Raw genomic sequence first — 288358 nt, 5'->3', positions numbered from 1 at the left:
GATTGAATTTTTCTGCCCCCCACCTTTTAAAGTCTTTGTGGTTAGTCACAATTTTTGAGACATAAAATTGGCATGTTAATTTAAGAAATCATTTTGCTTTCCTAAACAACAACAACAACAACAACAACTACTACTACTACTACTACTACTACTACTACTACTACTACTATTATTATTATTATTATTATTATTATTATTATTATTATTCAGTTCTTGAAAAGATCCAAGGAAAAGTAGATAAGGAAAAAACCTGGTTATGGCTGACCAACGGAACACTGAAGAAAGAAACAGAAGGCCTGATTCTTGCAGCCCAAGAACAAGCCATCAGAATGAATGTAATCAAAGCAGAATAGATAAATCTGCTGATGACCCCAAATGCAGACTCTGCAAAGAAGCAGATGAAAACATCGATCACGTACTGAGCTGTTGCAAGACAATCGCTCGGACTGACTACAAACAACGTCACAACACAGTTGCTCAGATGGTCCACTGGAACTTTTGTCACAGCTACCATCTGCCTATAGCAAAGAACTGGTGGGATCATAAGCCTGAAAAAGTGGTTGAAAATGAGCATGCAAAATTACTGTGGGACTTCCGAATACAGAATGACAAAGTTTTGGAACACAACACCCCGGATATCACTATTGTGGAGAAGAAAAATGTGTGGATCGTCAATTTTGCCATACCTGGTGACAGCAGAATCAACGAGAAACAACTTGAAAAAGTCACCAGATACCAGGACTTGAGAATCAAACTGCAGAGACTCTGGCATAAACCAGTGCAGGTGGTTCCAGTGGTACTCGGCACACTGGGTGCTATGTCTAAAGACCTAGGCAATCCGCCTATACATCACGCAGTCCTAAACACTTGGGAAGTGTTCGAATAGTGATTTGTGATACAAAACCCAGCATAGTTATCTCATTTGCTGTGTATACTGTCATTTTTGTGTATAATAATAATAATAATAATAATAATAATAATAATAATAATAATAATAATAATAATAATTTCACTGCACTTTGGGATTACAGTTTAATGAGGTGTGAGAAGTAAATAAGTGGTACAGAGGTCCATACAGAGGTCCACAACTCCAAAGTTTGTCTCATTTTTGTTTTTTAAAAAATCACCATACCATTGAAGGCTGTCCATGCTATGTGACATTTTTTTCCCACCCTGTTCCTTTGAGGAAAAAGACTATCTCCATGGTCTTTAGCCCTGAAGCACATCAGTGCTTCCCAAACCTTGGCAAATTATCCCAATTTGAGTAAACGTGGTTTTTCTTTGGGTAACGACAGAGTAACCCATTAGCCAATCACAACAGGACATTTAAATTGATTGGAAGTGTTTTACCTATATTGGATAAAAATGAGTTTCTTATAAGAGGTTTTGGATAATGAAAGAAAAAGTTTGGAAACACTGATAAAGCGAGCAATATTTGCAAAGGCCCTCATAGCTGCTAGATGGCAGCATGGAGTCAGCTTTCTGCAAGTCTTTGCTAACATCTAGTGGCTTTCCAGGTTTTGAAGATATACCAGATATAGTAGCCCTAACCTATGGCATGAATCTTTTATCCTCAAAGAATACAAGTAATTAAATTAAAAAAGAACCCATTAAAGCTTTCTATTTCCAGGGGGGCAAGGTTAATGATCATATTCTTAAACAGCTACTTTTAATAATTTAGGATACACAAACTTTTTAAATGTTAAGGTTTATTTATATTGAGACAGTAATTTTTTTCTGATTACATTAACTGCTACATTAATATTAGATTACAGATAAACTGCTTATAAATAGTGGATAACACCGAAGCTATGGATCTTCATAGAGGTGATTTTTGTTTATATTTCATCATTGTATAGTAAGATAGATAAATGCATAGTTAAACAAAAACTGCAATGTTGCAATAGTAGCAAAAGACATCCATCTTTATGTGATTTAAATGGAAGCTTATTCCAAACATTAGAGAAACAGCAGCAAGCAGTCTCAGGATATTTCTGAGGTGATTGTTGCAAACCTCACTTTACTCCAGACTCCTATCTTTAGGAACTCAAACAAATTCCCAGTGGTTCTAGAAGAGCCCAGGTGCTGTAAAAGTTAGAAACCTGAAGTCATCTCTGCTTAGACAGAAACAGGTCTATCAAGAGTTGTTTGGAGATTAAAATCTGTACAACCAGAACATTTTCTTCTCTACAGTCTATCTTTTTGTAGACTCTCCACCGATGTTAACCAACCAGCTGCAGAACAAGAAGAAAAATGAGAGGACAGGTGTTAATGAATAAAGATTCCCACCTGGTTACAGCAGGAGGTTGGCCATATTTTCTTAACTTTGATAATACTGTGTTGCATATGGACTCAACAAGAAGAAGATGACACTTTGTTACCTGAGCTGAAGAATAAGATTCTCCCTGACTTGAAGGCATCAAGGTATAAATAACTAATAGCAAATATATTGAGAAATAGGTTTTCTGCAATAGAAATGGCAGATTTCCCATTAGTGACTTAGGTGAAACTATTTTTTTTTCTCCTTCAGAGTAACTGTGTAGCCATTAATTGCTACCCCTAAGTCATTTTGCAGCTTTTCCATTCATCTTAGAAAATTGGCAAGGTAGGTAATGAGGGATGAGGTAGAGGAGAAGGTGTCGCTGATCATTTACAAGAGCATTAAAGATATATAGTTTGATCCCGAAGAAAAGATTTCTTTCCAAGCGTCACTGTATCATAACTGGGAAATAGCTTTGTGTTGGATGGTAAAGATTGCCTTTTTGTTTTGTTAATGATTATGCTTCTAGAAGACAAAAGAAAAAGGAAATTTAATTATGAAGATGGACCTGTTTAATCTGGAAAAAGTAAAAGAATGATCTAAATACAAATATTCACCCAAACATCATTACCCTGCCCAGTCTTAGTTTTGTACACTTTATCTTCTTTTCCCAGAATGGATTACAGAACTATTTAAAATGCATTCTTTCTAGGAACGGGAAGTGCAGTAATTACTTGCTAATAGCCAGATATAATTGTGGATTTTTCCTTACTATTTGAGTGAGGCTTGGGAAAGAAAGAGAAAAGAAAGCTGAAGTTATTAACTTTAAAATAATAACTTTAGATCAAGACAAAGGCTGGACCTGAAGAAGCTTTAGAATACAATCTGGGCATCTGTTGCAGGACACAAGCTGCTGCTTCCTCTTTTAGGACTGTATTTCCTTTCCTTATTTTTATACAGTATATTTTGTATTAGTAATAAAAAGTAAAAATACAAAGATTCCTGCAAGTAACGCTTATTCTCATTCTAGCCAAAGGTAGTTCTGCCTAGGGAGTTTTCTCTATTTAGGGAAATGGATAGAGTGTTCTTCTAATATAAGTGGAAAAAATACAAATTCTGCACAGTTGGCAAACAACAATTTAGATGATTTGTTCAACAACATGAGTCAAAACAGAACCATATTCATTACGAGCAGAACAGCAAGTTCCAGGCGGTGGCAGAGAAGTAAAAGCAGACAAGGAAGAATGAGACACATATCTGCATCAACTGGCAGCTGGTAGAACTTAGGGTTTGGGACAATGATAAGTAGAAGTCTGTGCTGGATATTAGAAGCTCTTAAAATTCATTCCAGCCCACATAGCCTTAAGCACTTAGATGTTTTCCAGACATATGTCCAGCACCATGGACAGCTGATAATCATGGAAGTTGTACTTTGAAGAACACCCAGTCACAAATTCTATGATTGACAGGTCCTTTAGTATCTCTTATAAAATTAGTGTCCCTTTCAGGGATTGTAGTAAAGTTTAGGGTTCTACGCCATTATATACCATCCTACTTCAATGTAATTTCTTGCAACACTGGAACAAAAAAACACTACAACAATAGAGTCAAGAGGAGGAGTGTTGGATCAATTAAGCCTTTCCCCCTTACTTATTTCTTCTCTCCTCCAATTGTATATGGCTGCCTTCTTTTAAGATGTTCATCAGAAACCCACCCCCAGTCTCTTCTTAACATTGGTTTGGCTCTCATTGCAAAATAACTGAAACTCATTTGAAAATAGATTAGCCATATTTGGAAATATGCAGTGCATATTCAGTGCAAAGGAAAAACTTCTTTGCATCCGGATATGAATATCGTCAAGCATAGCAATTAAGTAATACTGTAAGAAAACCCCAAATGTATCCAATTATTCCTTTAAAAACTTGCCCTACAATCTGTCTCCTGCTTGACCTCCAGCTGAGTTTCAACTTTTGATTTAGATAGTTACAGTAGCAGTGAAAGAAGCAGTCAAAGAACCGCACGAGGAACATGAAGGCTGAACTGAACCTCTCTGTTGTGAGGGGGCCTGCAGTCTGCTTCATGACAAGGCAGGCTGCCCTGTTCTCCCTCTAGATCTTTATGCGTTTGTGTTTAGTCCTGGCAAAACATCCCTTGGCTTTGTCTCCAAACTTGTCTCATCTGACTTCTCAAGTTCTCAGATGTCACTTCCTCTTCGGGGCACAGGATTTACTAATGGGGCAACTCTGCACCCACACTTCCCCCACCCTTTTTTTGTAGTCTCCCTCCCCCAGTTATTTTGAAATTATTGCTAGGAAACATACAGGCAATTGCCTCCTATTTTCTGATTCAGAACTTAATGAATGTGTGGTGCGAGGGTTGGGTACAGGTTGCTACGGCAACTCTAATAGTCCTTGACAGTTTAACCCACTCTGAAATCACATTGTTCTGTTCATTGCTGGCAAAGGATTCTCATGCTTGCAAGGAAAGGAAAATATATTCCCAAGCATAGCTCTTTGGAGGCTGCCTCCTTTTCTGAGGTACCATTTGAGGCTCTGGAGAACCCCTATAGCAGCCAGCCTGTTTTATCCTGAGGATATTTAAAATGGGGATGTTCCTTGATATCCTTTAGGAACACCCATTCCTTGTGCCCATTGAGGTCAGTGGTTGTCTCATAATGAATAGCAAACGGCGCTCATCCTCCTTCCCCAAATCAAGGGACAGAACAATCAAGGTCTGCCAAATTATTTTGGCACTTTGGAAAACCCATCCATTTTTCACTCAACTTCATGGTCAAAATATAACCACTAAACATTGGCTAGCCTTTCATTTCATCCACAATCCATGACTTGACGTTCAGGAATGGTGGGATCAGCTCTAAGTTAATCAAACTGGAAATGATAGAATGGAATTTACAAAATGTGATTCTTATACAACTTGATATCTAGAGCAACTGGTAGGTTTAGAGGCACACGTGAGATAGTGAACGCACGGAAGAGATGTGGCAGTCACGGCAAGTAAAGAATCTAAAACCCGGCCTTTGTGTAGTTTTCACCTGTGGATTTGAACAATGAAATGACTTTCTTTTGCTGCAGAATACCTTCCATCAGGGTATGTGGTGGGGATGGGCAAGCAGAATCTACAAAGCATAAAAGACGATCATAATTAGATCTAATTTGAATATTCTCATAAGAAACACAGCACCAATTGTACCCTTATGCTGAATAAAGAGGTCATGTGAATTGACCCACAAATGATTAGTTAAGATTATGATTCATCCACAGGAATAAATAAAGGCATTTATAGGATTTTATGATACAAATGCCAAATTCTGAGGTGAAGGTACTTAGCTACATGACAGATGTACTTTTTCTTGCTCCACTTCAATCATATTAATGTCATTAGTTACTTCTGTGAGCTGGCATGGAGTCCACATAAGTATGAACTTCTGGAGATCTGACCTTATTTAATACTCTACCTCTGTGACTTCCATTTGCCTGAAATTCAAAGTTCTGATATTATATATGAAAAAAAAACCCATTGCCGTTACACTTAATTGTGCATGCTGAGTTAAACCTCTAAAAATGTGAACCAGATTGGAAGCATAAGCAAATCCACAACAGTGTTCCTTAGGGAAAGGGCAACAGGTAGCAGCTGTTCTGTGCACTCCTTTGCTTAATTTTAGACAACAGCATAACATAGAAATAGAGAATCTGGAATGTGCACATGTTTTGAAGTACAACACACAGAACATCTGACTATTGGCCGTTACCTAACCCTGAAATTAAAAAGAAATCTTATGGGGGACAACTACTTTAGCAGTAATAGCTCGGGAAATGTTTTTAACTCAAGTATTTATATAAGATTTTAAATACCATAGACTGCCATGCAAGAATCAGAATAGGATAACATTCTAGATGGACAGAGCACTAAGTCAATTGTTTGCTTGAGGAGCAACAAGACAAAAATGATTATAGCAACATGCAGTAGATCACAATACAATCACAAAAAGTTGGGGAATGTACCATTGTTGCATTGTTTCTTGGAGGACATTAACACAGATTCTGGAGGAAGACATAAGTTAAAATTCTTTATTATATAAAAGTGACAGACATATACCTCTCATGTTTTTCCATTTTGTTTCTCTTCTCTGCTCTCTTCTAAGTTCACCCTGTTCCTCACTGCTAAAAATCTAGGGATTTGTAGGACTACACTTCAGATATTTTCTTCAAAAATATGCCAGGCCTCCTCAGATTAGGGTTTCATGAAAATGACATTTTAAAAAAAATCAGAAAGTATCAGTGTAACATTCTCATTCCCCCATTGGCCAACAGCTACCTTTTGGAAACTCTACAAGCAGATAAGTATTTTGTCTGGAGTTGGGTAGCACCAAAATGGAATCAATTAAATGAATAAGATTTGGTGTGCTGTGTGAATCCAATTTGGGTTATTTCTATAAATAGTGACGTATTGTAAAAATAGAGGCTCTATACATTTTAATCCTCTTTAAAGGCAATCTTATATCCTGTCAAATTGTCTGGGTATTATGGCAGCTGAAGTAAAGCGCATGTGATATTATTCATTGGGACAAGGCTGGTTTAGATAGAACCCCAAATCAGGACCATGAACAGTACAACTGATTTGACAGTGCCCCCTTTCTTACTAGTGAATGGCTGAAAGTGGCCTTGAACCTTGTTCTTCCAGATGCTAGTCCAATATTTTAGAATTTGGACACTTCTGCAATAATTTAAGCTTTCTAAGGCTTTCAGGCATCCTTATGAAAATTTGAAAATCAAACCCTTTTTTGAAGATTATCAGTAACCCTCTCAGTGCATTTTAAGTTCATTTCCTGAGGTTTATTACACAGAGAGATTTTAATAAGGAAAGAACATAAGATATATTGACCTATTCTGCATTCCTATCTTGATAGAATCCTAATTCTGTTTCACTGCACTTTATTACTAGCATTAAAGAAATAAAAATAATACTAATAACTCTTAATAATTCTAAAATATTAAGCAATACTTTTATTTGGCTACACTTCTCAATATTCATGTTCAATTGTACAGTATTGGAATTGCAATGTCACCAAACACTTCTATGAAATCTAAAAGATGCATTTATACTGTGGCATATTATAGAACCTAGAACCACTAGAATCAATATTTTTTTCAATGCTTTCTAGATTGGGGACCTTCCAAATGTTGTTGAAGACCAGCTCCCATCAGTCAGTAACAGAGTGACCAATGAAGTTACAGAATCATAAGAAGCTGTAGCATTTAATCTTCTGTTCATTAAATAAATCCATATTAAAATACCCCAAGAGATAATTGTCCAGTCTCTGCTTCAACACAGACCGTTTGGCTTCTTTTTCCTTTTATCCTTAAAATAATTTATTAATTTTGCAAGAACAATAAAAGAAAAGACAAAGGAAGAAATTTTTAAAAGGGGGGAAAAGCAAACAAAAACATCAAGTTTTAATTCCATAACTTAATTTGTCATTCTTCTGTGGAAGGGATTAATTGTAATTTCCCGTTCAGAAACATAAAGAAACCTAGCAGCTGTTACCAAGTACTAAGCAATTTGGGTTTACTTACTAGGAAGTAAAGGTTAGTAAGGTTTAATACTATTTAATTAAAAATTAGTGGTCTGAAAAGAGAAATTCACCTTTATTGGTTTCACTCCATTATAAACTGCTTTCCAGAATTGTGGAGCTTTACAATATTGCCCAAAATTGATGCAACCCAATAGCTACATTTCCAACAACTGTTAGAAAATGAATTGTCTATTTTCACAATCAATATTGAAGTAATGTACTAACCCTGACACATCTCGTCACACTTTTCTCCAAGAGTAATATTCACTGTAAATTTGACATTTTATTTCCATTGATATTCTCATTGTTGCAGTCCATTGTTCCATTTAAATTCTGTATTTATTTAACTATAGTCCTTGACTTTTTCACTTTGAGAGCAATTTATAAATAAGACCCAGTAACATAGCAATAGCACTTAGACTTATATACTGTATATACCTCCTCTGGTCATTTTTTTGCACTTTCTCCTTCTTGAAAATAAATATTTAATATTGAAGCAAGAGGCAATAGATCCATATTAATTCTTTTTCTGTACAGATATCCCATTCTTTAGGAATATTACTATTATTGAATGATCTCTTTTAAAAATGGTTCCATTATTGATGTCCTCTTACTGTTAGGAACTAATGTTCCATATGGGTTTAATTTAAAATCATCAGGAAGATCTAAACCAGGGTGTCAACCTTGGCAACTTTAAGCCTGGGACTTAACTCCCAGAATGCCCCAGCCAGCAAAGCTGGCTGGGGCATTCTGGGAGTTGAAGTCCTCCAGGCTTAAAGTTGCCAAGGTTGGACACCCCTGATCTAAACCTTTTGGTCTATCTATATAATAATTGCCTTCAATGTTGTCTCACTCAACAATTCAAAATCACCGACATTATGGAGATCATAGTATAGCAAAGCCATGAGATAGCATCTTCCATGATTGGATCCAAAGGCTTTCAGAGAATTGGATTGCAACGTACAATGTGGATTAAAAAATTGTTTGGTTTTAGTCTTATGTATTTCTCTTTGCACAACTGTCCTTTTTAATTAAGTTTTTTTTATTTTTAAATGTATATAAGTATTAAATACATGAACAGTGTGGTTTCTGGGTGTTAATTCTGCTACCAAATAATAATAATAATAATAAAATTGACAATGTTGATCACTTGAATTAATTATACTCACATCTTTCTAGTAACATTATACAGTCATCTTGATTATCTCCCCCTTCCTGCAAGTTTAAGGAAGAGATTTATGAAATGTTTTTAATGCAGAGATGTCAGCAGATGGCATTTTTAAGGCCTACATTAAAAAATGAAGTTTAAAAAGCTGCTGTGGAGTGTCAGCAGGGGTAGGCTGTGACCAGTTGTTCTTAAAGTGCTAACAGATACAAAACAAGTCCAGCATCTCACAAGCTCCTCTGTCTGGTCTGTCACAGCAAGAGAATAATATTGCTCCAAAACTGTGCAAGAAGTGTGCATTTGGCTGTTATTTCTTTTCTCCCTGAGCTTGTGTGAAAACCATGTGATATTATAAAGTGTAAGAAGACTAAGCCCTTAATAGCTGGTAGTTCTTTAATCTCTATTTCACTCTTCCTCTTCTGTACAAATATCATGCTTTCTGATATGGTCTTAAATGTCGTGTGTCCCCATAACGTTATATAAAGTTGTGTTATTCACAAATGCTATGTGATGTTAGGGCTTTAGTATTTCAGACTTAAGAATTTCCTCCCTCCCTCCCATATCATTTACACAAACAGAGGTCAGGTTCTTCCATTGTCACATACTGGAATGGAATGAGAAGATACTCCCGGATTTTCTAAATGATGACAGATCCCCAAAGTAGTTATGAAGTCAATTTAAAGACAGTCTCTTCCTGTTACTTTGACATCCCTTTATGGAATGTCTGCCTTAACTGCTCCTTGCCATGATACACTCCTGTCATCTTCACAAAGCATGATAAATTTGAAGTTTTATAGATGTTTAAAGCAAAATTTGCAGCATTATCATCGTATTACAGATGAGCAGTAATCTTGCAAGACAGCGAGATGGAATATTTTAGTGAGATAAAGCAGAGCAAAAGATTGCTACTGGCTCGAGTAACATTTTCTAAAAACAAGAATGAAGAGATAGGTAGAACACCTGGCTGGGCTGAAAAATATAGATGTCCACTAGATACAGAAAAGAGGGAGTTTTCTGTATCTCTCTGCTGCCTTTTAATGGTCATCTGAATTATTGCAGTGTAGTTATGCTGGTCATAGATACAGAGTATTTTACAGAATCACACAGCTGGGTAACAAACTAGGCCGTGGCGGGATTGAATTTTTTTTTACTACTGTTTCTGTGGGTGTGGCTTGGTGGGCATGGCAGAGAAATGATACTGCAAAATCTCCATTCCCAAGGATACTGCAAAATCTCCATTCCCTCCCCACTCCTGGGGGAAGGTCACTGCAAAATCCCCTTTCCCTCCCCATCCCACTAACCTGCTTTCTAGCTCTGTTCTCCTGTGCAGGGCTACAAAAGAAGACCCAGCTGGGTCTTGGGAGGCAGAGAATAGATGGGCCAGGCAGAGGTGATATTTGCTGGTTCTCTGAATGACTCAAAATTTCCATTACTGGTTCTCCAGAACTGGTCAGAACCTGCTGAATACCCACCTCTGAAACTAGACTGGGATAAACAGTGTCCTTTATGACCTGGAAGTCTGGCTCTCTGCTTGTCTGTCTTGCTGCCGTATGGAAAAGAGTTCCTTTGTAGGATCAGCCATTGGCTCCTGACAGAGGCTGTCTGCAGCAAATCATTTTTGCACATGGAGCTTAAAAGGAAGGCTGGATAGTAAGGTCTCTGCCAAGAAAGTACAGATACTGTAGTCCCCACTTAACAACCATTCATTCAGTGATATTACAACAAGGCTGAACAAATGGTACTTATGCCCGATCCCCAAGCAAAAGCCTTTGCAGCACCCCTGCAATCACACGAACAAAATTTGGGTGCTCGGCTGTCTACCTACACTTATTACCACAGGGTTACATCAAATCCCCCCTCATCTCTGCCCTTTTGGCTGCTTTGCACAGTGACAGCAGCACTGGGATGACATAAACGACCAAGTCCTTCAGAAGTCCCAGCTGGTTAACACCACCACCACCCCGCCCAAACCAAGGATCTACTTCGGTCTCACTCCTTTGCCATTCTCCAAATTATGTGTGCCATTCGCATGATCCTTTGGAAAACCTTTGGAAAGTTTCTGAGTTCTTAAAGCAAAAAGCAAAACCCAAACCCATTTATATTTTGGCTGCTTTACATTTCTCTGTTGTTTCAAATGCAGACTCAACCCTCTTTTTGATCTACGTTCATTAGTAAAGCTGCCATTTAACAAGACAGATTCATCTCAAAACAAAATCTCCTTTTCCATCCCCATGCAATTAAAAGAGCCAAAAAAATGTTATACATCTCTTTGAAACCCAATTTTGTTCACTTGGCTTTTGATTTGTTTATAAAGAGATTATGTCTTTTCTCCTCTGACTTCCTTTTCACCATCTAAACAGGCTTGAAGAGCTGAGAAGAAATGGAGAAACCTGCGCGTAAACTAGACAACCGAAAATATAAATGTTTGATTGTAGGTCTCCTCTTCAAGTCCTGGTAACATCCTATTAATCCTCTGGCTCCATTAAATAAAGGGTTTATTAGTGTTATTATTAAAGCATTCCTCTTTAAATGATCCTATCGCTTACTGCCATGACTGTGAAGTGTTGAAAGGCCATATGTGCTGCTGATTTGGAAACTACGGTGTACGATCCTTCTGCTGAGTTGGTTGTCAGAATTCTATTCCAGTAAAGCTCCTGTCTTTGGAGGAATGTTGGCTGTTTTTCATGATGCTCTTTATATCAAGAACAACTTTGAAGCGAACAGTAAGCTCTGGATATTTACCCTAACATTTTATTTTTGTGTTTATATTATTAGATGTTTTTATCCTGCCTTTGTTCTTTGATAAATAACTCAAGGCGTGAACGTACCTAATACCCTCTCCTCCTATTTTCCCAAAATGACAATCCTGTGAGATGAGTGGGGCTGGAACTGGCCCAAAGTCACCCGGCTAGTTTTCATGCCTAGAGTCTCTTAGTTTCTAGCCTGCTGCCTTAACCACTAGATCAAACTGGCCCTCATTCTTTGCTTCTGCTTCCAGGCTGTAGAAAAATTAGATCCTAATTCTTAGTAGTTGTGACGTCAGCTCTGGACTCTTGTCCAAATCAAGAAACCAAATAATGAAAAACAGTTATCAGAATGGAATATACATTCCACCTTCCCTTGACACTAAGCAGTGCCAGTGTAACTGGAGCAACACAAAAATCATTGGCCATGCTACCATCCACCATGCTCATGAGTTCATCGAAGCCTGGCATTCCACAAGCAATTCCATCAACAGACACAGTGACCTACAACCAGACTCAAAACCCCTCAAAATCCAAATCAACCACACAACCAACCAGAGACAGCACCAACCCTCAACCAACCCATGCAATTCCTCCATCAGCCGTTCACCTCCGAGTTACCCTGACCTGATTAATCACAAGACCCATCATAAGACTCACTGATGACTCACATCTGACCCATCACAAGACCCTCACTTGACACACTCACACTTGACTCATCATAAGACCTATTGACCACGTGAATCCATTATAAGCAGAAACACTGACATCTCCATAAGCTCCACTGAAGATGTTACCTAGCCTGGTAACGAAATGTTTGGAAACTAACCAAGAAGCTTGGAGAACAAACCTTCACCCTTGAAGATTAATGTCAAAGGAAATCTCCTTCTAGAATCTTCAGCATTCTTCTCACCACCAATAGATTTGTCTGGTTGCATATTCTTTCCTATTTTTCTCTCAATTTCTACAATTTTGCATTTCCCTGATCACAGTTAAGCTGTGACTGCTTTCGTTAGCTAACACAAAGCACACTCCAACACTTTCCCTTGTTCCCTCAGGAGGACATAATGCATTACTTTAGCACCATTAACTTATTACCTTAGAGGACAAGCTTGCTGCTAAGAAAAATGGCCCGTTCCCTTTGAACAGTTCAAGAATAGAAATGTCCCAACTTTTCCAGGACAGCTTCCATGCTGTTTTCTCTTTTTCTATACAAAGATACCAGCCTAGTTCTATGAGGAATTCAATGGACCTACATCCCTGTTAATTTCACTGGGCTGCAATGATTAGAGTTCTTGCTGAATAACCAATGTCATAGTGTAGGACTTCACCAACAATTAATTGTTCCTCAGCAGTATCTGTTGACTGGATTTATTCAGAGGAGTTGGTTATATGCAACTCTCGAAGCCAGCATTCATTGAGAAAGAGAGAATGCAACTTGCCCATTAAGTCTTGGTGACTAGATCAGGATGGGAAGATGCCAGTTTTCCAGGATCCATCTGGAAAATGGATCCTGGAAAGCTGGGGAGGGGGTGTTTACCCATGGCAAACCAAGGAATGTGGATTGTACACAGTGATTTATGGCTTGATTATGTGGTTTGTTCAGTATATCACAGCTTGTAAATACCTTAAATGTTTTTGTGGTTTATTCCTTTTTACCCTCTTCTGCAAGGAACTGTTGTGGTAAATGAGAAAATGAAAATGCTAGTGAGGAGGTAACTTTGCTCATACAATTGGGTTTTGAATCTTAATGATCCGGGTTGATATTTTGTATTCCCTAGAGGATTTTTTTCCATAGTTAGTGCCTCTAAAATTAGTGCCTGTAAGAACTTTGAAGTCAAACTAGTCTTAATGTAATAAACCACCACATATCTCACTGTATTTTCCCATGTTTTAAGAGAGGCATTTGCTGGATGTACTAAAGAGCAATAATACATGAGTACGTTGTTAGGAATATAAATCACCTAACAGGTATTTGGTTTAGAAATATATAAACCAGGATAAACATTTTAAAACTGTATCTTTAAGAAAATGCAAAACTGTAATTAGGTGTGGTTTCTCAAATGGCCATAAGATGGAGCCAGAAACCTGGGTTGTTTAGCCTTAGTCTCAGAAGAGTCTCAGTGAAGTGAGTGAATCTCTGTTTCCTTCTGTTGGGAAGTATTGCCATTCCTCCATTTCTTCTAATTGACTGATATTACTAGATTTGATGTAAGTCTGATACTGAACTGTTTTTGACACTGGACTTTGTTTCTGGATTATCCCTGGATTGAAAACTGACTGATTTAACCTGTGAATGACTTCGGACTGCCTATTTTGGACTTTGCTTAACGTTTCTGGAAGTAAAAACCTACATTTACCGTGCAGTGTATCTGTGTGCTGTATGTGTATTATACAAACACTACTCTCAAATATGTCTCCCTGTATGCGCTCATTCTCCTAACGGGGAATTACCTCAACATACATCCTTTTAGGCTCTTTTGGCAGCAGTACAGAAAGACTCACTGCTTTTTTTTCTCTATTGAAATACCATCCTGGGATTTCATGATGGACTTGAGATCAGCCCAGTTAATCTGAGTGCTGGGGAAAGTCACTCTTTCTCACCTTCTTTTTCCAGGAGCTCCTCATTGTTATCAATGGCTGTAAAAGAGGACAGAGATAATCATGGAAAAAGAATGCAAGAACTGTTAAGCAAACATCAACTTAGCTATGGAAAGTAGAAGGAGTAAAAAAGATACCATCGCTCTGATTTTCTTTGGTATAAGGATAAGTAGACAGAAACTGTCAGGCTTTCAAAATTCTCTTATTATACCCTACAACAATACAGTTGTAGTACTCTTTACAGTTTCCTGGCCTGATATATCCTGAAAATCTGACAGCCCCCCCACAAAAGGCCGGTTTTATTTAGAACAGGCTTTATTGAAAGGATATCCTTTCATCAGCCCAACATGTTTGCTTTGAAAATGACCAAATTCCTATGGATTGCCTGGTGCGGTGAGATTCCTTGTGCTTGTATGTCTACCCTTCCCTTCTGAATATGATTGTGGCCCATAACTGATTTGCCTTTGCTCCTAGAAAATGTTTTGTTATCTCTTTCTGACAATTACTTTTGTAGAAACAGACATATTATCTGTATGTAATGTATCCCAAGAGATGGATAGCTGGTTGGCTTGGAAACTCAAAGGAAATAAAGCAAAGCCCTTTATTGATGGGATCCAGGTTACAAAAGAGCAAACAGAAAGTTAAAATGAGACAACAGCCGGAAGCCGGGCCATGGCTAATATTAGATCCAATAGTTCTGCATCCACAGCATACATTTCTTTACAGGATGGTTTAGGAGATGCTACACCACAGAATCCTGGCAAACAAGATGATTTAAAAATTGTGAGTGTGTAGGTGTGGGTGGGTGGAATTATCGGCCACAGAGTTGAACATATTTCCTCATGTCCAAATGGCACTCTTTTTTGTGCTAGCTCACTGCCTCACGCATGGAATATTGTTACAGGTAATATCTTCAATTTGTAATTGCCCTTTTATATTCCTAAAAATGTTTTTCAGAGAAAGTCATTCAAAGAAGTAATTGTCAGTATCTTGCAAAGCTGTGCAAAGCTCGCCCTTTCATGCAAATTCTGTTACAATCTTCTCACGTAGCTCGAGATAAAGAACAAGCTCAGATATTGGCTGCTTTCGCACACCTTGTTTTATGCATGTATCCCTTCACTGTTTATATGGATATGGCACCTACTCACAAATTATTCTTGGAGATTCATAAAAAAATATAAATGATAGAACCAGTCAGCAGTATAATAAACACTGGAACTCTAAACTGCAATTGGTTGAATAATGTAAAATGTCTGACATCACACATCAACTAAGTCAAAACAACAAATCATATTCTGAATATTAGTGTGATATATGAAGCAGCTGTACTTTATTCTAATTATCATATTAATCAATGTCATAAAATGAGAAAGCAGAATCTGACAGTGTATAGATGGAGACCAACCTTCTGCTTTGCTATTTCTGTTCTTGTCTGAACAATGGTAACCAATCCCAGTGCTATCCCCCCTTTTATCCGGAAATGTAGAATACCTTTGCTTTTGTACAGTGAAGAGTAAGTTATTCAAAATTCTTAGACATTTATCCTAGGAACTTCTGATGTGTCTGCATTCAAATTCCTTTGCTCTATTATAATCCATCCTAATGACATCCTGATAGCACCAGAAGAGAGTATCAGAAATAATATATGAGCAAGAGAAATGGGAAAAAAAACACCAACCTGTGTGATGCCATTTCAACTTAGCTTTGTATACATGACAAGATCTAAAGCAGTTCCTGCTCTATTGATTTTTAGTGATAAAGCTTATACTTTATTATAGTGATTTGACAAAGGCCAACACATGCATGGTTGAACTTTGATTCAAACACAGCTATTGATCCATTTTAGCCTATTGGATAAGATAATCTTTCTCCAACTTGGGAAAAGCAGTATTCATTGCCTACTATGCTTTACTATATTACAGGAAATAGAGAAACACAGTTAAAATATAAATCCTACGCTGAAGTAGGCTGGTTTACTTATTTTGCTTCCCAAGATGCTGGTGGCATGTTTACTTGTTAAGTGTTTCTTGATTTTGATATATTGAAATCAAATGCTGAACCAATGTGATCTAACATCCCATCTTTCTGATTCTGCCAAAGTTCAGAGCTACATTTAAATTAAATATACACGATAGCTTTGGAAGGTAATTGTGGCCTCCCAGATTTTTTTCTTCCAATATCCATAGCTCTTGCCATCATGGGCCAGGAGAAACTGATGATAACAACTGCAGTCCCAAAACATCCAGAAGTTTCATGTTCCAGGGCTATCATGTATATTTAATTTAAAAGCAGTTCTGAATGTTGGCAGAATCAGAAAGATGGGATGTTAAATAACTAATTTAATAAGCCAGCAAACAAAATAATCTTCCTTAGTCCTTATTATCCTCCCTGACCTAAAGTATATGTACACAAACAAGACAAAAAAAAGTAGTGTCATACAATAGCATGGTGGGCTTCTCAGTTCTAAGTGATGGCACCAAGGAAATTTTGAAGGACCCTTATTTTCATGGGTAAATAAGAGACACTTCTCCAGATCAAAATATGCTCCCAAAAAATTCTTTCAATTTATTTTAAAATATCCAAACCCTGCCATCTCTTTTGTTTGTACTTACAATATGTCGGCTGCAGAGTCCTTGATCTCTCTTTTTTAATGGGAGATATTTATGACAGCTAATTAATTAAACAAGAAGAATTATTGCCGCCCCTCATTCCACTTCAGGGATGTCAGTATAGTGGCCCTATTCTTGCAAGAGAGAAAGCTGAAACTGCTCTGCAACTCAAATTTCCAAATAACACAGCAACACGCTGTTTCCACCCAGCAATTCGGATTTTGTTGCACAAGAGAAAAGGGGTGGGTGGGGGTCAGATTGGAGAGCCGTTCCGATTCCGATTCTAGAAGCAGGGCTTCCAAGTTGGGTTTGAAATCCAGTTTCTCTCTGTGCTGCGCTCCTCAGAAAACAAGTCCTTCATTGCTGCCTGCTTGTAAATATGAAGCTCAAGCAAAACAAACTAACAAAATAAAAACCTTGGCTGTTATTCCTGTAAGGCAAGTGTGAGATTAAAAGCTTTTATAAAAATAGCCCAGTGTGCTTCTAACAATTGTTGGCTGGCAGCACATGGCTGTTTCTCTCATAGGCTGCAGTTTTGCAAGTAACAGCCACAAATATCCACAGGAAATAGCATCCTTCTATAACGCCCCCCTCCCCCACAAGTCTTCAATAGGTCTTGAGTTGTTTTAAGAATATACAAAAATATGCTTCTTCTGGCAGTAATTAAGAAACATATACACAGTTAAAAAAGGAACCTATTTGCAAGTTTGTACCCTCAGCATTTACATTGAAAGAGCCTGGGCAATATATTGCACAGATAAGAATGTGAGAATGTGCAAACAGCTCAGGCAAATGGACAACCTGTCACTGCTCTGCACAGAGTATTTGTGCATCCTGCACATGTATTTGTGACAGAGTCTAGTGCAGTATTTCTCAACCATGGCAACTTTAAGACGTGTGGACTTCAATTCCCAAATTCCCCCAGCCAGCATGGCTAGCTGGGGAATTCTGGGAGTTGAAGTCCACACGCCTTAAAGATGGTAAGATTGAGAAAGGCTGGGTTTAATGTTTTAATGCATTTCCCCTTTCTAACATTCTGCAAGCCTGGAATGCAGAAACTGTGACCATGTTGTTTAGTGTATGCTACTCCTGCCTACATTTTACATTGTCACTATTTGTTGGGCTGTCTTTGAGGCCTCTCTATGCAGTCTGCACCAAAGTACCTGTGTATAATGGATGGAAACTGAACAAGAAGAAATTTAACTTGGACATAAGGATAAACTTTCTGATAGTGAGAACAATCAACCAATGGAACAGTTTGCATTCGGAAGTTGTGCGAGCGTCATCACTGGAGGCTTTCAAGAAGATATTGGACTGCCATTTGTCAGAAATGGTGTAGGGTCTCCCGCTTGGGCGGAGGGTTGGAATAGATGACCTATAAGGTTCCTTCCAACTGATTATCTGTTATCTGTTTTATCTGTGTAGTATGGTAGACCCCTATGTCTATGGATCTGATGCTTAGTGCCTGTTTTTATGCTGCTATGATCAATGCCTCAGTGCTGCCTTTAAGGTCAGCTCTTTCCATTCACTGGTTGGATTTCCCAATGTTTGCCACCTCAGATGTCTGTCAGTGGTACATCCCATGCAGGGCCTTATCTTGTCATGGCACTTTCTCTGCTTGAGCTTCCTCCCGGGTCTGCTGCTGCCTCAGGCATTCTCTCAGAAACTCATATTTGGGTGCCATCTTACTGATGAACTCCTGGATGCTCTGGGTTTTGTCCAGCAAATTTGACACTTACCAGACCTTTTATTAGCAGCCTGGGTGGGATCCTACTGCTAGCAGCTGGTTCATCTGTGTTGCCAGGTGTTCATGCTCTGCTGTTAGTTTCTTTGGCCAGAAGATGTGGTTATGTCCAGACCAGATGCCGTCCCGCTTGTCATGTACTTGTCCCGCTGTTGGATATCTGCTGTTTTGTCACTGAAGTGAGGATTATGTGTGTGTATGTCACTCTGTGTATGTCCTTTCAGTCTTTTGTACAAGAGATGAACTGCTTATTAAGATCAGAATCCCTATACGCTTCCTGCGGATCTACAACAGAAAGGCATATTATACTATATTTCTCTCAAACAAAAGCTCTGGAATTCCCACATTGCAAATACTGGTGCCCTATAGCTGATAAGAAGTCAGTAGGGATCTTCTTCTTCATCTCTAGCTTTTCTCAGAAGAATCCTAATAATCCTTTCACAAATTTTGCAAATCCATTTGATTGTGGATTTTCAGGACTTGTCTTGATGTCACAAATCCATATGCTGTAGCATTTTGTTTTAAACTTAAACCCTGTAATTTATGGTCCATTATTTATTATTACAAGTGGTAGCATGCTATATTTAGCAAACATATCTTGATGTGTTTAATAGTTTCTGGTTTAACTACCGGCACTGGTTAATTAAAAAAAACAACCCATGTTTCCAACTTAGGTTTTCCCATATAGTATGAACACATTAATGTCTACTTTTACAGAGGAATCCTATCAGCAGATATTTTATAACCCTATTTTCTTGCTGATGTTTTGCCTGCTGATTGACCAGAAATACTGTTCTTTAGGTTTATAATCTTTTGCCATATGCGTGCTTATTTCTTGTATTGCCTTTTCAGTTTTTCACATCTCACTCATGACATTGTTTTCTACATTTGTTATTTTGCCACACATAAGCTGCCCATAGGCTGGACATAGCCATGTTTCATACCACATTGGCTGCATTGTTTGCATACACGTCTGTTTTCAAGCTCCCCACAACCCTGTTGCTGGTTTCAATATTAGGCCAAAGGTTTGTTTCTCACTAGAGTTTGCTGGTCTTCATCCTCTCCATGTCTTGATCCTGGGTGATTGCCAAATTAGAATATCATCACTACTATGTTCAATAATTTCCAATTGCAAATAACTAATTTATTCTGCTTCTGCTAATATAATTCTTTAGGGACAAATTCAAATCTCTAAGTAAGCCTCCTTTAGCTTTCTTGGTTTTTTATTCCTAAAATATATAGATCTTTGGTCACAAATTTAGTTGACACACCAAAGTCTCAAGATTTACTGAGATTTTCAAATCTTTACAATTTTTTTTAATGGTCTCGGTCTCCTTTTGTGGATCTTATCTGAAGACAAACCTTTCATCATTAACATTTTTAGAGTGTACAATAGATCTAAAAAATTTCCAACAGGCTTTAAAGTTCCTTCTTTCTTTCTACATCCATGAATGTAAATCCATTTTATACATCAAGGGCATTTGTTCTCGACATTGTCAGGAAGAGTGCTGTTTTCATGTTTTGTTCTCTTCCTTCTGGCAGTCAGTTTCTTTTAAGTACTATAGAATTTTTTTTTTGTTAAGAGCATCATCATTGGCCTGCTTTATTTCCAATAAGCTTCTATTCTGTGGGTGGCCTTAAAGCATCCATTTTTAAAAAAAGGATATTAATTCTAAATTCCACTCAGGTAACACTAAAGAGGTTGCTATTCTGTATTGGCTATCCACTAATTTTGCAAATGGCATTTTAAGCTTTGCGCTGATGCTTCCAATCTTTGTTGCTTTTCTGTGTACTCTCTCCAGTTCCTCACCATTCATGTTATACAGCAGCAAACCAAAAATTGGACATAATATTCCAAGTTTGGGCAAGTTACATTATACATTTGGTTGACCTGAAGCGGTGGCCTAGAGGTGGACCTCTTGCCTCACAATCAGGAGGCTTTGAATTTGATCTTAGGTAGAGGCTAATATTTGGAATAGACCAGAGGTGGCACTCAGCAGGTTCGGACTAGTTCTGGAGAATCGGTAGCGGAAATTTTGAGTAGTTTGGAGAACTGGTGGTAACCTTCCCCCAGGAGTAGGAAGGGAATGGATATATTGCAGTATCCTTCCCTTGTCACACCCACCAAGCCCCACACCCAAGCCATACCATGCCCACCAAGCCACACCCACAGAACAGGTAGTAAACATTTTTTGAATCCCACCACTGGACTCTTCCTGCTCGAGCAGGGGGTTGGACTAGATGACCTCCAAGGTCCCTTTCAACTCTGTTATTCTATGTTCTATGTCTACATTTATGCTGTGTGCAGATCTCTGCAGATTTTTGTGTTTGACCCTTATGAGCACTGTTCACATGTTAAAAAAAATATTTGGTGTTTTGGACTTCTTCTAAGCATACCTCTCCTGCTATTCATGAAAGCCCATGTTTCTTCAGTCTTTTGAATGGGCCAGAAGAAAAATGTTGCTGCTTTAATGAACTGAATCATTGCAACAATGCATTTTTAATGATTTTAAGAAACTGAGTCTTTTTTCACATTTGCTTGAAAGCCTGCCTGCTTTAACAAATAACAGAAGGTTATTGTTGCTTATGGGAAGTCCAAATTATTCTTTCTGAATTATTTTGAATAATGCACAGGATAATACAATTAATTTTATAACCAGTATTGTGCTAATCAAAAGTTGTTTAGGAACAACGTAGTATATGTAATAAAGAGTTACATATACTTCCAAACGCTATCTCAGATGTTGATAGAAATGTTGTGTTTAAAAAGTCTCTTAAAAAGATTTCCATTAGTCATGCCTAAAGTTTTTTAGTAATGTCCATGTGACCACCAATACATTGCTAGACAGTTCCACTTTTTATTTAGCATTTCACCAGGATTTAATGTAATATTTTATGTTGACTTAGCATAAAGGTTTTCTTTCCCTACCTGCCAATCTCGCCCAACCCTTTCTTTGCAATTAATCAACCAAAGACTGTGACATTTTATAATACATATTCTACCAGGGATATCTGTGTGAGTAAAGCATCCATGTAAATATAGAGGACAATGTTTTCCACTTAATAATAAGATTCCATATTCAAACTTCACTGAAACACCAGGTAGAACCTATTGGAGAGTTTGAAGCAGAATTCCAATATCTAAGAAGGTTCATAATGGAATTTTCCTGCTGGGTAATCTTGTCCTGCGCAGATCATTTTTCTTGCATTTTCCCCAAATCATGTTTTATTCGGTTTAATGAAAAATAATTTGTTTCTGAAATGTCTTTCAAGGAGCAGAGAATCCTGGTAAAACTCTCCTGAGTTGAATATTAAATTTTAGCAGGGAACCAAGGTGTGTTTGTGGATGCCTTGTGTTTCATTAAATTTTCCAATTATTGGTCTCCTCCCTCACTGTCCCAGGCTTCAACAGAATTACCAAGAAAGCTCCTCCCATTATTTTCAGTTGGGAAGGTGTGGTACAATCCCATCACCCAGAAGTGAACCATACCAGTAATTGGAACCTCAGCTATCACTAAAGATAAAATGAAAGTGATGACAAATACCACTGAGAGAAATGTTAAAAAAAATACTTTAAACACCTTGAGAATAAGATACAAACCTAAAAGCTTCTTTCACAGGGAATGAAAATCTTTCAGGATTTATGAAGAAGATTTTGGCACAGCATTAGTTTAATCTGATTTAATCTACAGGGAAAAATATTCATGAAATCTTATCAAGAACCCTTTGATATGATTGAGAGATTAGTCACTTCCTCTTTTGCTGTAACTTGTAAAGATTCTGTCCTTGTCACCACTTTACAAGTAGATGTGACGACGATAATAACAAGTGATTTTTATTATGTACTTGACAATTTTCTTAAATCATGACTATGTTTGTTAGCAAAGATGAGAAATAACATGGGTGGATTATATTCAAATACCTAGATAAAGCAATTTATGTATCTAGGAAGTTCTGTCATTAGTTTAGGCTATTTCAAATACATGAAATACATTATTTCAAGGGAATTTACTCTTAACTGAAAGGTTGCCCCCAGAAGATGGTGCTAGGGGATTTTAGCTTGGCCCTGTGCATTTTTGCTCTGGCATTTTACATAAAATTAAAAATTAACCTTAATAGAATCTTAAATTGAGTTGTCTTTGTTGGATCAAAAATGTGAAATATACTCTTTCTGATTTAAAGATGAAATTAATTCATCAGGAACTTTTATTTTGGATCTATTGGATCCCTCAAATGTTTTAACAGAGATTAATTTTAAACTTCTAATGTTACTGATGTAAGAAATTTGAAAATTGACTTATGACCGTTCGTTTAACAACTGTTCAAAGTTATGGCAGTGCTGGAAAAGTGACTTATGACTGGTTCTCATACTTATGACCATCAGAGTGTATCCAAGGATCTATATGATCAGAAATTGAGTGCTTGGAATGTATTTACAATGGTTGCAGTGTCATGGGGTCATGGGGGTCACACGATGACCATGTGACCTTCCCAGGGGCTTCCAAAAAGCAAAGTGAACGGGGAAAGCCAGGTTCATTTAACAAGTACGTGATTTGCTCCATGTTCACAGCAAAAGAAGAAGAAGAAGAAGAAGAAGAAGAAGAAGAAGAAGAAGAAGAAGAAGAAGAAGAAGAAGAAGAAGAAGAAGAAGAAGAAGAAGAAGAAGAAGAAGAAGAAGAAGAAGAAGAAGAAGGTAAAATCAGGCATGACAATGATCACATTGTTTAGCAATGGAGGTTTGGGTCCCAATTACAGTCGTAAGTCAAGGACAGCTTGTATTTTAGCATAAGTTTTGAAGGAAACATTATATTTAAGGATTCTTATGATGTTGGATTATGGGGCTTGTCATCTTACAAACAGCTTTGTCTTTGTCAAGTTTGAGGTACAGCAAAAAGGATAGTCCTATGCAACTGGAAAGCAAGTCACTGTTCTTATTGTAAGGAATAGATCCAGGATAACTTTGTTTTCTCTTTTAAGAAAGCTTTTGTGCTTAGTAAATGAGAAGATGACACACCTAATGCTGCTTGGTCCAGGTTACTGATAAATCCACAATTGAATTTATTCCATATAGGCATTTATACTAGTTATGCATGGATGTTCTATTTTTTATTGATTAGCAATTTTTTTGGAGGGGGTATGTTTAGTTTATTTAACCCTATATAATTTACCCACCCCTGAACTTGGGTTTGCTTCTGGAGTCATCGTTGTCATTAGTGTCATGTGAAATCTGTGACATGAGCCATCTTTCATCAGACCGAGTTATGTGCCAACTTTTGAACAGATACAACCTCATAAGAGCAATCCATGCCTTGTAACTTCTTGTTGGATTATTGTAATGCTTTACATAAGCCTTTTGTAACATAGTAATCACTGGGTTCACATAGCACACCTTACCAAAAGCAAATTGTTTGTACTGTTTATTATTGTTAAGCCTGGATTCCACAACGGGTGTTAAGGAAAACAAACTAAACAGAATGTGCAGCGAAGTCAGATAGGAAGACAGGTAAATGTGTGAGATAAGTTTTCTAGTTAACACGCAGTAAAAATACAGATACACTTGTGGTATCAAAAATATTGTTTATTCCATTTAAGAATTATAGCATAGTCAAATGTAACGGTCCATTAGTCATATATCAATTTCAGTCAAGTCTTGTCGGGGATACTCTATTTGCAAAGTCCGTGTTGAATAGCCAATGTCAGTACACTTACAATAAATCAGTCCAATCTTTATCTTCTCTCCGTTGAGAAAATCAACACTCCTTTTTCTCTCCCTGTTCCAGCAAGAACGCAGTCATCAATCCATCCAGTAATTAGGGATCAGTAAGCCAGAGAGAGCGAGCTGCAATTGCCTCGCTTCTTATATAGTGCTTTTACAACCACACCCTTTATTACATTCCTGCAGTTAAAGTTACACACACTTTAACTAACAAACCATGATACCTTATTTATTAGTTTTACCCAAACCAGTTAGGGTAAACAATGTTATCCCTAACAATTATGATGCATAAATCCTGTATGAGATTAAGAGGTTTCTGCCATTCCTTTGCACAGATATTTACGGGAAGCAGATGTAGGGATAGAAGAGATATGAAAGTGTACCTTGGTGTGTTATGGGCAAGGAGATATAAAAGATTATACTTGATGCAGTTAGTTTTTTAAAAGATGATATGTCTAACACTGTGAAGGTGAACCTGTGGCATGCGTGCTGGAAGTGGCATGCAGAGCCATCTCCTGTTGCTCTTCCGTGTTCCAGTGCACGCATGTGCACTCGCCAGCTTATCTTTGAGCTCACAGGAGCACCGGAAACCGTAAGAGCAGGTGGCTGGCACACATGCGTGCACTGGAAACCGGAAACTCAGCTTCCTGGCACACACCGGAAGCTGCTCTTCCAGTTTCTGGCATTCCCCCGTGTGTGCACCAGAAAGTTTCTCTTCTGGTTTGTGATGCTGCCCTGCCCACGCAGGCTCCCGTTTTGGCACTCGATGCCAAAAAGAGTCGTCAACATTGGTCTTAGCAAAAAAAGTTTAGACTGAATTCCATATGATTGATCAACAGTGGGATTTAGAATAATAAAAAAGAATGGATAATGTTTGATTAGGTTTAAGACAATTAGAACTAAATAAGTTGGAGATATATTTCCTATGTTATCTGCTGACAGTTTCAGCAGAATGATGATGTTTTGTAGTTCTAGCTGCTGTTTGTCAGAGCATGTAACTTTCCAATACAATGGTGTCATTCTACTAGTCTGGTTTAATTAACGTTGCAGAGAAGAAGTGGTAACTTGTACACTGTTCAGAGGTTTTTTTAGTATTTATTTGATTTATCAATCGCTTACAAGATACAGGTATAAGAATAAATATAGTTTTGAATACCTGAGATAGATACTTATAAGAAAAATAAAAAACAATAGGACAGGGATGGTAGGCACGATTGGTGCGGTTATGCACAGACCTCTTAGGAAGAGGGTGAGGTCAATAGGAGTTGTTGGAAGTAGGTGGTGTACAAATTGAATAAACCACTGCTTTTGATGTTAGCAACGTGCATATTGACGCATTTACTGCTGGGGAAGAATTGAATCTATTCAGAGTGGAAACAGAGGCACCTTTGTGGGGGATCGAAAATGTCAAGATAGCAATCAATGGCTATGGGACCAAAGTTCCATCTCCTTTCACATGTATCTCACATGTGATACAAGTAAACGAAAAGGGCTACCATTGCACAGTCATGGCTTCAATCTCAACCTGTTTATTTCCCCTTTTCCTCTAAGGAAACCTCTGAATGGAAGCTTGTTCATGCATTTCTTTCAAGAACTACTGATCACAGTGCCAAGTCCAGAAGGCACTGAGCATTTCTGGGTGCCAAACTTCAGGATTTTGAGAATTCACACCTTTATAATGATAATTATAAATAGCAATATTTAAATTCACAAACCAGCTTTTTTCAATGTGGTTTTGCACTTGCTTCCATGATTCTTAATCAGTGTTCCAAAAACAGCAGATGCTTTGGAAATTCTGCCTTTAAGCCTTCTTACTAGCATTCTAGAGGTGAGTTTTGCCAAATCAAAAGATGAACTTTTCAACATGCATAAATGGATGATTGTTAATGAAATAAAGTAACAAGATTTTGGATTTGGCTGAATAAGTACTTCTGTTTTCTGTGAAATTGCATGTGGCACAATATGTTCTATTGTTTTCAGGCATCATTTCTTTAAATAAAACCAAGAGGGTGAACTGTGAGAATACAGAAGTTTCAATGGTATTAAATGTAGCTCTAATTAATTGGTACCCCAAATTTAAGTTCGGCTACTTATCATAATAATATTTACATAATAATATCTATCCCCAACAGGATCACATTACCTTATTCTATTGTTCTGACCCAGGTTGCCTACGAAGAGACAGCTGTCGATAAGAGTCCTTTATTGTTCTGTTAAATTCCCCCCCAAAATGGCCCTACGGTGGCCGATAAGTCTCCAGCCCACACTCCAGCCACTCACAGTCCCACAAACAAAAGCCAGTAAGCAACAAAACCAATTCACAAATCCAGAGAGGAAGTCCAAAGACAAGATGCAAGCTCATAGGGCAAGGCAAGTCAACAGGGCAAAGGCACAAGTCAAGGCACAGGCAGAAGCACAAGTCAAGGCTGAGTTTTTCCAAAGCCAGAAGAACACACAAAAAAGCAAACAATGGTTCCTGTCAAAGACAATTTCTCCCAGCTTCTCCTTAAGTTAGGAGCCAGGTGTTCCTTGTGAGGAGGGGCAGGATGACCTTCTCCCGAGCAGCCTCACAGACCTCCTTTGAGCTTGCCTCTGCTCTGCTCTCCGTGCCCTCAGATCAAGTGGGGGAGGCAGCTGTTCCTCATCAGAGGGGATCTGCTGTCTCTCAACATCACTGACTATCCCCCGTGTCTGTGAGGGCAGGCAGCTCTCTGTCTGGTCGACCACTCCTCCAATGCATGAGAGGCCTGGGGGAGCATCAAACTCAGCCCCTGGCCTTTCCAAACATTTCAAGGGAGACGTGCTATCCCCGTCAGATCATCCTGGTTCCAACCCCTCCTCCTCCTCCAAACTGGGATCTGATGGGGCCATGAGATCCATAATATTTAAGACATTGGTTGTTTCTCATCATAAGTTATTAAAAATATCTTGAAATAAGCTCATCACTTTCTCATTGACTCAGCCTAATATTATTAATTTGTGTTAAATAGCTAGATGAGCATTTAAACTTTATATCTTGGTGATATGATACGTTCCAGTCCCATAAATAAAAATTGGCCTGGCGTTCAACACGATACAACTCACAAAACCCCTTGGATTCAAATTTCACGCAGGACTCTTAAAACCAATCAAATTTGTATTTTAAAAGTAAACTTGTATTTTAAAAACAATACACAACCTAGTTATGTATCTGTAACTGTATGGCTTGGGATTGCAAATTGTAATCCAATACTCCCTCATCTATGAATAAAGCCCAATGGAATTTATTGGAGTAAGCACATGCAGTATTATAAAACTTCAAATATAATAGCACTCAGATTCCGTAGTTATGGAAACTTTGTATTCAAGAAAATGTGAGCTATGAATATGCATTAAAATAACTTAGATTTCAGATATTTCGATCTAAAGAAAAATATGTCAAATATCTGAAATCTAAGTTATTTTAATGAGCACTGAAACATATGCGAATAAGGAACTTTGTTTTTTCTTCTTTAAAATATCTATGCAATTATCCAGACAAAATGTTTGAATTGGCCAAGGCTTCTCTTGCTGAATTTTTCCAGCAACATGCATAAAATAGTATGAAAATCATTAACAATTTGAAGCAAATGCTGGATGAAAGCCATAAGCCAATTAAAACCAATTGTGCCAAATTAATGGTGGAAGGCGATAAACCAAAGCTATGAATCATTTGATGAAAACAACTGTTTTTCAGAATTCAATTCAGAAATTTCCCCAAAAGATAAAATTCTGTGTGTGTGTAAGAGAGAGAGAGAGAGAGAGAGAGAGAGAGAGAGAATTTGAAGCCTGACTGAAACATGACAGTCACAAAAATGTGTATGCAACTGTGTATGTATGAAGAATTCTTGGTATTCCTGATGGGTGGGATTGCACCATCCATAACTATCTTTTCTCAGCTCCTGAAGATTGACTTTATAGTTTGTTGTTCTTTTCCGGGAAAGTTACCAAATAATGAACTGGGATTTTGTGGGAGTCTTTTCATCTAAATAAATCATGGGCTTGATCAGCAATTAAAATAGTCTACTGCATTGAGCCAAAAAACTCATTGGTGATTTGCTTTGTGTTGACCCTCTCCTTGCTGCTCTGATCCCTCTCCTTTTTTATGGCATTCCAATAAACACTATTTTTGCAAATAAGTTTCCTCCTCACTCTCTGCATTGTATGAGTTGTCTTGAGCATCTAACTCTTTTTTTTTTTCTGCCTTTTGTTCCATGTTGCTTCTTAAACAGGACTTGGTTGCTTAATTTATCTGCTGAAGGCCTCTGCCTCTCTTGCCCTCCTACTGCCTTCATGTATTATAGATTGCTGGCCTGCCAGAAGGCCCAGCTCTTGGCCTCAATAATTGATGCACTGCAGCTCGTAGGTGCCTACCATAGTTATAGCATCAGCAGACTAACCACTTCAGATGGACCTCTTTATCCAAGGCTACTTGCAAAGGGAAGGCAAGATAATGGTAAATAAATGAGCAAGCTGAAAAGGCTTTAGCGTGCAGACTTGAATGGACTGATTTATATTAGTTTTCCCAATAAAGGCCATTCCAGCCTGGGGTAGAGAAACAAATCATACCCACCTGCCCAAATCAAGGTTATTCATAGAAATCACAGCTTGTCACTAATTTGAATACCTGAATAGGACATCCTACATATGTCTCTCCCTCTCCTTTCCTGACATAAAATACAACAGTAACTCTGGCACTCTGCTAACAATTCACTGTATTCAAAATCAGCTGCCTGAGCTGATTGCTGCATTAGGTGTAATGGGAGAGTTGACCTGAGGACACTTAGTTTTACAATAGTCTTAAGAACAGGGATGTCAAACTCGTGTAGTCATGGGTGACTTTTTCCCCCTTCACTAAACTGGGCACGGGCGTGGCCAGTGCATGATGCATTCGGCCCATGGGCTGCGAGTTTGACAGTCCTGTCTTAGAAGACTGGCCCCAATTTTTTTTGTTTTGAATGTTTTTCTCAAATATGAAAGAGTCAGAAAGAGTCACAGAAGTTTCTATATGAGGCTTATATGCAGGGGTGGGATTCTACCAGTTCGCACCTATTCGCTAGAACCAGTTGTTAACATTCTAAGCAGTTCGGAGAACTGGTTGTTAGAAGAAATTACTGGCCTAATCCTGTAAGGAAGGCAGGAAGGAAACATTCTGGTGTTGCTTACAGAAACTGCCTCTCCGTTAACCCTTATTCCATTCTTGGCAGGACTAGACTTCCTGTCTCAGAAACTTCTCTGGAGTTTTTTCCCCCTCCTTTGCTGATACTTTGCTTGTGTGGAGTGACCATTCAACATTACAATGGCACTGAAAAAAGTGACTTATGACCATTTTTCACACTTATGACTGTTGCAACATCCTCACAATCACGAGAGGCCAGGCGGGGAGATGCGTGCCTCGATGTGAGTGTTATTGAGTTGGCCACGCCCACCAACTAAAGCCATGCCCACAGAACCAGTTGTTAAAAAATTTGAATCCCACCCTTGCTTATATGAACCTGGAACACTCCGATTCACAGAAGATAATAATCTAGTACAAATGCAAGATGGAATTGTTTGAAAGTCTGCCATGTGCATGGAAATCAGAGCTGGAAAATTCCTGTAAGAATACAATTCTCCTTGAACAGGGTAATGGTCCATCTAGTTCAGGGATGTCAAACTCGTGGCCCATGGGCCAGATGCATCATGCACTGGCCATGCCCATGGCTGGCTTAGGGGAAAAAAGTCTCGATACGTCATGTGATGCCGCCGTAATGCCACAAATTTGACATCCCTGATCTAGTTCAACATTTTGTGGCAGGTGGGAAACAACCAGTTGCTTTCAGGGAGTTCTGATAATTGTCCTCTGCTGTTGCTCCATAGTAAATGGAACTCAAGGCATGCTGCTTCTGACTGTGAAGGACACAACAGCCATCCATCAAGTCTTGTAGTCAAGTCTTCTATGAATTTGTCCAAATGCCTAACTTAATGCCAAGAAGATCTAGTCTTATTCATCCAGAATGTAAGGTATGTAATAATCAATTTCAGTTCCAGAAAGGATGAATTCAATTGAAGGTTAGAAAAAGTTCCCTACAGTAAGAGCAGTTTTACTGTTCTTTTACTGTTTATCCTAGAAAGGTGGTGGATTTCTTTTCACTGGATATGCAAAAGTAGACTAGACAGACATCTGCAGGGCATCCTTTAATTTGGACCCCCACACTCTGCAGGGTTTTGAATGTGATGTCTAAATTAAGACCAACTGACATGGGCTGCAAAACCCCAATGGCCAGAATGAGGCACAGAAAACTCAAGCTCTTTGTTCCGATCCGGTAATCATCAAGAGTTTTCCAGACCGAAGGATTTAATAATTCAGCATAATTATTTGATGTTTGCAACTAATAGCAGTGAATTTCCCAGACCTAACTTAGTTTCTGTTTCTTAGAGTTTCTTAGTTTCTTAGAGTTTCTGTTCTTCAGATGTCATCAAATGATCAAATCAGAAGGATGATGTATTACATTGATCTTCAAATGTGAGGTATAAATCTAAGAAAAAAACATCAATTACTTTGGATATTTTCTAAATTGATTTTGTCTCATTTCAACAAAATGTTCTAAAGGAGGAACATATTTCTTTCCCAACGTATCACAATGAGATGAGAAGGAAACCCAAGTAGGTTTGTAGCACTTCTCTAGGACTACCATACATTGACTGAAAAAAAAAATGGACAATGATCAGCAGGTAGTACTGTAGTAAATAGCCACAAGATGCCCCGTGTAAGCTTACTTGGATTTAGGCAGTTCAGACATATTTGCCCTAATTTTTCACAGGCATTGAAATTGATGGCTTGAAATGAAATACTAATCAGATCACAATTCTTGATCTAAAGCTTTGCTGGCTGACGAATTCTGGGAGTTGAAGTCCACAAGTCTTAAAGTTGCCAAGGTTGGACACCCCTGATCTAAAGCTTCAGTTATGGCTACTACCTCCCCCCCCAGAGTTATCAGAGGAACAGAAGAAACATCAAAGATGGATGGTCATGGTTCAGAACATAAGCTTTCATTGCTGGTTCTCTTTAGAGATATTCCCAACATGGATTTCTCTCTGTTCTTCATAGACTTTATAACGACCTAAATACTTGTGCTATTTAGAACCCATTCTTCTTACTTTCTGAGCACAACATATCACTGGGTGTTCAATGGAGTTTGTCCCCAGGTAAAGATGGATAGGTTATATTCCCTGTTTGCTTTTTTTATGCAAGGAAAACAGATCAACAATGTAGGCTTGAATAGTAAAAAGTAAAAAAGAAAGAGCTTTCTAAGAATAAATACTAGAGAGAAAAGAGACATTTGAAGTATAACTTTGGTAGTAAGGACTTCAACTCTTTTTCTTCACGGTGCCTTCATTTCCTGGGTTAAACAGATTAATAGAGTTGGAAGGGACCTTGTAGGTCATCTAGTACAACTCCCTGCTCAAACAGGAGACTCTACACCATTTCTGACAGATAGCAGTCAAGTCTCTTCTTGAAAGCTTCCAGTGATGAAGCTCCCACAACTTCTGAAGGCAAACTGTTCCACTGATGGATTGTTCTCACTGTCAGAAAATTTCTCCTTATTTTTAGATTGAATCTCTTCTTGGTCAATTTCCATCCATTATTCCTTGTCTGTCCTTCAGGTGCTTTGGAAAATAGCTTGACCCCTTTCTCTCTGTGGCAGCTCCTTAAGTACTGGAACACTGCTAGTATGTCTCCCTTGGTCCTTGTGCTTCTTTTTCCTTTTTCCCTTCCTTTCTTATCAATTCTAAGCTTTTTGCCCCCCCATCTCTCAAACTCCACTCTCTTAATCTTCCCTCTCTGTTGTATTTCTCTTTTCTGTTGCTTTCTGACATTGTATCGATTTTTCATCTTATTTTTCCCTTTATTGGTTGCTTTTTTAAGATCTGAGTTCTTCATTTTCTTCCCCCCCTTTCTCTTTTCTTCCTCAACTAAGATCATCTGTCCATTAAAGATGGCTTCTTCTTCTTCATCCCAGCCCTCTTGTTGTTGTATTTCTTGGTAGGTAGAAATCGCCATTTCTAAAAAGTGAAAAATAGATCCAGAAGAGCCCTTGCCTTCTTGTTCCTCTTCTTTTAGCTTCTGAAAGTCCATTTTCAATTCTTCAACAGATAATGCCATTTTTATTTCTTTTTAAGAACAACCCAAATGTTTTTAATCTTTCAAAAAGTAGTTCCCCAAAGTCACAAAGTCACAAAGCAATCCAAGTCAGAACAAACTGTTTCATTTAGCACTTTCTTCTTTTTATATTTTCTCTTCCTGTGGTAGAATTCAATTACACAGTTCCAAAGTAATTTTTTAGAAGTCTTATTGCCATTTATTTCTGGTCTTATAAACTCCAAGCAGTCTCCTTCAATACAATCTTAAAATAAGTTCTTTACCTCTTCCCTCCCACTTATAGCAAAAAAAAAATTTTTAGTTTTTAATTCCAATGTTCAGAAATCTTTTATCCCCTTGGCTTTAAATTTCAAGTTTAGTTACCTTCTATGCCGAAGCAGGTTTTTCAGATTTCCATCTGCTATTTCCGTGGGGGGGAGAGTGAGAAAAAATAACTTTCCCTTTAATTTTCTTCTGCCGCTTTTACAGTCTTCTTGGAAAACAATGTATCATTCAAATGATTAACTTTCCAGGGTATTTAAAGGTTCCTTGTTGTCCCGGTTCAGCCAAAAACTTTCACTTTCTCCTAGGGGGCGTGCATAAGCGCGCCAACGTGCCTACCGTCCCTGTCCTATTGTTTCTTTTATTTTTCTTTTATTTTTCTTATATGTGCCCATTTCATGTATTCATAACTATGTATACACTTATACTTATTATCTTGTAAACAATTGACAAATAAATAAATAAATAAATAAACAAAACAATCTTACCCGGCTGCAGGCTTCTTTGTGGCGGCCATTGCTGACCGCCGCTCCACCACCTTGGGAAAAAGGAGTTTAGCCGCCTGAGGAGGGGGTTTGCGATACCCCCAAGCCCCTATCCGGATCTCCTCTGTCTTCAGTTGCCTCTACGGGGCAACCATATCCTCCAGATCCAGCTGGATCGGAGGCACTTCGGTGGCGAGCCGCAGCAGGAATCGCGTATGATCGTGGATCCCTGCCGCCGCCGAAGCCCGCAAACCGGAAGTTTGAGAGAGAAAACTCTTATTGAAGTTGCTTGGGAATTTTATTCTGAGACTACTGATCCCTGGTCTAGACTCACAATGGGAAACCAAGTCACAATTGACTATTCCCTGTCCCAAATCCTGATTTAATTGGCTACGAAACCTCTATTCTCTACTCGACCTAATTTCCATATCCTCCAGGATGAAATGAAATGTTTAATGGGACATGCCTTCTACTTTGTTGCCATTCAGTCAAGTCTAAGCCAGGTGCATTCTCATCTTTACAGTATTGTGATAGCACCTCTGAGAAGCAGATTTCAGACCCATAACCTTTCACTGTAAACAATACTAATAACTTTCCTCATCTCCTTTACTACTAACCCAAAGTTAGTTTAACCTGACACCCATGGTTAAAACATAACTGTTCTTCTGACTTTTCTAAGTGCTGACCAAGATCCCTGCACAAATGTTTGAAAGCCAGTAGCATCTGATCAAAGTTTTGCACCATTTGTATAATTCTAATTTCCAAACATTACCACAGTTATGTGGGATGAGACAATTGAAAAGCCTCCCCAGTGCTGCTATAGCACCCCATGCAAGAAGAACCCTTGATCTTTCCTAAAGCAGGCTAGCTGCCCTGTGTTTCCTTTGTCTTTGTAGTTTTTGTAAATGAATTCAAAGCCACTTCTCTTTCCTACTGCCTCCTTGTGTGCGTTCCAATGCCACCATTGGCACATGCTCAAATGATAAAGGTGGAAATCAGTATCTAACAAGCAGCATCCTGCTGGGCATCTGTGATTTTAAAACAAGACATCAAACTTTGTTCTTCTCAGCTCTCCCTTTTCCAGATTCCCGCTCCATGCGTCAGCTCTCCGTTGCATCAGAGCTAATTTAAAAGAAAGGCAGTGTGGAATGGAGAAAGCTTTTCTGGAAATCAACATTCTGTTTGAATTGGTTCAAAATGGATACAGACCAGCTGTGCTGCTTCACTGAACTGGCCATCTGCAAGATGTAATTAATAATACGAACAGCCAGAATCTGTACTTGTATGAATCTGAGGCCAGAATCCTTCCTTGTATGAACGACAACCTCTTGAAGCAGGAACATCCCAGCTGTGTGGTTCAGCACATGTTTTATATATAACCAGCAATCCCTTGTTCAGTTTCTAGAAATATTTCCTATTAAGAGGCTAAGGAGTGTGACAATTTCATGCTGTGGAAAACTGCCGACAGTCACGGATTAAATGGCTAGCATTCCATCTTATAACTAGGTTTACATGGGAATGTTTAGACAATGATTACCCTTTTCTAATGAAAGTATCACCAATTGACAAGACTTCCATCAGGCTTAAAGGGTTACCTTCTCTCTGGTTTGGTGGGGTTGCATTAGGTTAGGTTAGGTGTAGTGGTTAGAATGCAGTATTGCAGACTAATTCTGCCAACTGGCAGTAGTTCTATTCTGACTGGGTCAAGTTTGACTCAGCCGTCCATCTTTCTGAGGCCAGTAAAACAAGGATACAGATTATTGGGGGCAATATGCTGACTCTGTAAACCGCTTAGAGAGGGCTGTAAAGCAGTATGAAGAAGTATATAAATCTAAATGCTATTGCTATTTCTACATTGGTAAGGTAAAGGTGAAGTATACTCAACTAGGCTGGTTTTCACCATCTTAAGTTTTTAACAATCTTCATCTGATTGAAACTGACTGAAAGATGAACAAACTGTACTGTAATATTCTGGCCTAGGTCCACCATTATATTTTGGTAGGGCCCAATGTTTCCAGAAATAGATCCTTTTTGCTTGTCTTCCAGTCCCAGCCTTTGCCTCTTCATCTCGGTATTCCACTTAGATATTCCATAGGCCTTTTATGTTACCTGTTTTATCCAGCTTTAGAGGATTGACTGATTTTTTTCTGCTAGCTGCTAATCTAGCGCATGGGAGAAACAGTTTCACTCAATCTGGCTCAATCCTGGTTTTAACCAGAAACCAGAAAGGTCAGAGCAGCCTCTGAGTCAGAGCTGGGGCAGTTTGTATCAATTCTTGGGTTCACCCCGACCTGCCTGATATAGAAATGAGTTGCAAATGAATTGGGAATGGCTATAGTTGTCATATATTTTATTCAGTGTATTTTCTGTGCTTTTCTTGTTCTGCTTTATTCCAACAAAGAAGAACTAAAAAGTACTCCATGCCAAGTTGAAATATATGATCCCGGCATATACAGTTACACAGTAGCATTATTGTTCATTTAAAAAAGTTTTTACAAAGCCCTAATGAGAATGGTCTGACATGAATAAATTTCCTTGGTAATAATGAGCTAAAAGCCAAACTGGGGTGGTTAAAAGTACCCAGTTAGAAAACCAGAAAAAAACAGATTACCCATAACAATAAGGAAGCTTCAACCCAAAAAGAGATCACTTTGGCGGAAAAACAAATCTGGTTACGTTGCCAACTTCAAAAGCTGATACAAAAATTTATGCCACCAGATAAAGACTGAATGCACCAATTATCACATTGAACAAGAGGAAAACCTTTTACACACCAATTCCACCCACGCTTTCTACAATTCTGTAAACAACAAACTAAAAGACTCAAGGTCCATCCCACACCTGAAAGGACCTAATGGTAAAGACTGCAACGATGACACTATTAAAGCTGTCATTCTTTGTTACCCTAATTGCCTCTCCATCTGTTTACTACTTAGATAATGCAATTATTGGAGAATGTAAAACTTTGAGGAAGAATTGTAAATTTTTATTAATTTTCCCCCAATTTGATGTTGTCCAATCCTGCTTAGACTTTGGGTCACATTGGCTGGAAATGACCATAGGTGGGTCAACACTTCTGGGAAGCACCAGATTGGAATGAACATTCACATCAAATGATCTTTCACCTTTCATAGCTTTTGTAGGACTATATCTCTTTTCCTAAAAGTTGGGAAGAGGCCACGTATATTAACATTGAGTAGCACTCTCTTAACAAAAGGGGAGCTAACACTCAAGAAGATAGGCTCAAGGATCCAGATGGATCTTGACAGACTAGAACACTGGGCCATATCTAATAAAATGAAATTCAATATAGAAAAAGGTAAAGTCCTACACTTAGGCAAGAAAAACCAAAAGTACATATGTAGACTGGGTGAAACCAGGCTCAATAGCAATAACTGTGAGAGGGATCTTGGAGTCTTAGTGAACAACCAGCTAAATATGAGCCAGCAGTGTACAGCAGCCGCCAAAAGCTAATGCAATCCTAAGTTGTATTAACAGAGGGATACAGTCAAGATCAAGGGAAGTACAAATACCACTCTATAAAGCCTTAGTAAGACCACACCTAGAGTACTGCATCCAGTTTTGGTCACCACATTATAAAAAAGATGTTGAGACTCTAGAAAAAGTACAGAGAAGAGCAACCAGGATGATTAGGGGACTGGAGGCTAAAACATACAACGAACGCTTGCAGGAACTGGGCTTGGCTAGTCTAGTGAAGAGAAGGACCAGGGGAGACATGATAGCAGTGTGAGATTGTGGCTAAGAAAAACCACCAGGATTCAAAGTTGATCCAAGGAAAAAGGTTTTATTGTAACATTTCTGCAGAAACGGGTTCCTGCCCTGGCAGGTGGGAGGAACGAAAGGCAAAGCTTAAAGGCTCTACTCTTATACCCAAAACTACCCCCTACTACTCCCCCCCCCCCCAGTATACAAATGGCTTGATTTACAATCTATCTTTCAGGATACAAGTTACATTTTATTATCTTTCATGGTACCTATCTCGTAACAGACACTTCTTTATCCGGTATCTAGCATTTCAAAAGCATTCCAAAATGTGTGATAGTTCCCAGCACTTCAAAAACATTCCAAGATCAGTTCTAATCAGTGCTTGATACCGCATTTCCTTACTTCAAAAGGAAAACCTCCCTTTTTCATCTTGAGTTTTGAGTCATAAAATGAATACACTTCCCACAATCCCCCCTGTTTTTGTTCCATCTTTGACTCAAACTCACATTAATTTGTTCAAGATACATGGACCAAAGGTGAAGATTAATAATAACAAAATTAAGGATCCTATTAGAGTGGAGATTAGGGTGGTCATCCCTTTCTCTTTTTCTTTGGTTCAGTCCTTCCCTCAGTTTTTTCATGGAGTCCTGTACTATCCCAGAATGATCTGTATCAGATCACCTTTGAACAGAGGGTCCCACCAGATGTGTCTCGTAGACACACAACTCCAGGCTGCACAATAAAACTGATCAGCCCCTCCACAAGTCTTTTTGTAGCTTCTTTCAGTTTTATGTCCAGGGCAGATGTAAAGATGATGTTTCTTTATGAACGTGTCATTGGTGGTGGACAAGAGGACCCTTCCCAAATCAAATTGCAGTTCTGGAAACCAAGTATTGGGAGGCCTCTTTCTGCTAGTCCAATTGACTATATCTGAATGGGAATCAAGTACAACCCAAGTAACATTCTAGGGTTGATGTGAATCCTCGCTTCCCCAGGAAGTTCCCAGTCCCAGTCCTAGAATAAAGACAATTAGCTCAGTCCAGGGTTCAGACTTCTTCATCTTTTCAAAGTGAGCTTCAGCAGCTGACCATCCACTGGAACTGCCCTCCAAGGTTTTTCAGGTTCCGGTGCCTTCTTGACTCTGCTGTAATGCGTCCAGTGCGAACTGCAGATTCAGTTGTCAACAGCACCTGGTACGGGCCTTCCCAGCTAGGCTGCAGCTTCTCGCCTTTCCAAGTCTTTGTCAGAACCCAATCTCCAGTCTCAAAGGGATGTTGGCTCCCAGCAAGAGGTGGTCGTTGCACCAACAGTCTCTGTTTATACAGAAAAAGCAAAAAAACCTGGACAGTACCTGCAAATATTTTCTCAAAAACAAATCTTTAAATTCAGGAATTGGATTCCCTATTTTCGCCAAGTAGGGTCGCCCCAGTACCATCTCGAATAGAGAGACTCCAGTGTCTTTCCTTGGACATGTTCTGATTCTGAGCAGTGCCAAAGATAAGTTCACAAGCAAGTATTTCCAACCCCCCCCTTCTCTGGTAATTCAATGAAATCAATTTGTGCTCTTTGGAAAGGCCAGCCCACTAGAAGTCGCCCTCCCTCATGTACCTTTTCCAGAATTCCCCTCATTGCATTCACAGAGACCACCCTCACCCCCTCTGAGGTTCTCCACCCATCCTCAGTTAATGTACACCCTTCTCTTTCCAAATCATCTTTCTCTTTTCCTTCAGGTTTCCAATCCTCATCTTCTTCCATTTCTAGCAAGGGAATTGATACCATCACCAGCTCTATCTCCCCTGCAGCTTCTTTTGCCCACTTGTCTGCCTACCTGTTCCCAACTACCTCTGGGGTGCTTCCTTTCTGATGAGCATTCACATGTACTATTGCCACTCGGCCTGGCAGTTGCAGAGCCTCCAAGGCCTGTTCCACAAGTTGCAATTGCTCAACTTGTTTCCCATCAGCCTTGATAAATCCCCTTTCCTGCCAGATCTTACCAAAAGTGTGGACTACACCCCAGGCGTATTTGGAATCAGTCCAGATTGTCACATCAATTCCTTCAGCTAACTCCAGAGCCCTCTTCAAAGCAAACAACTCGCATTTCCTCTTTCCTTCCTCAACCCTGCTTGATCCATCCACAAACCATCTTTCCCCTTCCTTCAGAGGAGTCTCTTCCAGATCCTCCCTCACCTTTGTCATCAAATCTACTTGCAATAAACAATCATGGTCCTCAGCTTCCCACTCCTGCCTTCTTCCTTCTAAAAATTCTGCTGGATTCAAATTCCCAATCACCACATCTGGGCTGGTTCTCAAAATGGTTTCATATTTGAGAATCCGCCCTTCTGTCATCCAAGTTGTTGCCAACTGACTTAGCACAGAAGTAACCTGGTGGGGTGAATGCACAACAAGCCCCCCGCAAAGGTTAACTTCCTGCTCTCTACCACCAACATAGCTGTAGCAGCCACAGCTTACACACACACTGGCCATCCTCTCACCATCGGCTCCAGAGTTTTGCTCAGAAAAGCGATGGGCTGGTATTGCCCCCCCCCTCTTCTGTGCCAATACTCCTAGTGCCGTTCCCTGTGCTGCTGACACATACAGATGAAATGGGAGCTTCAAATTGGGCAAAGTCAAAACCGGTGCGGATGACAATGCCTTCTTCAAAACCTCCCATCTCTCATCATCTCCTTTTAACCATTCTATACTCTCTCCTTCTCCTACCAGCTTCCTGTGCAAAAATTGAGCTAACACAGTGTATTGATCCACCCAAGCTCTGCAATACCCCAACAATCCAAGCGCTTTCCTGACTTCTGTCTTATTTCTGGGGGGAGCCAGGCTCATGATCCCTTTCACCCTTTCAGGATCCAAGGACCTCACCCCCTGCTGAATATAATGCCCTAAATATTTCACCTTCTTTTCCACAAACTGGATCTTTTCCCATGAAACTGTCAATCCTTGCTCCTTCAGCCAATTCAGCAAAGCCACGGATGCTGCTCTAACCTCCCCCTCTTTCTCTCCAGTCAGCAACAAATCATCCACATATTGAATCAACATAATCCCCTTCCTTTTCTCAAAAGACACTAACTTTTCAAAGCCTGTCCAAACAACAAAGAAAACTGCTGTTTTCTTCCACTCTCAGGATCATCCCATTCAAATGCAAACAGGTCTCTACTTCCCTCCTCAAGGGGGCATGCCCAGAAGGCATCCTTCAGATCTATCACAGTAAACCATTTGTCTTTGGGAGGGATTCATCCCAAGATCACTGGGCTTTTCCCCTCCTGCCCAGACCTCATCTGAAATTGCTCTCTCATCTTCCACAGTCATCTTACACATCCTTACTCCCTTCCGGGTATCCCACAGCTGGATACCAAACACAGGCAACAAATCTCTTCCCAATAAATTTACTCCAGAATCAGGAATATACAACACTTCCGCTTCTGTCACCACTTCATTCATCTCCAGTCTGATTTGTTCAAACACACTCACATCCTGTGATTTTCCACTCACCCCAACCACCTTTATCGCTTTCTTGGATTTATGCGCACCTTCTATTGGATCACACACAGAAGTCTGGCTTGCGCCAGTATCTATCAGGAACAGCCGCTCCTGACGGTTAAGACCCACTAAAATGTTTACCAATGGCTCCCCGCAGGTCCTCTTAAAGGAGCCGGAACATCCCTAATCATCATACAATGCATAACTCCTTTCCTCCCGGTTGGTAGGACACTCGCGCGCAAAGTGACCTTCCTTCCCACACCTGAAGCAACTCCTATCCATTCCAGGTTGTCTCATTCCCATGCCCCCTCCTCTGGAACCTCTTCCTCTACCCCGAAAACTTCCCTGATTGTATCCCCCAAAATTCCCTCTCCTTTCTCCAGTTGGACCTTTCCCAAAATTCCCACCTTTCTTCACCTCATTCTTTGCTGCAGCTTGTGCAACTGCAACCATCATTTGTGACTTCTGTCTGGTTTTTACAACGTCTCTGTTCACAAAGACTGCTTTCAGGAGATCAACAATTCCCACTGCTCCCCAATTATCCATTTTCTGAATTTTCTTTTGGATATCTGGCCAAGCCCCGGTCACGAACTGCATTTTCAGCATGGATTCAAAAGCAGGCGTGCTGGGATCTACCCCTGAGTACTTGGCCAGACTTTCTCGGAGCCTGGTACAATAATCTCCAGGGGATTCATCTTTGCCTTGACTTACTTCAAAGGCTTTAGTTAAATTTTTCCCTTGTGGGACTGCCAATTTTATCCCCTCCATGATCAGTTCTCTCATATCCCTCATACTTGCTCTGCCAGCTGCAGTGTTTGGATCCCAATTTGGATCGGCTATTGGGAATTTTCGATCTCCTGCCTCCACCCCTTGTTGCCCATTGTGTCTGGTGTTCCAGTCCCTCCATGCCGAGGTCTGAATGAGATTCCTCTCCTCAGGAGTGAACAAATGCCCCAGAATGTACATCATCTCCTGATAAGTGTAATCATTCGGACCCATCCATAGATCTAATTGTTCAGCCACCTCATAAGCATTTTCATGAAGTTTTGGAAGAGTCTTTTTTAATTCTCGCAACTCGGCTGGTTTTATGGGGACAGCCACAAAGACTGTCACCGGGTTGCCTGCAGCATTGACCCCATTAGGGACTTCCCTAAGAGGAAATGCATCCACTTCAGGTTTTCCTCTGAATGGAAAATCCTGAACACTTCTCTTTAATTCTTCTACTTCTTTTCTCAGCCGCAGATAAAGGGGCAGCTGAGAAGGGGGTTGTGCCACCGGCAATGGCGGTGGTGCCATAGGAACATTGGCGGGCGCGTTATTCAAATTAGGATTTGTGGGCGGCGGATTCTGCAGCCAATCATCCGTCTCACTCTCATTGTCTTTTTGTTGTGACATGTATTGACCCTCAATTGGAGGGACAGGACCTTCAAATTTCACATGAAACCATACATCTATGTATGCAATTTGAGTAGTCATTTTGTGTTGGAGAATATAGTCCCGCAATTTGGTCATCCAATAGCTACTGGTTTCCCCTCAGGACTCCAGTGATATGGGAATTTAGGATCAATCAAAGAGTATTTTGGCCATCGATCTCGACAAAGATAAATCATGTTTTTCTTTTCGAGATGTCTGGTGAATTCCTTTAAATTCGGGGAAAACCACTGCTGGAGTAGCTGTCCCAAAGGCGAATCTACCGGAATTGATTTTCTGCCATTGTCAGATTTTCCCTGTCCCAGACAGGCTTCTTCCTGGTCTCCCAGACCCTTGCTCTGTCCCTTCCCCATCTTCTACTCTTTCAGACTCCCAGAGCCTTGACTCACCAGTCCCGTCCTCCAGCAGACGCTGGATTCCCCCAGGGAGTTTAAGGACCTCTCTTTCTTTTGGCTACAAATGAAAGGAAACAAAGTTTACCTGATCTGATCACTCCTGGACTTTCCGCAGTCAGTCAAAGGATGTGTGGGCGTCCCCAACTCAGATCAATCTCACACACTCTCAGCCGGCATTTCTTCTCAGTTCTTTTTCCAAGGATCGTCTGGATTTCCCAGTCACCTCGGGAGTCTGACCGAATTCGGGGAGAGGTGCCTCTCAATGGGAGGTTGTGGCCACTCTCTTACCTGGTCCCCGCTTTCCAGTCAACCGCCGTCGAGGATCCCGGACGAGCCCCCAAATTGTGAGATTGTGGCTAAGAAAAACCACCAGGATTCAAAGTTGATCCAAGGAAAAAGGTTTTATTGTAACATTTCTGCAGAAACGGGTTCCTGCCCTGGCAGGTGGGAGGAACGAAAGGCAAAGCTTAAAGGCTCTACTCTTATACCCAAAACTACCCCCTACTACTCCCCCCCCCAGTATACAAATGGCTTGATTTACAATCTATCTTTCAGGATACAAGTTACATTTTATTATCTTTCATGGTACCTATCTCGTAACAGACACTTCTTTATCCGGTATCTAGCATTTCAAAAGCATTCCAAAATGTGTGATAGTTCCCAGCACTTCAAAAACATTCCAAGATCAGTTCTAATCAGTGCTTGATACCGCATTTCCTTACTTCAAAAGGAAAACCTCCCTTTTTCATCTTGAGTTTTGAGTCATAAAATGAATACACTTCCCACAGCAGTCTTCCAATATTTGAGGGGCTGCCACAGAGAGGAAGGGGTCAAGCTATTTTCTAAAGCTCCTGTAGTCCAGACAAGGAATAATGGATGGAAACTGAACAAGGAGAGATTTAACCTGGAAACAAGGAGAAACTTTCTGACAGTGAGAACAATCAACCAATGGAACAGCTTGCCCTCGGAAGTTGTGGGAGCGCCATCAGTTGAGACTTTCAAGAAGAGATTGGACTGCCATCTGTCAGAAATGGTGTAGGATCTCCCGCTTGGGCAAGGAGTTGGACTAGATGACCTACAAGGTCCCTTCAAACTCTGATTATCTGTATCTGTATCTGCATAAGACACTACCTATCTCCAGTCTACACCCCAACTCTTGCAGCAATGCCAAAAAGATCCCCACAACCAATTACACTCCAAGGCAAAGATAAACCCCCAAATGCCTTCAAGAGCTCTTACAGGGAATGCTAACAGACCAGATGACTGCAAAGAAATACAATCTTTCCATTACCCCTATCATCTATCTATCTATCTATCTATCTATCCATCTATCTATCTATCTATCTATCTATCCATCCATCCATCCATCATTATCTATCTATCTATATCTATCTATCTATCTATCTATCTATCTATCTATCTATCTATCTATCCATCCATCATTCATCTATCTATCTATCTATCTATCTATCTATCTATCTATCTATCCATCCATTCATCAATTTATCTACTATCTATCTATCTATCTATCTATCTATCTATCTATCTATCTATCTATCTATCTATCTATCTATCTATCTATCTATCAGAACCTTCCATCCTGCCACCACCCAGTCTCAACTGTCAGTACCTATCCTTCCATTCCCTTCCCCTCCTCCACCATCACAACTGATGAAGTTTCTTGGATGAGAAATGAAATGTTTTGTTCTTCTACCTCAAGGAAAAAAACAGTCCAATTATCTTTTGAAAAAGCACTTTTGAGTCAGAAAGCAACAGAATCTCTCTAGGATTGATTGTTTCATGTTTCTGCTTGGAGATGCTGGTGGAGCCTTGAAACTGTTTGCCGATCATCATGCCCCAATAAAACATATAAAGGAACTTCTTATATAAAGAGAAGCTAGTGAGTGAACAAGTATAGTTTATAGTTAAGGAGCCTTTAACCATTGAGGTTTTCTGATCTTCCATTCACTTCCTATCTATTGTCTATAGTGGGTGGACTGAATAGGAATTCAAAATTCAAAAGCAAGTTGAGTGCCATTGACTGGGCTGGATGCAAAACTGGAATAACCTTTAGCTTTTCATTAAATATTTGGGGCAGAAATTTGCTTCCCCCATATGGAAAGTATTTCACCTGTCACTGTTTTGGTTCCATTCCTGCAGGGCATATAGGTGAAACACTTGGTTGAATTTATTTGGATAAGTCTAGTGGACTCTATAAATAAATAAAAGCATTTAATGCTGTCTAAATGTGATTACGGAAGGAAAAAGGAACCATGGTAGCCAAGATGTACATACACTTGGACTTATTGTTCATTTTTGTAAAAAAATTTATTCATTTCCTACATTTTCCCATCCTTGACAGTATAATGTATCCTTAGCTGTGTAATTTAACATTGTACCTGATGAAGAAATTTAGAGAAATCAAAATAATGCACATTATCTTATGCTATTCTGGTTGGTTGGTGGTTAGTTCCAACAAATGTGTCCTACTATACATGTAAAGGCAAGTGACTAAATGAGATTGACATGCTTCTCTTTTGTCTGATAACTTATTTGAAGTGGACTCAGATCATGAAAAAGAAGAGTCTAGCAGGATAAGAGCAGAAGAAATGAGAACAAACGATGACAGGTTGAATTCACCAGCTGATTAGCTGTCTGCCATTGAAGCTATTTGGTGCTTATCTCTTAATACTACCGTAATGCATGAGGGAAAGCACTTGCTGAGGAAAACAAACATATGGACATAAGAAGAGGATTAAAAGTTATCTTCAGCTTTCAGTTTCTACTGCAAATGCTCTCAAATTATTTTGTTGACGCGAAGGAATGCTACCTTGAAAAGAAGTAACTTGCAAGGAAGGATCAGAAGGTTTGAGATGGCTTATGTGCTTTTCCTTGCATCATTGTATCTTGCTTTTACATTATAGCAGACATCAGTCTGTTTGTCTATTAATTCCATAATCTGCTCTTTGGTTGGTATTTAATTCTCTAGATCCCAGGCCGGGATCCTTCCCATCACCTTTCACTAGTTATTCCAGAGACCAAATCTGAGATATCTTAACATTCAAAGAAAGCACTTTTCCTAATTAAATGAAGATCCCTCACATAAGCAAAGAGGCTATCCTAATTTTGCTTACAACTCTAAGCAGCTTTTCTGAAGTGTTGCACTACTAGATTTTGCTAATACAGAAGGATAACCAATTGCAAAGCAAGGTAGATGTTTTGTAAAATATGTGAGCTATATTCCCACCTCCAACCTTTTAAAAGGAATATAACACATTCCTTGCACATTAGCTATATACAGCAGTACACTTTAAGGTTTCATATTCTTTTCTATCTTTAATGAAAACCCCAACCTCCCACAACCTCCATTTGAGTCATCATGTCATCAGCAAATAAGCTGAAGTGCACTTTCAAGATATTTCAAATATTTGAAGAGAAGTCCTGGAAAATTATTGCTTTGTAAAACTGATGCAATTCCTTTTGGAAAAAGAAAAAGGGAACTTTGGTTTCATTTTCAGGTGTGATAGTTACAGATAATCCACTCTAGACATTAGTTCATCCTTCTGCCTCCTGGATGATTTTTCAAGGGTTTGTAGGCAGCCACAAGCTAGCTTTCTGGCAACTTGATTCAGACCTCTCCACCCACAAAAGTTGACTTTGATTGCTGTTCTTCTGGGAGCACTGCCAACTAAATTTGTTTGGTGCGATTATTTGGTAAGGGGAAAATCATCCATAACAATTGCCCTTTCAAATCAGGTTGAAATGAGTTTGGAAGAATGTACAGGTAGAATTTGGGATTCAATCTGAATTTTTCCTTGGAGATGCTGCTTGTATTCCAGCTTCCAGATTTATGGTTACTTGTAGAGACTTACTCAAGCACTGGTGCTGTTTAATCTCTGGATATCGGTTTATAAAAAATTTTTCGGACTAGTAGCACTTTTCAAGTAGAATACTCCGAAAAGGCAACATCAAATAGCAAACACGACTCACAGGCTCCCCGCAGCTCCCAAATTACAAGTAGGCCAGAGTACTCTCTTATTAACAAATCTCTCCTCAATTCCTGGCATTTGGGGACTCTGTCAAAGAAAGACAGATTGGTATAGATTGGATTTGAGTCATAAGGATCAAATGGGATGGGCATAGTTGATAGGAACTGTTTAAGAGCTGGAGATGGGGTTTTACTCATTTGTGCTGGACACAATCACACTAGGTGTATTTGGATCTCGATATAGCCTCATTATTGCATAGGTCCCTATTCAGAGACCCAGAGAAATTGCTTTTCTTTCCTTCTCCCAACAATGTAAAACTGAAGTCAATGTGCAGTCCAGATGAGGACATGGGATAGAGAGTTCAGCGAGAGCAAAATTTACATTTATAAAACAAACAGGTCTTGGGAAAAATGCAAGTGGGGATAAAAGAGGAACTGAGTGAGACTAGAGCTGCCAGCAATTCCGCAGTTCAATTTTCACCGGCTCAAAGTTGACTGAGTCTTTCATCTTTCTGAGATCAGTAAAATGAAGACCCAGATTGTTGGGGGCAATAGGCTGACTCTGTAAACCACTTTGAGAGGGGCTCTAAGGCACTGTGAAGCGGTATATAAGTCTAAGTGCTATTGCTATTGCTATCCTGGAGCAAAACTTATAAAAAGCATTTGGGATCTCTAGATCCACTGTTGAAACAAAAATCCTATTAGATTCAATAAAATATTTTTGTATATTTAGAAGTTTAGCCTAATAAACCAAATTAGCCACTGGACATAGTGAGTCTTACTCTAAGACAGTGGCCCTCGACCAGTTCTATGGAGGGTTGGTTTTTCACAGACTGGGGTGGGGTGGGGAGCATGGTTTCACACACTGCCTGGATCCTGCATGTGTATGGATAGGGCCATGCTTGCTTGCACAGTCCAGTTCCTGGTGGGCCGTGGGCCGGTGCTAGTCCCTGGCCCAGGGGTTGGGGCCCCTCTCTAAGGAGTGTATATTGAACAGTAAGAAGTTCCATTAGCAGAATTTAACAATCCTGGTTCCAACTGTTGTAGATTAGTTAGTTACAGGTTAACTGAAGAGGTATCACTGGGGGTGTTTGTAACATTGTGGTTATTTACAAAAACGTAAGTGAAGAACTGAAGAAGTTGCACAATAAAGCGGCTGAGACAATGCCTCAGATCAGATTGCCAGATAGATAGTCCAGCAGGCACAGATGTTTCGGGCCTTTGCTTTCCCCTTTCAGCTTTTCTCTCTTCCTCCTTCCTTCTCTTTCTCTTTTTTAATGACCTCCCACTTTAGGAGGCAGGTAGACCCTTTAGATGCCAGTATGTTGCATTATTGACATCCTATAGGAAAATTCAGGAAGTCAACTTCTTTGTGCTAGACAACCATAAACCTACAATCTGCATTCAAGGATCTCTCTTTCTCTTTCTGTTACGCTTATTCTGGCATAGTGCAAGCTTGCTGATTAGTTGGTTTTAGTATCAGTTTGAAGTGCTGTTACACAGCTTTTAAATGTGTAAATGATACGAGATGAAGTTATTTGAAGAGCCACCTAATGTATATGAGATTGGCTCTGAAAGCCTTACATCCATCACTTTAAGATCCGTCAGATTATCAAGGACTAGAGACATGGACTTTTCAGTGAAATCTCCATAAGTATGTTCCTGTGGAAATGTGCATGGACTATTTGTTCATCTGTGAACAGAGTTTGACTTCATTGGCATTTGCTAGACGACTTCATGTGATGTGGTGAACATTATTCTTGGCACAAAGTAATACTGGACACTTATTTTCACATTGAACAATATATCTTAAAGTGCCAATTCTTCAATACCTCTTCCCCCAGGAAGCTCAGCAATAGATGTCTTATTCTACCCCTCAGAAGTTAAATTATTTTTCACTATTCATTTAGTTGAAAACTAATAATTATTTCAACATCTAAGTTCAGAGCTACAGCAGAACTGACTCTAGCTTGAAAATGATTAACTGATTGGCCAGCTGGAGCTAGACTATTAACATCAGAAACTGTGATAATTGCACTGTGGTGAAAAATAAAACATCCATCTCCAGTAAAGGATCAGTTTTTATTGATCTTAGTTTGCCACAAATACACAAAAGTTAATCTTTAATTTGTTTCCTTGGTAATAACTGATCAGGAGATATAAAATGTTCTTTCAGATTTTCTTATGCAGAACAATTGCTGTTCATATTTTACTTGAACAGGAAAAATGCATTATATTAGATTGACTCTAACTTTATTTGGAATGCTGAATCTATTGTTATTGCCTTCTCTTAACACTTTTTCTCATTCCTACCCTTCTCATTATTTATATTCTCATTATACCTTATTATCCTTTTCATCTTTTCTACTATCTTCTATTGGTATCTTATGATTATACCATATTACCTTATTGTTTATATGTAACTGAGACCTTATGCACTGGAGACAAATTCAATGTCTGTCCATTCACACTTTGCCAGTAAACTTGTTCTGTTCTGTTTCCCCCACTCCTGCCTATGGCAACTTGAGAGCAGACCAGGAATGCTTTACAAGTTGACATTCTGTTCTGTTCTGTTCTGTTCCGCTTCATTCCACCCCATCCCACCCCATCCCATCATGTCTACCTTTTTCTACATGGTATTAAAAGGGTATATTTCTAACTATAGATTACACATTTATTTAATGATCACTTGTGATTTAAGGTTATTCTTACAGAATGTTATTAAATGTATATTTGAAGTGGATGTTCAGAAATTATTATTTATTGCGGAAATCAAAATAATAAAGAATGGCATGTTAAGTATTACATTCATTCTGCAGGTATATGTATATATACAAGATGGAAATGGTAAATAGCATTGTGAGAGAAAAGGCACAACTTCCAGCAAGGTCAAATTCTCAGCATTATTTATATTATGAGTTGTAGGCTGTTAGATTTAGGAAAATGCAATACCTGAAAAATTAACTTTTTTTGTTGTTGTTTCTGCAATGGCTAATACACCAGACACCCCAACAGTACATGCATACTGGGAACATTAAAATTAAAAAGCCATAAATATTTACTGGTAATAACTTAGATTTGGACAGGAATGGCCACCTGCATCAACATATCAATCACATTACTGTATTCAATTTTTGCTAAGGATCTGTTCCATAAAATGTACTTGAATTGGATACCCAGGATGGGCTGAAACTCCCCCACTCCCAATCTAATAGTAGGAGGATGTTCAGGAAAGTATTCTTGAAAGTTTCTTGGTGATGAAAAGGTCAAGACCAGTTTTCTATCATTCCCAAATGCAGGATACAGGATAATGGGTTGAAGTTCCAGGAAAGCAGATTCCAATTGATAGTTAAGGGGGAAACATTATAATGTAAGAATAGTTCAAGAGTTAAATCAGTGTTCCAGAGAGACAATGTTGTTGTGTGCATTTAAGAAGAAATCAGCCTGTAACATATTGTAAATGCTTCAATTTCTGACCAAAAGCAGTGATTTTCTGACCAAAAGCAGCAATTATCTAAATGGCTCTCTATGTAAGCATAATAGTCAAAATTATATTCTGCAAATGCTCTACCACATACTGTGCAAATGCTCTACTGTAAACTCTGTGTCCCAAAGGTTGCCTTAGCTTAGTAGATCCACAACCACAGGAGAAAGCTTCTTGGTATTTCCTTTACTATTTGGAATTATAGGGAGTTGAAATCTAAAATGTCAATGGGGCACCAATTTGCTTATCCTTGCTTTATTTTGGAGTTCACTTCATTTCTGTGATGTGTCAGGAGGGTTATTATTGTGCAAAAATGTTGAAATGTCTTGTGGAAACATATTCAGTTTTAAGCATCAAGAGGCCAGGTTAATCAGTCTAGAGTAAAATGTAAAATGTTGGACTTTTTCGTTTTTGCTCATAATAAATGCAAGTATCCTGGGAGAGGGAAGACCAACCAAACTGAAGAAATTACTATTCTCATTTGTGGGTGGAACTACATTCTCTGAGCTCTGTGGAAACAAAGTGAGGAGACAAGAGGACAAATGACTATCTCTCTATCTCTCCATCCATGCATCCATGCACCCATGCATCCATGCACCCATGCACCCATGCACCCATGCACCCATGCACCCATGCATCCATGCACCCATGCACCCATGCATCCACCCACCCACCCACCCATCCATCCACCAACCCACCCACCCATCCATCCACCCATCCACCCATCCATCCACCCATCCATCCATCCATCCATCCATCCATCCATCCATCCATCCATCCATCCATCTATCCTTTTAGTGACAAATCTGGGGCTGGAACTTGCGCAACACTCAATTCTTCCTAGCTCAGAAGGTATTCAGATTACTTCCTAAAGAAGGCAGGAGTCAGAAGCAGCTATCTTACTTACTTTCATCTTATTTTGAAAATAATTTTAAAGAAGTTTTGAGTCAGATACTAGCACAGATTGTTGCTGATCAGAACTGTATACACTTTTATAATAGATATTACAGAGATCAAGCAGAAATACATTAAACATTCTGATTAAATTAGGAAAAACATAAAACATAGACATAAAATACTAGCGTTGATTTGCTTAAAAGTTAATAAGATTAAATCAATAAATTATAAAACTACTTTGCAAAGCTATAAAAGAAAAATAATCTACTTTCACTTGTAATATACAATAAACCCGATATAACATTAAAATTAGATAAATTGCTAAATCATATCATCTCTTTCACATCAGATTGAATAATACTTGTCATATTTCACTTTCATCTTCCTAGTAATATAAGCTTTAAAACAAGATTTAGAATGGTGCCCACTTCAAAGGTGAACAGTTTGGAACTGCTGAAAGGACTGTGTTGTGGAGACATTTAGCAATGCACTTTGGGATGAACACTCTTTGAATGATGCAGGAGTATGAGTGGATTTCCAGAAAAATTGCAGACTACAGGAATCATTTGTGCTTTAGTTTGAGATGCAGACAACACAGACTTATCCCCAACAGCCTGTGCCTATGCTCAACAGTGAAGGGACACAGGGCAGAAAACACCCTGCAGAAAGCACAGCTCACAGTCCTTTCAGCAGTTCCAAGAAAGCTCCACACCCATTTACACTTTTAAAGACACAGACAAACCTCCAAGTGGCCTCAATGACTCTCTAAAAGAATGCAAATGACCAGCTGTCTGCAAGGAATATAAATCGTTCCATTCCCCACCATCCAGTCAGAGCTGAAGAAGCTTCTTGGATGAGAAGTGAAACATCTTCAAAGACAAACAAGGAAGTCCAGTTGCCTCTTGAAAAAAAGCACCTTTGGGGCAACCATGACCTGGATGACTGAGAATCTCCATAGACAACTTTTAGCATAAATTCCAGAGCTTGTCTGTGCACTCCAATAAAAGGGCATAGACAAGCTAGGGCTGGAAGGGACTTCTAATATCTTCTTGTTGTTTGTATCCTTATGATTTATATTGACTGTTTCCTAATGTGATTTGATTGCTTATTGTATCCTATGACCATCGTTAAGTGTTGTACCTTATGATTCTTGACTCTTGACGAATGTATCTTTTCTTTTATGTACATTGAGAGCATATGCACTAAGACAAATTCCTTGTGTGTCCAATCACACTTGACCAATAAAGAATTCTATTCTATTCTATTCTATTCTATTCTATTCTATTCTATTCTATTCTATTCTATTCTATTTTCTATTCTATTTTCTATTCTATTCTATGCCAACCCCCTGCCCAAGGCAGGAGTCCTTATTGGGTCTAACGTATCAGCTGTAATTCTGCAGCAATCAGATTCCGCAACACTTTTCTAGGCCTTGCTTTCAACTTACCTCTGCCAAGTCAGATCAGAGAGACACTCTACACCAGGGGAGTAGCCAACCTTGACAAGTTGAGGAGAGGCCCACTGAGTCTGGAGAACCATGTTTATTTCTTGTTTGTTCTGCATTGCTGCATTCCCAAAGGATTTATGCAACTTTCAACAAACTTGTGGAACTTGTTGATCTCATGAATTGGGAGATTACTAGCATTCTTATGGCAGGAAGGATGCTCTAAAAGTGTTAACAGAGTTAGCTGTATGGCATCCCAACCAGTGGTGTGTTTCAAATTTTTTTTACTACTGGTTCTGTGGGCATGACTTGGTGGGCATGGCAGGGGAAGGATACTGTAAAATCTCCAGTCAGGGGTGGTATTTGCCGGTTCTCCAAATTACTCAAAATTTCTGTTACCGGTTTTCCAGAACTGGTCAGAACCGGATGAATATCACCTCTGATCCCAACCCTTAGCTTATCTGGTCTTTTTGTAAATATAGCTGACATCAGTTATCTTAATAGATAAATTAAGAGTTCAATATAAGATGGGGAAATAAATGTTACAAATGAATAAATGGACAAAGAGGGCATTACACACTTAACTTTGGTGCTAATTTCATAAGCAAGAGGCTTTTTAATGATATTTAATCACTTTAATCACTGCACCACTGTCCTAATCCAACTAATAAAGAAATTATATAGCCACATAATTTGCCACTGGGAGTTTGGAGTCCTCATTACTAAAGGCCAACTTTCAACAGGCTGCTTGTGGTTGGTTGTGCAGGAGATGAAAGAACTGAGAAAAGAACTGTGAAATCTTTGCAAACGTATATCAGAAGAAAGTAGCTCAGTCAGAAGACATGCAATGCCAGATTTCAACTGATTAAAGCATGCACTCACGCACGCACCCACAACCAAGTTATGTTTTGCATAGTGTCTCACAGATGGTAACATTTCCAATAAATGTTACAAAAAGTGCTGTTCAGCTTAATTGGCAACACTAAATTCGTGTCCGTGTGACACCCGTTCGAATTGACAGAGTGATTACTTCTTCCTTTCACCTCTTTGGCAGTGACTGCAGCCCTCCCCCCAAGAAGAAGTCATGGATGCTACCTAACAGATGCAACTATCATTCCCAATCCAGGCTGCCTTTTGTCATGGAGGGTGAGCTGGCTAGCAGGGTTGAATGGGTCCCTCTGCCTGTCCAGGGATCTCTCCCCCCACCTGCTCAGCACTCCTTTTCCTTTGACATTTCAAACGCCTCCCACCAGGGGTGGGATTCAAATTTTTTAACAACCGGTTCTGTGGGCATGGCTTAGTTGGTGGGTGTCGCTTGGTGGTCATGTTATTGGCTGGGTGTGGCCAACTCAATATCACTCACATTGAGGCACACATCTCCTCCCCTGGCCTCTCATGACTGTGGGGATGCTGCAACAGTTGTAAGTGTGAAAAATGGTCATAAGTCACTTTTTTTCAGTGCTATTGTAATTTTGAATGGTCACTCCACACAAGCAAAGTACCAGCAAAGGAGGGGGAAAAAACTCCAGAGAAGTTGCTGAGACAGGAAATCTAGTCCTGCCAAGAATGTAATAAGAGTTAATGGAGAGGCAGTTTCTGTAAGCAACACCAGAATGTTTCCTTCCTGCCTTCCTTACAGGATTAGGCCAGTAATTTCTTCTAACAAGCGGTTCTCTGAACTGTTTAGAATGTTAACAACCGGTTCTAGCGAATAGGTGCGACCTGGTAGAATCCCACCCCTGGCCCTACCCAACCAAATGAAATTCAGTGGTGAGAAAAGTAAGGTTTTATACTTAAGGAAAGAAAAACCAAAGGTGCAGATATAACTAGATGGTACCTGGCTCAATAGCAGTAACTGTGAGGGGGATCTACTGTAGGAATCTTAGGGGACAACTATTTAAATATGAGCCAGAAATGTGTGGCAGCCACCAAAAAAAGCCAATGCATTAATCGAGGGACAGAATCAAAATGACGGGAAATATTACTTCTTTCCCTCCCCCCCCCGCCCCCCCCCCCCCCCCCTCGCCCCAACACCCCTCTTCCCCCCCCCCCACCCCCACCCCTCACCCCTAAAAAAAATTCCCCCCACCCAAAAAAACAAAAAAATCCTCCCTCTTCCTTCCCCTCCCCCCCATCCTTTTTTTGGTTCGCAAAAAAACACTTTCCATTTCCTCTCATTATTTTTACTCTTTGTTCGGAGCGAAAAAAAAATGAAAATTTTTTTTTCTTTGTTGCGAGGGGGGGGGGCCCAAAACACCCCCCCCCCCCCCCCCCCTATTACTTTATAATGTCTTGGTAAAACCAGACTTGGAATATTCCATCCAGTTTTGGTTACTATGATATAAAAAAGTTGTTGAGATTCTAGAAAGAGTACAGAGACCGGCAACAAAGATGGTTAGGGGACTGTAGGCTAAAATACGGGAAGAACGGTTGCAGGAATAGGGTAGGTATAGTTTAATGAAACGAAGGATTAGGGGTGGCATGATAGCAGTCTTCCTGCTATCTAAGGGGCTACCAAAATGCTTTTATTTTGCTAAAAAAAAATCCTTGTAAGACTGTGCCACTGTTTTTCCACTGATTTCTGAAAATCTTATTGTGTAGTAGCAAAGGAACAACAAGATAATAGTGAAGAAACAAGCCTTTGTCGTATTTATGGGGCTGTCTCTCTTTGTTTGTATCTACCCGTCCCATTACTTCTGACAGAAGAGGCATGCTCTAGGTCCCCTCCATGCCATCTGGCAGGGTCCAGGAAGACAGTCTTTTCTATTGTGGTACCTGACCTCTGGAGCATCATATCCCCTGCTGGCCATTTGCAAGGCCTTGAAAACCTAGTTTTGTCACTGAGCACGGAGACCTAGAAATGTGGGGAAGGCCATTGTATTTATGATTTTGCTATATTGTTTTTATTCTCTTTTAAAGTGTTACGTTAACCACACTGAGTCATGTATATTTTGAGTTGGGCAGCCATATTACATACATAAATACATACTATTTTCATTCTCCAGTTTCTCAAAAACAGATAGATTTTTATTATATTAGCTGCTGCTATGGTGCTAAGAACAACAAGCAGGAATTATTGTCCTACCCTAGGTTGATGCAGATCTTGAAGAAATAAAATTATTTCATCTCCTCCTCATGTTGGGTGCATTTAGCCAAATGTGTGTGTGGGGGAGGGAATCTTTTGGTTCCTATGAGCAGAGCTATGATCCCAACAAACGTTTTTCCTCTTGAAAAACTTGCTCAGTTATCGCTGGTTGGGAATTCTGGAAATTGAAATACAGACATCTTAATGTTGCCAACACTGAGAAATACTGCTCCTTTCACTCAGGGCATGGAATAAGAAGTCTCCAAAATGTATTAGGAGCCTACAGTCTAGAGGTGGGTCTTCAGCAGGTTCTGGCCAGTTCGGGAGAACTGGGAGTGGAAATTTTGAGTAGTTCGGAGAACCGGCAAATACCACCTCTGACTGGAGATATTACAGCATCCTTCCCGTGCTACGCCCACAGAACTGGTAGTAAAAAAATTTGAATCCCACCATTGCTCCAGTCTTTTGGTCCAACACACAAGAACATGTTAACTAATGTTTCCAGGTGAAACTCCCCAAATACACATACAAGCAAATGTTATAGCGTAGTCAATTTCAAACAGTGCAGTTGCCTTGGTTTATACATATTTGGTCATTTATACATCTCTAAGCAAGGGGAATTTCCTCAGATATTTACCTTTGCATATGTACAACCTACTATAGGGTTTGCCCCATTAACTATAGCAGCTGTTCTTAAAAATATCCACGAAAAATTAATGGATATATCAAACAAGCAAACAAACACACACTTTCTCTTCTGGTAACAGCCTTGGGTGCAGCTGTGCTTACTAGTAGCCTGCATCCAAGTGATTTTCACCAGCTTCTTAATTTCTAATAGCACTAGACCATCAAAGGATTATCATAGCCGGGTTGCAAAAATCTGGGCAACTAGTGACAACAGAGGAGTAGTACTGGCACATCACTTTGCTATCAATTAGTTGTGATTTGGGATTTTGCAGCCCAAATAGTATAACTTGTTTATTCTTTGTTTTTATTTTGTCACTCCATTTCTGAAAGCCTGCCAGAGAAGGACAATGTCACATGATAGCAGGGGTGTCAAACCTGGCAGCCCTTGGGCTGGATGTGTTACGTGCAGGCCATGCCCACCCCCGGCTCCACAAAGGCAAAAAATGTCATAATACGTCACATGATATGATCGAGTTTAACACCTGTGCATAATAGAATAACAGAATAACAGAGTTGGAAGGGACTTGGAGGTCTTCTAGTCCAACCCCCTGCTTAGGCAGGAAACCCTACATCACTTCAGACAAATGGTTGTCCAATCTTTTTTTTTAAATCTCCAGTGTTGGAGCATTCACAACTTCTGGAGGCAAGTAGTTCCACTGATTAATTGATCTAATTGTCAGGACATTTCTCCTAAGTTGGTTCTTAGTTTCCACCCATTGATTCTTGCCCTGCCTTCAGGTGCTTTGGAGAATAGGTTGACATCTTCCCCAATGCCTTCTTTGTCTCACTTTGTGTCTCTCATTTCCATGCAAGCTTCCCTTTAAGAATACAACCAAGGTTATACTGTACAAATTGTCTTTTGAGTTAATGCAAAGTTGTGCTCACTAAGAATTGTTCTCTGCTAACAGAGTCTAGACCAGGGGTAGTCAACCTTTTTATACCTACTGCCCACTTTTGTATCTCTGTTAGTAGTAAAATTCTCTAACCGCCTACCAGTTCCACAGTAATGGTGATAAAGTAGGGGACAAAACCCCATCCGCCCACCATGAAAGTTGGAACGCCCACTAGTGGGCGGTAGGGACCAGGTTGACTACCACTGGTCTAGACATTTTGATTTACTAGAACCCTTTTCTCTTTTCTAGAGACATTCCACTAATTATTATTTAATCAACGAACAGACACTGGGGGTAGATAGGCCAAGACTTGAATGTAAAGGAAATCTGTTGCTTTTTATTCTGCTGATTATGTCCTTTGTGAATGATAATAATGGCCTTCAGATTTTGATCTGGCTAGTAAAACTGGTTTGGTTAACCTTTTAACCAAAAAGCCTTGGTGGAGCAATGGTCAGAATGCAGTACCGCAGGCTATTTCTGCTGACTGCCGGCTGCCTGCAATTTGGCAGTTGGAATCTCACCGGCTCAGTGACTCAGGCTTCTATCCTTTAGTAAAATGAGGTCCCAGATTGTTGGGGAAATATGCTGACTAGTGTAAACCACTTAGAGAGGGCTGTAAAAGCACTGTAAAAGTCTAAGTACAAGTCTAAGTACTATTCAGTGCTGGGATTCAAAGTTTTTTTATTACTGGTTCTGTGGGTGTGGCTTTGTGGGCATGGCATGGCTTGGTGGGCGTGGCTTGATGGGAGTGGCAGGGGAAGTATACTGCAAAATCCCCATTCCCTCCCGACCCCACTAACCTGCTTTCCAGCTCTGTTCTCCTGCACAGGGCAACCAAATCAGCTGGGACTTGGGAGGCAGAGAATAGATGGAGGCGGGGCCAGTTGGTATTTGCCGGTTCTCCAAACTACTCAAAATTTCCACTACCGGTTCTCCAGAACTGGTCAGAACCTGCTGAATACCAACTCTGGTACTATTGATATTTTTAAAAATAGTTTTAATAGTTCTTTCTTATCCCTCTTATCCTCCATTAAGGCCTTGGGCTTTTAGTTAAATTACTAAGAAATAATGTAATAATTTGGGATAAGATCATTGGTTAGAGTATTTACCCCCCCCAACTGATGTTTCCCAGATGTGTTGGATTATAATTATTAGCGTTGAGAGGAGGCTGGAGAGCATCTGGTTAGAAAGTCTGGTTTAAAGTTGGAAACTGGCAGACAGACCTTGCAATCCATTGTCTAGTATATATTACAGTAATGGACCGTCAGGAACAAGAGGAAGAAATGGTAAGACAGCAAATAAAAACTACAATAAAATTCAATGATTATGATACTGCTGTGGTCAAAACATAGCAATATTTTATAAACTGTAATACCAAACTTAGCTAGGTTAAGAGAAATAAAATCACAATGTTTGGATAATAACTATAAAGAAGATGGATCTCGGTGGCTTGGAAATATGACCTAATGGCGTGTTATCAGCTGCAGCTTTATAATGAGAGCAATATAACAAAACATGGGGTAATGTTTCAGGAACTCCTTCGAAGCAGTCTTTGTCCAGAAGAGTTGTCTTGAAATTTACTCTCAAGAACCACTGAGATAGGGCATGAAACCTGTTCTGAAGTTGGAAACTGTTATTTGGCTTAGATATCTAACCAGCTTACAAAAAAAAGATGAGTGACTCCTAGTAAGACATTGTTGGATTTGACAGCCAGATCTGACTAGACTTCTAAATCCTTGATATGCTGTTTGAGGGCTGCACCTTCATATCAGACCATCATCAAGGCCACATTAGGCCAGAGTCTACAGTACTTCAGTTTCTCATGTAATGTTCATCCTTAAGATGAAAGTCATAATTTAAAATCAGAGGTGTCAAGCCCACAGGGAGAAAAATATGAGTTTCAGGTTTGGTACTCCAGCTTCATGGTGTAAAACCGTGTTAGAAACAGCTTGTGTGATCTGAAAGATGTTCTTTAGATTTTATCCTCTCTAAAGCATTTGCACCAAGACAAATTCTTTGTGTGTCCAATCACACTTGGCCAATAAAAAATTCTATTTTATTCTATTCTAAAAGGGTAAAGGAATTGTTGAGTCCTAATTGGGCTCTAAACAAAAAAATGTGCCTGCATACTAAAGGAAAATAATTGTAGTGCAGCACTGAAGAATACCTCTAATGTGATAAAAGGACTGCCAAGGATATTGCTAATTTCTGTGCATCATGAACAACTTATTTAATTTGTGCTCTGCATTAGCCAGTAGCATCAAACACTAGCTCTAAATACTTAAAGTTTTAACTTGTTTGTTTGGGTGCTTCTTTCATCGCCAGGTATGGCTTTGGGGACACTTAGTAAAAAAAATAAAAGCTTTGTTTTTGCCTAATGAATGTTGAATGCTTCTGTACTATCTGCAGCTAAAGCATGTAAAGCTCACTTTAGTCCAGTTGGTGTGTGAAATTGCAGTATGTCTAACCTTCAATTTTAAGGGATCATAAACTGAATTTTTCATTTTGGCCATAAGAGGATTGATGTAGAAATTGAAGAGCGGTGATACCAAGATGCAACCTTGCCATGCTCCTCTGCTTTTCCATCATCGTTCCCAATCTATTTTCTCCATATTGTCCTCATAATCCTCAAGTGCTTTCATTATATTGTTGTCTTTGCCCAGCCCAGCCTAGCTGAATACAGAGAATGCCAATGCTTATTTTTCATTAAGATATCTGATGGCTGAGTGAATGACCACCAGGGCTTGTACTCCTTTGTAATTTAACAAATGCTTTTTGTTACAATTTCTTTTCATTTTCATCCAATGTTACCTTGGATATAATTTTTTTCAACCCGTGTATTCAAGCAAGGTACCCTGAATGAAATTCATGCCCAGGGCTATCAGATTTGGACTGCACAAGTCCAAAGGATCACTAGATGGCAACAATGGTCCACTGGAAGTTTTCAGCTCAGAAATGGTAGTCCTATTCAAGCATGAATAGATTTATTCTTTTCTTTCTCTACAAGACCAAGCTAACTTGCACTGAGATTTCCCTTCTTTTTATCTTTTACCACAGCAAATCTGTGAGGAAAGTTGGGCTGAGAGAAAATGACTGGACAAACTAACAGAAGAATAAGTGCACGCGTTGAAGAACATAAGAACTCAATCAAAAAAGAAGAACCAACCTCTTCCCTGGTCCAACACCTCAAAGCCACAGGACATGAGATTGACCTTAAAAATACCAGAACTATCGCCAAAACTGAACACCACAGCAGCAGAATAATCAGAGAAGCCATAGAGATAGAAAACGCCCACACAGCATGAATAAAAGAGATGACACCTCCCGCTTACCAGCCATTTGGAAACCCGCCTCATGAACAGACGAGTACCCAACATGATAAATGACACCAGACCCACACCCATGAGGGCCACACAAGATGCCACCACCACACTTCCACGTAAAATCAGACTCACACCCACACAGAAGATGAGACACGACCACAGACCAGAAGCCGCACTGCAGCTGCATCACTACCCACTTCAAACTCCTCTGAACCATACATGAAGCGAACTGACCCCCACCATGAAGATGTGGCACGACCACGAACTCGAAGCCAAACGAACACAGACCCAGACCCCAAACTCAAAGCCATATTAAAAACCCAAAATGCTACATCACAGCCACCTGCTCAGGACATCACATCAGAAAACTCAAGAAATTACACCTCAAGAACTCAAGAAGTCACAACACAGCAAATGACCCAGGATATCACAGCACAAGACCAAGGATACCACAGCAATAAATCTCACAAGGTCATCACACAACCCATTACCCAAGCTGTTACTACACAGGAGGCTAATGGAAAAGAGATCAAAACACAAACGACCCAGGAGATTACAACGCAAGACCCAGGATACCACAACAAAAGAACTCACAAGCCCATCACACAACCCATTACCCAAGCCGTTAAAACACAAGAGGCTAACGACCCAGGAGATGACAGCACAAGATCCAGGATATCTCCACAACAAAAGGCCATTACACAGCCCATTATACCAACATCAACTCCATCAACCAATCAAGAGGCTGCAGCACAGCCAACCAGCCCAGCACACCATCCCCACCACTTGTATATAGAGAGATGGCAGCTCCGGTCACACACTGCTTGCACTGGCACTAAGCCGAAAGCACCAGCCTGAAGATGGCGAGTGGGACCTCGCCAAACGTTGCTCTAGATACTTTTGAATCTTACGGGATAGAACCCGAATAACCAAAGATCCACATATATATATATATATATATATATATATATATATATATATATATATATATATATATATATATATATATATATATATATATATATATATATATATATATATATATGGCCTTCTGATTTGTTCGGTATTTTCCCACGTCATTGTAGTTGTTCTTTTAAAGTTGTAGCAACGTTTCGCAGAATCTCATCTGCCATCATCAGGCTTCTGTATTGTGTCCGTTTGTGAGTCAGACTTTTACAGTGGTTTCAGATTTAAATTTGGGGCAGCCTATTGCTGTGCCAGAATGGTTTTTTCTTCATCCTGATTGGTTGGGAGTCTTGGTCTGTGTTTATTGGTCTCGGAGTTTGCTGTGTTCTGCTTGATTGGTGTCTCTAATATCTTCTGTCTGTTTTTTGGCTCTTTTTGTATCTTGATTGGCTGGCAGCATTGTGTTACTTTATTGGAGGCCTTTAATGCAGCTTGGCTTCAGGTAAATGGATGGCTATCATTAGTTAGGAAGCTGGGTTTCATCTGGGTGCCTGGTTGGGGTGTGTTTGAGCTGGAGGTATCAGGGGGATCTGTTTGTGCCCAGGTGTTTGCCTGGCTTGTGGTGTGGAGATTTTTTTGTTTGTGAGTGCAGGCTTCCAAATGATTGACAGCCTGGTGGAATCATCTCTTCTATTCATGCTTTCTGGTCTTTTTCAATCTCTATGGCTTCTCTGATGATTCTGTGGCTAGGGTTTTCTATAGTGGCTAGGGTTTTGGTGCCATTGAAGTTGATGCTATGACCTGTGGCTTCCATGTGTTGGACTAGTGAGGAAGTGTGTTCTAGCTTTTTGACTGCATTTTTGTGTTCATCCAGGCGGGTACTTATTCTTCTATTGGTCTGTCCAATGTATGTGGCTGGGCATGATGCACAGAGGACTTCGATATGCCTTGGTTTTCCAGGTCAATTTTATCTTTGGGGTTGCTAAGGATGGCTGCTATTTTTCTGTCTGTTTTGAAGGCATTCTTGATGTGGTGTCTGTGTAGTACCTTACTAATTTTGTCTGTAGTACCTCTTATGTAGGGCAGGACAGCTGTTCCATAGGTCTGTTCATCTTCTGGGTCTCTATTATGTTTCAGTGTGTTTTTGTGGATCAAGCTGGTGATTTTGTTTTTGTGGAAGCCGTTGGCTGTTAGTACTTTAGTCAGGGTGCATAGTTCAGTCTTAATGTGTGTCTTGTCTGCCAGGCGTTTGGTTCTGGCGATTAGTGTTTTGGCCACGGACTGCTTTCAAAACAGACAGAAAAATAGCAGCCATCCTTAGCAACCAATCAGGATGAAGAAAAAACCATTCTGGCACAGCAATAGGCTGCCCCAAATTTAAATCTGAAACCACTGTAAAAGTCTGACTCACAGATGGACACAATACAGAAGCCTGATGATGGCAGATGAGATTCTGCTGAAACGTTGTTACAACTTTAAAAGAACAACTACAATGACGTGGGAAAATACCCGAACAAAGCCGAAGGACATACATGTAAGTACCTGCGAAAACTTAAGAATATATATATATATATATATATATATATATATATATATATATATATATATATATATATAGTATTCAGCTTTGTTGGGGTATTTTCCCATGTCATTATAGTTGTGCTTTTAAAGTTGTAGCAACATTTCGGCAGAATCTTCAAAACAGAATCTTCAAAACAGACAGAAAAATAGCAGCCATCCTTAGAAACCCCAAAGATAAAATTGACCTGGAAAACCAAGGCATATACGAAGTCCCCTGTGCATCATGCCCGGCCACATACATTGGACAGACCAATAGAAGAATAAGTACCCGCCTGGATGAACACAAAAATGCAGTAAAAAAGCTGGAACACACTTCCTCACTAGTCCAACACATGAAAGCCACAGGTCATAGCATCAACTTCAATGGCACCAAAACCCTAGCCAATATAGAAAACCCCAGCTACAGAATTATCAGAGAAGCCATAGAGATTGAAAGAAGACCTGAAAGCATGAATAGAAGAGATGATTCCACCACTGTCAATTATTTGGAAGCCTGCACTCACAAACAAAAAAATCTCCACACGACTAGCCAGGCAAACACCTGGGCACAAACAGATCCCCCCTGATACTTCCAGCTCAAACACACCCCAACCAGGCACCCAGATGAAACCTAGCTTCCTAACAAATGATAGCCGTCCATTTACTCGGAGCCAAGCTGCACTAAAAGTCTCCAATACAGGAACACAATGTTGCCAGCCAATCAAGACACAAAAAAAGCCACAAAACAGACAGAAGATATTAGAAACACCAATCAAGCAGAACACAGCAAACTCCAAGACCAATAAACACAGACCAAGACACAGACCAACCAATCAGCATGAAGAAAAAACCATTCTGGCACAGCAGTAGGCTAGCCCCAAATTTAAAACTGAAACAACTGTGAAAGCCTGATTCACAGACGAACACAATACAGAAGCCTGATGATGGCAGATGAGATTCTGCCGAAACGTTGCTACAACTTTAAAAGCACAACTATAATGATGTGGGAAAATACCCGAACAAAGCTGAATACCATACATGTAAATACCCGCGAAAACTTAAGAAAACAAATATGTGTGTGTGTGTGTGTGTGTGTGTGTGTATAATCTGGAAGTTTATGATAACCTTCCCAAGCAGGTCTCTCTGATTATAGGGCCCAGCATTCTTTTCCTTGGTTTGGGTAAGTGATAAAAGATGTAGTTCCAAACAATTGGAGAAGAATGGTCTATAGCAGTGATTCCCAACCTGGGGTGTGTGGGTTTGCAATGTTATCACAGGGGGTCCACAAAGGCTTGAAGAAATATTAGGATTTAAATCTTGAGTTAAGTCTACACTGGTCTACAGTGTAAATCTGGAAATATTAGTTATAATTGTTTTGTGCTGGGAAAAGTTTGTAGTCTGGTTCCCATCCTCCATTCTTATCCAAGTGGTATTATGTTAATAATTTACAGACACAAGAAATGAAAAGCTGGTTGGGAAAAATGACTTTATATGTAATTGATTGCTTTTGATGTAAATTTTTGATGTATTTTTAAAAAGCTTTTAGAATTTTAAGTAAGAGTATTTAGTTTTATGAACTGGAAAACAGCCTTGTTATTTTCCTTGGCAATGTGCTGCCAAAAATATTTTTAGTCATCCTGGATGAACAATCATGGAAACAATGAACACAAGTTTTTCATTTATTACATTTCTGTTTGGCCTAATTAAAAAGCATTAAATCCTAAAACACCACTCTATTCCATTTGAGGCTGTCTTTCTTTTTTTAAAAAAATTAAGGTTAATTGGTGTATGTTCAAGCATGCTACATGAATGTTGATTTTTCTTAAAGTTTTTTTTTTAATAATTGAAATTCATGACACAATTTCCTGATTCAACTGAGTTGGGTATTTTACAATACCCGTTATATCTGCTGCTATATTTTCTAAAAGCTATGGGACTATCAGGTCCCTTGGAGGGAAAACTATTTTGAGAAAGTGAATTGGGCAAGCACAAGGCATTAAAAAGCCTTTGTCTACCTGGAGCACTTCAGATAGGTTTCATATTCCACAAATTTCCATTCCATAGTTCTATAGCCTTTTTGGTCATTAATTGCTATGGCTGAGGATGATGGGAATTAAAGTCCAACATATTACCAGACTGTGGAACAATTACTGAAAGCACTACCTACTTTAGTCATACCATAATAATACAATAATAATCCATTGTGTAGGACCATTTATTTCTCTTTTTCCCCAACATGCATATTTTCTTCCAGCTTTAACAGCCCCCCGAATCCCTGAGATGGGGTACCATGTGAAGTTGCACTGGTTATATTATCTTCCTTACTCCACCTTACACTGTGTGCGCCATTCTTTATTGTGTTGTGTCTATGGAGATTCTCAGTCAGAGATTATCGGAGAAGTTCTGAAGCTTCTTGGATGAGAAGTAAAATATCTTCAAACAAAGTCCAGTTGCCTTTTGAAAAAGCACCTTTGTGACTTATTGTGTTGTTAATTTCTTCCAGTGACTGATAGTATGTTTATTTTTTATGGCTTTCAAGATTTCATCAGCATTGCTGCATGCTGTGTAATAGAAAACAACAATGGTTTGCAATAGCCAAGATCTGGGACGAGCCAAACCGTTCTGTACCTCATTGTGCATCCTCAATTCTTTTTAAGCTCAGCTCTTCCGATCCTTCCTTAGTTACTCCTGATTCACTGTATAGCAGCTTTGTCTTTTCCAAATGCTCAGTGAAATGTCCCTGTCCCCCTTCAGGTTCTCCTGAAAAATCCTACTTAATACCTAAAATATTTACCGTATTTGCCGGCGTATAAGATGACTGGGCGTATAAGGCGAGGCCCCAACATTTCCACTCAAAATATAGTTTTGTTATATACTCGCCGTATAAGGCGACCCCCCACTTGGAGGCATGCTTTTCAAGGCAAAAAAGTCGTCTCATACGCCGGCAAATACGGTAAGTTGTAACACTTGGGGTATTCTGGATATAATTCTTGATTGACACCCCCAACCCCTTTCCCCCAAACTTACAAAGCCACCAAAATGCTTTAGAGGCAGCTTCGCCTTTCTCAGGCTGGCACTCAATTCCTCTCCCTTTCTTTGTGACAGCCCCGCGTGCGTGCCATCGGGACTCCAAGGGTGGGGGATGGACAGCTGCCAACTCACTCACTCACTCTCTCTCTCTCTCTCTCTCTGTGTGTGTGTGTGTGTGTGGTGTGGAGGGTAATTCCGGCTATCTCTGGCCTCCGCTCGGTTTTAAAGTCGCTTGGCCGGTTCCCAAGTCGCAGCGCGCTGGCCGGGAGCGCGGCGCCGGGGAAGCTCGGTGCAGGGAGGCAGATCTTTCTCTCTTAACGGGGAGGGAGGAGGGGACAAGAGGAGGGACAGGACAGGACAGGGGCGGGAGGAGGGCGCTCGCCTTCTTCCACCGCCCACCGGACCCTTTTCTTCCCAAGGGGACCCTGGAAAGCAACTCGGGAGCTGGGTGGCCCTGCCCAGCGGGGTCCCATCAGGAACTTCCTGAGGACATCCCCCGCCCCAAGCACAGCCCTCCCGGTCTTTCAAAGAGGGAGGGAGAAGCGGGAGGAGCAAATTGCCGCCCCCGCCCCGCTGCCCAGAAGGAGGGCGCCACAGTCCACCCCCACCACCTTCTCCCCCCACTCCCTGGGCCATTACGCGGCTCGGGGCTGGCTGGCGGGCGGCCCGCCAGAGACCCTCCCGCTCCACCCCCACCCCACCTCCAGATTGGCCTCCGCAGCGCCCGAGCCAGGCGGAGGGTGGGTGGGTGGGTGGGAGGAGGAGGAAGAGAGACTCGGCTGGGCTTGAAGGGGCTTCGCAAGTTGCGGAGCTCCGCCCCCGTCGCTCTTGCACCGAGTGACAATGTATTTACCGGCGTATAAGGCGACCCCCCACTTGGAGGCATGTTTTTAGGGCAAAAAGTCGTCTTATACGCCGGCAAATACGGTATGTAAGTTTCGTCTTCATTTTCAGTGATATAAATTTGTTTTACTCAAGCCTTCAACTTGTTGGACTGTCAATCCCCATCTTCACCAAGGACCCCCAGATTTAAACCCTGTTGCAAGCTGAAAATAAAACAGTCTGATGGGATACCTTGTGGAAACCTATTAGGATTAAAGCAAAACTCTCAAGTTGTAACAAATATTCCACACATATATGCACACTCATGTATATTCACACACACAAACCTGTATTTTACAATAGTTATGTCTGGTGGTGAATCCAAATCTTTGGTTTGGATTAATGACCCACCTGCCTAAGGAGATGTTGGTTGACTTATGTGAGTTCTATCTACTTCTCAATGGAGTCAGTGTTGAATTTTTTTTTCCAGTATGTACAAGGACCTATGTATTCATATTGCTTATTTTATTTATTTAAAGCATTAAAACAAGAATTTTTTTAAAACCAGTATTAAAAACTACATTTCCCTAACAGTCTGAATACAATTTTATATGTTCCTTTGAAGGATCTCTGCATCATAGGCCTTGTCTCAATTAGTGGTAAGAAAGTTCTGGGATAATAATATTTTCCACATTTAGACAAATGCATTCACAAAAGTACAGAGTTATATAAAGATCAGCAAACCATATATAAGAGGAATGTTCATTTTTATAGATGAGGAACATCAATTCAAAATATAAAGGGCATGATATGATATGGGGAAAAAATCTCTTTGAACCCCCAGTTTGAGTTTCCTGCCATAAGGAAACCTTCCCTGAACTGATGCCATTCAGTTGTATTGGACCATTATGACCCCTTCCTTTCTTGCTTGCTTCTCTATCTGCTGCTACTTGAGGCACGTTTTTATTTCAATTTAATATTTCTTTTGGCAATAATAATTGCTTCCAGTTGGGAATGGTAACTGGAAAAGTGTATCCACCAAAATCCTAAGTAGCTAATGAGATCCAATTAATACGAGAAGCTCAAAAAGCCAATGAAGTCAGAGCAATTATTTCTTGGATTCAACCTGCCCATATTCTCAACAGGTTGATATTGTTAAACAACTTTTCAGAGCAACTTTGAGATGGAAAGGGAGAGGAGAGAGCCAGTTGTCTTGCCAATTTCAAAACGTTCGCATCTGTAAGAGAAACATCGTCCTCTTGGAATGGTTATACCAAGACTGTATCACGAATAGTCATGATTGGCAAGCTAGCCCATTTGCCTCCGAAGAAGGATTTGGTCACTTGGAAGAATATTATTAGTGTTGTGTGTGTTGGGAGTGATCCTGTAAAATTCCATGAAGGATGAATGCCTAACCTAAGGAATATGACTTTTGGGTTGGCAAAACAAAAAAGAGACAAGGAGTTCTCTTGGCCTTTTCTGCTTTATTTTATTTATTTTGATTTATTTTGATTTGTCAATCGCTTACAAGATAATAGGTATAAGTATATACATAGTTATGAATACATGAAATGGGTACATATAAGAAAAATAAAAGAAACAATAGGACAGGGACGGTCCCCCTACAGATCTCTTAGGAAAGGGGTGAGGTCAATAGTAGACAGTCTAAGGTTAAAGTTTTTGGGGTTTGGGGAAGAAACCACAGAGTCAGGTAGAGTATTCCAGACATTGACCACTCTGTTGCTGAAGTTGTATTTCCTGCAATCAAGCTTGGTGCAATTAACCTTGAGATTGTATCTATTGTTTGATCTTGTGTTGTTATGGTTGAAGCTGAAGTATTCATTGACAGGTAGGACATTGCAATGTATGATTTTATATACTATACTTAGATAGGACCTAAGGTGGCGTAGTTCTAGGTTTTCTGGGTCTAGAATTTCAAGTCTGGTGGCATAAGGTATTCTGCAACGAGTAGAGAAGTGGAGAACTCTTCTTGTGAAATATTTCTGGACTTTCTCAACTGTGCTAATATCAGATACGTAATGTGGGTTCCAGACTGATGAGCTGTATTCGAATATTGGTCTAGCAAATGTTTTGTATGCTGTAGTTAGCAGTGTGATATTACCAGAGAAAAAGCTACGTAGGATTAGGTTCTTTGAACCACCTCTCTATCTGCAACTGCCATTGATTTCCCTTTTGAAATGTTAAAAGCACCAATATGCAGCCAGTATTTCTAGATTAGCCTGCTTTATTATGATAACCTGATTATTATTTTGCAAACCAAAGGAATAATTATCCTATGTAATGATTCACTATTGCACTGCCTTTATACCAGTGGTGGGACTCACATTTTTTTACTACTGGTTCTGTGGGCATGGCTTGGTGGGTGTGGCAGGCAAAGGATACTGTAAAAGCTCCAGTCAAGTAGTTTGGTTCTCCAAACTACTCAAAATTTCTGCTACCAGTTCTCCAGAACTGGTCAGAACCTGCTGAATACCGGAATGTACACATACATGCATCTGCTCATAATGGAACAGGTAACCTCACTGCAGAAATCCAGCAATTAGTTGCAATACAAGCACTAGAAAGAGTTAAGAGGGACAAAGTGAAAAGGTGGAATAACAGCTTTGAACAAGAGGAATAGAATCGCATCTAATATGGTGCTTGTGTCTATGCAATGGCAGTTTTAGATAGGTTTAGGCTATGTTTGCATTTTCTGCTAGTCATTTTAACATAAATATATCCCAATGAACTGCAAATATTCAAGAAACCTAGGACTACCAAGGCTTCAAGCAGCGGTAAATTTCCATAAAATGGTGCTCTGTGCCGTAATGGTTAGATTTGCATTTGAGAGGAATATATTTTTCAAATTCCCTAGAGAAGCGGAATACAGGTAGGCCTCCCCTTAGACATTGCAGAGCAGCTTCTTATGAGTGCACTGTGACACAAATGGGGTCTGCCAGGTTACAGTTCAGATGGAAAGTATCATCCGAACTGTGGTGCTAGATTGTGCTTGTCTGGTTGATGGCTTGGTCGTGAGTTGACTTGAACCAAAAGCTGATATATAAAAGCAAAGGAAAAGCAATTTATCCAAAAGTGAGGGAGGGTTTAATTCTGTAAGCCTGTTTCCTTCCTTGATGCATACAGCTGCTCGCAATGAAGCCTGGTTTATTCTGGGAATAGATGTTGATTGGTGAGGTGGGCAATTTTTAAAAATAGGATTAGTAAACATTTCATATTTTATGCTCTCCGGAGCCTCTAATTGCCACACAAATATGTCCTGGTAACCATTTTTTTCCTACCTTGTTTTCATGACTTTGTCCTTACTTTATCTCGCTCCTAGACTGCTACTGAGGCAGCTAAAATATATAGTTGTAATGTATCTTTGGTTTCTCTGACTATAAAACAGTGGTTTTCTTTCTTCTGATACAATACTTGATACGATTTTCCAGGCTTCACTGATGATGTCACAGTGAGGGGAATCTATCCAGCTCCTATTGATCACCTTAGGTTGCTGTGAACATGCTTCCTCTCCTCCAGTCCCTGAGAAGGGTCCACTATGTTGTAATGAAGGAACTAGAGGAAGAGCCATAACTAAGACAACGTTCAGTCAAAACAAATTTGAGTCTGAAGAAGAAATGTTATTTGAAAAAGCATCTCAGGCTTGACTCTTCCTAGTAGATAAAAGGAGGGGGAAGAAAGGCTTTCAAGATTTTATAAATGCTATTATCTTGCAATAAAAATAGACTAAGGATTTATAACTTTGGGTCCTAGTCAACCTTCCTTGACCAGGATTCTGCAGATGCATTTTCCCATGAAATGTCTGACTAGTAAACACTAGACATCAGATATTGGGCAAGTGCCTCTCATCAGTTCTTAGGTCAGCTTCATATAAACGTGGGTTTAGCATTCTTTTCAAAGAGTGCAGGATCTTTTCAAAAACATGGAGTAGGCATTCTTTTGAAAAACTGCTAAACCTGTCTTTAAAAAATAAGATTAGAGAGAGTGATGGTTGGTTATTTTTCTAATAACAGGGACTAATATTTAGGGTGGGAAAATGAAGCTATAGGAATCAGCTAATTGCTTTCCTTAATTTGTCCTATATTAAAACAATAATGATCATACCAATCACTGGTTTTATTACTGTGGTATGATAGAGCCTGGCGATTGAGGCAGCAAATGTTACACTGGCATATTTTTGTGCTTTAGCACATAGTCTTTACAAGCTATTCCCCAAGGCAGATAAGGACTGAAATTGAGTTGGCCAATGTTTGGAAGACACGTATTATTTGGGGGAGCCATGATGTAAAATAGGAGATCAAGTTACATATAGTAGCAGGCCCAAGATTTTCTATTTTGTTTTGTTTTTTGTGAGTACCATATATATTAAGGACGTAAAAAGGAGACAGAGCTTTGACTGCAGCATTGCAGTCACTGTCTTTACTTTCTTTTAACCCTATCCTATGAACACCCTTGGCCTCAGTTAATGCAGAAAGAAGTACAAGCTTAGTTATTACTAACTGGAAACCATGTATTATAATAGTTAGGGAGTTGGTCTAAGAAACCTTGAAGCAAGTCCATTCTCAGCCTAGAAGTTCCCAAAGTGTCTTTGTTCTACAGGAGTTACTTTCTCTCAGCTCACAACTGGTTCACAAGGTTCTTACTGTGAGAATAAAATGACAGGCAATCCCTAGATATGCTGGCTTGAGTCCCAGAGAAGAGACAGATTACACAGGTAACAAATTAGCAAATAAAAGAGCTGTCCAGTTTTGGCACTTTTAATGGTGGACAACAACATCCACTGTCAAATAATCTCGACTCATTTCAGATCTCCCTAGATGAAACCCTTATGCCGAATGGCAACAGCTGCTGAAGGATCAGTGGGATGGCCAATTTGAAACATTGACTTCAAAGATTTATTTCAGTAATTAAAACTGTTTCAAAGTTGAGGGGTATGCAGTGGGAAGCGAATGGGGAGCTCGTGGGGTGGCTGTGCTCTGTAATTACAGCACAGAGATGATTTCTCCAAGGACTAAAAATGAAAACCCATCCCTCATCTGGAGCTGGCATCTCCCATCGGCCACGTCTTCGGCACACAATTCCTGCCTCACACTTTGTTCAAATGTTGGGACACGTTGCTATTTGGAGCAATGGGTTCTCCAGCTGCTTTATTGTGTCGTTCAATGGCTGTCACCTTTTGATCCAATCCGAAAGCAGCTGCTTCTGTAACAGAGCTGTGTCAGAACACATCACGTCTCCTAACTTGGACATCCTCCCAGGGAGGTGCTATTTTTAAATGTGCTGTTGATAATATTCCGAGTGAGGTTTGTCTTCCTGGGCAGCTGTGATGCAGTAGGATTGTGGGGGGGTGGGACCAAGCTGTTGGCTAGCGGAGTTCTTCTCCCTTAGGATGGACTAAGGATAATATCTAAAAGAAGTCCTGAAGGCAATCAAGGATTCTGCTTTAAGAGATTTACCTCATCCCCAAACCCTTAAACAGATCAGGAAGGCTTGAAGCAATCATGGGTGTTACATGACAAAACAGAACAAAAGAACAGCAGGGAACTAGATTGTACGATCATAGGTAAGTGATAGAAGAAGAATAGAAGTTATGTAACATGTCAGCATAGATTGATAGCTGAGGTAGGCAGGTTTCTAATATAAGGAAGTTCAGATTTACACACGATTTTTTTGTCAGAATTACTGAATATTCTGAAATCCCAGTGGATATCCATATGTGTCATATTTGAGAGTGTGGAAAATTTGGGATTTAGGAAAATATAGAGATTCCCCACCCCACCCCGAAATGGTAGGAAAAAAAGAGGAAGGGCTAATCCAGCCACAGTGAACCCCTTGATATTGCTGGGCTATAACTGTGATCACCATTCACCATTGGTGTTATTGGATGGGAAGAATTTGAACTGTGGTTCAACCACTTAAAAAGCCTCAGTGATGGGTAAAACTAAAGAACCTTATAAGGCCAGAGAATGGAAAATATATGACATTTTGATGAAGTATATTTATAAATCAAGCTACTGTATAAGGAGGAACAGACCTTTTAGCATTAGTCTGTGAAACAGTACTACTGTCACTGAAAAACATGAAATATATCCTCCAGCCCATTTATCAAAACAGTCTAGACAATTGCACGAATTAAATATTTTTGTTGGTTCTACATCACTTCAATATCACATATTACACATAATGCCAGTCATGATTTATCTTGAAGACATCACTATGATGAATATCAAAGGATTATTACTCTATTAGCAACCTTCCCCCCACAGCCTGAAATCTGAGCAATAGATGTCAAAAATTAATAGATGTCATAAGAGCTGTGGTGGTGCAGTGGTTAGAAGGCAGTACTGCAGGCTACTTCTGCTGACTGCCAGCTGCCAGAAGTTCGACAGTTTGATTCTCACCGGCTCAAGGTTGACTCAGCCTTTCATCCTTCCGAGGTCAGTAAAATGAGGACCCAGGTTGTTGGGGCAATATGCTGACTCTGTAAACTGCTTAGATAAAACTGTAAAAGCACTGTAAAGTGGTATATAAGTCTTAAGTGCTATTACTATTGCTTGCGAAAATGAGCAAAAACTGGATATCAGAGGTGCTCTAATAGACCCTGGACTGAGCAGAGGATTCAATGGTCTCTAAAGTACCTTTCAACTCTACATTCTATGCTTCCACAGAAGAAGGCAAAGAAAGCCTTCGTTTGAAATGAAGGTTTATTTGTAGGATCCTCTTCCAGCCTTCATGCTGCCTCCTTTTTTTGACCTGAATGGTAGAGGCGGTTTTCAGCAGGTTCTGACCAGTTCTGGAGAACCAGTAGTGGAAATTTTGAATAGTCCTGAGAACCAGCAAATACCACCTCTGACTGAAGATTTTACAGTATCTTTCCCCTGCCACACCCACCAAGCCACACCAACAGAACAGGTAGTAAAAAAAATTGAATCCTACCACTGCCTGAATGCCTTTATTTTCAGTGAGTAAAATGGTCTTTCAAAGGGAATCTTAGATTTGAAGGGAAACCTTCCTCATTTACCCTACTAATGCCTACATTGTGTGCTGCAAGGAAGTAGTTATGGGCTTGTTAAAAAAAGGCTCCTGTGAATCAACAAAACCCCACCTATTGTCTCTGCTATGTGCAGGTGGATCCACAGTGTGCTACGGTTCAGTGTACGAAGGTTTCCACACTGCAAGGTCCGTTCATACTCCAAACACAGAACCTCCTCTTTTAACTGATTTCACAAGGGTGAGAAATGGGAAATCTGGTTCCTTCCTTTTATTATATTCACATCACTTCTGCAAGGAAGAAAACACTGGAAAACATCATGTAGATCCTACATATCAACTCCTTGAATGCCAGATATTTGACTTTCCTCTCCCATGCACATATTTATGGGAAACCAAAATGGTCTGAATCAATCACCATAATAATATTTGTTAATACTGAAAGTGGAAAATAAGATATATTGGTTACTTTGATTTATAAGTTACCTTTCCAACAGGGAACTTGGCTTCACTTCAATACTTTGTGAGGAAATATTTTGAAGGAAAATTATAAGTTTTAAATGTCCATGAAAGTGTGACTTGTGAACATTCACATTTTGGGTTGTATGAAAGAAGGCTATGCTTAAGTGACAAGAATGTCAATACATTTTATTCTGGAATTCAGTTCCATCAGTATAAATTCAGTTCCATCAGTATAAAACTAAAGGTGTTGCACATTAATAGCTGCTTGGCACCATTATTGCACTCACAACTTAAGTGCTTCTCAGAACACTAAAAAAATGGATCAGTTACTTTGCTTTACAAAGTAAAAATCCATTAACTGCATGTTAGTTTCTTCTTGCTTTGTCAGGCTGTAAGTCATTGTTGATTGCTGGCAATTGCCTGTGCTACGACCTGCAATTTTTTGGCAACGTTTTCAGAAATTGTATAACCTTGTCTTTTTCTCTAGGGATGAGAGAGAATCACTAGCCCCAAATCACCTAGTTGGCTTTAAGTCTAAAGCAGGACTAGAACTCATTGTCTCCCTGGTGCCTCACCCGTTACATTAAACTGGCACTTGTTCCCAGCTTAATACACTTCAAATAGGCAAGACTGACCATTAGGATAGTTGCTAGACAGACTCGTTTATGGGAGTTCAAAGCCAATGAGTCTGGAGGGCATCAGATTGGGGGAAAAGTAATCTAATCTAATTGCATGGTTTATTTCTGTCAAGAGAAATAGCAATAGCAAAAAGACTTCTATAGCGCTTCACAGTGCTTTACAACTTCCTCTAAGCGGTTTATAGAGTCAGCCTATTGCCCCCAACAACCTGGGTCCTCATTTTACTGGCCTCGGAAGGATGGAAGGCTGAGTCAACCTTGAGCAGGTGAGAATCAAACTGTTGAACTGCTGGCAGTCAGCAGAAGTATCCTGCAATACTGCATTCTAACCACTGCGCCACCACAGAAATAGGCAGTCCAGTCCAGCATACAGAGGTGAAGGACCTCATCCTGTTTTAAGAAAAGCTCTTGATCAGTGCAGGATTCCTTTTCATTCTTTTTCAAAAGCTAGCACTCCATGTTTTACACATGGTTGCATTATACACACCCTACTGATGAGCTGTGATGACACAGTGATTAGAATGCAGTATTGCAGGCTATTTCTACTAACTGCCAACTATCTGGTTGCTGCTCTCTTCATGGCCAAAGTCCCTCAAACCATATACCTGGGCTTAGCAGCTAAATGCTGAGCTTAATCATCATTTCTCTCTGTAGCTTATGGAGAAGTGGGGTTCTTTTTACCTCCACCCCTCCATATTCAAACAGAGAGATTCTTTTCATTACACAGTTAGCTCTTGTTTCCACATCTGAAAGTCTTCTCGATCTATAGTCAAAGCCCTTTGAGTGCTTTACCTTGGACTATATTTGCATATTGCTTTTACCACATGAATGCCAGGTAAATAAATTTGTGTTCTCTCCCTGATATGGTGTAACCATAGCAAAATAAACTATAACTTTCAATTTTAACAGTATCACCTCAACACTTAATTTTTTCTTTCTTGCTTGAATAGATATGTGCTTAACCTGAATCAAAAGATCCCATAAGAAATGGAGAGCCATGTTAATCTATGGCAATGTTTCTTAACCTTAGTAACTTGAAGATGTAATGACTTGTAATAGAGTAGTGGACAATCACTTAAATATGAGTCAGCAGTGTGCAGCAGCAGCTAAAAAACCTAACGGTAATACAACCCTTCGTTATATAAACAGAGGCGTAGAATCAAAATCACATGTAGTATTAGTACCGCTTTGTAAATCCTTAGTAAGACCACACCTGGAATATACTGCATCCAGTTTTGGTCACCACGTTACAAAAAAGATGTTGAGACTTTGGAAAAAGTGCAAAGAAGAGCAACTAAAATGATTAAAGGAGACTAAAACATATGAAGAACAGTTGCAGGATTTCACTAGTTGAAAGAAAAGAAGGACTGGGGGACATGACAGCAGTATTCCAGTATTTGAGAGGCTGCCACAAAGAAGAGGGGGGTCAATTTATTTTCCAAAGCACCAGAAGGCAAGGCAAGAAACAATGGACGGAAACTAATCAAGGAGAGAAGCAACCTGGAATGAAAGAGAAACATTCTAACAGTGAGGACAATTAACCAGTGGAACAGCTTGCCATCCAAAGTTGTGGCTGCTTCATCATTGGAGGTTTTCAAGAAGAGATTGGACAGTCACTTGTCTGAAATGGTATAGGGTCTCCTGTTTGAGCAAGGGGTTGGACACTGGTTACATCATAATCAAGGTCTCTTTCAACTCTATTCTGATAGATAAATATAGATAGAATAGAATAGATAGATGATAGATAGATACAGTTTTAGCTCCTCTAGTCATGTTTCCTGTCTCATTTGACCAGAAGGATTTCAACTCACAGAATTCCTCAGCAGCTAAGGCTGAGAAACCCTGATCTATGGCGACAAAAAACCTATAAGAGAAGTAGAAATAAGTGTTATCTTCTTAGGTGCTCTTCTCCAATGATACTGTAGGTAGTATCTTTTACAGAGTAGTTGGGACATGTGGGTTTCTTGTTCATGAGTAACTATAGATTGGTCAGAAATCTGATGTTCTCTTTCTACTTTACTCTGATGCCCAGCTCATTCTGTCCAAGTCTTTGACTTACAAAATGTACACTGTCCCTCAAGCTAGTTTCCATACATTGGTGAGGCACTGTGTAACCCGAGAATGCCTTGCTTTCATTTTTCATGCCTTCCTGGTAATCAACAGCATCAGTATATGTGGTTTATTTAGTTAGAAGATTTACAGAGCTGTCCAACTCATAATCATGGCTCTGCATGGTGAACGCCATACAGTTGTTGGATTTGAAACCAAAGTGAAATGCTTTATCAGTAACTATTGATTTAAACTTCTACCTTGCTCTTCTCTCCACCTTACCATTATCATCTCCTCTCTTCTTTCTTTATTGTAGTGACAGCACGAGAAATCCCATTTTTAAGGCCCTCAAATTTAACATTTAGTTTTTTACTAAATTACTTTGGCTCAATGATCTTTAATAATGTGTAATCTTCTGTCTGATATTCCTGTCATCAGTACAACTATTTTCCTTGCCAGGACTGCCCTTGGTAATTCTGTTACCAAGTTAGCTCTAGGCGACAATATTCTCAAGAGGGTCTAAGCAGATTGAGGCTTTTTGAATTCATAATCAGAAGACAAGGAACTGCATAGGAAAAATGTAAGACATCTTCATATAATGGGGGAGAACTGGTTTGGCAGTAATACATATGAAAAGGATCTGGGTTCAACATGAGCCAACAGCATGATGTCTCTGATCAAAGGCAAATCCTATCTTGGGACAATCTAATATGGTCCAGACCGGTAGGTAGTAACTGAATTACTTCATTTTGTCTTGATTAGACTCCACTTACTGAGTACTGGGTCCGATTCTGCACCCTGATGTTCAAAAAACTGAAGCCAGAGAAGAGATATCAGGATTGTGAGAAGTGTGAAGACCCAGTCCTTGGAGGGACAATTAAAGCAGAGGTGGTATTCAGCAGGTTCTGACCAGTTCTGGAGAACCAGTAGCAGAAATTTTGAATAGTTTGGAGAACCGGCAAATACCACCTCTGACTGGAGATTTTACAGTATCCTTCCCCTGCCACGCCCACCAAGCCACACTCACAGAACCGGTAATAAAAAAAAATTGAATTCCACCACTGAATTAAAGCATCTGGGTACATTTAGCTTACAAAAAAAAAAAAGTAAGGTGTGATATGACATCAGTCTTCATATATTTACAAGGGATCACAGAAAAGAGTGCATCCATGAACACCAACTAGCATTCAGAAGAGGCAGTGAAAACTCCTTGAACTCACAACGCATGGACAGACTCAACCATAATTTCAGTTGGGTAATTGTAAGCACCCTAGAGCAAGATAAATCCAAAAATGATCTGGAAGCTTGGCATACAGACAAATCAGCCATCAATGGATACTTTAGATAAATCACATGTACATACCATTTGAAAGTGACAATAAAAAGCTAAAAAGGAAACAAAAAGATCGGAATACTTCCATCCCAGTGGCCAACAGCCAGTTAAATAGGAATGAAAAATCAAGTGGTAAACAACAGCCTAATCAAGGAATTATTAAGGACAAAACTACACCCCCAGCAACACTGGCACGATGAGCTACTATATATAAAAAGGGAGCAAACCCCAAACTTATTAACACTGATGATGTTATCTAGTTGGATAATGAAATGTCAGGAAAGCTCAGAGAGCACCAAAGACTCCGTAGTTCATCCCTGAGCTAAATGTAAACTTATTTGACAGAGTTAAATATCAGGCTTTCCTGCCACTTACAGTATTGCTAACGAGCTCCCCCACTGGACCATTTTGCAAAAGCAAAGTGCTTCCATCCCCTCATAATACTACACCTCAGGGTCAGCCAGGATAAGAATGAGAAGAGGAAAAAGAAAACGTGCTTCATATGACACTGGTTACATCATAATTTAATGGTAGCCATGGACTGAGAGAGTTTTCAAAGGAGATTCGAACAATTCCTGGAGGAATTGGGAATGGAGTTGCCCTTCATGGTTCTAAGTCAGGAGGATTAGGTGGACGTCCATCTTCAGAAGCAGGTCAGGGCTACCGCTGCCAATCTTGCAGAGATATCAGGATGAGGAGGAGAATTCAAATAGATTTTTGCCTTTAGTTCCTCAAGAGGGAAAAGGATAAACATCAGTGTGGGTTTTAATATTTCTCAGACCTGTTTTCCAATCTTCTGTTAGATTTATGGACTATCTTTTATTCAGGAAGTCAAGGCATCGTATATAGTGCTCCTTCCCCTCATTTTTCTCTACAATAACCCTGTGAGGTAAATTGGTCTGAGGGAGAATATGTTAGCTTCGTTGAGAACAAATAACTTGTGCAAAATGATTGTCTGAGTCACATTCCCTGGGTTTCTTCACCCCGGTGCCTCCCAGGATATGTTTGGCTACAATTCTCATAATTATAGGACTTATGGGAGTTGTAATTCAACATATGGAGAAGGCTCCCGGTTGGAAAAGACTGCAGTAAAGCAAAACGTATTACAAAATTCTGAGTTATAAAGTAAGCTTATTCTTAGTTACACTTAAGTTGCAGTCACAGAACAAAAGAATATGTGTCAGAAACAGACTACAGCCTTTCCACTGGACCCAGTGTTCATGCCTGGCAAAGAGGATGGGAGGAGGCTTGATTGCAAAGCAAAGTTAAACACTAGGTCTGAATATGAATATACATCCAGAGTGATTCAGTGTGACATTTAAAAATCTCTTAATGTACCAAATTGAGCAGGCAATCAAGAGGTATGCTGCTAAGGATATGAACACACTTTTTTGTTAATAAAATGTGAATCAGTCAAGGATATTTTTATATATCCATCAGGGTGTCTCTGTTTTTTCTCCCCTTTCACTCTCAAAGGTTTGTGTACCTACCTTCTAAGTTGTAAAGTGACTCAAGCCCCAGGTTCAAATCGGAGTCTTTGGTCTAGTTTTAGAAAAGAATAGAATTCTTTATTGGCCAAGTGTGATTGGACACACAAGGAATTTGTCTTGGTGCAAATGCTCTCAGTATACATAAAAGAAAAGATACATTTGGCTCTCAATTAAGACAGTCCTTCACTTACAACAGTTTATTTAGTGACCACTCAAAGTTACAACGGTGGCGAAAAATGTGACTTATGACCAGTTTTCACACGACCTGGCAGCATCCCAAGGATCAGATAATTAATATTCATACAATTGGCATATGACTCATATATATGATGGTTGCAGTGTCCCAGGGTCATGTGATTCCCTTTTGTCACCTTCTGACAAGTCAAACTCAATGAGGAAGCCAGAGTCACTTAACAACAGGGTTACTAACTAATCAACTGCAGTGATTCACTTAACAACTGTGGCAAGAAAGGTCATAAAATTGGGCAAAACACACTTAAAAAATGTCTGACTTAAAAAACAGAAATTTTGGGCTCAGTTGTGGTTGTAAGTCAAGGACTACCTGTATTAAGTTCCTCAGCCTCATCACAGGCCTATTCCTATACAGGTAGTCCTGTGCTTATGCTCTTACTTCAGCTAAACAAAGACAATCTGTATAAGCAAAGAGAGTTTTTCATTAGCATCAAGAGAAAGTTACCAAGTGGAAAAATAAGGCAGTGAAGCCATATACTCCTGTGCTACATTTTCCATGTGAAAAGGACATGGATGCAAACTTTGGTGATTTCCCCGTGGCTGAAAATAGGAGATCTTGGTTTGTGGCAAAGAAAGAATTGTACTTGGGTCCATCCAGATGTATATATTTGCTGCCAGAGTAAGCATAAAAAACCACTGTCCAAACAGGGACTTGAACCCTGGACCACCAGATTAAAAGTCTGATGCTCTACCAACTGAGCTATCCAGACTCTTGTACTTAGTTTTCTGACCTAGGAAATTTTGCAATATTGATCTGGAGATCTAAACACATCAGCAGTATCTCTCTCCTCTGGAGCCTCTTATTGCTTATAGAGTTGGTGCCCACACTTTGAACAACTGTCTCTTCCCTCCACTACAAACACCTGGAAAATGTTTACAGGTTGTTGTTGTTGTTTTTAAAAAAAAACATGGTATGAATCAAGACACTGTAATCTCCAGAGAAATGCATGGAAACTATTCTAGCATCCAGATGTGTTGGTCAATGAAATGGAAACCCAACATACTAAATAGCCTTAAATTGAAGAAGGATGTTCCAATCATTTCCAGCAATTATCAGCTCTGCCAAAGACGGGGGATCAGGGGAGAGCTGTTGGCTGCTAACTGACATATGCTAAAACTACTTATGCCACTAAATGCTGATGTCCCCAGCCAACAAATGAATTCTCCTCCCACCAGAAACTGCTTGGGGTAATACAAATACTCAGCCAGCCAGTTAATTTTGGTCCTCTAGCCTTGTATAAATTTCTTGCCTGTCATCCAGCATACGATTCCTAGGAACTGAAGAAGACGATTGGCCAGCTTCCTTGGAACAGGAACTGGATACAGTTTGGAACATTGTGATAAAGATTCTCAAATGTTCTGAAGGTTATGAGGCTTGTTAGGTTAAAAGGGAAATTTGTGCCATTTCCAGGTGCTTTTTTTAAAATACAGGTAGTCCTCGTATAATGTCCACACCTTCAGGGACCCGTTCAATGTTTCAATAATGCTGATCAAGGGGACTTACCAGTATTCTTTGTACTTGCATGTGGCAGCAACCCACATGGTCCCATGATTGCAATTGGGATGCTTTGGCGGCCAGCTTCCATTTACAAAGTCACAGTGTCCCATGTTTACATCATTGAAGTTTGCAACTTTCCTTGGAAAAGAATGGAACTCTGACTTTGGGTTTTACCAATTCGACTGATAGATCTTTATAGAAGTGGCGTGTTCATATTATTATGAACTTAAGTACTTCATACTTAAGAGGTGTGTAAAGGGGGCGTGCATAAGTGCACAAACGTGCCCATCGTCCCTGTCATTGTTTTATATTATTCCGTTTTTGTTTCTGTTTGACAAATTATAATCAATAAATACAATAAATTATGAAAAAGCAAAAAGTTGTGATTTGATGTTAATGCCTGATTTTACTGTAACAGAGAGAGTCGGGAGTCAATGCTTCTTTTCCTTTTCCTTATCTTTCCTCACTTCTCTTTCCACTGCCCTCCTCTTCCCCCCACTGATTTTCTGTTTACTTTGTATTTTGTATTTTATAATACTTTATAACCAGGGGTGGGCTTCAAATTTTTTAGCAAGGGGCTCTCTGCCCTAATGACTGGCTGGGTGGGTGTGGCCAACTTGACGTTGCTTCTTTGCCCTAATTACCTAAAAAAAGATATATATCAAAAAGTTGTTTATTATTCCATGCATTTAATACTTAAATAAAAGACTGGATAAAACCAGGCTTAATAGCAGTGACTGTGAGAGGGATCTTGGAGTCATAGTGGAGTTTCTGGTGAGTTACATGATTCTTATTATTTGGGGATTAATCCCCTTGGAGGCTAGTGGCTATGTTAATTGATTTTCTCTATGGCTCTCCCTCACAAGCACCAAGTGGATTGTTTATCTAGCTTGCAACACTTTTACGAGGTGTGAAATGTTCTTGGCTGAATGCCCAGAAGTTCAATTAAGCCTATTAAGAGCTTTCCCTTGCTGCTTGTCTTTCTGAGGTTATTGGGGGCTCTCTGAGCCCCGCAGAGTCTTAGCTAGCGACTCTCCCAAGCCTCTGCGAGCCCCCAGAAGCCCACCTCTTTTATAACCCAATAAAAATGTTGAACACAGAGAAGTTTGCAACTTTCCTGCCTGGCTTCCAACCAGCAAAGTCAATGGGGAAGGAGCAGCAGGAGGTTGCCTAGGGTGATCACATGATAATCGGACAATGCAGCACAATGGTGGCTGGGACTACTCCACATTGCTGTTATAAGTCAGTGCAACCACATGAGGTCGTGCCTTAGAACCATGTCGCTGAGCGGAACAGTTCCCTGTGTACCTATTACCATTGGTAATTGAGGACTGTTTGTAATCTTGTTAAAGGTGTGTGTGCGTGTGTGTGTGTGTTGGGGGGCAGAGAGCAGTGGTGGGATTCAAATAATTTAACAACCGGTTCTCTGCCCTAATGATTTCTTCCAACAACCAATTCACCAAACTGCTCCGAAAGTTAACAACCGGTTCTCCCGAACTGGTGCGAACTGGTTGAATCCCACCACTGGCGGGGAGACAGTGAGGGACAGAGAGAGAAGTGGCTGAGTATGCACTCCAAGAGTCTGCTTGTTGCAAGTGCCTCTAGAGAACAGAAGCAACAAAGCCTACCGCCAACTACAATAGGTGCTGCTGCTGCTGCTGCTGCTGCTGCTACTACTAAAGAAATGGGAACAAACAACAGCCCAGTGCTGGAGCTGTTCATCTGGAAGCAAATGCACAAAGAAAAGGCAGCTGGGCAGCCAACCGTATGAAAGAGGGAAGAGAAGCTGCAATTATCTGCTGCTCCTTCCTGTCGCTAAGTAGAGGTTGTTACAAGAAATTCAGTCATCCGAGATGGCTGCACAAAAGCATTGGCTTCTTTGTGGAAGGAGGGAGCCCAAAGGTCAGGTCCACTCTGCCCAAGATTGGTGTTCTTGCTCTCCTCCCAGCAGAAACTAGGCGTGTTATGCCCTGTCCTAGATTTTGATGGGCAGCTCATCTTTTTGGCTTGTTTGCAACAAACAGAACATTGATTACAGAAGGCCTTTGTCCATATTATCTTGTTAAGGCTTTAAAAAAAAATCATCCCAGTGGGTCACAGTGCATTGAATGGCAAATTGCAGAGCAGTGGTTCCGTTTACACTTGTGGTGGAATTAAACACGATGCAGCAAAGCACATCAGGGTGAGGGAAAGTGCTGAGAGATGGGAGGGAGTGGAGTGAGGCAGTTCCAATAAGAAAAGGGGGGCAGAGTTCAGGCCTGGTTACCGAAATCCCTTTTTCCTTGAACATTTTCCCTATGAGGGGCACCCTGCTCAAATGCTTTTGTCCTCTCAAAACATCTTTAGTGTTCCCGAGGACTTGGAGCAAAATGGCCGGAGGAGGAATTACTGTATAGAGGGGTGGGGGGAAAATACAACTGGAAGAAAAGTCATCCACCATTTGAAAACAGAGAACCCAGCCCTGCTGTTAGGCGGAACAAAGCGAAGGGAGCATTGGTTACTTGGTATCAACGTGTTAAAATTGTACAAACCACATGGCTTGCCAAATTTGGTTCACTGTCAGGTGGGTAAAACCAGATCCACACTTGAAGGACTCAAATTAAACTGAATAACAGAATAACAGAGTTGGAAGGGATCTTGTAGGTCATCTAGTCCAACCCCTGCTCAAGCAGGCGCCCTATACTCTTTCTGACAGATCTCCAGTCCAATTTCTTCTTGAAAGCCTCCAGTGATGAAGCTCTCACAACTTCTGAAGGCAAGCTGTTCCATTGGTTGATTGTTCTCGCTGTCAGAACATTTCTCCTTATGTGTAGATTGAATCTCTCCTTCTTCAGCTTTCATGGTCCATTATTTCTTGTCTGGCCTTTAGGTGCCTTGGAAAATAGCTTGACTGTCCCCTCCTCTCTGTGGCAGCCCTTCAGATCAGACTATTATCATGTCTGATTTATTGCTAAACAGTCTAGGCACAGGAATCTTCTCAGCTAATGGTTAGCATCTGCTTGGAGTTAGACAAGGGTTAGCTGAAATCAAGGAGCGGGGTAGACTTACCCTCCTTATGGCTGGCTATGTAGGGATTCTAGGCTGATCCCTCTTTTAACTCCGCCCCCAGGTTGTACCACTCATTCTACATCCTCTCTGGGTATGGTGACCATATTCACTTGGAAAAAAGCAATAAAAGATAAACTTGAAAAAGGGCAAATCTAAAACAGGTTCAAAAATATATTTTTTAAAATGTTTTTTGCTTATAACTTTGTTGTGTAACTGAACATTCAAGAGGAAAACCAAATAAATAAATAAATAAACTGAATAAATATAAAGGACAGTTTTCTGAAAATAAAAAGCTGCTCTTTATAATAATATCTGCTTGTCACGGAATCCATGGGCATCCTCTGAAAGGATCCCGGTTCGCCATGCATTTAGAACAATCATAGCTGTCTCTTTCTCTTTGCTTCCATCTAGTGGTCATAAAGATTCTTGCAGCCCAGATGTTGTAATCCTGAAAGGGCTACAATTCTGATATAATCTTTACTGCTTGATTATTTATTTATTTTTAAAAAACTGTTTCTGTTGATGAAGGGAGCTTTAAGGTCTACGTCACATAGTTCACCGAGGGAGCTTAATAGCTTCAGAACCTCAGGCTGTAAATTCAGATCTCCATATAAGATATAATTTATATGTGATGATTTCCTGCAATTATATCCTTTCTGTAATGGCCATTAAATATAGATAGTCCTTATTTAGCGACCAGAATTCAAACTGACAAATGTTAAGGAAAGCTGTTGCTAAGTGAAACTGAACCATGCTTATGATCTGCAAATGTTGTAAGTATGAAGATTGTTCAAAAAAAATGTCAGGCCTCTGAGGTGAATAGACAGGAAATACGATTAGATGAATTAATTCTACCTTATTGAAAAGTTACATTAAGATTTGAGAAAACATCCACCTTGAGAAAATTGCTGTGAAACTGTGGCTTTAATATTAACTATATTAATTTATTTAGTTAAATTCAACCAAATGCATTTTTTCTTCTTTCCACATTTTGAATTGTGCCCAACAATTCCCTTTCAAAGGCCAAGGAGAACCCTCGGCTTGGTCCTAAATAGTTATGTATCTTAGACATGTTGCATGAAAGTTGCATCTAGTTTCTGTAATCCTATAAACTGTCAGCTGGGATTAAGCTCCTCTGAACTTGGTGAAATTTGCTATTGAGTGGATATGGAATGTATTGCACTGAAAATCATTGCACTCTTCCTCAGCTCTTTCTTTTCTATCTATTTGTGTCCAGATAAAAGATACTGAAATTGATTCTTGATACTTCATGGCAGACATTTCTGCATGTTTCTTGACAGATGTGTTTTAAATATGGGGTGTTGATCCTGAAGCCCCCGATTGCATGTACAGTAGGTCAACGCCAACTCTCAGAATGAGAAATCCAGGCATCCTTGACTGAAATTTTGAAATGCTTCCAACTCAATGCCCAAACAAGACTGTTCTACAGTTGCAAGAGATAAAATGCTGCATTCTCAAGTATAATTTGGGTCTTCGGTGTCTATCCAAATTCTGTTTTATCATATTGAGAAGTTAATTAAAGTATGTGCTTTGACGTGTTCCTCTTTTATTTCCAGCACTTTGCTCTCTTGCTGTTTTGAATGATCAATCCGCATAACGTCTTTTCATTCTGAGCCGGGGTTAACCTAGCGATGACTTATAGGTAACCTGGCAACTTATCCTAGAAGCTACCATAGCACATCTCTTAAGAAAGAGAAGCAAGTTCTTGAATAATGAAATGACCATGGAACTCTGAAGAGATGTGCTTTTTGAAAGGCAGGAACAACAAACACACTTTAAACTCAGCATTTGAATAGAAATAATTCATTGCATTCGGTGCTTTCATATATCCATTCTGCTGTTCGGTAGAGTACTGGTAGCTATCTACCCACTGTTACCTTGGTGACAAGAGCCTGTAACCTTGATTTTTTTTTCCCCCAGCTTCTAAGCTATGGAAGCTTCAGAAAGCATTGTTGCTTTAGGATTTGAGTAAAAATATGGTCTTCTCATATACCTGAGATGACATCAAAGGCTCTTTGGAAGCCCAAATCCTGCTGGGTATACATGATTTTTTTTAAAAAAATTGCTGGTACCTGGATTTTAACCCAAAGAATTATCCCCTTACGTGGCTCTATACCGTGGGAACCTCCTCTTCCAAGCAACAGAAAAGGCAATCTGTTCAAAAGAACTGTTTTGCAGCATCTTCTGCATTTTTCTGGAGGCATGCTTTCCAAATGCTTGCAATCCTGATCCTAAGGATTACTAAGCCCACAGTCATAAAATACAGCAGGTTTACAGTGAATTTGTGAGTTGCCAGCTATGGGTTCATATCTTTCACTGATATATTTCAAATGAAATATTGTGGAGTGGATGTCATGGTGCTCACTCATGGCTTCCTCCTGTTGCAGTTTAATTTTATTTAGTTTATTCAATTTAGGGACTGTATGACTCCAGAATGACTCTGGGCAGCACACAATAAAACCAAATAAAATAGAAAATTCAGTATAGAATAATGACGTTATGTAGGAGAAGAAGAACTGGTAGCAAGTCTAGTACCCTGTACCTGTACCCTGAACATTTGACAGGGATTCTAACTGCCTCACTCCAAGGCCTGGGAGAACCTCCTGGACTTTAAGCTTGAAAATGGGTCAAATCAATCTGGAGCTGTGGAGGGAAAAAAATAACAACCCAGTGCTTCTCTGTGGGAAGGACAGGTGGGCAGTCATTCTGAGCACAGGTAGCAATTGCTGCTGTCCCTTCTCCTCCCTGTCCTGTAGCACAGAGTGACATTCATTTAGTTATCTGCAAGGCTTATAAGCTGCTGCAGACAAAGCCATCTCTGAGCAATCTATCCTATATTTCTCTGGGCACATTTCTGCAAACATACACAGATATACCATGTAAGGAGAGCACACACACACACACACACACCCATGGATGTACATACGTTACTTTGGTACACAGAAGAAAGGGAGTTGTTTCCTAAGGTCAGAGTCTATAGAGAAACTGGGGGGGGGGGGAATCTTTCGTGTTTTGCACACTTTCTCTGACTGGTATTAATAACCTGCAGCATTGCCATTCACAACAGCAGTAATTCTTACTGGATTCAATGGCAGTTACTCTCAAGAAAGCATATATAGAATTCCCATCAGAAGATATTAAGGCTTCATTGTAAATCTTTTCTGCATGTTTTTAATCTTATTGCTTAGCCGTTACACTGATGGCTTAGTTAATAGTATAATTCTACTTGGGCAGCTGGCTTTTTCTTTTTATGTATAAAACTTTATGCATCCCATCAATTGTGTAATCAGTTGAGTATTTCAGTTCAGAGGAAATGTGGTATAGACATGTGACATCCAATAATCTGCAAGGCACATGTTTTCTTATCCCTCCGATTAATGGAGAGACTGAATCGATGCAAAGGCTCATCCATACAGCTGCATCACTCTACTTCCTCTGTGCAGCCCCTTCCATCCAAGAAATGGGATGAAATCATGTCAGCATGAATTGTACTATCCCATAACCAACCCTTGATGTGCATCCAGAGCTGAGCCATGCTGTGCTATACAGCTATTCGTACAACGCCTCTGGCAGTGGTGGGATTCAATTTTTTTTTACTCCCGGTTCTGTGGGTGTGGCTTGGTGGGTGTGGCAGGGGAAGGATACTCTAAAATCTCCAGTCAGACATGGTATTTGCCAGTTCTCCGAACTACTCAAAATTTCCATTACCGGTTCTCTAGAACTGGTCAGAACCTGCTGAATGCCACCTCTGACCTCTGGGCAACATTGGAAGGCATTGGAAGATTTTGTTGATTCAATGTCACAATTGTGAGGAAACCAGTTTATGTACAGAACATGTGCTGGGATGGTAGATGTCTTTCCAGGCTCATGTTCAATTTCCTCCCTGCTATTTTTTAAAAAATATATAAAATATATTTGCTGATTTATCAGTCTTATGACTACTAGATATAATCACAGTTCATCTTGCTTAAATACAATAGACAATAATGATGGCAGGGTTTGTGCAGCCCAAAGATTTCTTGGAGCCATTTATTTATTTGGAAATTTATATTGCCGCCTATTCTCATATGGCGACTCAAGGCGGCTTATAAGAATATATATATAAAAATAAAAAATAAAACTAATAAAAGAGAATAATAAATTAGTAAAATAACACAAAATAACCCACCACCCACCCAGGCAACAACATATCACATGAGCCATTTAATGGGCTCCATCCCGCTCTGCATTCCCCAGGCCTCCCAGACAAGGGAGTTCAATATAAGGGTCATTTTATTCAACCTTGGACAAGGACATTCAGCTATGGGATCACTTAGGTACATCATATATTTTATCCAAAATTATAATTTACATGTCAACTGGGTTGATTTGTTGATCACTATGGAGCAGCAAAGAGCTAATTTTTTTCTTGGCTGCCATCATGTGGCCATTTAGATTTGTACAGGCACAATAGCAGTAGCACTTAGACTTATATACCCCTTCATAGTACTTTCCAGCCCTCTCTAAGCAATTTACAGAATCAGCATATTGCCCCAAACAATCTTGGGTCCTCATTTTACTAATCTCAGAAAGATGGAAGGCTGAGTCAACTTTGAGCTGGTGACAACTTGAATTTTTTGGCAACATTTTCAGAAATTGTACAGCCTTGTCTTTTTCTCTAGGGCTGAGAGAGAATCACTAGCCCCAAATCACCTAGTTGGCGTTAAGTCTAAAGCAGGACTAGAACTCATTGTCTCCCTGGTGCCTCACCCGTTATTTGTTCCCAGATTAATACACTTCAAATAGGCAAGACTGATCATTAGGATAGTTGCTAGATAGACTCGTTCTGGGAGTTCAAAGCCAATGAGTCTGAAGGGCACCAGCTTGGGGGAAAGGTAATCTAATTTCATGGCTTATTTCTGTCAAGAGAAATAGCAAGAGCAAAAGGACTTATATACCACTTCACAGTGCTTTATAACTTCCTCTAAGCGGTTTATAGAGTCAGGCTATTGCCCCCAACAACCTGGGTCCTCATTTTACTGACCTCGGAAAGATGGAAGGCTGAGTCAACCTTGAGCTGGTGAGAATCAAACTGTCGAACTGCTAGCAGCTGGTAGTCAGTAGAAGTGTCAACTCTCAAAATGACTTCAGCTGAAGCCATATTCCTTTTACTTCGTTTCTTAGTTGCCATACATGTGGGGGGAGTGTGAACTACAGGGTGTGGGATAATAATCCCAGGTGCCAGACATAACAGCGATAAGGCCCATGGGAATCAAGATCATCTCAATGAGAACTCATAACGGCTGGAGGGAGTAGCTGAGCAGCCTGCCATCTACCTGGTTAACCTGGTTGGTTAATGTGACCAGTGACACTAGTGGGGTGGGTGCTATCTATTTCTTTTATTATACCGAAAACATGGGAAATATTTAGAGTTGGATTCACATCTGAATGTGCAGATATTATGTACCCAATAAAATGGATTTTATTTAATCCAAAATCCAAAAATCAGCCTAAGAATCCTGAATTGATTGGGACCACATTACTTGGCACCATGACAGAAGTAGCCTGCAGTACTGCATTCTAACCACTGTGCCACCACACCTCTTAATGCTGGCATTGGTAAGAGTAGTTGTAGAGCTGAAGTTTGGGAAATCAAATTACTGTATCCATTCTCTTGCCAACTTGCCCAGGATATATAGCTAGGTACTACATTTCTAGAGTTATACAGTTAAGTTGATATTCTTTGATTTTGCATGGCTTTCTTTTTTTAAGTTATTTTCTTGAATCTACCTTTTATCCTGGCTTCCCAGAATGTGTGATCTTTTTATCCATTGTGCGACCTGATGGAATGAAACAGTACCATTAGAATTCTTTGTTTTAAGCCAGATCACTTAAAAGGATGATATTGCTGGTGATGCAGCCATCTTTATATCCAAGGTTCCCATTCTGAAGATTAACTAAAATGTTAGCTTTGCTTATAAATAATATTGACTGATAGTGGTATATTCTTGATGAATATTATTGTAAAGTTTGGTTGGCTTTTTTTCTGGCTTCTAGGCTCAACATGACACATTCTGAGCTGTTGCAATGGATCTTTCAAAAGAACCTACCACTGTTTTCCTTTTACCAAGCTTCCCAAAGCAAGAATACTATATTTCTATATCCCACTGCTACCCTTACAGGCTCCATTGTAAGTGTGGGCCAACGAGGGAGAGATCCCTGAGGAAGGATCATAAAATCAGTCCCAAAGCCTCCTATGGAGCTGTGACTAGAAACAGTGTTAGCCTGAATATTGCATCTATCCAAATTGAGTTAAAGAGTGAGGGAACAAAAGAACACAAAAAGCTTAAAAATTCCTGCCAGCCACCCAAATTTTAGAGAAATTGTGTAGCATATAAAATGACTACATTTGAAAGAAGCTTTTGATTTTCCTAAGCCTCTCCCAAATTAGATAATAAAAACTCTCCATAGCTTTGTGTAATAGCTTTTAGTTACACTAAGTTATTTGAAGGCTTCATGTACATATTGAGGGCTACATACTGAAATGAATTGTGTGTTTGGGACCTGAGCCTTAAGCTTTCACTCCACATGCCTGCAGTTCAAACATAAATAAACAAACAAATCCTTAGAAAAGAATATTTGTAAATCAGGGTTGAACTGTGGAGTCCTTGTTATCCTCTGAGCTTGTTTGTTGGCTTATAGATCTTCTTTTTCCCAATGAGATAACATCTTCAGTCTAGAAGGGAGTCTCATGAACAGAAGCTCATCAAATTTACAAACCACACACAGCTGGGGGGATGGGCAGATTGCTAACACCACAGAAGGTTCAAACGGTTCTTGATGGACTTGAACTTTGGGTTCCACCCAACAAATTAACTAAAATCTTATGGTATCTCTGGACACCTGCATAACTGGATAGAAGCATTCCTGTCAAACAGACAACAAATGGTCAAAATTGGGAGCGTCCTATCAAATTCTGTACCTGTCAATAGTGGTGTCCCCCAAGGCAGTGTTCTAGGACCAACTCTTTTCATACTCTACATAAATGACCTCTGTGATCATATCAAGAGCAACTGCATTCTCTTCACTGACAATGTAAAGCTATTCAACACCACAGACAATACTGCTACCCTTCAAAAAGACCTTGAATATGTATTAGAATGGTCAAACAAATGGTAACTTCAAATCTCAACAAATAAATGCTCTGTCCTACATACTGGCAAAAAAAATCAGAAAATAAAATACAGGCTGAATAGTCAAGGCCTTGTTGACGATCCAAACTCTGTCAAGGATCTTGGAGTACTCATTTCTAATGATCTAAGTGCTAGAGCCCACTGTAACTACATAGCCAAAAAGTCGTTAAGAGTTGTTAACCTTATCTTACGTTGCTTTTTCTCTGGTAATATTACACTAATAACTAGAGCATACAAAACATTTGCTAGACCAATACTCGAATACAGCTCATCAGTCTGGAACCCACATTACGTATCTGATATTAGCACAGTTGAGAAAGTCCAGAAATATTTCACAAGAAGAGTTCTCCACTTCTCTACTCGTTGCAGAATACCTTATGCCACCAGACTTGAAATTCTAGACCTAGAAAACCTAGAACTATGCCGCCTTCGGTTTGAACTAAGTATGGTATATAAAATCATACATTGCAATGTCCTACCTGTCAATGAATACTTCAGCTTCAACCATAATAACACAAGAGCACACAATAGATACAAACTCAAGGTTAACTGCACCAAACTTGATTGCAGGAAATACGACTTCAGCAACAGAGTGGTCAATGTCTGGAATACTCTACCTGACTCTGTGGTTTCTTCCCCAAACCCCCAAAACTTTAACCTTAGACTTTCTACTATTGACCTCACCCCTTTCCTAAGAGGTCTGTAGGGGGCGTGCATAAGTGCACCAATGTGCCTACCGTCCCTGTCCTATTGTTTCTTTTATTTTATTTTTTTATTTTTCTTACATGTACCCATTTCATGTATTCATAACTATGTACATACTTATACCTATTATCTTGTAAGCGATTGACCAATCAAAATTATAAAAATAAATAAATAAAATAAATAAATAAATTCAGTTCAATGGTAAGAAATATAGACTGGGAGGTGGAGGGGACAGAAAAGTCTGAACATCCTGGTAAACCATAGATTAAACATGAGTCAGCACGATGCTGCAGCTGCCAAAAGAGCACGTATAGTCTTGGGCTGTCTTGACAGAAGTATCATGTCAAGATCTTGGGAAAGGATGTTCTGCTCTGGTGATCAGACAATACCTGCAATACTGTGTCTCATTTTGGTCATTATGATGGAAGAAGAACCCTGAGCAACTGGAAAGAGTGCAGGGAAAAATAACAAGGATGGCGAGAGGCTGGGTGACTAAATCTTATGAAGAGTATAGGAAATCTACAGGGAAAGGTTGAACAGCCATTTGCACCCTATCCCCACCTCTGAATACATATGAGGTTGTAATATCTGAATCAAAACTAGATACAGACATACCTTGGAGATATGGCAGGTTTGGTTTCAGACCACCACAATAAAGTGAATATCACAAGAAAATGAGTTATAAGAATTGTTTGGTTTCCCAGTGCATATACACTGCTCAAAAAAATAAAGGGAACACTTAAACAACACAATGTAACTCCAAGTCAATCACACTTCTGTGAAATCAAACTGTCCACTTAGGTAGCAACACTGATAGACAATCAATTTCACATGCTGTTGTGCAAATGGAATAGACAACAGGTGGAAAGCATAGGCAGTTAGCAAGACATCCCCAATAAAGGAGTGGTTCTGCAGGTGGTGACCACAGACCACTTCTCAGTTCCTAGGCTTTCTGGCTGATGGTTTGGTCACTTTTGAATGCTGGCAGTGCTTTCACTCTAGTGGTAGCATGAGACGGAGTCTACAACCCACACAAGTGGCTCAGGTAGTGCAGCTCATCCAGGATGGCACATCAATGCGAGCTGTGGCAAGAAGGTTTGCTGTGTCTGTCAGTGTAGTGTCCAGAGCATGGAAGCCTACCAGGAGACAGGCCAGTACATCAGGAGACGTGGAGGAGGCCATAGGAAGGGCAACAACCCAGCATCAGGACCGCTACCTCCGCCTTTGTGCAAGGAGGGACAGGAGGAGCACTGCCAGAGCCCTACAAAATGACCTCCAGCGGGCCACAAATGTGCATGTGGCTGCTCAAACGGTCAGAAACAGACTCCATGAGGGTGGTATGAGGGCCCGACGTCCACAGGTGGGGGTTGTGCTTACAGCCCAACACTGTGCAGGATGTTTGGCATTTGCCAGAGAACACCAAGATTGGCAAATTCGCCACTGGCACCCCTGTGCTCTTCACAGATGAAAGCAGGTTCATACTGAGCACATGTGACAGACGTGACAGGGTCTGGAGACACTGTGGAGAATGTTCTGCTGCCTGCAACATTCTCCAGCATGACCGGTTTGGCAGTGGGTCAGTAACGGTGTGGGGTGGCATTTCTTTAGGGGGCCACACAGCCCTCCATGTGCTCGCCAGAGGTAGCCTGACTGCCATTAGGTACCGAGATGAGATCCTCAGACCCCTTATGAGACCATATGCTGGTGCGGTTGGCCCTGGGTTCCTCCTAATGCAAGACAATGCTAGACCTCATGTGGCTGGAGTGTGTCAGCAGTTCCTGCAAGATGAAGGCATTGATGCTATCGACTGGCCCGCCCATTCCCCAGACCTGAATCCAATTGAGCACATCTGGGACATCATGTCTCACTCCATCCACCAATGCCACGTTGCACCACAGACTGTCCAGGAGTTGGGGGATGCTTAGTCCAGGTGTGGGAGGAGATCCCTCAGGAGACCATCCGCCACCTCATCAGGAGCATGCCCAGGCATTGTAGGGAGGTCATACAGGCACATGGAGGCCACACACACTACTGAGCCTCATTTTGACTTGTTTTAAGGACATTACATCACAGTTGGATCAGCCTGTAGTGTTTTTTTCCACTTTAATTTTGAGTGTAACTCCAAATCCAGACCTCCATGGGTTGCTAAATTTGATTTCCATTGATAATTTTTGTGTGATTTTGAACACATTCAACTATGTAATGAACAAAGTATTTAATAAGAATATTTCATTCATTCAGATCTAGGATGTCTTATTTTTGTGTTCCCTTTATTTTTTTGAGCAGTGTAGTTTATACCAGGGGCCTTCAACCTTTTGGACCTCAGGGACCACCAAACTCATAATTTTAAATCCCATGGACAAGAGACCCTGGGGAAATCCCACAAAAAGTCTATAGGAAAATTCCCCACTCCGTTTTCCTATTGATCAATCATTCTTTATTTGAGATCGCAGGATACTGTCTCCAGCTCCATTCTCAGGGGGAGGGAGGGAGGGAGGGAGGGAGAGAGAGAGAGAGAGACTTTTGGCTTCATGCAAGGAAAGCAGCAGAAGCAGCGGAAGTCTTTCTTTCTCTCCCCCAAACTCTGCCAGAAATGAGTCTTTGTGACACTTGTTGCACCAGCTCAGCCTCTTGGAGCAGAAGGCCTTGCAGGGTCCCAAAGACTCATTTCTGGTGGAGTTTGGAGGAAAGAAAGAAAGACTTCTGCTGTTTTCCTTGCGTGCAGCCAAAAGCAGAAGAAAAAAGAAGTGGAAAGAAGAAGCCCAGTGGCCAGGCGAGGCACATGGGGCGAGTGGGGCAAGTTCCACCCCTCTGCCCTTTCCTCCCTCCCCTCACTACCTTGTGTTGTTCGCAATGCAAGCAACCCAAGCCCTGTGTTCCCATGAGCCATGTGGGCAGCACAGCCTTGTGTTCCCGCGCAGCTTGGATTAATTGCTTTGGGGGGTGCTTTGGGGTGACATTTCTCTGAGGACCACCAAAATTTTCTCACGGACCACCAGTGGTCCCCGGCCCACTGGTTGGTGACCACTGGTTACACTATAGTTCAGTTTATTAAGTGTGCAATGGGCAATGTCTAAAAACAAAGCACACACAGTATTGTGCAACAATGTACAGAAATGAAAAATACTTCATTGTTGAAAAATGCTAATTATCCGCTGAGCCTTCAGCGAGTCGTAATCTTTTTGCTGGTGGAGGGTCTTGTAAAAAAAAGAAACAGTATCTGCAACATGCAGTAAAGGGAAGCACAGTAAAACAAGGTTTGCTTGTATTCTGGAAAATGAAGATAAATACACTGTAGAAAATATATTGCTAGCTACAAAACCAAGAACCAAGAGAGCCGAGTACGGGAGAGGGAAAAATTGATGGCATGAATAAAATGGGACCTTTTATTCTAGTGGTGTCAGGTATGGGGAGATATAATGGTGGGAGGCAAGGCAGGCTGTTCACGAAGAACATGACCCTGATGTCTTGTACTGGACACATGTTCCAGCCCTTTGAGCTCAACCTCTTTATCTGGTCAGTGGATCAGCAGTGGCTCAGGTCTCAGGCAATTGCTTTTAAACGGCATGACAGTCTTGGGGGTGGCTCCTTTTTTAATGGAACATCATTTCCCCCAAGGCATGACTGGCCCATACCTAGTTGATTTTCTGAAAAGTCCCCGAAGGCCTGATTTTTGACAGCGGGCCCGGCACCATGAATGGAGATGGAACTGATCAAGCGGTTGATTTGATTGCTGCTGACATGAGAGGGAGAGGTGGGGTTTTATGGGGTTTTATGTTATGTATTTCTAACATAAGATACCAGAATATAAACTGACAGCAAACAGCACTCCTTACTAGCACTGATGATGTTACCTAGCTAGGGTAATGAAACTTCTGCCAGAAAACAAACAAGTTCAGGGAGCACCAAGGACCCCTCTTGTATTTCTAATGTTGTAAGTTGGCCAGGGTCATCTATATGTTGAGTTGGGCAGCCATATAAATTTGGCTAATAAATAAATAAATAAATAAAATCACAAGAACTGATGAAATACCAATAGAATTATTTAACATCTTCCAAGATATGCATGTGGTTTGTAAGCAGGTATGAAAAACACTATAGTCACCAAGGGAATGGAAAACATGAATTTCTTTTTTAATATCAGGAAAGGATAATGTTAAAGTACTGTCTACCACCTGGAGTTTTTCTCACCTGCTACTGAGATTATACTCAAGAGTTTGCAATCCAAAATTCAACAGTACATTGAATGAGAACTGCGAGATGTACCAACTGGATTTGGAAGGGTGAGGGGAGGTAACTGAGATCACATAGCTACATTCAATAGAGAATGGGGAAGGAAAAGGAGTTTCAGATAAATGCCTATTCTTGCTTTATTGATTATAAAATAAAACTGTTTAGGTTACAACCAATTGTGGATAGACCTTAAAAAGAGGAATACCAGGCTTCCTCTTCTGTCTATTGTAGATGTTATATGGTGATCAAGAAGCAACAATTTGAACATAATATGGGGCCACTAAATAGAATAGAATAGAATAGAATAGAATAGAAGTAGAGTAGAGTAGAATAGAATAGGATAGGATTTAGATAGGATGGATAGATAGAATAGAATAGAATAGGATAGAATAGAATAGAGAACAGAATAGAATAGAATTCTTTATTGGCCAAGTGTGATTGGACACACAAAGAATTTGTCTTGTCAAATACTCTCAGTATACATAAAAGAAAAGATACATTCGTCAAGAGTCAAGAAGCATAAAGTATGACACTTAATAATAGACATAGGGTACTATAAGCAATCAAATCATACTAGGAAACAGTCAATATAAATCATAAGGATACAAGCAACAAAGTTACAGTCATTCCATCACAAATGGGAGGGGATGGGTGATAAGGAGTGATGAGAAGATTAACAGTAATAATAGTGCAGACTTTGTAAATAGTTGAACAGTGTTGAGGGAATTATCTGTTTAGCAGAGTGATGGTTTTGGGGGGAGAAATTGTCCTTGTGTCTAGTTGTTCTGTTGTGCAATACTCTATAGTGTTGTTTTGAGGGAAGGAGTTGAAACAGTTTATGTCCGGGATGTGAGGGGTCTGTAAATATTTTCACAGCCCTTTTTTTGACTCATGCAGTATACAGGTCCTCAATGGAAGGCAGGTTGGTAGCAATTGTTTTTTCTGCTGTCCTAATTATGAGTGTGTTGAGTGTGTGTGTTGAGTGTGTTCAGTTCCAGATTGTTCCGGTTACACCACGAAGCAAGTTGTACTGTCAATAGACAATTTGGAAAAAGAATGTGCCTAAGGGGTGTAACAATATTGTGTTACCAGTGGAATTTGCACTGGTGTGAGCAACACCTGCAAAATGGCATATGCACCATTTTGATACAAGCCCTGCCCTTTTCTGTGTGTGTGTGTAAAAGGCATGTGCATGTGTGTGTACAGAAAGGGAAGGGCTTGCACACTCATTGGAATCTTGGGGATATCTTTCTCCCCCTCTGCCTGCCCCAAATGACTAAGACTGCCATTTATTGAATTATAGGTAGTCCTCGACTTACAACAGTTCATTTAGTGACCATTCAAAGTTACAAGGGCACTGAAAATTGTGACTTCAGACTAGTTACGACCTTTACAGCATCCCCATGACCATGTGATCAAAATTCTGATACTTGGCAACTGGTTAACATTTATGACCATTGCTGTGTCCCAAAGTCATGTGATCTCCTTTTGCAACCTTCTGACAAGGATAGTCAATGGGGAAGTCAGACTCACTTAACTACCAGGTTACTAATGTATCAACTGTAGTGATTCATTTAACAACTGTGGCAAGAAAGATCGTAAAATGGGGCAAAACTCATTTAACAAATGTTCCACTTAACAACTGAAATTTTGGGCTCAGTTGTAGTCGTAAGTCGAGGACTACCTGTACATGCAGAATATAGCAGGATCAATACTAACATAGAAGAAATAAAAATAATAATTGCTAAGTTAAATATCTGCAAACTCGGGTATTTTGGTGATATCGCTGTGATGGCAGGAAGCAAGGATGACAAAAACCATTTCCATATGTATGGGCTGGAGGAAAAAAAAACACCACAATATGTATTTATACTAGAGAAAGGGAGACAGGGGAACTATGGAATCACTGAACTAATTATTCAAGCATTATTTATTTATTTATTTATTTATTTGATTTGTCAATCGCTTACAAGATAACAGGTATAAATATAAACATGAGTAAGAATACAGGAAATAGGTACGAATAAATGGGGACAATAGGACAGGGAAGGGAGGCACAATGGTGCACCTATGCATTCCCCTTACAGACCTCTTAGGAATGGGGTGAGGTCAATAGTGAATAGTTTGAGGTTAAAGGAGTGGGAGTTAGAGGATGTAACAACAGAGTCAGGTAGTGCATTCCAGGCATTAACCACTCTGTTGCTGAAGTCATACTTTCTGCAATCGAGTTTGAAGCGGTTTACATTGAGCTTGTATCTGTTGTGTGCTTTTGTATTGTTGTGGTTGAAGCTGAAGTAGTCATTCACTGGTAGGACATTGTAGCAGATAATTTTGTGTACTACGCTTAAGTCCAACCGTAGGCGGCGTAGTTCAAGATTGTCCAAGCCCAAAATTTCAAGTCTGATGATATAGGGCAGGGGTCTTCAACCTTTTGGACCTCAGGGACCACCAAACTCATTATTTTAAATCCCATGGACCAGAGACCCTGGGGAAATCCCCCAAAAAGTATACAGGAAAATTCCCCACTCCATTTTCCTATCGATCAATCATTCTTTATTTGAGATCACAGGATACTGTCTCCAGCTCCATTCTCAGGGGGGGAGGGAGGGAGGGAGGGGGAGAGAAGGAGAGAGAGAGAAGGAGAGACTTTTGGCTTCATGCAAGGAAAGCAGCAGAAGCAGCAGAAGTCTTTCTTTCTCTCCCCCAAACTCTGCCAGAAACGAGTCTTTGTGAGACTTGTTGCACCAGCGCAGCCTCTTGGAGCAGAAGGCCTTGCAGGGTCCCAAAGACTCATTTCTGGTGGAGTTTGGAGGAAAGAAAGAAAGACTTCTGCTGTTTTCCTTGCGTGCAGCCAAAAGCAGAAGAAAAAAGAAGTGGAAAGAAGAAGCCCAGTGGCCAGGCGAGGCACATGGGGTGAGTGGGGCAAGTTCCACCCCTCTGCCCTTTCCCCCCTCCCCTCACTACCTTGTGTTGTTCGCAATGCAAGTGATCCAAGCCCTGTGTTTCCACCAGCCATGTGGGCAGCACAGCCTTGTGTTCCCGCGCAGCTTGGATTAATTGCTTTGGGGGGTGCTTTGGGGTGACATTTCTCTGAGGACCACCAAAATTTCCTCACGGACCACCAGTGGTCCCCGGCCCACTGGTTGATGACCACTGATATAGGGTATTCTGTTGCGAGCAGAGGAGTGTAGTACTCTTCTCGTGAAATACTTCTGAATTCGCTCAATTGTATTAATGTCTGATATATAGTGCGGATTCCAAACAGATGAGCTGTAAGTATTGGTCTAGCAAAGGTTTTGTATATGAAGTCTTGTTTAAGATGTTGCAAAGGAAAATAGAGCCATAGAGGGAGAAGTGCCAAGTGAATAGAGGGGTTTCAGGAAAGGCAGAGGGACATGAGATTATGCAGCTGGCATAAATTAGATAATGGCAAGAGTACAAAAAGAAGCTTTACTTTTATTTCACTGATTACAAAAAAGACCTTTGACTACAAGATTATGCCAGAATGTGGAACATTTAGACTAACATGAGTATCAGAACATCTGATCAAAGAAGCACGATATTTTTGCAAAGAACAAGAAGCTATTGTAAAAACTGAATTTGTAGAAATTGAATGATTCTGAATATAAAAGGAAATGACACATAAGCTATGTATTCTTCCCATCAGGTCTCTTTAGCATCTATAGGAAATAGTGCATCAATGGCACCTCTGAGAAAGATAAATGAAAATCGGAGATTGAAGAACTAACAGTTAGAAATAGGTACATGGTACCACTTTCTTAGCTGAAAGGAAACCCATTGTGAAAAGAAAGAGAACATATAAAGCGTTCATGTTAAATATTAAGGAGACAATGGGACTGTAATCTCAACCAACATACTTGTAAATTCACAATTAATTGTGAAGAGGTAAGGGTGATAGATACCTTTCATGGGCTCAGAGGCATCTGCTGGAGAAGAAAGAGGCGATTAAGTTCTAGGAAAGCTTTATGAGATTATGAAGAATAAGAACATTCCAGTGATAATAAACATGGGAGTGATATCTTATTTACTTTTCTTTATAAAATGTATATGCCACTTCAGGCAAATATTCTAAGCATCTTGCAATTTAGTGCAATAAAACAAACAACCTTAGCAAAATAACAACCAGTAATTATTAAGCCAGCAGGCCAAGAGTCAGTATCCAAGGCAACCACAACAAATACTCTCATAAAATACACTCACGCTAACACCCAGTGGTTCACTGGAAGTGTAGCATTTTAAAGGCCCTTCTGAATTTCAACAAGGAAGAGCAATGCAAGGAAGGCAGAGTATTTTAGAGGGTTGCCATCATAATAGTCATTTCTGTCTCTCTTTTTTCATACCCTGAATGGGGATTCATAGCATACCCTCTCTGGTTGTCCATACCCAGGTGGGAAGATGCTACATGGAGCAGATAGTTTTGAATACCCAAGACCAAAGCCTTATAGGACTTCAGGGAGAATAACCAGCAAAACCAGAAACAAAGTGGTAGCCAGTGCAATTCTATATTGATTTCTCACCTGTTAGGAAATGACCAGCTGCATTTTGCACCAGGCATTTTAGTTCTTCGAGAGCAGCCCTACACAGTAGGATTTAGAATAGTCCTAGCCTGAGACAGCTAATGGGTTACTAGCAAGTCCCATTCCAAGGCTGCAGCTGATGGACCAGCTGAACTTGGGCAAAAGCATTTTTGGCTGCAGTTTCCATCTGTTCCTTTAAAAAAAGCTGCCAGTCCAGGAGAAGACTGAAGACTCATTCTTCTGGAGGAGTACAACACAACTGCATTCCTTCTTCGAATGAGAATTCTTCGGGAATCTTAGTGTCCCAATTCAATCTCTCAGTCAAAACATCTCTATCTTTAGCTTGGCTTGGGGTAGAGCTATATAACTGAGAGCCATCAGCATATTTTTATACTCCATGCTAAGGGATTACCTTTCCCAGCTATTTCATGTAGTTGTTACGCCATGTGAATGAAAAAAAAAAAGGCTGACCCCTAAGACAGGAGTGGCCAAGGGCTTGACTTTTCACCCTATCTTCATCAATTATAGCCTGCCAGTTAAAAAGAAAACTAAAGAACAATGCCTCTGACTCCAACTCTTGCAGGCAATTCAGGAAGCTATTGTTGTTAAAAGTATTGGAGATTTATCCAAATCCTGCCACATACGTACAGGTAGTCCTCAACTTACAACTATTTGTTTAGTGTCTGTTTGAAGTTACAATGACTTATGATCATTTTTCACATACATGACCATTGCAGAATCCCCATGGTCACATGATCAAAATTCGGATGTTTGGTAACTGATTCATATTGACGAGAGTTGCACTGCCTGGGCCATGTGATCACCATTTGTGATCTTCTGATGAGGAAAGTCAATGGGGATGCCAGATCCACTTAACCGTGCTACTAACTTAACAACTGCATATTGATAGTAAACTGATAGTGAATGACTAGCTATACAAATTATATCAATAGGAGACAGGGCTTTTGACAGATTGCTACCACAGGATGAGCTTAATCTCCCAAGAATTGGTTAAAATACATTTAACTGAAGTATGAACTTGATTGGGAAGGTTTAAGCTAAATACTTGAGAGGCAAAGCCTGAAGTAGATTCCTCAAATAAAAACTTGTGTATTATAAAAGGAAGTGGGAGAATGGAATCATTGAATAATTTAACAGAGTCTATTAAACTATTCAGTGAACACTGACATTAACAGTGGTTCTTAATGTTTGCAGCCCTCATTGTCTGTAGACTAATGCTCAGAATAAGGTCAAGAAACCAAAATGAGTTTATGATTTAATATGTATAACAGAAAGCTGGATGACCTTCCTGATTGGAATATTCAGAAGGAACAAAATGATAGGAAAAGAAGAGAACATGGTATGTACAAATACTTACACTTGCTTTGATATCCAAAGTGAATAAGTATCCCTATGCTGTATATAGCATCTAATTAAAATAACGGAAGAATAAAAACAATATTATTAGCGACCTCTATTATCATTCACCAACCAGCCAAGGAGATGTGGATGAAGCTGTTCAAAAGCAAATTGTACATCTTTTAAATAGTACTGATGAGAGGTTTTAATTACCTCCAATGTCTACTAAGAGATAAATTGTGTCAAACAGGATTCTTCCAAGAAATTTCTGACTTCTTTTGCTGACAACTTTCCCCTTCAAAGGGTAGAATAAGATACAATAGGTTCAGCTATCCATGGCTCAAGATTAATCAATAAAGAAAACCTAGATAAGGAACTGAAAGTAGCAGGAACAGAGGAAGAAAGTGATCATGTAATGATGGGAGGTCTTGATAGATAGATAGATAGATAGATAGATAGATAGATAGATAGATAGATAGATAGATAGATGATAGAATACTTTATTCGCCAAGTGTGATTGTACACACGAGGAATTTGTCTTGGTGTAAATACTCTCAGTATACATAAAAGAAAAGATACATTTGTCAAGAGTCGAGAATCATAAGGTACAACACTTAATGATAGTCATAGGGTACAATAAGCAATCAAATCATACTAGGAAACAGTCAATATAAATAGTAAGGACACAAGCGACAGTTACAGTCATATAGTCACAAGTGGGAGGGGATGGGTGATAAAGAGTGATGAGAAGATTAACAGTAATAGTAATGCAGACTTTGTAAATAGTTGAACAGTGTTGAGAGAATTATTTGTTTAGCAGAGTGATGGCTTTCGGGAAAAAACTGTCCTTGTGTCTAGTTGTTCTGGTGTGCAGAGCTCTATAGCATTGTTTTGAGGGAAGGAGTTGAAACAGTTTATGTCCGGAATGTGAGGGGTCTGTAAATATTTTCACGGCCCTCTTTTTGACACATGCAGTATACAGGTCCTCTGTGGAAGGCAGGTTGGTAGGGTAGTAATTGTTTTTTCTGCAGTCCTAATTATCCCTTGAAGTTTGTGTCTGTCCTGTTGGGTTGCAGAACCAAACCAGACAGTTATAGAAGTGCAAATGATAGACTCAATAATTCCTCTGTAGAACTGTATCAGCAGCTCCTTGGGCAGTTTGAGCTTTCTAAGTTGGTGCAGAAAGAACATTCTTTGTTGTGCTTTTTAAAGGAAGCTAACAGTGAGCATAATCAAACATATAATGGACTTCAAAAAAGTTGAATTTATTTAACTCGGGATAGTTTAATAAATTAATAATAATGAATAAGATTCCACCAGGGGTGGGTTTCTACCGGTTCTGTCCACTTCTGTAGAACCGGTAGCTCTGAAGAGCAGCAGTCATAGAACTCAAGATTACCTAATTTAGGCAGTTTTTTCCCCATCAAGAGTTTATGAAAAGCAGAGGACAAGGTTAAGGGTTGAGATGATGATAAGATAATGTAGTTCTTATTTTAAACGCTTAACTATCTAAATATAGTTATCTGAAGTGCATCCTAGCATACTGGAAGAACTGATGGTTGGGCCAAACCTTAAACATTTGAAAAATCTGGACAAAGGGTGGAGTTCCAGAGAATCGGGGAGAGCAAATTTATTTACTTTCCAGGAGAAAAGAGAAAATCTAGAGAACTACCAAGCCTGGTAACAATATCTGAGATTTTTTTAGAGTACACTATAAAAATGTCAAGCCATAGCACCTTAAAAATAACCCTTCAATTCCTGGAATTACAACATGTATTTTCAAACCTTGCCATCATAACCTTATCACAATTTTTGACTGGATAATTTTCTGAGTGAATGTTGAAGGTACTAGAAGACATTCTTGCTTTTAGTAAAGCATTTCCAAAGTGTTCCACAACATTCTGATTAACAATCCAGTTTCATGAAGCCAGGTGGCAAGATAATTAAGTGGGTTCACAACTGTATTCATAGAATGTTCATCAAACTGGAGTGAAATATCAAGTTGGAATGCCACAAAATGCAATCCTGAGTCCTGTATAATTTAACATTTAAAAAAATAATTTGGATAAAGAGGTAGAAAAAGTAACAAAGGAAAAACTGTTCTGTAATGCTTCAAAGTCCAGAGTATGGTATATGAATGCCCAATTAAAGGGGTTAACAGGAGGAAATACTGTAATCTGATAAATGGCAAATAGTATTTTTTTTTAAAAAAGTTCAAAATATTAATGAGAAAAACCAGCTTCACTTATAACAGTTCGTATCTATTCAGTGGAGAAAGCAGTGAACATTTGACATTTGTTTGAAAAGACTTTATCTACTGCTTGGGACAAAGTTATTGTCCGAAATTCAAACACATTTTGGATCCAACATATTTTGTCCATTAAAGCCCCTAAACTCAGTTCCATTAAACTGAGGCGCTTAACCGTAATTAATTCAAGTTACAGGAAGGCAGATTTTGCTTGAATGTTAGAAAAAGCTTCCTAACAGTAAAAACAGTTATCAGTGAAACCAATTACTTAGAAATTGTTAGCTGGTCTCTTTTTCACTAGGTGCATTCAAGTGGAAATTAGACAGCTATTTATAGGGATACTTTAAATTATTCCACTGACCAGCAGATTGAACTCAAGGGCCTAAATGGCCCCTTTTAATTCTATCGTTTTATGTTATAGTGGGACAGTTGTAAGTGGAACAATTGATAGCCTTTGGGATTTACAGGCTGTCCTTGACTTGACGAGGCTGTCACTGGCACTTGACAGGGAACATACTGTACAATCCCCTCCCAAAGTCCCAACCATTGCAGTGTCCCTGCGATCACATGCAAAATTTCATGTACTTGGCAGTGTGCCCTTATGACTGGTTGCAGAAGCATTGCAAATCTCCCACTAGGACTCATCTAGCTAGGACTCATCTAGCTAGATTCACTGGCCTGTGGAAACCTGCCAAGGGCTGAGAGGTCTCAACTGGTAGGCCCAGGGTGAGGACTTCTCCCATCCCAGCACTCCCCTGGAAGGCTTGGGCCTTTATCCCACCCAACCTGTCATGCCCTGTCGGAATCTGATTCGGAGGGGGAGGCCGAACAGCTGACAGGGAGTGTGAGTGTGGCTCTGTTGGCTATGGAAGAAACTGGGGAAGGGCACAGTCTGGCTGGGCAGAGCAGGGGAGAGGTAGAGCAAGGCAGAGGGAATTCGGAGGAAGATCCAGGCGCACTCCTTCTTCATCCAAGGGCACGCAGGGAGGAACAGAGAAGGGAGCAATGTGAGTTGTGTGGCTTATAGGGGAGGAAAGGGCCCTGATTCCCTTCATTAGCTGCAGCTGGGAACACAGTGTTTAAAAAGGGAGATTGCACACAGCAACCTGTTGGAAGCAAATCATGAGTTATCTGTTATTGAGGCTTATCTGGGTTCCTGGCGTCTTCCCAACTGTGTGTGTTTTGTTGGCCTTTCAAGTCTGCAATTCCTTATCCTGCCCTGTCAAGTTAATTGCTGCAGCGTGGTTTGTGTGGATTTTTATTTACAGTTTGTATGTACTTTATTTTCGGACTGAATTTCCTCCACTTAAAGACTGTTCTTTTTTCACCAGCCGAAGGTAACCTGGACATTGGGGGCAAAGTTGGAGGTATTAAAAGGACTCTTCTTACTTATGTGACTGTGTTGGCTTTATGCCACGCCCCGGGTCATTATAGAACATGTGAATCCGCTTACTTTCCCTTTCTGTGCAGTTGCTGACAAGCACGGCCAGTTGATGTGAAGTGTAGCTACTCCAGAAAGCTAGCCAATGCAATGTTTCCACTATGGAAAGAGCCTCAGAACATCAAGGGGGGTGATGTTCATCTTGCAATGTTTTAAGGCTCTTTCTATCTTCAGAAATATTTCAAGCCAAGCCTTCCAGCAGGGGTGAGTAGAGAGGAAGACCTGCATGCCAATGGGTGCTGGTTCTCCTCAGCCCTCCCTCACTCCACGAAGCATTCCTGAATGGTCACTTAATGACCCAAATGGGGTAGCTAGGATTGCAGGCATTGGATGAGACAGTCATGTGGGTATCTCACTTAATGACTGCCATGACTTCTGACCCAAAATGTGGGCTGAACTGTGGGCGTAAAATGCGGAATAACTATAGTATGCTTATAGAGCACTGTAAGAGATTAGGATTTAGAATCTGTATAAACTCTGCACAGTTCTTGGTTTTAAGTCTTTCCTGAAATGTATACAATAGGTTTTTATTAAATAGATTTAAATTTACAGAAGCAATTTCAGTATATGTAACTTGATGGTTAAAACTAACATTAACATTTAAATGAATATTATATCTATATTAATTTATATTTTTAAAATAATTCTAGCACTACTTTCTATTAGACAACCTGTAATCCATTGGGTCGTTATTTCAGAGATATTTCCTTACCTACACAGAGAAACAGAATGACCACGGATGGGCAAAAAAGCACTGAAAGAGGGAACAACTTCCAACTTTCTGCCAGCTTCCCCACTGAATTATTATTTTTTTGAAAAGTGGCAGGCAACATCAGAAATCTTCCTTCCTTCCTTCCTCCATGTGCGAGCACATCAGTGCGAGCACATGGAGGGCTGTGCGGCCCCCTAAAGAAATGCCATCCCACACCATTACTGACCCACTGCCAAACCGGTCATGCTGGAGGATGTTGCAGGCAGCAGAACGTTCTCCACGGTATCTCCAGATCCTGTCACGTCTGTCACATGTGCTCAATGTGAACCTGCTTTCATCTGTGAAGAGCACAGGGAGTCAGTGGTGAATTTGCCAATCTTGGTGTTCTCTGGCAAATGCCAAACGTCCTGCATGGTGTTGGGCTGTAAGCACAACCCCCACCTGTGGACGTCGGGCCCTCATACCACCTTCATGGAGTCTGTTTCTGAACGTTTGAGCAGCCACATGCACATTTGTGGCCCGCTGGAGGTCATTTTGCAGGGCTCTGGCAGTGCTCCTCCTGTCCCTCCTTGCACAAAGGCGGAGGTAACGGTCCTGATGCTGGGTTGTTGCCCTCCTACAGCCTCCTCCACATCTCCTGATGTACTGGCCTGTCTCCTGGTAGCACCTCCATGCTCTGGACACTACGCTGGCAAGACACAGCAAACCTTCTTGCCACAGCTCGCACTGATGTGCCATCCTGGATGAGCTGCACTACCTGAGCCACTTGTGTGGGTTGTAGACTCCGTCTCATGCTACCACTAGAGTGACAGCATTCAAAAGTGACCAAACCATCAGCCAGAAAGCCTAGGAACTGAGAAGTGGTCTGTGGTCACCACCTGCAGAACCACTCCTTTATTGGGGATGTCTTGCTAACTGCCTATGCTTTCCACCTGTTGTCTGTTCCATTTGCACAACAGCATGTGAAATTGATTGTCTTATGGTATTCAGCTTTGTTCGGGTATTTTCCCACGTCATTATAGTTGTGCTTTTAAAGTTGTAGCAACGTTTCGGCAGAATCTCATCTGCCATCATCAGGCTTCTGTATTGTGTTCGTCTGAAGCCTGATGATGGCAGATGTGTGTGTGTGTGTGTATGTATATGTATATGTATTTATTTTTTTAAAACAAGTTTTATTAATTTTCAAAACACACAAGTCATCATTATCCATTACATATTTAAACCTTTTTCCATTATAAACTTAACAAGTCAGATACACTATAATTCTGTTTTAAACCATTTCCATATAAACATACAAAAACCTCTTATCCGATTTCTCTTTATTTCTCTTTACTCTTATTCAATTTTATTATTATTATTTCATCTATTTCTTTCTGACTTAGTTACCATTATTCTCATTCTATATTTCTACAAGGTTTTATTAATTCTCCCCAGAAAAAAAAACATATACCCACAACACACAAAACATAAAAAAAAAAAATCTTTTTGGAAAGTAACTTGGACCCAGGTATCTCTCTCTTCATGGACTTCAACTGTATTCATGCTCATCTTACATATCATTACTTATTTTAGTTACCATTCTAAGTCTTCTATATTAACTTCTCCACATATTTCACTCTTCTTAATTCTATCTTAATTAATCATCTTAATTTGAGTCATTATATTTGTATCTTTTGTCCATTCTTTATTGTACCTTTGTCTCATTCCTTATAAAAAAAAAAGAAATTTCTCCTGAAATCACTAATCAGAGTATGATGCCTTTCTATCTCCCCACTAAATTAATCAAGTTAATCTTTAAAATAACACCCAATACCCAATCCGATTTTGCTTGGTACATTCTATCTGAATAATACATCCAAAATAATTAAATACATAGTTAAACAATAAATCTAAATATTAAAAACAAATACTATAATAAAAATTTTATAATAACATCAATACCATAATCTTATTAAGCTCTTTAATTAATACTCAATACTAAACCTCCCCTCATATTATTAAATTTTAAAACCAATCATTATTAAACATTTCAACATTTTAATCTCTTATCAACTCTTAAGCCATTTAAGTTTTCTATTTCTAATACACAATACTACAATATCATCTTATGTACCTTGCAAAATCTCTTTGAAGAAATTATATTTTATCCTTTATCCCTAAAAAGATTCCTTTTTCCCATTTAATTTCAAAACTTTGTAGCTTTTCTCCACCTTTTCTCTTTCTTTCTTCTCCCAACAAACCTTTCTACCCCCTTCTTCTAGCCTCTGCCTTACTGGCTTCCCTTCTCTGTTGTATTCCTTTTCCCTTTTGTTTACTATCATTATATTGATTTTGCATCTTATTTTTCCCTTTCTTCAATGTTTTTAAATCTTAAGTCCTTTATTTCTCTTCCTTCCCCTCTTCCTTCTTTCTTGGTCAAGTTCTGAGATTTATTAAAGATGGCTGCCTCTCCTTCTTCTTCTGCTGTCTTCATCTGTTGTAATGTTTGTTGATAGTTAATAAGCGCCATTTCTAAAAAAGGAAGGCTTCTTTCAAACCAGCTTTACCATTTTTTTTGCTTGTTCATAATCTTTTCTCAGTTCCTCAATAGAAAGAGCCATTATAAATCTTTTCTTTTCTTTTCCCCTTCTTTCTTCTTACAGCAACCAAAATATTCCAAAGGAAAGATAAAACAGTCCCAAAGTTATCAATCAGTCCAAACCAAGGCAGAGTTCTCACTTTCACCTCCTAGGGTAGTGTCAATCAGAAAAAAGAAAGTCCAAATCTGTTTCTTAAAATCTTATTGAAATATATTTTAGTCTTTCAATCCTTAAAGCATCTCCTCCAACAAAGTCTTAGCATACAGATATTTTTTTTAATCCTCTCTCTTCCCACTCATCGCTTAAAGCCAGTTTTCACCTAAAAAAATAGGTTTCTTAATATTCACTTTTTTATTCCATAGGAAAAGAGGGTAAGCTTTCCTTTCAGCACCATCAAACTGCCGCTTTTTTCCTCTTTTAGAAGGTATCATTCAGAAAGTCATACTTTTCAGGAATTTTGTTAAATATGTCTTAGAGTCCTAGGAACCAAGAAAAACTTTCTCCTTCCAAACACTTTCTCCACTTCCTCCTGCGCATTCTTACCCGGCTGCCAGCTTCTTTGTGGCGGCCATTACGGGCGCCGCTGCACGTCCTGGGAAAGGGGTTCCGCTGGCCGGGAGGGGTCTGCAACACTCCCAACCCCTCTCCGGATCCCCTACCTTCAGCTGCCCCTGCAGGCAGCTAGCTCCGTATCCGTCCCGATCGGGCCCAACGCTAGCGCGGCAGGATCGCACAGCTTCGCGAATCCTACCGCCAGGCCGACAAACTGGAAGTTCCACCATGTATATGTATATGTATGTGTATGTGTGTATGTATATGTATATATATGTATATGTATATATATATATATATATATATATATATATATATATATATATATATATATATATATATATATATAATCAGCAATTACATTCAGAGTTCAAGACCTGAGCTATATGAGCTCTGTAATCTGTATAATAAATCATTCTCCAAGTAAATGAATATGATGCAGAGAACCATTGTTTTGGGACTTTTTCTCTCTAGTCTCCCCAGGTGCTCCTTTGAATGTCTTTCTTACTTCATCTAAAATATGTATAAATATTACTTAGTTCAGCACTACAGCCAAGGAGCTCATTTATGTTTCAAAAGCAAAAGCAAACAAATATTGTGCCAAAATACATGTGAGCACTTGCAGCACATTTGGGAATGCCCAGGTGAACATTAAATTGGCCTATGAATAAATAAAGCAGTTAATTTGGCTCCAACTAAAACCAATTTGATTTGACCACATTAATAGACTGATGATAACAGCCTCCCTTTTCAAATCATGCACCATCTGCTCCAAAGTTTTTTTTTTTTAAAAAAAGGTCTAGGACAGTGGTGGGATTCCAATTTTTTTACTACCGGTTCTGTGGGCGTGGCTTGGTGGGCATGGCAGGGGGAGGATACTGTAGAATCTCCAGTCAGAGGTGGTCTTTGCTGGTTCTCTGAACTACTCAAAATGTCCGCTACCGGTTCTCCAGAACAGGTCAGAACCTGCTGAACACCTCTGGTCTAGGATGTATCCCTCTATATGAATAGAGGCTGAGATCACTGGGGACAATCCCTTGATTGCCATGGAGGTTATGAAAATCTGACCCCCCCCTTCATCCTTATATCCATGGAAATGGAAGAATCGCAGCACTAAAACCCACAGAGATTTCAATACCAGCCCTGAATGCAGTCCAGAAATTTAGAAAAGGACATTGCTGGGCGTGGGGGGAGTGTAGATAGACACCCATATTTGCTTTCTTTCTGCAATCCAGTCTTACCTCTAAGCCACAACCAACCCTAGAATAATCATCATTTAATTGTCCCAAATGATCACAACACCACCAGCATCCTGCCTTGTTGAACTGTTAAAGGACTTGCAACTTATGTTCCACTCATTGACACACCAGATTTTAGCAGCACATGTTCAATACAAGTCTGCACATTCTTCCAGTTGGATGAGTCAGCTTCTCGTACAGATTTATCAACAGCAACCCAAGTTCAAGGTGCCCACGGATCTATTTACCTGGGCCCAAGGATGAGGCCACGGACTTTCTCTTCTAACTACCCCCTCATGGCCCCCATGACTACAAGCCATTCAACATGTATGCCCTGACTTTGCCATCCTCAATTGGGTTACCTCAAACCCACCCAGCCCTTTCCAGCGTTTTATCATTCAGCATCATCAACACCCCATGTACATCACCACGTCTGGAGACTATAGCCTGCAAGAACAGACCTTCAGTCCTTACCAGCAATGCTCTTCCCATCCACCAACATGCTACTACTTTCCGGGGAGAAGCCACCACTTCTGAGGGAGTTGCCTTCTCTATGACACCTCCACTACTCTTCCAACACTTTGTGGGAACAAATCTGTCAGTGTTTCAGATCGACTTCTCCTCCAGTGACATCAGGCAGCTCGTTCCTGCCAGTTTTCTCCTCTTTTTAAAATTTCCCTCTCCATCCATTTGCTTACAGCCACCATTCCTAACCTCCCTTCTGTCAACTGATAAAATATTTATATGGTCTTTTTAGAGTTGCCAACAGAAAGGGAGGGGGGAGCAGCGGGAAGCTTGCATCCCATAAATGTTTTCAAAGATAGTTTCTAGGTGACCCGAAGTTTCTACTGAGCAAAATTCTAACTGGAGAGTATGATTGATGACTCTTGGCTATGGATGTGTCCCATTGGAGAATATGAATTATGATACACCCAGGGTCATGGGTGACAATGAATGATGTGTCTCAGAGTTGGCTACACCCAGGCAGTGCTGGCATGTTTACTCCTAATAAATCTTCTTTAAGTTCTGGAAGTTAGGCTTAAGACTCATGATTTAAATGGGGGTAACTGTTGGAGCCCTGACACCTTCCCTGTCTAATCCAATCTCGCTTTCACCTCATATTTTTCTTTTTTTTCATTAGAAGAAAACCTGCTCCTCCAAGGGGAAGGAAATTTGGGTGGAGGGAGAACTCCTTTCACACCTGTGACTGCCTCACATTCACTTTAACTACCTTTCCTGTCTAGTAGTTATTCCCCCTTTCCCTCCTTCCAATTCATAGTTATAGTCCTGATTTTTTCTTACTTTTTGACAGCACTGTCATCTAACAGATAATCCTTCTGCCACCATCTTCCAACTCCATGTTTTTTTCAAGGTTACCACAGACTTGAAAGGTTTGCTCTTCTTCAAGGCTCCTCCATCATTTTTGACAGTTAACAAAAGATTTATGAACAGTGCCGAATAACATGCCACATCTAAACCGTATTATGCCCTAACTCAAGGTGTAAGACCAGGCTTTGAAAGGAAGTTGACATGATGTTCCTGGAAGAATTCTTCAGTGTTATAAAATTGGAGCAATTGGGTTTGTCATAATAGTAAAGTCATTTAGCAGCATACTATAGCTTGCTTGCTTTCAAGTTAATGCAATGTGTGAACCTACCCATTAGGTTGTGCTGTATGTAAAGGAGGCGATTGTGACTTATTTAACAAATAATGACTAAAATATTCTCAATATCATATGATAATGACTCTAAAGAGATTGTTGCATAAAACAGCCTGATAGGAATTCATAACAGTAAATTTATTTTTCTCTATATACAGATGCAGCCACAGGCTGGCACATTAAATTAATTCACAGTAAAAACATATTCCCACATTCAGATCACCAGGTATTCTGAAAGCCTCTCTTTCCTAAAGCTGTAGGGAACCTGCCCTACCTTTTTACCGAGGAGATGCATTTGTTTCCACGTTTTCTGAGCGCAGGATTCAGGTCACAGAAATCCTCAGATTTACAGCTTTCATGAACTCGCAAAATGTATCCAGAAGTTCTAAAGCCTGAACAGTCCCAGCCTATGAAGTGTCCTGCTTTAACCAGCAACATGCATCCTGGCCTGTGTGAGGTATCACTTAACACAGTGATCCCCAACCTTTTTTATGCCGCGGCCCGGTACCGGCATCAGCTGGGCGCCGCCATCTTTTTGATGAAAAAGTGCTTCCGGTGACCTCACCAGAAGCACTTTTTCATCAAAGATGAGCGCGCTAGCGCTTCTGGTGAGCTTTTCCGGTAGAAATGGCTTTCTACCTGGAAAAGCTCACCGAAGCGCTGGCGCCACCATCTTTTTGATGAAAAAGTGCTTCCGGTGAGCTTTCTACCCGGAAAAGCTCACCGGAAGCGCTAGCGCCGCTATCTTTTTTGATGAAAAGCGCTTCCGGTGAGCTTTTCCGGTAGAAAGCTCACCGGAAGCACTTTTTCATCAAAAAAAGATGGCGGCGCCCAGCAAGCCGCGGCCCGGTAGGAGTTGTTCCACGGACCGGTACCGGTCCGCGGACCGGTGGTTGGGGACCCCTGACTTAATACACAGAGGCATCCTCTTCCTCACTCAATCCGCTAGAATCAAATGCTTCTTCCTGACTGATGAAAGGGGGAAAGGGATGGCCCTGATCAAGGTTGACGTAAGTGACGTTGAGGTTAATGTAATGGTCTCCCTTTAGACAGGCTACAATATGCTCCACTTCTTCGATGAGGCTGGAAAAAGTTGGCCGCTCCTCAGGACTTGGTGTCCAGCAGTTAAGCATTATGGTATACCTGTCCAAAATAAATGAGTGAATTAGAGCTATGAAAACACCAACATTTGGCCTTTGTATCCCAGGTTATTGTAGTTGTGTACACCAGGGTCTATGTCATTGACATTCTCACAGTAATTAAAGGCAGAGGCTCCCTTCAGTTCTGTACTCTAGTCTTATCTCTTGACTTTTCATTGCTACAGGATTCTAGTCGGAGGCTTTATATAACGCTGTTCTAACTCAGCAGGTAAATATGCGACAAATAGCGTAATGATGCTATGCTGGATTAGGAGCCAAATGGGAATTGTTAGCACTGGAAAAGGTAGAAAACAGACCCAACAGATTGAAATGAGGAGTGCAAAAGGAGAAGGATATGCTAAGATCCAGGTAATCATGAGGATTCCATGGAATATTGCAGCTTCTCTTAAATTAGGCCTTTAAGATATGACCAAATTGAAAAGATACAGCATAGGTATTTCAGTGGGTTAATAGTTTGAGGGAAGCTGCAGTAAGAACACAAGTTTCAACAGAACTAAGAAAGAAAAACTAATTAACTTTCCCATTGTGCTTTCTTTTCTTTTTAAATTAACGAATTGCGGTACTTAATTGAAATTTACAAATTAGTTTTATCAATTAGAGTTCAGGAATCAGAAGACCTTTTCTGGTACTTCCCATACAGCTTCATATCTCTTTCGCAGTTCTCTCCTTGGCTAAGCTAGCAGAAGGGTCCAATTGAATACTCACAGAGAATCTGGACAGTATTCAGGCTGGGGCAACCTTCGTCCTTGCAACAAGTAGCAGGTAATATCATAGGGATCCACCTCAGGGTATGGAGAGGCCCCTCGTGTCATCAGTTCCCACATGAGGACCCCGAAGGACCACTGGTAAGGCAGCAGAAGAGGGAAAGTACAGGTGTCAATATGAGTGGGACGCAGAGAAAACACAAGCCATCACTAGGGCAGGTAAAATATCCAGCTAGACTGTTCCTTCTTCAAATTGCAAAGGAGAAAGGACTATGTTGCATATGCATGTTTTTCTGAGACTAGCATAAATTGGAGTCCAGGTAGATTCTGACACTAAGAAATGAGTGCTAGGAAAGTTACACAGTCTTAGCAGGAGCTTTCATAATGGCCTATTTTGCATATCCCTCACATAAAATTGTGGCTGTGTTGCCACAACACATTAACAAATCAAGGCATATCCAATTAATCCAATTCTGTGGGCTGAACAACACTATGAACCAAAATCTATTTATAACATCTGAGTTCAGCAAAACAGTAAAATGGAGTTGGCTAATTTGTGGTTCACTGTTTCATGGGAATGTAGACAATGTGGCCAGGACAACAACTGGGGGCAATGTTTCATCAGCCTGGCCATCGGGTGTCCTTGCTTGCACTTACTACATCTGACTTGGTGGTAAACTTTTGAGTTTTCAGGCTCTCAAGGGCCATCCATTTGACAGGTAGCTTTGCCCTGCGGTGTTTCCGGATGCTGTAATATTCCTTGTCAAAGATATCTCTGGCCAGCCCAAAGTCTGCCACTTTCACTGTATAGGTCTCATCAAGCCTGGATAAAAAAGGAGAATGGGATTAGGAACAATGCAGCAGTCATGTTAACTCATCTTATTTGGCACCATTAAGGAATGCCAAAAGCTCCCTGGTTTAGCATGTGACGAAAACCAGGCTGTAATTCTAATAGAGATTATTGCTTGGGCATAGCATGCCACGTGAACATGGAAATTGCCTCTCCTACCCTCCTTAGGTTTCAGCCTGTTATATGCAATCAGAGAATGGATGTTTGTACAATTCATTTAATCACATCTGTTAAAACTCTAGCACGTATGCATCAAGCTAAACCTTTAACTTTCACTTGGGTTTTAATAGCTTAACAAACTACATTGACTAAACCCAATTGGTTATCTTATGGACCAGTATCTTGTTTAAATCATAAAATTGTAGATTTTGAATGACCCATTTAATCCTTCAAGTCCAGTTGCCTGGCTAGTGCTAGTGGGTCACTGATTCTACTGTCAAACTGCAGGAAGTTTTTCCTAATCTGCCTTCTTGTCACCTCAATCCATTATTGAGTACACTTCTCCATAAGGGTATAAGAAAATTGGCCTTGACCTTTTTCTGAGTATGTCTCCTCAGACACTAGGAAAGTACTAGCATACCATCCTCCCCACACCTCCATCCCATCCCCTGACTAAACATTCCCAGTTTCTTCAAACTCTCTTCACAGAATTTACTTTCTATTTACCAGAAAAATAAGTCAGAAGATTAAGCATCTTGTATAAATGATATAAATTTCTGAGGGGGGAAAAATCAATTGACCCAAGGGAGGAATCGAAACAAACTAGTTTGAAAGGTATATTTCTGACAGACTTTCCCCATAGCTAGTCATATGGGGAGTGTTATTTCCACACAGGCACCTGCCCACAGCACAAACAAGCCTCAGCAACCTCTGTGGCTTGTTCTTGCCCTATTCTCCCTGTTTTATGATTCTGTGTAGATACACCCATGTTTGTACTTACATGCAGTTTCTGGCTGCAAGATCTCTGTGCACAAACTTCTTCTGGGCCAGATACTCCATCCCCCGAGCCACTTGTAGCCCAAAACCTATTAAATCCTTCACAGTGGGGTTCTGATGGAAAACAAGCAAACAAACAAAACTGTCTGACACCGAGGAAACTCACAACGAGTTCTCCATCTGGCTTTGAAGTTTATGCACCTCGAGAGAGCTGAGCTGCTTGATTGTGGTTCCCACAAGATAACACAGCTGAAGTTAATTTCAAGGCTGCTTCAGATATTGGACAAATTTTCTAAGAAATTTGGCTGAGAAACTGAGTGCGTCCCATTCACATATGATAGACGACAAAGAACCCACGCCTATAAATATAAACAGTGGAATTGGGGCCAGGGGAATCTCTGCTCAGTGCACACATGGCAAAGCAGACACTTGCTCACTGCTTGGCAAGATAGGAATAGGATGTGCATAATATAACACCCAGAATTGAGATGGAAGAGCCTTCTGAATTTTTCTTCCATAGCTTACAACTGGCTCTTTCACAGTGTGCCTGCATGGCCCCCTAGTGGTCAGAAGCATTCACTGTCTTGCCCATACTCAAAAGAACATGCCCCATGCTTAACCTATTGCCCCCTTTCCGTGAATAATGTTTTCATGTGATCCTGGATTTGAATATAATAGCTGCAAGGAAAATCTTGGGAGGATAAATCTTGTTGTTATCAGCTAAATTTGCTTTTTTTAACGTTGCACTCCTCTGCAAAGGGTGGCTGATGTGTTTAACTCAAAAGCTACCTGCAAGGAAAAATATCCATTTTTATCAAGCAAGGGGGAGGCATTTTTAGTTGATCAGCAGTACATCACAAGTGACAATTAACAACTGCCTAATATTTCATAGTATGTTTACAACGGGAATGAAACGAGGAGCAGAAGAGATGAGTTGGAAGTTATTCCTTTTTCAAGGCCCAACTGCAATAAAATTATGAGGCGAAGCTTATATGGACAATTCTTTAAAAATAATGTTGTAAGAGAACATTTATAAGATAAATTTTGCCACAGCCACAGTGCCAATAGATTGGAGGTGGAAGAGAAGCCTGCCAACAGTCAGAATGCTACCTCTATTTGTTTCTCCAGGGGAAAAAGGGAGATTTTAAGATGCCAGGATCTTTCAGCTATTTGTTCGATTAGAGGAAGGAAGCTGTATCAGACATCAGCTAATGCTCCTACTGTTCTACCTTTCTCAGAGTCAGCAGAAAGACCCAAAGCAAAACAATCTATCTTCTGAAAACCCAGAGCTCCATCTCGTTTCATTAACAGAAAGTACCACTGGTAAGAGAATTAGTTTCTTGCATGTGTATTTCTGGAATCTGACTTTAAAAGATTTACCTTACAAACCCTACAATGCTACAGGATAGATTTAAGGACTTATATCTGCTGCATCCAACAGCCAGCCCTACTCTCTGCCCCAATATGGTGAGGTTTAACAGGAAGGAGGTGCAAAGCCTGCACTAATTCACCAGAAGGCTCATGGATGAGGATGTCACAAACAAAACAAAAGCACACCACAACTGAAAGGGATAAGAAAGGGCTGAATGCATCATCTCTGGGTAAGCTCTTCCTTAAAAACAATTTCATTCCGCAAAGAAGAGATAAGGAACTCCAAACCAAGGGGCGATTCAGAAACAGGAAAGTGGCTGGCATTGATTGTCACTCAAACAAGGACCCCAAGATCTGGCACCACGTACCCTCTGCTCTGAACGGATAAAATGTCGGAGATCTCCGTGCCTCATGTAAGGTAGAACCACCAGGGGGAGACCCTCCTTAGGCAAGGTGATCCCAATGAGAGAAAGGACATGGAGGTGATGGAAGCTCTTCATCAGAATCCCTTCCTTCAGGAACTCTTCCACCTCCTCCAAGTCAGTAATTCCTAAGAGGGGAAAAAAATGAAGAGATTGGATCAATATTCTCGGTAGCAGCTTCCCCTCCCCTCTCCAAGACTTAAGGAATCGTGAAACTGTGAGCAAAAGTTTCTGAGAAGTCATCTTGCACGCATATAAGCAAGAGATCTTAGGGGGAAAAAACAGCGTATTGAGAGCCTTTTCGAACTTCCATCAAGTAGAGGAAGTCTGCCAATGGGAATAAGGATGGAAGATATTGCCAGAGTAAAAGAAAACCAATCATACGTTATAATACTGGACTGGGCTGGTTCATAGGCACCTCTAGTTTTTATGTTTGAAAGGACTAACAAAGGACGAATGGCTCCACGGATCACCTTGTGTTGATTTAAGGGTTAATTCAGATGATTAGAAACAGAGTATTCTTACTTCCCTAGGCCAAGCCCCAGTTTGGAACCAGTTCTCTCTCTCCTTAAGAGTATCCAGAGATACTTCAATTGGTGTTGTCTTACAAATACAAAGATGTGAGCTGAAGTATTAGTTTGTGTGTTTGTTTGTGTGTTTGTTTATTTATTTATTTAATCTTGCTGTTATTAAAGTTTAGTGAATACAGGAACTCCTATTCCTGTATTCAAAAACATTGATTGGTGGGGCATTATAAACTGACAACAACACTCTGCTGCAGAAAATACCATTAAAATGACTGCTGAAGCAGTTTTTAAAATTAAGATCCACTTGCCATGACCTGGTTAATGTGCTATTCACCTGCCCATATATGCCAGAACAAAATGTGTTTCTCCTATCATCCATTTCTTTATAAACTCTCTTTTGGCTTGCAATCAAACAGCGGATTCTTTGAATTTGGACATGCATGACGTGTGAAGCAACACTGATTACACCCTTTGGGCTTTGTTATCCTCCCTCCACGGACAAGACATCGCAAGACTGCTGGACTTGATTGATGCCTTGATGGATAACTGAACTCATGGGGTTAAGTTTCTGTCAAAACCTACCATCTCCATTCTCCCCAAAACCTACCGAGCAGACAAAAAGCAGGCAAATCTTATTGTTTTAAATGCACCCCTTCCTGGGACTGGGGATGAGCTGCCTGTTGTTAGTTAATAGTTAAACCTATTAGACTGACTCGGACAAAAGAGGCCACCGGAGCAGACAAGAGAGCAGGTATGCTATACTTTTCAGTTAGCTGTTGCTTCAGAAGTTTGCTTGCAGCTGTGCCATGTTCCCCCCTCCGGAAGACAAAGAATGGAGGAAGAGGGCAAGCTCTGTTGGGAAGAAGCAGGCACTCAGCAGCTCAAAATGACAACAAATATTTGGCTTATCCTGCCTGCCTTCTGGTCAGCTGACTTACACTGCTACCAGCAGCAACCAGTGTGACAGGCGCTGAAACTGCCATTGATTGTTCCTGGCTGGAGGGAAGAACACTGATTTAGCACTGGCATATTTAAGCAGGACTTAGAGCTACCTCAGATATGAACTGCAGAAGAGGTGAAGACAACAACCAGGGGGACATGGCAGAATATTCTTAATGCCAGGAACTCTTTGCATAGTGACAAGACCAAGAGGAAAAGGCCCTATGACCGTTTTCTTGTGCCATGTTACAGAACAAACTTACGAAGAATGCACAGAAAGTCAAGGCTGCCCAGCCCCACTTTGCTTCTTTAAAAGTTATCTCAGGGTTTATCTGGTAATAAAAATGCCAGTCTTTGTCTTTAATACAGAATTTGCTTTAATCTAGCTCCAGGGTGCATGATGCCTCTTTGCTCAGAGGAATGGTAAAAACTTCTCATAGTATATATATATAACCTAAGCAAGTAAGCAAACAAACAGGACAGCAGTGATGCCTGTAAAAGTTTGTTTATGCCAAGATGGAAGATACTGTCCTTTCGTAAGTAGTGAGTGAGTGAGTGAGTGTGTGTGTGTGTGTGTGTGTGTGTTCAACTTAGTGTTGACTCTTGGCAAAGGCCTAAAGGGGAACAAGAATTCATGGTACCCTGGTTTCTAGCCTTATGCTTTAAACCACTAAAGCAAACTGGCTCCTTATAATTATGGAACACTATTTTTTGAAACAAGACATTATTGTGTCTTGTACTTTATCATGAGCCTGTGATCCCTTGATTTCTTTTCCACATTAATAAACTGGTCCATTAGTTACTAGTTCCAGGTTTATTAATTAGTTTCATAAAAGGAAGAGGAATTACTTACGGTTTAGGGATTTAACAGCACACCGAATCTCTCTCTGGGATGAATCTATGTAAGTTCCATGGTAAACACTCCCAAAATGCCCTGGATGGAAAAAAAGAACAAGTTTTACACATAGGCACCAATATCGACATTAGCAAATCCAGATGCTACACCACCTCTGTCTGTGCTGGAGCATCTGAACATCAAACAACAATACTATAAAGAGAATACAATTGTTTTAAGTGTTAAAAATATACAGAATTTGAAATATATAGTATATATGGTATATAGTATACTATATATATATAGTATATATAGTCAGAGATGGACTTCCCTAACAGACAACCAGTGCCAATACAACTTATATCCAACTATATTGATACCCAATCATATTATTTGACTTAATAACATACATTTGTCTCAGTTTTAAGATATCTAATTGCTTTTAATTTTTTCCAATTTAATATGCTTCTTAGAATAGAATAATGGAGTTGGAAGGGACTTTGGAGGTCATCTAGTCCAACCTCCTGCTTAGGCAGGAAACCCTATACCATTTCAGACAAATGGTTATTCAATCTCTTATTTGGAGCATTTATAACTTCTGGAGGCAAGTTGTTCCACTGATTAATTGTTCTAATTGTCAGGAAATTTCTCCTTAGATCTACGTTGCTTCTCTCCTTGATTAGTTTCCACCCATTGCTTCTTGTCCTGCCCTCAGGTGCTTTGGAGAATAGCTTGATTCCCTCTTCTTTGAGATATTGGAACACTGCTATCACGTCACCCTTAATCCTGCTTTTCATCAAATCAGACATACCCAATTCCAGCAACCGTTGTTTATATGTTTTAGCCTCCAGTCCCCTAATCATCTTTGTTGCTCTTCTCTGCACTTTCTAGAATCGCAACATGCCTTTTTACATTGTGGTGACCAAAACTGGATGCAGTATTACAAGTGTGGCAGTGGTGGGATTCAAATTTTTTTACTACTGGTTCTGTGGACGTGGCATGGCTTGCTGGGCGTAGCTTGGTGGGCATGGGAGGGGAAGAATACTGTAAAATCTCCATTCCCTCCCCACTCCTGGGGGAAGGTTACTGCAAAATCCCCATTTTCTCCCAACCTCACTAACCTGCTTTCCAGCTCTGTTCTCCTCTACAGGGCAACCAAAGAAGACCTAGCAGATCAGCTGGGACTCGGGAGGCAGAGAATAGATGGGGGCGGGGCCAGTCAGAGGTGGTATTTGCCAGTTCTCTGAACTACTCAAAATGTCCGCTACCAGTTCTCCAGAACCTGTCAGAACCTGCTGAATACCACCTCTGAAGTGTGGCCTTACCAAGGCATTATAAAGTGATATTAACACTTCATGTGATCTTGATTCTATCCCTGTATTAATGCAGCCTAGAACTGTGTTGTAAGATTGTAAAGTATGAAAACGGTCCTTTTTTAATGCCGTTGTAATTCTGAACTGTCACTAAACAAACTGTTATAAGTCAAAGACTACCTGTACAAAGTTAAACACATCTTTGTGTAACATTTTAATTTCATACATATTATTTTTGCCTAGCTACTGTATTTACAGGTTCAAAATAAAAAAATAGAGAATTCATTAATTCCACAGAAGTTTGTGCACCCTTCCAATTCATTCAATGTTACTTCTTCTTTTATTTCTCTACTGTAAACCTGTTAATAAAGTTAAAAGGGCGATTCTTTTAGGTTAATAATTAGCCAGATAAAGAGGTGAAGAAATTCTTTGTCCCTTCTAATCTTTCAGATTGTGATTGTTATTCTGTCTACTTTTAACAACCATGGACTCTTCTATCATTTCTCAGAACATCTATGAATGAAGATAAAATGAAAGCTGTAAAAAAACCCACCTAAACATTTCTAATTAGCAATTTCAACTGTCAAAACCATTGTTATAAAACTGAAAATTACATAGAATAGATATAAGTGAAGGAAAGATCTGGAAGACCAAGAAAATATCTGCTTTGTCAAACATAAAACAAAGTAGTAGGAAGGGAACTTGAACTAAATACTTGAACTAAAAATAGGATAATTACTATTCAGATATTTTATATTCCCCCCACCCCAAATGATGGAACCTACATCCTATGAAGTGCTACAGGTCTGTTAACAACTATTAGTCAATTTCTGTTTTTAAAGTTTTGATCTATATGGTAAAGACAGGCTATATAGTTGATATGTTTTGGAAATCAAATGAATATGCACGCTGTCATTGAATTCTAATATGGCTTTTGGATGCAAACCTCCAAGGTGTCTTCATCATTCGTCCCTCCCCTGATTAACCTCTATTCTACAACATCATTCAACATCAACATAAACCCCACGAATTACAGAATAATTTAACCCTATTAACCTTATTATGAGTGATCACACAGTAGAAACATTACAGCAATAAAATGAATATGTCCATATTTAGACACATACAGTTACTGAAAAAGTATTGCAGTGCTGTAAGAATGCAGGAAATAGTCATTGTAACAGTATAATAAAAAATAAGCCAAATTGGCGTTCTTATTAGAAAATATCAGAAAATGAAGAAATGTCAATCGCTTTTTTATTTTGTCACAAAAAGAAATTGATTCCTGGGAGATGGTTTAAAATGATGTGCTCATTTAATGAAAGAAAGAAATATGATATTCTGAATTTCGGTATGAACTAAACAGTCCAGCATAATCTTTTGTAACTAGCGTATACAGGCCTATAATGATCTAAAGAGTGAAGAAATAAGGAACTTTAAAAGACGGAAGAACCAGACATTTCCTGACACGTGGATGCAATGGAATTAATGGAATGGCTGGAATTCATGTAAAATAAAGAGAAATGAAAGGACTGGGGTCTAGTTTGAATAAGTAAATCCAGAGCTCTAGACTTTGGAAAGTGTCTGGCAAACATTTCCTGTTCTTGATACTCAATCTTGTTGGATTGAGCAGAGAAATAGATATTTGTGCTCAATAGCAGTGAGATATATTATGCCGCCTTTCAAGTTTATTTAGATTACAGTGAAGTACTCTTTTGGACAAACCATAAGAGCATGGCAACAACAAATGCCTTTTCTTTCCCTTCTTCTCAGATTTTCACTGTGCTTTCCATTTTGATTTGACATCAAGACAAATTCTCCAACGAGCTAGCATGGTATGAGCTACTTCAGAGCAAACCTTTGATTTAATGGGCCACTCAGGAACCAGGAGTCCTGAACCTGAATATTTATTAAATCTGAATCTAAAGTGTTTCCAACAATGTAAATAATTTATGGAATTATGTTTTTTTTTTTGCCATAAATTGTGTCACTTGGAGTAAAATCTCAATTTCACAGACCAACCTTTATCTTTATCTCCAGGCCCTGACCAATCTTTGTTGCTGTCATTCCTTATTCTGCTTTGCTAGCAAATAAGGGCAATGAAGCAGGCTGAGTGTACGCAGGAGAGAGTGGCATCCTCAGAAACAGTCACCTCCACAGGTTGGTCTCGGCCCTCTTTCTTGGCCAAACAGAATCCAGCATTTGATCTGAATTGTATAGCTTGGTGAGGGTAGGGGATGGGTGGGAAGCAATGGTGGTATGCTACCAGTTTGTATCGGTTCGGCCAAATCAGTAGTAAAAACGATCAGCTGAGAGGAGGAAAACAATCCTCCGACAATCAGCTGAGGGGAGAAAGAAGAGAAAAGCACAGGATTGGCCCTCCTACTCGCCCCTGCTCTTTTCTCTTCTTTATCCCCTCGGCTGATTACCGCTGCAAGTCTCAGCTGGTGTGGGGAAAAGCTGTTAGGGCAAAGCACACCCACCAAGCCACACCCACTGAACCAGCGCTAAAACAATTTGAATCCCACCACTGGTGGGAAGTACAAAAATTGTGGCTCCAGCAAGTCAGAAACTGCATACGAGCTCTAGAAAAGTTTGGGGGAAGTGCTCATCACCCATGATACCAGGTGGTTTGTTACGAACTAAGTTAACATGTTCATTAACAACCCTAATAGTTTTACTTCAACAGCAGGCTTGTAATCCTGCACTTCTGATTGGCCCGCGAATAGCGAGTCGTGATTGGTCGTTCCTGGCTGATCTGATTGGCTGACAGCGGGGAGACTCTGATTGGACGTTTCTTAGAGCGGTAAACTCAAATCATTGGTTGTTTTGACAGCAGCCAGCTCTATAAAAGAGCTGCTGCTGCCCAAGTATTTTGCTCTGTTCTGAAGTCACTAATAAAGAGTTGAAGTCACAGATCGATGCCTCGTCTCCGTTCCTTGCGCCCATGCTCAGGACATAACAGGCTATTTTTTTTAGTGTATCATTCTTTGGGGGGGGTGGAGTTCTGAGCATTTATGTAATTATAAATCTTGTAAATATTAACTTTTGCCTTTATATGGGGAAAATGACAGAGATCATGGTTAAGACCTCAATTCCCACTCCACCCTCCATAACATATCCTGATGGGTGGATTCTTCCCATTGGCTGATGATGTCTGGAAAGAGGGGAAGGCAGCAAAACTGGAAGAATCCACCAATGGTAGGAAAGTAAATCATCATCACAGGATTCTTCCATTCATCAGCAAGGCAAAACACAGCAGAAGTAAGAAACAGGGATTTACAATAGCAGAGATTTTCATCCCAGCTGATAATTTGGATTGTAGATACTTGGATTGCACTTTAGGTGGGGGCAATAGCCCCCAAACATTTTTTTTCCTGAGTGTCGTGGATAAAGGGCTATAGCACAAAAAGTACCAATAAAATCAATAAAATCATCAATCATCTATTCTATTCTATTCTGTTCTATTCTATTCTATTCTATTCTATTCTATTCTATTCTATTCTATTCTGTTCTGTTCTGTTCTGTTCTGTTCTATTCTATTCTATTCTATTCTATTCTATTATTCCATTCCATTCCATTCCATTCCATTCCATTCCATTCCTATTCCTATTCCTATTCCTATTCCATTCCATTCCTATTCTATTCTATTCTATTCTATTCTATTCTATTCTATTCTATTCTATTCTATTCTATTCTATTCTATTCTATTCTATTCTAAAGGGCTATAGCACAAAAAGTACCAATAAAATCAACGGTCACTTTAAATGAACAGTTTTTAGATTTAAGACATCTCAAAGCTATACTGGAAAGGTCATGTGAATGACTATCCTTACAGTTCTTGTTTAAGAACTACCTGGCTCTTTTTGCCAGGTTGTCCTGTGGGAAAGACATATTACTAACCTGCTCTGAATAGCATGCCTGCACATTATTTATTGTTTTTACTTGCCCTTCAAGTGCTACTTATTCCTTGTGACAATGGCAATGCCCTCTTCTCGCTGCTTTCCTGCTTTAGCAGGGAAGAATGCGGTCCTGCCCTATTGGCTCAAAGAGGCTCAGACACTTATGAAGAGCAACAGGAAACAATCAAAGAAACATCTGACAAAGACACTAATGAAGAGCAACAGAAAATAATCAAAGAAACATCTGACAGGGAGAAAGTAGCATTCTTTCAACACAGATGGTAGAAAACAAGAGTTTTATTATTGCTGATAGGTACAGTTTAAATAATACTTGCCTTTCCCAATGATCTGATCCTTGTGCAAAATCAGCTGCTTTTCTGGAATGAGGACATCTTTCACTTCTTCCAACAATTCTGGACGAAAATTATTAACGGAGTATGAAGGTACTCGCATGAAAGGCATAGCAGAACCATCACTGCTGCCTGTGTAGGAGGCACTTCCAAATCGCGCTCCAGAAGAGCGTCTGTTTGCGGTCTCTGCCAGAGAAATACCGTGAACAGAAGGTGGAGAGGTTATTAAACAGAATTTTTGTTTATATTGACCACCAGAAGGCAGTACAGGAACAGTTTCGCTCTATTTCAAATTCATCAGATGTACATAATCATTGATCTTGCTACGGGGCTCAAACTCTCTTTTGGGAATCCAGACATTAGGACATATCTGACAAGTTCCAAACTGTTATATCATGTAAAAAAATAATAATAGAGAAATTCCCCCCTCCCCTCACATCTCTGAGGGGATGACATAATATAGCACTTGTTCCTCTCTGTAGAGAAGTTTAAAGGTGGATATGCCATTCTAAAATAAAATAAGATGGTGAGAAAGTTAATTCATCGCCCATCTTACATTTTTCCCTTTTCTGAATCTTTGGCAAGATAGTATCTGCAATAGTGGTGAATATCTGTAGCTCGGGTGTAGGAGGACGATGAGGGTTTGTTTTCCGAGCTGGTGAGTTGGTTTCTGAATGTTTCATTGCCAGGTTAGGTAACATCTTCAGCGAAGTTTAGGGGATGTCCGTGTCAGTGTTCTTCTGTTTATAAAGGCTTCAGGTTTGGGTGTGTCAAGTGAGTCATCAATGAGTCTTGTGATGGGTCTTATGATAAGATTACATCGGGTCAGGGTCATTGGGAGGTAAACTACTGATGGTGGGGAGAATTGCATGGGTTGGTTGAGGGTCAGTGCTGTCTCTGGTTGTCTGTACGATGGATCTGGATTCTGAGGGGTTCATAGGTTGGTTGTAGGTTAATGTATCTGTTGATGGAATTGCTTCTAGAGTGCCAGCCTTCAATGAACTCATGAGTGTGGCGGACGGTAGCATGGCCAATGATTTTTGTGTTGAACTGGTGCTGTTTGGTGTCAGTGTGGGTAGAGATTAAGGATTTGGGATCGTGGCGTTTCACTGCCAGCTGGTGTTCGTGGACCCTGGGTTTTAATTGACATGATGTTTGTCCCACGTAGAATTGGTCGCAATAGTAAAAGTTGATTTTGTAGATTACATGTTTTTTTTTAATCCTTCTGTATTTTAAATACAGAAGGAAGCCCTTATAAATAGAAGAACACTGGCACTGACATCCCCTAAACTCCGCTGAAGATGTTACCTAGCCTGCTAATGAAACATTCAGAAACCAACCCACACGCTCAGAGAACGAAGCCTCACCCCCAACACAGTATCTTCACATTGTAATGAACTATTGCAGGTTCCTCCCATCGATGTAACTGGAAGAATGGGGGCAGTGTTTTAGTACCAGAAGGGCATCAGGCTATGTAGTTCTTGAGCAATGTATTTTTATTTATAGAAATATTCAGAAGGAATAATTCCATTTAGGGAAATGTCAGTCTGGGGGAAGAAATTTAAAAAACCCTTCCCAACCAAACACATTTGTGCATCAACATATCAGAGTGGTAGCTAGCAAGATGTTCGATCTCATTGGCTCTAAAATACTAGTTCCAAGTCCTGCCATGAATTCTTACCAGAAGAAGCCACGTATCCAGTATTAGAAGGAAGAAGAGGAATTCCAATTGTGCCCCTGTTGAGGCTGGAGAGCCTTTCTAAATTCTCAGTTCCTGCAAGAAGAAAACAAAAAGCCAATCCAGCAACATTCATCTCATCACGATTCTAGAGTTGGTCCATTATCCACTCTTCGCTTATTCACTTTGTCAATCCAATGATTAAGCTATATTTGATACATGCCCATTCTCTGATGAAGTGTCAAAATTAAATGCAAGCAGGTACTGCTATGACTATGAAGAATTTATATGGAATAAATAAACACCTTCACTGACAATACTTTTCAGGCCAGAAAGTATCATAAGAAACTTGCAGTTACCTCCCTTCTTCTTCCATTGAATATATCTCAATGATAGAAATACCGAACCGGAAAGAATCAGAATGCCTACGGCAGCTCCCAATACAACAGCAAGAGGAGAGACCAGGGGGATTGAAACCACAGATCCTAAATGTTTGCATTTTCCATTCACACAGATCTACAAGAAAGAAAAGACATGTGATTATTAGCATTAATCAATACCAGAATCTGGGGCTGGGAGAGCAGCAGAAAAGAAGGACATGGGAAATGGACAGCTGACATTTCCATTCTTTGCACAAGGGGTTTAAATATAAGCAGAAGCACATCATCACTGCTGGTGTAAAAGATGAGATTGGTACTCATCTAGGAGGTGGGATTATATATACAGTGTGTGTGTGTGTGTGTGTGTGTGTGTGTGTGTGTATGTATGTATGTGTATATATATATATATGTATACATGTATGGTATTCGGCTTTGTTCGGGTATTTTCCCACATCATTATAGTTGTGCTTTTAAAGTTGTAGCAACATTTCGGCAGAATCTCATCTGCCATCATCAGGCTTCTGTATTGCGTTCGTCTGTGAGTCAGACTTTCACAGCCATTTCTGTTTTAAATTTGGTGCTAGCCTACCGCTGTGCCAGAATGGTTTTTTTCTTCATCCTGATTGGTTGGGAGTCTTGGTCTGTGTTTATTGGTCTTGGAGTTTGTTGTGTTCTGCTTGATTGGTGTTTCTAATATCTTCTGTCTGTTTTGTAGCTTTTTTTGTCTTGATTGGCTGGCAACATTGTGTTTCCTGTATTGGAGGCTTTTAGTGAGGCTTGGCTCCGAGTAAATGGATGGCTATCATTTATTAGGAAACTAGGTTTCATCTGGGTCTCTTCTGAATGTAAGAAACACCAACCAAGCAGAACACAACAAACTCCAAGACCAATAAACACAGACCAAGACTCCCAACCAATCAGGATGAAGAAAAAAACCATTCTGGCACAGCAGTAGGCTAGCACCAAATTTAAAACAGAAACGGCTATAAAAGTCTGACTCACAGACGAACACTATACAGAAGCCTGATAATGGCAGATGAGATTCTGCCGAAACGTTGCTACAACTTTAAAAGCACAACTATAATGACGTGGGAAAATACCCGAACAAAGCTGAATACCATATATATATGTGCATTTGAGTACATAAACTAGTGGTAAGGATTTTTGGAATGAAGAAAAGTAAAACAATCACTCTCTTTCAGCCCAACTCAATTTGCAAGGTTGTTCTTGTGTGGAAAGTAAGAGGAAGAAATGAGCTTAAGGTATGTTTGCCTCTTTGACGTATTTATAAAAATAATAAAGGCGGGATAAAAATAAGTGAAAATGATTTCTTATGGAATGACAAACTGAAAGTAATTGTAGATTTTGAGAATCAATGAGAAACTTATTATTAAAAATATGGAATAAATATAAACCCAGCCTGTTTCTAAAGATATCCTTACTGACATCCAAAGAAGAAACATTTTATAGAAGAGAAAAAAAGCAGATAAAGAATGATGGTTAACATATGAGTATTTATTAATACAAGATAAAGAATAAATTAAGATGAAAATAAGGGAATAATTACATAATTTTATAATCATAATTATATGATTATAAAATTAATTGAACTCACACGCTCACAACCAGCGAACTGGTTGTTAACATAAGTGCAGCCGACCTCTAACTGTATCTTGTAACATCTCCCATCCTTCCCAGATGATCTGAGGGGTGATTTTGCCATTTCCTCAATAGTGGGGTGAAGAAAAAACAAGGGTGGGATGCAGTGAATCCGGAGTGTTTTTCTGCACTATCCCACTGCCCACATGAAATGGTGATCTGTTTAGGGTTAACTCACCAGCAAGGTGAAGACAAGTGCAGGGTGGCATGACTACAACGATAAAAATGTAAATGTGAAAAAATGGTGGTTTGGGGGAGATATCCCCCATCTACATGCCTCCAAGAGATAGCCTGTGGCAATTATCTGAGAGGAGGAAACACCATGCCAGCAAAGATTAATCCGGAAAAAGTTAAATTGGGTTTCCAGCTGGGCAATCTGGGAGGTGGGTAATGAGGCGATGAATGCATGAGCACTGTTGCTATTTTTCAGTATGTGCAGAAAGCCAGAGAGCTGGAACTCATCGTGTAACCAAAGGTTTTAGTACTCTTCGGAGATTCTCAGGATACCGTCTCCTGTCTTGCATCTGTCTAAATTCACAATGCTTGGGAATGTTAAGGATTCAAAGTAAATTGTATATAGCAAAGGACTGTAGGGATCTTTAATGAATCCAGGCTGGAAAAACACTTCCTGTGTGACAAAATGCATCTAAGCATCAGTGCAGAAGGACATCAGGAACTTTTCCCAATATTCTGCCACCAAAATGTGCATTTGGTGTGCACATAACTAAATGCACATAAATCCTTTAAAAAATTACCGTAATGGTCAAAATTAAAAAGTGGAGCCAGTGAAGGAACTTATTTGGGAATAAGCAGCAAAAGGGTGATTCCTTTAAAATGTTGATTTGGAAGATTTTAAACAGACAAAGAATATTTCTTGTTGTTTGTTTAAAATCCTATAAAAACATATAAAGACCTGTGTTTAAGTGTAAGAATCTTAGTACTTTCTGTTTGTTTTTTATTTGTTTACATTCTCCTTAGTTTGTATTAGTTTTTCATCTTTATAATTTTCAGTTTCAATTAAAAACTTTTATATAAAATGAAATAGATGCAAAGAAAGGTGTGTACTAACTAATACTAACTATCTATGATAGTTTCTAGCATGCTCGATTGCACATGAGTTTTGCAGCTATTGGATAAGTGGATAAGAGTACACTCAGGTAGGAAGGACAGGCTGAAAAGGGCTAAGCTGAGGTTCAAAGGGAGAAAATCAAATCAGCATTAGTTCTGACTACAAAGATATTTTTTTTCTATACCTGTACTGGCAAGCCACTCGCAGGGATGTTCAGGTGGTTGGGTATTCGGCAGGTCACCTGATTCTTCAGTATACTGAGGTAACAATCTGTACCATCCACCAACACAGAAATGTTCATGCAGCCTGCCAGACTATCGAGTCCCTTATGCTGTGCAAAGTAAAATACTTGATTATGGACAAGGATCAATCCTGCTCATCAGCATTTTCTACTGGATTTGTATCTCAGTTCTACCCAGTGTCCCAAATAATCCTGCACTGGATTCCACATGCACATTTCTTAATCCAAAAGAACAACTGGTGTTGTAAATTCTCAAAGTACCTTAATTCCCTGCCTCCATTTGCTTGTTTTGTCAGTGAGGCATTTTCTCACAATTATTTCCCCTTTATATCCAGCCCTTGCAAGACTATAAACTACAGTTCTTTCACATTTTCTTTAATTGGTTACTTTCAACAATGTACATTAGGGCTGTGTAATCCTCAAAAATGAACCAAAAGAAGTGCTTCCGATCTCAGAGTCCCTCTCTGTGTTCTTTAAAGCAGCCCAACCTTTTTCAGGCTGTCTCATTAAACTCTATTGACCATGCTTAAAGCAGCAGCACCTTTTTTCAAGTTTACACACAAACACACACACCCCTGAAAAATCAGGGATACTCTGTTCATCCAAGCCTGGAGTATCTCTTCCAAGTAATTTTTGAAAGACGTTGAGTTCTGCTATATATTTTTTGTATTTATGTGCCAATTTCTACACCGTGAATTGACTTGAATTTGAGTTAATATATACTTACTTGAAAGCATGCATATGTCAACAATAAAATATAGAGAGGGTTATTGGCTCTGAAGCAGCACACATGAGCAGAAACTTTCTAACATTCATGCAGAAGAGCATTTAAGTGACTTAACCAGCATAGCCCAAGTTACTGATGCTACAGTGTTCATGTAAGTATACTATTCAAGTAGGCAAAGGTATATATATCCCAGACCAGTTTAACAGATTTGAATTAGCTCTTGTTCTCCCAAGGCTGCAGAGCCTTCCTTGCTAAATTTCTTGGATAGGCTAGCTCCATCACTTACAGTGATCTCAATCTTGTCCTCTCCTTGTTGGAGTACATATAAGTGATTTTCAGAGAGAAAGAGATCAATGACTGGCTTAGGGTAGTAGCGGATACGAAATGTCTTCTGCCCCAGAACTCCATCCATCAAGACACTCAGGTTCCCATAAATATTTCCCACTTTGTTTTCAGATGGATAATCAGGACTTTGACACACCAACCTATCTGTGGACAGTGGCCTTTCACATACCTGAAATGACAGAAATTGGAACACTTTCATCTGGCTTCTTTCCATCAAATTAATCCATGCCAATATACCAGCTCATGCAAAAGTTCAACATATGCAAAATGAAAAAGACCATAAAAGGAATTGCTATAGGAAAGTGTTCAGAGCTCGAGAATATATCTGAATGTGAAAAATGGCGGCACATGCATCCTCTAAATTAAAGGAAAACTGTGTGACATAGAATTTCCTTTCCACTTTTCTTTTTGCTGACTGAGTTCACTGACATCCTTGAAGCAGTTATTTAACTATTCTGGCAAGTTCAAAGGACTGAAAGGAGGCAATTAAAACCATAATTTAAATTTGCCAAAAAAGGAAAAAATAAGCCTTACATTTCATTCAAATTTATCATTGCTACTTAGACTTATAGAATCACCAAGCTGGAAGAGACCTAAAAGAACATTTCACCCAGCTCCTATTCAGTGAGATATTCACTAATGCATCTCTGACAAATGACCACCCAGTCTCTGAAGGAAGAAGGCTTCAGTGGAGGAGAACTATTGACGTCTTTCCTATACAGTGATGGAAACCCTAATTATTTAGATTCTTTGATACTGGCTATTGTAAATAAAAAGGTTAGCATTTACAATGTATACAAGCTGATTTAATATATAAATATCAGAATGAGATGCACTCTTTTTAATAGTATCTTGTAATTTAGTAATTTCTTGGATGTGTGATTCTTTTCAAATCTGTGATATGGATTTTGTCCCTCATATAATGGGTGAAAATAATTCAACCTTCTTAGAGAAGATTTTCTTCAATGTCTCTTCTCTTCATCTGTGACATTCTCTTCTGAATGTAAGTATGAATCACAGAGTTACAGAATGGGAGGATTGGAGGTGTGTATATATAGCACATATAATTGTAGAATTACAGAATTAGAAAGAAGCATTGGCCATTAAAGTTTTGGAAACAGCCAAGTAATAGTGGAATTTCTATAGCAGAAAACTATTATATTTCCATGTCCAATTCAGTTCTTTTCTCCTATACCAAAAGATTTGTAATGCAACACAAGGAATGTTTCAACAATATCCAGCGAGTTTGTTATCTGCTAAACAGATTAATCACAGTTTCCAACACTTTAATGCTATAGAATGAGGTCAATCATTTTATAATAAGCAGAAGAAAAGCTAATTCACACGAAGTAAAAAGAATTCTAGAAGCAGCTATAAAAATGAAAATAAAGATGAAATCAATCTAAACAAGGATAGGGGGAAAAGTAATACAAAAGAGAAGTGACAAAAACGATTGTACTAAAAATGGAAGAACTTTTAAAAGAAATGTTAAAGATAAAACCAAACATCATTTACATATGCGATGTCAGAACCTTCCAAGTCCTTAAAAAATATTTAAGGATCACCTTTATCTTGTACCTTGACTCATATACAAACATGTACTCAAAGCTAGAAGAAATCATTTTCTTGAACAACTTGCTCTTTTCCTAATCAGTTTCTGAGTAAAATTGCTGATATCTCTGCCCATCTTGAACTTGAGATGGTTCAGAGTAAGTGAGGAGAACAGCTGTGCAAACTCTGCATCTTCCATTAGCTGGAGAACAAGCCACTGCAAGTGGAATCATGTTCGACTTCTCCAGCTTCTTGCTTGTTTCGAGACAGTTAGGATTCTTTATTGTACAGAAAACAATGGCAAGGGAGATGAGATGGAGCAAAGCTTACTTTCGTCATCACTCTTTCATGCCATTCTAATCTCAAACTGGATTAGAATGGCCAACTAAGACTCTAGCCATACTGGCTGGAGAATTCTGTGAATTGACCCACATCTTACAGTTGTTGGGGTTGAGAAATACTGGTCAAGACTGATTTTCTCCCTCTGTATATTACAATTTCTTAGGCACAAGAGTGCCTAAGGCCTGAGCCAAGTTACTACTGAAAGAGCCTATTAAAGCCATTTTCTAGCTTTTCCACATGTAAGGGACTGCTTTACTTCCAGAAAATGTATGAAAATAATGACTAAGGTGAAGATAGCCTTGAATGCTATGCAGAATGCTAGCTTCTTGTAGTAGATTTTATATGCAATGCAACACAAAGCAGCACCTATTCAGGCAATTGCCATGAAATCCACAGGGAGCCCTTTTTGAGTAAATAGCTAAAGTCTTCATGAATAAATATCTACCATTCTCTTTCTCTTTTTCTCTCTTCTGAAAATACTCACTTTAGCTTTGCTTTGTACTCCAGCAGACTCAAACTGCAGCCTCATGTTATACACTGAATCCAAATTGGTACCATAAATGTAGATATTGGAGCCCCTGCAAGGAATTGGAAAGATGTGACATAAGAGCAAAGGTGTTCCATTCTAAGAGCTCTAAAGTTGCATGTCAGTGATGTGTTCATTATCCATGAGAAACTGTAATCCTGTATCTAGTTCCTAACATTACAGGCCTGCACAGGCCAATCAGAAGCTCTCACCTTTCTAAAAATTGAATGCATTCCTAACTGAATTCACTGGAAATTACCTCAGTGCAAAGGATGGAGCTGCTGGGAAAACTCTTAATTCCATTGAATGAGACAGATGCAGTGAAATCTTATCAATTTTTATTATCCATAAATGTTTATAAAACTGCAGTCTTAAAGGTTCAGGACACTAGAAAACTTAAATGAACAGAGCGCTACATGATTCAATATTAAGATATGGAGACACAAGAAGAAGAAAGGATATGCAGCTCAGTAGAAAACAATTTAATATTCAAAGGAAGTAGTTAAATAGTCTAAGATATTTTTGTGGATATTTTTAAAAATAATCCATAATAAATATGTGGATTTATTTATTAATTAAATTTCCTGATATGTGAGAGTTTTGCACCTTCTGTAATATATATTTATTATACCGGTGGCCTTTTAACTCACATAAGCCTTCTCAATGTAAGCTTTTAAATACAAATTTATACATATGATTTTTTGGTATCCATGTTCCCCAAATATACACCCTTGTTTAAAGTATCTTTTACATGGGAAGAGTAGGATAGAAATCAGAAATCTGGGTGTAGAAGAAAAAGGAGACTCACTCATAACTGCAGTTGGGAGTAATATCATATATCTGGGGGTCTTTTCGATACCAGAAAGGCTGAGGAGAAAGAAATCGCTCTTCATCTATTATTACAAACACAGATGCATTGATCAAGTTGCTTGAAGGTGGGGTGGTACAAATTATGGCCTCTTCTCTCTGACTAGGGAGAAGGGGAAAAAAAGCATGACAGAACTCTCCTTACCAATAGATCTTTTATCCGTTTCTTCTGCATCAGACTTTTCCAGAAAACCCCTTTCCACATGTCCTAAGACTGCCAGTCCGAAATTTCCAGCAAAAGCAGCTAAAACCACCCAGTTGGGAATTCTGAGAGTTACTACTCTAATACACACCTGGAGGCACTGTATTAGAGAATATTATTCAACAATGTCAACTTTAAGAATGCACTAGACAACCCATGATCCATTGGATCATCATTTCAGAGATATTTCTTTATGCAAAGAGAAAAAAAGAAATTAAAATTAGCTCAGTAAGTTTAATGGTATTTGCTATCTGATGAAGCATTAGCAATAGCACCTAGACTTTTTATACCACTTCACAGTGCTTTTCTGCCCTCTCTAAACCATTTATAGAGTTAGCATATTGCCCCCAACAATCTGGGTCCTCATTTTACCGACCTCAGAAGGATGGAAGGCTGAGTCAATCTTGAGCCGGTGAGAATGGAACTGCTGGCAGCTGGCAGTCAGCAGAAGTAGCCTAGATTAACCACTGCACCATCCCGGCTCTGAAGGTTTTGAAGGTTCAGCACCAGGTTAAGGATACTGGTGACTTTGTCTGGTCCAATGATATCATCTCATGTAGGAAGCATTCTACATATTTCTATCTAACTAATGTAGCAGTATTAGAGGACATTACTCAATAAACTTTGGAACAGCACAGAACTTAGAAAGCTGTGGTAATTGGTAAGCCGGCATAAAGAGGCATGTCTTGCAATGCTGCCTTCTGCTCGCCTCCTATGAATGCAAGTTCAGACTGTCATCTTCATGACAGTAGCAAGACTTTAGTAAATATAATCCTCTTGGTATCCAAAGGAAACTTTGAAATGTACGCCATTATTCTCCAGTTGTGCTGGATTCACTCAAGGAAAAACTTATTCAGACTTCCCCATAATTATAGAATAGGAAGAATCACACTATTGCAATAACATGAAGGGGTAATTTACAGGGTATCTTGATAGGATAGTATCTATATGTAAATATACTTGGTTTTTGTACCTTTGAGGAGCTACCGCCTGTGTTTTTTCCCCATGATTAGCCTAGGCAAGCGTTTATGAAAGAAGGGATACCAAGTGAATTGATCTGTGCCTTTCCCCAATCCCCAAAAACTAGGCTATGTTCTTTATAATGTGATGAAATCTTATAAGATCTGGGTTGCCTGTCATCTGGGCTCCTGGCTTTGTTTGTTAAGAACTTGTATTGCATTGTATTTCTTTGCTAGATTAATAATGAAACCAGCACTTGGAACTCTCCAGGCATTTGGCTCTTTAGGAAAGAGTTTTTCTATTGCACCAGGCATGTTGAGAGTTAGGTCCCTGGAAAGTGTTCTTTTCTACAAAACTAGGGAATTAAATACAGGCCATTCAATACAGGGAAGGCATGTTAATGGACAAATAACTAATTTCCCCCTCACCATGTAGAGTAAGCCTTAATTTATGATTCTGTGTGGTCAAAATTCAATTCATCATGTAAAAACTGAGTGGTACCAATTCTTATATAGATGTAATTATGATTATATTACTATTCTTGCATCTGAGTTGGAGTTTTTTATTTTTATTTTTGTTTTCTGTATCTTGTCAGCTCTATTCATCTAGTTTTCAATTTCTTCTTCATGGCTGCATTAAGGCAACCCCTCCTCCCAACCCTGGTTGCATGAAATATTCTGAGTAATAGCTGATTGCTAATTGGTATGAGTGATTACTTCCTCACTACAACAAACACTGCACAATTCACTTGCTTTCCTACCAGAAACTGAGTCTATGACTTATTTGGAAAAAATGAGAAACGTAGGAGCAGTCATTACATTATAAATGTAAAAATCCAGAAAAGAGGATACTATTCTATCATTAGATGCTAGATAATTTTAAAGATATTTCAAAGTTAAATACTGTCCACATTTAGGTATTCAAAAAATACAGCAATGTACTTTAGCTATTTCCTTTCTTGGGATAATATAAATGCAGTTTAGAGAGTAAAGAATCCTGATCACTATTGCCACAACCCAGCACAGACAATGTCTTGATTAGGATTTCCATACCTGTGTTGCAAGAATCCAGGGTAAACATTAGATGCAAGTAAAGATTCCTTTCTGGACTCCCTGGGACCATCTAATGCCGGTCCATTCCCCCCCGCCCCAGCTCAAGTATGGATGTTCTAACCATGAAGACTCTAAATGTTTCTAATCTTGAAGGGCCCAAGTGAATTGCCAAGAAGTTTTTCAAGGCCCAGCATCTTCAGAAAAAGATGTCGTACCTATCAGTTGCATTTTCAAATCTAATATAATTCAAAATTATGGTTACAGCTTTCATAACTTGTTCCTTTGTACCTAATATCCCATAGCCTTTCAATCCTGTTTTTATACAGTGAAGCAAGAAGAAAGCACTGTTTTTCATACCTTTTCTCACTGTCCACAGGACAATCTAGATTATTAATCATCACTTTCCTTGTGCCTCCCACGAAAAGGTTTTCTCCTCGAATAAAGATCTCTGTTCCTCCAGCCATTGGACCATAGGCAGGGTGAATGGAAGTTATGTTTGGCAGCTGTTGATGGTGAATAGAACAAGCAGTAACACATTGTTTTGATGTAACCAAATATTTATCTGATTACAATATTGTTAAAACCACTGATTATATAGAACATTAAATCTTCTGCATATGTTCAATTATAGTTTATAGCCAAGAAGTTATAGTTTGAGTATTTTGGATAAAATTATAGCAATGCCAACGATCACCGTTCCCAGTCTAACAGGCATTATGGGAATGATAGCTTAAAATGTTGAGGCCAGAAATTCCATCTATTTTTTTTCTCCACTGACCTGTATCTACATCTGCTACAGAGCTTTAACACTCTCCATTGCTGGACGCCAGTGCTTATCAGGAACTATTTATTACATCAAGGGCAATTTGTTGTAAGAAAATTAGCAAATGCTCAAGGAGTAACTGTATTAAACTCACCATAAATGTAAAACCACTGAGGATTGAGGAGCCAGTGATATAAAATGGGCTTGCTGCATTCTCTGTAATGGTCAGATTAATTTGTTGTGGTTCCATGATCTTCTCGATTCCCTTTGGTGACAAGATGCAGACAAGAACTTCAGCAAAATCCTTCCACTTTGGCACTTCATTATACCTAGAAAGCAGGTAGTGTGAAGAAAGGATGAAGAAAATACCGATTATAATAACTTACTACAATCTAAGGATTCTTTAGCATCAAGAAATAATACCCTTTTCATAAAATCATGTACTATTAATGAGTAACTAACCTTGAGCTTAGCCTAAGATTACTGACTTTGGAATGATGTACTCTGATCAGGTAGTAGAAAGAGTGAGAAAGTCACCTCTTCCCATTCTTAGCTGGTAGCAGGAATGTACCATTTGATTGTTGTGGAAAGGAACAATTCCACAGAACATTAAAGCCTTACTTCAGGGATGGATAGTGTTGGGGTGGGTGGGGAGCTAGGAATCCAGTTTAATGTGATGTGTCAAGGGTCACATGCCAAATGTAGGCTAAGCCAGAAGAGAACTCATGTACCCCTAGGTGCACAGCATATACCTCCTAGTCGATGGGTTCTAAGCAGTTGTGTGTGCTACCTTATACAGTGGAGATGCTAGCTTGTACAGCATAAGATGAGCACATCTGGAATAAAACTGAATTGTGGCTGAATGTGCAGCATTCTGTCCAAAATGTGTCAAAACTGACCAGTACTATCTTTTTGATTAGCAGGGAATTTTGCATATGACATGGGTATGACCAGAGCTGATAATTTAAACTATCTTATCAAAAACCCTTGACTGTCCAAAGCCATAACAGATAGTGGAGCTCAATATTTATGGGCCTATTTGGTGACAGCCCTGGTTTATGGAAATTGTGATTTGAGTTGTAACAGGAGATTATGATGATCTCATTTTACAATTCAAACTGGAAGGAAGGAAGGAAGGAAGGAAGGAAGGAAGGAAGGAAGGAAGGAAGGAAGGGAGGGAGGGAGGGAGGGAGGGAGGGAGGGAGGGAGGGAGGGAGGGAGGGAGGGAGGGAGGGAGGAAGGAAGGTTGGTTTTGTTCAGCGAAACTAAGAAAAAATAAAGCTGTAATAGATTTAAATGAAGGTAGTTTGATCTTCTAGAGTGAAGCTGATAAATAAATACAGGTAAGTTAGGAATAATAGAACTCATGAGACTACAAAGCAGACAAGTAATAGAAAATAAAGAAGCAAAGCACTCTGGGACTTTAGCATTCAAACAGGGGACTATTTACCACATTACACCCCAGCCCAGACTTAGAAACTGTTGATAAGAAAAATGGTAGATGTTCCAATGTCTGGAGACAGAAGAATAGAAGACAAAAATTAAAGAAAAATCACAAAGTACAAAGACCTGAAAACAGATACAGAATGACCAGTGGTGAGATTCAATTTTTTTTACTACCGGTTCTGCGGGCGTGGCTTGGTGGGCATGGCAGGGGAAGGTTACTGAAAAATCCCATTCCCTCCCCACCCCAGTAACCTGCTTTCCAGCTCCGTTCTTCTGTACAGGGCAACAAAAGAAGACCCAGCCAATCAGCTGGGACTCAGGAGGCAGAGAATAGATGGGGGTGGGACTAGTCAGAGGTGGTATTAGCCAGTTCTCCAAACTACTAAAAATTTCCACTACCGGTTCTCCAGAACTGGTCAGAACCTGCTGAATACCACCTCTGAGAATGACTATGGCAAAAGAAAACAAGGATAGTATCAAAAATAATTCGTTGGCTGAGGAATTCTGGGAGTTGAAGTCCACAAGTCTTAAAGTTGCCAAGGTTGGAGACCCTTGCTTTGGACAGCATCATTCTAAAATAATGCAGTCTAGGAGAAAATACCCTATTAAATAACATAAGTGGATGGCTAGGGTCCATGATCCTATGCCTCATATCAGCAGCCGTGTTCTGTAATAGATAAAGTGGTAATGATAATCCATAGTTCTCTCATACATTTCATATATCTCCTTTCATTAGGTCTGCTTTATACTAGCATTCCCTTCATTCCAGATTCTCTTGTCTCAACCAGGTATGGTTTGTTCCAGGAGACCACTTATCATAAAATTGTCCTGGTTCCTAAACATCTGACATAGACTTTGTTCAGTTGAGGGATTCAATTGGTGTTACTACCGGTTCAGTGAGAGTGCATTTTGCGCATGTGCGCGTGTAGAGCAATTCCAAAAAAACTCAGCTGTGCCATCTGAACAGCTGACAAGCGCTGCGCGCAGGTGCACAACGTTTGAAAAACCTCTTCTTTCCTGCTTTTTCAACCTCAGCTGTGCCACGCAAAGCAGCTGAGGTTGAAAAAGCAGGAAATAAAGGCCAGCCAAGAGCCCGGGCGGGCAGATGAGCGGGACAAACAGAGCAGCAGACATCAATCCGGTTCGGCGTCTGCTGCTCTTCAGAGCTACCAGTTTTATACTGTGTTTCTCCAACAATACGGCCTCCACCAATAGGAAGGCCCAGCATGATTTCTAGGCATGAGGTGAAATTAAGCCCCACCCCCAAAATTTAGGCCTATTTAAACCATGCGTTTCCCCACCATTTCTCACATCGTTTGTTAAAACTACATGAGGTGAAGAGAAATGGGGGGAAAGGGTGGGGGGATGGGGAGAAAACTTGCCTTTAGGAGTGCCCTGCAGGTAGCCTAGGCTAGAATACCCCGATAGCCAATAGAAGCTCCCCGAAGGCAGAGTCGCCAGCCGCTTCAGGGCGTGGCATGGCTGCCCGTGTCCCCTCGCCATTAGGCAGTCTCTTTCGGGCGATGGAAGCTCCCCAAGTGCAGTCACCAGCCACTTCAATCGGCCGGTAGAAGCTCCCCTCGCCGTGAAGCCGCTTCTATCAGCCGACGAAAGCTCCCTGAAGGCAGAATCCCCAGCTGCTTCGGGGTGAGGCATGGCTGCCCGTGTCCCCTCGCCATTAGGCAGTCTCTTTCGGGTGATGGAAGCTACCCAAGTGCAGTCACCGGCCACTACGATTGGCCGGTAGAAGCGGCCTTGGGGCGAGCGCACACACACACTCCCCTCGCCCCACGGCCGCTTCTACTGGCCGATCGAAGTGGCTGGTGACTGCACTTGGGGAGCTTCCATTGCCTGAAAGAGACTGCCTAAAGGTGAGGGGACACGGGCAGCCATGCCCCGAAGCAGCTGGGGATTCTGCCTTCAGGGAGCTTTCGTCGGCCGATAGAAGCGGCCTCGCGGCGAGGGGAGTGTGTGTGTGCGCTCGCCCCGAGGCCGCTTCTACCGGCCGATCAAAATGGCTGGTGACTGCACTTGGGGAGCTTCCATTGCCCAAAAGAGACTGCCTAATGGTGAGGGGACATGGGCAACCATGCCACGCCCCGAAGCGGCTAGGGACTCTGCCTTCGGGGAGCTTTCGTCGACTGATAGAAGCAGCCTCGCGGCGAGGGGAGTGCGTATGGGCCGCTCTAGGTGGGGGAGGAAATTAAGTCACCCCCCAAAAGATGGCCTAGCCATTTTTTCGGGGGGTCAAAAAAAAAAAAAGGCCCGGCCTTATTTTGTGAGAAACATGGTATTACTGTATACAGTACTCAGGATGCCATGAGGTTGGCTGAGAACATTTGATTGATGCTCCTGCACGTGTTAGACTGGACAATGCAACAAAGAGTATGAATCTGAAAAGTATGTTTGGAATTGCCAAAAATATTTCTCTTCAAAAACTCAACAAGCTGTAGGTAGCTTTACATATTAAGTGACATTAGGCACCTTTCAGTTGAAAATTGCTAAGAGTTGGAAATACATTTTCACAGTAAAAGACTTAGATTCACATTAACAGAGGGCGAAATTTCTGAAATAGTCCCATCTTCAGGTCTAGGTCTTCAATGTTCTATGACTGACGCAGTTTCCATCTTTTCCAATGAAAAACAAAGGACCACAGTGGAAATAGGAGGGATGAGCTTCCATTCCAGCACAGATATAATAGGAATTCTCAAATTTGTAAACAATCAATGGGGTTGTTTGTTGATTATATTGTATAAAACAGTTGACCAATTCAAAGATTTTTGAAGCATTTGTGGATATTAAAGCATATCAATGCTGGAAAAACTCAACAGCCTGTAGCAGAGCATGATGGTTGCAAGCTATTCTTTTTCTGAAAAGACTATTGCTCCATGTAATCATAAATCCTGGCTGATAATGGTTTCACATATCAAACATACCCACAACCTCAAAGCTATGGATCCTCCCCACTAAAACTCTACATATTGTGTTCAGTTTCATGTTATCCCTTTTGAAAGAAGGCATACAAGTCTGTCTCATCATGGGCTTCTTGGTTTTATTCAGTTTTTTTTTAATTTCAGGTAAACACTTACTATGGTCAATACATACTGGGTTGTAGAGGATTACCTCTAACAATTCTTCGCCCTTTTAGCAAACAGTAAAAACTGCTACTCATTTCCACTCTGGGAAAATTGCCAGGGTGTAATCTCTGACACACAGAAATGTCTCCTGGCCTGATTTCCATGGGGACTATAAGGCTGCTCTGGCACTGCAACATTAAGCTTGGGACTTCAACTCATAACCTCTCCAGGCAGGAATATTTAAGGGGATAAATTCCAGAAAATTCCTTTTCCTAATCCCAATTTCGCTTTTTGTAACAGATAAAAATAAGCAAAAATGTATACCAGTTTTAAAAAGTACATCCTTAAAGGTGCACGTATTTATTCTTTTTAAATGTTTTGTTTCGTAACTGAAAAGAGTACAGATATACTGGAAGAGACAACGACAAGGAAGTGGATAAGACAAAAAGGAAAAGATGCAAGATTATGCTGACTTGAAGGGAGCTGTACATAATGTTCCCTCCTCCCATTTTCTCCCTCAGCAAAAGGAGGAGGAGATAGGTTGGGCTGGGAATGACTGGCCCAAATTTTCCAAATGAACTTTCATGGCTGAAGTGGGGGAGGGGCTAAAACCTAGCTCTCCCTGGTCCTACTTGAACATCTTCAATGATTATACCATGGTGTATATATGAGCCATGGTGGCGCAGTGTTTAGAATGCAGTATTGCAGGCTAATTCTGCTAACTGTTGACTGCCAGCAGTTCAGCAGTTCGAGTCTCACTGGCTCAAGGTTGACTCAACCTTCCATCTTTCCAAGGTCGGTAAAATAAGGACCCAGATTGTTGGGGGCAATTATGCTGACTCTGTAAACTGCTTAGAGAGGGCTGTAAAGCACTGTGAAGCGGTATATAAGTCTAAGTGCTATTGCTACATCACATTGATTCTCTTGTTAGCTTTTTATATTCTATACTTTTCAGTGCATTCAATGAGATCCTGCATGTCTTAGATTAATACATTTTTTAAAAAACCAGTTATGTTTTATTTATACTGCATTTCCTATCTAATGGTGCTTGGGGAATTATGAAGAAAACAACACAGATCCAATAAAAGCCCATTAAAACTGAGTGGCTGCAAAATTGTCATAATGGGTGTAAAGACAGACTCACACCTCCAGGGCAGATCTGCACAGCTCTGCCTTTTCCAGCACCTGTCCTTTGGCAGAGAATCCAGGGGCTTTATTTGGGCTTTATTTGTGTCAAGGGAAATACGGCAGACTTCTCATAGCCATGGCAACATGGTAGCAGAAACGTATAATGGCACAAGTTGCTCTGCCCTGACCGCTGAGCCTGGGGGTCCACAAGGGAGGGAAGGAAAAGCCAGTGATGAGACAGGTAAGATAAGATAAGATGATAAGATAAGATAAGAACTTTATTGTCATAAATTTATTTATTTATTTATTTATTTATTTATGTATTTATTTATTTATTTATTGTCATAAATTTATTTATTGTCATAAATTTATTCCCCAAACCCCAAAAACTTTAACCTTAGACTGTCTACTATTGACCTCACCCCTTTCCTAAGAGGTCTGTAGGGGGCGTGCATAAGCGCACCAACGTGCCTACCGTCCCTGTCCTATTGTTTCTTTTATTTTATTTTTTTATTTTTCTTACATGTACCCATTTCATGTATTCACAACTATGTATACACTTATACTTATTATCTTGTAAACAATTGACAAATCAAATAAATAAATAAATAAATAAATAAATTGTACAAGTACAACGAAACTGTGGATGCACCCCAGCAACTGTTCGCAATACAATAAAACCAAAGCACTTAAAAATGAAGATAAGGGGGGGAAAAAGAGTACCCATTTACAATTAGAGAGTACAATATCCACGAATATACACAAAATATACATCCAACACTGACTGTGACGCTTTGCCAAGTGTAATACACAAGACATGGATTGTACTGTAATATGAGGTATTCAGATTTCACATCTTTTCACATCTTAATAAGGTAGTGGCTTTGTGTTTATTTGCGGTTCGGGTGGCCCAGGGAAAGAAACTATTCGTTAGTCTAGTGGTGTGGGATTTTATTGATCCTGCCATGCAAACAGGGCAATGTTCGCACTCGCATCAGATATCAAAATGAAAGCACACAACTGTTTCATTTGATGTCACAATGCACAGGTTGTCATTATGATATCCACACGGCTTGTGATGGATGCCACGCTACTAAACTCGACTCTGGCCCACTGACAGATGCTCCTTTGGGGAATTGACATAGAAATTTTAGAAAAGGGAAATGTGGATTCCCTGGATTCATTTTCCCTCCTGCCAAGCGAATAAGCTGTTTCATTGAGTAACAATACCCATCTCCATGTTTTATTCCACCACCACCACCCAGATTTCCCATGTTTGTATGCATGAAGTTAATTTGAAGAAATCCTTTTGTGAATGTTGATGTATGAGCATAGGTATGGGGCAGAGTTAGGCAGAAACTGAGTGGGGAGAAAGAAGGGAGGCAGATTTCCTTCTTACCGGTTTGCTAAGCTCTCGTCAAATAGCACCCAGCAGGTCCTCTCTCCTACTGTAATCGAGTAGTCCCCAGGGCTTGAGGGCAAGGCAGCAGTGCCAGAGAAATATGGATGAGACTGAAACCCCCTGCCACAGAGAGTCAGCTTGGTGCTGCCATGCAGAGGTGCGTTTCTGGGATGAAACTGGGAAAGCAAATAATAATTATCATCAAAATTCAGAATCAGAATAGAGCTGGAAGGGACCTTGGAGGTCTTCTAGTCCAGCCTCCTGCTCAAACAGGAAATCCTATACCATTTTGGACAAGTGACTGTCCAATCTCTTCTTAAAAACCTCCAGTGATGAAGCATCCACGTCTGAAGGCAAGCTGTTCCACTGGTTAATTGTCCTCACTGGTCTGCTTCTTGTTTCTGCTCTGCGTCGTTGATAATGACCAGAGCAGAAACAGCCCTAAAATCTCACTATCTCCTGCTGAAATGGTAAATATTATGCCTCAAACTCAGCCAGAAGCAGCAATCAAAAGGGCAGACATATTTCTGCACAGAGAAAACGTCCAAGGGAAATGACAAACTTTCTCCATATACCCTGTCTATCCAGTTGTTGTGAAAGCTGGGCTATGATGCAATTCATTGGAAGAAACTGTCGTTATCATTTGAAATGGCGTAAGCTTGTATTAGTAAAACAAAACAAAACCAGAAAGATTCAAGTTGATGCAGATAAAAATTGTGACCTAAGGCCATATCCCAGGTCGCTTTAATGACAGCTATGCATTTTTAAAGACAGGCTAGTATCAATGCTGCTGCAGATCAAACCAGCAAGAAATGACTCTGCAAAGGAACTGCCGATTAGTCATGGAACAGACTTTACACAAAGACATTTCTCTCCTGCCAGACATGCATGATTATCATCATAGCCCCACCTGAATTTGAATTCTATTGCTATATTCAACCTAGAACTAAGAAGAAATTTCCTGACAGCTAAAACAATTAATCAGTGGAACCACTTGCCTCCAGAAGTTGTGAACTCTCCAACACTGGAAGTTTTAAAGAAGAGATTGGACAACTATTTGTCTGAGGTGGTGTAGGTTTCCTGCCTGACCAAGGGGTTGGACTAGAAGACCTCTAAGATTCTTTCCAACTCCTCTGTTGTTCTGTTCTGTTCAAAATAAAATTATCAACTAAAATTTGGTTCCACATAAAACACTCATCTTTACTTTTATATAAAAAGTTAGCTGTACAAAGGAACAGAAAGAACAAATTCATATAATAGTTTTCTTTTTATCATTCTACTTTAAGAAATATACAAGTGATCTAGACATTTCAGTGGTTTCCTCTATTGCACAATTTAAATAATTTAGCTAATGGGCCCTTTGTGATTACTGTATGAGTATGGCAGTGGTTGGATTCAAATTATTTTACTACCGGTTCTGTGGGCATGGCTTGGTGGACATGGCATGGCTTGCTGGGCGTGGCAAGGAAAGGGTACTGTAAAATCTCTATTCCTTCCCCACTCCAGGGGGAAAGTTTCCACCGGTTCTCCGAACTACTCAAAATTTCCACTACTGGTTCTCCAGAACTGGTCAGAACCTGCTGAATACCACCTCTGCTGTATGGTATGTGAAGGTGAAAGTTTACCTGATTAAAGTTTGTTTAACTAAATATTAACTCATCTTATTACAGACTACAACTAATGGCACAGACAGATGAAGCTACAGAAAAGCTACTTGAAACAGCAAAAGCTGTATCCATGCAACAATCTTTTAGTGCACAATACCTCTCTGTTGCTGCAAAGCTTTTTGAAGTGAAAATTGCCTAGTTTCAAATAGCCACTAAGCCCTAATTTTTTTTTTGCACTTGGACAAACAGCAAATAAGAGAACAGTTGTAATTTCCTATTGCCTGCCAAGAAAAAGTAAACACCAAGAGTCATGCGTTTTTATGACTGCAATCCATTGGCAGCAATATTAATTTCTTATGTAATAGACAACTCATACAAGTTTGTAAAAGATGTAAAGATGATCTTCAGGATAAGCAGAGTTTATAGATGAAAATATATTATTCAAATGTCAAAGGACATATATGATTATGAAAAATTCCAAGAAGTTTCCATTTAAACTAGTACAAAGAATGCTGATTTCACAAATGAATTGATGGAATCTGAAGGGTCTGTAAATACCCAGGAAAAGGATTTTGGAAGTCAAAGTGGATTTTGTAATGAAGATGTCAATTTCATGTGTACCAGTTGTAAAAAGAACAAATTTCACTTCCCTAATTATAAGGAAAAAGTTGGAAAAAAGAAAAGTCAGTACTGTCATGGCCTTATAGAAATCTATGGTATGCTTATACTTGAGATACTGTATACAGTTCCAGTGGTGGCTGTTGAGAAATCTTGCAAAGGAGCTGGAAAAAGTGCAGAAGAGAGCAATCAGAATGACTGCTTGTCTTAAGAGGAGAGATTAGAGGGTTTGGGATTCTTTGGAAAAACATGGACTGAGTGGGAACATAACTGAAATTATACACTACTTAAAACATTAAGACCAGTGAAATTGATTAGAAGATTCAGAATAGACATGAAAAAGCTTTCCACCCTCAACGTTGTGCATAATTATTCATCCACAAGACATCAGGGATCGCCACTAACCTGGATGGCTTTGAAAGGAATTGGATACGTTCATGGAGGACAACTCTGTCAGGAGTTCAAGAGATCAATGTTGGCTTCAGGCTGTTGGCAGAGTACTTCCAAATGCTAGTTAGGATAGGAGAGGAATACATTATCTCTCCATCTCCTATCTATGAACATTCCAGAGGCAGGACCAGTGGTGGGATTCAAATTTTTTAACTACCGGTTCTGTGGGCATGGCTTGGTGAGTGTGGCAGGGGAAAGATACTGTAAAATCTCCAGTCAGAGCTGGTATTTGCCGGTTCTCCGAACTACATAAAATTTCTGCTACCGGTTCTCCAGAGCTAGTCAGAACCTGCTGAATACCACCTCTGGGCGGGACAAAGTTGGGCAGAACTTGGATTGGTTCTGTTGTATGTTCCATTGTGATATTAATAAAATCTTAATTTGTATTAAGCTTATTAATTTTTATACCTTACATTAATATACAGTCCATTACATTGGATTTCATACCTTACTGTTGGAAAACACCCAGCCAGACAAGAAGGAGGTATCAAGCAGGAAATTAGTCTTGAGTCATTGCACAGCCACAAGAGATCTAGGACTGACCTACAAAGCCCTTCACCAAGCTCCAAGGAACCTTATCTATCTGTTCCCAATGGAAGATAGGCAGTCTGGGAAATTAATGTCAGGCGAAGTGACCAGATCCACACATGTAGATTTCAAGCTAACTCCTGTATTACAGGAAGAACACAATCAAGCAGTTACCTTGAACTCTACACATGTGGATTGGTCACTTACATCTGACACATTATTTATTTTGTACCTTATATTTAGAGAAATAAATTCTCTCATTTGACAAAGTTACAGAAGTTCTACAATGTAGTAGAGCTAATTGTAGCAGAAGCAAAAGTGGAGGGAATACAGAAGGAAGATAAAGGTTCTTTATGATCTGAATCCCGATCACGATAAAGCAGAAAGAAGAAGGAAAGCAAAGTAAATAATCCAACATTTTAGCTGTGAAGTTCAAAAGGAAAGCATTTATCCAAAAACACAGGCATTGCAGCTCTCAGGATGTGTTTTATGACTTTAAAAAGACCATTTAACAAAAATGTTGAAGCAGACATTTAACAAGGAAATTAAATTGAAATAAATCCCGAATATCAAATAGCTTCATTAAGCATGGCTGTAATGGGTGCTAGTCACTATATTGGCATACTATTGCCCAATATCATATAGTGAGAAATTTGCATACATCAGTGAGGACTGGAGGGCAGCTTTCTTGGTTCCACCGTTTCTTGCATTCCCCCTGACGAGTACATGAATCTCCGCACCAGCCACATTCCATGAAACGCTCTGCTTTCAGGCAGCTAAGGCACGTTAGGAAATGGAGGCAGCCTGGACCAGTTTGGTTCACCCGGAATACCTGCAAAGTGAACAATCAATATCAAGATAAGTGACAAAAGGATTAACAGTCTTTCCCACAGCTCTAACTGGGGCTAATCTATGAAAATGTTTTTATATCTTTCATCAGCCATATTCCTAGAATGATTTATAGCAGGAAAAAAAATATTTAAAATGTAAATACAATGTACTTCCACAGAGGCATGCCTCAAATACGTATATATCTGGCATGCTCCCTGCCTATAGCTTGAATCAAAACAGCAGAGACATCAGCTCAAGATAGTCCAGGCTTCAGAAAAACTGGCCATGGGTTCTCTATAATCCTACCCAGGACACGGCTGAAAAATTAATTAGCAGATCTACAATGGAAATGGTTCTCTGTATTAAACTGTTTTGGGATCAGAGCAACACTTCAATACCTTGTGCCACTTCCAGTTCAGAAGATTTATCTCCAAAAACTTCCAATCTACTTCTAGAATGGCTAGTTTGGAAGGAGGTTTTGCATGGCTTGGAGGAAAATGGACTATTCTGGAATTCTCCGGGATGTTCCATCCTTTCTTTAACCAGATGAACTTCATTCCAGTTTAGTATTTGCAAATTCAATCATTATGATCCTGAGATGGAAGGCACCTTCTATCTTAATGTAACAAACAAGGTCCTTTTCTTTCTGAAAAGCTCACATTAAACAGGGCAGCAACAACAGCAACAACAAAAGCTCAAGAGTAGATTCAGGATAAGAGATTTTCCTGAACTACATTCTGAACTAGTACAGAAAAATCTATGTCAATAGGTTTTGCTGAACTTGCATATTAGGCACTGAATCTAGACACCAACAGCCTTTGATATTTGCTTGTAATGAAAAATCGATGCATCTTCTGAATAATCCTTCTCCTCCCAGAAATAAAAGGATCAATAATCCTACATGGTATGTCTCAGTCCAAAGCAGACTCCGCCTCCCTTGAGAACTCAACATGCCTCACCTCATTTCCTGTGGCAAAGAACAAAGAGTGATGCAGCTTGCCAATTCCTCCCAGCACTGGCAGTTTCTCTCCCAAAGAGAAGTTGGCCATTTCAGCCTTGTAGAAACTGGATCCATCAAGAACCATCTAGGAATACACATGTACGCACACACAGAATTGTGATTATAAAAGAATGTTGTGACTACATTTCCAAATTTATTTATGATCTCTGTTCAGAGAAGCATGGGAAACCGAACATTTCACTTCCTGTCACTACAAATCTGATTTCCAACAACTCCAACTGAATTGCTACCCTGTTTCTCCAACAATACGGCCTCCCCCAATAGGAAGTCCCAGCATGTTTTATAGGCATGAAATGAAATTAAGCCCCTCCCCCCAAATTAAGGCCTATATTAAAACATGCGAAATGGGGGGGAATGGTGGGGGGGCTTGCCGTTAGGAAGTACTTTTGTTGCACACCCGGATATGGGGCTGCCTGCGTTGACTCCAATATGAAGTGCCCCACCAATGCCGAGGTCAACATCCAAGCCGTCACTGCCCGCCTGCCCGAAGATGCAAGGGGGGGGAATTAAGTCACCCCCGAAAAGACGGCCTAGCCATTTTTTCGGGGCTCAAAAAAAAATAAGACCCGGCCTTATTATATGAGAAACACGGTAGCAACCATTTTCCATGCTTTTAATAATTTAGTTTTTCTGATCCATGAAGAATTCAATTCAATAGTAACTTCTGAAAAGACTATAGAGACCACAAACTAGGATCAACCTGGAATTTTCAGATTGTGTACTTCTAATATAAACATTTGAGGTATATTTATTGTATATGGCAAAGAGCTATAGCTGTAACTAACCTGTAAAACACGTCCTTCAGATGTGCCTAAATGAGCCACAGTAAGCCCCCCTATTGCAGTTACAAAGATAGAGGTCAGCAATACATCAAACATATGTCCTTGCAGGAGGTCCAATTTGAAACCACTCATAGCAATAAAAGTAGGCTTGTTCTCGCAGCTGATGTCCACCACTGGGCCTGAGAGATTCATCTGTCATGACAAAGATAAGAAAAGAGTTCAACCACCAAAGAAAGACGCCAAGAGGGTGTGAGAATCAGGGTCTTATGTGAAAGAAGGACACCTTCTGGATATGGAATTCTGATCATGTTATCTATTTTATTTATTATACTCCAGTGCCATTTCTGTAAAGGCTAGACAAGGTACAAGCACTTGAACTTCTAATTATTCCAGAAGGCTGCACCAGTGAGGAAATAATAAAGATCAAGTCTGTATTTTTTTCAAATTGGATTTTGTGGAAGCACAGGGTTCCACAATCACTTGAACAGATTCCACGAGAGACTAAAAACAACTTAAAATGTACCAGTCTTGCATGCATTTTCAGTCATCTGCTCCCACCCCAGTATTGCTCTTCCCATTTCACTGGCTGTACATAATCGGTCTTTGCAAGCACTCCATACAAGAGGAACTGGCTAGTTCTCTCTAACAATCAGTCAAAACTTGTCTTCCCAAGATCTTATTTTCTTCTGTCTAATTATGTTTGATTCTTGGAGACTGCCCGGATAAATCCCTGCAGTTCTCGTCCCAAGTACACACACCCAAAACTCAACTTCCTGCCTACCTGCCCCACCACCAGTTCTAACAAACATCTCTCTAGGTAGCCCCTGCTTTTCAAAAAGCAGCTGAGAGACTTGAAAGCAGAGAAAGATGCAAATCTGTTAGGAGTTTCTAACTTGCTTAGCAGCACAACAGCAGTCATGGTGAAACCCTCTGTCCCTTTCGGCATTCAACATTGTAGTTTATATTTGCATGAATACATGTGCATGTCCCTAAAAGGTCTCCTTAATTATCAAGATGGCATCCTGTGCTAATCTATTTAGGATTAGTTCTATTGAGCTGGGCAGGAATTAATAAAGAAATTTAGAGCTGCACTGCTTGGCTACAGTTCATATGGGCCTCTACATTTTTTGGAATGGGAGTTTCTTTGAAGTAAACATACATGAGAATTTTGCTTACAGTACACAGGAAGGCAAATATAACTAAGCTGGACTGAAGTGGCTTCAGCCAGGCATTCATAATGGAAAAATAATCCATGGTATTAATACCTTTCCCATATTTATGCCTGCTAACACATGATTATTATTATTATTATTTTTTATTAGCTCTAAAAATATTTAGACATGAATCATTAAAACTGGTACAACTGCAGACAGAAACACACATACACACCCCAGTGAAAAAATAGTAAATGCTAAACGAATTCTAATGCTGTCGGCATTGCTGCTGCTTCTCATGGGACAAATTTTCAGAAAAGATGTTCAAGCAGAAGAAACAGAAATATGACCAAAGCTTTATCAATTTTGATTTTATATAGTCCGGCAGGAAAGGTGAATCAAATGTACCATGTATTGAAAATGTGCAAGTACAAGCAAAATTATAAATATATCTGGAAATCAAACATTCCCAAGGTAAAGGTCCAGCGCAGAGGTGGTATTCAGCAGGTTCTGATCAGTTCTGGAGAACCGGTAGCAGAAATTTTGAGTAGTTTGGAGAACTGGCACATGCCACCTCTGACTGGAGATTTTACAATCCTGCCACTCCCACAGAACTGGTGCTACAAAAATTTGAATCCCACCACTGGTCCAGCGTATTTAAAAAGCAAATATGCAGAACTCTGTTAAAAAACAGCATTGTATACATTTTTGTGTTAAGAACATGAAAAATGCCCAAAACATCGACTTGTTTGGTTAAATATTAAGCTTCTGATTTAAGTCTTATTTTTGTGCACTGTAAATGTTAATTTTGCATTTGCAATAAATACCTACTTCTCATTCTATGGCCATTTTTCTATCACTAATGCTGTAAACAGGGGCTACAGAATTTTTTTCTTAATAGCTTCCATGTCCCACAATTTTTTTTTTGCATTTTGCTATCCTCATAGGTCCAAAAAATGTTGACAAATGAAGAAACTATCACTTTTAGATGAGCATGACGGTATCATTAATCTATGGCAATGCTGAGTGAAATAACTGGGAAGTTCATAAGCATTTAAACTGGACTGCCACTGATTATCCACTTTTTTTTAACCTGTTTGGGGCTTCGTTTAACCCTTATCTCAGAAAGTATATCTTACAGACCAATTAAAAAAACCGTCTCTGCTCTTAGATTTACAGTCTAAAAGGATGTCACACATTCATACACCCAAGAGTGTGAAAAATTCCTGTTTACTATAGCCTGGTATTGTTAAATGTGCTAACCACCAATTTGGTTTAATAACTGCTCAGCTAAGTTCACATAACCTATTAAGTCATAAAATCCTAATGGTATCAAATCATACTGAATTGACTCACACAGCATGCTAAATCAATTCCAAATCACCAAGAAAATACAGTGTGGCTTAGCACAATTGTGAGAACCCAATCGGTGTCTATGTTACTGAAATCAGCTACGTGAAATAAAGACTTATTATACTCTCTCTGGTCAAAGAACATGCCAAACATAGCCAGATCACAATCTGCCTGAAGCAATGTCCCAGAGGCTGAATCTTCTATGACTCAGACTTATACTAAACAATACTGAAATAATCACCTGGGAGAAGTTGATGAGATCATCTACTGTGAATTCCCCTCTTTGGGACCTACACCACATCTGCCCAAATAATTTCTCTGTAGAAACTGGGATTCCCCACCTTCCACCCCCTTTAAGTGGCTGCCAAAGCTGTGATGCCTCATGGAAGCTTCTTTATAAACTACACTGATCAAATATCCTCAGTGACCATTACAGTCAGTCAGTTTATATTTCCTTTGACAACTCCTGCTTCCTCTTCCTTTCACTCTTTAAGAAAAGTACTTGGTAGGAAATTACCAAGTAGATTGAATTTTTTGCCTTGCTTGTGAAATGTACTTGATTGTTAGGTGTACTGATTCTCCTGATTTTTCAACTCAGAAAAAAGTTCCTATCCTAATATTCACAATCTTCACGTGTTCAGACAAGAGGATTGTTAGCTGTTATTTCTCACAAAAGCAGTGGTGCTATAGATCTCCTTGAAATATACAATCTGGTGTTCGGATTTAGCAACCTTAGCAGGTTTGTGCCAAAATATTTTGCAAATATTATTTTGCAAATATTTTTCTTAGTTATGCAGTCGATAGTTTCAAAAACGCTGCTAATCATGGCCCAGGGACATTTTCTTCATTGTGCATTTTCTTATGCAGCTAAAGCAAACACTGATTTCAGTCTTCCACCTTATTCCTGGATTAATATTTGTCATTCCTAGCACAAAAAAATAATCAGAAGCAGGCAACCCAGCTTACTTTAGCATGCCTGTAAACCTTTAAGCACACCAACAAGAGATCAGGCAGTTATTGGATGCACAGTATGCAAACCTTAAAAGTTTTTTTTAAAAGTTATGCAAGGTTCTATTATGAAATTGAAAAGATAACTGAATTTCATTCAGATTTATGTGATACAAGGATCAAAGCAAAGAGTAATACATCCAACCTGGAAAAGGTGAAAAGTTCAGCCATCCAGTAAAGAGGGAAATACACAGTACAGAGAGCAGATAAATGACAAATAGGATATGGCACTGTGTTAATGAAAAACAGAAATTGCAAAAGTATCCCATGATGGCCATTATTTAAACGTAACAGAAGCCACAGTTTCCTACTATAGGAAGTAGCCAGGGCAAGCCTCTGGGGTTTTGACATTCCTGTTCCGCCGGTTGAGCCCTCCTGTTTCATATCCATAAAAAGAACTCTAAAAGCATCCGCTGCTACATTTAAATTAAGCACAGTTCTTCATGGTGCACAAATATTGGCATGAGTAGTTTAAGCCGGGGCTGTATAAACCATGGTTTCTTTAACTCAGGTTTTCCCAAATCACGATCTGTTGTGGAAAAAGACCCAAATGCCTCCAACTTCATTTACATTGGAGGATGAATAAAGGGGATAGAATGTGCACTGCTCCTAGGCTTGTTGGAACATACTAATAATTACTTCACCAGCATTTTCTGTTATGGTTGAATCATTGAACCGGAAGGTATGTGTTCTGAATCGTTCTTTGATTTGTTTCACACCCACTTGCCTTCTGGGTTTTTGTTTTGTTTTTCATAGTACATATTAATAATTACTTCACCAGCATTTTCTGTTATGGTTGAATCATTAGGTGGACATGAATTTTCAGATGGTCTGCAAAAAAGTCCCTAATCTGTCAGAGCCACTAGTTTTTTATCCCTGTTTTCCCCCACAGTAGAAACAGAAAGGTTCCTTCCTGTGCATCTGATTTCATTTTTCTTTAAAAAAAAAAAGAAAGCTATGCTTTGGACAAAACCTTAGGCAAGAAAAAGTTTTTTGGGCTTCTTTATCCAATATTACAACAGACTATATCAAAGTTTCATATGAATGGAATCATTTCAGGACAAAGGTATTTCAATATTTACTCTAATATCTTATCTCACTACAGCACCTAAATAGCATGAGGCAGTCATGTTAAAAATGACTAAAAATTAGGTGAATCATTTGATGTTTTGATAAGGTTGCCTTGCGAAAGTATTATACAGGTAGTCCTTGACTTGCAACAGTTCATTTAGCGACTGTTCAAAGTTACGGCACTGAAAACAGTGACTTATGACCGTTTTTCACACTTACAACCATTGCAGCATTCCCAAGGTCACGTGACCAAAATTCAGCTGCTTGGCAACTGACTCATATTTATGACGGTTGCATGTGATCTCCTTTTGTGACCTTCTGACAAGCAAAGTCAATGGGGAATCTAGGTTCACTTAACAGCCGTGTTACTAACTTAACAACTGCAGTGATTCACTTAACAACTGTGGCATGAAAAGCCGTAAAATGGGGCAAAAATTCACTTAACTGCCTCACTTAGCAACATAAATTTTGGGCCTCAATTGTGGCGGTAAGTCAAAGAAAGTTATTTGTGAAAACCTTGGCTTTCCAAGTGCGCTTCTTAGAGTATCCTCTGCTAGAGATCATTTCACCTACGTGCTCAGAAGAAGGAAGGTAGGTAAAGTTACTTTTGGCCATGCTGCCTTTAGTGATATAAGCCCAGCTCTGTTGATTCAATGGCCTCACCTTTTTCTTTGGCTTCCGGAAGGTATGTGTTCTGAATCGTTCTTTGATTTGTTTCACACCCACTTGCCTTCTGGGTTTTTGTTTTGTTTTTCCTGTTACCAATTCTAATGACTCAGAATTGATTGCCTGGCAGAGGCCGTTCATATGGAGGAGCCAGCAAACTCTCTCTTCCTCTAGAATTTCTTCAAAATATAAGGAGTCAGCAAGCGCCTGCTTGATAATCTGGACTCTACAAAAGAAACACTGAATCTGACCCTTGCAAAGAAAGGGCCCCTCAGCTTCACTAATAGCTCTCAGACAGTCCTCCAGAAAGGGGTGGGGGAAGAAATGTGGGCTTGAATAGGCCTGAATACTTCAGCACATGTTGCAACATATGCATGTTCGGCACATTTTGCAACATATGCACGTTCAGCACATGTTGCAACATATGCATGTTCAGCACATGTTGCAACATACGATATGCACTGCATATCGGACATTAATACAATTGAGAGAGTCCAGAGATATTTCACGAGAAGAATCCTCCACTCTTCTGCTTGCAACGGAATACCTTATACCACCAGACTTGAAATTTTAGGCTTAGACAACTTAGAACTAGACCGCCTTCAGTCTGACCTAAGCGTAAAATTATCTGATACAATGCCCTACCTGTCAATGACTATTTCAGCTTCAACCACAACAATACACAGGCATACAATAGATACAAATTTAAGGTAAACCGTTCCAAACTAGATTGCAGAAAATACGACTTCAGCAACAGAGTTGTCAATGCCTGGAATGCACTGCCTGATTCTGTGGTTTCTTCCCCAAACCCCCAAAACTTTAACCTTAGACTGTCTACTGTTGACCTCACCCCAAGAAGTCTGTAAGGGGCGGGCATAAGCACACCAACGTGCCTACTGTCCCGGTCCTAATGTTCCCTTTTATTTGTATCCATTTCATGTAATCATAATCAAGTTCTAATTATATCTGTTATCTAATACATACTTGACAAATAAAATAAAATAAAAAAATAAATAAAACATGAGTTTTGCACATCTCAGAATGGCAGCAGTAACCATGAAGGCAAAAGGAATTGGGTGGGTCAAAGAGGACATATCATGCTATCGCTCTTCTTGCAGAATGACTTATCTTGTAACAGCCTTCCTGACTCTTCACATTCATGCAGCTAGACATCTTTTTTCTCCTCACCTGTAAAACTTGCTGCTGCATTTCTTTACCCACAAACTGGCTTATGCCACTGCCCCCTTCTATGTGATTGTTATTTTGGGGTCTCATTCACACATTGTGCTAAGCTGGAATATGTTGTCCTTGTTGACATGTAGAGTATATCCAACCAATTGAAGCTTTTTCATCAAACCATGATTAAGACTGGTCTAGCACATAAGATTGTATTGTGATATTTGTAATAGAAATAACTTTAGAAAATTGGAAACAACATATGATTAGAATTAGGGATAAAATAGTGTAATTTAGTGAAATGTTTGTGAATAAAATAAATGAAATAAAATAAATGAGAAAATTGAATTAGGAAGGAACAGGAACATTTTAATTAGTCAATGTTTTATAAAATATAAGTGAAGGGGGGGGGAATTAACTATGGAAAGTTTATAATTGTTCCCATAGAAATATGATATTTAATTGAAAAGCAACGTGAAAAATATTAAGACTTTAATGAATATTAATATTAATGATAGAATTGAATTGGAATGGAATGTTGTTTTAATTATATACATTTATAATTTTTTTCTTTTTTTCTTTTTCAAGAATACAGTGTGTAGTTTAAGAATGTACCAAGCAGAATCCGAATGGAAGTTGTTAGGGATATACACCCTAGCAGAACGTGCAACGGTAGTCAGTCAGGCAGGCAGATATGTGAGATAAACGTTGTTGTAGCTTACACTCAGTAAATCAGATACACTGTGCCAGTTAAATAGTTTTTTATTCCAGTAAGAGTTATAGCATAGTCAAACAGTCCATATATCATACACTTAGTTCAGTCCGTCTGGGGATTATCCATTAGCAAAGTCCAGTGTCAAAAAAGAGGTCAGTAAACTTACAAATAATCAGTCCAGTAATATATCTCTTTTTGCAGTAGAGATATGAAGAAAATCAAACCTCTTTTCTTCATTCAGCAATAGCAGGGAAAACACGCAGTTATCACCATCAATCCATCATTGTCAGCAATCCAGTAAAAGCCAGCAAACAGTGAGCTCTCTTGCTCCCTCTTATGGTGTTTTTACAACCGCACCCAAAATACATGTTTTACATTTAAAGTGACACACACAATCATAGTCTATATATATTATTTTACCCAAACTAAGTTAGGTAACCATGTTATTCCTAACATTCTCCCCTTTTGGGTAATATAATAACATATATATCTATTTACAACTTTAACCCATAGTTTTCACAACTTTCCTTGTGCTTTACTGCACCTTGGGCTTTTGTAAACTGATCAGCAAAATTTTCTTCAGTCATGCAATATTCCAGTCTTATTAAACCATTTTTTACAGATTGTCTTACATTCAGATATCTAAGATCAGTATGCTTAGATCTCGTTTTTACAGCAATATTTGTAGCCAACCGTATGGCTGCTTGATTGTCCTATAAACCAGGGCCCAACCCGCGGACGGCGCCGGGACAGCCCCGGGCCTGGTTTGGGGCCTTTTGGAGGCCCGGAGCTTCCGGCCACCGCCTCACAAGCCCCGGAGCTCCGGGAGCCACCCCGAAAGCCACCGAGCGCCATTGAGAAGGCCCGGAGGCACCGGCACATAAACCAAGCCCGGCCAAGGGTGGGGATACCGCAAAAAGGGGGGGACCTGCTATAAACTACAATGGCATCATTAACAGTTATTCCCATATCTAATAACAACTGTTTATACAGAATTAAATCAGTACATAATAAAGATAGACATGAAAATTCTGCTTCCATTGTGGACATACTTATGTGTTGCTGTCTAATTGACCTCCAACCAATCAGTGCTTTACCTAATAGTATAGCCATACCTGAAGTTGATTTCCTAGTGTTTATGTCTGTTGCAAAACTTGCATCAGCATATGCACTTAAAATCAAATCATCTTTTGGCTCCAAATACAATGCATAGTGCATTGTCTTTTTAAGATACCTTAATATACGCTTTAGAGCTTGCCAGTGACGTTCAGTGGGTTCAGCGTTAAATCTTGCCAATTGATTAACGCCATATGCAATGTCTGGCCTTGACCAATTACTAATATAAGATAAACTACCAATTAATGACTGATAAATAGTCTTATCGAATTTTGAACTTTGAGCATCAGTTTGGCAAAATTCCTGACTCATTGGAGTTTTTGCCGGCTTACAAAGTTCCATTTTATACGTTTTTAGCAATTGGTAAATTTTATCTTCTTGAGATATCTTAAAGCCACTTTGGTTTTGTTTATTGTCAATCCTAAATACTGTCTTATCTCTCCTAATTGCTTTAATTTTATCCTCTTACCTAATAATATTATTTCAGTAGCTTCATTATTAGTCTTTGTAATTAAAGCAATATAATCTGTAAACAACAATGATACTGTTCCATTAGTCTCTCTCTTAAATAAACACGGATCAGCTAAACCTGCTGATAAACCCTATATCGTTTAACTCTTTAACAATATATTGGTTCCATTCATAACCAGATTGCTTTAATCCATAGAGACTCTTTTTAAGTTTCCAACAGTCATTATTAGTTTTATTATCCTTAATACCTACTGGTTTCCTTAAATATATAGTGTGCTGCAATGGTGCATGCAGATAGGCAGTTTCTACATCTAAATGATTTATGATATAGTTTTTCTTAGCTGCCCACACTAAAGCTGCTCTCAAGGTTGTTGCCTTTAAATTTGGTGCAAATACCTCATCATAATCATATGCAGTTTGATTAAATCCTTGAGCTACCAACCTAGCCTTATGGGTAACAGTCCCATTTTTACCAGTTTTTAATTTAAATATTCATTTGCAGCCAATGGACTTTTCACCTGGAGGTAATTTGGCATTTTCATAAACTTTCATTTCCTTTAATGAATTTAGTTCCTTCTCCATTGCCTTATGCCAATTTTCCTGTTCTTTTGCAGGATACATCCTAAGTTCTTCAACAGTAGTTGGAACTTTACTAACTTGGCAAACTACACTTGCTTGGTACCTGTCAGGTGGTCTGGTTACACGTGTTGAACATCTAGGTATTACAGGGCTTACAGGTGGACTTTCATGTACTACCTGTTCCTGGTTATCTATTTCTTCCTGTTCAACTATTTCTTCATCTTCTGGTCCTATGTGCTCTTCCTGTACTTCCTCTTTAATTGTACTCTTATTACTGATATGTGTTTTTGGTCTTTTGTAGGTTTCTATAATTACTTCCTTACTTGAATCTTGCTCCAGTTTTTCCCATCCTACATGTTCCAGGAATTGTGCACTAGCACTACAGTAAACTCTAGATGTACCTTTTCCCCAGAATCTGTATGATTTGTGATTAGATTCATAACCTACAAAGAATAACCTTTTAGCCCTATGCTGCCCCTTTTTTCTCAGTTGTGTAGGGATATGCACCCATGCTGGTGCTCCAAATGTGTGCATGTAGCTTAGGTCAGGTTTTCTGCCATGCCACCGTGTGAATGGTAATTCACCAGTTGTTGAATTAACAACATTATTCAATATATGATTACCACACATTATTGCTCCTCCCCACAAAGTTTCAGGTAATCCTGAATCCGACAGCATAGTACGAGCCATTGCTTGTAATGTTTGGCCTCGTCTTTCTATAAAGGCATTATGTTGTGGCCTATATGGTGCAGACTTTTTATGTTCAACACCTGCCATCTTCAGTCTGTTTTGGAATTTATTGTTTATAAATTCTGTACCATTATCAGTTACAAGAGTTACTAATTTCCTTTTAGTTTTTCTTTCTGCAAATTTAAGCCAATTAAAGAAATTTTGATATGTTTCCGTTTTGTTCTTCATTAAATAACAGAAACCATATCTGGAATAATGGTCCATTATACTTAATATATAACGGGCACCTCCCACACTTGGTTTTTTAGGACCTATAATATCAGCAAATACGACCTCTAGAGGTTCCTTTGTTTTAAATCCATTAATTCTATTTGCAGGTATTACCTTGCTTTTTTCTTGACTACAAGCATTGCAGTGCAAATACTTACTGCAAGGCTTCAGTTTTATACCTTTAGATAGTTCAACCATTTGTTTAAGCATTTTAAAATTTATATGCCCTAAAAGTCTGTGTAACAAATGTATGCATTCATCATGAGGTTTAATGTTATTATAAACTGTGTTAGCTACCTCTAATGAATTATCATTTAACACATACAATTCACCTTTTAAAGTTGTAGTCACTTTTTTACCTTCTTTTTCTATTATGCAATTTTCTCCCCTAAAGGTAATTACATAACCTAGTTTAACCAAAACTCTAACCGAAAGCAAATTAAACTTAAGTTGTGGTACATATAACATTTTTACATTTTCTTTTATGCAAGAACAATATGCTATACCTTCACCTTTAGCTTTCAGTTTCCAGCCATTAGCTAACGATATCTGCTGTGAACTTGTGGACATCTTAACAAATCTTTTCTTATCTTTCGTTATGCAGTGCGATGCTCCACTATCTACAACCCATAAATTATTATTCACAGTTTCGTTGCTATACATGGCTAACTCAAAACATTTTTTATCCTTTTTATGCCTTTTAGCATTCTGGCTGGCATTTTGGCTTTTGGCTTTCTTGCAGAATCTAGCCAAATGTCCTTTTCCTCCACAATTAAAACATTTTCTAATTGTATAGGCTGACGAAGATATTTTCTCTTCTTCACATTGTGGTTGTTTTTCCCTTCTGAGTTGATCCCTTTCAAGCCTTCTCCTGGCTTCTTCAATTAATCTGCCAGTAATATCAGTTAATGTAAGATTATCTTTTGGCAGAACTTCAAGTGAAGTTACGTAGTCATCGTAGCTCTCATTTAAAGAAGACAAAATTATATAAACCTGATGCAGTTCTGTGAAGATAAGTTCTTTTTCATGCAGTTCCTGAAAAATTCTCTTCATAGTGTTTATATGACTCAGCATGTCTCCATTCTTTTGAAGATGTGTTCTAAACAGCTTTTGTGTAAGATTTATATGTGCTCCTACACTGTCTCGAGCATAAATCTTCTTTAAATTCTCCCAACATTTTGCAGCTGTTTCTTCTCCACGAATATGGACAAGCTGCTGGTCACAGAGTGTCAGTCATATTATACAGAGAGCTTGCTCATTCTTCAGTTGATATTCTTGTATTTTCTGGGCATCATCCTCATCCTCCGGATCCCATGCATCTACCTCTGGTGGGTTTTGTATTATATTCCACAAACCTTCTCTGCGTAGAAGTAGGCTGCATTTCATAGACCATGAAACATAGTTTGTTCCATCCAGTTTGGATATTAGAGACAAACTTTGTAAATCGACTTGTGCCATCTTTTTCTGGATATTAAACTATAATTAATAAAACACAGCTGTCTGTTTACAGTATTGTGTAACTACACAAACTCTCACTTTATATAAGCCTGTTATATCCTGGTTAGTCTGACTGTGCAGTCTGGGCCCATAACCAGTGTTAGGGATATACACCCTAGCAGAACGTGCAACGGTAGTCAGGCAGGCAGGCAGATATGTGAGATAAACGTTGTTGTAGCTTACACTCAGTAAATCAGATACACTGTGCCAGTTAAATAGTTTTTTATTCCAGTAAGAGTTATAGCATAGTCAAACAGTCCATATATCATACACTTAGTTCAGTCCGTCCGGGGATTATCCATTAGCAAAGTCCAGTGTCGAAAAAGGTCAGTAAACTTACAAATAATCAGTCCAGTAATATATCTCTTTTTGCAGTAGAGATATGAAGAAAATCAAACCTCTTTTCTTCGTTCAGCAATAGCAGGGAAAACACGCAGTTATCACCATCAATCCATTATTGTCAGCAATCCAGTAAAAGCCAGCAAACAGTGAGCTCTCTTGCTCCCTCTTATGGTGTTTTTACAACCGCACCCAAAATACATGTTTTACATTTAAAGTGACACACACAATCATAGTCTATATATATTATTTTACCCAAACTAAGTTGGGTAACCATGTTATTCCTAACAGAAGTTATGTATTATATTGAGTGTTACAACTTTAGGTGAAAGATAAGGCGTCATACTCCAATCAGTAACTACAGAAGAAATTTTGTTTAATGAGAAAAGATAATAGACAATTGAAACAGGACAGACAAAAAATATAAATACAATGATTTGAATTGAGATGAAATAAATAAAATAAAATTGAGAAAATTAAAAGAGGGGAGAAGCTATGCAGAAAATGTAAAATAGTAATAAGATATGGAATAGAATATAAAAATGAGCATGAACCTGAATTTGCGTCTGTACAAAGAAATGTAACCCGAGATTATGCTGCTTTCAAAAAAGATGTTTTATTTGTATTTTTTTCTTTTTGTGAAAACTCAAATAAAATTTACAAAAAAAGAAAAAGAAAAAAAGACTGGCCTAGCACACTGAAAGTTCAGTCTCCGTTTCCCTTTTGGCTCTTCCATACCACATCACATTTTCTATTTTTAGGCTTCTGTTGTTTTCCTAGAAAGGTGCTGTTTTCAATTAATTGATAACTTTGGTTGCCTTTTATTGTATCTTTTGCCTATTCTACTGGGTGCTTCTAAATCTTGGTTTCTGTTGTTATCAGTTGAAATAGATTCTTAGTTTCTTGTCAAAATCCGTTTAAATTATTAGGATCAGGAGCTTTTGAAGCACCTAGTAAGAATGACGATGCTGCAAACCTATATGAGGTCACTGCTGTTCTTCCTTCAAAAACTAAATCCAAACCTATTTTGTTTTACTATAAGAGTTGCAAATATTTGCAACTCTAACAATACACCATTTATATAGGCAAATCTTCTTCAGATATGGAGCTTCCCTCTGGGGGGAGGACTCATCAAACGAGTAAAGATATATCATTGTAAGATCACAAGAATTTTGCTAGTGAACTAGTAAGTGTTGGGAATAATACATTTTTAGTATATTTCTAAAAACAGATCCAAATGTTTTTGTGAATCATGGCATGTGGTCTGGTTATTTACAGGACCGATTTTCCCTAAGAATATCTGCCTGTCCTGCTAGATTGAATAGATTAGGCCAGGCTGGTTCCAGATTCCTTCCCTGAAATCCTGCCACGTAGTGTGGAAAGGGAACTTCACGAGGACAGTGGTGACACTCAAGCAGGAAAAGCCCGAGGGGAACATCAGGCCAGCCATAGAACAAACTTGCATAGGAAAAGAAATTTAATAAAAAGTATTGAAAGGAGCCCCCAGACAAAAGCCAAGTAGTTAAGAAAGCTAGGGAAACAAGGAAAAGAAAACCCTTACAGGCCCAATCAGCAAAACAAAACAGACAGAAGACACAGAATAATTTACATAGGAAACAGACAGGAGATTGCTAGGAAACAAATAGAAAAACCCATTTTAAAGGTAAAATTGATTAAGAAAGAACCGATAAGGCAATCAAGCCGCCCGCAGAGTTATTTTCCACACCTTGCTAAGTATGCCTTCCGCGAAAATTAAACTCTGACAGGATTTTAATATCTAAACATTAAACACTAAACGTACATTCACACACAAAGGGAGGAAAAAGGTATAAAGAACTAGGAATTCACCATTCAAAGTTAGCTAGCTAGCCCGGGAACGCAGACTTCTTGCTGTCTCTTGCCTTCCTGAAAAAAATAAAACACTCAGCTCTCAAGCAGTTTGTCTGAATCCTTGCATTGGAGTTCTCCCAGCTGGAAAAAAAAACCGAATCCTCAGAAGAAAGGCATTTTCCAGCCTTTTAACAGTAGTGTGATCTTGGAAGTGTGCTTTTTCCATGGTTGACTCTAACTTCCCCCAGTGATTTTGTAGATACGCACCCTTTTAGCCTTTCAGAAGGCCATCAAGATCTGGGTTTTTACTGAGAGACTGCAGTAGGATAGAATAGAATGGAAAGACTAGAATGTGATTAACTTGAGCTTTCTGCAGGGCATCCTGAGAATATGAATAAGCATAGAATTTTTTATTTTTATTTAATTGCTTTACTGTTTTATAGTTGTTTTACAGCTACCGGTTTTGTTGTTGTTGTGAGCAACCTAGAGTTGTTTAAGATAGGCAGATATATACATCTTTTAAATAAATAAAATGGGTAATCCTTGCTCAAACAACAGCTACTATCTGTGAATACACGAATGGAAGATTCTCCCTCTATTTACTGAGTGTAGATAAGTAGATGGAGAAGTTCATTGATCTTAAATGCCAAGTCTCAACAGCTGCACTCTTGCTGCCAATACAGACCCAAACTTCTAGTTCCAGGCTGCTTTGACATCAGGCTGTCCTTTCTCACCATGTCAGGCAGCTGCCAAATTAGCTAACTGGCCAGTGGAAGATTCATGAATGTATAACTTCCCATTGCTGCTGTTCTTGAAGATTAAAAGCGGAAGTTGAGCAAAGTAATAAAAATGTGCCTGCCATCTCCTTACTAAGTGCTTTCTTCCTTCTTTTTGAAAATCAGGTTGTAAAGAGTTTCACAACACTCTGATTCAGGCAGTCTGATCTTACCCATGTTTTGTGACAAGTTGTTGAGCAAGAATATGGTCAGGGAAAGGGGAGGGGAGGGGAAGAAACCCTGGTCATGTCTGAAGGAACTCTCCCTGTAGGGCTGAATAGCACCCGCTAAGATTCACTGACATGGAGGAAAGCATTCACTGAGATATTAAGGTATGTGAGATATAATGGAAATAATGGATGGGGAGAAGAGTTTTTGGGTTAAACTCTACTCCCCATGAATTCAAGGACATGTTTACACAGTTGTCTTGGCAACAGTACACAGGGAAGTACAGTACTTTGCCACTGCATAACTCTGATATGCTTTCATCAATTTCCTAGTTAAGTCTATAGCTCTAGGGCTGTAGAAGCAGATAGAAAAACATAGATATTCAAAGCTGACAATTGTTCATGAGTACTTTGACCATAAATAAACAACGTTGCTAAGGCACACATGAAAGTCCTTCACGTTTTATGTAGCTGTGCCAAGGATACTCAGTCTGTCCTCTTTTGAATACAACATAGCTGGCCAATTAATATAACACACAACATAGCTGGCCAATTAATCCCCCAGTCATTGTAGATTTTCTGTCCTTCCACTGTTTACTGCACAAGACTAACTAACATCAGCATTCCAAGATATCTGTCAATAGGACAAAGATGTAAGTAGATACACCAATGGTGGGATTCAAATTTTTTTTACTACTGGTTCTGTGGGCGTGGCTTGGTGGGCGTGATGGGGCTTGGTGGGCTTGGCAGGGGAAGGATACTGTAAAATCTCCATTCCCTCCTCACTCCTGGGGGAAGGTTACTACAAAATCCCATTCCCTTCCTACCCCACTAGCCTGCTTTCCAGCTCCGTTCTCCTGTGCAGGGCAACAAAAGAAGGCCCAGCTGATCAGCTGGGACTCGGGAGGCAGAGAAGAGATGGGGGCAGGGCCAGTCAGAAGTGGTATTTGCCGGTTCTCTGAACTACTCAAAATTTCCACTACTGGTTCTCCAGAACTGGTCAGAACCTGCTGAATACCACCTCTGAGATATACTGTAATTCAGTTACAGGAAAACAATAAAGAACCCTCAAATTTACAAATCCAGCATTCTCAAAAATAGTAAATCTGTAGCTTTTCTGAAGAATTAGTACTAACACATATCTAAACACAGATATGTGTGCAAAGATATCTTGCAAGAAAGACAGCAACAACAAATACAGTATGTTCAGATAAAAAACAGGTCTCTGATATCATCTTTAAGGATTTTAAAAAATACATTTTTATTTTATTTTAATAACATGACATCCTCAAGGAGAACATCTTTGCATTTGGACATTCGCCTTAGAAGTTTAAAGGTAAAAAGTATCCCTAAAGAGATAATACAAAGGAGAGATGTACTGTATTACAAGAGGTTAAGTCTACTTTTCTGCTTTGAGTTCTTTACTCTGCCACAGATGCAGAGTGCTTCTCTGTTGAAGACACCTGAGTTTTATTTATTAAACAAATTTTATAGCCCTTGTCAATTCAAATACATTAATGGGGGAAAGTCTTTAGTCTAATTTATATTATTATAATCTGCGGTGGAGGAAGCAAATAGCCTCTGATCTGGTCCTTTGTGGCCTCTTTCCTAATTATCTACTACTCTGGCCTAAGACAAAGCCTTGGGGGATGCAGGCAATCTCTTCTCTAATCACAAATTACCGGGATTGATTCCAAAAAGCAATTCTCTAGGAAATGAGAGAACTGCAAAATCTCCAGGAAGGTGGATACATTTTGGGTCAAAAGCAATGATGATTGGAAACTGTTGAGACCTGATAGAGGTACACTGAATTCCTGCTATGAATAGCTTTTTATTCAGTATATTTTGTATATTTTGTATATTTTAATATTTTTTTCTTTTTTCAATCTACAACTGTATATTCTTTTATTCCTAAGGAGCTTCTGGTGATATAACCTACAAAAATATATATTACAATTGTTAATGCTTAATCATTTTCACAGTAGGCGGCTGATGGACAAGTGAGACTGAGAGACGGAAACGTTTCCAAGGCCATAAAATTAATGAGAAGGTATTAACATTTGAAATGGAAGCTATGATAACAAATGGAGATAATAGAAAAGCTCACTTGTGTTCTTGTGAAAAGTGGCACAGATTATAGCAAGAACCTGGAAACAGATCACTGTAGCTTCTTTGAGTTCCTTTGTACATCAACAAAAGAATGCACAGGTAAATAAATCCAGTAACTTATTTTGTGGGAATTAAAAGTACAATGCAAAACACTAAGCCTATAAGCAAATTTTCTTTGCATTTTATCCTGAAAGCATAGTTTCAACTATGCCGATTCTTTTTTTCAACTTTTAGAAATATGAATTTTGGCTGATATAATAGACTACAGTTATGCAATCCTAACTAAAAAACAGAATCTATTTATTTGCAATATTTATTTAGTACCAAATTAAAGTATAACTTAAACCCCAAATTCAGGAAATTAAAAATGAAATTATCAATTTAAACAATTTAAATGGGAACAAAAATGAAAAATAGTGCGTGGCAGAAAAGCTGAGTCTTAATAAATGCCCTCTACTTGACAGATCTATATCAAGACAATTGTGTTTTGCTTAGGTAAGCTTCAGATTGTAGAATAAAGTCCCGCCCCCCTAAAGTGGAGCCCAAGTGGATCACAGAAACTAAGTTACACTATTTCTACAGTGATTTAAATTTAGGGTTTTTCCATGTATCTCCATTCAGAAGCTAGTCCTGTTATTGTCTTGATTGATGCTGATCTTGAAACTCAGAAAACATTCTCAACCCATCAACCTTTCCCTCCAGCTGACCAATAGGAAAGAGCAAACAAAAAAGTTATCTGTCCCACCCTTGAACTTTGCAGAACCTGCCAAAACAACCATTGCTTTTGCCAAAACTCCATAATACCTGAAATTAAACAAAATAAAATATTAGCAATCTCTCCCTGGCAGGTTTTCAATGCATGCCTGCTCGTTTGGTACCAGGAAAAGCTACCGGTACTTAGGTCTCATGCCATCACTGAGTATATAGTCCTCTTAGTGATATGTTGAAAAATGACAACTACAGAAGAGTGTGCAGTTGAGAAACAGGTAATAATTCTTATTTAAAGAAATACTATCCTAGGAGGCCTATTACTGGTACACTTTTTCTGTCACCATTCCATTTGAGAGTACAAGATGTAAGAGATTATAAGGCAGACACTCTTAGAAAAACCTATATAAGCATGGCAGGAATGGGATTTACTGTACAAAGTCCTGGAAAAAAATGCAGCACATTTAAAGCATTTTTTAAAAACCAAAGTTAGCTGGAAAATAACTAAACTCTCTTTTGTTTTCCAATTTGCTATTGTGGTAATAAAAGCCATGAATCTTGGATCCAATAGTCATCCCAAAAAAACTGATTTAAATATTTAGAATTCTTGATGGAATAAAATGTTTGCTTTTCCTCTCTGGGTTTGATTAGATAGTATAATTGGAATGCTAATTTCTTGCTTATTTATCCCTGTTACTTTAACAGAGTTTTATCCAAAAGGCACAGAAGGCAAAAAATAAACAAAAGTTGAAATTGTATAAAAATGTTACAAGTATTTATCAAAACCCAACTTTAAAATATATTTATTTTCCCTGCTCTGCGCAGATTCAGTTTACATGTTCCTGGCAGCTATTTTCTTCACTCAACAGAAGGCTCAAATTTGGGCAGAAAGTGAATCACAATCTGGACAGATTTTCTCTCTGCCTCTTTACACAACTGTCTCCTTTTACTTGGACTTTTAGAAATGGGAAAACAGAACAGCCGAGATCCCTGACTTCTTGGGTCAATCACTATTCCCATAGTACCCACCTACAGATTGTATTTGCGAAAAAGGAAAAGATGCCAGAATCAGATTTCAACTTTGGGCTGCCACTACTTTCATATTTGCCCTTAAGACTATTTCTGATGCCGAAGTAAACTACAGCACAGATTGAATACCAAGGAGAAAGTAGCAAATGTGCCTTTTCAAATTTATGTTCTCCCCATCTCTCTGTTAAATCAAAGAACCCAAAGTAGAAGGAGAAGCCAACGTTATAGAGCAAAAGTCTGGAAGGAAAGATTGCAGAAGAGCCATCCATTTTCTCACTACCTACTGGGGTAGGAACAGATGTGGATCTGGATTCCAGTCACCAGCTTGCTTTCTACACCCACTGAATTCATAATTTTATCTCCATACATATTAATGCTTTACATGAGGGATAACATTATTGTCAGACATGCATTTACTACCAACTAACATCAATATTACTGATCTTTTCTGAAAGGAACATGAGTCTACATTTTACCAAGGGGTCATGAAAATGCAGCAGGCACTAAAAGATGAGACAGATATACTGGATGCACAGAACACAGAGCGTGGAAAGAATTCCAATTTATGGAAAAGAACTTCAAAGACTTGTAAGAAGATCACCTATTATCTAAATGATTTATATAATCACTCATCTAACAATATATCTTCTTTATAATAGGAGCCTGAAAATAAAGTAACTCCACAAGCTATATAATTACAGTATTATCCCTTTTCTGTGAAAATGTAACATGTTCTTTCATATTTTATTATGTCAGTAGCAACCCATCCTCCATTCATCTATGCACATGTTTGAATGACTCTTCTTTCCTGATGAAAGATGAGCAGAAATTGCACTTATGAAATTATAAATCTTCCTTTGGTCTAGAAGTAATATTACCATATGTTCTCACAAGGGCTCCCAATGTATCTTAATAATTTCCAGTAATCATATTAATCTCTCAGCAAAATTATATCTATCTGTAAGACATTTAAAATAAAGAACAATAAAACAAATTTATCTTGACGCATGCTTCCTTGAGTAGAGGCCATGAAATTACTGCATTAATGTATGTACCCCTTGAAATACTTTGTGAAAAAAAATCAACAATAGAGAAGTTGGGTTTCCCTCCCTGAAAATTAAATACTTTAATGTAGAAGAGGATATTTAGGAAAGGTTTCATATAGTGGCAATCATAGCCTTAGCATATAAGGGTACACTCAAAAAAATGAAAAAGTATACTTTATTGAGGATGCTGCTATGAATGGCAACTCAAGATCAAATCCCCCCCCTATGATTATAGAACTATTTCCTTTTATTGTGATATTGTCAAAATTACACAAATAGACTAAAATTTCAGAATTTCCAGCCAATCATATCTGAAAAGCACCAAGTCAGGAGGAACAGATCTTCACATGGGAATTATATTTTTAGCAATGTGGTAATTAGTATTGAAATATAGGTAATGTGTAGTTTCAATGTCATGACAGGCAAATGTTATCCAAAGAAAGAGCGATCAACAAAAAGATTACATATGGTCAAATCATGTCATTTCAGAAGTGTGTTGTGACAAAGATCAGATTTGTCCCCGAGTTCTAAAACTGAACTCATCTGTACTACTAATGCTCAGTGAATTTCTCTGCTGCCTCTCTGATACTTGTACTGAAGATTTGGTACCAACAGAACAATTTTTATTAATAAAAATATGGCATTTTTGTTTTTTTGTTTTTATTTTTTTGTTTTTTAAATTGTAATAACTCTATTAAAATAGCTATCTCAACTACCCCTAGGAAATTGGTGAAGTCGCACCTAACCATAACTGTATATATAAAAGAAAGCAGAAAACAATAAGGACTCACATTATGTGGGCAGTACTCCATATCTTGATAAAACTTCAGTCCTCGAAGCATCTTGTCATGAACGTCCAGACTGCAGCACTTCGTCATCCCTGTTTCAATAGCTTTGTTGATCATATCCAGAGGAAAAGCACAAACACCCGAGTACCTCTGAGGCACTTTGCTGTCCTGCTGGCTTTCAGCAAACGCACCAAAGAGAACCAGTTCTCTTTCACTGGCACCGATTGCTTGAGCCAACTTGGCGCCAGGATTGGTAGCATGAGCTGCCTGCAGGACATTAAAAATGACATCCTTAGGCATTGTGCTAAGGCTCCTCTTCCGCTTAGATTGAATGCGACAATCCAAATTCAGCTCTCGGTACCTGCGAACCTCAATCTCTTCAGTGCTAAGTCGCACTATCCTGGTGTGGTATGAATTCGAAGTAGGATCTTCCCTTTGGACTGTCAAAAAATAGACAAACTTCTGGTATTTAAAGGAATACACATAGTGAATAGGGTATGTGTCTTGATACTCTGGCAGCACTGTTAAGGAGTGGAAAGATTTATCAAACCCATCCAAAGTACTCTTTAGTCTCCGTATTGACACGGATTTGGGGCTGTACGTGTCTGCGATGGTTGCATTGATGGTAGATGCAATATAAAAATATGAAGCATATGCCCTATCAACAACTACAACTCTTGTGCCTAAGGGACTGGCCACACAGTCTGGACATTCAGTAGGCTTGTTCTGCTCAGGTGAATACAGGCAGGAGGTTTCCCCAAGCAAAACGACGTCACCCTCCGTCTCAATCTTATGCTGGAAACAGATGCCATGTTGAGAACTTCCACAGCTGTAAAGCCAAGGTTCAACAGGATCCGTCACCAAAACTTCGTTGTCTGTGTTTTGAAAATCCACTGGCCTTTTCCCCGGACAGAGAGCACAGATCTCACACTCGGGACTCCCCCAGGGCCCCGTTATTAGCGTAGACAGAATTTTCAGTTCTGAGTTCAATGTGTAAACCTTATTCTGAACGGCAACAAAAATAACATTGCTAGGCTCATAGATAACCATATTCTGGATCGCAGACGTAGCTCTGAACGTAGGGAAGTCATACTTTACTGTGTAATCTCGGGTTAAGTTATAGGAGATATGTTGGCATTGCCAAGTCTTCCCAGTGATTCTTATGGGCAACAGTCCAAGGATTAAGCAAACCAGAAATGATATGCCCATACTAAGGAGGTAGGAGCAAAGCAGAATCCTGTTTTCAGAAGCTACCTCAGTTCTTCAGTTCTGTGTGGCTCAGCAATCCATCCAGAATACTCTACCATTGCATTACAGCTGAAAACAGGGAGAGAGAACATAGATGAGTGATGCTACAGGGGAAAAAGATGACATTTGTCTTTCCTTCTAACAGAATAACAAAATAACAGAGTTGGGAGGGACCTTGTAGGCCCAAGCAGGAGACTCTACACAATTTCTGACCTATGGCAGTCCAGTCTCTTCTTGAAAGCTTCCAGTGAGGAAGCTCCCACATCTTCTGAAGGCAAGCTGTTCCATTGGTTGATAGCTCTCACTGTCAGAAAATGTCTCCTTGTTTCCAGGTTGAATGAGAGATTCTCCTTGTTCAGTTTCCATCTATTATTCCTTGCCTGGCCTTCAGGTGCTTTGGAAACTAAATTGACCCCCTTCTTTCTGTGGCAGCCTCTTAAGTATTGGAAGACTGCTATCCTGTCTCCCCTGGTCCTTCTCTTCACCAGACTAGCCATGCCCAGTTCCTGCAACCATTCTTCATACGTTTTAACCTCCAGTCTCCTTTTTGCTGAGCCTTTCAAATAATTTTCCACCAGTTATCATTATGTAGCTGAAGGTTCAAACCACAAAGCAACCTATCACTAAAGTTCCCCCCCCCCCCATGGAGGATTCTTTGATCTTACATCTAAAGGCTCACCAGTCTTGTGCAAGATTTATGTATTCTAGATGTAGGTTATCAGGAAGCAGTCATGCAGGGAGAAGCACTGCTGATGTTGGAAAGGGAACTGCACTCTAGGTAAATTTGCATTTCGTATCATCTCTATTTTTAGGTTGGTTCCAATCCCCTCTAGGCAATCTAGGTTGACAATCCGGGATACATGAAATAATCTAAGCTGCACAACCTGTCTGAAGATAGCTTGAGATAGACATTTATATCAAGGGAGGAAAGAAAAGGGTCTAGCCCCATGTATTCATTTGACAAAAGAAAAAAAAATACCTGGCTTAAGTAAGGGACTAACAGTTCATTGCTCAGAATAAGAATCTGTTTCACAGGCAGAGTTGGATTAAGAGGCATACTGTAGTTGTGTCTTACAGTTTACTCTACGGGTATCCCAAGAAGTTTGTTTTTTAAATCACAAGCTAGTAGGTTGAGCAGAATGAAAACTTGGCTAATGTTTTATCAGGAAAATAAATACACAGCTGCAAGCCATTGAGAGTTTGGGAATTGTTATAACCAGCACTTCTCTATAATTTTGATGATACAACTGGAAACTGAATTAATCACTAGAGTGTTTTTTTTACACGTTTTGTGGACACTAAAATCAGCCACCATCAGCGTGGCCGCTGAACATGCCTCTTGGTTGTCCGAGATTTTCTCTCTGAAAACTTACCTTCCTTAACTTCACCAGGTTACCATAGTTTTGCGGCCACCTGATCTAGGGTAGAGAGGAAAGAGGGGTGGTCAAGTGCCGTCCTCCTTCGATTTTGTCGTCCCCCCCCCCACCTTCTTTCTCCTCGTCAAAGAAAACTGGTAAATCGAAGAAAGCGATAGGCTTTTAAGGCCCTTTCTCGTTCTTGAAAAAAAGTTTTTACAGCTTTTTTTAAGAAGGCCAGTGTTCTAAAAGAGAAAACCAGCCGCGTCTCAAAGAGGCAAGTGGAGAGTAACACGCGCTGGCCTCGAAAGCCAGCCTCGACTCCCAACAGTCCTCCCCACCCCAGCACTCCCTCGCCCGAGGACTCACCAGTCCACAGCCGTCGACGCGGAACCGAGGAGTTCAGCGCTCGGCACATACCTGGCTGGGCGGCTCCTAGGAATGAAGGCAGAACCGGGACGGGATCGGGCAGAGATTTAACCCGCCGGGCGGGGCCAAGGCAATTTCCCCTCCTCTTCCTCCTCCCCTCCACTTGGCACCTCCAAAAATGCCCGGGCTGCTCCCGTTGCACCGCATCTCTCCTGCTGGAGGCAACTTGGGACAACCTGGTTTAAAGTGTCCGGCTTTTTTTTTTGCTTAAGCGGCCATTGCTTTTCTCCTCTAACTCGGACCCGAGCAGGATCGCTTTCTCAATACGCTTCAGGAGCAAACTCGAGGTCCCGTCGTCTTTCGCCCGGAGTACGATTCTGAGGTCAGCAGAAGAACGTGCTTTAAAAGTATGAAGGAGCTGAGATTGCTTCAGACTCTGGGCACGCCCCGCTCCCCTTCCCTCCATTCAGCTCATACAGCATCTCGTTCAGAAACTTCTCCGGAGATTTATATCGAGGGCGAGGCTCTCAATTTCTATCGACTTCCTGGAATTGAGAGTTGGCGGGAACAAGCTATTTAATCTTCCATCTCTCTCCCCACCATTTTTTAAATAAAGTTTTATTTGGGTTTTCACACACACAAAATACAAATAAAACATCTTTTTTTGAAAATAGCATGGTCCCGGGTTGAACTTCTTTATACAGACACAAAACTCAATTTCATGCTCCTTTTTGTATTCTATTCCATATCTTATACTATTTTACATTTTCTATATAGTTTTTCCCCTCTTTTAATATTCTCAGTTTTATTTTTATTATCTCAAATCATTTATCTTAAATCATTATATTTATACTTTTGTCTGTTTTGTTTCAATTTCATATTATCTTTTCTCATTAAACATTTTTTCTCCTGTAGTTACTAATTGGAGTATGACACCTTTATATCTTTTAATTACATCCATTCAACTCTTATTTAAACTTCAATATATACCTTAAGGTTATGACCTTCAATATAATACATAATACATAACTTCCAATCAAATTCTGCTTGGTACATTCTTATAATACACACTATATTCTTTAAAAAAGAAAAGAAAGATTGTAAATATATGTAATTATAAACCCTCATTCCATTCCAGTTCAGTTCTATCATTAATAATCATTAAAATCTTAACATCTTTAACACTTCTTTTCAATTAAATATCATACTTCCTTAAAAACACATATAACCTCCATAATTAATTTTCCCTTATTTCTCTTCACATATGTTTTATAAATCATTAAATATACCTTTTGTTACATTTATTTATTGACAAGCATTCCACTGAATTACGATAGCTATTTTATCAGACATTTTAATCATACATTGTTTCATATTTTCTAAAATTATTCTGCTTCTAATATAACCATACTATTTTATGTACCTTTGCAGAATCCCTTTTTCCATTAAGTTTTCACCCATTATCTGTAAATAGGCCGTTTCTCTATATTTTGCTTCTGTCCTTTATAACTTCTTTTCCTTTCTTTCTTCCCTCTCTTCTTCTCCCTCCCCTTTTTACCCCCTTGTCTCTCTACTTCTAATTCTCTCCTCTGCATTTCCCTCTTCTGTTGCTTTCTGATTTTATACTTATTTTTCACTCTATTTTGGGGGGGAGTTGTTTTTCCCAATCTTAAACTCTCCATTCTCTTTCCCCCCTTTCCTTTTTTCCCCCCATCCAAGATTACTTGTTCATTAAAGATGGCTTCTTTGTCGCAATCTTCTTGTTCTGCAGGCATATCTTGTTGTTTCTCATAATTCCAAATCTCCATTTCTAAAAACTGAAATACAAAGCCAAAAGAACCTCTCCCTTCTTGTGCATCTTCTTTGTACTTTTTAAGTTCCATTTTCAGTTCTTCTAAAAGTGGAGCCATTTTAAACAGTTTTAAACAACCATCCGATTGATTTTAGTCATTCAAAACAATAACCAAGAATCCAGAAATCAAGTAATCCAGATAGTCCCGAGTTATATCTTCTTATTTCTTTTTTGACTTTCTCTTCCTAGGGTTTTTGTTGCGATATTTCAGTTAGAATGTATCTTTTGGAAGTCTTGTTGAGATTTTGCTGTAAGTTCTTTTTTAATTCCAGGCAGTCTCCTCCCTTCCAGATCCTACCCTTTTATTCTTTTTCTCTCCTTTCCTGTTTTCAAAAGCTTTTAATTATCCAGAAATCTTTATTATCCCTTTGACTTTTTATTTTCAGCATTAAATGCCTATTGATGTCAAAGTGGATTTTTTCCAATTTCTTGCTTAAGTCTCTTAGCTGTCAGTATAGGAAAAGGAGAAAACCAAATCTTTTCCCTTTTCTCTCTCCTTCACAGCTTAAAAATCTTCTTAGGGAAAATGTTATTGTTTTTTAACAGTTTCAATTCCAGGGTACCTTATTTGTTGCTTTTGCTGTTTGACCCGGTCAACCAAAACTTTCTCTTCTTATCTTCCTCCTGCACATTCTTTTCTGGTCGAGTTCTTCTTTGTGGTGGCCATTTCTGACCACCGCTGCAACCGCCTTCGGGAAAGGGAGTAATGGCCAGCTGGGGAGGAGAGATGCGGCTCTCCTCAACCCTGTTGGCAGTCTCCCCCTCTTCACCACCTCTACGGGGTGGCTTAGCCCCGAAACCAGCCGGCTCGGGGCGCTCCAGCGGTGAGCACCGATCGAAGCCTCGCAGACACGAGGTTTCGGTCTGTCGCTGAAGAAGCTCAAACCGGAAGTCCCTCTTCGCTGCTTCTAGCCCCAAATTTGTAGCATACTCTTCCTAGGCGGAGGGAGTAAGGCGGTTTCTTCCCTTGATGTTCAGATAAGCATGAGAAACACTGAGCTAACTAAGATGCAACACTTAGCTTTATCGATTTCCTGCCCCGCATTTTCACCAATCCTTCGAATTCCAGAAAATAGTCAGGTTTTCCTGCTGAACTGGTGACAGAACCAACCCATGTATACTTTATTCCATTTCACATGCTGTTTTGGAAGAGTCCTAACATTTCATTTGTCTTCAGTGTCCTCAAAAATTTCAGTGTCCTCAAAAGTTTCCTCCTCCCCTCCTGCTGTACATTTTTGTAAGCAAGTTGGGTCAGCAAGGGTATTATTACGCCATCGAAAAAGTATGGTGATGCAGCTAAAGAACCTGGGTGGGAAAAAGATGACAGGGCAGGATTTCTCACTGTCTGTGTTGAACAGCTAATATTCTTCTTCCCTTGTGGTTAAGATGAGCAGTAAGAGAAGCTGAAACAATTCTGAGGGTCATCTCCAATAACAGAAGTCCATTAAGATTAGTAAGTAAGAACCGACCCTCCCTTCAAGAAGCTCAAAATGATCAGGAAGTGAACTGGAAATGAGCTGAATCTCCTGGTAAATCTGATTGAATGATTTGCAGATTGACAGTGATTTCTAATTGCATCTTATTTGAAGGAAGCATCAGCAGGAGTGCAATAAGACTGCTGCAAATGAAGAAAATCAGAAACAGGGTTCCCCTCCCCCCACCCCCCAAAAATTACAAATTGTATTTTGAAATTCCTAGGCAATGCACCCTCGGAGATTCCCTTGTCTCAATTTCCAGTCAAGACCATAGTTGAATGCTTCCTAGAAGTATTTTTGTGTGTGTACCTTTACGTCAATGGAGACCGCCTACAACACAGATCCCTGAAGTTTTCTTGGCAAGATTTTTCAGAAGTGGTTTGCCGTTGCCTATTTCCTAAGACTGAGAGAAAGTGACTGGCTTAATTAAGGTCAGCCAACTGGCTTTGTGCCTAAGGGATGGCCTCGAACTCACAATCTAGCAGTTTCTGGCCTGGTGCCTTAATCACTACACTGGACTGACTCTTTTCCTGGAACCTGCTACTTATTATACACTTACATAAGTGCTTCCTGCTTTGGATACCATTCATTTCTATAGTGGAACTCAAGACTAAGCCTGGTAGCCTGAAAACTGCCAATGCCTTCCTTTGGCCAAACAGAACTGCCTTTCTGTCTATTATAGCTGGTCATGCTAATATTAATTGGGAAAACAACAAGGAGAGAATCATAGGGTTGGAAGGGACTTGGGTGGTCTCTTAATCCAACCTCCTGCCTAGGGCAGGAATCCTCATTATCTTTCCAGATGAATATATATTCTATCCAGACTTTTCCTGAAATCCTCCGTAGGTGGAACACCCACAGCTTCACTGGCTCTCACTTCAGGAAATTCCTCCTTGGTTCAAGTTTGGATCTCTCTGGATAAGTTTCCCCTCAGTGCCTTTGCTATGGAGTAAAGTTTGTCTGTGGCAGCCTTTAAAATATTTTCTATCTATTATGTCTCCTTTTAATCTTTCAAACCACCTTAAAAACACACCTTGTTTAACTATTCTCCAAGTCCAAGAAGGAGATAAACAGTCTTTTTTTTTTTTTTAAAACTCCTCCTTTTGCACCCTGGCACAGCCTAGTACGGAACTGTGTCAACAGCCAAAGTATGAACTTCAGAATCTGACTCCATATGGCAAGTGCTTGATGTGGGACAACTGTACTAAGTCGCCAAGCAAATATTGTCTGATTTGAAAAGGAAATAATTTGTCATGACGGATAGTTGATATTTATCATTTGCCAACAACTGAATTAGTCTGATTGTTTTACAACAGGGCAAGTAAACAACATGGTGACTTTGAAGGGAATTATTCTGTTTACAATGTTCATGGCTTTTTCTTCTTGTCTCTTTCATTTGCATTGTTATTAATGCTGGTGTGTGTGTGTGTGTGTGTGTGTGTGTGTGTGTGTGTGTGTAGAAGTGGTTTGTACTTTGTGTCCTGTTAATCAATTTGATATAGTAAGCAATGTTTGATAGGGAAATGTGCCTAAAAGGATATGAACTGCAGTATAAAGGTAATCACTACTTCCTCGGCACAAATACTTACATGTTCTTTTTCAAATATGGAACTGATTAGAGTATAGGCAGTAAGTGGGGAGAATTGGCCTTCCAGCAGGTAGCATGAACATGCACAAGTGTGTGTGTGTGTATGCACATGCACATGTGTGTGTGTGTGTGTATGTGCATGCACACACACACACACACACACACACACACACACACACACAAACCAAACAAGAAACATTTCTGAAGTTCTTTCACATTTCCCTGAGAAGCCTCGGTGTGCATTTTTCAAATGTGGTTTCACTCTAACCAAAATGTTATGACATTAAAATATAATGTTTTGTTACAGAAGGCAAAAGTGGAAACCTAATATTCTCCAGATGTTGTTGAATTAAACTTTCCAGCAGCGGCCAGCAACATTCAAAGTACTTTATCCTACCTCTTGGTATAACCTGGTATGGATTGAAGTCCACTGGAGTGTTGTCCATTTGATATAGCTATATATATATATAGTAGTCATAGGTTGTGGGGAAGAAGAAAAAAGCACATAATGGAAAAGAGTTTTGTGGAATGTGTAGGTAATGGCTCAGTTCATCTATCATTGAAGGTCATCATATAGTTTGTGCTCTAGCTGTTCTATGAATACATCATTGACTTACATGTACATTGATTGGCAGATTATAGACAATGATTTAATGGAATGTTGAGAACACAATAAATCATAATTTATTCACCAAAGCATAGTGGAGCAAACCATGCCTGAGTTTTTGGGGAATGTGGCCAAATGCAATGATCTTCTTAAAAATGGCCCTTTACAAAATTATTATTGAAGGGTAAATCCACAGAGCATCCCTGCCTGGCAGAAGAACAGCTGCTAACCATTTCCAGAGGAGAGGCATTCATGCTGCTGCTTCTCTCTACATGGAGTAAAGTAAGCAGTGGGGTGCCACAAGGTTCCATTTTAGGCCCAGTACTCTTCAATGTCTTCATAAACGACTTAGATGAGAGAATAGAAGGGGAAATCAAATCTGTGGATGATACTAAGCTGACAGGAATAGCCAATACTAGATGATAGGCCAGTGATGGCGAACCTTTTCGGCACCAAGTGCCCAAAGCGCATGCGTGCATACCTAAAATGCAATGCATGCGCCCCACTCCTGTGCATATGCCCTGCCCCCATGCATGCATTTCCCATGCATGCTCCCCGCCCCTGTGCATTTGTTCCGCCCCCCTGCGCATGCACAGCAGAGACCCGAAGACCAGCTGGCCAGCAGGAGGCATATGCGCATGCATATCGGAGCAGCCTGCTGGCCAAAATGGGGTGCAGGCCCCAGTTTTGGGACATTTTGGGCCCGTTTTCTGCCTACAGAGTGCTGCAGGAGGCCATGGAGGGTGAAAATGAGGGGGGGGCGCACCTGCATGCAGCCCATTTTAGCTGCCAGAGGCACCGTGGGCTGGCCCCTTGATATTTTCGGGATGGCACCATGGGCCAGATTTAAGCACCCCACGGGCTGAATTCGGCCCACGGGCTTCGAGTTTGACACCCCTGACCTAGAAGATGTAAGGTGACCAACTTTTTTACAATGAGAAGGAGGACACAAATAAATTGAATAAAAACAACAAAGCCACTTGCGTGCGGAACACTCTTGCGCATGGCACACTCTCTCAAAACAATTCTCCTGTGTGGAGCGCATGTGTCTCATAATCGCATCTCACTGCACTGTACCGAGCCTTGAAGAATCGCCATATCAAATACAAATCCGTCACATCACACACAACAGATCGGATCGGCATTGATCAAATACAGAGATTTACAGATTAGTCTTCAAATATCAAAAAGGAGGACATGTAGGAGGACACTGTTCGAGAGAGGAGAGAACTTACAAAAGGAGGACTGTCCTCCCTAAAGGAGGATGGTTGGTCACCTTAGAAGATGGAAAGTCTTGAAATCAAGTAGCTTGATCCTGACTCGGTGCAAAGGCAGATAAAATTCATTTAGTGACCACAACTGGGACCTGCCACTTGGCCATAACCAATGGGATTGCTAAGGGAAACTGCAACTGTACTTATGATCTGACTTTGGTTTTCCCTTGCTTTACAGTCCGGCGAAAGTTACATATGTGAGGATTGGTTGCAAAGTTATTTTTCCACCCCCGTGGCACCGTGGTTGCTAAATGAGGCAGCCTCTAAATGATGACTACCTGTAATTGAAAGTGTAAAGGAAAGGACTTGTCTTTTATAGTACTCCTACAGCCTTCAGGCAGGGAATTCTCTTCCATGTGGCTGCTGCTTCCAGGAACCTCATCTCCTCTCTTTCTCTCTTCAAACAACGTTCAGGTCCCCCACTGAACTCCTTTCCCAGCCTCCAGCTCTGCAATATATCTTCTCTGGTGGCTGTAACTTCTCTGGTGGCTCAACTGTTCAGGTCGACCACTAGGTGGCATCTGCAAAATGCACACAATCTAAACTAAATCTTTGCTGCCATGCACAGATCTATGGGATGAATTGCTGACCCATCGTTTCAAAGACCAATAAGGTCAGACAGTGGATAATATTATGGGAAAGGGAAAAAAAAAGTAGTGCACGGGTTAACCAGTGAGTCGTGCATGCTAAGAGAAGGAGATAGCGGTGTATAGACTGTTAGGTGGGGCTGAAACTTCAGACAAGGAAACCTCTCATCACCATGTCCTTTGCTTGATAAAGATGTATAGACAGTTGCCCAGCATAAACCTGTGGATGATAAAACTTCATGGAAAGCATAATTCTTTACTGGTTTGAGGATTATGAAACAGGTGACAGGGGTTCATGCCTTAGATACTATTGTATGGTGAAGGGATTGATTTCTTCACCACTAAGAACTCAAAAGCAGCAGGGGCTGTGTTGGCACATTATTTCCCCAATTTCTGATCCCCCCCCACCAACACACTGACTCATAAATGAACCACATGGCCTCTGTCTGAAAGACTGAAATGAGATGTTTTGTTGTTCAGTGGGGTGGAAGGCCATAGTTGTGTTCTTTAATTGGCATTGTGATGAAGTTGACATCTTATTTTTTTTCAGTCATAGGCAGCCCCATAACTTACTATGCTACCTCTCTCTTTCTATGAAAGGTTTCTCAATTTCAGAAGAGAACAAAATGTTCTTCCACCAGGGTTTAACTGTGTTTTATTGAATATACTATGTTGGCATAAATCATGGCTTTGTGACCTCATCGACAAGGTTTGTTTAGCATGCTAAGTTAAGAACAGACAAACCACAGTATGACTTAGTTTGTGGACCTGTTGATTGATATCTGAAGATCTGAGTTCGGGGACAGGATTTTCTTCATATTTTCCTAAAGCTAAAGTTTGTTTCATTAAACAGCCACTTTAATGCATATTACTGCATTATTAGCATATTAGCTGCAAACATTGTTAATCATTCTTATATGCAGCAAATTGTCTTTAAATTTACTGTTTTTCTTTTTTACTTTTAAAAGGAATCAAAAAACATGGAACAGAAACAAAGAGCCCACAAACCAAAAGTGAAGTATTTGTAAACCGCTCTTATGTCCCTAAAATAAAATTGCTTGACTTTACTAAAGTAAACCAAGCATTGGGACATTTGATGCAATAAATATTCGTAACATTGAATCAACAAATAATGTAGCAAGCAAGGGGCCCTTGGTGCTCTCTGAGCTCGTTTCCTTGCAGACTTTTCATTACCAAACTAGATAACATCATCAGTGCTAGTGCTAGCTTAGGTAATTAAATGTCTGCAAGAAAACAAGCAACCACAGAGAGCACCAAGGACCCCTCATGTCAACCCTGAGCTACAAATATTTTCCTTTATTAGTAATATAGCAAGTGTTAGTAAAAACAGTGTGATTGTGAAACGTGACTTGGTTGTGGCAGTAAGAAACTTCAAATGGCATATTTTGCTTAATTGAAATACTACATAATACATTAAGTATTTATATAATACATAAAGTATATACAATACATTAAATATTTATGTAAAGTATATGGGAAAGAATTCCTACTGGGCAACTGAAGTGTTCATAATGGGGATTCTATTATCTTGGAATCTCAAAATTTAAAACTTCTGAAGAATAAGTTAAAGGCAGCAAATCTATGGAGGGTTTCAGCATCTCATGATTTTTAACTCAACTACTTTCCTACAGTTCCTACCATGTTTCTCTGTAACTGGTTTCACTGTCAAACTGTTCTTATTGTTAGAAACAACTTTACCATTCAAACTTCCTGTGCATCTTTTCATCACTACTCATTATACATCATGTTACATATTGGACTAACACAAGCAGATGTGCTAGTTTGTTAAAACAACAAAGAGTATCTCACACTTTAATTTATTACAGCACATAGTATTGTTTGAGCATTTATTGAACTGGTGGAACTTCATGAAATCTTATGACATTGTATATTTGTTAAGCTAAAAGGTCCCCTACAACTCTTTTATTAAATTCAGAGAAGTAGCAGTATACAGGACACTGAATCCGTAGGTTGTAAATACGGAAAATGCATTTGTGAATAGTAATTTATTCTGCATCTACTACTGTATGACTTTTTAATATTTATTAATCTTTAAGAAATTTTTCACAATCTGGTGTTCTGCTGCCATCTTGTGGCAATTGTGTGTTGATTTTTTTTTTTTTTTAGAGGTATCTGTTAAAAACATTTCCCCCTGAATCACACATAATAACCTTTTCCAGATAAAACCATAGATCCAAGAATGGTCAGAATGATATCCATGACACCATCACCGGACATGTACAATTTCACTGGATCTCAGTTTCATTTAATGTTACAGTTTAGTTGCACTTTACAGTATGCAACTAAAAATAGAAAAAAGGGGCCAGTTTGGCGTAATGGTTAATCTGTTGGCCTAGAAACCAGGAGACTGGGAGTTCTAGTCCTACTTTAAGCATGAAAAACTGGCTGGGTGACTGTAAACCATCTCTCTTAGTCCAACTCATCTCACGGGGTTGTTGTTGTAGAGCAGGGGTGTCAAACTCGATCCCATTGCAGGATGTATCGGGATTTTTGTCTTTGGAGGGCCGAGGTGGGCATGGCCTGGTCGTCATGGCTGATTGGGTGGGCATGGGTGGGGTGGGCCGGGGTAAGGGCGGCACAGGCCGATTCCTTGCCGTCTCCAGGATGGCAATGCAGGATAACTCTGGGCCTATCACGGGCCGGATTTGGGCTGCGGGCTGCGTGTTTAATACATCTATTGTAGAGAAAAAAGATGAGGAAGGAGTATTGGTATGTTTGCCACCATTAGTTGTACATAGAAAAAAAAGGCAATACAAAAATCTAAAAAGAAATACTAAAGCAATTAGAATCAAAGATCTGGCATTGTTGAACACATGCAGGAGTGTAGGGTGTGGCTGGTGGGGTCATTTTCCCTTGATGGATCTGCAGTCATATCTGGAAGAACCCTATCATGACTTTGGTGATCATTTTTTCTCTCCTTTCTCTGCCCCCAACATACAAACATATATAGATGTAAGAACTGGAAAAGTCCATTTAATCCAACCCTTCAAGCAGGGGTGGGATTCTACCAGTTCACATCTATTCTCTAGAACCGGTTGTGAACATTCTAAGCAGTTCGGAGAACCAGTTGTTATAAGAAATTACTGGCCTAATCCTGTAAGGAAGTCAGGAAGGAAACATTCTGGTGTTGCTTACAGAAACTGCCTCTCCGTTAACCCTTATTACATTTTTGGCAGGACTAGACATCCTGTCTCAAGAACTCTGGAGTTTTTTTTCCCCTCCTTTGTTGGTACTTTGCTTGTGTGGAGTGACCATTCAGTTACAGTGGCACTGAAAAAAAGTGACTTATGACCATTTTTCACACTTATGACTGTTGCAGCATCCACACAGGCGAGGAGATGCATGCCTCGATGTAAGTGATATTGAGTTGGCCACGCCCAGCCAATAACATGACCACCAAGCCACGCCCACCAACTAAGCCATGCCCACAGAATCGGTTGTTAAAAAATTTGAATCCCACCCCTGCCTTCAAGATATGTAATCCAAATAAAGTAGTCTCAACAGACAGCTATCTAAATTCCCCCGTGAAGTTACATCCAGGGAAGGAGAACATAACACCTTTCTCAGTTACTGGTTCCATTGTCATACTGCTCTTACTGTCAGAAATTTTTTCCAACATTCAAAGACCCTTTCCCCCTCCACTCATGTACATACCACATTACATATTAATGTTGAAAAGTTCTATTCTAAAAAGTGTCAGTATACTGTTTTGGAGTGTTCTGAAAAATGACGAAATAATTGGCAAACTTATTTCTGAGGTTGTACCATTTCAGTATCATTTCAAAAAGATCCCATATGCCAAATTAGCTTTCTGTGGGATCAGACGTTCAATGTGTTCAAAATTCCTATAATTAAAGAATGGGTGTAAAGAGATTTCTACCATAGGGTGCCCACTTTCACAATGCCATCTCTTATTCCTGGAGCGATGCATAGGCATGAATTGAAATAACCTATTTAAGCATTACTGTGGAGGTTTAACTAGTATTTCTCAATCTCAGCAACTATAATCTGGTTTGAAAATTCTGGGAAATGAAGTCCACACACCTGAAAATTGCAGGGTTTCTCGAAACTCTAGTGTGGAATCTGGCTCTTCTTGCCCAAATTATTGTAAGGCTTGAAAATTCACATATTAACAATGATTCAGATCTTTCTTCCCTGAATTTTTGTTTCCTTGTTAAATAAAGAGACTACACAGCCTATAACAGCATGGACATGGTTTCACCAAGACCTTGAAAATCACGAATTTGGTCCAGTTAAAAATAAGCATTAGATAAATGGGTTCTAGGGAGAAATCTACTGTAAGGAATGAAAATAATTTATAAAATATTTTCCCAACTACCAGATTCATGCCACTTATTGGAGGATCTGACTGCCTCCAACTGAGAATACTTATATATTGTCTTTGCTAGTACATTTCACTCCTTTACTAGCAATCTGAAGACAATCTGTGAACTTATTAAAATGTGTTGATCTCAAAAAGCAAAACATGTTTTGGAGTCATAAAAAGAAAAAAACCTCCTTGGGTTTTTTTAAATCTTCCTATAAAAGGGGCATAAAAATGTTTTCTCCCTCACTATCTACACATTTGACTTACCTTCTGTGCATTTGTTCAGCCCTTTATATGGAAATCCCATTGAGAAGGAACCTGTTAAGCCATCAACCTACCTTCCCCCAATTAGTCAAGATTAAGAGAGATGGGATAACTTAATACTTCTGCCACTATGTTCCTAAAGTCAGCAGAGAAAATCGGCTGTGGAGAAATAGATGTGTTTAACACAGCCTCAAAAAATATGCAGAAAATGGTAGAAAGGACATATTTCTAGGCTGAAACAGATTGAAATAGTACTTGCAGGATGGCAGGAGGTCTATGTTCCAGTTCTAGATGCAATATCTGAAACTAACCCTGAAATGTTGGACTCTTCTGATACCCGTGTGCACCATATCAGCCAAAAGCTCTTCTACTCAAAGAACTCCTTCCCGATATCCATTGTGGGGAGGAAATCTAAGAGAGAGGGAGGGAGGGAGGGAGGGGAGACAAGAAACTGACTGTCTACTCCCACCAGACACAGGTTTTTTGTCCGTCAAAACAGCAAACTACAGAAGTTTTGAAGTGTTCAGAACAAGGCAGGCAGCCCAGGTCACAACAGTCAGTAAGTCTGGGGCGTCAATATAAAAAGCCGGTCTTCCTCCTTACGGATCCACTTCATCAGCTTGTTGACACTGCTGACAGCTGCTGCTTTGGTCCCCATGGGGCTGAAGCATACGTAGAGTTCAAAAGCACTGGTCACCTGGAAAAAGTTTCAATTTCTATTATGATGTGCAACCAGAGCAAAACAACTCCTCTCATGTTACTTGTCTATGGAGATTCTCAGTCATCTGGCTCATGGTTGTCCCCAAAGTGCTTTTTCAAGAGGCAACTGGGCTTTCTGGTTTTCCTTTGAAGATGTTTTACCTCTCATCCAAGAAGCATCCTCAGATCTTCCATTTCCTACCATCCAGTCAGAACTGAGGAAGCTTCTTGGATCAGAAGTGAAACGTCTTCAGAGAAAAACTAGTAAGCCCAGTTGCCTCTTAAAAGAACATCTTTGGGAGTACCATGTTACTGTTGACATGCAAAGCAAATTGCCCCTATTGTTTTCATTGCATACAGATAACTGTTGCCATGTTTCATTGGGCCATTTGCTCTAAGTGAAGAAGTGTGCAAGGTTTCAGTTATACTAATACCCTAATACTCCCAGGTAATAAAGTTATTTGGGACTAAATCCTGCTTTTACTACAATTTTTCTAGAAGCTGCGGTAATGAAATAGATTCTTACCCAGGCCAGGAGATTTTCATTGGATCCAGTATAATAGATGTTATTGAGAGGACGGGCAGAATTGTGAGCTCGGCTATGCAAGTACTGATACAATTCCAGGAGCCTTTCCTTTTCTTCCTCAGTGATATAAGGAGCTTCGATCTCTGGGCTGGAAAAAACACACTTTCACTGAATAATGCTTTTTGTCATAAAGGTAAATCAAACAACTAGGGTTTTTTTTGCCTAAGAGAAATTTTTTTACTTCAGCAGAGTTTACAGCCAGTGATTTTACTAAATAATTGTTCCCTACTCCCAATTTCAGGATGAGCTACCATTATTAGAGCTTAAATTTTATTAATATCAGATATTGTTGAGAATTGCGTTCAGGACCTTGTTTAGACTTAACAATTCTAGGGTCACATATGTCTCCCTCAGGTAGAGAACCTGTCTAAAAGACAGTATGATTATATTTATATGCTATAATGACAAATTCTTGACATTCTATTATTTATACACCTTAAGAGTACTTGTATTGGAAATAAGGAAAAGAAAACATTAGTCTTTCAATATTAGTTATAATTTAGGATATCAGTGTTATTATCCAGCATTAAAATTATTTGATTTTTTTCCATTCAAAGTCAAGGATAACATTGGCAAGGAAAAATAAATAAAAAAGAACACATTCTAACTTGTATCAAGGTATTTGTTGTATAATAAAGATTTTGAACTTTTGTACGTTTTTTGTGTACCCAAATTGTTGTTTTGATGTCGTAAAAGGAAATAAAATTATCTCTGATCTTGCCTGGTTCTTTCTCCAGGTCTTATTTACTTCTTGTGTAGGCCTCAGCACAACAAAGGCAAAATATACTCTGTGACTCAACAAACCTGGAGACTACTTTTCATAACCTGGGTATAGATATTTGTATACAGAAGGTCCACAGGTGGAAATAGAGTGTACTCTTTTCTGTCTGTAACACTCAATTTTTTTTTGGTTTCATCCCAGAAGAGACTGCTAGACCGGAAGGATAGATTTGATCATTATCTCCCATGTCAGTTCAGGAAAAGGATTCTACAAGCAATATTTTCAAAGTGCATCTACAGTACTTACCTATCTCCTCACAATTAATTTATAGGTGTAATTTATATTGGACTCTTGAGGATATAAAATGTCTCCTGAAAGTGTGATTAGACTATTCAATTAGACAACAAACTCTATGGCAAAACTAGGTTCTTGGGTGCTGTTTTTCCATAGGATTATGCAATTAACCACATTGTCTTTCTCATTTGTAGCAGCACCTGACTACCCATGTTAACTTTTCATTGCTGTTCACTAAAATAACTATACAGTGGGTTTTGAAATCTGGCCAGTGTTAAACACAACAAATTATTAGCAAGATAGTTCAAATATCTATAACTCAAAAGATGGAATTGATTTTTGTTTCCTGGAGAAATATTGTGCACATCAATTTGTACTTTAATCTGTGTTATTAATTCAGTAGGAGCTAGATATCCCAAGGCTAAATATGGATGCCATTCTCCTGAAATAGACTATACAACACAGACTAAATTGAACCCATCAACGCAGATTAAATCAATCCCATCTATCCTTGCAGAGTACTAGAGAGAAGCTGGAAGGTGGGTGTTGCCCAGAATGGACTCTCACCTGGTAAAAAGTCCTGAACTCTTAGATTTGTAGATGAAATGTCGAAGGTCTGGAATTCCCACCTGGGAGACACTGTAGAAAGGAGTCCGCACTGCTTCCAAGAGAGCACGATGAACACCACGCTTCTTTAGGTGTTCTTGGAATTTTTGCTTGCAGCGAGATACAGTAAAGAAGTCCTCACGATCAGTAGAAATCAGGACAAGGCACAGGTCAACGTTTGGTTCCAAATAAGAAATGTGAGCGTGGAAGAAACCATTGGAATTGAACTTGGGAAGGCATATTGGAGTCCAACCTTCTCCTTCTCTAAATGAGGAGGATGAGCTAATGAGATTAAAGAGTAAGTGGAGATCAATTGGATGAAGGAATTGGTCCCTTTTCCTCACAAGTGATACCAATTGGTTTTTTGACAATAAGATGGCAAATACCAGGCTTTTCGCTTTGGCTTGTTGAAGGCAAGCACTCACCACATCCCTGACTCCAGCAGCCATAGGCAGGCAACGTGCCGCCCCCATGAGAAAACTGGGGTCTCTAGCCATCAGGTCTACCAAGTTGTCAGTTATACGCTCAGAGCCTGCTAACAGTCTCCTTAGATCATAGTTCTGCTTCTGTTGGAATATCCGGTTAAGCTGAGTCAATGTCAAGAGACTGACTATCTGGTAATAGATATAAAGGAGTTCTTGAGCAATTTCTTGCTCTGACTGACGAGTCTGAGCCACTGCAACAAGCACCAGGGGACTCTTGCGCAGAAAGACCACCTTGTATCCATCTGGCAAAGAGTCAAAATGGAGAGGGAGAGAATGAGAGAAAGTGCGTCAATATTTCGAGCTATAGTGGTAACCCTAAGGTCCCTTTTGAAAATAGTTACTTCAGTGTGGGTTACTCTTGGGAACTGCCATTTCCTGATAACGATTGGTCTTTGTGTGCTAGAGATGCAATCTAAAATGGTACAAACTATAGGTTTATTAGTTCTATGAGAAGTAATGGGAATTAATTAACATTATTCTTAGGTTTTGAAAGTTGTTACTTAAGAAGTTTTGACTAATTCTCTTCCACCTATAGGTTGGACACTAGCATCCAGCCATGTTCTTCTGTCCGAACATGGATTTTGCTCAGTTTTATTATAAGTTGACTTTGGATCTTCTCTTTACAGAAACATTCTATTTCGTTAATCTAGGCCTTACCTGATGCCAAACTAAAGATGAAATAGCATATTATCAACTTATTAAACTTGTTAAGTTCAACCGAATTCCCCTGCCCATCTTAAATTATTTCTTTATTTTTTAATGTATTTATTGTCTTATTGTTTTAATCTTTTATAATATTGTTTTATTAGATTGTAAGCCTCCTAGAGTCAGATGATAGTGTGATAGGATGTGAGTACATTTAATAAATAGATAACTTACAGAAGCATTTTTGATAGTTTTGTGTAAAAGTCAGCACTATGTCATACTGATACCTCTGCAGAAGACTGACTCTCATTTCTTCTGTCTTTCTCTCATACCATATTCTACTTTCCAACAGGCCTACTATGTTGGGAAGAAGTGAATGAGTACCTGCATGAATTGATCTCATGGCATTCTTCTCTGCTTCTACAAAGGAGACCAAAGCCATCATTACTCCCATGGTAGTAGACAAAGCCTCTTCACACCCATATCGTGAGTATATGGGCTTGCCTGCCTCACTTAGAACAAAGATATGTTTCTGATGCATGCGCCAGGCCTCCATGGTTATATCTTCTTCTTCTTTCCCTGATAGGACTGAATCTCGACGTGAACCTTGTGGTGAGAGTTCCAAATTGTCTTCATTGTTCTGCCTTATCTCTTCTTCTAGGTCCAGTGCTATACCAGTAAGTTGTGTGCTTAGTTCACTGAAATCCTTGCTGATCTCTTCTATCTTGAGCTCATCACTTTGAGACTCTTCCCTCTCATCTGAGCTCTTGGGTGCTGATTCTGTATTGTCTGTACCGGTTAGGTCCTCATACGACCTAGTGTGAACAAATATGGCTCCCTCTTGGCCTGCCCCTGATAAACAATATCAGAATAAGTGGTCAGTTTTTCAGAACAGAACTAGGTAACAGTTTAAGCTGTGACAAAAGCATCACAACAGAATGACTTGCAAACTTCCTCAATGCATCGCCCTATGTAAGATGGTAAATAAATCATTTTTCTTTAAACTTGTGCTAAAATTTCTGTTTCTGTGCTTTGTGTTAACTAAGGAACAAGGGGTTACATTTAAATATTAAAGGTTAGAAGATTGCATTTATTTTAATGAATATTCCATACCACCCTTACCATAATGGATGTTCTTCCTTTGAAAATAATGTAAAACTGGCAGATCTTTTAATTTTAATATTTGAATGTGATAACTAATACCTGAGCTCAAAAGCTTTTAATTCTTAGCCAGGAATTGAAATTCATTATCTCTCTTCCTTAATTAGGGCATGCATATTCCTTAGGTACATTTAATATATTAGTCAAAGAAGGCTGGATGTATTAAGTATTTCAAAGCAGTCAAAGAAAAATTGAGCATTAAATTCCCAATAATAATCTGAAATCAAGTTAAGAATCTCAGAGTCCTAGCTTTATAGGAATATGACCCATTAAGCAGAAACAGTGGTTTTCATTCTATGAAAATATATGATTTGGGATTAATTACTCTCAGAATTTGAAATCAGGATTATCTGCTCATGTATTATTCCAGATGATTTTCCTCCCCAGTGCCATGAAGATATGTTTGTTTTGTAGTTTTTTCCCCACTCTTTTCTTGCTACATGCTTGGATATGTTACAATTATTCTTCCTAATAAAACCTAGGAAAATGTCCACACTTTTTCATATCAGCCTGAGACTAGGATTTTGAATAGCAATTTAGTGGATTTTTAGAGTTGATGTAATCATACGTTTATAACTTTGCCATCTGCACTGGCTGTCCATTTATTTCTGGGCCCAATACAAAATGTTCACACATTAACATATAAAACTTAAACATCTTGAGATCAGGCTGTCTGAAACAGCTTCTCCAGTAAGGCAGGGCAGGTAGCAAAGACTTTCTCTGATTTGCACAAAATACCATCTTCTGAGAAATTGACCTTATATCTATATTATGATAATTTTGACCCAGGTAAAGCTATTACTTTCCCAGGCATATGAAGTATTGTTTTTTCATTTTTAATGTTAGTGTTTTGTTGCCATTTTAGTGTGATTGTGTACTACATTTAATATTTCTACACATTGTATTGGTTATGGTGCTCTCTATGCAGGGTTTTATTTTGGAATGGTTTTCATGTGGAAAATAGATCACTTGACTGGATTTTATAGGCAATAATGATTGCTGCTTTCTGGCTGTCCTGTTTTTCTTAATAAACTACCACTATATAGAAGTCTTTCTCACCAAAAAAGATATTCATTAAAAATAGAAAAAGAGGAAGAAGGTCTTACTATCATCTAAAATAGAACTGATTATAATGCATACCCATACTCTCTGAATATATCACATATATATGAAAAAAGAGTGAATGGATTAACAGGAGAGGAAAGATTAAGATGTTAAATGGAGTTGATGAGATTCCCAGAAAGGAAGATTAAACAAAAAAATCAAAGAAAATGTATGAAGCAGTGAATTGGCATATTAGAAACAATAGTCTGTGACAATACAAAGGTAAGCTGAAGTATAATGCATGGTTTTAGCATCAACTAGATTTACTTACATTACCTTTTCTTTATCTCATTCCTTAATTTCTTTGGGTTATTATTTCTTACCCCATTTCTGAGTTTGACATAGGTCTATTTATCCCCTACCCCCAAAATAATAACGTGATTGTATATGTGTGTTGTGTGTAATAATAACATTATTCCACACAAAATGCACAATATATGTCTACTGTAACTCACCTGGTTCTGTTCCCTGGGTCAGTCCTGGGGTTGGACTCTCTGACCTCTCGGACTGCTGTCCATCAGACGGTGCTAAGGATCCATTGGGCACATCTTTCTTCTTATAAACATCTGCAGCCATTATTAGAAACCGGTGGAGACCTGCAAGCAAACAAAACAAACCTACTAACTTTTATTGTCCTGATTTATATATTTATTTATGTGTCTGCCTATCTCATATAATTCTGGGCAGCTCATCATAGTCCCTAAAATTTAGAACTTTCCAGCTTGAATTAATAATCAAGTACATTTGAGTTTCATTCTAGCATACTAACTATATAAGGACACTGCCAGGATAGAAACACTTTAGTATAATTCATCCTTTCAGGATAAGGAATATAAAAGAGATCTATGAAACAGTCTGGTTACAGAGAACATTTTCCCATGTTAACTGATCTGTCAATCCAGTTGCTTGGTTTCACATGAGGCATTGAACTAAATGTAAGGTCTATAAATTAAATGTAGGAGCTATATTTGCATAATGCTCCATGCTACAATGTTGCTGTTTGAATTTACATTTCAATAGGCTATATCAAGGGCCTTCAAACTTGGCAAGTTTAAGACTTATGGACTTCTGGGAGTTGAAGTCCACAAGTCTTAAAACTGTCAAGTTTGAAGACCTCCTGGGCTATATGAATATAACCAACACTTCTTTAATGTCTTCTTTAATGTCTTCTGCTCAAAGTATGAGAGGGTTGACATAATATCCAGGAACAAATTGAGCAGCCCAAAGGTTTTCAGATGAAATGTCCTTCCTTTTTCCTCCCTGACCATTAGAAAGTAATGATGAAAAGTCCCTTAGCAACATCTTATAAACTTAAAACTAAGCAAGACAAGTCTTTGAATCCAACACATTTTCAAAAACCTGAGTGACTAATTCTGGTCAGACAGTCAACATGATTGGTTGAGATGATCAGATGTATTGTAAGATATTGATCTAAACAATATGGTTGCACATATGTCAACAAAACTTTGGAAGAAATGCTTTGGATTTAGAGGAAACACAGACCTTTCTGCCATTTCCTGAAAGATATGGAAATTGCTTCAGCCCTTGATCATCTTAATTGGCCTACAAACCTTCTCTAGCTCCACTATATTTTTTTTGAGGTGCAGCAACTGGAGTTGCAATTTTCCACCAATGGTCATATATATTATGTTATAATGTAATCATTACAATATTGACACTTCTACTTTCAATGCCATTTCTTATTATCCCTAACTTAATGTTGGCATTTTTTACAGCAGATCCATAATGCACTGACATCTTTGTAGAACTGTTCACCGTTACTGCAAGAAAATTAATTAAAGCAGTCGTATCTTTTTGGGGACTAGCATAGTACTCTGAAAAAAATGTGCCAGCTTTAACAGAGAGTGCCATGTTTGTTCTGGGTCTAACACACTTCTGAAACATTTTTTGAATCCCAATGTGGGAACATTAAGCAATCTGATTCTCTTGACATATTTTAGATTTTTATCCGTATTAGCTCTAGCCAGAATGGCCTATAGAAGAGAGTTACAGTATCGTAGTAAAAACATTTGTGAGCCACAGATAACATCTCTCATATGTAGCACATGACTAATTTGGCAGACTTCCTTCTCACTTGCAAGCATCTTTTTCCTAATACTGTGCTTTACTTAACCGATAAGAACATAATTACAGCCATTATGGTTGAAAAGCTTGGATACTTTTGAAGATTAGTATTTGCTTAGAACAGTTTTCCAGGAAAATGTAATCCTTTTTATAATACCTCAATGGGATTTTTTTTCCTTTTCTCTTTTTTCATGTCCAGCTACTTCTTTTCCTGACCTCATCTTTTTTAATCCAGTTTTGTCCCCCACTTTTTTCTTTCCAATTACCTCTTTCCTTCACACCTTCTCCATACTGTTAGTTTTTTCTTTGTTGCTATGTCTGGGAAAGATATATATATATATATATATATATATATATATATATATATATATATATATATATATATATATATATATATATATATATATATATATATATATATACATACATACATACACACATATATATATATATATATATATATATATATATACATACATATACATATATATATATGCATGTAATCTCGTGTGTTTTCTATGGCTGAGAAACAGTAGTTGAAATGCGCTACAGTGTCAATACATCCTTTATTATAAATAGGACAGTCTTTTATTTCAGAAAGTTGTTTTTCAGATCTTTTATTTTCTCTGCATGGTTTGTATAGTTTATTTTTTATTTTAATGATGACTTTGTCATCATTTTCATAATGATTGTTTTTAGCAATAACGTTGCTATTGCTATTCATTGTTGTATGCCATCTAGAGTCGCTTTTTGTGAGATGGCAATTGTTTAAATGTGAGAAGTAAATAAAATTTAAATGTTTATGAACTTCTTTCAGATTTGCCCTCTTTTCAGGTTTGTCCTTTATTTTTTTCAAGAAAACACGATGATGATAATATAAGCAGATGGGGAAATCAACTGGAAATTAATCTCATTTGGTAAATGAGATACCAATTTACTGGCAATTCTTTCTAACTAGTACCGCAGGTATTAATACAACTAATTTTAATACACCATTTTTGTACACCAAACACGCAAACGGACACACACAAAGATAGAAACACAAAAATCTGTAAACACATATATGAGGATATCAGTTGAACATATTTATCAAGAGGAGGGTCTCTGGGATTGGTTTCAATTCTAGCTGGCAATCCTAAATTGGTAGGGAAGCTGGGCACTGCACAAATTTTTATCTGTGTTTATAATTTATTTCCCTTCATTTCAGAAGAGCCATTTTAATTCCAGGGTTGTCTTCTTCCTGGGTAGTGTTATAGTTCTTGTTTATCTCTAGCCCTCTGTAATTCAATAAAGTGTGATTAGTAAAGTTCCTCTTTCATTTTCTCAGTTGCTAACTGATGCCTTATCTAGAAATTATTAAGTGTTTATTGGTGCAGGAGCTAGCCTGGGTTTCATTCCTACACTCATGATTCAGATTTTTGCTTCCCTCTTGACTTCTAGTGTGTATTTGCTTTTGAGGGTTCACAGTTAACCCATTTATATTCTTGATGTCAGGGCATCTTTATAGAACTGGCATACGAGGTAAATAGCTCCTACAAAGTTCTTTATAGGGAATTAGTTCCATGGACTGGTAAAGACTGTTGTATGGAGAACATAAATAAAATTCATTTATAAGACTAAATCTGGAGCTCTATTTAAACTGGTGCTGAATTTATTCTGAAGTGTCATTTGAGTTCACAAGCGAGAAAGAATTACAGCAACCATATCAGAGCAGCAAAAAACTGGGCAAGCACTAAATGGTAGCAAGGCAATATAGACAATTCTAACTTTGCTACCATGTAGTACTTGTTTAGATTTTGGCAACCCAGATAGAATAGCTTAAAAAAATTCCCTGAATGACATAATTTCCCCCCCAGTTCGAGTCCCAAATTAGACTCTAATACCAACAATGGCAAATCAAGCCATTCTCAGTTCTGTATCGGAAAGCATTTCATAACTTTCTGCTAAATATGAACAGGCATCTATGTATCCCTAAGAATATGAATTGGTGCAAATTCTTCTTTCATCCTTAGTTTGCACTCTATACCAAAGCTGGTTACGGGGCGGGTAGGGGGGGCAATTAAAAGTTATTCTATAAATATTTCAAAATGACATTGTTTTTTGTCTGGAAATGAAAAGGATCCTGAAAACCAGTCAGTTGCTGGTAATTTAGATTATTTGAAGACAGACAATTAAATTGCAGATTTCTCTTCATGAATTATTTGTGTTTTTGTACAACCTCTCCCTCCTAAATGATACTGTGAGTTCAAATTAATACATGGTTTGGGCATGTGTACTGATCCTAACTCACTTCATTTTTCTTCCACCATGTGTTATCATAGAGAAAAATCTGTTGGATCACATCAATAACAACTTAAACTTCGGTTTAATTTTCAGACTCTGGTAAATGGCTCTAATCTCATAAGAGAAGGATTTGCATGAAATTTAGTTAAGCTGCATTTCATTGTCATCTGCCACAACAACTAAGTTTCAGTTGCTAGGACAGCGGGGAGAATATTTGCAAAACTCTAGACAACAGGCCTAAACTCTGTATATTTCTTCCTGTTTACACTTTCAGTTCAGGAATATAAAGGGTACTTACAGTTTTGACAGGAACAAGCTGTCGATAGAGAAAACGTCAGTGAAAGTCTGCTTCTCCGTTTGTGGATGAAATCTGAGCAGAAGGGGAAGGACGTAAAGCTCCCGGGGAAGTGGAGGAGGAGTTCAGTCAGCAGAGATCATCTTAGGAAATTCTTCCATTGGAGTCTAGAGCATGTCGTTCAATCTCGCCAGCTGATTCTATCTTCTCCAGCTACAGCCAGGAAAGTACTGGGCACTACCTACTTCTCCTTTTTCAAAGGTCACTTTCTCAATGCCACAGATCCCAGTGCATCTTGGGGATTGTAGTCCACAATTCTGTAGTTTGCTGTTTTGACGGACAAAAAGTGAGATTCGCTTCTAATGGAGAAGTAAAAACGATGCACATCTGCCAACATTTGAAACATAGGATAGATTTAGACTATTCAGAATTTCTTGATCTCTTTAGTAATGCTGAAAATATAATAAAATTGATATGGTATTAAACGTGCGATAAATGCATAATTTCTAAACATAAAGAACACTGAGAGGTCAGTGTTCTCATTTTAAGGGAAAGCAAGCCGGGCACCCCACCCGGGGGGGCAGGGGGGGCCCTAAGGGGCGGCGCCGGAGGGGCAGGGGGAGAAGACGAGGCGCAGGGGCGGAAGGGGAGAACCAAACTTTCAGCCGAGGGGGCCGACAAACGAGGCACACCGAGGGACCAAACGGAGACCCACCTTGGCTAGAGAGCCCCAGCCAGACGGGCGGCCTGGCGCCCCCACGTTTCCAAACGCGGGCCGGACCACCACAGCAGACTGGGGCGACAGCCACCCGCGCCTTAAATGATATAGACAAAGGTACAAATCTTATATCACTTTTTATTTTGATGTTTTGAGCATCACACGTACATTTTCTTAAAAATATTTTTTTTCTGGGGTTGCTTTCCAAAGAAGAGATTCTTTGGATACTAAAGAGGAATTATTACAAAACCTTGCACCAGTTAAAGAAATATAATTGTGATCTTCTGTGTCAGTTTTAAAAGGGAACACAAGACAAGGCATCATCTATTATTACAATTAAGCAGCTGGATTTAAAATACCAAAACACTATTTTTGTTTCATTCTATATTCTACTACTTGGTTTGGTATATGGCAAAGGATATTTCATTATTTCTACATTTTAAAAAAAACCTAGGATAAAGCAAGCCTCTTCCAGATTTTCTCAAACTAAGTCCAAGTTGGTGTCCCTTCCATGATATGCTAGAGCTAGACATTACATTTATGGGATTGTATAGCAATTGCTTATGGTATTTGTGATATGGCTTACTCAACCAAGAAAATGGTAAGTTAATGAGTTTCAGTTTGGAAGTGATGCTCTTTCCTCAAGACATATTAGAGAGAATGAACTGTGGTTAGCAAATGTTGCCAAGTAATTAACATAAATATAGGCTGTACAGAGAATAAAAATATGTAAAATAGAAAAGATCTGCTAAAAACTAGAGAGATAAATATAAACATTCATGTTTATTTACTAGCTAAAATGTTGTCCAAAGTAGGTTGATTACAATTAAGGTAAAATATAAAGTTTTCCCAAATTTAATAGAATCGTGCCCCCTTCCTTTAGTGTTTCATTATTTTAACTTTATCTGTAATGTTTTCTATTGTGGCAGTTGAAAAGATCATATTAATCCACACAGTTGCTGAGTTATCTAAACTTTTGCAGTGTTGGGCAATTATTAGCTGCTAAAATTAAGTAGAAAATAATTTCCTTATTTTTCATCTTGAGTTTTGGTCCCATAAGTAAGTCCGGTGACTCTAACTTTGGGGAGCATTTAATTCCTTGTTCAGTGATAATGCTTATCTCCCCCCCAAATATATCAAAAGGATATTGTTTCATATGATGCATTATATTTTTATTATGAATTTTTTACATATAACATATTTTACACATAATTCAAACATATCTACTGTAATAATCATATTTTCCGCACAACAAATTGACTGCTAATTCATAATTCATATCCTTCTTCTTTTATTTCTAGTGATATATTCATGAAGCGTATGCTCTTGGATTCTTCTCCTGGTTCCTGGTTCCATGTGCTTCCCATCTTCAAAAAAGAAAAAAAAAGTGGATCCAAGTAACAACAATCAGCCTGACATCAATGCCTGGAAAAGATAATCAAGAAACAGATCTGTGATCTGGAAGCAAACAAAGCTATTACTAAAAGCCAAGATAAGTTTGTCAAAAGCAGTCCATTACCAAACAAATATTATTGCTTCTTCGACAAAGCTACTGCTATAAACATAGCATACTTGGACTTCAGTAAGGCATTTGATTAGGCAAATCACAGCCTACTTCTTGGTAAGATTAAAAAAAAGTGGGATAGACAGCATTATGACCAGATGGCTTTGTAACTGGCGGACAAATTGTAGTCAATATGTACTTTCTTCATCTGTATGGAGTGGAATATGCAATGGAGTACCAAGGTTCTGTCTTAGGCCCAATACTCTTCAACATCTTCATAAACAATGTCATTTTGTTCTCAGGATTTGATGTTTTAACACAATGCAGCTCACATTTATAAGGCCATGGCTTAGAAAGTTTTAATATTCATAAAGATGTCTGTAATGGTAGGCGTGGATAAATTAATTATGTATTCAGGGATGAGATATATGCAAACGTCAGATTAAGAGGCGTTTGCTGTATTTTTCCATTCTCAAATTATTCCCGATTTTACTTTGCCAGATCTTTGATCTCACTCCGTGATTAATGTAACGCCAAATTACATTATGAGTCGATTTAAAAGGCAGAAGGAAAACATTTAATACAAAACATCCTCAGGGGCGACCCAAACGCGGGCTCTTCGGGAAAGAACGCAGCCCGCCTTGATTTTACGCGAGTCTCCTCAGGCGCAAACCCAACCCACGTCCCGCAGGACGTAGGGGCCGCGCGTCACGTGGCAGGATGTACCGGAACTTCCGGTTCCGTCTGGCTCGGCGCTGCGGCTCTGCTGCGGCTCTGCTGAAGGCCCCGAGAGTGGCGGTGGATTGAGCCTGCCTGGTGGGCATTTATTTTTCCTCAGGATCCTCGCGCGCGGCGGCGGGGAAGGGGAAGGGGAGGTGGGGACGTGCTTAACCGTTGCTCATCGCCTGCGTCGGAGCGTCACCAGCTCTGGAGTTGGGGAGGGGCGTCAGCGGGGGTGGTGGTGGAGGAGAGGGAAGGATTGGCCTGGGAGATACGATACGCGGGAAATGCGCTCGGCACTGACAGGGTCGCGGCCGAGGCTGAGTCTCCCGCACGTTCAGCCGTGACGCCTCGGAGCAAATAGAGAGGCGGGGTGGGGGCGGTTTTGCTTTGTTTTCCGAAGGTGAGTTGGATAAAGGGCCCAGAAAAAATAGTTTGGGGAGAGAGGGTGTTGCTTGTTGTAAAAAAACGGAAGGGCGACCGGGGTCTCGGGCGGTTACCTGAGAGGTTGGAGTCGACAAGAACGCATCTTAAAAGCCTGTCTCTTCGGTTAACGGCGTCGGAAGACGTCTTTCCCCGATTACCTTGAGAACCGCTGCTGCTACTACAGGCCCAGTTGTTATACCTCTGATCTTTGTTTAGGGTAGCTTATTCCTTCTGCCGTCGAGGAGCATTGCAGTTTGAATAGGAGCAGTCAGTAATTTGAAGTAATGGTGCAGAAAGCGGAAGCGGGTTTTTCTCCCGTAGGAAAATCGCTGCTGTTGAGCCTCTTTGTATAGAGCTGTTATATTTAATTGGGCTTAGTAGGGCTTCTTTGGCTCTCTAGTGAGGTTATGTAGTCAGATCTGTTCTGTTCATATCGTTAATTAAAATAGTTATTTGTCAGCCTGTTTCCACTTCGTTGTACAGATAGAATCCCTTTCTAAAATGGCAACTGTTGCATGTATTCACCCCCCCCCCCCAAATTAAGTGTTACACAATTTTTGTATGTTTGCATTAATGTGAATTGGAATGCTTGTATTTCAGGCACAAATTGAATAAATATAACCAAAGCAAATTAAATAGTATCATTAAACCATACTTACATTTGAGTAGTAAAATATTTATCAAACATAAATTGTTAGCGTTAGATCTATAATTGGTAAAAAAAATTATTGCTAGTAAGGCATGCCTGCAAATACATGGTTTATATGGTGCAAATTTTTTTATCAGGTTTTGTATATTTGTTGCTCATACAAATAAAGCTTTAATTACTTAACATTTTTTAAAAAATGATACTGTTAAACGTGAATTTAAAAAGATAGTTTTCACAGGTTTGTTGAACATTGAGCAGTGGTGCTTCTAGGGAAAATGGCTTCATTATCTAGACAACAATGCTGAAGAGATCTTATCCTATATGGCAAGTCTTGTGCATCAATCAGTTAGTGATAAGTAAGGGAATCCTGTGTATCTGTTAGAAACTTCAGGCTCTAATGGAAGCTGTTGAACTTTTAGAACATCTTGGGTTTAAATGATAAAGACCTTTAAAGTTAATATTTTGAATTGGGTTTAAAAACAAAGGAAGTCAGTGGAAGTGGAAGAAAAATAAACAAAATATACTCCCAGGAGCTGAATCAACTGAAGTTGCTGAAGAGGTTTTAGGAGTAAGCTTAGAATTTGTAGCAAGGCTGGTAGGCAATTTGTTTTTCTTGCTAAATACATTAGAATCTTGAGCTTGTTGTGGATGTCTTTATCAGATAATTTGCTCTGCTTCTTGTGCTCTGTATTCCAGTTCACTTTTGCTAAACTGAACAAGGAGATTTTGGATTCTTTGTTCTAGGAAACTCTGTATTTTGTGTTAAAAGGAGAATGTCATATTTGTGAAAATAAGAAATAGTGTGCATTTGTCACTGAATTCTATTTAGTAGCTGTGTAGTCTTACTGCTTAAGGATTTTTTTTTCTTGGTTAGAATGTGACCTTACGGGGAAGACAGAATGTACATTAACTGAAAGAACTATTTGTTTCTCTCTATTGATATTTCTAATGTCTGGTTTCTAGGTTTTCATTACTGCATTAAGAAAGAAACTTCCTGTGAATCCTCCCATAAAAGAGCAGTTTGAGGCTTGTCCTAAATAGAGGTTTCTATTATACAACACAATGTAATTAAATGAGAGTTTAATTGTTTGAGAAAATAGCAAACTAGCTATCTTTTGTGAAGAAGCAAAAATTGGAGGGGAAGAAGTGTTTACCACATTTACTGGATATAAAAGCTGTTTGATATATACTGGCCTTCAGATTGATTTGGTGATAATAAGGATATAAGCCAATGTATCTGAAAGCCACTAAATTGGAGAGACTGATGTAAATAACTGGAGAAGCCCAAAAATGGTAATTATGTGAGAAATATGCTGGCTTGTTTTCTAGATTATATATTTTAATATACAAATCAGCCATCAATAGATAGAAACCACAATTACACACCATTGAAAGGAGACAATAAAATCTCTAACCCTGACCCCTCCAAACCTACTCTATATAAACAGGCACAAACCACACAATCACAAGCACTGATGATATTACCTAGTCAGGTAATAAAATGTCTGCAAACAAACAATCATGCTAAGATAATAAAAACTAACCCTGACCCCTCCAAACCTACTCTATATAAACAGGCACAAACCACACAATCACAAGCACTGATGATATTACCTAGTCAGGTAATAAAATGTCTGCAAACAATCATGCTAAGAGAACACCAAGGACTTTTATATCTTTTAATTAGAACATTCTGAATAAGGTAAAATATAATGTAACTGGTACATGAGAATTCTTTGGAATCAATTCAAACTTTTCTCTGGTCACTTTGAATAGTATGTAGTGGTGAACTAGATGGAACCCTAGAAACTCTGAATTAATCTTATTATTTGAAATAAACTCTCAGAATTACTTTTAGCTGAGTGTTTCAAGAAAATATGAAAGATTTAAATAGATTGATCAGCTAATATGCCTGCTGATTTAGATAGCTTACTTAGGATAATTATGTTTTGTTCTTGTTACTCTTCTATTCCATAGATTCTTCAGAATTTGCTATCTAGTGTCTGTTGGAACAAAATGTGGGGACATCCTCATTCAACTAATAGAATGGGTCCTTTCCGGTAAGTATTTTAATATGAAATATATTTATTGATGATAGCAGCCTACATTGACATTGTGCAATACCATTTACTATAACTGGATAAAAGTAGGATTTGGGGGAGGGTAGTTGATGTTTTTCCAGAAAAGAGATAAGTGAAGGGAAATTGAATGGAACATTATAGAGGAGGAAAGACCTAGCTGAAATGTTGAACAGGAACCACTTAAACGGCAACATTTTGCACGTGGTCCTGCTTATGTACAGTAACAGCAAATTAGATTCTTTATGTACATAGCTTAGGTGCTTGAAATAGCACTTTCTCTTCATGGGATTAATAGAATCCAAGAATTTAGAGAATTACATGTAATGTTAAAAATGAAAAGTTACATGTCACCTGGATTGTAGCTTATGGCTGAAAGATTCAAAAGGAAACATTCAATAGCATATTGTGTTATTTGGTTTGTCTAGTGTGGCTGACTTTTGTCTTATGAATATATTCAGTATAATTACACCATGTGCAACTCAAAGATGTAATGCCCATAATAAAAATGTAATTAGAATGCTCTTGGAGAAATATAACTATGCTAGTGCAGTTTTTTAAATGGTATTTAAAAAAGTAAGAGAGAAATTTATGGTATTGCATATTACAGAGATATGTGAAACTTTTTTTGAGTTGCTTGGGTCTTAATGTGCAGAGAAATGTTTGCCTAGTTTTAGGACATTATGCATAGTCAAATAAGATAATTTCATTTTTATATGATCAAAGAACAATTAGTTTGACATACATTTGAGGCTACCTAGTACTTTGCTGTGGCTTTCTGGTTTTTACCTTACACTATTATAGAGTCTTCTAAAACTTCTGAAAAGTTACTAACAGCAATTGTATATTTTCTGAATTCACACATCAGCCTATGCCAGTGGTGGCTAATCTTTTTGGGCTCACATGCCAGCACCCAGAAGGCAATGTGTTCCCCCACACCCCCTGTGCATGCGTGTGCAATCCCCTCCCCCCGCTGCCCCCTTATCTGCACTGTGCCTCACAGCTGATTTTCGGCCAGTTTGAGGCCTCCCAGAGGTTTGAAAAAAGCCTCTGCAGGCTTTGCAGGCTGAATAATAGGCCCATTTCATCACTTCCGGTATTACAAGAAGTGACAAAACAGGCCTATATTTGGCCTGCAAAGCCTGCAGAGGCTTTTTTCAAGCCTCTGAGAAGTCAAAAAAGGCCTCAAACCAGCCAAAAATCAGCTGTGAGGTGCACGCATGCGCAATGAGGTAAGTTTGCCTGCGACTCATGGCTCTGTGTGCCACCTGTGGCATGCGTGCCATAGGTTCGCCATCATCGGCCTATGCAGTAGCAAGACTTGTTTGGTTTTAGTATATTATGTAGTATGAACCTAACTACTGTGATAAACCATAGTTTACCATACTATGTTGTCTCAATTTAATTGCAATTTAATTAATAAAATATAAGAAAACAAATATTCATTCATTATATCACAGACTGGGAACCTAAAGGCAGAAACTTAACAGTAATAATGAAAAGCACATTTTTAGTTTGGGGGAAAATGAATTGAAATTATTAATGTGCAATAATTAAAAAATAGACAAAAGCAGATGTATTTACATTTTATTCCTATAGCATGCCTACTAAATGCACGTTGGATAGGCACAAATCTATGGAGGTACCAATGAAGTGTGGAGTAGTTCCAGGATGGGTTGGCGTAGATCAGAAATATTATGTGCTGTAGGGTCAGGATTGCTGAATATTATTAAAATACAAGTTGCATACACAAGTCTTAAGCAAAATATTGATCTTGTTCTATAAAAGACTTCTTTGATCAGTAGTGACTCAGGTTAATTAAGAACCCAAGTATACTAAAATGATATATTTATTGGCAAAAAAAAATCTTACTGCACAGATTAAAGAGTATGATGTGACTTGCTAGAATTTGAAAAGGTGCATGGATTTATCAACTACTTTTTTAATGATGAATTTAGTAAAAGAAAAATAAGTGTGAATCAAAGATAATGATTAATAAGATCATAGATTATAATAGTTCAAAAATTATACTTCTAGTTCATACCAGAATATTGATGGTGGCTTCAATTCAGTGATACTTGTAAACAGTGGGAAAGTGTTTCTGCTTTTGCAGCCATTCCCTACCAAATGCATCAGACTCCCCCCCATCTGGTTGCCTCTTCCTGTACCTCATCCTAGTCCATTCTAGACAACCTGATGATCCCCAACAGCAGCTCTTGCAAGAAAGAGCAAGCCCAAGAAGGTTCATTGTGCAAATTCTATTTAAGATTTACTTTAACCATTATGAAATAATTTAATAAAATATAGCTGTAAATACTTATTTACTGCACTGATTTATAGTGTACTCTCAATCCACATTCAAAGTGATGTAATGTTATTTCATACCCAAATTGTTTAGGACCTAAGGATTTGAGGACACGATTTAGGTAGGCTTGTATGTTTTATTTATTTATTGAACTTTTACTGTATAGCCACCAATATTATATAAAATTATCTTAGTGGCTCACAATGACAGCCAATAAAAAGACAAAAATAAATCAGTACTTCCACACTACAAAGAAAACATCACCTCCCACCATAGCATCAAAACATCATATGAGGTATAAATACGGGAAAGGGCTTTCCTACCTACAGCATCTTGTTTATGGAATGCTGTTCTATGGGTGGTGGTATTTTTTTACACCAGCTTAAAATTTGACTATTTGTCACACTTTCTCATCTTGTAGAATATTTGCATGGCTTTTTTTTTTGGGGGATTGTACATAGTTTTTTGTATAACAGGAAATCTGTAATCTTTTGCTTAGGGAAAATTAATCAAACCAGGAACCTTATTACCAATAATGTAAGATAGATGAGGCAGTAAGAACACTTGGATGCATTCCATTTGGGACTAACATCCTAAAAGCATATGGAAGTGTCTACATCAGGTGTATGAAACTTGCTGCCGGTGAGTCAGATGCATCACACGCTGGCCACATCCACCCTTGGGTTTGTGAAGGGGGAAACGGTTGCGATATGTCACATGATGACAAGGTGTCATTATAAGTTTGACGCTGTTAATCTACTACATCTTAAAGGATTTCTGAGAATAGTATATTGTTGAAAGGAGTCTTATTACGTTCGTCTTAGGTTCATCATACAATATAGCATTGTAAAGTATGTTTCTGTTGAATGTTATTTGATGAAAGAAAAGATAATTAGGTGACTAGGTTTATATAGTAGCAATAGTTTTTTTAAAGAACATCAGAACAAGAAATATGAAAATGGGACATTCTAAAAATGATGTCGTTTGTAAGAACTGTAGCATATTTTATCTTTTTGGAGGCCCTCTTATGAATGGACAAATAAGTTGGACAAATAGAGTTGCTTTCTTAATTGTGACTTATTAATGAAATAATTTATTTATGGAGGTCTGCCTTGCACTGATGCCCTGCTTTTTTCAATGCCTAAAACATTCTTCTTCTACATTTTTTTAGTATTATAGTTAGTGTTTTAGTACAACTTGATTAAGGAAATACACATTGTTTTCTAAATCAGCTGAGTTGGGACAATTGTATCTTAACTATCCTGTCACTGATTCAGAATTCTCCACATACGGACACTTCATTCTTTCACAGGATCTCTTTTTGTATGTTTGTGTGTTTCAGAATTTTCTATGACTATTAAATTTAATTTTTAATCATTCGGATTCCCATTCTTACCTGAACCTCCAATGCTAACTGAATTTTCCATTACATTCCCTTTCTTATCATCCCATCCCTTCTTTCTTTTTACAGCATTTCAGTCTTTAACTTTATTTACACATTTTAGAATTTTAGTTACTTTTGTTACTGGGTTTCTATCCTGTTTCATTTATCTATAAGTAAGATCATATAAATAATTGTAAGCATTATTTGTATTTTTTTTCCTTGTAAACTGTATCTCTTCCCCTTTTTGCATTTCCTGGTCCTATTCTGGTCTATTAATTGTTGTGTATGTTCAACAGTGTCAGAGAGATTAAAAATGGGCAGATTGTGATCAAATTGCATTTGCAAAGGATTATTCTATCAATTTATAGAGCTACCTACCTCGGAATCATGACTCTGGGCAATGAACATAGGAATCAAAACTCCAAGCTAAAATAATGAATAACAATAATATGATCAGTAATAACACAGCAGCACTCAAGAATGATCAATAAAAGCACATAACTATAGTAATGCCAAAGACAGTCACAACAATGGGCTCACCCAATCTATAGGCCTCATGCCTGGGAGAACATTCAGGTCTTCAAGGATTTATAAAATACAAACAGGGTCAGAGCCAAACAAATATCATTGTTATTGTGTACCAATAACCAGCAGGAAATGTGAAAGAAAAAACTCACTCCCAGGTTCCTGCCAGATGGTACTGTTTAATAGATGACATCCAGAGCATGCCCCAACCTGCCAAAGCCAGTGGGTCAAGAAAAAACAAGTGGAGAAGGGCGGTCTTGCAAATAATGAAAGGCTTTATAGCTGATAATCAGTACGTTGAATTGCACATGGAAGCCTACTGGGAACTCTTGCTTCCATAATTTTCCATGCCACTGCATTCTGGACCAGTATAAACTTCTGAGTGGCCGTCAAGAGCAGCTGTGTATTGAGTATATTGAAGCAATCCATTCAGGAAATGACCCAAGTATCTCCCAATTCCGTTTGTGATGAATTCATACATACTGGTGATACCTAACTCTGGCAGATGATCTCATCCATCAGCTCTATGTTGAGGTTACACAGGAATGGGGAGAGAATCCTGAGAGATCCTACAAAGGAGGAATATGGAGTCAGATCTCTCCTTTACTAACAACTTCGGAAGAAAGGGAATCATTGCAACACAGTCTCTTTCTCTCTATTCCCTAGGCTTGCTTAGAAGAATACTGAAAGCCACTGAGATGGAGATCAAGTATGGAAGCATTCTTCCTCATCAGTGATTATGCACAAGTTCAGTCAATGAAGTTTCAGTCTCCTACTCAGGCCTCAAAGCTAATTGAAAGATTTGCAGATAAACCATTTCCTTCAGGGCTTTCTTTTTATATTTTTTAGCAACTTGTCCTTTTTATTAGTTTATAATATAAAATACAAAAACAAATAATAGGACAAATAGGGGACAGAAGGGAAGGGAAAAGTGTGAAAAAGAAGGGAAAAAGAAAGAAAAGTCATTGACTTCCGACTCCCTTTGCTGCAATAAAATAAAATAGTAACATCAAACCTTAACTTTTTATTTTTACAATAATAATATAAAGTAGCCATTTCTATAACCACAAATCTTTCTAATCAGTAAAACGCAAAAAAGTTTTAATTTTTTCCACCTCAGGCACAAAGCTCAGAAGCGGTTTCTGAGAAGTAGAAACTAAAGTAATCGTGTTTTTTTCATTTATCAAAGCTGTCAATTTAGCCACCTCTGCTAACTCCATCAACTTTTGCAGCCATTCGTCCATTATGAGGATCAAAGTGTCCTTCCATTTTTGTGTATAAAGTAATCTTGCTGTTGTCAACATATATAGCATCAAAGTTCCAATTCCCCCCCAAGTCTTTTTCCATTAAACCCCCCCCCCCCCAAGTTTCTGGTTTTATCTTTATATTTACTTTAAGAACCTTCTGTATTAGAATATGAATCCTACTCCAATATTTCTTTGCTTTATTACATGTCCACCATAAATGATAAATAATCCCTTCTCTACATTTGCATTTCCATGAAGTGCCTTTATATATTCATGATCTGATGTTAAATACCAACAAACATAATCTTATAGAAAATTTCTTTTAAATTGTAATTTTTGTAATGTAGTGTAAATTTTAAACCTTTTGTCCACATATTATCCCATTGTTCAAGCTTTACATTATATCCAAAATTTCTTGCCCAGTGAATAGTAACAATGCTTTACATATTCACTTTCCAAATTCAAATTCAATAATGTTTTATAGACCTTAGCAATAATATGTTCATCACTACCACATAGTAGGATTTCCAATTCGTTTTTAATAAAGTCAAACCCATAACTCTTTCTGTCTAATTTAAATCTTCTTTCAATTGTAAATATGTAAACCAATGGCCTCTAGCTCTTCCTTAGACTTGAGGATAGGATCACCAAAATTAAAACATGATTTTACCATAAGTCTACCAGTTCGGCTTCGCCATCCTTTCTTTTCTGAAAAAAGCTTCCTGAGGACATACCCAAAGAGGCATCTTCATAGAAAACCTTGTTTTATATTTATTCCAAATCTTAGAATGGCACATCTAACAAAGTGGTTGTTAAATTCAACTTTTATTTTAACCTTCTCATACCATAAATAACGGTGCTATCCAAATCTGAATTCATGACCTTCTAAATCAAGTAGCCTCTTATTCTGGAGGTTCACCCACTCTTAGCCAGACCAAACAATAAATATCGAAATACAGTTTCAAATCTGGTAAACCCAAACCCCCTCTTTCTTTAATATCTTGCTGTAGTATATATCTAATTCTTGGTTTTGTTCTGACCCAAGCCTTGTTCAAATTAAACAAACACAAACTGTATAAAAGCAAACCTTTTTTAATGTGGCACTGGGAATTCTTTGTATTCCCAGGCAAGAGTCGTTTAAACCTAATTGTCCAAGATAAAAGCAAACCCTTTCAAGGTTGTAAAAGGCTGCCAAGAACAGAAGTCTAATTACTGATAAATATCAACCGACGGAAGTTTCAAAAACAAACCGGAGTTCGTAAGGCTTCAACAAGGACTCAAGAGTCTGAACTTCTTTGCTTCCTGCGAAGAGCACATCCCCTAGGACTGGTTTTTATCCCTTATGGGAGGGTCAATCACCTTCCAGCCTTACTCCCGAGTTGCCCTTGCTGCTTCAGCTGCTCTCTCCTTCGAGCAGCCCTGCGCACATGTGCACTGGGAACAGGCTTCCCAGCGTCCTCTGCTTCACTGCTGCCAGACTCCAAAAACTCCAAAGGCAGCACCCCACTCTCCAATAGTCCTGGCCCCATTCCTGCATCAGACGCAGGACCCTCGTCCAAGTCCTCACCAGACTCCCTGACTGGTTCCCTTTCGTCCTTGCTGTTAGAGACCTCTGCCATCCGCACCTGCTGCCGGAAAACCACAACAGTTTTTTCCCTTGACATATAAACTTAGAAATATCTTTTGCCATTGTTTAAATGGAATACCAGTTGCAAATATTGGTAATGTCTGAAACAACAAAAAAGCATCTTTGGTAAAACATTCATCTTAATTACAGAAATACTACCCTATAGTGATAAATGCAGTTTATCCCATTTTAATGTCCTTTTTAATATCATTCCAGAGAGGCATATAGTTATTTTGAAACAGTTTTGTGTTCGTATTTGTCAATATCACCCAGTAAGAAAGTGGAACACTGTTTTTTAAAGTATCCACCTTTCCTCAAGTATGAATTCACCACTCTGGATGCAGCCATGTATCATCTCCCAGGAAATCTTAGCCAACCAGAGGGACATGTATTTTATATACAGTGGCCAAGTTCATAGCTTGCTTTAACAGGCTCAAATCCATACCAGATAACAGAACCAGACATGCCTCTGTCAAGTCCATAAGTCTTATCAGAAAGCCAACATCCAAATTGGAGCAAATATGATCAATTTTATCCAACAGATCTCTAGAACATTTTTCACAGTAGTTCTTTAGGTGCACCTCAGATTCCATCCTGCTAAGTTGCCCTGAGTGATATGATAAGGGTGAAAAAAATATATACACATTTTGCCACCTTTGTCACCATATGGTAGTACGGAAACAAAGCTCTAACGTATGTCTGATTTGCACATTTCCAGTACTATTATGTGTATCTTATTTCAAACTTCTAAAAAAATAAGAATTGTTGCTTGCTGATCATTATTTTCATACTGAGTTGCTGTGCTGATTATCCAGTTTAGAGAAGTATATTTGTCAATTAGCTTTAAATTTCATAACCTTTTATTATTGATTGCTACTTGCAGCTTGGTTATTTAGCTATAGATATTTGATTCCATATATTGTGAATATTAAATTGCAATAGTTTGCAAAACCTGCATTGATATTTGCACTAGAGATCTGGCGTAGTTTTAAATTAAATTTTCCTGCAACAGAATTCCTTTTGTAATTCAGGTGGTAATCCCCATTTCCTTTTAGGCATCATTTTTTGAACTCTCCAGGAAAAATTGGGATAGGCTTTGAACATTTTTGTAGGGAAGATTTGTCATACAGTATTGTATTTCATTCTTCTTACTCCTTTAACAAATTATCCTAAAGTAATGTAATGTCTTACCTGTAGTTGCTAAGTTATAAAAAAATATTCAGTGACCTATCTTTTAATAAATAAAATCTGCCTGAAACGTCTCTAAATTTAGAATATTTATCAGATGTCCCTGAGCATGTTTATTTAGTTTTATTATTTAAAAAGATTATATTTTCATAAATTTTCTGATAGGTTTCCTTTCAAAAACCACAATAACTTATTTTCTGCTGATTCTGTGTTTTTTATTCAATAGTATTCTCTCATGAGAAAATGGCTTTTAATTTAATGCCAATGTTTCTTACACTTGAATGAATTTCACCAAACCCCATTATACCCCTGAAATCAATTCCAGAGGCTTGGATGATCCTTCAAAATAATGGGTATTGCCATGGAAGAAGAAGTGAAATAATATTACGGTACACTGCTATATGTGTAATGCTCTCCTTCCCTCAGTATAGGTAGCCCTTGACTTATGACTGTTCACTTAATGACAGTTTGAAGTTACAACAGCTTCAGAAAAAGTAATTTATGACCTATACTCATGCGTACAAGGTTTGAACTACCCCCATGGTCATGTTATCACAATTCGGGCATTTAGCAACTAGCTGGCATTTACAATCAGTTGCAGTGTCCTGCAATTATGTGATTATGTTTTTTTTTAAAAAAAAATCTATGACATATTTGTGGCAAAAACAGCAATTGCGGAAGCTGGATTCACTTAATGACTGCTATATAAGTTGTGAAAACAGAACTGACTCTCTTTATGACTGCAGTGACTAACAACATAAATTTCAGTTGCAGTTGTGATTATAAGGACTATATCTCTCAATGTTGTACCTTTTAAATTTATTTCAAAAGAAGTTGAGATCACCCTTTATTTCAAACCTGCGATAAGAGATCTTTAAATGTTGTAAAAGCATTTAAGACATTGGCAATTTGAGCTTTAGATTCTGCAAACACTTCTGTAAACCCATAGTATTTGTCTGGCCTGTTAATTTTTGTTTATCAGCTGCTTTGTTTATCAACTCTTTATTATCTTTGACATATTTCACATATGTTTTCCAAAACAGTGGTTTTGATGCGAAACTTTGATGTTTTGCAAATATAAATGTACATATTTCATTGAGCTTTCTATACAGTCTCCCCTTGTGCTTGTTCTCTAAACGTAGGAGAAAAATGATTTTACACCTTTTATAGCTAGTCCTCAACTTACAACCACATTTGGACCAACATTTCCATTGTTAAGTAAGGTGGGTGTTAAGAGAATTGTGTTCGATTTTATGACTTTTTCTTTTTGCCACCGTTGCTTCCTGCCTTGACTTTGCTTGTCAGAAGCTGGCTGGGATGGTTGCAAATGGCAATCACTTAACCCTGGGATGTTGCAAGTATCATAAATACATGCTGGTTGCCAGTTGCCTGAATTTTGATCACATGACCATGGACATGCTGTGATGGTTGTATGTGCAAGAACAGGTAATAAGTCACTTTACTTTAGTGCCATTATAACTATGAATGGTTGTAAATCAAGGACTACCTTTATTGAACATTGACATTTGTGAATTGTGGAATATTAACTATTAAACTCCACTTACAGTTTTAGATTTAAACTTCTCTAAAGCAGTACAAGAAAGCATTAAGATTTGTAGACCCTAGATCAGACCTGGGCAGTTTACAGCCCCCGGGCCACATCTGGCCCTTTGGCTGTTGCTTTCTGGCGCTCATGAAATTAATCGGAAATAAGAAATCAAATGTAAAAAGCATTCTGCATGAGGCAGGAGAAGAAGCCAAGTCAGGTCTGGCTTTAAAGCAGTCGCTTCGTGTTCCATCAGTCAGTTGGAGAGAAAGCACTTTTCTGTGCTGCCCAGCACTCGTCCCTATTCTGGAGCAGTCTGAGGAGATGAACTGATGGAGCTTGAGAACATCAAATTAAGTTACATTGGTTCAGCACTTCACAACAATCCCAGTTTCTCATGTGGGCCTTGGAAAAAAATATTGCCTAGGGGTATCAAACTCTCAGCCCATGGCTGGATGCATCATGCGCTGGCCATGCTCACACCCGGTTTAGCAAACAGGAAAAAAGTTGCGATACGTCATGTGACGACTCTGTGACAACGCGAGTTTGACACTCCTGCCCTAGATGATTGAGGTTCCACAGATACACTTGAAAATAAATTAGCCTACTACAATTAGACTGTTTCTGTAGGTGCTACTTACACAAGCAAGGACATTCTCAACTTGTTAACCAGTACCTGAGGTTCCCCAGTATGAAGTGATAGTGGTGAATATGTACAATCCTTGATAGATATACTATAAAAGATCAGTACAATTCTGCAGGATTAAGCAATCATAAAGAATTGTTTTTTGTAAATGTTCTGATGATCATTTCTGGGGCAAAAGCTTTTTGTCATCTCTCTCTCTCTCTCTCTCTCTCTCTCTCTCTCTCTCTCTCTCTCTCTCTCTCTCTCTCTCTCTCTCTCTCTCTCTCCTCTCCCATATGTGTATACTCTAGAGCAGGGGTCACCAACCTTTTGGACCTCAGGAACCACCAAACACATAATTTTAAATCCCAGGGACCACTATCCGGTTCTGTGGGCATGGCCTAATTTGTGGGTGTGGCTTGGTCATGTGACTGGCTGGGCATGGCTTGTATGTAAATACAAATTTTTATATAAATATTGATTTTTTTTATAAAAAAAGACCAACTTTTACCCAAAATCAGGCAAAGCAGGCAGGCAGATTGAATTGCTCACAGAATCACAGATTCATTCAGAGATCTATCTATCTGCTATTGGCTAGCTCAATCTGTCACATAAAATTTGCTTGCAAGCAAACTCATAAAATTTACTAGCAAGCAAACTCACAAAATTAACTCACAACATACCATGTATGTAAATATTGAAATTTTTATAATAAAAGAGCAACTTTTACCCAAACTCAGGCAAAGCAGGCAAACAGATTGAGTTGTTCACAGAATCACAGATTCATTCAATGATCTATCTGCCATTGGCTAGCTCAGTCTCTCAAATTTGCTTGCCGTGAGTCTGCACTGAATAATAGAACCTTCAGTCCTAAGGGAGGTTCAGCTGTGCTTAAAAGCAGAGCCAAAGATCTAAAGACTAGCCAGAAAGCAAGAAATCCATCCATTTACTGCTTCCTAGCTAATCTAAATCTCCCGGCACAGCAGAACAGCTGATGGTCGGAAAAAGGAAAAATAGCAATTTAGCAGGCAAGTTTGCTGGGTAAGGAGTGAGTGGGCAGGGAGGGTTCCCGCAGGCCATGTGGGCAGCGCAGCCTTGTGTTTCTGCGCAGCCTGGATTAATTGCTTTGAGGGGGGTGCTCTGAGGGTGAGATTTCTCTGCGGACCATCAAAATTTTCTCACAGCCGTGGCCCACCGGTTGGCAACCGCTGCTCTGAAGAGTTTATAAACAGGTCCCATAAATTAATTTGTCTTTAATTTCTATGGGAAAGGTGCAACTTGTTTAAGGAGCTTCTGAATTGTACAAGTATATTTATGTTGGATTTGAAATATCTTTTGTGCTTTCAAACTGAATATAGGTAGTCTTCAAATTACAATAATTTGTTCAACGGCTGAAGTTACCAGGGCACTGAACAAAGAGACTTATGATCTGTGTCAAAAGTTATAACCATTGCAAGTGCCCCCGAAGTCACATGATAAAATTTGTGCACTTGGCAATCCATCCACACTTACGAAGCTGGGAGGCTTCAACTCATCCATCTGCTTATACCCTCACATCTATGTCCTAATAGTCCCATTATACTCTGCCACCTCAACAGATCTTTGGGTGCTCCATGCTACTGATGAATTGTGCCCAATCTAGCCCTTTGCGCCAAGAAGCTCCTTTGTATAAAGCTGGCAAAAGCAAGCCCTTCTCACCATGCTTTTGGGCCAGAGCTTCCTGACCCGCTGCCGATCTGATGCTGCTTCTGGCTTGTTTACTTGCTTGCTTCTGCTTCTTGAGGTTCACCAAGAAGCCCTGCCACAGCCCAGGGTACTGCAAGAACCACAAGTAAGATGCACGGAAACAAGAAGCAGCCCTGGAACCATGGTGTGCCAGGAAGCCCCATCCTAGCTGAGCCTACCAACCTAGTACAAAGGGACTTTCTTTTGTTGCTTTTATGCAAAGGGGCTTTTTGTTGGAAAGGGCTGGGCATATCTCAACAGCAGCAGGAAAAAAAAGATGGGAAAGGTCTGCTGGGGCAGGAGGCAAGCAGCCAAGGGGCAAAGATGGGAGGGAAATACTGTAGGTGGGTGGAAGAAGTTGGAGACAGTCCTTTCCTTTACTGAGGCTTGGTATTGAGAGGGACCAAGCCTTGAATGCCTTGACTGGTCGCTTAACAATCCACAATTTTTGATTAATGGCCACAATGGGGATTGCTGGGATCGCTATAATAATATCTCGCTTTACAACCATGCTGATCTAAAATGACAATCTCTGTCCCCAATTGTTGTGATAAGTCAAGGACCACCTGTAGCTGCATATTCTTGATCATTTTTGATCATTGGATCATATCTATTAGTGTAAATAACTTTTCTTCAATATAACAGGTATACTGGAAAGAATATTACATTATTGACTGTTGTGGGGGAAATGAAAGACTGAAGTTATTTGATGCTGTTTTATTGCTATTTTTTTTTATCATGTATACCAGTGGTCCCTAATCTTTCTGGCCCCAGGGACCAGTTTCGGAAGAAAAATTGTCTTCAGGGTTTTTTTTCAAATTTTTATGAATTCGTATCCTTCCAATTTAGTAACTCAAGATCTTCTAGTTTTAGTAAGGAATTGTACAAACCATCAGTATCAGGAGTAGGGTCAATTCTTCCACTAGAAGAATAAAAGGAAACAACAAAACATTTATATTTATAGTTCTTAGTGTATTTGAATAAATTATTTGCTCAAATTCTTGCAAGCTGAGTTTACCAGAGATAATTTTGAGTCTTAATTTCAAACACATTAAGTGCACTTTTCTCTAGGAATGAGTTAAGTGTCCTAAATAAATCATGTTATGTTAAGAGTAAAATAAAATTCTTCAGACCACCTGCCAAAGCAAACATTTTAATAAAAATTTTTACCAGCAAAGGAATACTGTCAAGAATACTATCTGTTTCCATTTTTATACAATTGTGAAATTACTTATGAAATGTAATTTGCTGTAAAATGGTGTAGTATACTTTCAGTTCCAACTGGTAATAAGTAGTACGTAACATTGGAAAGACAAGAGTGGAAGTCCTCATACATTGAAATAGTGCCTTGTATTAATAACCTTTTCTTTGATTGTTGAACAAGGAATTCATTATTATAGGAGAGCTTATAAGAATTCCTTTTGATTTTTTTTAAAAAATGGTGATAAAACCAGGTTTAAGGAATATTCCCTGGCTGAGGAGCATGCAAAATAATTATGGTGGCCTCTTAAACTCTCTAAAGTTCCCAATTTAATTTATTGTGAGACTATGTAGATTGTTACCTTAACTCATTAATATTTCAGGTATTCCATGTTGAGTTCTTCTGGGAATTATGGTGACATAAGAGTGCGCAAGTTTACTTATCACGTCTGTCGTATACTACCACCTCTTAAACTACCAAACGCCACTATCTTCTGCGGATCTTACTGTTGAACATCTCTGTTAAAGTTAGAGAAGAACATGCTGATGTGTAGATTACAAACTCGAAGGACATTATGAATAACACTGTCTTTATTTCTACAGTGGGAGCCAAGAAGAAAGATTTGCTCCCGGGTGGAACAGGGATTACTCTCCTCCCCTTGATAGTCTTGCTCAAGAAAGACACTCTGGCAACTTCTCTGGCAGAGAATCACTTCCTTTTGATATCCAGGGACTCCCAGGCATCCTCAATCCTCAGTTTGCGAGCAGAGAGGAATCTACTTTCAGCTTTGGAGGTAGAGATGGACCACATAGTGACTTCAGAGGTGGGGAGGGTCATATACATGACTTTGAAAGCAGAGATTACTCTCCTTCAGAGTTTCAGAGTAGGGATGATTCACAGTTGGACTTCAGAGCTAGGGTACCACTCCTTCCAGACTTTAGGGGTAGGGAGATGTATCCTGGAACTTTTCAGGATAGAGAAGGCCAAGCTGTGGAGTATAGTGGAGGAGATGTTCCTCCTATGGATTATAGAAATAGGGATACATTCCGGATGAACTATAGAGATAGGGAAGCTCATACAGTGAACTATAGAGGCAGAGATGATACTTCATCAGATTGTCGTACTAGGGGAACATCTGATTTGGATTTCCGAAATAGAGACGGATCACACCCACACTTTAGAGCAAGAGACATGCCTGAACAAGATTATAGGGGCAGAGAGCAACCATATTCAGACTTCAGGAAAAGAGATGTACCTGATACAGATCTGAGAAATATGGGTGCGGCTGATTCAGACTTCAGAGACAGAGATATACCCCACTCAAATTTCAGAAATAGGGCAAAACCTCAGGCTGATCAGGATTTTAGGGGTAGGGATGCCCCACCACCGCTGGATTTTGCAGAAAGGGAGACACTCTCAGCAGACTCAAACGTTGTAGACTTCCATCACAGTCAATCTCCAGCACAGTTAGCAGATAGAGAATGCAAGATAGAAGAGACTGTAGTTGTTAGAGACAGGTCTTCTTTGAGTATTCAGAATGAGGATTTGCCACATTCAGAATCAAGAGCCAGAGAAGAAGAAAAACCCCAAGAACAAAATCTTAAGACTGAATCTTCTCTAGAGTACCAAAATAGCCGCAATCCTCTTCCCAAACTTCTGGACCAAGATAAGCCTGCTCAGGGCTTTGTTAGCAATCAGGAGATTTCTGCAAAAGAAGAGCAAGTAGCTGAATTGCCGGGACTAAAAGAAAAAAGTGATCTGGATTTCCTTGGAAGGCAGGATACAGACTACAGGGGCATTGAGTATCGAGATGTAGATCATCGTCTTCCAGGATGTCGGGTCTTTGACTATGAACATGGCAAAACTTTTGCTGATGGGAAGTCTTGTAAAGATTCTCAACCAGATCTTCAGGTATGCAATTTATTGTAAATTTGCTGTCTTAATTCACATTTATAAAATGCTTACTAGAAGATGATAATATTTTAAAAATCAAAGCTGTGAGCTGTAATAAAATTAATTATCCTTTACACCATCTCAGTCCTTGTATAATTAAATCTGTAAATTGTAGTGTAGGTATTCTAACATGAGATCATTAATTGGATTTATATTTTGCCTTTTCTTGAGTTTGAGATGATAAACATAGTTTCCTATGTTCCAAGTTTTTCTCATAAAAACAATCTGATTGGCATGAGGGATAGTCAGCCTAAATCCATGGAAGTGAGCTTCCATGATTGAAGATGAATTTGAACCTATAAGCCTTTATTTCACACTTTAATCAATATAACACTGAGTCTTCCGTACAACTTTATGTGTCTAATTTCTTTAGTTCTAATTTGCTTCTTATAAATTGATGCTTCCTATTAGTGGACATATCTTTTACATGCAGTCTTAGCTTCTTGATGATAAAATGTTATGGATTATATTGTAACATTTTAAAGGAATTTACACATTTTCAATTATGTTTGACTTGTTGCATCTTTCCTCTACTTCATTGTTGACTTTAAAATCCTTTTGAATTTTATTTTGAAGGACCAGGACTATAGAACCTGTCTCAAAGATACCAAGCCAAGCAAGTTGATTCGACTAGGAAGAGTGCCTGAAACTGCTACAAAAGATGATGTAAGTTGTGTTTATGAAACTTATCTAGTAGTAGATGATACACTAACTATATATTATAGCTTTTGTGTTTTCAATTCCAAATAATAGAAAAACAGAATTTAACAATGCAGTTAGATGCGGGTCCAGGGACTGTACAGAGAAAAGAAAAAAAATTGCCTGCAGTTTACTTTTGACTATTTAACATTGTTTTAATAAAGATGTTAATGGAGTTATATTTGGAAAAATAGATCTGTGCTGATTTAATAGTGATTTATGACATATTTCCATAATTTTAATGAAGTTTCAAAGCTAGTTAATGTTCACTTTTCTTAAAACATTGAAATGTGCCAGTTACATATATTCCATATTTCTTTTAATACTACAATGCTTTAATAGGAAGAAGACACATTTGTTTTGCCCTGGTTTAATGAAAAGCAGAATTAGGTTCTCAGCAGGATAGTTTGGTGTTCATCACAAGACTTTGTCTTTTCTGGGCTGTTCTAAGTTCCTTCACTGTCTAATCTGTATTTATTTTACAATTAAAACAGATTAACTTTTTAATATCCTTAAACAATCCGTAGCTTTTTCAGAACACTATAATCTATGGTACAGAAGCAGATCAAACCAGTATAGATAGTGCTTACTTAAGGGTGGTAATTGGGATTGGTACCATATTTTTTGGTGTATAAGATGCATCCCCCCCCCCCCAAATGGTTGAAATATCTGTGCGTCTTATACAGCAATTGTTGCCAAAGCCTTGCCCACCTGCTGTCCCCCACCCTTCAGCTTTTGCCTCCTTGCAGCAAACAGCCTAGTCAGCTTTAGCACAGCCTGATTTAGCATAAGCAGCTGATTGTCAGTTGGAGCTGTCTCCCGACAATCAGCTGTTTCAGTCTGCAGGGATCGCCATTGTCTATTGCTGCCTCCGGGCACCCCATTTTCGGCCTCTGCATCCTGTTTTTGGCCTCCTTGCGCCTCATTTTAGGCCTCCGTATGCCCCATTTTCAGCCCTTTCCAGGCAGCAGGGATCAGAACAGGCCAAAAATGGAGGGCGCGGGGGCTGAAAACGGGATGCGGAGGCTGAAAATGGGGCATGTGGACACAGCAATAGACAATAACGATCCCTGCAGACTGGAACAGCTGATTGTCGGTCGGCAAATCCAACCGACAATCAGCTGCTTGTGCTAAATCAGGCTATGCTGAAGCTGACCAGGCTGTTTGCTGTTTGCTGCAAGGAGGCAAATTGCTGGGAGGCAGAGGCAGATTTTTTGTTCTTGTTTTCCTCCCCAAAAGCTAGCTGCATCTTATACTTCAGAGCATCTTATAGTCCAAAAAATATGGTAATTGATAAGTGATGCGATCATAAACCATGACATCACATGACTGTGTTTACTTATGACAGAAGTTGTAGCCATTCCAGTTGCAATTGTTAGGCGACTCCAAGGCAGTTGCAAGATCCCGGAGTCACGTAGTCCCCATTCATGATCTGCTCGCTTCCCCATTGACTTTGCTTGTCAATAGCTGGCAGTGAAGGACACAACTGGCAATCATGTGATTGTAGGACATTGCAGCCTTCATATTGGTGAACCCTTTCCAAATGGCTGAATTGCAATCATATGACTAGCAGAGATAGCTGGAGGAATGATTATGTCCCCTTGTTCAGCACTGCTGTAACTTCTAATGGATGACAAGTGGTGGCTGAATGAGGACAATCTGCACTATGTTAGAGTAATTGAAGGGGAGCACCCTCCACAAACTTGTAGCAAAAATGAATTTATTGTGACATAGACTTTGATGTATCGGTACTTTAGCTTACACTGTCAATAGGTTTCCATTTTCATTTCCATTAATGTGAAATCATTGTTTTGGGCCAAACAGAATGAATATTCAGTGTTAAAATGTTCAGTATAATATAGGCTTTACCACTTAACTGGACACTTTGTTTTTATAGATTCTCAATGCTTTCCAAGCCTGTGATGGAACACCAGTAAAAAACCTGCGCCTAAAAGATTATACCACAGGTGGGTTTTTTCAATTTTTAAAAGTTCGTTAGATTTACATTAATGTTTCTATAATTATTGATCAGGTGATCTGCTTCTTGCTAGCATTATATTTTTGATGTTAAGAGGAATTTGAGGCATATGGTCTATTCACTTGCCTTTTTCCTGGGTTGACATTTTCAGGATCAGGTTTAGCAAGTCTGTTGCAAATCACCTGTTTTAGCTCTACATTAATATTGAGGTTAGATACCTTTGAAAGACAGAAGATAAACTTGTTCTAACATAAAATTCAAGAATTAGTAAAAGTTTGTCTTCAGTGACTTTTTTTAAAAAAAGTCTGGAATACCTTTCCCATAACAATCTCAATAAAAATAGTCTTACAAGCATGGAATTGGAAGGGCCATGGAATTCATCTAGTCCAATCACTTGGAACGTGTTCAGGATCTATTAGAATATCTGATAGATAACCTTATAGTCCTTGTTTGAAGATCTCTAGTGAAAGAGAATTAACCATGCAATACGGCAGTACATTGCACTTAGGACACAGTTTGTACACTTAGGAAGTTCCTCCTGATATCTAGCCTCAGTCTTCTTCCTTATAATTTCAATCCACTGGCTCTTGTCCTCTGTTCTGAGACCAGAGAGAATAAGACCACTCTCTCTTCCATATGAGAACTTTTCAGATATAGAAGATAGCTGTCAAATCTCCCCTTGATTAACATAACTAGATTGTTCATGAATATTTGGTTTTCAGATCCATTACTGTCTTGGTAGCTCTCTGCTGAACCTGTTTCAATTATCATTGTTCTTTTTGAAATGGGGTTTGACCAGGTCAATTAACTTTCCGTGATTTGGACTCTGATCCTGTTAATGTATCTTAAGATGTATCTGAATATTTGATACATTATCCTTAAAAGATTCCTCTCATCAGAATCATCAGTTGCAAATAATTCTAAACTGATCACTAAAATCTTTACTTATGAATTCTGTGGCACCTGGGTGACTTTTCTTTTTATTTCAGATAATGGTTTGTTGATAATTTCCTAGATCCAATTCTTATGTCCATTACTGGTATCAGATGACTTTTATTAGGGAACATTTGTAATATGCTGGCATAGAATAAATATTGATAAAGTTCAACATGATATAGAATAAGGGAAACAAACATTACAGATCTGATAGGACAAAAGTGCAAAAGATGTTCTTGGTCCCCCGTTCCCCCGGTTGCTGTGATATGTTTTGAAAGCAACTAGAAGACATATTAGAGTCAGCTTAATAATGTATATTTCAGCAGCAAGTAGAGCTTGCTTTTTAGATATTTCTTGATATGCAGAGAAATTTAGAAAGAGAAAAATCTATATCAATACAGAATTCTGTTATTATCCTACAAATTTCTGTGTATTTAACTTACATCTACGTGGCCTATTTGCTCTTAGCATGAAAGAGAATAATTTACCAGAATTAAAATATCCATCTTTAAAAGTTTTTTAATTCCTTACAGTCTTGAATAATGAGCAAGACTTTTGGAAGTAGATTGTGGAAAACGTTTTCCCCTTCAAATGTATTCTTTTATATCACTTTTGGCAACAATAATATTCCAATTAGTTTAAAGTCTGATTCATCATTCATCTAACATACCTGACTAATCTTATTATTTATAATTTTATATTTTGGGGCCCTGTAAATATGAATAATGTCAAACTTCTAGTAAAACCACTTGATTCTGTGTAATCTGGTCGTTTTTAAGGGGATTGGCATATAAACTTAAGATAAATAAAAATGGTCAAACCTAAGTTCTGTTTTTTTTTAGTGTTTCCTGATGTTTTGTAATCTTGTGCACTTAACTGCAAATATTCTGTGAAAATAGAAATAAAAACTACTTTGGGTATAGCTTACTTTAGGGATCCCCATCCTGTGGGCCACAGCCCACTACTGGGCCATGGCCTTTTCTCAACTGGGCCGCATGAGTAAAAGGCTACAAGACCACACCCTGGGGGCTTCTTTTCTCTTTTGCATGACTGGAGCTGTGCATGTGCGTGTTCTGGCCCATCACTCGCATGCCCCAGTTCCTGTTCTGACCCAGGCTTCGTCAAAATTAATAAAACATAAACTGAATTTAAAAGTAAAAGCTTTTTTAATGCGATGCTGGGAATTACTTGCATTCCCAGCCAAAACTAATTAGACACAGTTCCTGCAGATAAGAGCATGCTTTTCAGTGCTGTAGAATGCTGCCAAGAAATAGAAGTCCAATTAAGGCTAAACATAAACCAACCCAAAAACCCAGAAAAAAACAACTAGAGTACAGAGCTTCACGAAGAACTCAGAGATTACCTAACTGCTTTGCTTTCTGCAAAGCTCTTCATCATTGAGGACTGACTTTTATCCCTGATGGGAGGGGCAATCACCTCCCAGTCTTACTCCTGAGTTGCCCCTGCTGCTTCAGCTTCTAGCAGCACTGCGCACACACACACTGGGAACAGGCTCTCCGGACTCCTCTGCTTCACTGCTGCCAGACTCCGAAGGCAGCACCCCACTCTCAGATGGTCCTGGCCCCATCCCTGCATCTGATGCAGGACCTTTGTCCAAGTCTTCACCAGACTCCCTGATTGGTTCCCTTTCCATCTCACTGTCCGATACCGCTGCTGTCCACACCGACTGCCGGCGAACCACAACAGTTCCCTCCCCTCAGCAGGACTGTCAAGCCACAAAGGTTGAGGCCCACTGGTTTACTAAGTTCGCATCTATTTCCCTTAACATATGTCAGCTTTTTTAAACATAGTTTTACATGTAAGGTCGCATATATTCCTATACTGTATATGTAAAAAATTAGAATAGGATAGTCATGTTTTGGGTAAGCATATATTCTGTTTACATGGTATGTAATACATAGTTAGTGTATGCACTAATAGCTGTATGATATGGGAGAACTCTATTATAAGTAAGTAGTAGTAATGTACAGGAAATGCATTTACAAAACTGCAATCTTGATAAGGTTATTATATTGTACCGTGCTGCAAAAAAGGATAGCTGTCTTAGCCCCCAGAAATTGCTTTTTTAAAATTATTGCAAGTGTGGAGAAAATACAGTGCATAAGCATGCTTTAAGTAGTGTCAAACCATGTTTACTTTCTATCAGCTCAGCAGCTTCAGTGTGTCATCCTTTGGATGCATGTGGACTAAAAATGCTATTTGTCATTTTCATTGTGGTGTTGCATATTTTGTATCAAAAGGATGTGATATTGCCTAACTTAGATTCGAACAAAATTGTATAGCAAATGCATTCCCATTTCCTTATATTATTAATGTGTATGACATTGGTCAAATTATAGACAACCATCAAAATATAATGTATTTTGGGGAGATTTTGTCTCCCTAAAATATTTTAGCTGCTACCGAAACTTAATTACTAGTAGTAAGTACAGGAGATACAGTCGCATATTAAAATAGGATAATCTATAAAAGTGTAGCAAGTACATGCACATTTTTACTTTCATTACATCATTTATATAATTTTGAAACTTGTAAAGTAGTGAATCTTTTGAGATGAAAATCCTTGAGAAATGGAGTTTATGTTTAGTGATGTGTCTGTTATTCAGCTATTTTAAATGCTGATATATTTCTGATCTCGATTTAAGATTTTGGTGGTGGTGTTTTTATTAAAGCTTTGAATGACATCAGTTGAATATATCTTTAAAATATATCTTCCCATATGCGCCTGCTCATGTTTTCTAGTGATTCTTGGTGGGCATCTTTTAGATGCATCCTTCAAGGGAAATAAAACCAGTAGCTCCACATGAAGACCCTTTGGTAGTGGGACTTTTGGATTATTCTCCTTTGGGAATGTTGGTAATCTCTTGAGTTAATACATTTTTAGAGGCATTGTTCTTTCCCCTGGCATTTGTACTCTGATTAAATGGTTATAACTGTGAACTAGTGGATTTATATTTTACATTTTTCCTGAACTAATATTAATTGTACTTTGCTATTTGTATTGTTATATTTTGCTGCTTTTGTTTGCTTTAAAAATATAAACATTTATGGTTATAAATGACTTGTAATCCATTTAGAGATATTCACATATTGGGTGGAATAAAAGTGTAGTAAATAAAAAAGCAAGAGATGGGCTGTATTGTAGAAATCAAATATTTTATAGCCCTGAACAATTTCTATGTTTGTTTTACTGCTAATTTACTGAAGGGAACCTTAAAGATGCTTTAGTTTGATCAGAAGAATTATCAAGTGAATTTCAAAAGAGATAAGGTGTCCTTTTTTTACCTTAAATAGAACCTGATTTAAGACTTCTTATAAATGTTAAAGCAACTTACCTGTTTTTTTGCAGTATTTAGAAATCTGGCTTTTTTCTGTCTTTAATCGCCTGATATATCTATCTATCTATCTATCTATCTATCTATCTATCTATCTATCTATCTATCTATCTATCTATCTATCTATCTATCTTTGGTTATTCGGGTTTTCTCCCGCGTAAGATTGGAAGTATCTAGGCAACGTTTCGATGAAGTCTCATTCATCATCTTCAGGCTTGTGTCTTCGGCTTTGTGCTTCTCGGAGTAATGTGAGCTTGCAGCTGCTTCTTCCTTTTAACTGCTAGTGGGGGTGTGACTTGATTGGGTGGGGGCTTGGCTGTGTTCTGATTGGATGGTGGTGTGTTCTCATTGGTTGGGGGTTTGGCTGTGTTCTGATTGGTTGTGGGGTTGGCCGTGTTCTGATTGGCTGGAGGTGTGTTCTGTTCAGGTGGGGGCTTGGTTGTGCTCAGGTTAGTCTTAGTTGCTGGGGGATTTGAGCTGGTGAGCTGTGATCCTGCTGTTTGGCTTCGAGTTCGTGGTCGTGCCGCATCTTCATGGTGGGTGTCAGTTCGCTTCATGTATGGCTCGGAGGGGTTTGAAGTGGGTAGTGATGCAGCTGCAGTGCAGCTTCTGGTCTGTGGTCGTGTCACATCTTCTGTGTGGGTGTGAGTCTGCTTTCTACGTGGAAGTGTGGTGGTGGCATCTTGTGTGGCCCTCGTGGGTGTGGGTCTGGTGTCATTCTTCATGTTAGGTACTCGTCTGTTCATGAGGGCGGGTTTCCAAATGGCTGGTAGGCGGGAGGTGTCATCTCGTTTATTCATGCTGTGTGGGCGTTTTTCTATCTCTATGGCTTCTCTGATTATTCTGTTGTTGAAGTGTTCGGTTTTGGCGATAGTTCTGGTATTTTTAAAGTCAAACTCATGTCCTGTGGCTTTGAGGTGTTGGACCAGGGAAGAGGTTGGTTCTTCTTTTTTGATTGAGTTCTTATGTTCTTCAATGCGTGCACTTATTCTTCTGTTAGTTTGTCCGATGTATGTGGTGGGGCAGGCGGTGCAAGGGATTTCGTATACTCCTTGGTTTTCTAACTCGATTTTGTCTTTAGGGTTTCTTAGGATGGTGGATATTTTTCTGTTTGTGCAGAATGCTGTTTTAATGTTGTGTTTTTGGAGGATCTTGCTGATTTTGTCTGTAGTGCCTTTTATATATGGGAGGAGGGCTTTGCTGTTCTCTTGTTCTCTGTCTTGGATTTTGGTTGGGGTTTCTTTTTGGATTAGGTGGGTAATCTTCTTTCTTTGGAATCCATTGGCTGTTAGTACATTAGTGAGAGTGTGTAGTTCGGTTTTTAGGTGTTGTTCGTCAGCTAAGCATTTTGTTCTGAAGATGAGTGTCTTCGCTACGGAATTGATCTGTGCTGGGTGGTGGTGTGAGAGTGCATGTAGATAGCGGTTTGTATGTGTTTTCTTCTGGTAGATGGTGTGTCCTAGGGAGCCATTGGATTATTTGTATACCAAGACATCTAGGAAGGGAAGTTGATTGTTAGCTTCTGTTTCCATGGTGAATTGTATTTTGGGGTGTGGGCTGTTGAGGTGTGTGAGGAAGTTCTTCAGTTTTTCTTTCCCGTGTGGCCAGATTATGAAGGTGTCATCTACGTATCTGAGCCAGAGTTTGGGTTTGTGATCATATTTTTCTAGAGCTTGTGTTTCAAAGTCTTCCATGTAGAGGTTTGTGATGACAAGGCTTCTTTTATTGGCACTTGGGTGAAGAGGGATATGACATCGAAACTCGCTAGTAGGAATGAGTTTCTTACGTGTAAGTTGATGGATTCTGCATAGGGCTGTAGTTGTTTGGCGAGAAATTTGGCTAGCCATAAAGAAACAAAACTTACAACCCAGCGACCTACTAGTGAGCTTCGATGTCATATCCCTCTTCACCCAAGTGCCAATAAAAGAAGCCTTGACAGCCATCCAAAACAAATACAACCCCCCCAAGCACATACTAGATCTGACCAACCACTGCCTATCCAATACATACTTCACCTACAACGCACAAAAATACAAACAAATAGAAGGAGCACCCATGGGATCACCCCTCTCATCTGTCATCGCAAACCTCTACATGGAACACTTTGAATCACAAGCTCTAGAAAAATATGATCACAAACCCAAACTCTGGCTCAGATACGTAGATGACACCTTCATAATCTGGCCACACGGGAAAGAAAAACTGAACAACTTCCTCACACACCTCAACAACCTACACCCCAAAATACAATTCACCATGGAAACAGAAGCTAACAATCAACTTCCCTTCCTAGATGTCTTAGTATACAAAAAATCCAATGGATCCACACCGCCACCCAGCACAGATCAATTCCGTAGCCTAGACACTCATCTTCAGAACAAAATGCTTCGCCAACGAACAACACCTAAAAACCGAACTACACACTCTCACTAACGTACTAACAGCCAATGGATTCCAAAGAAAGAAGATTACCCACCTAATCCAAAAAGAAACCCCAACCAAAATCCAAGACAGAGAACAAGAGAACGGCAAAGCCCTCCTCCCATATATAAAAGGCACTACAGACAAAATCAGCAAGATCCTCCAAAAACACAACATTAAAACAGCATTCTGCACAAACAGAAAAATATCCACCATCCTAAGAAACCCTAAAGACAAAATCGAGTTAGAAAACCAAGGAGTATACGAAATCCCTTGCACCGCCTGCCCCACCACATACATCGGACAAACTAACAGAAGAATAAGTGCACGCATTGAAGAACATAAGAACTCAATCAAAAAAGAAGAACCAACCTCTTCCCTGGTCCAACACCTCAAAGCCACAGGACACGAGATTGACTTTAAAAATACCAGAACTATCGCTAAAACCGAACACTTCAACAACAGAATAACAGAGAAGCCATAGAGATAGAAAACGCCCACACAGCATGAATAAACGAGATGACACCTCCCGCCTACCAGCCATTTGGAAACCCGCCCTCATGAACAGACGAGTACCTAACATGAAGAATGACACCAGACCCACACCCACGAGGGCCACACAAGATGCCACCACCACACTTCCACGTAGAAAGCAGACTCACACCCACACAAAAGATGAGACACGACCACAGACCAGAAGCCGCACTGCAGCTGCATCACTACCCACTTCAAACCCCTCCGAGCCATACATGAAGCGAACTGACACCCACCATGAAGATGCGGCACGACCACGAACTCGAAGCCAAACAGCAGGATCACAGCCACCAGCTCAAATCCCCCAGCAACTAAGACTAACCTGAGCACAACCAAGCCCCCACCTGAACAGAACACACCTCCAGCCAATCAGAACACGGCCAACCCCACAACCAATCAGAGCACAGCCAAACCCCCAACCAATGAGAACACACCCCATCCAATCAGAACACAGCCAAACCCCACCCAATCAAGTCACACCCCACTAGCAGTTAAAAGGAAGAAGCAGCTGCAAGCTCACATCACTCCGAGAAGCACAGACAGACATGATATTCTTCCGATTAAAATCGAATTCGATTTTTTGGGAATCGACCCCCTTCCCCCCTCTTCTCCTTCCCCTCCCCTCGGAGGCCCGAGTCAGGAGTTGCTACCGCCTGGCGCGACTCTGCGTGGCTCCAGTCCACGTTGCCTCAGGAAGGAAAGGCAAAAAAGGAAGAGCCGCGGCGGCGCTTTGCAACGGCAGCAGCGGCTCCTGGTTTTGCCTTTCCCTTCCCGAGGCAACGCGGGACTGGAGCCGCGCAGAGCCGCGGTGGCGGTAGCAACTCCTGACAGCCCCAGCCGGATACCTGAGCGGAGCCCGGGCGGGTGGGCGGTACGAGCGGAGCCCGGGCGGGCGGGCGGTGCGAGCGGAGCCCAGGCGGGCGGTGCGAGCGGAGGCCACTGAGTGGCAGGAAAAGGGAGCTGGGCAGCGATTTCTTGGCGCGCGGTGGGGGGGTCTCTTGGCCGGCCCCGATTTTTTTTTCAGAGGGGAATATCATGCCTGCACAGAGCCGAAGACACAAGCCTGAAGATGATGAATGAGACTTCATCGAAACGTTGCCTAGATACTTCCAATCTTACGCGGGAGAAAACCCGAATATCCAAAGATCCACATACAAATACAGCGAGAACCTCAGAAAACATATATGTATGTATGTGTGTGTGTGTGTGTGTATGTATGTATGTATATATATATATATAGAGAGAGAGAGGGGGGGGGGGGAGAGAGGGAGAGAGAGGAAGAGAGGGAAGGAAGGAAGGAAGGAAGGAAGGAAGGAAGGAATGTTTGCCGGTTACTTTTTTCCATTATAGTCTTTTGTAGTACACTGAATAATTTTTTAGTTCTTTAGGAAAGATATAATATTTAAATGGGAATGGGAGAGTATGCACCTGCCTATATTGACTGAAGTAATTGTTTAAATAGTTAAACTTTCTTCTACCTTAGAAGAAAATTATTAAAATGCAAGACTTGATAGCAGCTTACTTCTTTTCCTAAAATTTGCAGAACCCCAAAATGGCCATTTTCACAACTTCTCCTGCCTCATTGCTAGCTATACTGATAATTAACCAAACAGTGTTCTATCATATGAGGCAAAAAGCTTGGTTCCAGATCTAGAAAATGATTGGTTATGTTTAAGTAATTTTTGAGAACTAAATGCTTGGGGAAGTAAAGTTGCATTATGATACCATGATGGAAAGTATGTAGAGGGGTTGTGTGTTTGTGTATATGGCATGGAATCAGGTTCATCTGATTTACAGTCAATATAAGTTGGGTAATTTTTATTAGTTTTCTTTAAAAGTTTATCCACTGAGACATTTTATCTGACAAGATTGAGTATTAATATAATAAACATAACCCTCACTATAATGGTGAATGTGTGATTTAGCTACGGATAAATATTTCAAAGTACATATAAATGTATTTCTTCAGTTCCTACCATCTCAATTTGAGCAGTTGTTCAATGTTCTTCACCTGCTCTCATATTTTGAGTTAAAATCTCAGCAAGTAGCAAAACCATCTCTAATTAAATCAGAAAAGACATGTATATGAATAGAGTATGTCAGTGGTTGCTTCATGATAAGTTCTGATTCTGTCATTCTGAGAAGTAAAAAATTTATAGTAATATATTGTTATCATGATCTCTGGAGAATCTTATCCTCTATCAATTTAATAGCTTTCCTATTTAAAGTCATTTTAAATGCTGGTTATCTCACTCTCTAGTGATGGGTCTCTAATTCAACTATGTACTACAGTTTGTGAAGAAGTTCCTTTTATTCGCCCAAATCTCCCATCTTTCTGCTTCACTAAGCTCTAATTATGAGAGAGAGAACTTCACCACACCATGAATAATTTTATGTTTCTATCATTTTGGTATTTATCATGGGATTTCTTTCTGTTAAGTATATTGTACATCACTGGTGTCAAACTCGCTGCGTCACATTGCCATCATGCGACGTTTCGTGATGTTTTCCCCATTCGCAGAGCTGGGGTGGGTGTGGTCTGCGTGTGATACATCTGGCCTGTGGGCCACCAGTTTGACATCCCTGGTGTAGATCATAATCATTATCACTTCTTCACAGCTAACTTTTAATTTTAATTTTTTTACAAATATTTTACAGTGATTTTCTAGTTTTGTTTTGAATGTGATTATTGCTTTATCTGGAATTTAACAAATTGGAGCATACCAATATTATTAGCTACAGTCTACTGATTATTATTACTACAGTCTACGGATGCTATTAAAATGACACTACTATGATGCATCCTCTTTCTTGTAAATACGAAACGATATTTACCTTTGTTATGAACATTTTCCTTCCAGCAGCAAATAACAGTGTGGAATAGGGATAAATATGCATATATAATTTGGTAACCTTATAGGTTTAAATGTTATATATATATTTTATATATATGGTAATTTAGGGATTCATTTTAAGTTCTGTTCTCATCAGCAATTCTGTGTAACTTTAAATAGGAAACTTTGCCCCAAGTGTTGGGGAAATTTTGGCATTGCATATAAATCAAGATAGTCCCTAATTACTTAACATCTGGAAGCCATATGTCAACCTGTGGTAAAGATGTATATCTCTACAACAAGAAGTTCATCTCAACAAGAAGTGCAGTCAAATCCCTGACCTGATACCTGGAGACTATTAAGTGTCTGTGTAGGGAGAAAAGACTTAATCTCTGCAAGGTGGAGTGGCTGCTTATTCAGAAGCTTCTATCCATCTTGGACTCTCCAGAAGGGATTATGCCCCTATGTAGAAAGCAGGTTCATAATCTAGATAGTAATGGCTCTTGGTAGAAGTACAGGTAAAACCTATGGTTTGGAAAGTTTGTGTAGCTTTGGCATGGGTATTAGTTGTGACATTTTCTGGAATGGATAGAGCTTTATTAACAGTTACGGATCTTTTTCACCTATGTTTATACCAGGCATATCCAACCCGTAGTCCATGGGCCATATGCGGCCCTGGTACTAGTAACACATCCTCAGAAGATTGTAAACTTTTAATATTATTATTATGTGATTTATATATGTTAACTATATTATATTTTACATGTGACCCTAAATAATTCCTATTCAATCAGTGCAGCCAAGGCAAGCCAAAAGAATGGACACCCATGGTCTACACTATTAGAATTTGAGGATCATTTAGAAGCTATAGCTGGTTCAAAATGCAGTTGCTTACATGATAGTAGGTTATTTCCCAATTCCCAGTTTACACATATGAGACAGTTATTGTGGGAAGTACATTGACAAGCTTCTGGTTGCAATTCAGGATGTTCATTTTGATTTTTAAACCTATTACAGCCTATAAGTATATGGCAGTGGAAAGATATGTTCATGGGGAGTGCTTCTGAGAGGACCCTTCTCTGTCATGTTCTTCTCTGGGAATAAGTATGGTCCATCTATATTTGTATTTCAGAAGGCAGTCAAGACCTGGTTGTTTTGTAGGCTGTTGGGGATGGAATGGGGTGATGCTCTACATGTTCCTGAAGTTGGTTAGAAGGTGCAGAGTGGATTAGATTTATTGTATTTGATATATGTATTGTGGTTTTTAATGTAATCACTATATAGGAAATTGTTAGTCAGAATTTTTAGGTTAAACAGACATATAAATTTGAGTATAATTAAAAATATAGTGAGTGTATGCCACATTATCTATTGATAAATATAAATACATGATACATCCATGTCAAACTGAATTGCTAACCATATTCACACTTTAACTGGATTCATTTAACTTCTTTGTACTACAGAGTTGACTTTAAATCTGTTGCAGTCGTGTGACATTTGAGCTAGAACAGAACACACCATATTTATGGTTTGAGTTTTTTGTGGAAAAAGGGGTCTGAATAGTTGAAGCTTCCATTACGTAATAGTCTCTGGTTTGTTATAATTGTATTAGTACAATCAAATTCTTGCAGTTTCAGCCATGAAAACTTTGCATTGTTTCCTTGAGTGGCACATCTTCCCTTGAGTAAACCTTGGCTTTAATTTAGATGATTATGAGTCCTTGATAATTTTGAGGTAAGGATGTTTTTATGTACCTGTCTGACTCCTCTTTCAGATAGGTGTATTCCTTTTTACAGTAACTTTCATTACCAAAAAAGATACAGAATGGTTAATCATTTATTTAAGAAAGACATATAAACAAATCTAATAGTTTGACTTTGAATTTGGATTACTTTATGTAGAATAAGAGTATTTTAAAATATTAAAAGTATATTAGAACATTGGATTAAATCAGATTATAATTTAAAGATAGGATAGAAATTTCTGGATTTTATTCTACACTTTGAATGAAAATAGATTTCTGGATTCCTACCTACAACAGAAAAGTTAACAAAAGCTAAAAAACTACTTTGGGATTTATTGGTTCACATGGTTAATGTATTGGTTTAGAAGCCGATTCCAAAAACCTGAATTTGTGAAATAGATAACTGTTTCTGTAATAAGGTTAGTTCTGAAGTACTAACTTACTTCTGTGAATATATGTCTATTTACACTTTTCTTGTTAGTAATCCAAATTGCTTATAGTATTATATTAGAGAAATTCAGAATAAGTGAAAATGACTATAGGTTTATGATACTATCGAGACCAAACCTGAGTTGAAGCTTAGCTATAAAGAACATCAACTGTTGCTTTTGTTTTGTGGGGAGTCTAGGGTGGTGATAATCGGGTTGTGCTATGGGAATGGGGGAATTGGATGCTAAAAATATGGCTTTCTGGCACTAACGCAAATCCCGTCTGTATTTAAATGCTGTCCCCAGGTTACAACTATGGCTATATCTGCGTGGAGTTTTCCCTCTTGGAAGAGGCCATCGCCTGCATGGAAGCCAACCAGGTTGCTTTACACTTCGGTTGAAAATGCTGCTAGAAGAATATTTTTGTGGGGTGGACAACACTTAGTATTTGAAAAAAAAAAAAAAAAAAGCAAAATTCAGAGAAAGGCTTTTTATTCCAAAATGTACATTATGGCAGCTAATATTCTCACATCTCCCAGAAATACAAGCAGGTTTTATTTTTTACTACAAAAATCTCATAGTTTTCCTGAATTATCTACACTCACATGTTCATGCTTTGCTGGCGTGATAGATTCAAAGTGTGGTAATTAAGGAAAATGCTCCCAGTTCTTGTGGTTATCCTTATGAGTTTCCGTATCTAGTGGATTTCAAGATAAGCATTCAATCTGAGCTGTTTTACTTTCTTGACTGCGTCACAGCAAACCGACAATCTTGACTGTACTGCAAATTCTCTTCTCTGTAAGCAACATTGTTATATGCTTGAATATTTACTTGCACCTGTCTTGGTTTTATGCTAGACATTAATACTCAGTTTCGAGTGAAAAATCTTGTTTACATGCTCACTCCATCTGTTCATGTGATTTTATCTGGTGCAGATATATGGAACTATATTGTCTGCCTGTATTCATATTAATTGTGTGCAAGTTGAAGCTACTCAAAAGATACTGCAAATGTACCTGGTTAATCTGAATATCTTTAATAGTCTATTTTTTTTAAGAAGTAGGAAAGAGCCCCAAATATACTCAGTGATAGTGTGGGCTAGATTCTTATGTTGGTAATTTTATAAGTAAAAATAATAAATTAAGATATTTGAGATAATTAAGACAGGTGCCCAGTATTTTTCACACATAGAAACTGCATGAATGTTATCATCTAATGTTTTATGTTGTTTCAAGCTAGGCCTATTTTTGAATTGATAACATTTCTCATGAAATTCCTATTAGTTGGAAATGGTGCATTTTTAAAACAAATTGAATCAATAAGTTAATATTAACATCTGTCGGATTCATAATTGAATCAAGTGTGGCTGAGATAAATCAGACCAGCTTTTCATTGTCAGAGTATCTCTTTTTGTCAACACACACCTCAATTTCATCATTGTCCACATTGAAACTTCACCAACTGCAAACAAAAATAAATCATAAAATAATTAAACATTGCAGTGCTAAATATTTTAATCCCATTTTAACACAATTTTCCTATATTGGTCAAATTATCAATACTAAAATAGAATTTTAGATTTCATAGTTTTTTAAAAAGGCAGAATTATATGTCCCTGTAGATTATGAACTCCAGTTAGTTTTTCCAGTGGGCATATTGCTTTTTCTTCTACATTTATTGTAATATATAGTTCTTTCCCAGTAGAATTAAAAGCAAATACACAGTTATATTTAAGATTAATTTCAAACCATTAAAATAATGAGATACCCATCCTCCTTTTTACATCATCCCCATATATAAAGGTTCTGAAGCAGTTTGAACAGAAGCTTAACACTGAAATTCTAAGATTCCTTTATCTTTGTAAAAGAAATGGAATATTAATTTCACTGGGTTTAAATGTGAGTTTTCTAAAATGTGTATGTGCTGAGTCTGGACAATAGCTTGAAGTAGTCCCTTAGGTTTCTTGGCAAGATTTTCAAGACTGATTTGTTATTGCCTTCTTCCTACTGCTGAGAGACAGTGTCTGGCCCACAGTTAACTCTTGTGGCTTCATGTCAAATATCAGACTACAGCTCAGTCGTCCCAGTTTCTAGCCCTTTACCATTACAACAAATTGGCTCTTGTTTAAATACAAAATAGTTGTATAACATACTTTCAGTTGACCATCAGGCAATTGCCTATGAACTCTTAAAATGTGATATAAATGCCAGCAAAGAAAATACTGCTTACGTTTAATATGACTATATTGTTTTGTAAACGTTTCACCAATAAGAACCAACCAGAAAATTTTGTGTTCAGTACCCATTTTTATCACCGAACTGCCCAAAAAATGGAAGCAGCCTCTTCTTCCCTCATTCTCTTTCTAGTTTATGATATATCATACTTCATTTTAGGTAACCTGAAAGTATTTCTACAGTCCATAGCTTATGATTTGGTAATTTTGGAGCCATAATTAATTTGAACAATAACTTTCGTTGCTCAGTTTATTGATGTTGGGCAATTCAGTTTTAGGTGACTTCTAAAAAGACTGAACTGAGTGAAGGACATTGTTCAATTCTTTAAGAAAAATTAAGAAAACTTTAAAAGATAATTGAGTTTTTATTCAAGTATGGCCTAAACCAGTTGTCAATAATGCATGTTGATATGTGAGTTCTTTTCAGTTGAATAGCCTAATAATAGCCTATTGAGCTACCTTTTGCAAGTGAACAAACATATATTGCATCCATCTCTTTTTGCAATAACTAACTCAGAGATAGGGGTGAGGGGAAAGGAAATGAGTATTTCAGCTAAGCACATTTTTTGTCCTGTATTACCATTAAATTTTGTGGAGTTTTGATTATTAACTCAGATTGACCTGGTTAATCTTAATTTTCAATGACCCTGGAATGATGACTGACTGACTGACTGACTGACTCTCTCTCTCTCTCTCTCTCTCTCTCTCTCTCTCTCTCTCTCTCTCTCTCTCTCTCTCTGTCTCTGTGTGTGCGTGTGTGTGTGTGAGTGAGAGAGAGAGATTATGATTATATGCCATCAAGTCATTTTCAACTTTTAGAGACCATATAGATTTTCTCCATGACTATATGAATGTTTTAGATTCCTGGGGATTTCAATTTGTATATAAACCTTCTGTTCCCTATTTTTAACTACTTCTTTTTTATTCTGGAAATTTGCTTAATAGAAACTTTTCTGGCAGTTTGGTCTGTTTTGAATTAAAACTGAATTTTGAAATTTCCCCTGGCATTTTAGAAGCACGTTAACGTTGGCTACGTTAACAAAGGCAACAATGAAGGGAATGCAAAACCTAAACACAATAAATTTATGCTGAATTCCTGTTCCGCTGAATAGAGGGAATTATTTGAAATTTAGGCTTTGGTATTTGTGATAGTATAATCATTTGTTGCAGAGTGCAAGCTCTAAGTGGTATCTCTGCCTTTATTGTTATAAATATGTTATGTTCAACCAAACTTCCTGAGCATCCTGTGTTCTTTTAAGGATTTATACAAAATTGGATTGGATTGCTTGGTTCAAGTTGTCTCTTGCTTGGTTTGCGGATATTGTTTCCACATACATGTTTGCAAGATACCAGTTTTTAAAATTCATTAGTGGGACAAAGTACAAAAATATTGTATGAATCAATATGTACTGAACGGAATTCATGTTCCAAGTAAGCATTTTCACCTATTAGGATCTAATTCTTTCATTTCTCTGCTAAATAACAGCCCTCAAAATGAAATACTCAATAGTACTTAATTAATTAATTAAAATTGGTATTATTGAATGCTCATTTTTTTCTGAAGGCATTTGTTTCTTTCATGTGAATTTTTTATCTTTAGGAAAAATTATTAACTTCTACAGTGGGATAAAGGAAACTATCTGAATTTTTAAAAAATATGACCTAGGCTTTAATAATAATGTTAATAATATGGCATTATTTATGAATTTTTGTTAAGACAATGGATGGAAACATAAGACTTTAAAAGCTAACTAGTTGTTTATTCCTTTTGCGTACATGTTGTCCTCTACTAAAAAAGCATGCCTGTTATGGTCTTCAGCCATGAAGATTGTAAAGCAGGTCACCAGATGATCAACCTGATATTAAAACCTCTTTTTGTGGCAGTTGTTAAACAAATCACCATGATCATTAAGAGAATCTACAGTCATTAAGTGAACACAGCAATTGTTAAGCAAAGTCATTGTTTGTTGTGGGGCATTTTTGTTGAAAATTAGACGTACCAGAAGCATCATAAATTGTGGTCATGTGACTATGGGGATGCTGCCAAATATCTGTAAATGGCAGCGAAGGCAACCTCATTGGTCATAAAATTCTGGTGGGGTCCAGGGGAAGAGCCTTCTCTGCCATGGCTCTTGCCCTTTGGAACATCTTGCCTCCTGACGTAAAATTGGGTCCACCTTTCTGACTTTCCACAAGACCTTAAAGACCAGGCTCTGCCTATTGACTTGGGGCCCCAATGCAGTAGTATCATGCTGGAAGTGGTTGATGGACTAATAGCTGATCCCACCCCAAATATTTTGCACACTCCCTCCCAATCTTTTAATCATAATCAGTATTTTATTGTATTTAAATATATATGTATTTTATGGTTTTATTGTTTTAATGTTGTAAGCCTCCAGGAGCCCTGGTGAGATGGTTAGCAAATGAACTTAATAAATAAATCAATTTAATAAATAAAACAATGCAGGTCACTTGCCAAGGGCCTGAAATGCAGCCATGTGACCATGGGGTCCGGTGGGTGGTGGGTGGGATTGGCCTTCTGAACTTCAGAGCTGGGTCATAAGTACCTTTAGGGAGGTCTGTCATAACTTCTACCTTTTGGGAGGTCTGTCATAACTTCAGATGGTCACTAAGCAACCTGACATAAGTTGAGGACCACTTGTAATTTCATGCTGCTTATGAAACATCTTTTTCCCAAGGGTTCAGTCTTTGAAACTTCATAATTTGCTGAATGCATAAAGATGAAAGTATTTCCAGTATTGGTTTCTTTGTGTTCATTTTGTACTGTTCAAGTTTATGTTATGAAGTCCAAATTAATTGTAATTTACAAAAATTGAAGGATGCTGTTATAGGTCATTGTACATATTATGTTGAAAACAGGCCTTGAGGATCTTGCCAAAATGCAATAGATTGTAGCTGTGTCACTGGAATATGTTACAGGGTTGGGTGAACTATTTCTGATTCATTGCACATTTTTCATTATGTGACATATACATTCATTAAATAGCATTAGAATATGTGGCTTATAAGTAAGAGTTACTGAATATATTTGAATTATGATTCTTTGAATCATAATTCATAAAGGTGCACTAGAAGGCTTTTAATGAAAACCTGCTGGTAACTATGAGAAATGGTTGGTCATTGTTCTGGCTAGGTTAGTTTTGTGTATCTGTCAACCCAGTAGAATAGCAACCCAAAAGTGGGCAAGGATAATATATTTTCAATAAAATATTTGGAGTTTATTGATTATTGATTCAGTAAGAACATGTTTAGCCAATCATAAGGAGGAAAAGAGCCCCAAGGAAGGAGAAGGAAGGATTGGCTGTAGCTCCTGTATGCTTTCTCATCTTACATGCACCAAAGATTCAGGCCCAAGAAAATATTTGGGATTCTATGTAAGTAGAAAATTACTTTTGTAATTCACTTAGTTTTCATGCAATTTTTTTCCTAAAGATAGGTCTATTTTTCAAATAGATTAAATGTCATGTATTTACACTCTGGAATAAACATAATTTTTGTTGTTGTTATCCAAATAAAATGAACTACCGTAATTATTTTTAATTTTAAAGACATTCATTTGGAGAAAAAAGTACTTTACGGATAATAAATAACTACGGTAGCTAGAAACTTGATATTGAAATTGTTTAGATTCCAGCATAAAAATAGCAGACATTTCTCCAGTCTGAATTTTGTGTTTATGTATTGACATGAATATTTTGATCATATTGAACTGCAATTGTGAAAATGCATCATTGAGAATGATTTGTTGCTTTACATGCAGTACCATTGAGTAACAAACATGAGTTATGTAAACTGCCTACATTAAATTGCACGAAATTTAGCTGGCATCCAGATGGGAACATTGCTATACTACCATATCCAATTAACATCCTTCATTTTACACTGAGAAGACTTAATTTTAACTAATTTTAATTTTTGTATTAAACTTATTAAATAGATACAATGCATCATATTTATATGTAGCTTAGTATTTCAATGTTTTGAAGAATTTTAAGCATACATGGTTTTATCTTTTCTTCAGTGGAAGAAAAATAATAGTATTTTTGAAGAAACATAAATTTGAAGAAATATTAGGAACTTTTTGTTGTTTTTCTAGCCTCTTTAAAGAAATAATGTGCTTAGTTTGCTTTGAGTGGAAAGATGGAAAATTAAGGGTGGGGTAAAGAATGATAAGATTATTCTCAATCTTTATTTTAGAACCCAGTTCTGAAATAAGCTAATTAAATGAAATAAGCTGGTAACAGATGGCTTTTTGGAAAATAAATGAGAACAAAACAAGTTATTTGATACAGTTAAAATCTTTTACGAGTTACATTATACATTTTTCAGTGGGCTTGAACATGTGAAGGCAGTGTTTTAAGATATAGGTAGTCCCCGACTACTTATATCTTAATTGAGCCCAAAATCTTTGTTGCTAAGTGAGAAAATTGTTAAGTGAATTTTGCCCCATGTTACGACCTTTCTTGCCACAGTTAAGTGAATTCTGAATTACCCATTGACCTTGCTTATCAGAAGGTGATCACATGAGTCCTGAATACAGCAGCTGTCATAAATATGAGTCAGCTGCTAAGCATCTGAATTTTGATCGCATGACTATGGAGATGCTGGAACAATCGTAAGTGTGAAAACAGTCATAAGTCACTTTTTTTAGTGTCACTGAAACTTCAAACGGACACTAAATGAACTGTTGTAAGTCAAGGACTATCTGTATTGGCTTTCATTATATTGTTTGTGCCTCTTGTTATTAATCTGACACTAGCTGGAATCTTCTGTGGCTATCTATTTTTGGGCTAATTCAAGTTGATATTTTTTGAAACCCATGGATATACTGTATAACTAGAATATTTAAGGGTATGAATATATTTGATGACGCATGGGAGACTGGTCTCTGTATCATGCTGTGGTAGATAGATACTGAAAGCTGATAGTAACAAGATTGTGGAATGCCATCTGAGAAGGAAGCTGCCACATTAGGTTGCAGGTCTGTTAAGACCTATCTTTGGAAGGAACTTTATAATCTAGTTACATTGGTGTATTGTTGAATTAATTGTTGCATGATTTTGCATTGTGCAAAGAAAGATATGTCGGTGATTTAACCAAGAGAGAGAATCCATTGCCACTTAGTCTTTTTAGTCTTGTTTATTTTTTTTCCCATCTGATCTGTTATTTCTTCTGCAAAATTCTTACAGTAGTGTGGTGAATCTGTGGCCCTCCAGGTACTGGCACTATTAACTATGCTAATATGCTGTTGTGGCTGATCATAGTTGAAATCAACATTTTGAGGATCACAACACTCTTAATTCTGTCTTAAAATATAAGCTTTTATTGAATATTCACACTGAAACTGCACTTTGAATGAAGAATTATGGAAAAATCCATCATAATGTTTTATCCGGTTGCTCAAACCTGATAAAACATTAGAACATTTAACATAGGGAGGGGTAGGTGAAAATTGCTTCAGGCTTGGTTGTTGCTGTTGAACCAGTCAGGGCATCCATATCTCAAAATTATTTGTTCTGTAGCCTGCTAATTTTATTTTTCTGTACTTTATTTTTTGGTGCTTTTTCTTATACTTTTCTGATTGCTGTGAATTTCCATGGAGATATAGATTGATGTGCTATTTCTTCTCTCTGTGTACCTTCACACTGTAAATGTTACTGTGATTTGACATTTTTCTTGAAGTAACAATAATATTTTAAATTCAATTTGGGCTTGTAACATGGACATACTTAATGAAGTTGAATTGGAAATAATGTTCCCCTATATTAGAAATTATTGACAATTCAAAATTTCAAATTGCTTCTCTTCTAATATGTGCCGTCTTGGATCATGCTTATAGATTTTGTCCTAAATTCCTCCAATAGCAGGATAGGTTGGTACATTCCTTGACCATAGTGTGCAACATATGCTGGCCCATATGTTGTGTATATATGCTTTTTGTTTACTAGGCATACAAATGATGCTACAGTTCAATTAATCCCCTTTCGACTTATGCTTTAGAAAAGGAAATGGCTTCGCTTTGTTGAAATTATTGCTGGTGGATAATTATATAAAGTAGTAGTAGTACCTGAACAGAATATAAAAACTGACTGTTTTTATCTAATCAGGAGCAATTACAACAGACTTTATATAGAAACTCTTTAACATTTTGATTATGACTTTTTCCTTTTTAAAATGCTTCTTCAGCAAGAATATAGAAACTATGTAACATGGAAACACATTAAGTTTAGGTTTTTGATTGTTTACTACTTGGAGTTTTAAAAGAATGAATACATTAGGATACTTATGTAGAATGCAATACAGAATGCTGATTCTAGCACAGAGCTTCCTTGAATACAGAAATACATTATAATGCCTATAAGTATTAGAAATGAAAATTCATGTGGCTGGTGCTTAGCTATAATTGCTGATATAACTTTTTTTCTAGTTTAAAATGTCTGTTAAGAGTAAAACAGAAAAATGGTCCTATGCAAAATCCATCATATTCGCAAAATACTTTGTTGTAGCTCCTGATAGCTGAAAAAGACAGTGATGTCAAAGTCTACTGTTTATACAAAGATTTTACTCAACATTTAATTTTTGTACATTATATATCAAAACTACTTTCTGACATTTCCTACAGTTGTGCTCATAAGTTTACATACCCTGGCAGAATTTATGATTTCTTGGCCATATTTCAGAGAATATGAATGATAACACAAAATCTTTTCTTTCACTCATGGTCAGTTGTTGGCTGAAGCCATTTATTATCAATCAACTGTATTTACTCTTTTAAATCATAATGACAACAGAAACTACCCAAATGACCCTGATCAAAAGTTTACATACCCCAGTTCTTAATATGGTGTATATTATTCACTTTAACATCAATGACAGCTTAAAGTGTTTTGTGGTATGTGTGGATGAGGCTGTTTATCTTCTCAGATGGTAAAGCTGCCCATTCTTCCTGGCAAAAAGTCTCCAGTTCCTGTAAATTCTTGGGCTGTCTTGCATGAACTTCACATTTGAGATCTTCCCAGAATGGCTCAATGATATTGAGGTCAGGAGACTGAACCTTCACTTTATTCTGCTGTAGCCAATGACAGGTCGACTTGGCCTTGTGTTTAGGATCATTGTCATGTTGGAATGTCCCCATGCACAGCTTCTGGGCTGATGAATGCAAATTTTCCTCCAGTATCTTTTGATACATACTGCATTCATCTTGCCATCAATTCTGATCAAATTTCCTGTGCCTTTGTAGCTCACACATCCCCAAAACATCAGTGATCCACCTCCATGTTTCACAGTAGGAATGGTGTACTTTTCATCATAGGCCTTGTTGACTCCTCTCCAAATATAGTGTTTATGGTTGTGGCCAAAAAGCTCAATTTTGGTCTCATCACTCCAAATGACTTTGTGTCAGAAGGTTTGAGGCTTGTCTCTGTGCTGTTTGGCGTATTGTAAGTGGGATACTTTGTGGCATTTGTGTAGTAATGGCTTTCTTCTGGCGACTCGACCATGCAGCCCATCTTTCTTCCAGTGCCTCCTTATTGTGCATCTTGAAACAGCCACATCACATGTTTCCAGAAAGTCCTGTATTTCACCTGAAGTTATTTGTGGGTTTTTCTTTGCATCCCGAACAATTTTCCTGGCAGTTGTGGCTGAAATTTTAGTTGGTCTACCTGATTTCAACACAATCCCTCATTTTCCACTTCTTGACTAGTGTTTGAACAGTGCTGATTGGCATTCTCAATTCCTTGGATATCTTTTTATATCCCTTTCCTGTTTTATACAGTTCAACTACCTATTCTTTTGCTTTCCCCATGAGTCAGAAGCCAAAAACATCAGTGCAGCACTGGATGAAAGATGCAAGGGTCTGTCAGGAGTCCAGGAACTTATTGACCTTCTATACACACACACTAATTACAAGCAAACAGATCACAGGTGAGGATGGTTACCTTTAATAGCCATTCAAATCCCTTTGTGCCAACCTGTGTGCATGTTATCAGGCTAAAATTACCAGGGTATGTAAACTTTTGATCAGGGTCATTTGGGTAGTTTCTGTTGTCATTATGATTTAAAAAGAGTAAACACAGTTGACTGATAATAAATGGCTTCAGCCAACCACTGACCATGAGTGAAAGAAAAGTTTTTGTGTTGGCATTCATATTCTCTGAAAATATGGCCAAGAAATCATAAATTCTGCCAGGATATGTAAACTTATGAGCAAAACAGTATTCAAGTATGTATTATGTTAAAATACATTAAATGGATTGTTTGCATAATAGTTCACAAAATCTTTTTGACAATAATACAATAATAATGTATTAAATTAATATGTCACCTGACTCCCTCTAATTCCCATGTATTGCATGAAAGAAAATTTTAGGAACTGATTAATATTCATTCGTCCCTTTCTTATTTTTGTATTTTCAATCTGTTAAGAGAAATCAAGTTATTTAGAGCAGTTGAAGCACCCCAGATATCCATATTCAATATTGATATATTTGGAGTTGAAATACTAAGATGGTATTCATTCTGAAAGCCTGGTAGAGTTGGAACTTTCTGTGTTAAAAAAGACAGCCTAGTAACGTTTTATGTGATACGTGGAAAAATTGGTACTTTATTCTTATATCTCATAAATATGCATGGGCTATGTTCAAGTGGTTGTTTGGTTTGTGGCTAGTCTAATAAATGGCTGCTTTGTTTTCTTTCATCATTTGGTTTAACATTGTAATGCTTAAGCAGTAATCTTTATATGATGCCCATCTATAGAGGGGAAAAAAGAAGTGCACAGATGCCATGATAATTCATTTATTCTGAAGGTTCCAGCCACGTCTAATACTCTTTCAAGACATTAGTACAGGGCTGTCAAACTCCTGGCCCACGGGCTCGATACGTCACGGGCTGGCCATGCCCGGTTTAGCAAAGGGGGGAAAAAAGTCCTGATATGTCATGTGACACCACCATGATGACATGAGTTTGACACCCCTGCATTAAAGAAATAGGCAGATTTTCCTTTTGATTCCAGATATTTAAAATGGTGCATGTTTGAAAATTAAATGCAATATTAGCATTATATCATGCTGTTTAAGAGGAGAGAAGACATGATAAAATGAGCTATGACTTTTTAAACAGTAAATCATATCTGTAACCAAAATATCATGTGTAATCTATATGTAGATTTTCCAGATTCTTCCTTACTTTAGCATGTCTTGCTGAAAAACTGCTCTGAAGATAATATTGGCAATGGGTTATGTCAGAAATACTGATAAAAGAGTCCATTTAAGAGTAACTGTTATTTAGTGTTCTGATGTTGATGATAATTAGGTATCATCAAGCGGTTTTTTTTACTTCTAGCAACCACATAGATTTTCTCCATGATGATCTGTCCTTGTTTGGTTTTTGCACTCATCATCACTGTAACTGACTCCATCCATCTTGCTGTTATTATCTTCTCTTTTCTTCTATCATTTCTAGTATTTGAATCTTTTCTAGAGAACTTGGTCTTCATGTAATGTATCCAAAGTAGGATAATTTCAGCCTAGTCATTTATACTTCAAGTGAGAACTTTGAGTTGATTTTTTCAAATGAGCCATTGATTCATTTTCTTGGTTGTCCATAGTATTCTTAACAATTTCTTCCAACACTCAGGAATCTTTTCCAACACCAAAATTCAGAACTGTCAATACAAGTAGCCCTCGACTTACAGTTCATTTAGTGACCAAAGTTACAACATCACTGAAAAAAGTGACTTATGCCAGTTTTTCATACAACCATTGTCGCATGTCATGTGATTTACATTTGGATGCTTGACAATTGACTTACATTTATGACACATGATCCTGGAATCATGTGATCCCCTTTTGCAATCTTCTGACAAGTAAAGTCAGTGGGGAAACCAGATTCACTTAACTACCATGTGGTCATGTAATGTAACAACTGCAGTGATTCAGTTAACAATTGTGGCAAGAAAAAAGTATAAAATGGGGCAAACCTCACTTAACAAATGTCTCACTTAACAACATACATTTTGGGCTCAATTGTGGTCTTAAGTTGAGGACTACCTGTACTCTTGCTACCTGTTCCTTCAGACTCCAACTTTAGCTTTTATAAAGGCCATACCAGGGCTTCTACAGTTCTGATTTTGTAGATATAGATACATCAGGGCATTTGAATATGTTTTTAAAGACCTTAATGGCTGGTCTAGTACATGCTATATATACTGCAGTATATTTTTTGATTGCTAGTTTCTTTAACTATTGATGGTTGATACCAAAAGGCAGAAACTATCTACCACATCAATAACTTTATTGTCAGTTCTGGTTGTTCTGCCTGTTGTTATACATGTTGAAAGAAACTCAGTGGCTCTGATAGCCCCAGCACTCTCAGATCTGTAAGCTGAAAGTATATTTCACAAGCAGCCAGTGAATTGTTTTTTGCTTACTCTCTTGTGATCCCTTCCACTCTAATCTATTGCGGGAGGAGGGGGGGGCAGATATGCCAGGCACAGGAGAGACTGTATAAGAAGATCACTTGGCTTTTTTCTTTTTTTATGTATAATTTGAACTAAATATTTATCTGAATAATCTGTTTATTTATGTTCCTTAAATCACAAAAAAGAAAAAGAAATTTTTTAGTATTTACTCCATTAGTAACTTTTATACGATACTACCTATCTGTACTGATGACTGGTATTTACATGTCAAAAACCTGATATCTGTACTGTTATATTTGAAAAGGATATCATAGGCAACCTGGATATTGTTTTCAAACAAGTGCATCTTTGTCTAGGTTACCATCCATCTATCATACGCAAGTAATGAAAAGAATGGTTGGAACTATTTTTCAAAGGTGATCAGTTTTAGGCTACCTCCTTCTGCAGGAAGGTAGGATCTATTACATTGGTCTGCCCCTGGCAACTGATGATCCCATTGGTGTTCCAAAGGGAACTGGTGGATTTATCTGAAGGTCTGTTGCATAGTTCTGGCTGAGGGCCTGACTGCTGCCTGGTACAGATGGAAGCCATGGATCGGATCGTGCCTTTGTGGCTTCTCTTGACATAGCACTCCCTGTGGTTCATGGAAGAGTTGAGGGAGCTGAAAAGACTCCATAGATGTCTAAAACAGTTGAAAGATGAATCCAGCAACCACAAGTTAGAGTTGCTATTAAGGCCTACCTCATGAGAGCGGCAAAGCATCAGTATTTCTCTGCTCTTATTGCATCTGCAGATAACCATCTGGTGACCCTGTTTAGGATTACTCAGACCCTCTTGAGGGCCTTGGAGGTTTACCTTCTGGGCTGTGCTGAGGAATTTTCATTGTACCTCATGGACGAAAAAGCTCAGATCTCTTTCTCAGTTGAATACAAAATGTAGACGTATGTGGAAATGCCCGGGGAGTGGACTTACCCCGTTATTTGGGAACAGTTTAGTTTCTTTCGACCTGAAGAAGTGGATAGGTTTTTGAGTCTGTAATTTTAGATCAATGCCCTTCCTGGTAGTCAAGGCTGCCTAGCAGGTGACATGGTGGGTCCTAGCAATGGTTATCCTTGAGGGAGGGGATTGTTCCTGGTACCATTTCAAGAGGAGCTGGTGCACCATCTCCTTAAGAAGCCATTGGTGAACTCCAATGTTCTGGGCAATTTTTCATCCAGTCTCCCACCTTACATTTTTAGGGAGAAATCTGGATGAAACAGATTATCTTGACTACTTCCAGTCAAGTTTCAGGCCTGGATATGGGACAGAAACTGCATTAGTTGTCCTTTTGCATGATCTCTGGTGGTAACAATAGAGATGATGCATCCATTGTAGCTATCCTTTCAATATCATCAAGTGTGGTATTCTTTTGAAATAGCTTCAGGAGTTGTCAATCAGGGGGAATGGTTCTATGGCAATTCATTTCCTTCCTTTAAGGTCAATCCCAGTTGGTGATGATAGGAAGTGAGAGATCTAGCCCATGCTCTCTCTTTTGTGAGGTCCCCTCAGGACTTGGTGCTCTCTGCTTTTTAACATCTACATGAAGCTGCTGGGTGAGATAATCTGTCACCGTGGGATGAGTTATCATAAGTATGTGAAGGTATTCATCCCTGATGAACTAAATGATGTTGTGGTTGCCTTTCACTGTGATCCTGGTAAGATGGAGTGGCTGTGGGTAACCTTCTGTGTCTGGTGTTTATCATCTTTGGTCCCAGATAGGGGTGAACTGACCCAGAGAGATCCAGTACACAATCTGGGGTTCTTCTGATCTCACAAATCTTGCTTGATGAGCAGGTGGTAGTTGTGACTGGGGTAACCTTTGCTCAAGTTCATGTAGTGTACCAGTTATGCCCCTTACTAACCACTGTAATTGTGTCTACATGATTTGAATTCTGAAATATGAGGGAAGGATAAATTTTGTGAAAAGTAAAATGTTCTTAACATGATTTAAAAATTATATATGTTTTCATATTTTAGAGTTTAGGTCACTGTAGAAAAATAATTAAGAAGGGCTTATTTTACATAAAAAATGCTGTAGTGAATACAGCAATGGCTACAACCCAAGAATCATATGGTGGGGCTGTGTCAAAGAATGGGTACAAAGCACCTCTTGTTGAAGCTGTATCACAGAGTGATTTCCATGCACTCTAGTCTTCCTTTGTCCCTCCATTTTGTATGCATGACAGTCACGTGCATTAGAGGAATTTTAGAAGGAATCTGAGAGATGCAATGAGCAGAAAGCTATCTTTTCAGAAATTAAAATTAGTTGGACGAGGGGTTTAAGGATTTGAAAGATTCTGTAATGGCTCTTGGGATCCCAATTGCTAGGTCATTAGCTACATGCCCTTTTATGAATGAGAAAGTCAGAAGGCTGCCAGAGTCCAGCTAATCCTAAACTGCTATCTTTGCTGAATTAGATTTTTATGTTAATTTCTTAACACTAGCTTGCAAAATGAGTTACAAGTTAGTATCTTGGATTCTGATAGCAGCACTGTTGACATATCTTATATAGAGAGAATAGCCAAATGGAAATAAAATAAGTTGCAATGAATATGAAGACTAATGCTTGGCAATTTAGAGATTAGCCATTTGATGAAACATGTGAATGTGATTATTATCAAAACGTTTACTTGAAAATAAAAAAAACAAAGCATCAGTTCTGAAATCTGTTTCAAAAATCTCTGGAGACAATTTTGGAAATGAGGAAAGAGAACCAAGAAAAATCAAGAAAAAGTCTGTTTGCTTAGGTTAGTGATAGAAGCAGAAAGCTACTATATTAAAATAAAAAAGATGTTAACTTTAACTAGCATGCTCAATTGTTCTTTTCTAAAGCTATTAAACTATTGAAATGAATATTTAAATGTTTCCTATCTAAAACTAGTAAATGATTTTCAAAATATAAAAGATGTATTTTACTTTGGGATTTCTCACTATGGTGAGAAATTGATGAATGATTAATGGAATTGCTGGCTTCTTAAAATGGGATCCATGAGCAATGCAGCATTGATTACACAGCTAGTTCTTTTAAACAAAGAAAAACTTGGTGCTGGTGACTGCCACCTGGTAAGTAGTAACTATGATTGTTAATACAAACTAACTTAAAATAAGCTAATATACCAAATGGCTACATTATTCCTAATATTTTTTGTGTTTCAGGTGATCGGCTGTTTCAAGGTTGGAAACCACCTCCCATATAAGAAAACAGGAGGGTCAAAAAGCCGAGAAACTTAATTGGCACACCACAGTTGAAATATGTATAAAAAGAACATGGAAACAGATTACATGAAGATAATATGATAAACAGCAAAATTAATCTTGGTAGATTAACGATGTATTATATGCTTTGACCTTATTTCAATAAAATCTATTTACAAACAAGTGCTCCTACTTTTTTATTGAGTTAGAATAGCTGGATAATAAAATTGGCTGGTAGTGGTTAAAGGGATGTATCATATAGGTTATATTACAAAGGTATATTTGACTTATTTTTCAAATTTACATTATTTTTTAAAAGCAGTATTCTTATTCACACATCATGAAGATGGAAATGAGAAATGTTGATCAGAAAGAAATTGCTTCTGTTAGGCTTCATTATAGCTCTTATTAAGAACTGTGGTGTTGCAGTGGTTAGAATGCAGTATTGCAGGCTAACTCTGCATTCCACTGCCAGGAGTTCGATTCTGATCAGCTCAAGGTTGACTCAGCTTTCCATCCTTCCGAGGTCAGTAAAATGAAGTCCCAGATTGTGGGGGCAATATACTGACTCTGGAAACTGCTTAAAGGGGTATAGAGCGCTATGAAGCGGTATATAAATCTAATGCTATTGCTAATTGCTATTACGGTATATAGCAGAAAGTGTGTTAAGATACCAATTGTGGAAGTTTATTTCTTAAAAGACTCAATTTACTCTATTTTGTGAAAAGAAAAAAAAATCTCTAGTTACTAGTTACTTTATTGAGGCTGTATTAGCATATCTGATTTGATTTGTGGTGGTTTATGCTCTGGGTAAGAAATACAGAAATATTTTAAGGCTGAGAACCACAATGAGAGTGGTGTGCCTAGCCCACATTCAAACAATAAAAACATGGAAATTAAAATTAATTATATTTAGGTAATTATGTATTTAACAATCCCTTTTATTGCATTTGAAATTAAAAGTTGATCAACTTGGAGTGACTGGGGGTCACACTTACTACTTTGGGGAGATACATGCTTCCTTGTTAGCCTCAAGATATGAACTCTTGTTCCAGGAGAGTTTCCTGTTTCTTTCTTTCTGTTATACGCAACATTAGCTTTCAACAAGCACACTAGACTAAATTACTGTGGATATCCAGTAAATGTTTTCTGTGAAAGAAAGTTTATAATCATTCTAAAATGGTGCCAATGAGACAAAAAAAAATGCCAGCCATAAAACATTTCTAAATTAATGAAGAAATCTGAAAAGTTTACTGAATTTGAATAAAAGACTCCATACAGAAGAAGGATTCATTCAATGAACTTAGTGGGCATATAAAAATCTTAATTACTTAGTCACATGAGTCTGGGACTAAGATCGAAACAGCCAATTAAGCAGTGCCCAAAGACTTGACAGCAAACAGTTACTTTCAGATATACTGGGGGAAATGACTGTACAAGTTGAAATGGGCAATGTATTTAATCCCTTTGGTTGATATATGAAGATAGGTTTGAATTTGGCTCTATGTATTTTTTTAAATCTATTTGGGTGGAAGAAAGTTACAACAGACTACTTACAAATTATGAAAAATTAATAAAATTGGCAAGGATGGCTTACTGGTAGCTGTCAAGATGTTGGATTACAACTTCATTTTTTATATTGGCCACAGTGGCTGAAGCAGACGTTAGAGTTTAACAGTATATGAATGACTATTCCTGTACTCTGATTTAATAAAATGATCATCAATAAATTAATGCATTTAAGCCTTAGAATAATTTCTTAGTAGTTCTTGTGGAATAATAAGGTAGAGTTTAAAATATCTTGCAAGTTTGAACATTAAGTACTTCATACAAAATTTGAACTTAAAAACTATCCAAAATAACATTTCTGATAGGCTCAGTTTTAGTTTCTTGACAGTTTTTTTTACACACACACGCACACATACACACACACACACCTCCCTCCAATCCTTTGTTAATTTTATGCATACTTGCTAGTAAGTTAATTTGACAGTTGATAAAAACTTGCTTCTCAAATATATTTAATTTTGCACTGATTTTTTTCAGGAGCTGTGAGTACAGTATTTGATATGGCATTCCCATTTCATTTTTATTCATTAATTTCTTCTTAGAAATGCCTATGCTTGATCTCTATCTATATATGTCTATGCGCACAAATGCCAGATGACTGGAAGCAGAGCCCTAATTGGGAAATTAGCTTTGGTTGATGCCTAAATTCTCATTGCTCCAGTGACATTTGTTGGAAAAAATGTAAACAGAAATAGCCATTGATTTTTTTTGTCCCAAATGAACAATTATTGAAATCTGTATGACTAATATAGTACAGTCTTCTTAGTTTCCAAGGACCACTATTTAAAAATCAGTATTTTTTTCTCTGCACGAGCCTATGGGAGCAGGATTGATGATACATAATATTACTAAGTTGTTTTTGGCCTGGTTTCTTAGTCTTGGGGAGAGAGTCAGGAATTAGAAAAGTGAAAGCTTAATATATTTATTTGGACCTGTAAGGAGAAGAGTTCCTACCTTAAACATACTATGCATTATTTTACAGAATAAATTATTTATAATGTTTAATGCTATCATTTCAGGCACTGTCTAGCAAGGAATATTATAAGGGGACATGATCATAGTACTTCCTAAATGAATAGAAATATTGGTGAAATATATTCAAATCTTTTAATGGCATTTTATATATTAAGAAATAACTAGAGATAAAAAGCTATACCCACATTTTCAAAAAAAAAAAGTGTCATTGCCAAGTTTTTCCCTAGCTTGAATATTTTCATCCCTTAATATTTGCTTCCTATGTATCTGCCAAAGTTCCTGCTTTAATACTCCTGCTTTGGTTTGTGCTGGAAAAGGAGAATTATGCCATCAAGTTGAAATGTGTTTATTAGCATCTCTTTATACATCTGAAGTGAGTAAAATTAATATTGCTTGTTTGTAGCCACTATATTCTCTCTATAGGATCAATGGATATTTTCACATCTATTTCACTCTTGGAATTTTGGACTAAAACTTATTTGTTATATTATTCCCGGTTGTTTTTTTCATTGATTGAGTATTAACCAAGTTCAAATTTCCTTAGCTTTTTGAAATCAGCTAAGGTTGGATAGATCCTACTGCTTACCATTTCATCTAAAATGAGCTTTCTAGAGAATCAAAGTTTCCTATCTCTGCCAGATAATGAAAGGCCTATCTGTTTCTGGATGAATATATTCGACAAAATTTCCATTGAGATATTTTATGTCTGATTTTTCACTGATGATAGCCCAGTGTTCTAGGAAATTTTGTTTCACAAGAAATCATGAATTGCTTACAGTACTTTTACTTGGTCTCCTTTTATACATTATATTGGTCAATTTTAATTTTGTTAATCTAGTTCATATAGCCTTGGAAACCTCGTGTAAGTTATTGACCTTGATTTTTTTTCCCTTTTGTGTAAGCTTAAAGAAAAAGTGAAACAGTTGTAAACTGGAAAATAAATAATTTATTTTTGCTCTTATCAGAATAACAGTCTTTTATTACAGATTTGAGTTAACGTAATGATATCATCATGAAGAGCACATTTTAGACTAAATAGGGAAGCCAAACAAAAGATACTGGCATAACTTGCATCAAAATCTGTTTGAAAATACTTACACAAAACAACTTAATATCTTACAACATTAGCAAATGAATTTAAAATAAGGAATAATAATACAGCAGCCCCATGTCATAAAACACATTGCCTCCTATGCAAGCATATATTACAATGTTATTTCAATGAAATCAAATCTAGTCTGATATACATTAATGATTTAAGATGAGAATATGAAATAATCCTTGGTATTAATTTTAGCTTAATCTGCATGCATCTAAAATTTAACCTGATTCCTGGCAGTTTCTGTCTGACACCTTAGTAAATTTTCAGTAAGTAAGTTTGTTGCTTGACCTTTTTTTTTTTACAGAGATAGGGCCTGATGTTTTGACCTACAGTTTTTTGTAGCAATCCAAGGCATATGTGCTTAGAATGCAAGAGTCCTTTCTTTGGTATTTTCATTGATTACCGGTATTTCAGATATTTGTCAGCTAGATGACACTTCCTAGTAAATTCCTCTTTTATTTCTTGTGTGTTGCTTTAAAAAAAAAAACCTAATAATTTTCTCTCTCTCATTTCAACAGGGACATCTTATGATTGGTGGTAAACAGGTCACACTTGAATATAGTCCATACCCTGAATTTTGGTATTGCAAGCGTGTAAGTATGTAGAAGTACAACTTTATGGAAAGTTATTTAATAGAGAGTTTGAAAGAAATGAAATAGCTTGATAAAAATATCCTTAACTGACTGGTTGATTCTTCAAGTGCAATCTCACAGCACTAAGATTTCTTGAGGGGGACACAGAGGTTGCCTTTGTGGATAAAGTGAGCCAGAGTCAACTGTCTTTCTATCTGAAACCATTGGTGACATGGATTTGTTTGTCCCTTGCAATGGCTGCTATATTTTGCCTTCTGTATTTCCATATGTGGAGGTCCATTATATATTTGTCTGTTGTATATTAATTAGCTCAATTTTGTTTTGCTTTATTTATGAGATTTATCCCAACCTCAATCCAGAGGGAGTCTTGACTATTTAACATTAGATACAGCTCACTGAATTTTATTCTGTAAAAGATTTGAACGTAGATTCTTCCCAAACCAATACATTGGAGTTACTTGTGTCCCACTGGTAGAAGAAAGGTATGTTCAAAAACTAGAGTCTACCTGAATAGAAGATTCTTCTGAATCACAGGTTGTATTTCAGAGGTATTTCTATGAGCTGAAAATTTATGTCTGTGTCATCGTCCTTTTCCATTGTTTAGGGACATTGATTTGAAATCATAGCATGCTACTTTTAGTTTATTATCTTGCAGGTGTAGATGGGTGACTCACACGCATTGTTATAACAAGTAGCTTGAGTCTTGGTAAAATACTAAGCTTCCTTATCTTTCTGCTTCTGTTTTTTATAAGTTGAGGTGCATATAGGGACAAAAGACAAAGGTTTTATAATGTTTCTTTCTTTGCAGTGTAAAGCACGCACAGTAGGGTTTCGTTCAGAAGGGTATCGTTCATCTTGTTACTTCTGTAAACTCCCAAGAGATGGTGAGCCTACTTTTGTTACTTTCTTAACTTTGGTTTGGTACCAAAATAAATGTGTTAATTTGCAGTCTTTGGTGTTTACACCAATATATTAGTATTAGATCAAATTCTGTTTTTGATGCATTACATTTAATGAAACATTCAAGAAATAAACAAGAGAATGAATCTTTTCCTACTGCAGAACTATAGCATCTGAAAGTGAGTATCTCTCTCACTAGTTCTTGAGATTGGGCTTAGAGCTCATCTGAGTCTGCTTCTTCTTTCCTCCAACTCTGTTCTGTCTTACTTCAAATAATCACTAGCTCCACCGGCTGGTCTTGTGGCCAGAATTATCATAGTCTAAACAGAACTTTGTTGATTTATTTAGTAGCTTATTTACTTTTCTTAGTAGAATTTAGAGAATTCATTGAGAGAGAGCTTGGTATAATGGTTAAGACATCAGACTAGAAACCAGGAGCACAAGAATCACTCTACTGGCTGTACCGGGTAATGTCTCTTCCCTTGAGGATCTCATGCATTTTTACATCCCAGGAGAGACCTCCAATGATAACTATAGGATAACAGTCAAGCCATGCCCTTTAGGTTTTGAACCTAATAACACTGGCTACATACCCTATCATAGAGAAAAAAAGCAGGGAATGCAACAAACATGGGCTCTCTTTTCCAGCTGGACAGCCCATGTTGGAAGAATGAGGAGGAAGAATTGAGAAGACATCCATTCTTGCAAGGTCCCTCTACTCCAAAGAATTCCTATTTAGACTACCACTATAGAAAATAAGGAACAGGATGACAGTGTCATGCCACCAAATGAGGGGAGAAATATCCAGCTCTTTTCCTCTCTATGACATACAGCTCAACACTTCCCTTTAGGACTAATAAATGAGAAAGATGGCACAGATGTCCCTAGATGAGGAAGAGAAATAACTATCAGTCCTGAATCCACCAAGCATATCAAGAGAGTCTGCAAGATTCTAGGCCTGAAGAACCAGAACCACCATTTCTCTAGCCCCCCCACTGTGCTTGCCAGCATCATAGAGACTGTATGTAACCCAGAGCATCTTTAAGAGTGGCAGAGATCTCAACAAACCATGCCATCCTCAATTCCAACCAAAAGGGAATGTTTTCCTATAAAAATCAGGCAATCATTGTTTGGCAAAAGGCTAACAAAAAAGCCCATAGCTGAATGTGTAATGCATTTTAAAGACATTATCTGACAGGATTATATGTCATGCAAATCATTCGAACATTGACTAGTACCAAAGGCCAATAATTACCTTTTGCGCATACAGTGATCAAATAGGTCCCATGATGTGATGCCAGAGGTTTACTTTTCCACCGTTTCTAAAAAGAACAAAGATTTATTCTGAAACTCTAGTGGGGAAACTGTCATATTGAAACTCTGAAAATTATCAATGAATTATCTTATCAAAGGAACACATCTTAATCACTACTCACAGAGGAAGTGCCTGAGATTCAAATTGGTAGGATGTCCTCTATCATTGCATGCCCTTTCATTAATTCTGCCATTGACTCCCAGAGTATTCATTAAGATAATTGGTGACCATAATCAACCGCTTGATTTCCTGGGAAATACACGCATGTACTTTCTTGGATAGTTCTCTATTTTATGTCCTCAATTGAGTAGGGGAAAGAAAGAAAGATGTCTGGCGATGATATTATTTTTTAAGAATCTAGGTTCCTGATTAATGAAGGGAAGAACAGTTTTTAGCTAGTGCACATCTTATAATACTTGGATTCCATTCTGGAGACAGAAAATGTCCCAATCTCATCAAAACAAAGAAAGGCGACCATCTAACAACTAATTAGCATATTATTCTTTGAATCAACCATCCATATCTCTTGACAGTCCTCAGAAACAAATGATAACTTGTACAAACTCAGTACCTTGAGCAAGGTTCCAGATCAGCAGCGCTAGAGGCAATAAAGTGATTTAATCAAAGACAATTGTCTCAAGGTAAAGTACTTAGGGATTCAATTAATAGCAAGATGTGTAACAAAGAAGATAATTATTATAAATTGCTACAATAAATTAATAAAGATTTAGAACAATGGAAATGTTTGCAATTATTAATAGGAGGGATAGCCACAATTAAAATGATTATATTACCGAGGTTATTGTATTTGTTTCAAACAGTCCCCATAAAGCTGGAAAAAATATTTTGAGGATCTGAATAAAATATTAAAATTTATATAGCAAGGAAAAAAAGCAAGAATTAATTTAAAAATGCTACAGGATAAAAGAACGAGTGGAGGTTTTGGACTGCCAAATTATGAATTATATTATCAGGTTGTGATGTTAACGTGAATGAAAAAATGGATTGTATTGAGGAATACAAGGTTATTGACCCTGGAGGGACATGATTTGCAATTGGGTTGGCATGCCTTTCAATGGTATGAGAAAAATAAGATACATTGTTACTTTCAAAGACACTATATAAGAAATGCTTTATTGCTAGCATGGGAGACAATCAGAGAATGGCACTACTTGAAAATACCAGTTTGGCTTTCAACAATGGAAGAACGTATTCACCCAAACATTTTTAATATGAGAAATGTTGTTAGGTATAAAGATATTTTGAATTGAAAGGGTGAACTCAAAACTAAACAAGAATTGGATGAGCAAGGAATTGAAATGGTTTGGTATTCACACATGCAAATACAATCTAGATATGAAAAAGATGCAAAATATATGGTTTCTATAGAGAATTGACAGAACTGGATAAAATACTAACAGGAACAGAAGAAAGATTGATAAAAAAATTGTATAGTTATCTGTTGGGTATTAAATTAGAAGAGGAACAAATGAAGGAGACAATGATAGCATGGGCAAAAATTTTTGGTTATAGAATAGAATTAGATAAATGGTAGAAATTGTGGGATAGAAATTATAAGTTAACAATGTGAACTGCATATAAAGAAAACTTGTATAAGATGTTTTATAGATGGCATTTAGCCCCGGCGAGGTTGGCAAGGATGTTTAAAGATAAACCAGCTAAACGTTGGAAATTCCACCAAATACCTGGGTCATATTATCATATATGGTGGACATGTGTAGAAGCTAAAAATATTGGACAAAACACACGTGGTTGGAAAAGATGATACAACAGCTTATTGATTTAAAACCTGAAATATTTCTGTTGGGGATTTTACTTGAAATTTGTAGTAAAGAATGTATATTTGATTATTCATGTATTAACTGCAGCTAGAATTGTATTTGCTCGAAATTGGAAAAGCGAAGAGAATGTGATCAGAAAAATATTAGAATGTGCAGAAATGAATACACTTGCATATTAGAATGAAGGATTAGGGTTAAGGTGACTATTATAAGATATGGGAATTATTTTATCGATGGTTAGAGAAAAAAATATGAAAACTAGAAATAGCTAATAGATTAGTGAAATATAAAAAATATGTTAATAGAATTAAACATGTTAAGAAGAGGAGTGTTATAGTAATAGAGATATGTATATTAACAAGATAAGAATAAGATAAGAATACAGAATACTGAAGTATGAACATGGATGTAAACTTTAATTGTTACTGCACAAGATATTTGTACCCAGATGACACACCGTTTAATGGAAGATGAATTGAATGTATTTTAAATAATAATTAAAAAATACATTAAAAAACTAGCTACAAGATACAGAATAAACATCCATTGGGAATTTATCTTATTTTCTTATTTATTTAAAAAATGTATTTAATGCTCATCTTGTATCTAATGATTCTGGGCTGCTTACAACATAGAAACATTGAAAAACATTAAAACTATCCATTATAAAAAACACAACAGATAAAAAACATTAACATATAAAATCATGGACACAGGTTGGCACATGAATTGAAGCTCCTTCACTCAATGCATAACCATCTTGGCACTTTCACATCCCAAAGACACTCCCGGGAGACTGTTAAAATCATTCCAAATAGGAGTTCTTTTCTGTAGCATTCTCCTGCCAGAAGGGTTTTCCCCTCCTAGAAGAGCTCTAAACACTGCCTGAAGAATTAGTGAAAATACTCACTTTCAGGTGTCTTGATTTTGCGGAAGAAAATGGACCTTTATAGTAAGTCTATTGGATTGGATTTGTAACAGCTCTTCAATCCGCATGTCTCTTTTTGTTGCTTTTCTTTGTGTATTGGTTTAAGTGAATAGTATTGTGACCACTAGAAACTTTTCAGTGATATTGTAATATTAGGGGAGTGCTGCCACATGAAAAAAAAAGAAAAAAGAAAAGTAGGGACTCAGGGAGATAATGACAATTTTTTCCATATTTCATGGATTAATGTAAGTCTAAAATTTTTGTGTTCTCAACTGGAACGTTTATAATGCATAACCATCCAAATAAGGTATTTAAATATTCTTGTATAATGTAGTAAGGAAAATAGTGTTAACATAGTTTTTGCTGAAATGACTTCATTAAATTTGTTTTCCTAGTAACAGAAGAAAAACTTGAAAAGGAAGAGGAAGAGTTACCTGAGGAACCGAGCCCAAAGGGGGAATCTGTTGAAGACCCTACTCCATCCCAAGAGCTGCCGCCTCAGAAGCCAGATTCTGAGCTGCAATGCCCACCTCAAGAATTTGAACCCAAGAAGAAGGATAAAAACAGAGAAGAGTGGCTCCCACAAGAAAAGAAGAGGGACCTTGAAATGTACCCACCCCGGAAAGAAAACCAAGACCGTGGTTCAAGGAGAGAAAGTGTGGAAAATAAGCGTCAGGAGGATGAGAGTAAAAGTAAGTTGATTGTATTTATGGCCTTAATTTATTTCTATAATTATGATTTAAATTTGTGTAAAGTGAACATATATGATTATTTTCTGTCTTTGCTACACTTTTTACAGCAATTATGTTAAAACGCATTCCTCGCTTCACTCCACCGGAAGTGATTGTAGGACTTTTAGCACCATATGTCCGTCTCTCTACTTCAAGTGTCCGGGTAATGAAGAACAAAGCTGGTCGGATGGGCTACACCTATGGTTTCATTGAACTCGACTCTCATGCTGTATGTTGGCATTCTCCTTGCTTCATTTCCCTGCTTCATTCATTAACATCAACATTAATGAAATATTAAGTTGTTATTTTCTTATGAGAGTCTGTTCATTACAGTGTCCTTTGTAATTATGAGTTTACATTTTTAAATTTTATTCTTCACGCTTCTGTATCCAAAGCTATCAAACAGTGTCTACATTTGTACCTAACAATTAACCATGGTTTAGCATTGTAAGATTAAGCCTGTGCAAGCTTCAGGCTTGTACTTCCTTCTTTCCCTCTCCTGAATCACATTATTACACTCAAACTATTAATTGTAGTTTATTAAAATAAGCCTGCTTAGATGTAATAGTAATTTCCTGAAAAGAAAATATTCAAATTCCTTCTTGTGTCTCTACTAGAGAGAAAGGAGTAAAAAAGCACAAAGAATTATAGGTGAACTGCAACCTCTGTGTAGGATAGCTTACTCAACTTGATTGGGTAGGCTTAGTGCTATTGCTAACGCTTAGATATGATTGAATATCAATAAAGAAGAAAATGGCTTTGTTTATACACTACTTATGTCATTGTGATTTACTGTAACATATGAACTCAGGTAGTGTAGAATACTCTACACATAATTTATGTTTGATTCAGTTTACAACATTACAAGTTTTAAGATGCACTATGAGACTTTTTCTTATCACATATTTTGGGAAAGAGAAGTCTAATCTTTGTATATCCAGTACAGCTGTATTGGAGCTTAGTTTTTTGAATTCTTTACAATGGTTTATCTTCAATATTAGTTCTGCTATAACTGATTTCAAACATTGCAGTAAGAATCCCAAAAGAGTCAGCTTTGCAGAATGTTAATTCAGACAGGTTCTCATTGAATAGCATTTTATAATTGGAATTTAATATTAGAGGTTTATTTTTTATTGGTATTACTCTCATTTGGGATTAGAGAAAGCATGGAAAAATTAGAGGGAAAACCGTGATCTGCTATTTTGGTGTCCCTATAACTAATGTTATGAAAACGAAGTTAAATTGGACTTTTATAGTGATTCAGAATCCTGTTTGATTCTGAGCAGCCCCCCCCTCTTTGTGGGCTCAAGCCAATCGGCAGATACCCTTCCACAAAGTCAAAAGGCTAGGAGCAATTTTCACTTCCAGTGGTAGAGTGTTCCACAGGATTGAGCCCACAGCAGAAAAGGCTGTTCTTGACTGCACCTGCTGGAATTCTTTGGCAGACAGGGTCCATAGCAGACCTCTTCAGCTGGTGCGAGAGAGGCAGGCTAGTCCCATTGGGCTGGGACGGCTCATTTGGACCCATACCATATAAGGCTTTAAAGGTAATAACTAACACCTTGAATTGGACCCAGAAGCAAACTGGCAGCTCATGTAACAGCAATGACATGTGCCATCCTAGGAGCCTCCAGAACTGTGCGCGCTGCTGCATTCTGCACTAGCTGTAGTTCCTGAATACTCTTCAAGAGTAGCCCCATGCAGAATGCATTAGAATAAGCTAAGCAACAGATGACTAGGACATGATTGAACGTATGCAGGGCCCATGATCCAGTTAAGGACACAACTGGTACACAACACAAAGTTGTGCAAAGGCCTTCCTAGCCATGACTGCCACTTGGTCTTTGAGCATGAGTTGCAAGTTCAGGAGAACCCCCAGGTTGTGCACCAGGTTTGTCTGGGGTAGTGCAACCCCATTCAGAATTAAGATGATAAATAACTGGATTTTGAGGTCCCATGCACCCACAGCCACTCTCTCATGCCAGGGTTCAGCTGAAACCTATTGTCCCTATCCTGATCTCTACTTTTTGCTTATTCTTGAATTCTTTTCATTATAGGAGGCACGCCGGTTAGTGAAAGTTTTACAAGACCTAGATCCACCAATCAGCATTGATGGTCGTGCCGTGGATGTAAACCTAGCTACAGGAAAGAGGAGGTAATAGGGATGTCACTAAAATATTTATTGATATGATTTCATTTTGTGAATTTTGTTATTTTGATAGATATTTTAATATGTAAACAGAGAAAGCTTAGGCAATCAAGTTTTCATAAATTAGCATACTTGCATACTTGCAACTGAATGTCCATATCAAGTGGTGTTATGTTTAAACTATAATATCTTTCTTAATAAATTAATTGTTATGAACATACATCACATTTAAGCTATTCTGAGAGTAAATTTAACAAGAATAGAGTAACTTGAATGAAAAATTAGATATAACTCTAGTAGCAATATTATTTTGTTATAATGTTTCGTGTCAAAATATCCTCTGTAGCAATGTCAAAAAGTTGATCTGAACTTTCTGGGTAATTTATAATGCTGACAGTGATTTCTGACTTTGGATGATGTAATAACATTAATTTAAATTAAAATGGTAAAATCAAGACATATCAGATCAATTGTTGAATTAATGTCTATATGGAAGATTTGTAAGGTCAGGATTTTAAGTTTTGTGCACTGAATTGTAATTCTGATTGAAAAACAATGCTTCACTATACAGTATTTTCACTCAACTTATTAATAGTTCAACAGGTCCAATGAAATTGCGAGAGTTTTTGGGAAGAATACTTAGTTAACTGCATGTAGTATTTTTGGAACACTTAATCTGATTTGATGATTGTCTTGTTTCTGTTGCTAGAAATGAATATGGAGATCAAGGTGATATTTCTCGCTTCAACCAGGTAATGCTTGTAATCTATGACAGCACTTGAAGAAACTTGGTTGCTGCCATCCAGCATTTCAAATGTTTAGTTGCCTAAACTTAAGTATATTTTTATATTTAATTTATGACAGTGAGTGTAACCAGAAAAAATGTGCAAGATCTATTGACTTCACAGTTCAATCCCCCTCAAACTCAGAACAATTAAAATGTTATATACACACTCAACTGGCCAACACGTGCATGCATTTAAATTATAAAAATAAAAGTGTACAGGTAGAAATAATATTTTCCAAAAGGTAAGAAAAATGGCTATATCCTAAATCCTAATAAGATTCCGAGGTTAACAGTGATAAATCTAGGATAGATGTACCATTACCATGATATGCCATTACAATACACTATGAGCTATGATTTCAAGTTTCCATTCTTCTTCTTATCTTTATAAAGGAGCAGGAATTTCTTGCTTTTTGCAAATATGGGAAAACTAGACTTTTCTAGGAATGACAATCAGGCATTCTGTAAATGAGCACATTGATTTCAACAGATGTATTTTTCTGTGTCAGATAACATTTTATTAGATCTTATAACTTGGTATGTTCAAATTTGTGTTTTATAATTCTTATTTTAAAATCCTATTTGTATTTCAGGGCAAACGAGGCATGAATGACAGAAGGAGCACTGACACACAGAAACGAAAATCAGAGTGTAGGTTATCTTTTAATCTGATTGTTGTTGTTAGTTGCAAAGTTGTGTCCCACCCATCGCGACCCCAGGGGCAACACTCCTCCAGGCCTTCCTATCCGCTACCATCCCCTTGAGTCCATTTACGCTCACACCAACTGCTTCAGTGACTCCATCCAGCCATCTCATTTCTCTGAATCTGATTGTACTATAAAATATTTTTCTTATTTATTTCTTAATCAATTTTATGTAGCCACCCAACTCACCAATGTGACTTCGGGCAGCACACAGCAATAAATAAAATGTAAAGTATAAAAATAGCAAATCCAAGTATAAAAAAATATACAGTAGTAATAAATATCCTAAAAACCCAAAATGCAGCCATAAATGAGAATAGAATAGAAAATGGACTTCAATTTTCTTGAAAGAATCATCTTTTCTTTATAGTATCTTTTCATATTTTGGAATTTTTTGATAGCTCACTTAAAATCATAACAACTTTTTCTTTTAAGGTTGATCAATATATCTTAGGTAGCAGGTATTAGGGATAAAGGGCAAGAAATTATAATTTTAATAATTTAAAATGTATAAAATATATTAATTACTGTACGTATCTTTGGGACCTTCTATCTCATTACCGTACATATCTCTGGGACCTTCTATCTCATTAACCAGAATATATTTGATTATATCTTTTATTTATTTATATCTGTTCTATTTACCTGTCTGTTACAAACTGCTACAATCCCCAGATCAGCAGGTATAAGTTATAACAATTGTCCTGATATGTTTTACATCTTTCAGCTTCTTCTGATATGTCTACATTCATTTATGATCCAGATACTGGAAATTATTTTGATCCCATAAGTGGAGTGTACTATGATTCCAATACTCAGGTGAGATTGTATGCATAAATGAGTTCCTTTTCTCTTTTCATTATTGTAAAATGTTCCTTTTTAAAAAAAAATCCCTTTTTTTCTTATGCAGAGAGAAATACCAATGGGTCGGGAAGCATCACCACCACCATCTAGTATGAGGCATTATAAAAGCCAAGAAAGGACAAGTGAAAGAGATGAGCCATCTAGTAGAGATAATAGAGAGAGAAGAGAAAGACACAGAAATAAATCAGCCAAGGTAGTTATTGGTCATGAGAACATTGTTATGAATTATGTAACCTACATATTTAAAGTATAAAATGCTGAAAGTGAAAAAGGATTGGAATTCTATTCAACCAATATGGATGAATAACAGGCTTATCCAGCTTGTCTTTTTTCTTAGAAATAAAATAGCCAAGTACAAAAAAATATTGTTCTTATATAAGCGATGGAATTGTAAACAGGTTTTTAATTGTCACTTAATGTTTCAGAATGAGCATCAAGAGGACAAATTTTCTGCAGAAGATGTTTTTAAAAAGCCACTACCTCCAATATTGAAAAAAGAAGAAAGTACTCCTCCAGTAAGAAGAATTTATTACTTTTATTGCAATAATTTATCTTCAAAATTAATTTTATCTAAGTTTTAAAAAGTATGCTCCTGACAATATTCTACACATATTTCTTTAAGTATATGTTCTTTATTCCATCATGCTTTTGGATAGAGCTAAGAGTCTCAGGAGAGCTGGCATGTTCTGGGTGTAGTGAAGTGACACATTTGTACACATTATAGCTATTTTACAGGCTGGTTTATGGCAGAGCACATCTGAAGCAAAATCTTTTAGAAAGCAAGAAAAATCTTTGAATTCTTCAAAAGGTTTCTCTCTAAAGCTATAAGCCCTTTAGAAAGCAGGCTTTTTGTACTTTGTCTGAATTTTCCATCTTTTTGCTTGTAATAGTAGAATGGTCAGAAGGAACAGATGCAGTGAAAGACCCATCTATTTTATGTAGTGACATGGGGAACCCTTGCGTTATTGTCTCCTGTAGATGGACTCACTTAGTGTTCATTCCTGAGGTACTAAATGTGAAGCATGGGTCATCTCTCATCTCAGACAGACCTCTAGTAGAATTTAAGAAAAATAAGCCAGGTAGAATGGTAACTTCCAATAAATATTTTCTAGTTTTGGGAGTGTGGCTAGAGGCTCATGATTTAATAAGAGTAACTGCCGGAATCCTGACAGTCCTGAGCAAGGTGGGGAGCGGCGGTGGCGGCATTCAGGGCAGGGGATTCGGCTGGTACAAGGCGCTTTGGGGAAGAGCCAGAGAGGGTTCTGACGCTGCCATCTCCCACGCACTCCCCTCCCTGCACGCATCAGTCCACCAACCGGCATTACCACTTTGCCAGCCGGCTGCAGCTGCTCCCCTGCCCACCAGTGCCCTTTGGCTCAGCACAATGGGCACTGACCGTGTCTCCCCCATGCAGAGTGTGTTTTCCTCATGCACCCAACTGCAGTGGTGGGTGCATGAGAGGGATACTTTGGGCTTACCCAGAGGGGGGCAGGGTAGGAAGCGGTGCTCCTCCCAAGGCTGGAGGAAGAGGGCCTTGAGCCCCAGGCACCAGTTTGGGTAGTGCCCTAACGACTTGCCTGCTCATGCAAAGGGAAGCCCCTTTATCTCCGAGCCAGTCTTCCCAGAATACTGACCGAGCAGAGAATTTGGCTGCAACAATCAGCTTGGAACAGAGATGTGGTAGTTTAACTATGCCCCTCTCTTGCTGCAACAGCACCATTACCTCGTCCTGGCCGGCGAGGAAATTTCCAACTCCACCATGGGCCGGTCCCATATTCCAGAGCTGCAGTAGTCACAAGACTGGCCCTTTGGTCATCCTGGAGCTGCTCCGGGATGACCAAAGGGCCAGTCCTGTGACTACTGCAGTTCTAGAATATGGGACCAACTTTCCGACTGTCAGCAAGCCACCCCGGGGTGGATTTCCCTCCCTCGTCGTTGGTCTTACCTTCCAGTTCCAGCTCACGTGGCTGTACTCAAGGTAAGGTTTACGCTCGGCCGAAGGGTGGGGGCCAGCGAGTGGGTGGGCCATGTGGGTGGCTCAGCCTTGTGTTCCTGCACAGCCTGGATTAATTGCTTTGGGGGGGGGATATTTCTCTGTGGCCCACCAAAATTTTCTTGCGGCCTACCAGTTGGCAACCACTGCTTTAAATAACGCATAAATAAGGGGAGAAAATATTAGCATAATTTTCACACAAGTCACAATGAAATTTCAGCTTGAATGGTGTTCAGCTTTGAGAGAATGGGTAAATTTGAGAACAAAGAGGTAAAGGGATAAATTCTGAAGACTAATGAATAGGATGAATCTGGGTTTAAATTTTAGTAGTATGTTAACATGGCTCCCACTGGGTAATTGCATAGCTAGTATACTAAGATGTAAATGGTAAATAATGGTAATATTGTAAGTTTATTTGTAACTCTATAATTGCATTGCTTTATTTAAAATCTAACCTTTATATTTTAAAAATAATTCCATTTGTTTTTGCATAATTGCATAATCACTTCAGATTTCAAGTCATTACATTATGACTACATCCCCTCTATTACAGACAGTAGAGAATTGCCATTGGATTAGTTCATGGTAAAGTAGAATTTGAATTTGGATCTGCTTTCTGATGTATAACTTATTTATTACTCTATAATATATTGATTATATGCTCAGACTGAAGCATATTATCCTTGATGTCATTATTGGTCATTTGAGGCATCCAACACAATGACTGAATTTGTTCAGTTCTGCATGTGGATCTCATTCTTTTATACCTTTTCTACAGCCAAAGGTGGTGAATCCTCTGATAGGGCTTTTGGGAGAATATGGTGGAGATAGTGACAATGAGGAAGAAGAGGAAGAAGAGCCACAGCCACAGCCATCACGGCCAGTAGTCCAGCAAGAGGAACGGCCCCAAAAGGTTGAAAGCGATGAAGATAAGCTGACAGACTGGAATAAGTTAGCATGTTTACTTTGCCGGAGGCAGTTTCCAAATAAAGAGGTTCTAATTAAACATCAACAACTATCCAACCTTCACAAAGTAAGAAAGGAAGCAATATATTCTGACAGCTTCTGTTGTACATTTAGTAATTTTGTTTTAATTGGCAATTTAGACAGAAATACAACCAGAAATTAAACAGGTTTTCAGATTAAGTATATCAGTTTTGAGTTCTGAACCATATTACCATGCAAACATTGTGAATAGTGAAGTCACTTACCAAACACCTGCAGTTGAAAATAGATTGGACTGTTCTAGTTAATTCATTAAGGATGTGGCTTTGATAACTGAGCAAAAAATGGGGTTGCCATAGGAACATGTAGAATCTTCAGTTAAAAATACAGCTGTGTTATTTACAATTGAGGATATTTCTTATTATGTCAACTAAAAAAAATTAAGCAATGTAAACTGTCTCCTGCACACAAGATTTAGAATGATTGGGAAAATGGACTTGCCATAAGAATTGTTTTCTTAGTAGTAGAAATAGATATTACTATACTTCAAAGTGGAGTATTAAATTATTACTGGAAACTGGAAAAAAATGAAGATTCGTGTTTCACAAGTGCTTCCTTTAGATGTAGTATGTACATCTTGACTTGCTAAATCTAATCAAATTGCTTCTTACTGTTTTCAGTATTAAGTGACAAAATATTAAAGTATGACAAAAAAAATTCTAAATCTTTTTTCTAAATCTTGATCTTAATCTCGATCTTGATCTCTATTTTTCTAAATCTTGATCTTAACATTGATTTAAAGCAAACTGTGATTGTTGCTGATCACAATGCAGATGTATTAAATCCAGGGGTGGGATTCAATTTTTTAAACAACCGGTTCTGTGGGTGTGGCTTGGTGGTAATGTGACTGGCTGGGCGTGGCCAACTCAACATCACTCAAATCGAGGCATGCATCTCCTCACCTGGCCTCTCGTGACTCTGGGGATGCTGCAATAGTCATAAGTGTGAAAAACGGTCATAAGTCACTTTTTTCAGTGCCATTATAACTTTGAATGGTCACTCCACTCAAGTAAAGTACCAGCAAAGGAAGGGGGAAAAACTCCAGAGAAGTTCCAGAGACAGGAAGTCTAGTCCTGCCAAGAATGTAATAAGGGTTAACAGAGAGGCAGTTTCTGTAAGCAACACCAGAATGTTTCCTTCCTGCCTTCCTTACAGGATTAGGCCAGTAATTTCTTCTAACAACCGGTTCTCCAAACTGCTTAGAATGTTAACTGGTTCTAGCAAATAGGTGCGAACCTGTAGAATCCCACCCCTGATTAAATCTATGGTGACAATTGAAAGGAGAGGAGGCATGTGAAGTTTTAAGAAAGATCAGAGTAGTTTAGATGGAAATATGTGGGGCTCTTTACCAGAGAATCTCAAAGAGCTGATTTTGACTTCTTCCAGCAGAATATCCATATAATTCAATTAATTAAAATTAATAGTTAAATACTAAGATCTCTTCTTGAAAGAAAAAATATGACTGCTTTAATGAGTACCTTGATATAAATTTTCTCTTATTGTGCTATGCATTCTGTAGAACTTGGTAGCCTTTGGTATTAAAATTTACTCTGGGGTTTCCATTATTCTCAAATATCTATTGCTAATTCTAATGCTGACATTTTAAGGATTTGCTTTTTCTTACAGCAAAACTTAGAGATTCACTGGAAAATAAAACGATCGGAGCAAGAACTGGCATATTTGGAGAAGCGAGAGCGAGAGGTGACTAGAAGACTTTTTTTTCCTCTTATATCTGCTGCAATATGGCTTGAGGAAACAGGCTTTTTATAAACAGTAAATCAATGTGTGTCCCATCTGTTGGATATATTCATGTCCTTAGATGCAGGCAGAAACACCCACTGTGTAAATCCAAAGTAATGCTTTTACTTTTACAGTTCAGTGGTGAGAAAAGTAAAGTGCTGCACTTAGGCAGGAAAAACCAAATGCACAGGTACAGAATACATGGTACCTGGCTCAAACAGTAGTGAGAAAGAACTTGGTATCCTAGTGGACCACCACTTAAATATGAACCAATTGTATGCAGCTGCCAAAAAGGTCAATTCAATCCGGGGCTGCATTAACAAGGGGATAGCATCATGATCATGAGGAGTGATAGTACTACTCTAAACTGCACTAGTGAGACCACACTTGGAATACTGCTTCCAGTTCTGGTCGCCATGATACAAAAAAGATGATGCTGAGATATCCTAGAGCAGGGGTGGGCAAACTTTTTGGCTCGGGGGCCGCATTGACTTTTAAAATTTGACAGACGGGCCGGGTCAGCACAAGATTTTTTGTGAATCGCCCCCCCTTCTTCTCCTCCTTCCCCTCCCCTCGGAGGCCCCCTGAGTCAGGAGTTGCTACCGCCGGCGCGGCTCCGCACGGCTCCAGTCCCGCGTTGCCTCGGGAAGGGAAAGGCAAAAAGGAAGAGCTGTGGCGGTGCTTTGCAACGGCAGCAGCGGCACCGGAGGCTCAGGCTCAGCGGCTCCTGGTTTTGCCTTTCCCTTCCCAAGGCAACGCGGGACTGGAGCCACGCGGAGCTGCGCCGGCGGTAGCACCTCCTGACAGCCCCAGCCGGACACCTGAGCGGAGCCCGGGCGGAACTGCCTGTTGCTGCTGTGGGTGCTGCTGCAGGCATCTGGCTGCCCAAGTAAAGAACCGCACCAGCTCAGGGCAACTGTGAGGAGCAAGAGGGGAGAGGCAGAGAAGGAGGCAGAGAAGGAGGAGAGCACCTGGCCAGTTGGGGGAGGCTTCTTGTGCTGCGAAAGAGGCAGCTAATGATCTCCGGCTCCGCTCTGCTTCTCCAACATCCGGCGCCGCCCTGTTCTATGTGTCAGGCCCAGCAAGTCCGAGCAGCCGGCGCATAGAACAGGGTGGTGCCGGACCATTGGAGAAGCGGAGCAAAGCCGGAGATTAGTAGCTGTCTCTTTCGGCGCAGAAAGCTTCCCCCAACCAGCCGGCTGGTCTCCTCCTTCTCTGCCTGTTTGTTCTGTATGGCCGAGGAGGAGACCAGCCGAGAAGCGCGCTGCCAGGCAGGGGCCACGCGGCGCAGGGCAACACGCCACCGCCCGGCCCTGGCGAGAGAAAGCAGTGGGCGTTCCCCGGGCGGCGGCCTTGTCCCCGCTACCAGGGAAGCAGCTGCCCAGCTCCGTGTTGTGTGTGCGATTTTTTGGTGCGCGGTGCGGGGTCTCTTTTGGCCGGCCCCAATTTTTTTTTCAGAGGAGATTTTTTTTTTTTCCAGAGGCGGGCCGTATTAAAATGACCAACGGGCCGGATGTGGCCCGCGGGCCGTAGTTTGCCCACCCCTGTCCTAGAGAGTGCAGAGTAGAGCAACAAAGATGATAAGGGCTAAATCATATGATGAGAAGAGAACTAGGCATGTCTAGTCTATCAAAGAGGAGGATTAGGGGTGATATAGAATAGAATAACAGTTGGAAGGGACCTTGGAGGTCTTCTAGTCCAGACCCCTGCTCAGGCAGGACTACGCTACTTCAGACAAATGGTTATCCAGTCTCTTCTTAAAAACTTCCAGTGTTGGAGCATTCACAACTTCTGGAGGCAAGTTGTTCCACTGATTAATTGTTCTAACTTTCAGGAAATTTCTCCTTAGTTCTGGGTTGCTTCTTTCTCTCCTTAATTAGTTTCCACCCATTGCTTCTAGTCCTGCCCTCAGGTGGAGAATAGCTTGACTCCCTGTTCTTTGTGGCAGCCCATGAGATATCAGAACAATGCTATCATGTCTTCCGGTATTTTAGGGGCTGTCACAGAGAAGAGTGGGGTCAACTTATTTTCCAAAGCACTCGGAGGGCAAGACAAGAAGTAATGGATGGAAGCTTGTTAAAGAGTGATCTGACCTGGAACTAAGGAGAAATTTCCTGACAATGAGAATAGTTAATCAGTGGAACAGCTTACTTCCCAGAGTTGTAGTAGCACTATTGCTGGGGGTCTTTAAGAAAAGATTGGACAACCATTTGTCTGGGATAGAATAAGATCTCCTGCCAAGGGCAGGGAATTAGACTAGAAAACCTCCAAGCTTCCTTCCAGTCCTATGTTTCTGTGACTGCAGATTTTCTTTCTTGGTTTAGATTAGCTGGGCATGCCTGGGCTTTCAGTTAAGGCTCCCTACCAGGGAGGGAGGGAACATCAGTAAAAGCATTTTTAGTAATTCTGTTTTCTAATAAAAAGGGAAAATATAAAGAAAAGGGAAATGACCGAAGAGAGAGATTTGAGGAACGAGAATCTCCAGAGAGAAAACGGCCAAAATACTTCAGAAATTCTGACAGGTATTGACACAGCCTCATGAAATAAGTCCTTGCAGCTGCTTCTATGTCTTTTTAAATGGCATGAGACTGTGATAAAATCAGTATTTGAAATTAATATATTTTACAATTATATAATTTAAGTACTGGGATTGTTTTTGTGATAGCCCTGCTTTGAGATTTAATGTTAAAACAGGATATATGTTTTAAAAACAATTAAAGCTCAAAAGTATACAACAATGTTATTTTTAATGTGTTATTTTACTTTAAAAATGAAAATATAATATTGAAAGAAAATGGCTTGATTTGTGTATTTACTACTTAGCCTTCTTAGTTACTGGGATTTTTGCAGTGATGCAAAAATTAGTTTGACCCAATATAACCCATGTATTGTAAGAAAGAAAGTGCATACACAGAACTATTTAACATGTTACTGTCTCCAGGTCTGGCCTTGGACCTTTGAGAATTACTTCTTAAGTATTAAGATTCTCTTATATCGGTTATGTAAATTTAAAATATACTGGAGTATAGATGCATGTCTTCCAGACTGAATTTGGCAAATGCCTATGCTTAAAGAAAAATGACAGCCTGGCTCCTAAGATTCTAGTTAACTATAAGCACGTATACAAAATGTACTGTGCATTGCTTAAAATGTCTCCACATGTATTTGTTTGCAGTGAGCGTAAGTCCACAGATAAAGGAAGAATGGAGAGCAATAACAAAGGAAGCCGAATGATGCAGGCTATGGGCTGGAAGGAAGGCTCGGGGCTAGGGCGCAATGAACAAGGCATGACCTCACCACTAGAGGTAAATTTCCTATCTTTACAAATGAATGTTTACTGAACAGGCAGCATCTAGATCAAGGCTGTCAAATTCGTGGCCCGCGGCCCAGATGCATCATGCACTGGCCACGCCCACGCCAGTTTAGCAAAGGGGTGAAAGTCCCAATATGACACATGACACCACCGTGATGACGTGGGTTTGACACCTCTGATCTAGATGACCTTGGCTTTTCTTAAAGAACTTAGTAATGTTATATCCAGCTAGTATTTGAACTGGAGATTACTATAAAATTTCATGTTGAGAAACCAAGCTGAGAAGTTGGAAAAACATCATAGGAGTAATAGTCAAACTGCTTCTGTATTATCGTCAAGAAGAATTGCATGGATAAATCCATGTAGACACCAGTAATCAAGAATGGCTTGAAAAATTACTTGATCTCTTCATTTGCAATGTTTGAGAGTCTTCACTGAAAAGCTACAGTATACAGAATAACATCAGTCTGAATAGCTTAATAGTACTACTCGAAAGAGAGAGCAAGCGAGAGAGCAGGAAGTGCTCCAAAAATGGGATTCATGGCTCTGTGGTCTTTGGCCTGTTTACTTTAATAAGAATAGCTACCTTGAGGACTTAGTTGAAGAGATAGAGTAGATATGTTGAAATCTGGGTGAAGCACAGGCACTAAATTGATCTTGCATGTCAGAAATAAACTCTAGAATGAAATAAGCATATCATAAGTTAAATTTCTCCTCTCTTGCAGATAAGTAGCAAGGGAAGTAATACTGAATTTTTTTAGTACTTAATAATTATAGATAATTAAAAGAGATTGAAATATTATTTAAAAATCTGTTTCTTCTCTGGCAATAAAAGTATATTTGTTTCAATGAGATTTATGTATCTTTTTTCAGGCAGAAAATCGGAAGAAGGGAGCAGGCTTAGGAACCCAAGGAAGGCCCAGTAGAAGGCAATCTAATGAAACGTATCGAGATGCAGTGCGGAGAGTCATGTTTGCCCGCTACAAGGAACTTGAATAAATGTGGAAAGAAATCACACCAAACATCTTATATCTTCCAGTCCTTTGTGTTCTTTTTGTAATTTTTTTCTTTTTTGCTGCTGAAGTGTGTTTTGTTTTTTGTTTTTGAAATAAAACAGAAAAAAACATTCCTTTGTGGCTTCTTTCCCCACCCCATCCAATTTTTTGAGAAAAATTACTAGATATATCAAATTATAGCCTTATGGATTTTATACTCTCTCTCTCTCTCTCTCTCTCTCTCACACACACACACACACACAAAATATATATAAAAAACTGCAGTCTCCACGTATCATACATTTGGTTGGAAAAATACTATAGCAAAGAAAGGGACAATATCTGAATGCTTTTCACTTGGAATGACGGATATAATACTGAGATACCATTGATAATGCTTAATATTCTCTTATGGGATTGAAGGGGTACATCCATCCTGCTGTCCATCCCCAGTCTCTCAGTGATGTTTGATACTATTGTTCATGTATCCTGGATTGACTTTCAGAGGTGGGAGAACACAGTGCTGTGGGGTTATTCTTCCTCCAGGGTAGGCTTTGTTTGTTGTGGGTCAGAGGAGAAAGCTATAGCAGTACATTTCTTCTTTTTTTTATAATAAAGTTTTATTTGGGTTTTCACACATACAAAATACAAGTAAAACATATTTTTTGAAAATAGCATGGTCCCGGGTTGAACTTCTTTATACAGACACAAAACTCAATTTCATGCTCTTCCATATCTTATACTATTTTACATTTTCTATATAGTTTTTCCCCTCTTTTAATTTTCTCAATTTTTTATTTTGATTATCTCATCTCAATTCAAATCATTATATTTATACTTTTGTCTGTTGTCACACTATATTCTTTTTTAAAAAAAAAAGAAAGATTGTAAATATATGTAATTATAAACCCTCATTCCATTCCAGTTCTATCATTAAAATCTTAACATCTTTAACACTTCTTTTCAATTAAATATACTTCCTTAAAAATACATATAATCTCCATAATTAATTTTTCCCTTATTTCTCTTCACGTTTTATAAATCATTAAATATACCTTTTGTTACATTTATTGACAAGCATTCCACTGAATTACGGTAGCTATTTTATCAGACATTTTAATCATACATTGTTTCATATTTTCTAAAATTATTTCTGCTTCTAATATAACCATACTATCTTATGTACCTTTGCAGAATCCTTTTCCATTAAGTTTTCACCCATTATCTCTAAATAGGCCGTTTCTCTATATTTTGCTTCTGTCCTTTATAACTTCTTTTCCTTTCTTTCTTCCCTCTCATCTTCTCCCTCCCCTTTTTAGCCCCTTGTCTCTCTAGTTCTAACTCTCTCTTCTGCATTTCCCTCTTCTGTTGCTTTCTGATTTTATACTTATTTTTCACTCTATTTTGGGGGGGAGTTGTTTTTCCCAATCTTAAACTTTCCATTCTCTTTTCCCCCTTTCCTTCCCCCCCCCCCATCTAAGATTACTTGTTCATTAAAGATGGCTTCTTTGTCGTAATCTTCTTGTTCTGCAGGCATTTCTTGTTGTTTCTCAAAATTCCAAATCTCCATTTCTAAAAACTGAAATACAAAGCCAAAAGAACCTCTCCCTTCTTGTGCATCGTCTTTGTACTTTTTAAGTTCCATTTTCAGTTCTTCTAAAAGTGGAGCCATTTTAAACAGTTTTAAACAACCACCTGATTGATTTTAGTCATTCAAAACAATAACCAAGAATCCAGAAATCATCAAGTAATCCAGATAGTCCCGAGTTATATCTTCTTATTTCTTTTTCGACTTTCTCTTCCTGGGGTTTTTGTTGCGATATTTCAGTTAGAATGTATCTTTTGGAAGTCTTGTTGAGATTTTGCTGTAAGTTCTTTTTTAATTCCAGGCAGTCTCCTCCCTTCCAGATCCTACCCTTTTATTCTTTTTCTCTCCTTTCCTGTTTTCAAAAGCTTTTAATTATCCAGAAATCTTTATTATCCCTTTGACTTTTTATTTTCAGCATTAAATGCCTATTGATGTCAAAGTGGATTTTTTTCCAATTTCTTGCTTAAGTCTCTTAGCTGTCAGTATAGGAAAAGGAGAAAACCAAATCTTTTCCCTTTTCTCTCTCTTTCGCAGGTTAAAAATCTTCTTAGGGAACAATGTTATTGTTTTTTAACAGTTTCAATTCCAGGATACCTTATTTGTTGCTTTTGCTGTTTGACCCGGTCAACCACAACTTTCTCTTATCTTCCTCCTGCACATTCTTTTCCGGTCGAGTTCTTTGTGGTGGCCATTTCTGACCACCGCTGCAACCGCCTTCGGGAAAGGGAGTAATGGCCAGCTGGGGAGGAGAGATGCGGCTCTCCTCAACCCTGCTGGCAGTCTCCCCCCTCTTCACCACCTCTACGGGGTGACTTAGCCCCAAAACCAGCCGGCTCGGGGAGCTCCAGCAGCGAGCACGGATCAAAGCCTCGCAGAGATGAGGTTTCGGTCTGTCGCTGAAGAAGCTCAAACCGGAAGTCCAGCAGTACATTTCTTCTTTTTTAGATCAGTCAGGGCTCTGCTCTCTCTGCTATTTAACTTAAATGAAGCTCTCCATCTGCATGGAGTTTATGCACTGATGATACTCAGGTAAACTACCCCTGCTCTACCAAATAAAGCTGTGAAGATACTCTCCCACTTTCTAGAAGCTGGAAATGGAAAAACAAGTTTAGGCTGAAACCTAGCAAGACTAAATAGCTATGAATTTTAGATCTTCTGGATCTCCAGATCTTCCATCATTAGTTTTAGATATATTCCTCCAGACAAAATTGTTGTGCGATTTGGGGAAGGGTTGTGCCCAGCCTCTCCTTAAGGAAAAGCTATGGCCAATAGGGGCCTTTGCAAAAATCAGACTTGTGCATTAATTGTGGCTATTGTTAGATTACAAACCTTATTCAGTCATTCAAATCTTGGTCAGCTTCTTGAACTTTTATAATGTGCTGTCCTTGAAAACATTTGGTAGTTAACAATTGGTTCCCACAAGAGTTATAAGGAATCACAATACACTCATGTAATACCTCTATTTTGTAAACTGGTTCCCTATTGTCTTCTGGGTACAATTCAAGGTGCTGTCTACAACCTATAAAGTTCTTTATAACATGGCCAGATTATTTTGGAGATTCCATATCTAAAATTATTTCTGCCCATTCTACAAAATTCAGTAGGGTTGGCATGCTCCAGATCCAATGTCATTTTCTAAATCTCAGAAAATGTGTCTTCTATTATGATGGATTACTAGATCTGAAATTTGGATGGTCTCAATCCTGTTGGCGTGTGCACCATTGAAAATATGGCTCCTTCCCTCAGACATTGGGCAAGGGCATTGAATTAGCTCATTTTACAATGGTTGAGAATGTAAATATGATTGTAGTTTGTCTTTGATCTTATTTTGGCTTTATTTTGCTATGTTATTTTTGTTCTTCATATTCTATTACTCAGTTATATTTATTAGTTGAACTGCTATGTACAAACCCCAAAAACTTTAACCTTAGACTGTCTACTATTGACCTCACCCCTTTCCTAAGAGGTCTGTAGGGGGCGTGCATAAGCGCACCAACGTGCCTACCGTCCCTGTCCTATTGTTTCTTTTCTTATATGAATCACTACAGACAGTCCTTAACTTACAATAGTTCATTTAGTGACTGTTTAAAGTTACAACAGCACTGAAAAAAGTGACAGGACCATTTTTCACATTTACAACCTTTGTAGCACCCCATGATCATGTGATCAAAATTCAGAAGCTTGGCAACTGATTCATATTTATGACAGTTGTAGTGTCCCAAGATAATTTTGTCAACCTTTTGCAAGCTTGACAAAATCAATGGGGAAGCCAGATTCACTTATCAACTGCATTGATTCACTTAACAACTGTGGCAACAAGTTGTAAAATGGGGCAAAACTTAAATGTCTCAAATGACAGAAATTTTGGGCTCAATTGTGATCGTAAATTGAAGACTAACTATTGGTTCAGATTACCGTTTCATAGTTTTTATTTAAAGTACTCATTTTTGCAATTCATTTCAGTAGTGCCATTTCTAAAAAGCATAGAAGTGGGTTAACTCAGTTTTTCAGACTTTTTAAAAAAACGTTTCTGCATCTGGGTTTAAATGTTAAAAACCCCAGTCATGCTCTATTCCTTATAATTACTAATTACCAATAGTAAAAACCAGCCACATTGAATTCAGTTAAAAGTTTCTGTGGGGTAACAAAAAAACAGCTTGTGCCCATAATGCAAAAAGTTGCCACTCCACATTTTCACTAAAGTGAGGTTCCAACATCGGTGAAACGGGCATCAAATAGTAATGCGTCGGATGATGATAATAATAATAAAATCAATTTACAGCCCAAGCCACTCAGCAAGAACCTGTCTCATATGCTAGCACTGTACGCCTTTGTTTTACCACAAGGGCCTCTGATACTACGTCGCCAACTTTATGAAATGGCCGAGATCGCCAGCAAGATCAGTCTCACAAGATGGTGGTCCGCCCGGCCTCCCTAGCAAGGGACCGCAGAGATACTGAGACAGAATGAAAAGGCTAGGATTTATGCCGATGGGACAAAAGCAAACGCAAGACTAATATCGCGATTATTCTCGAGGGTCTTCTTTCTCCTTAACGCTCGGTTGGTGGGCTGGGAAAACAAAAGTACTACATCACCCAGAATGCTTCGCGAAATGAAAGACCGGCGCTTGCGCACGCTGCTTGCTGGAAGCTTCTAGGAGTGGAAGGAGGCGGTAGCAGGTGCTGAGAATTGTGGGTAGAAGAGAGCGAGCTCGACTCTGGCGCCATTTTGTAGCCCTTGTGAGAAAGTGGCGCTTTTTGGTTTTAGAGTTGCGGCTGCTGCGGTGGCGGCGAGTCGTTATTCTCTTCACGGTGAGTACCGAACCTGAAGCTTATGACGTGAGAAAGGCTATTCAATATAAAGGCTGTAAGGAGTCCATATTTGGCATTTGTCAAAACGATGGGGATAAATTTGCTCTTAAAATGGCAATTAACTTGTTAATTCGCTTTGGAGCTTTAAAAAAAAGCCATTTCGGAGAAGCCCAAGACGCTTAAAGGAGGCCCGCAGTCCACATTCTGCAGAGGGCGGGTCCCGTCATAGGTCGATCTGGTCAATAGGGATGAGTCGTCTGTGGGGCGATTCGCCCATCTTTTATTCGGGGTTTGGGAAGCTAGTTGGGCGTATTTGCTTTCCAAGTCGCAAATTTGCCTTCCCAGTTACCAGTCTTTGTAGGTGTTTTGGTTTCATATTTTTTGGGAGAGATTGAGGAGAATCGGCTACCATTAAATGCCCTCTGCACCTTGTGTAGAAAGTAATACCACAGGCTGTTAATTTACTCAGTGTCTATTTTTATGAGAGCTTCTGCCCCTTAAATAGACTTTGAGCATGTCTGGATTTGCTTTATGTAGGCAATTCGTTTCATTGACTGAGTTGTTTTTCTTCGTAGACACGGCATAGCCTTAAAGTATGGACGGCCATGTTTAGCTAGCATATATGATGTTATAGGGGCGGGTTTTTTTTATAGCAGGCTTATGTAAAAATATTATGCATTGATTTTTTTTAACAAACTTCTAGATTGATATTCTAATTAATCAAGAATTGAAGACAAGAGGATGGGTTCCGACAAACGGTATGTAATGATTTAAATGTTCAGATTATATTTTGCAGGCAAATCTGGTAAATAAAATTAGAACCATTTAGTTCAGTATTGATGTTCTGATTTGCACCGCAGTGTTTGCTTTATTACATTTCTTTGCCTCCCATCACACCACGAGGTGACTTTGGACTGATTATAGTGTTCTAATCCTTCAAATATTCTAGCCTTGTTCTGGAGCTCAGTATTAATTAAATGCAGGAGGAGAAAAGCATAACGAATGTATCCTATCTATTTTCTTACCTTAGTCTGAAAGAAGCCACTTCAGCCAATAGTTTGCTTCATGAGTCCTATTGAAATGATGAGTGTTAACTCTTCTCAGTCTGAGCCCCTTATGTTATTTTTTTTCTCAAGTCATTGAGCTAGGGGGCAGGGAAGGGACAAACTGTTTTTAATAAACAAAGAAATGAAAGCTTTTTATACTGTAGGCCCCAGCCATATGTCACTGACTGACTTCTACCTCTCAAAAGGTAAAAAGAACAAATAATTGATAATCTACATTGAGTAAATAAGATTAACATGGTAATACAGTTATCGATAAATGGATGCATTTTTCATACCAGCTGAAATGCTGGATAGACCTCGACTTACAACCACAATTGAGCCCAAAATTTCTATTGCTAGGACAGCTAAGTAAGTTTTGCCTCATTTTACAACCCTTCTTGCATGGTTGTTAAGTGAATCAGTACAATTATTAAGTTACTAACAAGTGAATCTCACTTCCCCATTGATGTTGCTTGTCAGAAGGTTGCCAAAGTTGATCACATGGCTCTAGGACGCTTCTATTGTCATAAATATATGCCCGTTGCGTAGTGCCTGTATTTTAATTACATGATCGTGTGGATGCTGCAATGGTTACAAGCATGAAAAGTGATTATAAGTCACTCAGTGCCATTATAACTTTGAATAATGAATGGTTGTAAGTCAAGGTCTACTGTAAATTACTTTGGAGTAATAGAAAATGATAGATATAGTTTCACAGCCACATATTTAACAAAGAACTATGAACCTATGAACCTATGAGAATTATATGAAACTATAAAAGGGTATGAACAAAATCATTTTGAGATTTTTCTAGAATAATTTTGACTGTTCATTGATAGTTTGTCCAAATACTATTTCAATATATTAGACTTATGATATTTGGAAATGAGTTCTGAGATATTCAGTGAAATGCATGGCAAGTCTCATTTGGGATTTTATTTTTCAATTTTATTCACATAAACTCCTGACACATGGTAATTTAGGACACTAATAACTTTTGAACATGACAGTTAATAAGGATGAGAAAAGCTTTTATATCACAGGTACTAATAAATGTATTTTAGGAAGGAAATGCCAACAAATGAGCTGATAATCTATGAAGAGTGCTTTTAACCATTTTGACTAGAAAAATTGCCCAAGGAAATAACTTTTTTGAGTATCTTAAAAACCCCATTCAAATTAATGAAATCAGTAATTAATACAAATAAAATAATTATGTTAAAAGCTATGGACAAAATAGATTCTTATGGCTTATGTTGTCTTATGGCTCATTTCTGATGCATACTTGTACAATACACAGTTTTCACATTTGGTAATTTGAAAGCTGAATACTTTCTGTAAAATATAGTATGCAATTATGCATTTGGCAATTTTCCTGAAAAAGTATATGACTTTATTTGGCCCAGTATAAAAAATTAAAAGAAATAAATGTATGTACTTAGCAAGTAGCAGTCTTTTTATTTTAATTCTAAATAATTCTCAATTTTAACATGTGCTTGCCTTTCCCTCATCTCCACCTCTCTTTTTTTGCCTATCTTCAACCAATGACATGACAGTAAGAGGGCAATCTTGCTCCTTCATTTTGTGCTCTTATTAACGAGGGACCCTGAGGAATGTCATGTCAGTTGGAGAAAGTCAAATGATGCTTTTTCATTTATTCTATCCTAAAGGCCAAACATTTGCACCATACATAATTGTATTCTGAGTTTGGAATTAAACAAGAACAAGTTGTTCAAATATTGAATGTTTGTACATCCTTATTAAGCATTGGACGGATCATAAGGGTGTTTTTATGTATATGGTGTTAAATATGATTCATATATTTTTTCAGTGTCATTGCAGTTAAAGTTTTCTTAGTCTTTTGTTTGCACTAAGACTGCCCAAATTTCCCACTCTGGACTGTCCTGGTCCTGCAGTTCTGGGATTGATTTATTTGGCTGGAAACTCACTACTAAACTGGAAGCAGTTTCTTGTATTCTAAGTATGATGTACTGAATGAAATAGGAGATTTCATCCTGAATTAATTTGGAACCAGATCGTGTCTGAATAATCATGAACCACTTCCAGTTCAGAGGATTAATTTATAGCAGTTTCTGAACCATTTCTGGAATAAATGTCAGGGTTCTAGAAAAACCCAGCTCCAATTAAGCCGACAATAAGAATGGTTCTATCGAGTGAAAAAACAGGTTTCAGAATTTTGTGGAATGTTCCACCATGAGTACAATAACTCTTACATATACAAAGTCACTTATTTAATAACCTACAATTGCTCAAGTTCAGTCATTTCCCCCATTTCCTAGGGATTTACTCTGTCTCTTTGTTTGGACCTCAAGGACCACTAAATTCATAATTTTAAATCCCGTGGACCACTAATATGCCTTTTTTTAAAAAAAGGTAAATACTATTTAGTGGAATATAAAAAATGCAAATAATTTTTTTGTGGACCAGCAAAATTTTCTTGTGGACCACCAGTTGGTGACTGCTGGTTTATAGTATAGGATTTATTAAAGTTTTTTCCTTCACCATATAATTTTTTTTTTAAAAATACAACTGGTTAGGTTCCTTTTTTAAACTTCCATTTGTTATGTAATAGCTTATTATGTAACTGTTTAATTTACATATAATATTGCAAAGTAAGTTTTTAAAAATAAGTATAGGATCTTTGAATATAAAATATTTTTTTAAAGTAAAAGAAATTAAAAACATACACGCAGACACAATAAGTCCTAAATAGACAAATCAGAGTATGAGTTAATGTAACATAAAAACTTCATTCTTTTGACTAAGATTCACAGGGTTTTTAGAAGAAAAGGAATGCATGCATAGTATAATTAAATACTCCAAAAATGGCAAACATGTCCAACTACATGGTGATTTCCTTATACCATATAGTACTGTTTGTTTTTTATTATACAATCTTTGCATTGATGTTGCAGTTTTTGAGTTGTTTGACTTTATAAATTCTGTGTGCAGTGTGAGCAGAACTGAAAGGAGTGGAAGATACGGATCTATTATAGATAGAGAAGATCGAGATGAACGGGACTCCAGAAGCCGTCGTCGGGATTCTGACTATAAAAGATCTAGTGAGGAGCGTAGAAACGACAGATACGATGATTATCGGGATTATGATAGTCGGGATTATGATGGTAGAGATTATGATGGTAGAGATTATGACAGCCCTGAGGTAAGATAGCTGATTACTGCTTTTTTTATTTTGGTTAAAAAATACGTAGTATTCTTTTGCTAAATTTATCAGTTATATATTTCCTGGGTGGATTTAACAAGAAAGCAGTGGAAGAAGAAAAAAGCAGTGACAAAACTATCTCCTTGTCAGGTGGACTACACAGATATGTTTCATGTAATCACCAGCAATCACATTTGATTTCAGGGAGTATAGAAAATATAGAAATGAGATTGTCAACATTTTATATTTAAATTAATCATAGAAAATATTTACAGAACAAAGAGTGAAACAATATTTTCCAATTATATTAGTCTATGAATAATGTTACAATGACACTTAAATCTTTAATTTTTAAAATTAAAGTTAATGGAGTTAATTTTGCATTACTATGGGAACAGTCTGTGCTGGCTTTATTTGGCAGAGAGAGCGTGAACGTGAGCGACGTAATAGCGATAAATCAGAAGATGGTTATCATTCTGATGGAGACTATGGAGAACAGGATTATAGAAATGACATAAATGATGAAAAAGAAAGCAAGACCATCATGTTGCGTGGGCTCCCTATTACTGTTACAGACTATGATGTAAGTAACATTTTACTGTTAACTTGAACATTTTAATTTGCAGAATAATTCCTTCTTAAAGTCTGTACAGCACTGAAAGCGTCTTAATATTGTTTCATATTTCAGAAGTGAGTGTTTAGCAATTATTTAAAGTAGCCTCCATGCCTTCTGTCCAATTGTTTTGCAGTTAGGAAGGATTCTTCTCTCCTTCCCCAAACTGAAGAGTTACTGATAGCTACTCCTCTGATTAAAAGAAAGTGTTTGTTGAAATTCTATTATAGACCCCACCCACCCCCAATGACTTTCACAGCATTGCTCATTATTTATTTTGGCAGTTGTGAATTTCATAAGAGCATTGCATCATAAATTCTGGAATGTATTTATTAATCTAATTTATATGGTCAAAATCTAAAATTTCTGTTTTGAAATATCTTAGAAATTGATGAACATCATGTGATTCCCCCCCCTTTCAGCTGTGTCCTGTTTTAAACCGCCCATAGTATTGATGAAGTTTCTCAGAAATCATTTGTATTGCCAGTTTCCTATGACTGGTAAAATTTGATTGGCCCAAATCTCACAATTGATTTCATGCCCAAGGTTGGGACTAGAACTCATGGTTTCATGGCTTCTAGTCTAGTTTCTTAATTACTATACCAAACTTGGTCAGCTAGAGTGGTTAGGATCTACATAAAAGGATAAGTTTACATAGCTGAAGATTGGCACCTGTAAATTTTGAACCATATAACAATGACATAACAGATTTTATTTCCTAAGGATTTCTAGATTTTAGGTCTATTCTAAGTTACTTAGAATAATTATAAATTTTGGAGGTCATGTTAATACCAGACTGTTGTTTTCCTTCTTTGTACTTTTGCTTAGTTTGTGAACATTAATGGTATTAAAATTGCATATAGATACGAGAGATCATTGAATCCTGTGAAGGCCCTCGGCCTGCAGATGTGAGATTGATGAAGAGAAAGACAGGTGAGAATATTAACCTTATTTTTTTGGCACAGCCTTCCTCTTCCCCAGGCCTAAAACATTTTCCAAAATCCCCTTCACCTGCAAGTACAAAACAAAATGAAAGGTTTGCCATGGATAAGGAATTTAGCCTTTTGAAAGGCTATAGGTAGTGGAAGAAGCCTTCATTTTATATATATATTTAAACATGTCGGTAAGTAACACCGTAAATTTGATTCTTAAATCTTAGTAATCCATTGCATGGTTATCTAATTCAAGTAGCCTATTAATGCAGCTTGGTTTCCTTGCCATGGCAAAACAAGAAGCAAATTCAGAGTTGACGTCGCATTTATAAAACTGCTTTGTCATGAAGTAATGAAGCAGTTGGAGAGAGATTCACCTGTTTTAAAGGAACTGACTAACACAAGTATCCCGTCTATATCTGAATGCTGTCTCTAGGTGTAAGCCGTGGTTTCGCCTTCGTGGAGTTTTATCACTTTCAAGATGCTACCAGCTGGATGGAAGCCAATCAGGTTGCTTCACTCACAAAGTCTAGATAATTCCTGAACATGGAACAAGTCTGTACAGTTTTTAAAAAGGAATAAATAAACAACTGAATGAAGGAGTGGTTTGATTTAAAAATCATAACTTCCTTAAAATGAAATGCTTTGTATATATTAAAATTTTTGTTAAAATTTCATACCATTGCCCCAAAATACAGTTGGACCATTTACCTTCTATAAAATGTTTGCTATCTCAGTGTTTCAAGTAATTTGATCTTTGACTTACTTTTTAAAAACCTATTATGTATTGAACTAGAAAGACTTTTCTGATGTATGCTATCAATAACTATAAAACAAATTATAGATTATATAGAGATAACTGGAAAGATATTTTCAGCACGACTTAATGTTTCTAAAGGCATTGGAGTGCTTTTAAAATGAATATAAATAATCTAAACAAGAAACAAACTATTAAGGAATTAAAATGTATATTTCCAAGATATTGATATATTGGTATTTTAATTCAGTTAATAGCAGAACTACTATTTTTACTGCATTGCTGTCAACTAGAACTGTGCTTCTAGACCAAACTAAAAACTTAGGGAGCAAAACTAGTTGTTTCCTTATAAAATCTGAAAAATATTTCAATATGAATTTTACTACTTCTTAAAAAATTATTAAATGTTTGAACACTTTCTCTTAAGTTCATATCATGGCCAACAATTAGTTGAAGAAATAACCAATTGTTGCATGCAACAAGTGTTCTGTATTATTTATGCAACATGCAGTTGTGGTCCATGAACCTGGACAAATTAGGGTAACAAATTATGAAATCACAATTTTAATATATACAAAGCTGTGTCAATTTTCATCTTGAATCCTGTTTCAAATCCACTCCAACATAACCACGCTAGTGTTAGGGAAAAAATAGTTGAGCCTCCCTATTGGCCCTGTTGCTGTTAACTGTCAAACAAACATGATATATTGTAAATATGCCAACATATTTTGTTTGTGTGCATATTCCAGTTTTGGGCCATTTTCTCATTTTCCTAGTGTAGCAATAAAAGATGAAATTTGCACCATAGGCCTGCTTGATCTTTTTAAGCTCTTACTATTTCTATTAGAATTTGACTTACTGAAGTCAACTCTTATTTTAAGATTAGATCATTGTTTCGTCAACATACACAACCCCTGGACACATTTAAAGGTGCATCTCTCTGAAGAGCAGTAAAGGACTTGCAGGATTTAGAGGGGATACAGGTTTTGGATATTCAAGAACAAAATTTAAAATTCAGAAACTTGGCTTCTTTCTGTACATTTAAATAGTTTATCCAGTACTCTGCTAAGTATGAAGGGGCACTCAAAGCAAAACAAAACATTACTGTATTGGCAAAAAAAGTCAGTGGCAGTTGAATTTGGTTATTAAATATTAGGATATTGTATCTTTTCTTCCTATTCACATGGTAGCTTTTTCATACAGCATGTTAGCCAGAAAACAGTTATGCTGAACATGTGTTCAGTACCTGACTTAATTTAGCTTCTTAGAAATATAAGGTCATCTTGACAAGAATTATTTTACTTTCAAGGGCACATCATGAAGAAAACAACTGAAAACAATTCATATGTTTTGAAGTTATAAAATTCTAGTCCTGGGGAAAGAAGTGAAGCAGTCACTTAATACAGTGTATTAAAGCAGTGTTTTGTTATGTCTTTAAGAATCTCAATCTCCTTAGAGACACTTCCTGGTTCCATGTCAGCACTTAGTTTTGGCAGCTTGATCAACCTTCCCTGATTCTGTTTGCTTTCACTGCACATCCCATTTTCTTACTGCCCATGTCCTGCAGGATTGGATGGGCAGAGTGTAGGAGGCGGTGGTTGGTTCTCTGCATCCTCCCCATATTTGTCCATTTAGTTCATGAGCACTGAATCCTCCGAAGTGTGCTCTACCATGGGAAATTCGACACATGTTCTGTGATACTGGAATAACTAAATGTGCTTTTTTTGCAGAAAAAATTGTTGGTTCAAGGGAAACAAATTGCAATGCATTACAGCAACCCCAGACCTAAATTTGAAGACTGGCTTTGTAACAAGGTATGATGATGTTTACAAAGGCATTTTTTAACACGCACATATTTTTACTAACTGCCCATCTCTCTCAATGTATTTTAACAGATTACATTGTAATTAGCCATTTTCATACTATTCACTTCTACTAACGGATAAAATATCTGAACTTCAGATAGTATTAAAAAGCTTAGCATGAAGCAATTTATAACAAGTGCTAAAAAGTAAATAGCATTTAATAAAAACATGTATGTTAATGTGGAAATAGCCATCATGATCATTACTATAGGTGACATGGTATTTTACAATGAGAACTTCCCATTGAGAGTGAGGGTGCTGTTGCTTCTGAATTTGACTTGAAGTATTTTCTTGAACTACATACACACTTAGAGCTTGTCTTCAGCACTCAAAAAGCAAACAATGTACAAGTAGTTTGCAATTTGAAAACTGCAGCAGGTCTTAGTATCTATAATGCACGTGTATTTAGGAATCACAGTAACAGAAATGACAAACGGGACAACTCACAAATTACTTTCTCCACAGTGGAGGAAAGAAGATAATTTCCATAAATTTGCCTACAGATAACCCCTAACTTACCAATAATTCGTTCATTAACTAATATTGCAATGGTGCTAAACAAGTGATATTTCAATTGGCTTTTGAAGGATCAGCCTTTCCAGTGCCCCCACAGTCATGGAATTCAGACACTTGGCATCTGGCTTTATAGTTTTAGCCTCCTGCAGTCATAGTCATTTTCGGATCTTTTTACAAGCAAAATTAATGGGAAAGCTGGCAGCAAGAGTTGTAATTTTCTCCTGCCTTCCTACACTAGTGCTTTCCCTTTGGCTTTCCTTGCCACATCAACCATCCCCCGGTCTTTTTACACTCATACCATACCATCCGTAAACCAGCCTCCCTGTGCTTGTGCCCTGTCCTGCCATTTATCCTGGGCGTTTCTGCACTTTTCATCTTGTACCATCCATTCCCCCGTGTTAGTGAATAGGATTACTGTACATCCCAGATTAATAAGTAGACAGTAAAGATAAAAAGAAACAGAAGAAACTTTCACTTTCCGATACAGCAGATAAAAGCAATAACTTTAATTTTTACAAATTTTACATTCATATATAGAAGGGAAACATCAACCATTCCATTACCCTTCAATTAAAATGAACAATATTGCAACTGAATAACATAATGGTAGAGGAAAAAAGAGTTCCTGACCTTTGAACCAGGAATTGAACATTAAAATTAAACAAGTATAAATTCCTGCTTAAATATTAGCTCATACCTAGCTTTCCAAAAAGTCATTACATTAATTTCCGTTTATACATAATTTTTATTTTAATACTGAAGGTGTTTGTTTCACAGTATTGGATTTAGAAATAAAATAGTTTTGTAACACCATTTCTCATATCTCTGAATGCTTCTTGGACCATGAAGACCTTAAAAATATGTAGATCTTAATGTTGAAAATTGTAGCTCCAGGAACTGAAGCGTCCCAAAAATCATAGTTTGATATTAACTTTATTTAGTTATTCTTTCTAGTGTCCTGGATAGGACTGTGGAGTTGAGTTAACCATCAAAGCTCGTGGGTGCCAAAGCAA

At 38.7% G+C, this 288358-nt stretch overlaps 4 protein-coding genes, 1 long non-coding RNA gene and 1 other non-coding gene across 17 annotated transcripts in view; 3 read left to right on the top strand and 3 right to left on the bottom strand.

The window, feature by feature from the left end:
• Positions 1–80371: 80371 nt before the first annotated feature.
• Positions 80372–80444, bottom strand: TRNAK-UUU (transfer RNA lysine (anticodon UUU)). Its single transcript has one exon. It is a non-coding gene; the product is annotated as a tRNA-Lys (tRNA).
• Positions 80445–112861: 32417 nt separating this feature from the next.
• On the bottom strand, positions 112862–175235 carry MST1R (macrophage stimulating 1 receptor). 3 transcript variants are annotated; one of them, XM_087955006.1, is made up of 23 exons: positions 174830–175235; positions 174479–174523; positions 171861–173174; positions 151303–151491; positions 150456–150581; positions 149327–149497; positions 145460–145638; positions 138564–138738; positions 138004–138149; positions 135374–135535; positions 134524–134617; positions 132088–132315; positions 131018–131164; positions 128085–128241; positions 127729–127821; positions 126033–126233; positions 120501–120581; positions 118128–118309; positions 116393–116502; positions 115260–115425; positions 114604–114740; positions 113655–113881; positions 112862–113210 (listed from the first exon to the last, which is right to left on the bottom strand). In XM_087955006.1, the coding sequence occupies exons 3-23, from the start codon at positions 173064–173066 to the stop codon at positions 113203–113205; spliced, it is 4185 nt and encodes a 1394-aa protein (XP_087811132.1). In that variant the 5' UTR covers positions 173067–173174; positions 174479–174523; positions 174830–175235; the 3' UTR covers positions 112862–113202. The 3 variants fall into 3 exon arrangements, with proteins under 3 accessions (XP_087811132.1, XP_087811133.1, XP_087811131.1); XM_087955007.1 differs by lacking the exon at positions 112862–113210 and having other exon boundaries at positions 113585–113881; positions 174479–174518; positions 174830–175234; XM_087955005.1 differs by lacking the exons at positions 112862–113210; positions 174479–174523 and having other exon boundaries at positions 113585–113881; positions 174830–175234.
• LOC148132061 (uncharacterized) lies at positions 166697–171528 on the top strand. 2 transcript variants are annotated; one of them, XR_015747556.1, is made up of 3 exons: positions 166697–166830; positions 168160–168385; positions 170479–171528. It is a non-coding gene; the product is annotated as an uncharacterized LOC148132061 (long non-coding RNA). The 2 variants fall into 2 exon arrangements; XR_015747555.1 differs by lacking the exon at positions 170479–171528 and adding an exon at positions 169135–169273.
• Positions 175236–184036: 8801 nt separating the features above from the next.
• MON1A (MON1 vesicular trafficking associated A) lies at positions 184037–198261 on the bottom strand. The gene is made up of 6 exons (XM_026673306.2): positions 197813–198261; positions 193602–193742; positions 191266–191733; positions 189713–190478; positions 188071–188218; positions 184037–187542 (listed from the first exon to the last, which is right to left on the bottom strand). The coding sequence occupies exons 2-6, from the start codon at positions 193720–193722 to the stop codon at positions 187402–187404; spliced, it is 1644 nt and encodes a 547-aa protein (XP_026529091.1). The 5' UTR covers positions 193723–193742; positions 197813–198261; the 3' UTR covers positions 184037–187401.
• A 2492-nt stretch (positions 198262–200753) lies between these two features.
• Positions 200754–273560, top strand: RBM6 (RNA binding motif protein 6). 9 transcript variants are annotated; one of them, XM_026673303.2, is made up of 21 exons: positions 200754–200847; positions 203804–203886; positions 217880–219188; positions 219807–219896; positions 221827–221896; positions 234470–234543; positions 254233–254307; positions 255116–255191; positions 259654–259944; positions 260052–260212; positions 262041–262138; positions 262842–262884; positions 263513–263570; positions 264351–264442; positions 264534–264680; positions 264913–265002; positions 267259–267513; positions 269112–269186; positions 271650–271747; positions 272401–272530; positions 273412–273560. In XM_026673303.2, the coding sequence occupies exons 2-21, from the start codon at positions 203843–203845 to the stop codon at positions 273535–273537; spliced, it is 3402 nt and encodes a 1133-aa protein (XP_026529088.2). In that variant the 5' UTR covers positions 200754–200847; positions 203804–203842; the 3' UTR covers positions 273538–273560. The 9 variants fall into 9 exon arrangements, 8 of the variants coding, with proteins under 8 accessions (XP_026529088.2, XP_026529087.2, XP_087811128.1 ...); XM_026673302.2 differs by having other exon boundaries at positions 259648–259944; XM_087955002.1 differs by having other exon boundaries at positions 217660–219188.
• A 4752-nt stretch (positions 273561–278312) lies between these two features.
• The window catches only part of RBM5 (RNA binding motif protein 5), a 24079-nt gene continuing 14033 nt past the window's right edge, over positions 278313–288358 (top strand). The window contains exons 1-7 of the mRNA XM_026673304.2: positions 278313–278432; positions 279136–279190; positions 282452–282662; positions 283084–283245; positions 284139–284208; positions 284644–284717; positions 286695–286778. Of these exons, the coding sequence (XP_026529089.1) occupies positions 279174–279190; positions 282452–282662; positions 283084–283245; positions 284139–284208; positions 284644–284717; positions 286695–286778 (618 nt within the window). The 5' untranslated portion in view covers positions 278313–278432; positions 279136–279173. The remainder of the gene's footprint in view (positions 278433–279135; positions 279191–282451; positions 282663–283083; positions 283246–284138; positions 284209–284643; positions 284718–286694; positions 286779–288358) is intronic.

Source organism: Notechis scutatus, chromosome 2 (assembly GCF_049901735.1).
Source record: "Notechis scutatus isolate UNSWTSFEM ecotype Mainland chromosome 2, rNotScu1.2, whole genome shotgun sequence".
Classification (NCBI taxonomy): Eukaryota; Metazoa; Chordata; class Lepidosauria; order Squamata; family Elapidae; genus Notechis; species Notechis scutatus.
The sequence above is the reverse complement of the archived record's forward strand: the minus strand, read 5'-3'. Positions and strand labels throughout refer to the sequence as shown.

Excerpts from the sequence above, each read along its gene's own strand:
- MST1R (XM_087955006.1), bottom strand. The coding sequence starts at position 173,066 with ATGGGCATATCATTTCTGGTTTGCTTAATCCTTGGACTGTTGCCCATA. Across the intron at positions 138,739-145,459 it reads GACGAGAGCTTAGCAAACCG|GTATAATGAAGTGCCAAAGT; the intron begins GTAAGAAGGAAA and ends CCTGCTTTCTAG. Across the intron at positions 115,426-116,392 it reads CTTGCAGCCAGAAACTGCAT|GCTTGATGAGACCTATACAG; the intron begins GTAAGTACAAAC and ends TTTTTTATCCAG.
- MON1A (XM_026673306.2), bottom strand. The coding sequence starts at position 193,722 with ATGGCTGCAGATGTTTATAAGAAGAAAGATGTGCCCAATGGATCCTTA. Across the intron at positions 191,734-193,601 it reads GACCCAGGGAACAGAACCAG|GGGCAGGCCAAGAGGGAGCC; the intron begins GTGAGTTACAGT and ends ATTGTTTATCAG. Across the intron at positions 188,219-189,712 it reads AGTTCAGGACTTTTTACCAG|CCCAGAGATCGAAGCTCCTT; the intron begins GTGAGAGTCCAT and ends TGTTTTTTCCAG.
- RBM6 (XM_026673302.2), top strand. The coding sequence starts at position 203,843 with ATGTGGGGACATCCTCATTCAACTAATAGAATGGGTCCTTTCCG. Across the intron at positions 262,139-262,841 it reads CTAGCTACAGGAAAGAGGAG|AAATGAATATGGAGATCAAG; the intron begins GTAATAGGGATG and ends TTCTGTTGCTAG. Across the intron at positions 262,885-263,512 it reads ATATTTCTCGCTTCAACCAG|GGCAAACGAGGCATGAATGA; the intron begins GTAATGCTTGTA and ends TTTGTATTTCAG.